Here is a 281,500-nt window from a genome sequence, read left to right on the forward strand (position 1 = left end):
CCCAGGATGGTCTTACCATAGAGCCCGGAATCTGCCAGGCTGGATCTGCATTATTCTAGTGGAAGTCATTCTCCACGCAGACACCGCATGTGCAGCTTAACTCAGGACAAACAGGAGCAATAACAATTCAATTACGGAAACCGAAGTTACAAATACCCTTTAAAATAAATCCTTCTACACAAAAAGTTTTAGATGCATAAAAATGCTGGAAACATACTAAAAATTTAAAATCTACATGCTAATCCTTTAAATATATTTCTTAAAACGTTTTAATATTCCTTTTAATAATGTTTTAAAAGCTTCGCTTAAAATGCTTAATTTTTCTGTAAATTATTAAAGAAATCATACAAAAATCGAAGACAACACAAAATCAATAAATTTAAGACATCTTAATTATAAAAGTTTTAAAAAAAAATTAAAAATTATTTTTGATACATCTAATCAATTTAGAATTTTATTTATAAGAAATATTACCCAAAATATAAAAGGTTGTTTTTCATCAAAGTTGATTTAAGTCATTAGTGGGTTATAAGCTTTCGCGAACGTCGATGGCCCTACTTTATTTGCCATTTTCTCACCAAATTGATTATCTTAATTAGGCAATCTAGAAGTAAGCACCATATACCCCCTAAAAGGGTATATAAACAAGAACAGGAACCTAATGAATACATGGTAATAAAAGATAAGCTCCTCATGTGCCGGCATGCGTGTTTCCGAGGAAGTGAGACGGGGCTACGAAGAGAGAGCGAGAGGGAAGGAGCCAGACCATTGTAGCTCTACGCAGATAAGAAACAAAACCCCGACTCATTTAGGTAAAGTGCCAAGCGCAAATTGTATCGGGCTCTATCTTCATCTGGGGCGTCCCCGATGTCTTTGCTCCTGCAGCGCATAAATGAGACGCATATTAACTGAATTTCAGTTCGAAACTAAACTCATTAAATGATGTTGCTCGCCAGCTAAAATAAGCTTCAGGCGAACATCCTGGGGGAGTGGCATCGGATTGAATGGCACGGGGATAGGGATTGAGATAGGAATAGAAACGGGAATAGGGATCGGTATGGAGGAGCTCGACTTTTCAAAAGCCCGTTGTACACGCCTGTAATCACACCTGCCACTATAAATTTGCTACCGGGGATTTGCATGGCCAACAATTAAATGAACGGAAAACTTCGCTTCAGTTGAGAGCCGGGAGGAAAGCTCTTGTTTTCATTTATGTTGCCATGGCATTTTAGCTCCGTTGAAAGATAGTGGGTTTATGATTTACAGGGAATAAGTGTTGTTAGGAAAAATATTATTATAAAAAAGAGATGTAAGCCTTTATAAAGAAGTCAAAATTTGGAATGTCCTTTTTATACAACACGGGTTGCTATTTTTAAAGGATAGGAATAATATTTTAAAGTATGGAGTAGTATCTAAAGCTAGTTGTTCACTGATAGAAATGGTGATACAATAGATCATAAATTACTAAAATTCGTTGGGTTTCTTTCTAGTACTTTTAAAATATTATCGGAATCCCAAAAAAAATTTATTGTGATCAGTTTATAAGTTAAATCGATATATATTTTCAAATGATCAAAAGTATTTCTCAAAATACAGTATATCATTCTAAAATACTTGAATACAAATAAAGTTGGTGGTAGGATAGGAAGAATAGGATAGGATAGGAAGCATGTATCAAAATATAATATATCATTTTAAAATATTTGCGGACAAACGAAGGTGGTGGTAGTTTAAATCATGAATTATTAAAATTTTTAAGAATTGATCCATTTTTTTGTAAAATGTTATAAATGTGATTACCATTTTGTGAATCGCGTAAAATGCAGTCGTGTAAACCCCGCTCCAGAGTTTGGAAAATGGAAACTCGCCTGCAGGAATTTGACTGATTAGCCAGTTTGAAATGGCGTTGCTGCAAATGGAGCACGTGACTGCCAGAGTGGGAAGAATGCAGTTGGGGCCAGCAGGAGGAAGGAGTGCGGAGCAACGCTCGGGGAATTCGCTGATGCCACTGCCGATGTCGGAGATGAAGCTCTGTGCATGGCAAGTGCACGTTTTGTAACGAATTGAAAACATTGTCGTCGCTGTGCATTCACCGCCACTTTCCTCCTGCCGCCGAATTCACTCCAACCCACTCCACTCAACTCCACTCATTCATTCATTCATTCATTCACTCACTCATTTGCTGCAACATTGTTGCGAAGCAGCCAACAATGATGTCGTCTAATGAATGCGGCAACCGTTTCGACAGCAACCGAAATTCAAAATGACTTTTATCGCTTTTAAGGGACCTCAGTCCCAAAAAAAAAGTAAGCACTCTCTTGACAGCCGCCCATCAAAGCCTTAAACAAACATTGACTGCATCAAATGGCATTTGCAATGACAATTTCTTTCAATTAAATTGACATTTCGCCATTTCGGCTTGAGTAAGGACAGAGCCTGCAATTGCACTTGAAGAAGATATTTTTGAGCTATTCACAATAAAGTTCTAAAATTCTTTTAATTTATAAACATAAAGTTTTTGAAATAGAAGATTCTAAAGTAATTCCTCATAAATCAAAAACAATCATAAGTCATTATATTAGAGTAACAATAAATTCGTTTGAAAATATATTTTTAAAACTTTTGTTTTTAAAATTTGGTACTTTTAACTATAAGTACACTTTTAAATTGAAGTTTTGTATTCACTAAAGGTGTTTTTTATTAATCAATTTTTAATTTTTTATTAGTAATCATTTTTATGGTATGTTTATAAGTAGTCAAAAAAAAAAGGTTTATAATCATGTCGTTTTTAATACAACTACTTTATATGGAAATTCCCAGAATACTTAAAAAAAAAACATTTGAGTTTCCATCCTAAAAAAAAAAAGCAAAACAAATATTTAAAAACGTATTTGGAAGTGAAGAAATTATCGCTAAGATAAGACAAGCTTTTTTTTAACTTAAAAAAAATATAAAGTGAAGGAAATTTTCATTATCTTATATTTTTATGTGTTTAGTGAAAATAAAATGATGGTAAATTTCAAATAATTCGTTTCTGAGTGTGACCTATGCATAGATGGACCGAGTGATCAACTATCTTGGGTATCAAGTACAAAAATGAATATCTAACATGGCCCTGAGGGATTTCCTTCTGTTGATTGCACAGCCATGGCAGTTAAGCCAATCCAATTCAAATTTCCGACTTGGCTAAGTAGCGCAGCGGCAGCAGCGAAAAACTGAAGCGAAAAGTTCAAACAAATGTGCGGGGGAGTAAAAAGGGGCTAAGGGGGTGGCCAAAACCCCCGAGTCAGGCATCAAGTTTTGTTGATTTTGGCTCTGCGACTTACATTCCACCCCCTGCAATCCTTTTTAGCCCCTCTGACACTCCATTCCGCTTTTTGTTAATTTAGCATAAGTGACGAGTGAGTGACTCTTGGTAAATGCTTTTGGCCAAGGGAGCGAAGATTGATTAGAGCGTGAAAATTGTTGGCGTTTTGCGGGCTGCTCCTCTTTTTATCACTCTGCCAGCGGAGTTTCTGGCGCAGCTGAGCCAACAATTGATGACTGTCAATGGTACATAATTAATTAACATTTAATTCAAAAAGTGCACTGCATAATTAATAGACTCGCCGGCAAGTCGGCGTGATAAATTTATGGGATATCGAAAAAAAATGGTATACATTAAAAATAAATATTTAATAATTATGCTTTATGCATGCAACAGTCGCAAATGTCGCTTATTGCGCTTTTCGGTTTTATTTTCCATTTTCACTGATTGAAAGTTTTATGTTATGGACATATGTGCCATAGACATGTATGATTACGATTATAATTAAAGCGGGAAAGGATAAATATATTTTTCGATTGGTATTTAACATAACATAGCATTTAACAGCTTTATGATTATTTAATGCCCACCAAAAGTTATAAAAATGGGTATAGTCTGTGTTTTACTTTTATTAAAACCGTACAATTTTTAAAAAGAGTAAAAAAGAGATATTTTGTTTTGGCTTATACCACAAATCTTTGTGTTAATCCTTTAATATTGTTAATAGTTTATTTTTTATTTTTGCTTTTTATAACACTAATAAGTACTATTTTGATATACAGTATCTGTATGTATATATTTCCTATTGAAATATAATATTACCAATAATCTTTTTGAGAGGTTTAAAGTACCTGCCTATAATCCCGAACGTTCTGAAGTAGATCAAGTACCGCTCTAAACACTGATTGCTTTTGCGTTTGGCCAGTTCTGCATCCAATAGCCAGCAGGTCACTGAGTGGTACTCAGTACGCTTCTTTCCAGCCATCTTATTCGCATTGCACTTAATGCTGGCTAATGGCCCAACAACCTGACAACCATGAGACAACAGCAGCAACAGCAACATCCGGGGGTCGGGGGCCAAAGGGGCATCAATCATACGCCACGTAAACCGCAAGCCGAAAGCCGCCAGTCGAAAGCCATTTTAAGCTGCATATTTATGGCTAAGCAGGGAGCTGCAACTGAAGCTATATAGCTGGAAATCGGGGGAAACCGGGCGGGCACTACGGGAATGGGTAGCAAAAAAGCCGGGAACATGCAAAAACGATGCAGCTGCGTGTGCAGCAGATGATAAGCGAGCTGGAGCGGAGGAGCACAAATGGAAGTTGGTAGTTGGAAGTGGAAGGTGGAAAGAGGAGCCCGCTGGCCTAGGATCCGTACCGTTTCCCAGGGGATTCCCATAGGGATTCACAGCCCGACGAGATATGCATGTTAAGTTGCGCCGGGCAAAGTTATGCCCGATCTGGGGCCCCTGTAACTGTAACTGCGGTTAAGTCAACAAATTAAAACTTTTTCCACTCCCGGCCAAGGAAAATGAGATGGTCGGAGTTGGTTCCAGTAAAAGAGAAGTTGGCCGACTCCACGAACTTATGCACGAGTTATGCGCATAAGCGGCAGTAGACAGCGGCAAAGGAATAAAATACTATTTAATTAAACTTTTGCACGTGGCAAACGTTTGCTTAGAAATATCATAATAATTTTAATTCAATTTACACCCAGGCAAGGGCCTGTCTGGGTAACACAAATACAAAGCTGCCCCAGCGACTGGGAGTTTTCATTTAAAACTAATTTGGATATGGCAGATTTCCGGGGAACTGCGAGAGGAGCCCACGTGATTTTCAGGGCATAAATAACAGTCTGTGGTCCGAGAATGTTGCTCATTTGTACGAAAGCAGGGCCAAAAAAGGGGTTTCAGTTATATAAATTGCTTGTGAAATTGAATCTTTATGGTTCAGCTGGAATATTTTGGCAGATAGTCTATAAATTATGGCCACCAAGGGCATACATGCACGCAAAAAGTTGTTGGGGATTTTTCCACACACCCCCTTTTATTTCATATATGTGTTTTTTTGTTCCTCCTGGTTTTCGGGAGAAGTCTGGGGCCCTGGGAAATGGTTCGCATATGGTGTATTCTTGTTTTGGCACAGCCTTTGTCTGTTTCGTGTGTTGTTGTAAATGATTATCTTGGGTCGTCTGGCCGGCTCATCGCATTGAAGTGCCACATTTTGTGGCCTGGCAAATGGGGAGAACATTTCGAAATAGTTTCTAAATTAGTTTGCAAATGTTTTTGACGACTGTTTGCGCCAGAAGAGATGGCTTAGAGTCCGCAATGTAACATGTGGCATATGAGTAATATTATTTTAAACCCTTTTATCCCAATAGAAGAAGTAGAAAGTGAATGATGAGTTGTTGGACCGAGTGCGAATGGCTCTCCAATCTATCCTCACTTATCGAAGGTTGTCCCACTTCCACTTTAAGCATTTACAATTTGCACATTTTTCACGCTGCTCACCGTGGCGTATACGCAATATGCTAATCAAGCTTTCATTGCATACTTTGCAGCTCATTTGCATAGCGCTCACCCACACATACACACACAGACAAAGTTGGCAGTTTGCTGTCAGTTTGCACATTTTAAAAACATACATTTTTAACGAGTAGAAGTATGTATATTCCATGAATTCCTTCCGCCACACATATGTATGATTGATCGGGTCTTGGTCTGCACCCCACTCGACTTGCAGCTTATCATCCATTTGCAGAACATCTGAGTTCCTTGGCCCGGGCGTTGTCATCTGGCCTGGTCTTAATTCCCTGAAAAGGACCAGATGAAGCCCTCAGCACTTGGCCTTCCATTTAGTTACTGGCCCCGTCCTGCAATATTCATGCAGCTCTCGAGTCTCGAGTAAAGTCAAATCGAGCCTTGGGCCGTTCGCTCGTTTACAGCTGTAAGTGTTGTAATAAGTGAAGTGTATTTACCCAACAACAAGCCCACGTCCTTAAAAGCTTTCCTTCGTTACCCTTCGTCGTTTTCCAGCCCCTTTGCCCAGGTTTGTGCAACGGTGAAAAGTTTACGAAACGTTGGAAAATTGTTTGCGGCCATAAAATTGTGTGCAACCGAAGGTCCGAAAAAGGCCCCCAGGCTGAAGTTGTAATTGGGAATGAGCTCGAACAGACATCGCCCTCGGCCGGTGGGCATTTTGTTGGATCTTTTCGGATTCCTTCTACTCGTCCAGCTACACAGTGAGTTACGATTTAAAAATGGTCTGTCTCCTTGAGGATATTAAGTATAAAGATATATAGAAGATTGATTTAACCTTAAATGTACACTACCTTAATAATTCTTCTAAATCAATGTCCTCCTCTTTAAAGTAATCCCCTTCCGATAATATCCACAAAGGCCAACGTTTTTTACAATCCTAGAAACATGCCAAATAGTCATTTTACGGTATAGCCAAAAATGGGTTTCGTAATTGTTGTGAAATTTTATTCTACCTTTAGCTATATTGTAAATTCAAAATTGCTTACACCATATTATATTTTAGGAATTTGAAACTTATATTCTGCATTAAGTTTTTAGCTAATGGAGATTTTTTTACTTAATAAAATACCTATACGGTTTAAAGAACATTTGGTATAACATTATGTTTAAAATCATTACTAAAAGAAAATTCAACTCATTTTAAAGGGTCGGTTCTTTTTTTGCTGTGCACTTTTCCTCCTGCCGAGCTTATCTTTGGGTCTATCAAGTTATTAAGTTTATGTAATTGTTGCTCCATTCTGAGCATTTGATTTGGAATGGCTTATGGCAGCTTACGAAGGCGTTATCTTCGGATAACTTGTCCCCAGGCCGTCTCGGCTGTCAAGTTTCCCAGCTCTGAGCCCTGTTTTTGTTTTCACTTCCGCTTCCGTCTCGGTTTCAAGTTTCAAGTTCAAAGTGTGCTGCCAAGTGTGGGTTCTAATCAGACTCAGATGTGCAGTGCAGTGCAAAATCAAGTGTCAATGTGTTGACTCTTTGTTATTTGTAATTCAGGAGGCGAATCTCCACAAATAGAGAGATGCGAGTGATGAACAGCAGTCACTGCCATACCTATACCTATTCGTATTCCTATACGTATTCCCATACCCACAGTTCACAGTCAGCAATTTGCTCACATTCCTTTGGCTTTGTCGATGCGCCTTGTCGGCAGTTGATTAATGATGACAAAAGTGGGAGCTCCGTGAAAAGCAGAGCGGAACGGAATGGAACCGAGGAACTGGGCAAAAGCTTAATCAACAGATGCGACAGATGAGGAAAATGGGTGGCGGGTGGATGTCCCATGTCAACCCCAATTTTCTGGGCCTCACCTCATCAGCGTTTGACGTTGTTTCGCAGCTGGAAAAGTGGGCGCGGCATTCGGTTACTTTGATGTGCCTCACGTAACCGACCCGCCTACGCCTAGGCCACGCCCCCCGCCCTCCGGTTCCGGCCGTAAACATAAAAATTCCAGAGAGAAACAAGCTTTAAATTGGCAAGGGACAGCATAACCTATTTCAAGTGGCCAAATGAAAATGAAAATGAAAACGAACACGAGGTCTAATAAAAATTGTACTAGGGAATTGTCATTGTTTTCGAATCGATTACCAGTAAAAGGGTTGACCATAAATCTTACTGCGAAATCCATGAATCATTTGGGCCAGCGGGCAAAGGCCTCTTCGCATGGCATAAATGTCAAAAATTTTGATAGAAATGCCAATCAATTTGAGAATCTGCTGGCCTCCCGAAAATATCTCTTTTATATTTCGCGTATTTAATTTCGTTTTATGGCATTTTATGGGGGTGGAGGAAGGGCATAAGTCAAAAGAGGTCATAAAAAAGCGTCTTGCCTGGCAAGCGCTCGTATTACGCATACGCCGTGTTGAACACGCAATAAAAATACCAATTGCACTGGGCTCGCCCACGCCCATGTGCAAAAAGGGGGATTCGTATCGCCGTCGGCCATTGTTTCGTAATGTGGCTGCATGCAAAATTTATTGTTGATTTTATTTTCACCGTCGTTCTTTTTACACAACACATTTTCCGGTTCCTTTTTGTGCATTTTTATGGGCATAAATTTGCAAGCAGCCAACGGTATGGGATCGCTTGGGTTTGGTTTGGTTTTGGCCAGGTTTGGTTTGGGGGGCGGTGGGCGGTAGGCACTTGGGAACTCGAAGGCAGTCACCACTCCTGGCAGGCCCCAGGTGCGTTATTGTGCCAGCCTTGACCGACAGTCGACGGTCGACGGCCGAGAGGCGGGAAATCTGTAGCAGGCATAAATTCAACTGCAAAGCCACCAGCTGGCTCAGGACAGTTGCAAGTTGAAAAGTTAAATATACACAAGGCGTTTGTCAGAGCACTCAAAGAAATACAAACTAAAGTGGGGATTGTGCGGCAGAAACGGAAAACAAATTGCGTTTAAAGTAAGCCAAATTGCTTGAAGGGGTTTAAATAAGTTACTGTTTTTCCCATGGAAATGAATTGAATGCTGTTTCATACTTGAATTGCTTGAATTTTCGTTTTAAAATATTTTTTGTTTTTATTATAACTGCTCAAATGTTTTTTTAATTTCCATGTTTTGTATAAATTTAACATTATTGTTTGAGACCCTAAAATGTATTTTATTCATTTTTAAATGTTTAGAGTGACTATATTTTTCCTAATGTTTCTTAATGATACAAAATATTTCAAGACAAATTCTTAAACCTATTTTGGGAAATGTTATTTTAGGCAAGGCATACATTTTGCCAAGACATTTTATGGGAAAAAGCTTATTAAACAGTTTACTTTTTATCAAAGGTATGTACCAACTTGATTAAGGTCTAAACTAATTAAAATCCCATGCTTAGGTTAACAAATGTAGATTTTTAATGACTGAGTTTATTTGAGTCTAATGATATATAATTACCTATTTTTAATCAAAGTATATGTTTTCCATTTATCTAAACAAGGTCTTGTATTTTTTAATTGGCCTTAAAGACCTCGAGACATATTTATTACAGGTTGTAATTTTTTCACAGTGCTCATGTTTGATTACATGTATTTGTGCTTGGCTAATCCGAGCAGTAAGGACCTCAAGATGCTTGTCTTTTGGCAGCAACTCCGTTTCTACCCGACTCGACTTGGTGTAGACTTGGTTTTGGTTCCGTTTCTGGTTCTGGGACTGGGATTGGGATGGGGTTTGGTATTGGGTTTGGTATTGGGTTTGCGTGCAGGACAGCCATTAGACGAGGACAGCGGCAACGAGGACAACGTGAAGGGACCTGCGATTCCCGGGCACGTGGCAGCGAATGTACTCACATATCCTTGCCTGCCTTGAAACGAGCGTGAAAGTATTTTCAGCATTTTTGGCGTAACGTTGAAACGGCCAATTAATATTTCTCCACTCCCAATTTGGTCCTTTCTGTTTTCCTTTTATTTTTTTTGCTGTTTTTTTTTAGAGGCCTATTGATTTTTTGTTACCTTTGCAAACTTGTTGAGGCGCATGGCTTATTTGAGTGGGCGGTGGAAAGGTGGGCGTGTGTGCCCAACAATTAAGCCATTTTCCTTGGGGGGCGGGAAAATGGCGGCAAGGTGGCTGTGTCTGTGGCTGTGGCTTTGTTTGTGTATCCGTGTTGGCCGACTGCAATTGATATCGCCCCATTGCATTCGGTTTCGTGTAATTGCAATGCATAATTCGGGCTTGGCGGTTCAGCGGTTTGTGAAGCGTTATAATGCGCTTATGTCCCGCCATGTCAGGGAAATCGGAGGCAGCCAACTAATATAATTAGGCAGATAAAGTGTCCGCTCTAATCAAACTCAGCCAGACGCCGGGCCAACTGCTTTGTCTGTCGACTAATCGAAAAGATAATCATCTGAAAGCCGACTTGGCTTGGAATTTATGGCTCTTAAGGTGTGTTTAGCGAGGCCTAAACATGAATTTAATGTTACCTGAAATTCTACTTTGGAAAAATAAAAAGTTCTTTATACTTAACTAGAACTATTGAAGTCTTTAATTCTGTGACATCATGTGAAGTTTAAAAACTCTATAATGAATTTTTAAAATGTTATACTTTCTTGAACAAATTTAGAACAACCATTAGATTAGTACTATAAACTTTCCGATACATATATATTTTTAAATTCAATTATGTATTATAATAAATTACAAAAATAATAATAAACCATCTGTTGGTAATTGGGAATTATCTCCCAACATTTACCAACAGATGGTTTACTATTATTTTTGTTTGTTTAATTTCCAAACTACCCTAATCAGAAAGACTAAATGTAAATATAATCTGTAAATATAATCTAGCAATTATCCTGAGAGATCTTAACGTATTCTACTTTAAATGATTTTGGCAAATTAAATATAACCTGTAAAATGTAAATATAATCTAGCAATTATCCTGAGAGATCTTAACGTATTCTCATTTAAATGATTTTGCCAAATTATCTAACTAATTTGCAATTTGTGGAGCATCCAGACATAATAAGTGCCCGGCCCAGGATAAGATCTAAGTCACTTGTTGAGTGTTTTTGGCCGTTGGCAGTCGACAAAGCACTAAAAGCCAGAAAGGCAGGCCAAAACCCCAGCTGCTGCAGTCCACTGTTGTCACAAAGTGTTCGCACAATTATTTTAAATGACTCGACACAAAAATTAAAAATGCAATAATTGCATAATGAAAGCGTGTGCCAGCAAAGTCGAGCTGGCTGACTGGATGGTTGGCAGCAGGAATCGGGCAAGTGGCCAAAACGGATGAGGCATGCCTCCGAAACTTGTGTGCATAATTCAAGCGAAGGGTCGACAGCTATAGCGCCCGGAAGGCGGTCCAGTGGGTGGATGTGGATGAGAGGTACGGATCCCAAGGACCAAAGAACAGAAAAAGGTCTCCGAGAGCGGTCGGCGATGGTGTGAACAAAGAGAGCAAATCCAAAGCGGCTTAAATGTGTGCTAAGTGCCGTTGAGCTTATAATGAAACACGACACACACACACTAACTCACAGAACCGCCCACTTACACCTGCGCCTAACATATACACACCTTTTTACACAGAGAAAAAAATATAATATTTAAATGTCTAAGATTCCACACCATATTATTTTTTTGGTATTTTTATTTAATTTTAAAAAGGACTAGGAATAAAAACATGTATTAATATATTTTTCGAAATGTAATGCTTCAATTCTGTTTTTATTCGAGTTAATCAAAAACGAATAAAAACGTAACATTTTAAGGTTAAGCTTAATCATTTGAATCTAAGGACTAAAACTTTTTTTTTAAATTTTTAGTCACTCGATTTCTCACTTGATTCTAATATAGTACCAAGTCTCCAGAGGTTTTATTTTTTATACGAAAGGATATATGAAAATGTTATATTACAACTTATTATTACAATACTATTTTAATTTTTATAAAGTAATATTCCCGATAAGTTACAATCTATAATATTTCTAGCATGCTTTTTCCCGTTGTGTTTATGGACAAAGAGAAAGTTCGAGACAGGGACCGAGGGAAACGCAGTGGAGCGTAGTTCCCGCACAGCAGCCACACCCACTTCCGGTGTTTGTCCAGGTAAAGCTGGGGGCCAAAACGCAAACCGCAAAAACCGCCAACACATACAGATACCAACAAACACACCCAAACACACAAACAGACACTAGAAGCCCAAACAAAGCACTAAACTAGGCGCAGCCTCAAAGCCGCAAAGAACCGCCTCGTTTGTTATTCTGTGTTTTTTTTTCCTTTTTTATGATTTATTTGCCAAACAAAATTTCCGTTGTCATCTGCTTGATTGATGGCCTCGAGGTCCCGCAGGATGCTCGCCTGTCAGTCCTCCTATTCATTTGAGTGTGTTATTAAACTCATGCTTAATTAACGCAATTATTTAGGCCATTTGTTTGGCAGCAGCGAATTGTGTTTCGATTTAAGCCCCCTTCACATTTGACTGAAGTTAACTTGGTTGGCCCTTCAAGCACATCCCCCAATTGCTTGTCACTTCAAAGCGATTTTCGAAATGGTCCCTTTTTTTGACTCACTGAAAAATAAACATAAATTCCAAAAAGAAGAATGACTTTCAGTAAAATAAAAATTTAATGATTTTTTTTAGTCTTAGTTTAATTAGGACAATTTCATGGAATTTAATGCAATTAGCAGCAGCCACACAGTTAAATTAAGTTATTTGCAAATTTATTAAATTGATATATATTAACATGATAATTAATTAGAAAATATTAAATGTTAGTTATTGTTATTAACTCAGGCATGCTGAAAGTAATCAAGAAAAAGTACTTTGAAAAAAAGCTAAATATATATAAGAGGATAAACATATTTGCTTTATTGTTTATACATTTAAAAAAGTTTATTAGGAAAAAAAGGTATTAAAGGTAAACTGGACTAAAACAGTTGAAGTTTAATATTTTTTCCAGGTGTATTCATTTTTTAGCCATCACCACCATTTCTCCCGAGGCCGTCAATGCTGGCGTTGTTGATCACAAAAAATTAAATTGAATACACAATTGAATTTTTGAAAAATGGCTGCACAGCCAGCCCAGCAGCCATTGCATAACTCCACAGCAGACAGCTTCGAGGGGGAAAAGCCATTCACTCAGGGGAGGAAAATGGAAAACTGCAAGGTGCAGGCTGAGTTATGACAGTCGTCTAAGGTCACGCCGGCAGCAGCTGTCGGTGATGGCTGGCGAAGTGAGCCTGGACAGTTCCCATGCATGGCAAATGACAGCCGAAGTCGAGGTGTTCGAGGATTCGCCTCGACTCAAGTGCAATGATGCGGCAATAGCAGTTGGCCAAGGATGTGCCAGCGATCCGGGATGAGAGGCTGCCAAGTGCCTGGCAATTGATTGTAAATAGGAAAATGATTACACATGAAATTGGGGTAGCCTTGGCTTCATTCGGAGGGTTCAAGAGGTCGCTGTAAATGATGCATCATGTACTTCAGCTTCGGATAATAATTCTTCACCTCAATCCCAAGATATTTCTGTCAAATTAAGTTTCCGACATTTTTGCGGCTTAAATGCTGGTTAATCCATTGACAGAAAGTGCACTTCTAAGAAGTTAATAGAATCTATCAGTTTTTAAGTGACTAAAGGTACTTGGAACTACCAGCAATAAATTCTATACTGTACCTTAAAGTACTTCAATAAAATAAAATATGAAAAATGTTTAAGTTCAAATATACATTTAAATTAATTTAAAATTTTTATTGATGTGAAGATTTTTTTAAATACTCAATTAAATTGTAAAATAAAAAATTTTTTATTGTCTTGCGTTTCATCCTTTTATCCAAAATTTTGTATATTAATGTGTGTGTTTTTTAGTTATCCCAAGCATAGATTACGGAGCACCAATCCTAAATACTCTCGAAGTATCATTTAAAGGGTTCAGAAATCCTTGGTCAACTGAAAATCTGCTGTGTCCTCACTGGCCGTCTAAATATTTAGACAATCAAACAAGATTTGCGGCAGGCAAGCTATTTATTTAGTGGTTAAGATGCTTGCTTCCCAATCGATTCGGATGGACCGATTGCTTCCTTTGCGGTGTGGGCAAATGTTGCAGTCATGGGAATTTCGTTTACGTTTCGGTTGCTGCCCGATTTTGCGGTGCCAGTGGCTTCGATGGGGCGCCAAGGGGAACAAAGTTGCCCAAAAGCAAAGTCAAAGGCGGAATGCGAAAGCCAAAAGTCAAGGGGGTTTTTCATTTAACGTGCAAATGAGGTCAAAGGGTGAAAGCTGCTCAAATGTTCGTTGGATGTTCGATTAATTAGACATTCGGCTTTAGCATCGAAGGCTATCGACAATTTACAGCTTAAAGGCGGTACTTAATTTTTTGGTAGGAACAAATAAAAAAAAGTAAAATTAGTCTGATGTATATAGTATTATTTATGGTTTTTCCTGCATTCTTTCTAATATTTAAAATTTATATTAAAAACTAAATTATAATTACACTTATAAGCAATGTAAGTACGTTCCACTGATTTTGGTTCTCTTTTTAAAAAATCGGGGACTTGGCAAAGACTGTTTTTCAATACTTTTCAGTAACTTTTTCACTGCCTCTTAAATTTAAAGAAATAAATCAAATTTTATTGGCGACAAAGTGCAGTGCACGACCTCAACGCAGACTTAATTTGCATAATCGAAAATGAGATCTGGGTCCGGGGGCCTTTAAAAAACTTTAATTGAAACTCGTTACGAGGCACGTACAAGCCGCCAACGACACTGTTAATTATAAATTTCGCCCGTTGTGTGTGTGCTGGTGTGGGTTTTTATTGCGCTGCATCGGCAATTAACAGACAAATATAACAACAAATAACTGGCAGCCAGGTTTGCAGATGCTGCGATTTTTATGCCCAGCGATGGCCGGTCGTTGAATTATTGGCGGTTGTTCATGCCGCAGCTGCCGGCATTAATCCAACACGCTCGCAGCCAGGATACACCCGTGCACCCTTGCACCATGGCACATCTAACCGATGCGCCTCGTAAAGCAGGCCCACAATGCCCAACAATACGCCATCCGTATGCCCCATTCCAGCCCGATTTCGGCTTCGGTTCGACATCAGCCCTGGCCAATGGGTATTTTTTGCAGTGATTTGCGTGCATCGGCATGTCCTGCGAGGATTTCGACCTCTCTGGCTGCGGGGCTTTTCTCGTTGTTTCGTTTTTGCACGCCACATATCGGGGAGTTCCAGGGGTATCCCGGTTATCTGTTAGTTAGATGGTTTTTCTAGATAATATCCCGAATTGATAACATTTTATAATGATAAATACAAATTTAAAGATCATATAAAGCTTTGGAAATGGAACCTGTAAGTCATCATATACTTCAATATAAAATGCAGCACAACAAGTACTTGTGTTTTGGATTTTTTTTTATGGTAAAACTCAGCGAAAAAAATATAAGATAGTACCTAAGGTCATATAATTACTTAAAGCATTAAGGATTAACTTTTAATTAAAATTTTAAAAATATATATTAAGAATATAGGTCATTTTTAAAAACTTGTAAGTCCTTCTATTCTTTAGCTATTAAAGTTATATAAAGTTTTTAGACAATTATCTTTGTGTTCAAGAAAAATATCTAAATTTGTTATCACATAAATTTCTTAAGAGGGTCGGCAGTCCAACAATTTTTAAGATATACAGAGCTCTCGTTAGATTTATGAATTTAAGTTTAATGGGTACACCAAGATCGATCACATGGTCACCCATTTTTATTTCTGGAATTTTTGTACTTTTGCATCCCTGTCTGCCATTCAATTGAACCAAAACGCGGATGGTCACTGGGGTAGACCGATGGGTGGGGGATCGGGTGGGTGTCGTGAGGGTACGCATACGCACTCTCTGATTGCATCAAGTTGAAATAATGTAATTAGTTTTTGTGCCGCGGTCGGGAGTAGGATGCAATTCGGTGGAGTGGGGATTGCTGATGTGGCTTGGGGTTTTGTTGGGGCCATGGTAACGGTCGGACGAGTTTGCCAGTCCAATGTTGTGGGGCCTCGTTAGCAGTTTGTTTTGTGGAAGAGAGTTGCAAAAGAGGTGGCTTTGGGACTGTTTGTTTCGATTGGAATTTGGTAATGATAAGTGCTTTGATTAGACGCCGAGTAATTTTGACACTTTGAAAATGGTTGTAACCATTTGCAATTATATAATTGAAGAGCTCCTGAACTAAATCGAAATTTGTGAAATTCATGCTGTAAAGTATGCTACAGATTTGAATCTATCAATTCGTAAATTTTAAGAGAATTTTATTTGTTTTCAGATTATTCTAAAGGTATTTATGTACCTTTTAAAAGTACCTAAATAAAATATTTAACAAACTTACTCATATCAACTGAAAAGTTTGATAGTCTTTTCTAATATAGATCGACTTATACCATATCTCAGCGCTTAACAGATCAAACTAAACTTTTCCAATTTAATTATCCCATAACTAATAATCCAGTAGCTACTGAACTTGCTTAACTCTTCTTGAATCGCAGGATTCATCTACTATTCTTCCCCATTCCCCTTTAGTTGGCAGTCTGGGCTTCGGTTCCATTTTCGTCCTACATATTTAAGTATCTCTTATATCAAACTGGCAGAGAAAAGTATTTTTTGGCCACATTCCATTGCGAGAATCAGAAAGCAGACCGGGCCAATTTAATGGCGCCCATTACGCGCCATATCGAATGGCCAATTGTGCCCAAAAAATTATCGCACCATGGCATGCCATTGCCGCTCGGCAGTCGACCATTCGCTTGACTGTCAAATAATTAATTAGAAAATAATTGCACGTAATAATTCATGGGGCCCATTGGGCCGTTCAAATGGAGATAGATAGGGAGAAGAAAGCGAATAAACCCATGGGCAGCCTGCCACAGATTTCGTCCTGCGATTGCCTTTCTGCCTGGAGTGTGGGAGATGGCTAATTCCAACTGCTACTGCTGTTAATTTTGTATGCATTCGATTGGGTGCGCTGTGCGTTTGCGTAATGCCCCACACTCCCGAAACTGTCATGACGCATACATCTAAAATTAATCATCGGCATGCAGCATAATTTATTATGTCACACAGCGGCCGCATTGGCCACAAACCCAAAACTGCCAGCAGGACCAAATCAAGCCAGAGGCCGAGAGGCGTTTACTTCCTGCGGTTGTCGGTTTGACATGACACAGTTTAAAACAGAGTCCTGGCTCTGATGCTCTTTGTTTCACAGCAGAGGGGATTATTTTAGAAACGGATAATAATAACAAATATACGAAAAAATGTCCATTGTTGAGCTACGAAATAAAAACGAATTTAAATTTCTTTATTACAGATTCTAATACAAAAAACATGAGTTGAATTTTTCTATAAACGGATAATAATTAAAAATATAGAAAAAAGTATAACTAATAAAAAACATTTGTATTTGACAATGAAAATAAAAATGTACATTTAATTTAGCCATTACCAAAATATTTTATTAGTTTATTTATTAAATAAACAGAAATCGAAGTAAGATTGTTTTATTATTAAACAGATCTTTTCTTTAAAAACCCCATTAATATGGGGATAGTACAAATTTTCAAAAACGAAATTAAAAATTATATTAACAAATCTACTCAAGTAAAGGCTGAACTTTTTTATTCACATATAATTTCTTTATTTTTAAAATATTTACCTTAAAAATGTTCCTGTATTTAGTCTAGCTTAAAATATATTTTCCTATTTTCTTCCGACCATTGTTGATGCCTGTCAGTTGGTTCTACCTTAGCAATGCCATGTAGAATGTCGGTTGTCGGGCTCTTCAATCAAATGCGAAAATTTGTATAATTATAGGCTGGCCGACTGCAGGCCTCAAGTGGTGGAGCCATTTGATTTAATCACGTTAATAGCCTTTGCATGTCGCGGTGTTCTCTATATATACACACAGCCACGATGTGTGTGTGTGCGGAGCTTAGAGGTGTTAAATGTTTGCGGTTGCATTGTAATAAACTTGCATGCAAATGGCCGGCCATCAACTTTAATTACGCCCCGAGTGCCACAGAGTTTTGGAGTAATGAAGAAAAACTGCCGGGCTCCAACGGAAGGTAAATTGATGATTGATGAAATTTTTTACATGTGCGTGCGGGCCGGGCTAAAATGTCTGGAGAGGTTTTCCCATAGAGGTGTGAGCCGTCAAAGGGTTTCCGGTAGATGTGCGATAAGTTTTTGCTTCCCCTATGATTGATTGTGTGCTGCTAAATGTTCCATTACCATCTTTCACTTTAACATGAAAAAAGGGAGACACATATCCGTAATTTATGGAGGTCTGTCGGCAAAGTTGTGCCCTCCCCCCAAAATGAAAACACAATTGTTTGGATTATTTTGCATTTTTTAAAGTTATTTTTATTGCATTTCTCGCTCTTTCCTTCTGGCGTTCTTTTCAAATGTATTTTGTATGAATCTCAAATGTTTTCCACTTGCTTGCTATTTTATTTGCCATTCACAAACAATATTACAATTTTCCATGGATTGGTTTCGTGTCTCTTTTTTTTTGTTTTCTATGTTTGTTTACAATTTGTCACAACCTTACAAATTGAAAATTGATATAAACCAATAAGTTTCGGAATTTGTGTACGTTTATTATTGAAATTTCTCATTCAATACCTTTCGGCATGTGGTATGTCAAGTAAGTTAAATTTGAGCTGGATTTTCCTTTGGTTTATTCGTGTTTGCTGTTGGTTGGGCTTTGTTCTGCGATTGTTGCTAATATAATACTTTTTGTTTGTCATCTCTGCGGTTCTATTATCAATTTTGTTTTGTAAGGTAGCGCCTGAGAACGCTCGGCTTGGCCTTTTTTTGCCACCTAGCCCGTTCCTATACACAATGCTAAATTTAAAAAATATTTTTCCATTACCATCTAAATGTTTAAAAATCAAAATAGGCCTTTTTGCATATTTCCGTTTCTTTGGGGTTGTCGGGAGTGGGGAAAACTGTAATGCTATTTTCATGTTTTTATGTTTTAATTCATATTTTTATTTCAATTTGTATTTTGCATTTGCTCATAAAAACAAATGGTACAACTTACAATTTGGCACATCATTAAAGATTAGAGTTTCCATATAATATATATTTATATACTTTATATTTATACTTTATATGACGCCTAGGCATCTGATCTATGTGAAAGTAAACAAAAGCTGGCGCTGGCTTATGGTTAGACTACACAGATTACACAGTTTTTTTTGGGGGGTCACAAAGTGGATCGGGTTAAATGAAGACTTTATCATATACATCATATATCGTATTGTTATCATATAGCTGCAGTGTTTGATTGAGTTGCGTTTGCATTTATAATTTACTTGTAGGTTGACTTTCCTCAACGCATTGCTTAAGACAAAAATTGTGTTTTCCTTAGATTTGTTTTTTTTTTTTTTGTTTGTTTAAAAGTTTGCGGTGGAAGTTGAGTTCATAATTTAAATGTATATACCGTACCGTAATATATTTAAGTTTGCTCTATAACTAGATGTTTTCCCTCTTGCCAAACCCAAATATCTGTGTGTTTTCTCTTTTCTGGTGTGTGATCGGGGTGGGCCAAAAAGTATACTAGGCTTTTTGGCAAACTATTTTTGTTGCGCTAGTTGAAAAATTCATTAAATTTAATTACGTCTTTATTTTATAATTCACTTGAAAGCTACTTTTAATTTGGCAATTGTTGGGTTCGATTTGTTGTTTTTCTTTATTGTTTTCCCTTTAGTACGTAATCATTTACTTATTCTTTTGTGTCGCCTGTCGTCAGCATATATAAACTAAATACCTAACTAAAAATCATTTAAAATATAAACTTTGGCTTTAAAAATGTCAACGTAAAAATAGTATATCAATGCATGTTTATGAGAGAGAATCAAATAAAAGGTACCCCATAAATGGACGCACAAATGTGAGTATGACATAAATTGCTTCGATTTTTCAGGACCCTAGCCTGTGCGTGTGTTGTTTGTGTGTGCGTTGAGAGGAATAAGGTAAAATACCATATGTCATCGTAAATATGTACAATCTGAGACAGTTGCTAAGTGATTAGAGATAAACAAAAAAAAATAACATCAAAGTTGAAGCTCTTTGGAGTTGATGAAATTTTCATTCCTTACTTCTGCCCTCTTTTCAAGTAATTTGTAGTAGGTTTTTAGGGAAATTCGAAGAACACCTAAAGAATTGCACGATTACACACACACACAATAATTAGTAGCTTTTCTTTTTGTTTCTTTTAGCATAGTATGGTTGATAAACAACTAGTATAAATTTGACGACAGTAGCTGCCTAAGAATCAAAATAGAGAACGACGTCCTTTTGTTTGGTTGTTTTTCCATTGAGCATTTAATCGTTAACATTTGAAAAATACACAACGTTAAAAGTTTCTTGATTTCATTTTCATTTTTTGTTTTTGTGTGTGCATTAGATTCGAGTGTGTATAAAATAAATTCTTAGTTTGCTTAGGGAAGTTTCGCTTCGGTCTAAACCGATCATGAACAACATCGAAACGACGTTTCCTTTTTCATTTTGGTTTTTTCGTAGTTTTTTTTTTGTTTTTTTTACACAACACACAAGGAAAGTGCTACGGAGTAAGAGCTAAAAATTTTAATTTTTAATGCTTATTATTCGATTTCCACATCATTCATCAATGGCTTTTTGTCACTGGAAGCTTGACCTTTTAAAACTAATATTTTTTTTTGTTCAATTTTTCATTTTTTTGTTGTCGCTTTGCTGCTATGGCGGCATTTAAAGTAAATATTATTGTATATTTCAAGGATATGTCTACGTGTTGATCTTTTGCATTTACCTATGCGCTACAATTTTTTTGAGCAATTCGAATTGAGTCGAGAGTTGAGTGAGTGGTTTTAGCTGCCAAAATATAAAATTATTAGGAACAACCAAGCAATGCATTAAAATTAAATTCGTTGACAATACAGTACAATACAGAAATGAGTATTCTTTGGGTAATCAAATTAGAGATATCAATCTAAAGTATATACGAATAAATATATATTTTTGTTTGTGCTTTAACAGTTCGCAAATAATATACAATTTGATTTGTTATGGTGGCTGCATTGTTACTTTCTCTTACTACACACTACAATGCTAATAAGAATAATTTGTAAATCATAGGGACTAACTTAGTTCAACGAAGTTTTGAAAATCAACAACCGTGGGTCTATGTTTATTTTTTTTTGATGATGTTTCAGCATGAAAAGTACCTCAAACATTGCTCTTTTCCTGGTTTCGGTTTGATATACAAATACAATGCCTATATATAATAACTATATATCATGTTGCTATGTATATATATATATAAATTCTGATCTGCCGCACACAAAAAGTTTCAGCTTTTGTTCTGGTAAAAATCTACGCATGAAGCACATTTTTTTTTTCATTCCCTGCAAAACTATTTTGCAATTTGAATTTATGTTTTAATAATTTTTTTTTACTTTTTTGTTTGGTTTACTTATATAAACTCCATAGAACTGCGTTTAGCGGCGTATATTTTCCTTTTTTGGTTTAGCTTTTTTGCTTTTACTGGACGACATTGATTTGTTCATGTTCTTTTTTGTTTCTTTGTTGCTTAGCTTTGATTTTCAACTCTCCAAGGACTTTGAGCGTCTGTTGTTGGTGTTGGGGGCTGAGTATCCTGCGTCTATCGGTTTAGTGGTAACTTCTACTTACTGCACGTAGGGAGGAGTATTTACGTCTAAGTTACTTATTTGCTTTGCTTTGTTCATATATTGAGCATTTTCATCGAGAGTAGTTCAAGTGCATTATTTGGCTGACTGGCGTAGATTGTTCTTAATATGGCGTGAAACGATTGAAGCCACCGCGATACATGGTTGCCTAATGAAAAATGTGAAGAAAATCAAATAAGGTTTAGTAAGTTGGTAAATAATAAATAAATAATAAACTTCTCATAAAATTAAATGGGAGTGCTGGACTCTCAGACATATATTTCTTTATTATATAATAATATTTTTCATAATATTAATATTATAGAAAACTTACCCCGTATCCAGGAACTGGTCCAATGCCATGTCCTAGATAAGGATCTGCATATTCGCGCGCATATCTATAAATATTTGTGTGATGCATATTTAGCTTATTAGTAATACTCAATGGCGTTTGGTTTTATTTTTTAGGTTATTTTTGAATGGTTGATTGATGATTCCAGTTGGATATATAAGTTTTATTAGGTCGATTTTATTTGGCACCAATTTAATAAAAGTTATTAAGTTTAGACAAGGTCTTGCAAAAGTGTTCAATCGATAGTTGTAGATCTTCAGTTTTCGGTGTTAGATTTCTACACTTTACCCAATTACACACATTTATTGTCAAAATTGTAGTACAAAAAGAAGAGGTAAAATCAAATAATTAGTCAAATTTCAAAAAGAGTTCAAATCCAATGAACTGGTATATAATTGGTATATAATTACAGACAAGTAAATACACTAAAACAAAATACCGGGTTTTATAAAATAAAGAAGACTTCAAATACTTTACCCTAAATAGGTAATTCTTTTATAACTAAAGTAAGAAAAGCCAAGAAAAATAAAAAAGTGATTGAAAAATGATAAACCCTCTTTTTTACAAACTAAATTTGGGCTATAAAACTTACAAAATTCGACAAAATTATAATAGATTTAGAGATATATGTACGAGATATATGTATGAGATATATGTACGAAATAACAATAAGATATAAACTAATAGTAAATAATAATAAGATATGGGAAATAAATACTAAATAATAATAAGATATGAAAAATAAATACTAAATGGTAATAAGATATAAGAAATAAATACTAAATAATAAAAAGATATGGGAACTAAATACCAAATAATATCAGGATTTAACCAATAACATGTTTAAAAATGTAAAATTTCTACGAAATAATAAAACCTCATAACTTAAAATATTTATTGTTAATAAAATAAATAAGAAATAAATACTAAATAATAAAAAGGTATTACCAATAACATAACTTTAAATTTCTACGAAATAATAAAACCTTATAACTTACGAAATGGGCTGTTAATTGAACCCACAATAACTAAAGTCCAACCTTTACCTTTTATAAGCCGTTAAATATTTAGTAAGACCATTTTTTATAGCGTCAGAAAGAATGGTATTTTTTTTTCGATAATAAAACTAAAATTGAGTATTTAAAAATGGTTTATATAGAAGGTCTAACTTTAGCAGAATGTTTTATACCAACTGAAGTCATCGTACGGTGAAAGGGATTTTCGTGATTAAAATGTTAGTGCTGGGCTTATGTTTTAATGAGGGGTTTTTTGGCTGAGACAGCCAACCTTTTTAGATGGATTGTGTATATAACTTACCCAGCTACGGTGGCGTAGCCGGCGAGGGCTGGCTGGGCGGCTGCTGCGGCAGCGGCTCCGTAGGCGGCCCGGGCGGCTACCGCCGTGTAGGTGGTGGCCGCCGTGGCGTACGCCTGCTGCTGGGCCTGAGACAGCGGTGTCTTTAACAGCGGAGCAGTGGCCTGGAATAATGGTAAGCAAATGGGGCGTTAAACTGGGGCAACATAAGCACGGCGGCGGTTACTCGAGGAACAGACGCAGTTACAAATCGGGGGTTGGGGTGTTTTTTTTTTTTAAATATAATTTTATATTTTTGGGGGCGACAACGGCAAACGACAAGACTAGCGGAGGAGTCGGTGAGAGCAAGTGTGGTGAGAAATTAGGAACCCAAACCGGTGGAGGCCAAAAGTATACACACATATAAATATTTATATATATATTGTAACCAAAACCAAAAGAAACGGGTGCAAACAAGGTGGAGTAGTGTGATTTAAAATATTCTATGTACACTTAAAAATCTAAGCCAGGTCGTATAACCTTTTTTGAGTCGAGCTACCGAGAACCCAAGATGCCAGGCCATAAAACCGAAAAGCGCGGCACGAACCAGTAAATAACTTATCATATCGGATTACTTGCTAGGGTTAACTTAAGACTTAAGGCATATAGACATACAGTTTTAAAAGTGGTGCATACAAAAAGGCATTGAGCAAAACGCAAATAATATGACAACAATCAAACGGAAAGTCGGGATATATATCTAGGTGCATGGGTATGGAACTAGAACTAGATATGATTATTTTTACCAAAACATTCTGTGGGACCGGAATGCGGTTGATCGTATGTGGGTTACTGTTTAGCGTAGTCACAGTGCGGCGCTGTAATTTATGGTTTTTGTTTTTCGATCAGTTTTTTTTTCATTTTTTTTTAATTGTGTTGTGGTAGTTGTTGTAGTTGAGTTGAGTATGTTGTAACAGTCGTGAAAGATAACCAAAGAAGAATTTGTAGTAGTTACAAAAATGTTTACAGCATTGAATAATAAGTATTTCATATAAATAGTTTGTAGTTATCATTATTTAGCAAAAGCAAAAGTGTGAACTAAATTAAGGAAACTAGCAGAAGTACTTAAAAAGTATAGAGATTAAAGTAGTTAAAAAGAGAGCGTATTCTTCATAAAAGCCACCTGTGGTCACTAATTGATTTATTTTTTAAATTTTCATTTTAAAGAAAACCAAACAAAGGATGCAATTATACGGTAGAGAGCTTATAGACAAGTGTTCTGTTATTCAGACATTGATTTGAGTAAGCTTAGCTAAGCTTAATTCAGGAAAATAATGTGATTTACGACCAGTTACCAAGTTCGATCTCAACTTAAAGGTGTTACACAGAAAGAAATTAGGACGCGTCGTTAGTTCGGGATGGACGTGGATATAATGCAAAAGGAAACTCAAAGGAAGCGACTTAAAACAATATACGTATGAGTAGTAGATAATAACGTTTGTTCCAAAAACCAAGTCAAATGTTTCAAAACTCAAACGGTGTCTTTCACAAGCTACCATAAAAATATACAAATTAAAACTGAATTGTTCTTAATTTTTTTGGTGGTTGTGGTTAGCATATTAGTTTGAAAAAGTTTTATTACATTTAATATGGCGGCTGGCTGAGCGGCTGGAACTTCAGTGACCGGTTTGGCTGCCTGTAAGATTTATATAATATTTTCATGTATTTTCGTGGAAAGTTAGGGGATTGTTTTAGCTCTAGACTAGGCTTTAAACTAGCTTAAATACTTAGTGTAAACTTAAAACTAGTAAATCTATTTTTTTGGCAGGACGAAACTCACCTGGAAGCGTAGATTTGGATCAGCGGAAGCAGCGGCTGCTAAGAAGGGATCATAGTATACACTGCGTTGGGGACAAGATGATAAGAAAATACAATATATTAATAAATAATTCCTATTAGGATTGTATCTGGGTAGGTGAGTAAAGTGAATGGCAAGCCAGGCAGAGGAATACGGAAAATATTCCTCTAAATGGGTATACCTCTCACTCAATTTATGGCACTTAAAAGCAAAATTCAAAATTTTTTTTCTTTTTTGGTTCAGTTTTTTTAACGCACTTGTGTGGTCTTTGATTTGGGCGCAATGAAAAACCAGATGGGATAAAGTGTGCTTGTTTTACACAAAATGTTTCTGGCTGGCCAATAAAACTTTATCCACGTCCGGCTTTTGTTTGTTTTTTAAATAAATGTTGTTCTTGTTTTTCTTGGTACCGGATGCTGTTGTGGGTTTAATGGCTGGAACTTAAGGGGCAACTGAAAAACATAAGTTGGCACCTAATTGTACAGACACCCCACCTCACCTACCTAGCTGCTAATAGCCTGTGCTAAACTGACCTGATCTGACCTGATTCCCCACTTGATGACGAACTGATTTGATTGGAGGAAATGTTTGAGACAGAGGAAACGAAATAAAGGGAAATTAAAAGGTTTAGATATTGTCGTTTATAAAGAGTACTAGCAAAGATAGCCAACCAACCAACCACATACATGGGTCATTCCATTTCCCAAACACTACGAAAATTGTCTTGCTTGCTTCGAATTTTGCATTTAATCTTTAGACAGAACAGACACTCATGCACCTAGCTAATTAGATATGTTTCTTATTATTTTTTTTGGTTTTTTTTTTGTTTGGTTCTTTGGTTTGGCATGTCTTGATGTGTGTTTGGTGGGGTTTATAAGTATACAATATTTAATGGAGCATTCATTCGTACGCTATGGTGTGAGGTTGGATATATGGGTGAGTGTGTGTGTTGGGTGTAGAGAGCAGCCACAAAAGAATAAGTTAATCAAAGGTCTATATAAATATATATATATAATGTCGGGGCAGAACATGCACGCAAGGCGCTGGCAGAGAGCGACGCAGTCGCATTAAAACACTTTCAAGTCAAATTCAAACCGAAAATCATCATACGCCTAGTGGTACACAATATACAACCGAGTAGGTCCCTTAACCAAAATAACGATAATTAGGTAGGTAGTCATACGATGCCAAAAACACACACTTCTGTCAGTCAAAGTATGAGCAAATATATGCGAGTGTGAATTTTCTTTTTATATATATAGAGTTATAGATAGTTTACGTGGGCGGTGTGTGTGTGTATGGTTTGTATGTTAGCGTGCGTTAATCGGTTGCAGCTTTTGCAAATTTTGTATTCAGTTTGCGTACGGTTCGTTATACTCTTCTATTGCTGGTTTTATACAAAATAAGTCAAAGTCTAGGTTTCATTATATGCGATATTAAAACTTTACACACACAAGATAGCTAAAAAACATTTGTCACCAACAAGATAGAGACGTATAGAGTAACACAGAAAAAGAGAGATATGGAAAGTAAAACAATCTTTAAGCTATAAACAATTTAAGCTTTAGGTTAAAATCATGACAGATGAACGGGGTGTTCTTCTGCGGTTACGTTTCAGACACCACAAAAATAAACTTAAGAGGTTAGGGAAATAATTTTACAAAATATGGGATGTACTACGTTTATACGCAAGCTATTTAAAAAATATTATAATAGTTATTTTAATTTTTGTAAATTGTTTTTGAGAATTTGAAATTATATATTTTAGTAGTCATTGAAACATTGACATTAAATTAAATTTAAACATTTTTCCAAATAGTTACTCAACATTCAATTTTTATTACAATCTTTAAGTTATCATGAATTTTAAAATTGGTCTTAATTTTGAGAATGGTTTTTCTATAAAGTGTATGATTAGGCAATGAAATAATATTACAAAAAATGAAGCAATATCTTCAATACTTTTAAATGTATTACTTTGTAACCCAAAAAAACGTAGCATTCTAAATTCGTAAAGGCGTGCGCATAAACGTAGTATGAACTATGGATAGGTAATTCAAAATTGGGGTGCGCTAGAACTACATTCGCAGAGGAACCAACTAAAGTACAAGATTACAGCTACAACGGGCTAACTACGGCGGGATCGCGGGTGTGACGGAGTGAAGTCCACGGCGGACTCTACTTACGGCGCGAATCCATGCAAAGCGGCCGCATTGTTGGCCGCATTGGCCGACGCAGCCATGGAAGCAGCAGCCGCAGCAGCAGCGGCCGATTGCGACGATTGTGTGGCGCCCGTGGCCGCCGACAGGCGGGCGGCATAGGCGGCGGCAGCGGCAGCATTGGGATTACCGCTCGGATTCTGGATGGCGGCGGCCAGGGATTGCTGCAATGCCGCCGCATTGCTGGCGGCCGTGGGCACGGCTACCGCCTGCAGTTGCGCCAATTGTGGGCCAAGACCATGGGCGTGGGCGTGGGCATGGGCATGGGCGGCATGCAGATGCGGATGCGAAGCGGCAGCTGCGACGGCGGCGGCATGTTGCTGTTGTTGCTGCTGTTGGTGTTGCTGCTGCTGCTGCTGGTGTTGCTGCTGCACTGCCTGTTGTTGTTGTTGCTGCTGCTGCTGTTGCTGCTGCTGATGGTGTTGCTGCTGTGCGGCGGCAACAACCTGCTGCTGTTGCTGCTGCTGGGCAACAGCCTGCTGCTGCTGCTGCTGCTGTTGGGCGACTGCTGCTGTGGCCACGGCGGCGGCGGCCAGTTGGCGTTGCTGCTGCTGTTGGGCGGCGGCGGCGGAGGCCGCCAGCAGCGCCGGATGGTGATGCGGATGATGGGGATGATGGTAGGGGGCGGCGCCGACCACGCCCACGTGTCCGCGCTGGATGGCCACTCCACGCATTGCGGCGGCAACGGCGGCTGCAGGGATCACCGAACCGATACGGAAATTCGTATATTTTTGAGGGATTTATTTCGTTTTTTTTTTTGCAACCATTTGACACAACATTTTTGACCAGTGTGTTTTTTTGTATATATATTATGTATTATTTTTTATTTTTTTTGGTTTATATGTGTGTGTTTTGTGTGCAAAAAGTAGAAAAAGGAAAAGAAAAGAACATAAAACGCATGCGGTTAGTTTTCTCTCTTTCGATATATATATATATAAGTAAATATTTATATGTAGTATATATAGTATATATGGCAAATCTAGGCATTATGTAGTAACGATTTTTGTTTTGGTATATATTCATAGCGCTGAGATGATGTTGGTATATACATATAACAATACATAAGACATACGGTGTGTATAGCTCATACATATGTAAATGGGATTTATATCGAAACATACTTAAACATTAGAACACTGAATTACCAAGAAATGCTACGCATTAGTTGCATTTTATATTGCATAATTATGTATAAATAGATTTATGATCATCAACAATACGAAAAAACATTGGACCGATCTTTAGTACAAGTAGTATATAGCATATGTACATACATCCATATGTGTACGTATGCGACAAGACCTTTTTGTTTCAACAACTCATTGCATTTTGCTGTGTGTTTGTGAGGGGTTAAAAGCGTTTAAGTAAATAAAATACATTTAATTTCGGTTTAACCCTTGCACCTTTCAATAACATTAAAAACTAGCAAGAACATTTACCAAGTGCTAAGTGGAATGACAGAACAAGTAGGCCGATTGGAATGCATTTTTGTATTTAAAGGGGTGGGGAATATATTTCGGAAAGTAGAATTTTCATAGGGCTTGGATAGGATAGGAGGTAGAATTGCATGCAGAGAGGGTAAATGGTAAATCATAGGTAAAAGTTATAAAATAAAATAAATAATAACTGATAATTTATTATCCTTTCTACACTTGTTTGTTTAAGGTTTTTATTTTGATATTTTAAAATATTTTATGATTATTTTATTAATTATCTTCCAGACGGGTCTGCAATTGTTTTAAAATTTTCTCTTTGCTACAATTAAATTGCATTTAATTCGTGGGGGGCCACATAAGCCGCAGTTTAAATATTGTACTTTTATTAATTCCACGCGGTTTTATCACTCAATTTATAATAATGGCATCATATGCAGGCCTCATAATTAACAATTTTGCCAGAAAAGCAGACCGATAACCAAAAAGCCTGCTCATTATGACCGTCCACAGGTATGCGTGGCAATGTGACATTTTCAGTGCAAATCAGTCGGCAAATCATAATTGAAATGTATGAAAATATTTTTGGGCTTCGAATGTGAGAGTGTGTGTACCACTCAGATTGGCAACATATAGCCACAAATTGAAAATTTGTTTGACCAACATGCAATTAAAAATTCGATTTGCCATATTTGTATGCAGATTTTTCGGCCAAAGACTTAAATCGTGTGTGTGTGCCAAAGAATTTCATAGAATAATTTCATCGAATTTTAGCTGAAAATATTTTTCTAAAATGCTTTTGCTAATTTTCGTGGCTATACAAATTAAATGCTCTGGCAACGAAATAATAAAAGGAGTCAAAATAATTTTTGGGTGGTGGTCTAGGTGGCATGCATAAATCAATTCTTCAAAAATTCCATTCGATTTCAGCATTTGCTGATTTTAATTGGAAAATTGAAATCGTATTCTTTTCAATTGCTCAAAGCCATCAAAGCCAAGTTATAAGGACAAACACAAAAATTTTAAAAATCGTGCAAACTTCGAGAGTATAAAAACCCATAACAAACAGGAGCTAAAAAGATAGGGGGATAGATGGATAGAGTAGAAAGAGAGTACGAGAGTATGGTTGCTAGATAGTGATGCTCTAAGAGAAAGGCCTTACGAAAAATGCTTGCTGCGGCAAAATGTTCTCTACCGATAAACGTTACGATATATTCGATAGTTACGATATAGAATTTAGACTATATGGTTAAAGCTAAGACCTTGCCATTCTTAACAGCTAGTTACGGTTACAGTTTCAGGTGGTTGCCACTAGTTTTATTTAATTGAAGTTTACTGCTTCGATCGAGTGTGTGTGTTTGGTGTGAGTGAGTGTGTGCCTAGACGTTGGAACAATGCAATCTCAAGGACGCCAAAAAATGTATGCAATATTTATGGAATATATCGATAGTCAAATAGTCATACCCAAATGCGTAAACCAAAGTAACAAGACAACAAACATTTATACTGTATTATGGTACAAAGATTCTGATAGCTAAAGAGTTGGTGATCTTGGATCTGGTTCTAGTTGTTGTTGCAGTGTTGTATTAATACTTTTATCGGTTAATCGATTACTATGCTTACAGGCAAGCTTTGTTTGTAGATGGTATGTTAAAGTCGATAGATCACATCATTTTGTATTAAATAATTAACTCCTTTTCTCAAAATAATATATTATTATTGAGGTAATTTTTAGGTGTGATCTGAAGAAATGCTTTTAAAGCTCATATAGTTCTGATAAGATATTTGGGGTTTCAAAATTATATATGAACTAATTTATATTATAGGAACAATAACACAATTTACTTGTAAAATTTAAAGGTTCAATATTTTTTACTTTTTGGTAGAAGCGGTAAATATTCTACAGAGCAATACTTTTTGAAATAATTCTTTATATGGGATCTTTGGACAAGTTAATTTTTACATTTTGCATCTAGCTCGCCTATAAACATAGTATACGATTTTCTTCGTTTGCTTTTTGAATTCTGCTTTTAGGCGCGCGTTTTCACCAAGGACCCTGAGGTCAGGATCCCTTTTTGGAACACTCTTGTGGTCGTCGTACCTCCGCCGTGTCGTTGCTGCTGTGGGCGCTGCTGCTTGGACAGCGGTGTGCGGTGGGCGTGGCGCGAGCATTATGGGCGTGGCCGCCGCTGCAGCGGCTGCATGAGCGGCGGCCGCTGCTGCTGTTGCCGAGGACGCTGCTGTACCGCTCGCGACCGCTTGCGGCGCTTGCGCCATCTGCATGGAGACGGGCAGCTGGAGGTGGGTGAGGGCGGGGGCTCCGGCGCCAACGGGGGCGCCCAGGAACGGCCAGGCGACCGGCAGGCGATAACCTTGGATTTGGCATACAGGTTTCAAATAAATTTTATTTTCTGTTTATTTTTTTGTTCGATTTGCTTGCTGGTCACCATTAAAATGAACTTAGAATGCAAGTGTTAGGTGTGTGCTTAGGGGGTTCTTTTCTGGTTTTTTTTTCAAATATTTATAAGTAGTATATACATAGTCAAGGGATGCATGATGAGGTTGCTGTTGTTGTTGTTGTTGCTTTTTTTTTGGCTTAGTTCTAGTGCTAAGTTAGACTTTGGTTGGAGCTTGGCGCGCGACGAGTATTACCAGTTACAGTTTTACGAGTACGAGTATAAATAGTTTACGCTAAGGAGCATTTCAGACATGTTCAGACCAAAGGAATACCAGACCAAACGTAAAACGTGTAATAACAATAATGTAAATCAGGACAACAAAGAAATACACAATAATCAAAGTCAAATTCAAATTCAAATTCATAATCATAATCATAATGGAACGCACATACAACGAAATTGGTTAAGAAAAGGATATTTAGATAAAATAGTTGGCATATAAATTGATATATAAAGTATATATAGTAGGTAGTATGCATAAGACAACACAGCCGCAATATGCTAAACTCATAACCATCAGTATAATGATCTCATTGTCATTGTCATCAGCATTATTCGCTCATTATCGATTATTAATATAAAATCAGGACTAGAAAGAAAATTGGCGGACGGGCCTGCTTTAAAAACGGGATTTTCGAGCGGGTGTTAATGTGGCTTTTTATGATTTCAAATTCAATTTCATTTGGTTTGGTAATTTTTGCTTGCTTGGTAATTTTCACTTTGATTGAACTTTGGTTATATGCAGTCGAAAAAAGAATAAATAATAATACCAAAAAAAAAAAAACAAGGAAAACTTTTACAAACGGTTATCAAATAACTTGCAGCATTATATTCATATATATGTAGATTGTATGCATAGTTTATATAGATTAACGAAATTTCCGTCGGGACCTACCAAAAAAAATAAATAATGTTATATATCCTCTATTAAACGAAAGAAAATGCTCGTAAAAATATATAGATACTTTGTCCAAACATATTTGCAGATTGCAACAAAATAAAAACTAAGAATAACGAACAAATGCAATCGCAAAAATGGTTTTATTTTGGTGAACTCTGGACTCTTTAATCCTCCCGACGATGACCTACACATGGGCTTAAATATGAATGGCCATAAAACAATATCAACATTGGTGCCCTGCCTAAATATTTGCTTTTTTCCTTCGGTCTTTCGGCTTACAAGCTAAAAAATTCATTGATAAAACTCTTATAAATATATGTAGTTTTATATGTATGTTTACAGAAACGAAAACTGGTCAATTATTGTACATTTATGATAACTTATTGCTTCTCTGTGTGTGTGGACGTGGTGTTTAATTGTGTGTATTATTTGAGAAATTACAACGAAAGTACGGCAGGCAATAAATACGTAATAATAGCAATAAAACATTTAAGAGAAAAATGGGGACAAAACGCTTACCTTCTGGCCATTGTACGCAGACTGTTTGTCCGGCAAGCGATTTATATATATTTGCAAATATATTTGCATTTTTTGTTTCGTTGGCATGGAAAAGGCAAAAGAAAATATTTTCATTAGTTTTGCATTTAAATAGGGTTTTTGTTTTTTGTGGGATTGTCTATAATAAATATTGTTGGATACATGTCTTAGGCACATAAAAAACAGGCAGCTCTATAACATAGATACTAGATTGATTTCCTTTTTTTAGTGCTTATGGTAATTGGTTAAATACTGTAGAATGGTAATTGATTTGTGGCATTGTGTTTTCATTGTTTGCTGGTGCATGCAGCATCCTTGTGTTTTCTCTCATTGGGTAAGGGGTATTTGCATACGTATGTGAATTCAAAATGTATTCTATCACTTAGAGAAAGGGTTGGGTAGTTTTCAGTATTTAGTTTACCAAACAGTGTAGACATTCAAGTGATTAGTCATAAATTTAAAGAGTTTTTAGGAATCCTTTTTTTTTATATAAGTATTTCTTCAAAGACATTTTTGCCTCTGTAAGTCTAAGCTTTGCATTCATGGCAAATGCAAAAGAAATGCTTAAGAAAATGGCATATAAGCAGGCAATGATTGCTTCCTTCCACTGATCGAATGCTTACACAATGAGCTCCTCCTGTCTCTGTCTTTGTGCCATGAAAATTCACAGGAGTCTGCCATTGCCTGGGAAAATGGCAAAATAAATACCCAAAAATACCATGGAAAAATGCAGTAAGAGACATGTCAGACAGACAGAAAGACACCAGCATGAAGGGCATATAAGAAATAAGGGGGCACAGAGTGTGAGGGACAGGGCGCATTAAGTTTAACATGTCAAAGGATCAACGAAAAAAAAAGGACGAAAAACGAACACCAAGAAAGTTAAAATGGCTTGAAGATGAGCCAGAAGTCAGAGAGAAAAAGGGGAAAATTGTGCGGGAAAATCAACCTATACGGAGTAAATTTTCTTGCAAATGCACAAAGTAAGTTTGTGGGGGGCGCACATTTGCATAAGACATAACAAAACACAGGGCTTGGATAAAGCGTTCTTCTGGCCCCCAACAACGCCCCCCGGAGAACTACTCCGCCTCCAGGATAACTAGAAAACTTAACTTTTTTGCTAAATTTATGGGTGTGTGTGTGTCTGTTTGAGCGGTTTGTTTTGCCAGCAGGGTGAGCCACCACATGTTTGCAACTTTGTGGTTTATTTGCAATTATCCTGGCTGGCTGGCTGACTGAATGACTCCTCTGACTGACTTCTCTGAAGGTCTGACTGCCGCCTAACGAGCAGGACAACGACGTGAGGCGTCCTTCGTCCTGGGTAATAATGCAGCAGGCGATTTGCCATGCAAAAGAAGCCAGTTCGAAACGTGATAAAGTGACTACCAGGACCTAGAGAAAATGAAGCTCTGGGTGTCCTTTAGGGTATTTCTTCTGAATGCACTTAAGAAAAATATAAAAATATAATATAATCCTAAGAGGAAAACTTCTCAATGATCGATTTTTTAAAATATTATTTTGTATCCTTTCTAAAATGTTGTCACCTTTTTTTTCGATTTTAAAGGTAATTAAATGTATTTTATACATTACACTTAGGCTTTTTAAAACTTATGTAATATATTTTTATATTTTAAACTCAATTTCCTTTTAAAAACACTATTTTTGACAGTGTAAAGGAGGTTCTTTCCCTAATGTATCTAATATCTCAGGGGTTTTATAAGAAATACTTCCATTCACATTCAGTTATATGTTCTTTTCTTCAATTGTTGTCCTAATATACGTTTAATGGCTGCCTTTATTAAGTCGAATTGAGACCTTTTTGTAGTGTATTGTATTGTATAGATGGTCAGCGACAGCCGGTAAACTTCTTGGTCTCCAGCAGCATTTAGTGCAACGCAAATGAAGCGCATTAGGTGCACGTGCACATGGCCAAGGACAGGACAGTATAGCACAGGACAGGGCCAAAAGGGAGCTGGAGCTGTCAGGATGGGATGCTGGCTGGGAAAATGGCAGACATGCCCTTCTCCTCTACCCAGTCATATTGGCCTTTTTGTGTCCGAGTCTAAGTTTTGTTGGCAATACAAAAGCATTTTGCATCAGGACAAGGATAACCGACCACCAGGGAACACAGGATAGAAAAGCAGCTGAGAAGCGGAGATGGTGATGGTGATGGAGCTGGAGCAAAGCTGAGCCGCTTTACCAGAAGGCTCCTTGGTTGCCCATCCCCCCATCCTTTTTTCAATCCCATGCCTTGGGTTTCGGTTCAGTTTGGTTTGGTTTGCTCGGTTTTGTAAGCGGCTTATCGTATTGAGCGTACCCAAAGTATAGATTTTGCGCTGTGAATACTTTTTAATGGCAAACAGAGAGAAGACGATTTAATCAGCAGTATTATTTATTATACATTGCATGGAAAAACTTTTCTCGGTTTCAACTTCTTTCTTCGTTCCTCTCATCTCTTTTCTTATAGTTATTTCTACAAAAAAGGGAACAAAATAACTTCAACTGGAACTGCGCTAAACTGCAAATCGTATACGAAATAAATAAGAACTTCCAGTTGAGTGAACTTTAACATGGATATTTTTGATGCTCGTATTTAGAAAGAAATCAAGTCAGAAAAGAGCAGAAGAGTTGAGATAAGGAGCTTAGCATTCAGATAGAATTTATGTGGATCAAGGTATTATTGAAAAATGTTTGTATATATAAAGAAACTTGATGAGATAGGAAATATTGATTAGGATAAGGAAATACTAAGAATCTCCAATAATAATCTCCAAAAGAACTAAAAACACATATTGGCCACCTGAAGCTAAATTAAGAGATATTATGGTCTATATCCCATTATTATAATCGTACATATGCAACGATTTTTAAAAATATCCTTTCATTAAAACAGGGTATTTTAGCTATTTTTCAGATATAACATTATTAGGGATTTATCGGGACACCCCTGGATTTTATATGATCTGTTTTTTAACATGCTGGGACGGATTTAAACTTGAGCTTTGTTTAACTGGTAGAGTATAACGATAAGGACGAGTTTAAATTTTGATTTCATTCAGCCAATATAGGGTGGGCGAGTACAATACACAGTTAGCAACAGTTAACGTGCAACATGCCAAGGCATTTCTGAGGACCTCTCATTTAAGATCTAACGAATATATAGAGGGGCGGAAGGGAACGGAAGCTGCAAGCAGCGAGCATTCGTGTCATAGTTTAGTTTACATTTTTCTGGCAGGCACACAATATACAAAAACTAAAATATTACGAAATACATTCATTATTTCATTTTTGGTTTTTGTTTTTTGGGTGGGGGGTTTTAAGAGGGTTTGCATTTTTTTTTGGTTTTGGCTCACCTAGAGCTGGGGCCGGTATGGCACCATCTTTGGTCAGTACAACTGTGTGGGGTGTTTGAGAGAAAACAAAATGAAAATCATATAAATAACGCTGGTCAATCATTATCATCATCAACATCATCATCATTATCAATATCAATATCATAGTCAAAGCAGACGCATTAAACATAACTTAATCGAAACCACAAATAGGCATTAATTTTGATGTGTATTAAATATTATTATTTTTAGTGTGTTTTGATCTGTGCGTTTAGTTAGGCAGCCGCAAAACCCCAAGAAATTAAATTACAAAAATATACAGAAAGGCATGGGAATTGTTTACATGATTATTGAAAATGGTTTCCCGCAAATTAGTGGCATTTCAGTTAAGAAGTTTTTGTTTTCTTGATTGCTACAAGCCGGGGAAAATTTTCTAGCGTGTGCTGCCAAACGAAAAAAGGGTAAAAATCGTAACATTTTCATTAGGAAACACACATTCGTTGGCAACTCAATTTCTCAGTTTCAGTTAGTTTCAGTTTTTGGCCACCAAAGAAGTTGATGTGAAAAGTTCCAAAAACAAACAAACAAAACAACAACGAAGAACAAAAAAAAAAATAAAGGTAACGAAAACTTGAGGAATGTTAAGAAACTAAACAATAGCAGCAAAAACAATGCACACTTAAATTTAGCAGACTTTTATTGCTATTTTCGTAGCTTCTGCTGCTGCTACTGTTGCATTTCATCGTAATTGCATTTCTTAGCCGAACATTTGAACTTGTTTCATTATGTGGCTTAAACTTAGCTGCCATGTGTGTGAATTTATATGTGTTTTGTGTGTGTGGTAGATTATTTTATATGGGTGTGGGTGTGTTAGGGTCACTTACCGTTGGGTACTGTTGTCACTTTTTTGGTTTGTACACGTGCAGTGGCGTTATTCACCTTCACAATTGGTTATTTTATTTTTATTTTTTTGATAGATCAGCGAGCGTGGTTGTTGTTGTAGTTGTTGTTGGTTTGGTGATGAGTTTTTAAAGATTTTTTTTAATATCATATACACACATATGAGCGGAGTATATATATATTTAGAAAGATCGCATGTATAGAGAATGTAGAAATAAATTATGTGTTAGTTGACAATTACGAAAATTTTTGCAAATAGTGTTTAAACTGTTTTTGGAAGTGTATGTGTTGTAAAAGTGTTTCAACAATTTTTAAAAAAGTTTTTGGTTGTGAACATATTTTTTTTTAAAACGTTTTAAAGCTCAAAAAAATATTTTTTCTATAAAACTACATCCAAATTTATATTTTATGCATGGCTACCATTTAACTAAGATTTTTTCTGAACTGGTTATAAACAATATTTTGAATTTGAGGTATTACTTTTTAGGTATTTTTACATTTTGATGGCTTACAAAATAAACAAAGCCAGTTACTATTTTAAAACCCTAATATTTGCGCGCACAAATTTTTTTATTGAAACTATTTTCATTCATTGTCATTTATTTTCAGCTTTCCGAAAAAATTGTATGAAACACTCCAAGGATTATTGTTCGTTTAAGGACTCATGAAAAATAACAAAGACTACCCGTTATCATTGGAAAGCTTTCATATCAAAATGGAATTTTATTTAAATTTCATTTGTTTCGACTGAAAAAAAAGGGGAAAATTAATTTTTGAAGGCTTTCAGCGAGCGGACGGACATTCATTTCCGTTTCCGGTTGCGCCCTATATATATATAGAGCTTCCATTTGTGGACACAGGGACTTAATTAGACTCGCGCGATTTCCGTTGCCATTTGGTAGGGAAATAACATTGCATTTCAGCCTTTCATGCGGCTCAGTTAATTTGTTTAACCAACCATCGGACAGACGGAACTTTTCCGTACTTTGCGCATTTTCAGCATATTTTAAATGCCAATTATTTGCGGCTCTGCCAGTGAGCATTAATCAGAAAGGCGGGCGAAAGGAGAAATGTGTAATTAATTTTTAATGAAAGGAAAATAAGAATCAATCACTGTGCTGCGCTAGTCCTTGGATTAAATGAAAACCAAAAAAAAAAGGAAAATACGAAAAATGTAGTAGGTATGCAGGATTTTTAAAGCCATATCGCTTTGACACGCAAGGATTAAAAGTTGAAAAGCAATTTCTTTCCGCTACTCCTGTGATACATATAATATAATACTTGTGTGTGAAATTAGTTGGGGGTGTATGTGTGTGTGTGTGTGTTTGGTGTGTGTGTGTGTTGGTTTGGTAAGTTGTATATGATATGGCATGCACCCACCTCGATTTTGCGTCCCTCAACCACGGTGCCGTGTAGACGTTCGCGTGCTCGTTCTGCATCGTTGCTGTTAGCGAATGTTACAAAACCGAATCCCTGCCATTCGCAATCAAACATGCAATTAAAGAAACATATAGAGTATATAGATTACGATTTTCAAAAAAACTAAAAAATAACGATTTGGTACAACAAAGTCAGTTCTCTTCTTCGGGTTTTGTTGAAGTCGTATACATATTATATATAAATTTATATATAGGTAATGTTTATAAATAGATAAAGCTAGAAGCTACAAATACATCAACAAGGCGGCCAAGGACATGCTTTCGGACAGGGGCCATTGGCACATCTTTTTACTCCTGGGTTTTAATGGGGGGTTTGGTTGTTGGATGGGAATTTTGGGGATTGGGTTTATTGGGTTTTCTATTTTTGGGTGGCGACTGCGACATGCACGTGCCCTTCTTTGCACACTACTCCTCATTCCGTCTCCATCTTCTGCTTTCCGCAATCCTCGCTCTCTTTCTCCTATCCTGTTCCCAAAAAACTCCTCGAGCATCTCAAGGTGTTGGGTCTTCAGTCCTAAATTATGCACAATTTCTGGTGCTATGGTAACTATGCAATTATTTTCACCCGGTTCCAGACCGGGCATAATAATAATGTTGCTGCAAAAAAAAAGACAACTCCACAGACAAGGTTGCCCTGGCGACGGACAAAGACATCTCATCTGGGAATACTTGAAGTGCATAATTTAAATGAATTGTGCGACAATTAGATGCAAAATGTCCCGCACAATTGGCGGCAGAGCGAGAGAGAGACAGCTACTCCAGCGAGACAGAGATGGCTAGAGAGCGAGAGCAGGCAGGCAATGCAGCTGCAGAGGGAGACGGCGAGCTTTTTTCTACAGGAGGATAGAAAGTTTGGCGAAACTTACCTTGCTGCCGCGCTCGTTGAAAATAATTTCCACATCCAGAATGGTGCCAAATTGCTGGGGAATAGAAAAATAATAAATATTAATTTTCGGCAAGCTTTCAAGGGTTTAACTTAGGGGATAGTGCATTTTCTAAGTAATATTTGAGTTAGATAATTTTTGAGACATTGTTTTAATGAGGTAAACTTTCCTTCGAAGTTTTAACTAAAAAATTGCGAAAATTACTGACGTGGGACGTTTTATAATTTTGTTATAATTTTAAGAGCTCTAAAATATTTTCAAATTATAGCCAGTAATAGTGTTACTTCGATCAAAAATGTTTTATCTTTGAATATTAATTTTAGAGACATTTTTAAGGCGTTTTGCCAAATAAAACTTTTTCAATATATCATCTTAGTATTTCATTATAAAAATTAATTTACGCTATTGGTATCCTGCATTATTGATTGATGGGCATTTCATGAATAAAAAGGGTATTAAAATTAGTGTTCTGTTTAGTCTTATGATTGATACATTTTGTTATTAACATGTCTAACTCTTAATAATTCTTTAAAAATTATTTGTATTCATATGATTTAAATTTCATTACAAATTGTATTTTTAAACAACATTATTTTAGATATTAAAATCTAAATCTATAGAAATCTCTGTCTGAACTCACCCCAAACATGGCCCGCAGATCGGGATCCCGGAAGCGGAACGGTATGTTGGAGACGTGCAGCCGCTTGGGCTGGCTCTTGGCATCGAGGGAGGCGACGGCGACCGACTGGGCCGGGACTAGGGCGCTGCTGAGACTAGTGGCCACACTGGCGGTGGGCGACATGATGCCGCTGGCCGCTGCGGCGGCTGCATTCAGGTGGGCGATCACCTGCGATGTGCTGGCCGGCACCACGGCACAGCCGGCTGCTCCACCATTGGCGATACTATCCAATCCGGTGGTGGGCAAGAGTCCAACGCCGCTGCTGCTGGTTGCCGCCAATGTGCCGGATGCTATCGAGCTGCCTGTCACCGAAGTGCCAGCCGATTGCATCGATGTGGGACTGCTGCACAGGAGCGGTTGCTGTTGTTGTTGCTGCTGCTGCTGCTGTTGTTGTTGTTGTTGGAGGGAGGGCGGCGTCTGCAGGAGCGGTTCACCACTGGCCACCGGCGATGTGTCCCCGGACATACTGCCCTCGGTGGCACTGCCATTCAGGGTGAGTCCACATCCGCCCGCCTGCGAGGCTGCTACGCTGGACGGGGAGCTGCTGAGCGGTGAGTTGGGCGTGCCACCGCCTCCACCGCCGCCGCCAGCATTACCGCCTCCAGAATTGGGCATGGCGGAGCTCTGTTGTGAATCTGCTGCCTCATTGGCGATCAATACTGTGGACTGCAAAGGAAAGAAAATAAATTATTATTAGTAAAAATATTTTGGAACATTTAAATATTTAAAAAAAATATTTTAGAAGAAGTCTACTCAATAATTAAAATATAAAATACTTATAAAAAAATATCTTAAGAAAATTTCTTCTTCTAATTATTTTTTTTCTGTTTCCCTTTAAAAATATTCACAATTACATAAAAAATTGGATAAAATAAATAAGTTTTATATTTTTAATTTTTTAAAAAATGATAGTTGCTCTTAAGAATAAATCTTGACTGTATAACTTTGGTTTACCCTCGTTTGAAACCCAATATTTTGTGCCAGGCAAATAACGCCAAAAGTGAAAATTAAATTTTCCAATTTCATTTGGTGAAAAAGCGATTTTTGTAAAACTTTCGAAAGCACTCCAGCTGTTTGCCATTGATGTTTGCAGTTGGTATTTTCAGCAGTTGAATTTTCAGTGGTGCTCGGCAAATCGAATGCGAACAAGTGATGCAATAAATAAACAATTGAAATGAAAATACAATTTTCAAGTGGTTTACATCCCGGGAGAAATGAAAATCCTGCGAGAGGGCCACACGCATCTCTGTGTGTGTGTGTGGGGGGGGAGGGGGTTTGACCCAATAAAAAAGTTGCATATACTCACAGACAGACAGACAGACAGAGGGGGGAATACAGGAGCTGAAAGCCCCTGTACACATACGTACATACATATTTTGTGGCACAAACTTGTGTTGACTTATGCAATAAAACTGTCGCGCAAACTGTTGCAATATACCCAATCCACCACACTGCAAAAGCAATCCCCCAACGAGCCCGCGGAAATGTTTGCATTTTGTATTTCTGCATTATTAAAACTGAAAATGCACTGCCATCGAAGGGTATTGTTGTATCAACGCCCCCTCCCCGCACATTTTCCCCAATCGGGAATAATATGGAAAAAATTCTCAATTTACGCAGGCGACCAAATTCGATGACAATGCAATAAAACCCAGAATGAACAGTAGGCAAATAAAAAAAAAGAAAACCAAGAGATATTTGTGTCCGCCCCATAATGTAGGCAATAGAAATAACGCTTAACTTAATTTGCTGCGCATTGTTGACACATAAATCTAAACAAATTTTTACCCGCCCTGACAATACATATTTTTTCCACGCTTTGAATTCCTATTTTTTTTTTTTGTTTTTTTTTCGGTTCAGCTCTCGGTTTGCATGTTTACCGAACATTTCGGGACCAAAGTGAAATGGCGTGAAAAACTTTGGCCCCATAAATGGCCAACTGGCGGAGCTGGAGGTGGGAGGGTTTATTGTTTCGGGTATCGGGTTACACGTAAATGACATTTAACGCTTTTTAGTTTATCGAAATGCTTTTGTGCGGCACGCGACATGGCTGAAAAAAGGTCTCCGGCACTGTTTTGATTCGGCATTAAAAGAATTTCTGCATAAATTTGAAAACTTTTCGCCCGGCAAAAAGGCAAGAAATTTGCTCTGAATTGTTTTGATTTGAATATTTGACTTGGGTATTATTCCTGAACTTTGAATACTTTCTGTGGCTTTACTAGGGAGTTAAGATCGAATCAGATTTTAGTCCTTTATTCGTTATATCTTAATTTAAGCTGGCACGACAAGATGGCAAATACTGATTTGATTACATGTTCTTTAAAAAAATATTATAATAATAAATTTATTTAAATTATAAATTTAATAAAAAGAATAATAATAAGTAAAGTCCATTTCTGAACATAGAAAAAATTAATAAAGAATTAAGCTTTAACAACAGTAATACCCACAGCTCTAAATCTAATTCCCTTGACTCAATTAATTATTAAAAACTTGGTCAGCATCTGCTGCTCTTTCAAGGCATAAAGAAAATTGTATCCGATGATGACAATGCAGTAACAAAAGAGTTCAAGTTGAGGCAAAAAGCAGCTTTTCCCTGGACAGTCGGGTGGTCGCCTAATGAAGATGAGCTTGGTAAACAAATAGGAGAACAAAAATGGTAGAAAGAAAACATGGTAAGACCAAGAGACTGCCACGTAAATTTCAATTGTCCGCCCGGTTCTACTCCATATATATATTGTATGTTTTTTTTATATATATATACGTATATTTTCCTCGTCTGTTTATTTTATTATAATTTTTTTCGTTGGTGGCTGACTCACTATGCTGAGCACATTTTGTGGGGGCAGCGATGATTGCAGATGCTGCTGGTGTTCTGGTGGCTGCTGCACTTGGTCCATGTCCATGGCATGTCCATTTGTCAGTGGAAGTGGATGCGGAATGGGACCTGGGACTCTTGGTTCTGCAAGGCTGGTTCTGGTTCCATTGTACTCGTACTCATAGTCGTACTGTGTCTGTGTTTGTGTTGACAGATTTGTCTGTGATAAATTTTCAGATAACAACAAGGATTTGCGTTTTAGTTGCAGTTGCAGTAGTTGCAGCCTGTGTTTATCTGTGTGTGTCTGTATGCGTGGAGGACGACCAGGACTTGGATTAAGAGATATAGTGTGGAAGTGGGCTAAAAAAGTAGGAACCAGACAGGCAGACAGGCAGGCGACCAACACCAACAATTTGCTTAAATGGGTAGCTTAATTTTTTACTCTCAACCGTTTTACAGCTGCTTAATTGCTTGGGGCATGCCTTGAATATATAATTTCAACAGTTACCATATAGAGATTTATATATATAAATATTTAATGAATCATGACAAAATGCAGAGTGGTTACAATTATTCATTCCTAATCGAAATATATTGGATTCTCACATATTTTTCAAACATTTTCTTGTACTATATTAAATATTTCGTCAACTAAACTAAAAAATACTGTGAATTATAACAAATAATATTTTTAAATCATATTGTATACTATTATCTCTATCATTTTCTTTAACAACATTCATTTTGTCTTTAACTTAAAATCACAAAATAACATTTCTATTTGTTTTAAATCCTTTCTCTAAGTTTCTCTGCTTTTGTTTTCCTTTATTTATGATTTACGTTTGCTTTATATGTATGTCGAGTTCTGACAGCCTTTGCAGTTGTTTTTCCTTGGCCAATTAATATTGATAAACATTTGATTGAATGAAATTTTCTGAGTAATTGAAAGTTGAGACAAGTGGAAACAAATGCTATTCTGCTGTCCAATGTTTGTGCACATTCAAGTGACTAAATCCTAAGATTTAGTGCACATTCAAGTGACTTAATCCTTGGATTTAATATTTAAGATTACTAAACATTTTTCACCTCATTTACTTTATATAACGCCCGACTTTTGTCGAACACGTACATAAATAAGCATATTAAATTCTCTAACCATGTGCAAGTATAAAATTAATTGACATTTTCGGAGAATTATGCCGAAGGCTAAGCCAACGACATCAACAAATACAATGGAACTATTCATAGTGTGTGATTTCATATTGTTCTACGTGGCGTATGCGTATTGTGCGCATATAAGAACACACTATTTAATTAATTGTGAACTACGCAAAATATATAGCCGGTCAAAGGTTGAAAAACAACAAAAGCACATACCATATATTGTCCAGTTAATTCAATATTTGATTATTTATTACACCTGCAAGGCACAAATGTACTCTCTACTAAATGCAGGCTACATGTGTGTATATGAAAAATGCACCAAATGCTCTCTTCTGTTTAATTATTCAAATGCACGAATCAATTTCCATAAGCAAATATCTCTTGGTCAAATATCTCTTGTATTTATTTAAACTTTGTTAGACCAAAAACTGCCGAATCCCCAAAAATTTTCCATCTCGACTTTCTGTGTTGAAAACATTTTGGTTTTGCTCTCCGCAAAGTTGGTAAAATATATATAATTTGGGATGCAACTGATTTGAGGGAAATTCTAGGAAAACCCTTGCACATATTTGTTAACGTGGGTGCTATAGTCAATTTTTAATTAGAAGCGAAGAAACAATAAACTACAAAGCATACTGAAACCCAGCTTCAGGGTCAAATGAAAAACGAGGGCGACTAGCCACTAAAAGTATGCTACAAAAAGGACCAGCACAAACACAAATGCAGATGAGACAGGTGAGCTGGTAAATGTGTATGTGTGTCCAGGTGTGTTTGTGTGAGTGCAGGTGGATGCCATAGTGCGTGAGTGTTGCTTGCTGCTGGCACTTTTCTCTGTGCTGCTCGCTGCAATTAAAAATGTAAAAGCAAAGCGCTCACACCAACAAAAAATACTGACTAAACATGAACAGGTGCAGCAGCGATAACAAGCACGGCCCCTATTTGTATGCCCTGTCCTACACCGAGAAAAAATATTGTAAAATATCATGTTAGAAAAATAAAAAATATTTAATTTATTATCTTAGCTTAATTTTTTGGAGATAAGACATTATAAAATATCTTGTTACAAAAATAAACATGTTATATTTATTGCCTAATCTTTAAGAATATTGTATGACAAATTCGCGATAAAATCATAATATATATATCAAAAATTATAAGAATATTAATAGTTTGTCGTTAGGAGCTTTCAGAAATATTTAAAAAAAAATCTTATTTATATAAAACATTTTTAAAGCAAAAAAGAAACAGAAAACCTATCCATTTAATAAATAATTTAACTTATCTTAAATACATGATGAATTGGTTCCTTTGCTTAAAAAAAGGATTTTTTAAACAGGTTTTCAAATAAAAGTTAAATTTTTTTAAAGAACAATAAGATTTATTAAATCGAAACTAGAAAAACAGACCACTACCACACTTAATTTATATAAAATATATTTCATAGATTTCGAAAGAATATAAATGATAAAAAGTTAGTTAAGTATTTTTCTGTATAGGGATGAGTTGGTTCGAGATTTTGTTCAGTGTATCTTTGCTGTCTATGTACTTGTGTGTGCTGGCATCTGTGTATTGAGTGTGCGTAACCGAATCAAAGCAGAGCTATAAACCAAAGCAGACCAAACCGAAGAGAACCCGAAAGCCAAAAACCAAACACAGCTACAAATGCATATCAAACGCACAAACAAACACAAACAGAGTGGGTTGATGAATGTTGGGGGAGGGGATAGGGAAATAGGTGGGAAAGGTCAAACAATTATCCAGGCAAACTCACCTTCTGTTGCATGTACAGCGAGGCATTGACAACGTCGGAAACACTGGTGGCCACCACCACCGGATTGGCCGTTGATGCACCACCGCCCCCACAGCCAGTTGAATATTCTGTGGTCAATCCTCCGGCGGATCCTGGCGCTCCTGCCGCCCCAGCTGTGTTGTTATTGTTATTGTTGTTGTTGGCAGATCCTGCGGCCTCGCCATTACCCGTTTTCATTTGGGTCACTGGATCGGCAGCCTGTTTGGCAGCCGCCGCCGCCACCGCCATTGACAAACTGTCGGCAGCGTTGGGCGGTCCTCCGGCCACCTGTTGTTGTTGCTGTTGAGCCTGCTGCTGTTGCTGCTGCTGCTGCTGTTGTTGTTGTTGAGCCTGCTGTTGCTGCTGCTGGGCGGCGGCCGCTGCTGCAACAGCCGCTGCAGCAGGATTCGGTGCGGCGGCATAGCCGGCTGGAGCGCCCGGGAAAGGCGCCACGCCCGCCTGCACCATGTGCTGCATTTCCAGAAAAGAAATCAGAAAGAGAGAACGGGGAAAGAGAAGCAGAGAGAGAGATATGGGTTTATGGATTAGTAATGGTCGTAAAAGTGTAAGTACCCCCATATTACACTTTGAGATATTCACTCAGCAAATGAACATAAAAAAATACTATAAACATTGTACACCCCCAAAAATACTTAAAATTTTTTAGAATATACCAAAAAATTTTATCAAAAATACTGTGGAAAGTATTTGCATTCGAGATTATTTAATATAGAGCTTATATGGTATATGGATTAGAATATATCTAATTCGCAACCATAATTTGCGAATCTGTTTGCAGTAACCTTTTCAAACCGAAAAACTCCATAATAAAAACAATAACTCTATAAATTCCAAGTTCAATTTATGTACATAAAAGTTAAAAAGGAACATTTCCAAAATCGAACCAGAATCATTATATCATAAAATTGTTTCTGTACTTTAGCCAAACCTAAAAAAAACTTTTAAGTTGACTAAAACTAATTGAATGTTTAAATTTAAATATTTAGGAACCCCCATGAGAAAAGGTATAGAAACTTTAGGTTCTAAGATTTATTCCATCTTAAGTCTTTTGAATAAATTTATTAAAAAACCGATATTTTTAAAATTTATTCTCCCTTTGTAACCCAACAAAAAGATAAGCGCTTTCAAGTGCACATTTAATGCGAACATTATGAGTATTAGTTTTTCCCCGAAGACACTTTTCATGCTACAGGGGCTTCCCCTTCCTCTAAATTTTCCCCTCCACCTAAGCATTTTCCTATTTTTGTGTGTGTCTGGCCGTGCCGTAAAAGTGCAAAATTAAATCCAGGTAGTTTATTTTGCAGGTGGTAACCCCATCGGTAGCTGGTCCAGAGCTTTTCGTATTAAGCTCTTGGTTAGAAAAAGGACACAGACAGGCAGTCAGGATGTGAGCCAGGATTTCGGTGGGTTTTAAGCAGGGAGAAGGGGTGGGGATAACAAAATGCGCTTTAAATTGTCAGTTTTATTTGTATAAATTTTTGCCATTATTTGGCTTGTCTCGCCCGGATTTCCAGGCCCAACCTCTGTCAGCAGCTATGAAATATGCAAAATTTGCAGCTTATTGTTGGTTGTTGGCTAAATTCATATATACGCGCTCACATGTTAAGGAAAAAGGAAACTTTTTCAGGGTCTTTTTTTTTTGCTATTTGGGTGCTAAAATGGAAAGAACGCAGCTTATCGTGTGAGTGGCATTTTAATATGTTTTCCCTTCTGGCCCAGCTGCTTACATGAAATGGTTATTAATTTTGCGATTTAATGCAAATGTCACAGAAATGCATGTAAGTGGTATGACTTAAATGATAAATACTGCCAACAATTTGTGCTTTTCAATTAAGAAAACTGACATTTGCTTGCAAGAACATGCTGAATAATGTGTGCCCTTGTTTTAGTTTAGTGTTTAGTTCGTTTAATTAGCTCTGTATGTTAAAAATACCCAAAAACGATTTTAAACACCCAGACGTTCAACTATTTCATCGCGATGGACACAGTTCATCTATCTTGGCAGGCATAAGCTATAAAAGCAGCTATTTCAACGCGCCGTAAACATATATCAATGTTTTGGTTATTTTATTTATATTTCTTTTGGCACAGGCCATCAAATTGCAGTCGTCATATTTGTGTGCGTTCTGTTTCGGCTTCTTGGCGATTTGCGCTTTGAAAAATTAGCTTGTTAATTAAATGCAAGCCACAAATGACAAGTCGGCGAGGTGCAAGTATCTATCCCCTGAAAAAATCCCCCCACCCCCCACATCTTGTGACATAATCCGTTGCTGTGCAAATTGGTGCTCATGTTGCTCATCCGCCACGTTGGCCAACCCATGATATATGCGCACTCTAAAACCCGTGTATATATGTATATAAACAGCGTGTTACGTTAAGAAAAAAACTTGTCATGTTAAATTTACATAAAATTTTGTATGAAAATTCATTCTGTTTTGCCAATGAAAATGTTTTTCCCTCTGCTTTTTCCTGATTTTCCCTGTTTTTACGACAGCTTCTGACGTAGGGAATGTGCTGACTTGCACTTGAGAACCACAGCCATCTTCTCTTAATGAGTCTGCGTATGTGTCTGCGACCGTCTAAAGTTTTCCTTTCAAAAACTTTTCTATCTTAAACAACTCCCAATAAGTTTTCATAATTTTCTGTCAACCATTTGCGAAGGCGAGGCCTTTAGGTCACAGGCTCTTCAAGCAAATACTTCGCTGCATTTGCAAATATTTTTCATTTAATTGCTCTTGAACAGAGAGCGAAAAGCAGAGGCCAGGACGAAAAGTATACTTTTTATAAATATATATATTTTTTATTTTTTGGGGCCATATTTACATGGCAAATATTTCGTTCGGCACTGCGGCCCTGGCAATTTGCATTTGTAGTTACTCTGCAGAAGACAAAAAAAAAACAGAAAAAACAAGAGGCAGCTGGCACTGTTTTATTGACTGGGGCCAGCGCCAACTGCCATCGCTTTTTGTTTACATTCGCCTCTGTTGTTTTTGGAAAATTTTCAACAAAACACTTTACGTTTCCATTTTGCAACAATTTCGCTCGCTGCGCATTCAAGTGCCCGCTTTTCAAGCGTTTTGTCTACCAGCGATTTTTCGGCAGTTCAATGCAAAGAAAAAATATATGCAAAAAAAAAATATTAGAGCAATTTTCCATTCTCATTAAATATATTGCATTTTGGCAGCACACGCTGCGTATGCGTTACGCTTAAGTGTGTCACACATTCCACAACTGGTGATTGATGGGCGCCGCAAAAAAAAAAAATTATGATACATATACCTCGAAAAACATAAATAATGAAAGAAAAATGCGCGCAAATTTTTGTGGGGGAAGCCTAAAAAAATCACGCTGGGAAATGCATTTCAAAAAGAAGCAAAACTGGAAAAGTGAGTGAAATATAATTACACTGGCGGACAGAAAAAAGGTTTATTTTTATGGGGGCAATATATCAAAATACAGTTACCCAATATATTCATTAGCTTAAAATTCCTCCTATTTTTATCATATTTTGTATTGTTCGTGAAATAAATATTTTATAACATAGATCTTGAAAATTCCTCTTTGATCTTAAGTTTCTTGCACTATTTCTTGGCATTTTTGTTGACTAAGATTATCTTAAATTGAACCAAAATATTTAGACAGCAACTAAACAAACCCGAAAGCCTGCCACACTTGTCAGAAGTCAAACCAAATTATATATAAATAATGTGTGCGGTTTCAGTCGCATTACATCAACGGAATATTAATAAACCGTGACGTGAATGGCGAGTGAAATTTTGTTGATTTTGTTTTCGTGGTCTTTGACTGCGCACTTTCCTACAACCAAAGTCTTTTTGGCCATGTGCGTCCGTTTCGATTAGCATTACCATTACCATTACCCATAACGTATTCCTCTGGCGACTCCCAAGTTTTTGAACCTGACACAGTCAGAAGGCATTTGACCAATTGCTCAATCGCTGACGCAATTCAGGCGATCGAAGCGCCAATTTTGGTCTACGATGCAATGGCAAATTTGGGGCGACGCTCGTTAAAATAAAAAAGCTGGGCCAACTTGGCCGCTTGGCTCATGCCGCGAATGCCAATTAAACGTTACCAATTGAAATTGAAAATTTGCCTAACACGCGCCAACCGATTGTTTGGGTCTCTTTGGGCTCTCTGGCTGTATTTTATTTAACTTCTACTGATTTTTGCTGATTGCCCAATTGGGCGGGATAACTGGCAAGTGGGTCGATGCAGGTCACGTCCGTCGACCAGATTACATTTTGGAAAGTATTATATCGATGTCAGGGCAATATGTCACTGCCTATTTTGGTGAGATCTGAGATCCGGTCAAGTTGCTTTTGGGTTTTTTTTTGGCCTGGCCTAAGGTCACATCACTATAATTGCAAACGGAAAGCAAAATGCAGAACGTGCCAAATCAATTTACATGGCAATTGCCAGCTAAGGATATTAAACTGGGAGGGAGAGCGAACAGTCCTTGTGTAAATTAGGACACTCTACTCACTACAAATACCAAAGAGCTTTGCTGCCTCTGTCAGTTTTCAGTTTTTGCCAACAGGAAATTACAGCGAAAGCGTGTTGAAGTGTAAGAGGAAGTTCAGGTGTGAGGAGGGGGTTGTGTGTTGTGACATGTAATATGACTGCAGAAATTGCTATGGCTCTGAAATTGCAGCAACGAGAGCTACAAGATACAAATGCTAGCGTGTATGTGTTAGTTTGCATCTGTTCGCAAATCAACAGAACGGAAATTTATTTCAAAATACACAAAATGCCATGTTCGCCACTCTGCATCCTTTTAATAAGACAAACACTACATCATCACATCCCAGTGCATAGTACAGAATGGGTGGTTTGGGTGGAAAATTAATGAAAAGCGCGTCACACGTCTCGTATACGTAATGAGCACTGTAATGCAATAAGCCGCGCTGCTGCTGCTGCTTGCCTATAATTAAGGCTCAGCTCACGGCTTTGAAACACGTCGCTAGTCAAGGATAAAATTACCATTTGAGAATCCCATTATTTAAATATGGTTCTATGGAAATTTTTGGTACGGAAAGGAATGGCAAATTCCTACAGTTATTCATTCAATCATCCTGATCAAATTACAAGGTCCTTTCATATCGTCAGAATTTTACTTAGTTTTGGGGAAATTATTAAGAAAGAAAATTATTATTGGTAAAATGCAGGTCTAAGTTTCTAAGGCTGCGTCTCCCAGTGAGTTTTAAAATGTTAATACAAAGAAATTGTGAATTTATAGATTATTTGTTTACTTTGGACCGATATCTCAATGTCTGGTGAACTTTTTTCTTAGCTTTTTCCAAAAAAAATTTGGTTTTTCTATATCATCATACTATTTATCTTAATGAAATCTTTTTAAGAACATTTTAGCTTCCTGCTAACTTTCGCTTTCAGATAATCTACTAGAGTCTTAACATGACATTGAGATATTCAACCTAAGTTGATTCAGGTGCTTTAAAATTTAAAAAATAAAAAAGAGGTGTATAACAAATATAAAAATAAAACCCCCATAAAAACTTTTGTTGATCACCCCTTTAGCCGAACTTTCTGAAATTGCTTGACCAATTTGGGGGTTTAACCTTAAAGTTACGAAACGAATGGCAAGCCAACTTTATGAATGAAATTACTGCCTCGGCAGGGCGGCCAGAGGGGGCAGTGGGCAATAACTGACCAGGTTAGCAGTGGAAAACTGCCACTGCAAAACGGTAAACCTAAAACGTCAAATGCAGGTGCCTACAGCAGCAATATCCACAACAACGGCAAAACGTTTGGCAACGGGAAAGGCAAAAACCCAACCAGGAACGACAGAAAAAAATAAAAGCGAGAAGAATAGATGGCCCTAGGCTAACTTGGCTAAGCCATAAAACCGGTTGGTTGAAAAATCGGGGATATATGGAAGGGGAAAACAAGGGGACACGGGTTGGATCCCAGCGCATCTGCAAAAACCAAAAGCGAAACTTGAACTGCAACCCGGCATTTAAATGCGGTTTCTGTTACCTCGTGCAGACATTTTCTGTATATTTTTTTTTAATATAAAAAATACGATTTTTTTTGCTGCTTTCTTGGGTGCCACTTTAGTGTGTCACTGGGCTGCCCACATAGCATTTTCCATAGTTGTTAATGGCCCAACCTGAAGATGCATCACGGCTGTGTTGATGATGATGATGCTGCAGCAGCTGAGGACTGGTTTGCCATTTAAATGGAATTTATGCTGCCTTACCTAAAGTCAAAACTCCGACTTCGAGTCTGTCATCAATTGCCTTGCAGCTTTGCCAAATGAAGCATGGAAGCGAGTGAATGGGAAAAAGTAGCACACACCCACACATACACTTGAAAAAAACGCCATAAAATAGTAACTACTTTTATGGTAGGTTACAAAAAGAAACATATTATAAGCTATATAATAGTAAAATAATTATATTTCAAATGATGTATTTTTTTAACAACTTTTTTTTTTAAACAAAATAAAAGTCTGTAGTAATTACAATTGAAATAAAGAAAACAATATAGCAACTACAAGTTTTTCAACATTTTATAAGCATATTTTTATTAGATCATAACTTTAAATATTATTAAACAATTCTGATTGCACTTCGTAAAACCCTCTTCGCCTTTAAATGGCGAAGGCGATCAACTAAACCTTAATGCCAATGGAAACGTGAGAATGTCGCCGCCTTCGAGAGTTGAAGATGCACTTTCGGTTCGCTTCTTATTCGAAGATTTTTATCGCCAAATTTCGTTAGGATTTTCCTTTTGTCCCATTTAGCTTGAGGGCCAATGAAAAACTACGTGAAAAACTAACAAAACGTGAGCGGAAAATTAAATAATTGAAAAGCTACTGTGCTGTTTGGGTGGAGTGGAAAGTGTGCGAAAGGTCGATAGATAAATGCATTGTGATTACTCACTGGCTTAGCAAATGAAAACGAAATTGGCCATTGACCACTCGCTGTCTACCATAGTACATATAGGTACTAAATCAGCACCGAAAACCCTGGGCAGTAGCACAAAAATCAATAAAAATAAATGAAGACAAATATCCAAAGGCACACAAAGAGTCCAAAAAAAAAAGAAACGAAATAAAAGTAAATACATAAAACAAAAAGCGAAGTAGAGATCTTCACGTTCCTCTCAACTTGTCAATAAACAAGGCAAAAAGTGAGTGAAAAAAACTCGCACAAATACCAAATAAATTTTTATTTAAGAGCAAATGTTTGGCTATGCAAACGGCGTGCCACCAACAGACAGAAAGACTTGAATTATGGCAGCCGAACGATGCGTTGACAAGACCAAAGAAAATAAAAAATCAAAACTAAAGAGCAATGGGAGGAAAAAAGCCAGAGAAATTAAAGGCCCTGTCAATTGGCGCAACATCAAAAAAACATCACAGACTAAAACAAAAAACGAAAAGCAGATAAACTTTACTTTTATTTTGCCTAAGCATAGATATTTTTTGATGTGGCTTCTTTCATGGGCTAACAGGCATCATGAAAGCGTATCCGAAGGGCTGAAATAGAAAATATCATTTGAAATGATGCGAAACCCATGCTAAATACGTGGCCTCCTAAGAAGTACGGCCACTCAGCATGTTTGATGTTCAGCTGCACTTTCCCAGTTTTCCCCCATTTTAATTGGATAGCGATATTATCGAGTGGCCAATTTTAATTCTGCGCTGACATCGTTTACGGAATGATAAAGTACCCAACGAAAATCGCCAATTGAACCAAGAGTGCAATCAAGTCAGAAATATCACATTACCGTGGCACATTTACTCCCAGGTTCGTGGATATTTTAGGGATTGCACAGAGAACAAAAGGAACCAAAATTCTCGTTAATGTGGAATTCCTAAAAAAAATAAAACAACCCCACATAATGGTAGAAAAAATAAAAAAAAAATAACATTTTTCATATGTAGAAGTTCAGATTCCTAAAATTCTAAAATAGAATATTCCAATTTTTTTGCTTATCTTGATTGCTTTTCCATTTAGCTAAGTACTCAACAAACATTGGATAAACGATTATATTCATTCCCCCAATGAAATGAACCCTTGGTAATTATAAGACCACTTATTTCTTATCAGATAAGTTTGTACAACATAATTGCTAGGGATATGCTTTTTTCTCTGAGTGCTCATGAAGTCGAGTTCACTTGTCTTTATTGAATCACCCCCAAAAAAGCTAGACCGGCAATTGAACAGCATTTTAGCTGTGATTTCGCAACAAATAAACGACTCTCATGATTGCAACGATTGCAGCGAAATCGAGACGTTGTCGGTTGTTGTTGTTGCCATTGATTGATTTGCGCGTTTAGACATTAAATGCAATCAAAGTAACAATATTTGTCCTTTGGCCACGCCCAGCGATTTGAGCATTTTATCATGAAAACTCCACCATTCAATCTCTGGGAAAGACCTCTTCAATGGAAACCTTAAACGTTTTTTTACGATCACAAAAAAGCACGCAAAGACCCAAGAAGCTTCTTAAATTCCCTCACAAAACAAGGCCCAAACAAACAAAACCTAACAAAACTGAACAGAACTTGGAAAAATAAACAAACAGTCGAAGCGGAAGGAACTAACGGCTGAAAAACAAAAGCTTACTTCCGGACACCCATTGCTCCCCACAACCTACCTACCGACCTCCCAACCTTTAAGTTTATGAAATATAAATGAGTTTTGTGAACATTCAAACAGCAAGAAATCCAAAATTACACGCAATTTATGGATGTAGCAGGTGCAGGAAGTGGGCGTGGCCGGGGGTCATTAGGTTGGCTTTAAAGAGCACGCGACAAAATAACGCTACACAGGGGGAAATAATTGGAAATTATTTAATTACTTATCCAAAAAAAATCTCACTTTGTTATATTTAGTCTACAAAAAAATTAATTTCTAATAATATTCTTTAAATACTAGCTAGCTATAATAGAGAAAAACATTGTATAAGATTCAAATAAATAATATAGTAATAATAATATTATTTTCACTGGATAAGCACAGGAATGTATATTTCATAACATACTTTTCAGCACTTTCCTTATCGCACACCTTTAGATATTTCTAAACATTTTTACATCCCCAAGCAAAAATTCAATCGATAGATCATATTATAATGACTTCTTTTACAATACACTGTTATTTTCTGTATTAATTCTCGAAATATTTTTCTTTCACTGTAATAAAGGGGTTAGGGTGTGTGGGCGTTGTGCGGCAATTATCGTTAAGCGGATTGTAGTTTACACTCTCTGTATTGCCATATACACAGAACTAAGCTAGAACTAAGTGTGCATTCTTACGGTACGTTTTCATTTTCATTCTCATTTCCCATTTCCCCCGACAGGCGTTATTGTTATGACCCACTGGCATTTCCACCTGTCTCGCTCTGCGCATTTTCACACTTGTAAATCAATTAATTTTACAGCTTATTGTTGTTGCTGCTGCTGTTGTTGTAGTTGCCACCGTGGTTCTGGTCTACATACTATCCACTCGTACTACTACCAACAGCACCACCTATTGGTTGGTCATTTAGCCTAAGCGCCGGCTAAGCTCAAAATGCTCGACTGACCAAGGATTGTGAAGCCTCTGCAGTGCCCTGAACTGAAAATTCAAGTGTGTGGGAACTTTTGTTCCCCTTTTGTTGTTTTCGAAAGCAAATTGTTGGCCGTAAATGTTGTTGTTTGGTTGTTGCCGTTGTTGGCGGCGCTGACTGGATTTTGTGATTTGCTTGAGCGGCGACCGTTGAAATGTAATTAATACGTGGCCCACAACTTGGCTCCACACACACATTCGGGGTCAATTGTGTGTAAAGGAGCGCCTCCGCAATGCGGTGGCCGAAAGGTGATTATTATGGCTCTATAGGCATGGAAGGGCTAAGAACCCAGAGGGATTTAAGTTGGGGATTTAAGCAAGAAAGGGGATTTATTATCCGCCATTCAGCGTTTGTAGAATCAAATTTTAAAAATGGATCATGAAAGATATAACTACATTTACTTAAAATTCATTTTAGTTTTAATTTTATTTGAAATTGATCATTAAATAAAAAATTATGATACCTATATATATTTTACTTGCTTCCTTACTTTATCTTTTCCTATAACTAGGCAGGCTCTTTAACAAGTGTACAACAAAATTCAGAAGGTTTCCCACAATCCTTGTGTAAATTTCAGATTTTAATCGTAGTCTCCTATAATTTTAGGCAAATTTTAAACAAAGGTTTTATTAGTTTTCCAAATTTTACATAGCGAAATGATTTTAAACAACATGCCAGCAAAATCTCTACAAATCTCACCAAATGGAACATTAACCTTCACGCAAACCAACAACCGTCAGGAAGTCACCATCAGAAATGTTTCCGAAAAGCCAGTAACCTATAAGGTAACTATTTTTTAACCAGAGGTAAGAGTTTCTCATCAGATTTATGTATTTGTAATTTTACTTTCTTTGATTCGACTTTAGAATCTAATAATATAGACAATTTCTATTCCTTAGTAAGGAATCCTTACCCAATAATTTTTTAACACTTGCAAAGCACGGTGTATCTTAACCAGAGGTTAAAGTTTCCGATAAATGTACTTTTCCCTTCCTTATCTAGGTGCAAAGCACAGTGTACGGCAAGTTCAATATCCGACCCCGCTGGGGAGTCCTGAGTCCCAACGAGCACTCACGGGTCCTCATAACAATGTGCAAGGATGCCGAGCTCTCGAAAAAGGGCCGCGACAAGATAGTCGTGGTCTGCATGCTGGCCCCCATCAATGCTGTTGACTTCGAACTGACCTCCTCCTTCTGGCGCCACAGTATCTGCTATGATCCGAATATCGAGAAGCACCAGCTCACCTGCCATCAAATGGATGGGGCTGGCGAGGGCGGTGATAGGGACCCGGTGGATGGGGATCTAAGGATTCGCAGGGGGCTATTCCCCTCGTTCTGCAGTATTCGCACTCCCAGCAAGTACTGGCGCTAGTTTTCGGTAGGGCGTTCCTCCTTCTAGAGTGTCAATTATCCCCCCCGACTATTTTGCCCTAATGGCTGCAATGACTAAGTAATTGGTTAGCAGCCCTACCTTGTCGTTCCGTGTGCCTCTACCTCGATGGGCCCAACATTGTTGATGATGAGCCTTCATTAAAAACCAAGAGCGTGTCTATCTGGCTGTCCCTATGGGTGTATGTGTGTTGGATATCAAGTGGCTGCTCGAAGGATGCTCAAGGATACTGCTAACATGAAGTGCGTTTAGCCTATACACAACTGGCTGATAAAAAGACGTAAATTGCTTGCACTTGCTCTACCTTCACTGGCAATTAGGCGAACGTTAGCGAAGGCCTTTGAACGTCGGATATTCCCATCGATTGACATCCTGACGGGTCAACCAGCAGGTTGCCCGGCAATTAACCAACCAATTTTGTAACTCGAAGCTTTAAGCAATTAAAGGGTCGAATAATGTAGTGTGGTAATGGAAGCCATAAAAAGTTGTGGTTTGACTTTTTGATGTGGGCACAAAATCAACAAGTTGGTAGTACTCTGCTCTTAGTGTATAACATTGATTTTTGAAGAAAACTCATAGATTAATAAAAAATCTTCGTGGCATACAACTTTGACTTTTTAGTGTGACCAAAGCAATAAACGAGTTGGTTTAAATGTTGGTGGTCGATTTTTCAGGTCTTAAAAATCTTATAGTTGGATTTTCTCAAAAATTGACTAGCTTTTCCGTCTCTTTCACAAGGTTTATGGTGTAAAAAGAGTGCTTTTCAAAGGAAACTAGAGCCAACGAGATAAAGACATTTGGAAATTCTCCGCAAATGGCCAGGCCAAACAGCATGAAAAGCACTCAGCCAGTAAATTAGGTTCATGTCTTAACTATAGTTTTGACCCAAGTCCAAGGGGCCAAAACAAACATTTCGATGCCGATGATGATGATGATGATGATGATGAAGATGATGATGATGTGGACTTGGGGTTTTGCGGGGGCGTTGCCAAAAACTGGGCACTTGTTCTGCTCGAGCTGTGTTTGTTGTGCTTGTGCTTTGGGGTGGCCAACAGCCCTGAACAATGGAGTAAATCATAGCCATGAAATATGTGCCAAGCAAGGAGACGACCACACCTGGCTGGCTGGTAATAATAATGAAAATACAAAATAGCCCCGAACTCTTGTGGGCGGAAAGGGGAATATTCATCGCTGGCTGATGTTTCACCTTGTGCAATTGCAGTTTGTTTGCCCGAATTTACGAGCCGACACAAAAAGCAAACGTGACCGGTAGGGAAACAGCATACAAATATTTTCCTTTTGGACAAATAAAACACAAAGCACACAAAAAATAAATATAAAAATGTAATAAAATTGCAGCTCATGCGAGCGATAAAACGCAAATTCCTCTTCTTCACTGGAAAATCTCAGTCGTAAACTATACAATGACTTGCCAGTGCTTAACCCTTTGGTGACCCTCTGGGCGACTTACCCACTTCTTCCTGCTTTCTGCATGATTTAATGCGTAATTTTCAGGAGTTTGCAAAATTTTTCGGATAATTTATCATTTTTAGATGGGATGAAGTACGTGGGGGTGAGGGGAGAATGCAGGAAGCGAACTTTGAGCTGGGATTTCTCCATTTTTTGTTGGCCACAACGACACCTGCCCGTGGCATTTGCACCTTTCCTGCTCTCCCCCGTGGACCATTACAAATGGCTTTGGATGCAGAGGCCGCCTGGTGGCCAAAAATTTGTGACCACAGCCCCATTGACATTTGAGATTTAGTGGTGAGTGGACGACAGGCCATCGACCATCGCACATCGCAGCCTTAATTAAAATTTTCCCATTGAAATGCGGCCGGAGAATAATAAGCTGCCGGCACAGCCTCTGTTGATAAATGTCCTGGGGATTTCACAGGACTTTACAGGCAGACTTGCGAACAGGCAGCCCGAGTTTTATGGAAATTGTTTTTAGTTAAAGTGTAGGAGCTAAAATTTATTTTCATGGAAACAGCCCCGGAGTGGGAAGTAAATTTGGTGAAAATTACACAAAACTTTTTGGATTAGAACTAGAAAGAAGTTTACTTTTTTCTAGAAAAAACAACTATTGAACTTTTGTTATGATAAAAAGTGCAGTTTAGACAGAGATTTGGTTTACGGTCTAACTAAATAAATGAAGCATAAAGTTTGGGGCAAAAGCTTTAGAACAGGTTCATCAAATAAAAGAAATAGGAGAATTTGTTTACTGAAATTGTAAATTCCTAAAGGAAGTAACTAAAAAGTTTAGTTTATTAGTTTTTACTCTATTAAATATACCAATGCAACTTTAAAACATAAACAATTTGAACTCTTATAAAACATACTTTTCTTAATTAAAAATCTTTTCTTGTTCCGCCCTATCTAAACCTCATTGGAATTCAATATGCTTTAGGGTTGTTTAGGGATCCATTCTTTCTCCCCTCAGCAAACTACTCATCTCTTCGAAAGCAATTAAAAATGTAATGCATATCCTGGCCTTTGAATTATGTTTTCCCAACCCAAGCCAAGCGAATTCTTGGTCTTCAACTTGTGCCTTGTGGCTTTCCTCATCCTGTTCCAAGCATTATGTATGCAATGGCAAATATTTTGGGAATTTCTGATATGAGAGCACTTGCAAAATATGCAATCGGAGCAGCAGACTTTGCGTAGGGCCAAAATGAAGTCGATTTTAATTATCCATTTCCATAAGGGTTGTACTTGGACTTTGATTACCTTTAACCCTCATGCGAGAACAGTGTTTCCAGGTAATCGCTTGCAATTCAACAACGAATTATCCAGATGCACTCAAAAGGGAACTGAACGAAATAACGTTGCACTCGACTAATTAATCAGGAATATAAAAGATTTAAGTTTGGTTTTCTTTCACAATCAAATATATAACAATTTTTGTAATGCATGAAAGTGTATCAAAAATAAACTAGTAATATCTAATATCTAAAAAATATATAACACGGGTAAATTAGTTTCATTTGTATCTCTTTCAACACCCATAAATCAAGACCTTCTATCCTAATTCGCGTTATCAAGTTCCCTTGTATACAGACTCCAATTAGCGGAAGTTAGCTTGTTTCGCTGCACTGGAATTTGATTGATTCGCAGGTGCATAGCATCATAGTACAGTCTCCTCTCGACATCTTGTAATTTGTCGTCTCATCTGGCAGTGTTTCTTCAGCTCGGGGGTTTTTCATTCCATTTACCCCCCCACTGCCCATAACTCACACACTTTGAAATGCAACACATGGCGACTGCAGAGATTTTCCCTTTAGCCCGTGTTTTTCCTCTTGATTTTCAGCTCCGTTTTTCTTTTTGCGTTTCTTTGGCACTCAGAGTTCCACCACTTTGCTACAATATCCTTTCTGCTGTCTATTTTTATCCCCGAGCAGTCGAGTTTCTCTGAGTTCTTTGGGGTTCGTTCGCATTATCACCCAAGAGTTGGGGGATTCCGAGTGGCGAGTACCCAGAGAGCTGCGGATTTGTCGTAATTGTGTATGGAGTGTTCTCCTCGTCCATCGCAACTCCGGCTACCTCTTTAATAAAGTTTTCTCTGCTTCTTTGCTAGCCCCTATTCCCGGTTTTGCGCCTGTTTATTTTCTTTTTTCTGCCTTTCTGCTGCTGTTGAAGCAGACAACCCCATGCTGCGTTTTTGACTGTCTACACTACACAGAAAGAAAAATACATCTTATTATAAGGGATCTTAAAAGACCCATTATCATATTTCATTTTTCAAAATATTTTTACTATCTTGAGGTTTGACCCTCAACCTCTGACGAGTTAATCCCATTGAAGAATTACTAAAAAAAAATGTATTGATTGATTTTTAGTTCTGTAAACCTTCGGTATTATTTAATGATAATATTTAATAAAAATTATTTATTACTTGTTTACCTTTGTCCATAATATATCTATAATTTGAATATCTGTGATTTTACAAATGAATTATACATAGAAAATCTCAGTGTATTTATATGTATCATCCCCACGGCCTTATGGTTAAACAGAAGCAGAAACAACAGCCTATTCCAGATCCCTCGACAGCCCAAAGTCGGAGGCCAAAGGCAGCTAAAATTAGACTCCAGACGATGTCGATATGGCAGCAGTTTGCTCATTAAGCGACCAATGGCAATGGCAATCGTACCGCATGTACAGCATTTTAATTCGGAGAATTAAGGCGTAGTAAATGACTCAGGCAAGACTCCCCTTTCAGTATTTTCCACCTTTCTAGCAGCTATTTCCGCATATACAACTTATAAGAAACAAATAGGATGTTCAACCTCATTTTGGCACCACGACGATTCGTAACGGCGGCAGTAAATAAGTATTATTAAAAAGCACTTAAAGCAGTACAGTACAAATGTTATTAGAGATTCACCGATAGCATTTAAATGTTCCTACTTAACTAAGGGGTGAAATAGCTAAATGATTTCAGGTTGGTTTTTACGTGATTTCCCAATAATTGTTTATGCAGAACATACCTGAAAGAAATAAAGAAAAAATGCTAATTAGATATCATACACACAAAAATTTGCTTAAATATAATATTAAAATGTTCCCCAATTTTATTTACCCCGGGGGCCTTTAACTTTTTGGCAAGTCCCAAATTAGTTTGCAATTTCAAATAGTCAAATTTGTATAATATTTTGATAGCATAGGTTAGTTCATGTATTCGCATGATCCGCTTTACTTCGACCAAATTACTATAGATTAATATGACCAAATATTTTCCATCAAATTTATTTTTAAAATAAACGCATGCCTCTGGCAAGAGTAAAATAAAATACTGCGTCCCAGTATATTCACATAAATCCGCTTATTTTCACATGAATTGAGTTCAAAAAGTCAAAAGCAAATATAAAATTCACCCCAAACACATCTGCACTTTAGCGCAGATTTGTTGCGTGACAAAAATGCAAAGAGGAAAAAAAGTTAAAAACAAGAACCGAATTGAATAAATTATATATAAAATCCATCGAAATATACACGGGTAAATGTGTGTGGACTTTTCAATTTAAATGTGCGTAAATTGTTTGGAATTCCCGTGCCAAAAGCAGATTCACGGATTGTGTTTCTGGCATTGTTGAAACACACATAAATGTATTGCGTAACGTATTTGGAAAATGTGTAAACAAAAAATGTTTAAATTTTCAATTACAAAATTAAAAATAACGAAAAAACGAAAAACAAATACAGATAGAGAGAAACATTTCCGCCAACGACACTCTTTTCATACCGTTCCACGATTTTGTTTTCCCTCATCTCGCTGCGAATGAGAGGGCTGAGCTCTCGGGTCTGGCCATTTAATCAGTTTAAATTGACACTGGGGGTCAAATTCATTAAGATAGAATTCCTTTTTGTTTTTGTTTAGCTGCTGGGCGTTGGCTTCATGCGACAACGAGACGAAAAAAAAATAGGAAAAACGTCAACGAAGACGACGGCGGAATTTTAAAATTCATATATTTCAAAATAAAGATAGATTGGGGGCGGTGTGCTGGAGGCATTTTCCATTAGCATTCCATTCCTAGCGGCAACTACACAACACTTACACCTAGGCCAATGTAATTATTGCTATCCCGGAAATCGCTTGGGGCAACTTAAACTGTAAAGAACATTGTAAAAATCATAAAAATTAAATTCAAGGCGAAAAAACATTTTCTTTAAAAATAGAATAACAAAGGGAGTTGGGCGAACTAGAGGTTCGGCAACGCGCCTTTTGCAGGATATGCGTGACTGGCATTGAAATTAAACAAAATATTTTAGCGCTCAGTGTCAAACGAGGCGAGAGACAGTATGGAAATGCTTGGAGGTGGAGATTGTGTAGGCGCCTTGGCGTAGATACTGTCGACGTGGCAACCTATGAAGAGGCTTCCATTCGAGCGAAAAAATACAGAAATACATAAATAAACGTAATGACTTTTTACAACAATAACAACAGCAATAAATCTTACTTAAGAGGAAATTTAGACTTATGAAATACCCTTTTAACTAAGCTAAACAACGTGTCATAATAAATAAAATCTTACATGTTTTAGTACTAAGGTGTTGTTAGTTTAATTTTGCAATACAATATATTTGGATATGTGTTAAATATTTATATGTAATGTAGTCCTTCCGTAAGATAAATAATTTTAAACATTAGAATAATACCATCCCTATAAAATCTTCTTCTGTAAAACATGGAATCTGATTTGATTTTTCATGATTTTAAAATATAACATATACAAAAAAGAAATCACTTTCAAGGAAACTTGTTTATATTACCCATAATTTTTTGCAAATACAGGGTATTTCCGTAACAAGAATATTTCCATCACTAGTAGCTACCAATTTATTTCCAGCCTTAGCTGACTTTGTGGGCGTGGCCATGACAGGGCTATGCATTACTTTGATTTCCAGAAAATGCGTTAACTTAACAGAGATATATGGCTCAAATGGGTGCGTGTGCGTGTGTGGGCGTCGATTAAGTGCTCATGTGTGTACACATGCGAGCATATGTACAAATTCAAGGTGGTGTGGGTGGCCAAGGGCAAACAAACCACCCTTCTCACCAAAAATATTTACCAGCATATTTCAATAAACTTGTCATAATTGCATTACAAAATTTAGAAAAAAAAAAGTCAGAGCCCGCAGTGTTGAAATGACGAACATATTTCCATAAAACGATCAAATTTGAATTGCCCAAATTGCCCTTTATTAGTTTTTTCACACACACTAAACAGGGCGAAATGAATGCCGGCAGAAACAATAACGACGGCTATAACCCTAAGAAGTAGAATAAATGTTTTCCACGGTTGTAAATAAGGGGCAGTAACAACAAAAACAATAACGAAACACAATAGCAACAACAAATTGGCTTGCGTGTTTGGGCCGCATTAAAAGGAAGTTTCGGCCAAGAGAAAAAGAAGGCTGAGGACGAGTAGTGGCCACTTTTAGTTTTTACTTGGTACTTTTCTTTGTTGCGGACACAAAGGCAACAAAAAACTTTAAGAACAGTCCAGAATAAATGAAATACTTTGGTATACTCTTTGAATATTTAAAATTTCAAGTAAATTCACCGTCCGCAGTTCTAAAATTATTTATAAATCTAATATCATAATCTTTAAAACATGTCAGATATATAATAAATATATTCAAAAGCAAAATACTTAGTCTCCTTTAACGCTTAAAGGTGTTCAAGTGAATGCATTTGAAATACGAGCCATAAATTGAAAGTGCAATTTCAAAATCCATTACTGTAAGCATATTTTACAATCAAAACTTCAAAACAGATACTAAAAATGTAGCAATAAATGAAATAAATATGTAGACGCTAATTCTTTTGTGGTATTTTACAATGTTTTATACATTAAACCTACAAAACTTTAGCTAATGCTTCTACTTTACTTAGTTAAGTACCCTTTCTTGGCGGTATTAAAAGGAAACAAAGACGAAAGCAACAGCAAATTTGTTATACTCCAGTTGTTAGCTGGTTCAATTTCTTATTTTGTTTCAGTTTTAGTACACTACTCACCCCCTTTCACCGCCCAATATTACCCTCATTATTATTTCGCTTTCGTTTCTTACACACATATGTATACACACAATTAAGTGGCCATGGCCTAGGTGGATGTGAATTGGATACTCGCATCCTGCTGCCAAAAGGGAGCCCTCATCAAATCGTTATTGATTGTGTGCGGAGGAGCCTGAGAGCTGTTGCTGTACGATGGTGGTTTCGGTGGTACGATGGTGATATGGTGGTGCTCCTAAAGCCCAGGGACTGGGAAATTAAGTGCCCTGTTTTGGGCTATCATTAAAGCCCGTATCCTGCGGGCGCGCCTCATAAATATCGCCAAAGCATATTGATGGCTATCTGGCACGCAACAAGACTCAAATCGCTCCAACGACCCACCCGTAGGCAACACCAGCTTACAATCTTATACTTTTTTTGCTCGTCTCAAGATAATTTGATAAGTGTTTGTCTGCCCCGAAGGATGGGGCTACTGTATATCCTTGGGCTGAGATTGGAAATGGAAATTTTCCCATAATTTTCACTGTTATTAAAAAGCAGCAAACAAATTGTTGTGCGAAATTTCAAGTAAAAGTAAATGTGAAAAAGCCTTTCATATTCCAAAATAAAATTTAAGTATATTACGAAACATGGATTTTTTTTGGTACCAGGAATTGCTTTACAAGTCATCTAAAATCATTGTCGCATTTCTAACCATAATTTTAAATTAAAATATGATGATATACTTATTGAATTAAATTTGTGGAATTTTATGTAGTTATATTTTGATAAATAATACATATAGCTAAAGGAATAATATGAATTTCCCAATGCTAAAGATTATAATTTATAACTATATTTTCAATTACTATTAATTTTAGAATTATTTCTTGTGGGATACACACAAGTGTAGGTACTTTAGCTGACCATCCAGAACCCATCTCAACACATTTGACAATCGGTTATGTAGTGGCAAATGCTTCAATGTCATTTGCATGCAGAGCAGCTCCAAAACAAATGTCAAAATCATAGATTCCAGTGAGTAGGGGGAGGTTCAATGGTGGTGTTGATGTTGCTGATGGGTTTATATGGTCAGAAGGCGGGATTTTCAAGTGGGGTCGGTCGGGCACCATGTGTGTGTATGGATGTGTTGGCATTGCCGTTTGCGCTTATTGAATACGCAAAACATGAACAGAACAATAAAGCAGCAGCAAGGCAGAAAGTACAACAACTACAAATACAAACAGCCATCGTGGAACAACAGCTGCAGCTAAAAACATCGAAGACAAAGCCCCAGACCCCCAAAAACAGAATCACAATCCCAATCACAATCGAAGAGAATCACAGACAAAGCGTGCATAATTAACATGCAAAACATACAACGATTATTTGAATTTATGCGCAAGAGATAATAGAGTAAAGGGGGGTAAATCGATTGGACAGATGTGTAATGGCCAAGCCAATGCGAGAGACCCCTTGAATGACTTGGCCAAGCTGATTTAAGCGTTCGGAATTGGTCAAAAATGGTAAATGCTAAAATAGATTCATAGCCTTAGGTGAACACATATCATCGAATACCCTTTAAGAGGGATACCTAAATGGAAAATAATATTTTTAGGAGGTATACTCCATTTTTTAAGTACACAGAGAAAATTCTGACGTTCTCATCTGAGTTGAAAATGCTTTTTGCTCGAATCAAGTTGAATTGGCGGTATTTAAGTACATTGTATGTACAAATAAAGTATTAGTTCAGTCCTTAGTGTATACTTATCAAAAATTTGTTAAATAAACTAAATTTTACTTTTGTCTTCTCACCATTTCGTTCTTACATTGATACCAAAATGTACTTACACGGTTTTTAAGAACGTATGTTCTCAATTCAAGAACAATGTTCTTAGATAGTTTTCTCAGTGTACGCATTTTTTTTTAGCACAATAGGTATCCAACATGGTATGCTAACTAAATATTACATTTGTCTATTTAAAAAGGCTTCCTACATTTGCCCTTTTTTTCCATTTTCAATCTAACATTGGTCTTTTCTGTTATTGTAACCATAACTGAAAGAATACATTTTGATAAAAGCGCCGCAAAGGGTTTTATTTTTCTCTAGACCAGGATTCTTGAAAAATGACTACACCTGAGGGCAAGGCAGAGGGTGTATAAAAGCGCCGAAAAACAAAAACCTGCCCCATCTGAAAGGCGAAAGTGCAAGCGTCGAATGAGGTGCATTGTGGCATAGAATTGTGTGAGGGGTTAAGAGAGGTGAAAGGGGAAAGGGTAACGGTTGTAGAAACAGGCAGCTGCTTCCTGTGTGTGCAAGAGCGAGAGGGAGCAACGCAGAAAAAGCCAATTTAACGCTTGAATACAGTTTTCAATTTAAAGTTTTCGCTTCTTTTTCCCGCTTACTTTTTTTTTGGTTAGTCCCATACACACACAGCTTTCTTATTTCTGACTTTCTGGTGTGGTTTGGTATGTACCCCATTCAATTTTGCACCACTCCTTCCACCATATATCCCTTTTATATGGCCAGGCAACTTGTTACTCCTGGAAAACGCACAATGTGCTGATGGGTCGCAGGGGGGCTAGTGGGGAAGTATCAAAATCCATCAACCAAGCATAAAAAAAAAAAGGAAAAAAAACCAAGGAAAAAGCGCCTTAAAATTGTGTGTAGCCAAAGCCAAAGCGCATAAAAGTTTACTTTGATTAAAGTTCGATCTTAAGTCACAATATACACAAAGTATGCACAGATACAAAAATATTTTTAGCAGAGGCGTACGGGGTTTTCTAATGAGGGGGGTATAGATCTAAAGATAAGGAAGTTTTTAGGAGTATGTAATAAACTATAAAATTTTAAGGTTAACTGGTTCAATGAGGTGAAGAAATATCTTATTATACCAAAAATACCATTATGAAACTATGATAAAACTAATCATGGGAATATAATTTAATGTTCTTTAATCTACAAATCTTTGGATCCTTTTTCCGAATAAAACGGTTCCAATCTATAGTTTTTTGGTAGTGTTCTAGTTTAATTTAGTTTATTGCTCTTTTAAGTGGTTATCAAACCCTGAAAACTCATATTCCCCCTTGGGTACGCCCCTGTTTTTAACCATCAGGGAGAAGCTATTGAGAAACGGGCGGTTTAAGGTGGCAGACAGAAGCCAAAAGGCAAGTCAATGTAAGTGAAGCTATAAGTGAGCCAAAGCTGATTGAAATGATTGAGGCGAAATGGCGCGATATCGAGTGAGGAAAATAGGGAGTTCGGGTGTAGTGCGGGGAAAAGGATAAAAGCCGGAGTAGGAAGAAGTGGGAAAATGCCGGGAAATGCTCCTCTTATAGATGGCAGCTAAAGTACGCAATGCTGTTATGTGTCAACAACGCAGACAGGATGCTGTTTATATTGCCAACATCAACTGGGATGGAAAAAGTAGGAAATTTTGTTCGAGAAAATGAGATAAAAGACACTTTGCCATAATCGAAGCGGCGAAAAAGGGAAAAACAGATCCGTTGTTGACCAAGATTAACTTGGATAAAACACGCCAAAGTTAAACAAAAACGAAATATACAAGAATATCGAAACGGGAACAAAGAAATCTTAAAAGAATGTGTAAACATTGTGAATTAATGTGAATATTTTGACTCATCTTAAAATACATCCGTATTTCATGGGTCTTTAGGTTAACTGTCCTATGATTTATCACTTGAAATATGGATGCAAAATGTTTTTAAATTAAAAGTTTCCAATTCAAGTGAACACAGCTACTAGTAGCAAATCCTTTCAAGTACTATTATCGTTTGATTATCTTAACCTTGGTTAGAATTTTAGTTACTAAACTCTAGTCTTTGGAATTCGTAAGTACCCTTTGTTATATAAGTATCCAAAACGCCCATAATATTTTTTATATTTTAAAACAACTTGTACTTAGCACTACATTAATCTTTTTTGAGTGAGCACCGAGAGACCAATCCCAAAAAATAGACGTACCTGCAAATAGAAGAAGACAAATTATGATTAATTATTGAAACTTGAACTCCTCGACTTAATCATCTATCAAAATACATAACAACATAACTATAATGTTTAATCAATTGTCAGAGCCGGTGCTCAAAATATTTTGGCATTACCGAGCAGTTTCTTGCCCCCTTCTACATATTTATGACAAAACACGACGCAAACAAATTAAATTTGCGTTGTTTTGTTCATAACCACTCGGAACTCGTTAGGCGCCTAAACGTGGCTCAACTTTGCCCAATTTTTGCGATGACTTGTTGTTGGTTTTGAGGCGATTTTTTCTTTATTTTTTAATGAGCCACCTGGGGCCGCAGCACATTATGATCTCTTTGGCCACGCACAAGTTAACCAAGCCGAAAAAAAGGCCTTAGACGGGGGCATAATTAAAAGCAAAGTAACGAAAAAGATTTTGCCTTGCTGGCCTAAAAAAACTAGTTGAATAGATAATGTTTTTCTCTCTTCAAAAAACTGCGGAAAAGTAATAATTTACAAAGCACGAAAAAAAATGTTTTTGAATGAGGCAACGGTCTAATGACTGAAGCATAAGTAGTATTTGTGGATCTGCCCCATTGACCAACTCGGACCCTGAATTTCAACCATATAATTTTCATCGCCCAGTCTGGGTCACAGCCTTGTGATTGCTTCTATGGAAATTCTCTTTTAATTTTTCTCTGTCGAAATGAGATTTCAATATTGTTAGTTCCATAGTTAAGCACCCGAAATGAAACGGAAAAAAAAGAAAAAGGGGAATACAAACCGAACGAATCCATTTTTAGCCTATTCCAAGGAAACTGTTTTAGATTGTCTTGTTTTTCTGAAGTGGCAATCAATATGTGAATGAGAAAGCGGAGAAAGCAGAGATTCTGAGGAGCAGCAAAGGCTTAAATTGATTTTCCTTTGAAATTCTAGCTGAAATGATAGGCAACAAACGTAGCTGCCAGTTGACTTCATTTCAGTTTCTTTGTTTTCATCAAGCACTCAATCTTGTTCCCCAGTTCTATTTTCATCGTTGTGCATTTGTGACCTTTCTAGTCGATTTTTAATTAAACTTTTTTTTCTCCTATTTTTCCTTTTGTAGCTTGTTGCTTAAAATTTGAATTAAACTCGTTCAGGATTGTTTTGCTCACAGGCACGCACAGACGACTTTTGACAAAACAAAATTCACACTGAGAAAATTATTCTAGTTCTGAATTCTAAAGTAAAATGTTTGGCCGAAGAAGCTAAAGTTATTATACAAAAATAAAAAAAGAATCCTGATGTCTATGTCTCTTGTTTACTTAAAAAAATGTCATGATATAAAATTTTATTAATTGGTTTTTAAATTTTATTAAATCATAAAAGGTATATGAAAAGTTAAGAAATAAATTCCAATATTTTCCATAATTTTTTTTTTTAGTTTGCCACATTTTCTCTCACTGTCTTGACTTTTCATTGTTGCATCCTGCGTACACTTCGCGACATTTTCATTTCAAATTTTATGCCCAAGAGGAGGGCCACAAAAAGTAAAGCCACCGCATCCCCCGGTGGCACTAGCTCATCTCCATCTGCATCTGCATCTGCATCGGGATGCCCAGTACCAGGAATACCCAGAATACCCAGAACACCTCCACCCAGCCACACATCTTGTTTTCATTTCCGTCAGCTACAATTGACGCTGCTCAACTTAACCTCATTCGTCCTGCTGGCTGTCGCTTCTGTTTCTGTTTCTGCATTTTCATTTGCATATTCAGAGGGAATTTTTCGCCGAGTTCTCGTTGGTTTTTCCAACACTTGCACAGGCCATGACACACCTTTATATTGCCGTAGGGGTTAACCCCACTTTGTTGCAAACTTTGTAAACTCCAAAGGGGTTAATGATCTTTCATAATTTTTTGGAGGTGTTGACTTTTCAAAATTTAATAAACATTGTTGCAAGTACCATCTTACAAATATCATAGTATAAGCTTACTTTAATATATATTTATTGTGAATAATTAGTAATAATTATATTTTTCAATTAATGGAAGTGTTTCTCTTCGATAAGTCCAATTAGGCTAAGATAAATACTTCCTATAACATGTCATCTTTTATACCTTAATTTCAGCTTATTTATTTCTTCGGGCCCCGTTTTTCTTAACTCTTCTTAGAAACATTATGAAAGAGAATTTCCCCTTAAAATCATTTCAAAGGGCACTTTTATCTCATGCATATTTTTCCACCTTTTGTTGATACATTTTTATTCAGCTTACTTTATTTATCTCACCACCTTTGGGCGGGTTACATGAAATTAAAAAGAAAACAAAAAATAAAAATGCAACACAAAATTCCCCCGACAACTTTTGGGGTGCCCTTTCTGACCTGCTCTGCATCTTGCAGCTCTCTGGTTTTATTCCATTTCCACTTTGCTAACTGACATGATAAAGTGTTGCCTTGACTGCCTTGCGATGTTGCCAGTGTCTTCTTTTTGGCCCATCTCTCCATCGCCCGGCCCTCGAGGATGTCGCCGCATTGTCACGTTTCAGCGCCTCCAACCCTCATCTGGAGGAACCCCACTCGCATTTCCCTTTCGCCAGGCAACTGGGGTAATGCACTTACCCATCCGAACAACCCGCCAACCAACCAGGCCACTTGTTTCCCATCAAATGAATGTACATAAACTTCAAGCGAAAGAACTTGACTTGCTAACGCACCAGCTTTGTCACTCACTCGAACAGAAAAATTATTATGAATGTTAAATAGGGATTTGTTTTAGATTTGCAAACCTTTGTCTTAAAAAAATAATATAACATTAAAAAAATATTTTAAAAAACATATTACAAAACAAATGTTCTTTAACGAGATGTTAAAAATATAAAGTTTTAATAATCCAACAAATGTAAAACCCTTTTTGAACCTCCCATTTATTTTCCCCAGTGCATTGCTGTCTATATTCAACTTGGAAAATGGAAAATTCACAAACAATTTAGCCTGGCCCTCGGCTGTTGCTAATTGCAAAAAAGTGAAGATACGAAATTCGAAAAAGGCTGTAGAGGAGTTGTGGGGTTGTTCGGCTGCGAAGTATGAGTTACAAACGCAAACAACACGAGGCGACATCAGGGAACAACATGGCCAAGTCAGTTTGGCTCAGTCAAATGCAACAGCCATCTGTTGTCCCTGTCTCCGTCTCCGTCACTTGTGCTCTTTCCGTCTCTATCCAACTTTGGTCTGTGCCGTATTTTCCACGTGCAAAAATTTGTTGGAATTTTGTGTGCGCATAATTACGTAGCAAGCCAGAAGGAGGAGCAGCGGCTGAAACACAAAAGTGTTGCCAACAGGCAGTCAACTCATCAGAGTTGGAGCCGCATCCTTTTCTGGCTTTGTGTCTTTTTTACTCCCCTTTTCTCCCAGCTTTTCCTGCAACAGACTACACTTGGAAAAAATGAACCATTTAAGAGTTTTCTGAATATGTTATCTATGTTAAAATAATAAATGGATATTATCATAATAATTATTAGATATTTATATTTCAGACTTACTATCAAAATATCCCGAAAATGGAAAAAAAAATCTATGTACAAATAATAAATGGATATTATAATAATAATTATTAGATATTTATATTTCACACTTACTATCAAAATTTCCCAAAAAATATTTTTTACCAATTTTCAAAATACTTATTTCAACTACAATGTAATAATTGCAAAATAATACGGCTTGAACATTATATACATTACTATTAGTAATCTAGATTATGATGGACATTTTAGGAACTCCCCTTTTTCCAATAATTTTAAAAACTGAATTTTTACTAGACATGGTGAATTTGGATCAGTATTTAAGTCTAGTTCCATAAACGATGGTTGTATCGATATGGATCTCAGATTTAAGTTTATTTAAAAATCGAATGAAAAAATCTCTAAGGCAAACGTTTAGTATTAGCCATATCATTCATTCTTTTAAAAAAATGTATACATATAAAATTTACAGATCCTTACATTTTTAACAGAACTTTATTCTTAATTTAAGTAGGAACAGTATAATTAAGTTGTAATAAAATTCTTTGTCTATATCTTCTACACAAAAAATTCAAAAAAACCTTTCTATATTTTACCCCTGTGTATCTATCCCTTTCATCTGGAATACGCATACGTCATGTTGTACGAAGGATTCGTGGCGCGACTTTGGCTGACTCTGCAGAGTTGCTCCGGCTGCATATATTTCTTGTAATTAAAATCGCATTGAAGCATGCAGCGATGGCAAAAACAGAACCTAGAACCCAGAAACAGGGAACAGGAACTGGAAATCGGGGCAAAAGGGTGCTGCGGAAAAGCCAGGCCAAACCAAGCCAGACTTTGCCTTTGAGGCAGCGGCAACAAAAGCAACAAAAACTTGTTAACGTGTGTGTGTGTTCCAGAGTCCCGCTTTTCCGCTTTTCCCCATTTCCCGCCCCGCTCCCCTCGTGTGTTTGGTGTAATTAAACTAAATTAAGAACTCTCTTGGCATTAAAATGAGATTTACGCTTCAGCTGGATTGAACGGGAGAGTGGCAAGAGCTTAGTAAAATGACATTTTCAAAGCAGATTTATCCCACCCTCCATGTCGGCCCCCTTCTCATTCGCCACTTAATTACAGACGGAAAAAATGGAGAAAAAAAAAGGAAAATCAAGGCGAATACAAAATTTTCTTTTTTATTTGGGAAAACTTTTGTGACAGCACCTTTCCAAACCGACAAAAAATTGAGTCATTTGCTTTGATTGCTTTCTTTAGCCATTTGTTATGCCAGAGACCTGGCCAAAAAAAGTTTTCCAGCCCTGATTTCAATTAAATAAACTCACATCTCGCCTTGGGAAATTATTTCCTTGAGCTTGTTCTGCATTCTGTTACTCAATTAAAATGCAACAAAACAAATCGTTTTTGTGGTTTTTCTTAAAAGCTGTACAACTTTTTGGCACTTTTTGCTGCGCCTGCTTGTATGCAATGTGAAATTTGCATGCTATTTTGCATATGCATGAGAAACGAGTTGAAAAACTGCGCAAAGCAAAAAAGAAAATTAAAAGAACTTTAAAGATTTACAAAATGTTAAGGGAACCGCAGAATGGAGGTTGAAATGGTGGTAATGGAAAATGGGGAATCGAGCGATGAAACCAAATTGAACGAAAGACGGGCAATTATGCAAACGCGTGTAATTAGTTGGTGGAAAAGTGGGAAAGTGGAAATGGGAATCAAGTGGGGGAAATGTCTTTTTCTCCAGCTCTTTTTGCATTTCTTCTCCAGTCGGTATGTTTTATTGCCGCCTTTTTATGCCTTTATTTTCGGGGTGGGAAACAATGCCAGAAGTTGGCGAAAAAGCTGCGGCAGGCTGTCAGCACAAATGCGTATTTTATGCTTGCCGCAAAAGGTGGCAGAACGGAAAGAAAACTCCGCGCAAAAAAAGAAAATACTTTTTGCCATTTTTCCCGCAGCCGGAATTGTAACAAATGATGCCACGGCCCCTTTCCACCGAACAAAAGAACTTCCCTAATAATAATAATAAAAAAAATAATTGTTTAGCACAAAATGCGCATTTAATTCGTTGACGCAAATCGAGCAAAAAGAAATAAACTTGAATAAACGGCAAGGGAAAAATGGCGAAGGCAGACAAGTGAAATCCGGAATTCGAAATGGAAATGCGGGCAAACCGAAAAAATATTATTTTAATATGGTAAATAAAACCAACGACTGAAAAATAAAATTTATGCATTTCAATTATGGCAAAAAAAAAATGTAAAGAGAGAAGAGGGATCAAATAATTTCAAGCGGCAGGAAGTGCTATTCTGTGGAGCAACTTTTTCAGCCCCAAAAAATTTCGCAAAAGGGCCAAAAATTAATTAAGAGTACTGCGGCAAGGAAAATGCATCGGAAAGCTCTCTTTGATTGCTGTTTTTTGCCTTTCACCTATGCTACTGAAATCAAAAAGGGCTGAAAAATCCAAACGAAAGCAAAGGTTAAAGGGGAGCCACAGCTGCCGCCAGGATATTGCCGATGCCAAACAAAAGTTTTGACTAGACTGCCACAGGGCAAATAACAAACAGAGAAAAAAAAACGAGGAAAAATAGGTGAGGGAGAAAAACTTTGGCTCGAGTTTTCATTTCATTTGTTGGCTGATTGAATGGCGAGAGCAGGAAAAACCGCAAAAAAAGCACTAGAGGCTGGGGTGCAAAAAAAAATAAAAGGGATTTTAAAATCAGAATGGCATAGGACACCATATAAATAGCACTTGCCAGTCCGTTTGCTGCCCCGTCATGTGGCGCCAAAAAATATGCAATAAAATTTATTTGCTCACACTTGTGCAAACACAAGGATGTCCATACATATATGTGGGAGACAAAACTCCGCACTGGCGCATATGTTGTGCAACATTTCCGTTTCCGCCGACTATTTTTCATACACCATGCATAAACTTTTACCAAACCAACAAGGAAAATAGCGCGAAATAACAAAAACAAGGAAAGGAGCTGAGCTGAGAGCACAAAGAATATGACAAAGTTTGCACTTTAACAAGAAAATAATCAAATAAATTATCATAAAATGTCTGGCAACCGAAAAAAGAAATGAAATAAAAATATTACCAACAAAAAACCGTTTTGTTTTGGCCGGAAGTCACGTACTGTCTGCATAGGGCTGAACTTATATGCACATGTGTGGGTAAGTGGGTGGTTCTCGGGGTGGTGGGGGTGGACAGAAAAGAACACTTTATTAACTTGCTAAAAAGTCGTAAAAACGAAATGTCAGAAAGCGCCCGCTTTAAATTATGGCCAAGTGGCTAAATTATGGCAATGTCGCGTAGCCGTCTCCAAGAACCAAGGCGGCGAAGACAAATGGTTTGAATGTGTAAATTATAATTGGAAATGAAAGAGCAAGGGGTTAACTACAATAGCGAAACTTTGCTCACTCATCGCCACCCCAGGAAAATTAAGGGGGATGTGCGAAAACGCCATTAAAGAAGGAAGAGACTTTAATTATTCGGCCAAAGAGACTAAAAGAGTTTAAATCTTAAAAAGGGCTACTTTCTAAAAAACGTCCTATATTTGGTCACGGATTAGACAGCATGGTCACATTTTTCACATAAAATTCACAGTATGACCATGCAATCTTACAAAGCTAATCAATATAGGTGCCCTTTGAAAGGAAGTCAATTTAATCGATAGAAAAACAAGATGAAATACAGTCCTTCGTTTCTTATCAAGAAATTCCCGCACACGTAAATTCCAACATTTTAAAGGGACCCCAAAAGCTTGAAACTCGGACAACTCATTCACATGACAATCATAACAGGGCTCCAGGCTGTCATAGCCCGGAAAAGTAGGAACCATTCTCTGCACTCATCATAGAATCCACTTCACACTGAGCCTGAAAGTCAGACAATGTTATCGGGTTGTGGAGGCAAAAGGCGGCACATGGGCGTCCATGGCCAGATAAGGGTGACAAAAATATGTATTAAGTGCACTGGAGAGTCGAAGAAAGAGAAGGAACGAGGGCCGGCGATAGAGATAGGTAGACAGAAGGACAGCAGTCGACATTTGGCTAGGAAAGAGGTATAAAAGCGAACAAATAACACCCGACAGCAAGGAAAACAAAAAGCCTGAAAGAAACGAAATGAAATCCTTTCACACACACTGACCATATAGGGGGTATGTATATATACATATATATATATATATATATGGATGTAAGCGAATTGGACAAAGGACATGGTGAATGGAAAAGGGGGTTCGAGCTACAACAAGTTGACACTTTTATGAGGCACTTAAATGACACAACATACAAGCCAGAGCCGCCCTCTCTATAAGCATGAGATTGACATGCAAACAAAAGAACCCAGATGGGATCAGACGGCCAAAGAGGTGGCGAGGTCAGCGCAACAATTGCAATTGTCCACCACTTTGCCAAGCTAATCTCGCAAAAATAAACCGAAAATAGGATAACAATTCCTTAACAATAGAAGAAAATAATATTTCGACATGTATAGCAAAAGCAACTTATTTTGGGGCTCTAAAAGAAACGTACAAAAAAGTTCTAAATAAATAATTGAAACTGCCAACTTCCGCTTACGTAGTCAGCGTTCCATCAGCTATCCATCAGATCCAAAAAGTCCCCATTGAGTCAGCAAGACCCATCCACCCCCGCTTCATTTCCCTAGCTGCCGTAAATCAGTTGGTTGGCACATGCCCAAAAAAAAAGAGAAAGAAAAAAGTGCTACACAACGAAAAAAAAGAAAACAAGAAAAGAATTTATGAAAATTGAAAAGTGTACGCGGGGGGAAATTGGAATATTTTCTGACACATTTTTATCGTTGGAATTGTCAAAGAGTTTAAGCATTTGGCGCTCGGTAGACAAGATTGAACTCACATGCCTACATTATTGACAGCTCATACGGATGTGATGTATTGAAAAATCTATATATATGGGCACCTTCGCCTCTGGCCTAGAAAGAAATTTAAGACGAGGCGAAGGATGTGGAAATTGCTTTGTCAATATATCTTTAGAATAATTTGTGACTGTCAGCAGCTTACAAAAAAAAGTATTGAAAGCATCAAAAGGGAAAAACCCATTTAAAATTAAATATGTCACTGAAATATGAGTCAAAACCAATCGTACGTAAAGCATTAGGCGCTGTTATGTTAGAAAAAACATAAATAAAACCAAAATTGCAAAGCTAAACTAAATTCAGTGAAATAATAAATTACCATTGAAATGAATGCGAAATTATTTATTTCCCCTACTGACAAACCAATTTACAAAATCATTGTATGCAAACAAAAAGTGAAAGAACGCTATTTTATAATTAAATGAAGAAAAAATGTATCCGACAATAAATTCATGTTAATATCAAATGCAATTTGACAACAAATTCAATTTTGCATGTTGTAAATTGTATATTTGAAATTATATTGATTGCCTGCGCAAATTTTCAAACAAATTACATTTTATGCAAAACTCAATTTTAATTTCTAGTTACGACAGGGCAATTAAGCCAAATAATTAGATCATAATTTGTTAGGTGAGTGCCAAAAGGGTTTTTGGCCAACTTTTTGACAGCTTTCCCATGGGAAAAGGCCAACAACAATTATTGTAATTACTCAGATGCAGGCAGGAATGAAATAAAATAAGATAAATTAAATTTAAATGAAATAAATCAGAACCTTCTCCCATGCCTTTTTATTTCATCCCATCCCATTTCGTTTGAAGTTTAAAACTCATGGGAAACCCGTTCTACAATAATTTTAATTCATCGCCAGACGCAGAGGCGCAAATGTTTATTTTTTTCCCTGGCTTTGTTTTTATTTTGCGGATTTTTTTTTTGGTGCCAACAGAGTCAAAGGAAAAAGCTCTTGGTCGTTTTTATTTTTGCATGACTGTGCGAAAAATTAATTAAAATATTGCATATTAAAGCTTCCGTCGACTGCAGAGGATAGGATTACGGAAAGTACCTAAAGAATGGCTTCAGGGTAAAATTAACGCTAACAATATTTCAAGAGATTATTTTATTTAAAATTAATTTGTCTTCAGGATTTTTGTTAAATTCATTATAGAGACGATAAATCCTTTTTTATTGATTGACAAATTCTGATTTTTAAATAGTAAAAGCAGGATTCTATCGGAGGCTTAATTATTTAATCAATGAATTTATATTTCAAATAAATATTAACATCCAATAAACTTTAACAGATTTTAAAAGTTCATTATGTTATATTTTCGCCAGTTCCATAGTCAAAATATATTATGTTCAAACTTAAAACATTTCTCACTTGCATTTTAGGTTGAACACGTAATAGACACTTATTTTTATGAGTATTACTTGTTCACTACATAAAAATACCTATTAGTGATTTCATTACAACCAAAAATAGCCACAATGCTTCTCTACAAATGTTATTTCATCATGAAATCAAGTTTTGTTTGAATTAAAACTAATTATTTTATTATAACAAAGCATGGATCTTATACCCCTCCAGTCATTCTAATAGAGACGTAGGAAAATAATTCAGCGTTAAATTTGTAAATTGTTTGTATTGGCCCATTAGCCAGCACAAATTTTGTGTGTGTAGCCAAAGCAACAGCAACAATTGACTGGCTTATTAGCGCCACCTCACTCCCCTTTAACCCCCTAGAAAAACAATACGAAAAAAAAACCAAGGCAGCTGCCTTGGGCTGGTGTTAAAACTAAACTGGAAAATTGCTGGCTCGCGTGTCGGTTCGGTATTTTGTCCCGACTTCCACTCCTCCGCCTCAGTAATTTTCTCTTGCCTTGGCTGAGTTTTAGTTTTTGCCCCTCGCGTTTAATCAATAAGTTTTATTTGGGAAAGGGAGCCGCGGAGTTTTCTGGGGTTTCCCTAGATGGTTTCTGGCCTGCGGATAAGCTAAGCGAGCGATAAGCATTTAATAGAGCTCCTTTCCTTCACCCCGCCCAAAGGGCTTCGAAAAATTATGCTAAAGTGGATTTCGAAACATGGCCAAGGGCCTGACGAATTTCCCTTCCGTTTGGCGAAACAAGTTTCTCCTCCTGGCGGAAAATGTAAGCCAATCTGTCAATTAATTAAGGAAAGCATTAAAAAGAGTAAGGCGTGCATACAGGCTTAAATGACGGCTTAATTTGTCGCCTAGAAAAGGATATACTTTCACTGATATAAACCGAAAAAAATACGTAAGACTTATTTTAAATGGGAAATTATTTTTACTTCTAGACTGCATAACTTCAGGAGTTTCATTCTCTAATATTTCAAAATTTAAAGTTCTTTTTTTAAGGAGGGTTAAAATTTTAACCCATTTTCATGTTTAATTTTTCTGTATTTTGAATGGCTTTCAGAGTGGGGACCCAAAACTTGACTTCTAGATTCCATAACTTGAGTTGTATGATATCGATTTAGACGTGGGATACCTCTAAGAATTCGTGGTTGAATTCTCTAATATTCTATACTAAACGTTGTCTTTTAATAGATGGACACATTTTTGACCCATTTTCATGTTCGATTTTTCCGTAATTCCAAGGGCTTCCAGAATGGGAACCCAAAACTGGGCTTCTAAATTCCATAACTTAAGTTATACACTTCGGATTTAGACGCGGGATACCTCTATGAATTCGTGGTTGAATTCTCTAATATTCTACATTAAAAGTTTTACTTTAAAAAAAAAATCAAAATTTTAACCCATTTCCATGTTCCATTTTCCTGTATATTGTATATAATGGTTTTCAGAAACCCAAATCTGGACTTCTAGATGCCATAACTTGAGTTATATGATTCCGATTTAGATGTGGGATACCTCTATGAGTTTGTGGTTGAAATATCTAATATTCTACATTTAAAGCTTTCTTTTTAAGGAGGGTTCAAATTTTAACCCATTTTCATGCTAGATTTTTACGTATTTCCAATGTTTTTCAGAATGGGAACCCAAAAATGGACTTCTAGATTCCATAACTTGATTTATAATATTCCGATTTAGACGTGGCATTCCTCTATGAGTTTGTAGTTGAAATATCTAATATTCTACATTTAAAGCTTTCTTTTTAAGGAGGGTTCAAATTTTAACCCATTTTCATGCTAGATTTTTACGTATTTCCAATGTTTTTCACAATGGGAACCCAAAAATGGACTTCTAGATTCCATAACTTGATTTATAATATTCCGATTTAGACGTGGGATACCTCTTTAAATTTGTGGTTGAATTGTCTAATAATGTACATTAAAAGTTTTCCTTTTAACGAGGGTCGAAATTTTAACCCATTTTTATGTTCGATTTTTTCGTGTTTCAAAGGGTTTTTTAAAGTAAGAACCCAAAAATGGACATTTTAAAATAATTTGATAGAGACAATCTCTCCCACCACAGTTAAAAACTTTCTTTTAATGCTAACAACGTCGAGGATGGAAAATCTAGATGATATTATATTAGTACATTGGTATCTACTGCTGTTCTTATGTCAAATTGCAGTTCTCATACAATGAGAATGTATATACTTTGTTTCGTCTGTCTTAATTAAACAAGAACATGGCTAGAAGGCTTCCTATTTTTCAGACGAGACAAGCATCGATATATATTCAATGCCTTATGTCTGGGAACCTGCAACTGAAACGCATTTATCAGTCTAACGAGCTCTGCCAAAAATCATCCTCAAGGTCAGGGCGTCTTAGCCGAAAAGCCATTTTGCATTGATCGATAGCCATTTGGTCTTTGGCAAATATATAGGTATCTATCAAGGCAGTGGATTAAAAATAAATTGCATACTCTTTTATTTATAGATACTCGAATGGAATTTGAATTTAATTGGGCGCGAAATTAGTTGTGGGAGTTGCAAAAGGAAATTGTGATCGGCATTAGAAATTCAAATAAGTCAAGCGATATAAACAAAACAATTGCCTAGTTTGCATAACAGAATAAGCAATCAGAATTCAATTCTAAACGCTTTGGAATATAAATGTAAATTTTGGACATGTATAAAATTTTAAATGCATAACTACATACTATCGAAAAATGTTAACATATCTTATTAAAATATTTAGTTTACCACTCAATATTTCAAAACCAAATCAAACTGTCATCGATAGTTACTTTTTCAATTGGTTTCTTATATTGATGTTCAATCTAAAAAGGTTTTACCTCACATATCATTTCTCATTTTCCTATTCCCAATGCACAAATCGAAATTTCATCTACCCTAAATGGAAAATGCGTTATCTTTCTCAAACTTATTGGTACACAAAAAGCAGGAGAAAAACCTCAATAACAACTAACGGGAATAATAACAAAAGTATTTGTGCAATAAACATAAAAAACCATTTAATCTTCAATGTATAATCACACAACCAGGGAAAACCATGCGCACACACCCACAACCATTTTCAAGCGGGTAAATATTTTGGTTAAGTATACGCCGTGTGTGTGCACTCGCTTTTCCCCCGCTTTTCCCTGAAATATTCCTTAATATCTTCGACTGTCTGAAATTCCGTATATGCGTGCGTGTGCTTGTGTCGATTGCGATTGCACGTTTTGTTTGACATTCAATAGTTTTCATTTCTGTGGCAAAATAAAAATGGAGGAAAAAATGAACGGGGAAAAGCGACAGCGAAATAACAACAGAAAGCGCAGAGTTTTCATTTATATTTGATGCACAAACAAAAAAATATGAACACCTGGATAAATATAATAAATATTTATAAACAAAAATTTATAAATATGGATAAATGTTAAGAAAATAAATTGAACGAAATGTGTATGATTTTTTCAAATGTGTGCCACTTTTTTTATATTTCATTTATACTTTTACTCTTGAACCACAACCTTTACGAAATTTTATCTGTTATTAAATATATATTACTTTAAATGGCAATCTTTCTTATATAGTATAAAGAAATTAAATTTTTTTCAGTGTACCCTTTTGCGTTGCCCCAAATCTTCCTGCCCTCTCTGTCTATCTTTTGCTCTATTTCCCTCACTGTCTATCTCTGCTCATTTGAAATTATTTTTATGTGTTGCCTTCTGGTTTTGTTGCTCCAATTGTTATTGTTATTGTTTCTGGTGGTTTTCAGTTTTCTGCTGGTATTTTTATTGCATTTCATTTTTATGTAGTTACAATGACAATTTTTCTTTCTGCTTCAAGGGCTTTGAAAAGAGCCAAAAGATAAACGCTGCATTTGCAGGGAGTTCTATTTTTTTTATGCAGCAATTTATGCAACATGATGGGTTACGATCCTCATCATCATCATCCACATTTTTTTCCATATGCATTCATAGTTTGTCATTTGCATTATTTTTTTTTACGACAATCGAGAACAGATTCCTACGTGTCAAATGATTTCCATACTCCACAATCCCCGCCGAACCCGGGGGCATTAAATATTCATTCTTTGAAATGTTTTGCAGCACTTGAAATCGGAACAAGTTGGAATGAATATAAAACTTTTCTGTGGCAGTCGCAGTGACTCTCTTCGGGAAATGTTTTCGTGCTGCTGCTGCTGCTTAAAAAGTTACAACTTGTACGACGTTCTAATCTCTGTTAAAAAACTGCCAAAACATGTCACATGGCTCCGCTGCTTCCTTCACACATTTTTCAATCCCCTTCGAGGATTCCCCGCTTGGCTTTTGAGTTGTTTGCTTTGCGAATAATTTACACAGAACAAACTTTTGACTTAAGAGAAGGAAAATGAAGAAAATGAATATAAAAAAAACAAGGAATAATACCAAGAAAAAAAGCTATATATATATAAAATACGAAATTCGTGTCTTGACCGAAAACCGCAAAGGGGCCTTGAGTTCCCAGGAGGGGCGTGGCACTCCAAAAAGGTAAGAAAAGTTTGGGTCTACTCTACAAGGAAAAAAAAGTGCATGAAATAATCCGCAGAGATTTTGATCTTATTAAGCTTAAAACTGTCCATCTCTGTCTTTACCTTTCCCCATCTATCTTGCCATCTCTCTCACTCTACATATTCCGTTCTCGCTTCCTTTCGGTTTTGTTTATCTTTTGAGGAAATCTTGAAGCATCTGTTCCAGGGGTCTTGACTTTTACTTGGGTCTTGTACTTTTGATGCAGGTAAGGTAACAAAATATTAAGCATAAAATTGCCAAGGCATTAAAAAGTTGTTGATGCCCCGTCTCTCTCTCTTACTGGTCCTCCTGCTGTTGCTATCTCTATCTATCGCTCGCTAGGCTTTTCATCTTAATTCAATTTACCGGACTTTCGGCCAATGGAGCACCTGTTTGGTTGGTGTTGCTTTCGTGTTTTGCAAGATTTATGACCAAATCCCAGTCCAAAGTTTCCTCCGAAGGCGTGAATATTTTTTTTTTTATATTTTCTTTTTTTTTTGGTTACTAATTAAAGTTGCCCGTGGGTTCCAACACTCATGAGGTAACTTGGCTCTGGCGCAATTTTATGAGTTCTTCAGACTTACCTGTAATGAAAAAGTTGCAAAGAGAAGAGGGAATAAGTAATTAGCACAAATTAGCCGAAAAAAATCTTAGCCTATGGTTATGAGTATGCTTTGTAAAGAAGGTCTTTCTCATTTAGGATGATCCAAGACTTAAGTGCCCTTTATAAAAGAGGCTATTTGCTGAGGGTGAGACTTAAAATTTAAATTAAAGTCTTTTAAAGGTTAAATATTCTGAAGAATCATTTATAAATTGTATCTTAAAGCTGGCTTAAACATAATCACAAATATTATCATTTGGATCCCTTATGATGGTACTGAAAATACCTGGAGAACACCCTTTATGCAACTTTCTTTCAACGGTTTCAATGCCCATTTTTTGCCTACAACCCCCACTTGCATTCATTTCCATTCAGGTTTTTGTCTTTCTTGTTACCTGTTCGTGGTAAAGATGCCTAGCTGCGGCTGGCCACCCATCAATATAATCAACGCCCAGAATACGACCAAGACATGCCCTAGATGGGCATCAATCTCGCTTTGTCAGCGCCCAGTCAAGTTGCCTCATTGTAGTCGCTGCACAAAAGGCAAAAAATAGTAACAAAAAAAAATACAAAAAGCTCTAAAAAAGCAGTCGCCTTGATGACGTAGTCGACTGAGACTGCACTCCAGTTCCACACCCACTATTCGAAAACCAGTTCGCCTTCATTCCTGGGCCAAAAACAGGATTGTATCCCGGCCTGGCTTTTGCTTTGTTTTGCCTCTGCCTTAAGGCTAAATTCATTGTCAAAGTCGCACAGCGCCTACAACAAACTTTTGTCATCAGACAAAAGAGTTGCAAACTTTGGCGTAGCTGGGAGTTTTTTTTCCCCCAGCATCTTTTTTTTTTTTGTTGCCACGCCCTCGGTAAAGACACGCCCAGGAGACACCAGTCAGGAGATTGCATTTGTCTTCCCGCTTTTTAGTTGTTTTTTTTTTCGCCGTGGTCCCTGAGTGACTGAATGACTCTTTGGTGGGTTGCCACAGTTGCCTTTTTGCCAGCTTGATGGATGATTTCGAATTAGCGATGCGGCAAGCATAAAAACAGCACTGGAGATTCATCGATTTTTGGTGGTTCTTTCGGTTCTTTTTATCCCATCGCTAGTTTTAGGGAGGAGAAAAAGCTGCCGAAAAAAAAAATGCCAGCACATAAGTTCTCTGACAGCGGGGAGTGGATCCATTCCATACCATTTCCCCCTCCATCTTGCTAATGATGTGAGCTTGTCAGTTCATTGAAGCTGGACATGAGTGGGTTACATGATAGAGGGAGTCCCTTCAGTGGATTAAATGAGGTAGGAAAAAGAATTTGTCGAAGCTTTAAGGGATTAAGCGGGAGTTATAAACCCAGAGGGAGTTGTGGAGATCTCTTTCAGTTCTAAATTAGGATTTTGGTACATAAGGAAAAACCTGTGTCACCCTTGACAAATTTTAAAATGATATTTTAAAATTTTAAAATTCCCACAATAGTTCGACTTTGGGTTCCTTAATTTCTTCTTGTGCAAGCGCCCTGGTCTATTTGTGTCCATCTGTCAGTAGAAATTTGTTTCAATTTCACATAAATATGTACATAAATACCTTGGTTTATATATTTTCTTGTTGCTTTTGGTTTTAATATGGCCCATCAGGTGCCAAAAGCGAGGCGCAACAAATTGCAATTAGCCATGTGCACAATTTGTTGATAGCTGGGTCTAAAAAAAAATCTGTATTTGCCAATTGGGTTGGCGACAAACGAACCAAAAAGAATAATGACAACTCTCAAAAAAAAAGGTCTTTACCATTGAATCAACAAGAATGCAGAGGAAAATGAATAAATATTTCAAACCTTTAAGTTCTTGTGGTATATATAGAAATACCATCCATACAATGAACATTTTGAATACTCATAAGTACTGATCATTTCCAAAGACGTCATATCTTCTGTCGAGTGTATTCGACTGTAGTCAAATTTCGGAAAATCAATTTACAGATACATTATGCTTATCTGCTCCTCATTCAATGTGCTCAAATATTCCACATTTCCCCCTCGTAAGGTTCTCGAATATTTTACGTTGTATCTATGAAATACCTTGGCGGTATCTGTGCGCCACTTAGGGCCAGGTAGCCACAGATATTCCCATTGTTGCCACACGGCCATCAATCCCACTCGACCCCTTGTGTGCACGCACACACTCACATATCACAGATATTGTATCTTTTGCTTTTTGTATTTCATAACTGCGCATCAAGTGTTGCTTCCTGTTTCCTGCCCCTCAAACAACCGCCGACTTCTTCTTCGTGCCTCGTGGCCCAGGCAACAATGCGTAAATTTTTATTAGCCCAGTATGTTGTAGAAGTCCCAGGCCCAATCCGTGGCCATCGTAAAACGCTGTCTGCTGTGTGTCCGCCTCAAATGATGGCATCATTAGACAATTTAGGCTCTCCGCGTGCCAAGTGCCTGGGTATCTGCGCTTCTGAGTATCCATATATGTATCTGGGTATCTGTGAGTGCCGGGCTGCCCCATGTGAGTGCTCGTTTGGTGTTGGCTTTTGCGTTGATTGAATAAATTATTGCCACTCGCGCATGCATTCACAAAAAAAAGAGGAAAACGAAAACGTATGAAAAAATTAAATAAATAAGAAAAAATCGTTGTCACTTCGGCTTTTATATCCCGACATTTCTCCACTGCCCATTTCGGTATATCTTTTTTTCTGCCTCTGTATTTAGAGGTGTGCTTTGCCACCGGAAATGGCAAATTATGCGCGCATCGTCGCCATATTTGTGATGCAATATTCGATGGTGTTGTTGCAGAGGTGCAACTGCAGTTTTTACGGCAAACATGTTTGTGGCAATAAATAGATAAATACATCCACAAAATTTAGTCAATTTACAAGTAATAAAATCAGTTGGTAAATAAAAAATATTGCTGTATTTGATAATAAACTTAATTAAATTTTTTCAATCTACAAAAAGCTTTTAAATAGGTCATAAAGTTAAGTTTTTATGTTTTTATTTTAAATAAAAATAATTGTCTGAATAACACACAAAAAGGCCTTAGGGTCTTATGACACTAGCTGGATTTTGACTAACTGACTGAAATTATTTTAAAAAGTCAAGGTAACCTAGAAAATAAAGGTTCTGCAGTTTAATAACATTGACCTTATATATTAAAAATTGATGAGGCTGCATTGACTTTTTAAAAATACGTTTAGTGAATTAGTAAAAAATTAAGTTAGTGTCATAAGGCCTTAGGCCAGCCCTCCATGAAAAATGAACTGAAAAACTCACGTTCTCTGTTTACAATCTCGACAAGATCTACACATTTCTGCCCCCAAACCACTCAATCTGCAACTCCCATTGGGTAACATGTTTATTCGCCCTAGGAGTGAGCGTCACAATCCTTTCCATAAATTAAAATTTGTCATGTAATCGCGGACCAGTCGACAGGCCCAGTTAGCAACTGCGCCAACCACTTTCACTGTCACTAACCGAGTTTAATGCACTCTCGCAGCCGCAATTCGCTTTTCTGCCTACTGCTCTTGTGTGTTTTTTTTCTTAGTTTTGTCTGGTTTTCTTGTTGTTGATGATGTCGGCGCAGTTTTCCACTGGTTATTCCGGTTCCTCTAACGCCGAAGAAGCCGGGCCATTTCGAGAGGCATTGGCAGTGTCATAATCAGACCAGACAACCGCGAGAGCTGACCAGAAAAACTAAAAAAAAAAAAGAAGAAAAAACAGTGACTCCGAGGGCTTTGAGCTCGACTTGAACAGCCTCGACTCAAGGACAAATCGCTTCAAGCGTGCAAAAAATATCTCAAAGTCGAAACTCAATAAGAATACCTACATTCTGTGCGTTCTCTTTTAAATTATTGCACAGGCCATTCAAAAAAAAAACAGAGATACTGAAATCTTGATTAATTGTATTTTTTGTGTGCGTTTCCTTTTTGCTGATTGAATTGTTCGCAAAAATTGGACAGGCAGGCATATAAATCAAAAGCCCCAAAACGCCTGTAACGCAATCTGTTTTAGAACCAATTTTTTTAGGCTCTAATTGCTTATTTTTTTGTGGTTTCGATTTTGCCCTAATGATGGGTTCTCGATGACAGCAGGAAACCCACAGGAAATTTGTTGTACTTTTAATTAACCTAATGAACTGACAAGCAACCAGAATTTTTTACGGCTTAAGGGTAACCATGGCAAATGGCTTAAGTGACTTAGCTTATGGGTATAAATAGATGGAAAAAGATGATGGAAATATGTCTGGGACTTATAATTATTGATTTATTATGCCTAAGCGCGATGGCTGTGAGCTTAATTAATTTTCGCAGCAGCAAGATCAAAGCACCCAACTTGGATCCTATATATATATATGTTTACATTTATATATAAGCATATCGCTGCTCTTGAGTTGTACAAACTTCTCAGTCAATGAATCTGACACCTTCGGCACAAACAGCTTGGCATCTCTATAAACTGGGGGATTTGCATTTGGCATGACATGGCAGCATTATTTCCAAGGCAGCCCAAGTGCGCAAACAGCAAAAGTTTATTTGCCGAGTTCTTGGTTGTCTTCAGTCAGAAATTTATTACGACACTTCCCAGGGAACTCGGGAAAATTGCATAGTCTTACAGACATACACAACAAACATATACACTCGCTAATATGTGTATATAAATTATTCCCAAATGTTCGAGTGCCTAATTTTCTACGCCAGCTGCAACTGCATCTCTATGTTTAGATATACATGTATATCCATGTCTGAGAACAGGATAAGCATCCTCATAGATTAGATTAGCTGTCAGCAGAAACAGATGCCAACTTGCTGTGCTGGTGCGTTTCTAAATTATGTGTGGCTGCACAACGACAAACTTCATTAGGACTTGCTCGAGAACACACTCCAAAATGGATCGCATTCAATAACAAAATTAAATCAAATTTTAATTGAAACATACCAGCATTGTAGGCCATTCAATAAATAAATTAGACCCCTATTTGTTTATATAAACTTAATAAAGTGTGGTTAAATGAAATGATTTTAAAGATTTATGTAAACTTCTAACTAAAAATTAAATATTAAACTTTGGTGCCCATAAATACGTATCAAAAGAAAAACTGTCGTTTATAATTAAATAGCTATATTCGTTAGCTATTTTAAAAAATTCGATCACCGAAACTAACTGAAAAAACACTCCATAGAAAGTATGAGTCAGCTGCCTCATTCTTTTTTACCCCTCCCCACCCAGCTGTCAGCACATTTTTTCCAAATTTAAATTAATTTACTTTTCGATGGGAACCGCAAAAACAAGGAACATTGACATATACAATTTTTTCGGTCTTTTCATTATCAGTTGCCTGTGACATTTAATAAATTTTCATGGAAAGTTGTCACAACCCAAAAACCTCCATTTGCCCCCAACATCCAGTCGAAATCTGGTCAACCAGGCCACAAAGTTTTTTCACCCAGTTTTCTGGGTGTGTGCTTGTCCGGATGTCCAAGCAAAGTCTTTAATTAATATTTTATTCATGGTAGAAAAACCCATTTTTCCTGGCCACATTGCAACAACGTAATTAACAACAATTTTCGGGGTATTTAAAAAATGAAGATACATATACATACATGCTGGGCGAAGAACAGAGATGAGCTGGCACATATGACGCATATATACTACAGGGAGGGGTTATGGAAAAAAATTGGGGATAAAAAATGTGAGGGCCCCAAAGCAATCAAGCCGGGGGATAATGTAAATTTATGCTGGAAATTCTCTGGAAATTGAAATTTTTATTTGGCTTGCGACAGACAAGAGATATACTTTTGAGATTCAACCGCCCCGTTGAAGAGTACAAAAATTAAACTGTCAAACTGCATGTGTATCTCAAAGATATTCGTACTTAAAATACTTTTCGCCCTGTCATGCGCGCCGCACCTACAAAACAATAAAATTCCTTTCACATACAAAACCCTCTGATTGGCAGGCAAACTAATAGATATAAAACTTTAGCCCCCCTTTGACAGTTACACATATATCTAGATAATAACAAACAAAACAACGAAACAACCAAAAGACTAATTTTGTGTTTGAGGCAAAGTTTTTTGATTGAAGCGGCAACAAAATGGCAAACGCACTCAAAGTCAAAGTTCGAAGTTTTTGGGGCGTGTGTAGAGTGTGTGTGTGTGTGCGACAGCTGCCGCCATTTAATTTTGAGATAAAAAGGGGTTCCCCAAACCGCAGAAACCAAAAAAGCCAACCAACCGAAATTGGTTTAGGCAGCAGCTTTCTGGCGGCTTATCTTATCACCAGCCTAATTGTCATTGGCCCGCAAGACTGACAGTTAGCGTTAATGTTGCCCAATATAGTACATGGTATATGTGTGTTTGAATACTGCTGGGATTTATCTAATGAGGCCCCAAAACACACCCAGGGAAAAATGTGACGAGCATTTAATGAACCTTTAGCCTTTCACCTGCCGCAGATTTTTCCAGTTATCAGCTGAATGACAATGGTTATGCAGGATTTTCCGGGTATTTTGGAAAACCGCGTTAATTAAAGTACTACACATATGAACTCATATGTAATATAGGGGATTTTATGTTTAGAAGTTGCCTAAAAGTTTTTGGTATTATAATTTCTATTAGCTTACAGCAAAAGCCTTTCGTTTTTAACTATTTTCAGTAGTAATAAATTAATTTTATTAACTTTTAACTGTGCTAGGTAGTAACAATGTTATCAAAGTTTATTTATTCCGAAAGGATGTCAAATTGTTTGGCAGTAAAATGGAGGAAGCGGCCTGTAATTTAATAAAATATATGTTAGCCTGCTAGCTGATTTAATTAATAGACTAGCATGAAAAAGCAACCAGAGATAGGAAATTCAATATATACAACTTTTTGTTTAGGCTTTTATAAACGAACACAGACCAACATTTTACCAATTTTCTATGTTCTTTGTTTTAGTGTCAAATATACACCTGCTGAGATACGTCGTTTCTCTTGTTGCTCTGCCCATAAATCCAATCGAAAAATTGCCATAAAATATTTCTCCAAATTTTGCTCCACTTTATAAATCAATTGAGCTTGTCATCAGCATATTCGCCTTTTGTTCGGTGAATTATAAGTATTTAATTTGATATATACATACATATTTAAGTGATTTATTAAGTCACCGGCTTTTTCACCACCCACCGTGAGGAATTCGGGCTCAAACGTTATTTATAACCAGGCGAAATGAATGAAAAATAATAATATTCGCATATTTTAAGACAAGTCTTTGACTTGTTTCTGCCTCAATTTATCAGTCAACTCATTTGATTTGCTTTCATTTTAATTAAAATAAAATTCGAACATTTTTCGTGTTTCAATTGATTCGATTATTCTGACTTTTAAGCTGTGCAGGAAACCGCAAAAATAAAATCATTTTTAAACCGTAGGCAAATAGAGTTTCCAGGAATGATTTTGCGGTCATGCTTGGGGGAGTTTGTTCCATTAAATGGTCGCTTTTGGTGAAAATGTATGCAAATTGCAAGAAATTATGTAATACGGAGATGGTATAATTAAATTCTTTCTCCATTTTTGTTGTATCACAAATTATGCAAATTCTTCTAGAAATTTGGAGCAGGTTGTCGGCGCGATGGACAATTGCTGTTGTCACTGTTTGCTGGTATCTTTGTAAATTTTAGGCGTAAATAATAAATTAAGGCGATATGCTAGCGGAATAATATTTAAATGAATAAATGTAAGGATAGGGTGGCTAAGCTAAGGCAGGTTTTTAAAAGGATCTGTGGCTGGACCCTAACATATTTCGGAGTAAAAATTAAAAGAGGTATTTATAAGATAAGATAGTATTATAGGTAGGTTTGGTTGGTTTTACTGCTGGTCATTCCCCATTTAAAGTAATTTCATTTTAACATTTTCCCTTTGACCATACCATCAGGTTTATCTTGATATATTCCCCGATTGCTTTAATGCTACCATCCTCATCCTCCCTGTGTCTCTTCTTTGAGTTTTCTGATAGGCTTCATTGCATAGTTTAAATATTGATTTTTAATTATTTTAAGCAGCACCAATACCACAACCTGTGCCTGCTCCAGAGGTGGCCCACACTTATATACACCTATAGTACATATACTTTTGTATATATATAGATTTATACAGCATCCATTCAGCACCCATGGAGCTCCTGAGGGGCCACACACTGAGCAAAGGACTCGACTCTCACACCTTTCGCTACTGGTGGCCTTCCCCCGAGGGTTGCTCTGGGAATTGTGGGTGTGGGTGGTCCTTTTATGGGTGGTTTTGGGGGTCGAGGGGTTACATGAGTTGGTGGCATGTGCGTGGGTTTTGTTTTAGCTTTACTGCTACTGCTGCTGCTGCTGCCTCTCTTGAGCCTCTTAAATGTCACAATGGTGATGCCAAGTTGCTTTGGGGTTGGCACTCAGGTCACCCCATCTGTAACGCCCCCTTTTTTCACCCACCCTGACATTTATTCATTTCTGTTCTCAGTTGTTTTTTTTTGTTCTCGTAGCCCGTTTAGAGAGGTACAAAATATAATATGTATGAGTTTCTTTGCCGCTGTTGTTCTTTCTTGGCCATTATTTTGCACTTGCCGAAGAAGGAAGGGACGACCCTGACCCAGGTCCACAGTTAACCCACGGTTGTCCTACTACTTCGTTCCGGTTCGGTGCGTTTTGTTTTCTTCACTTAAAGAAAAGGGTATACGGGTTCAAAAAAAAATTTGTATGAAAAATATTTTTGTAGCTCAAGTACCCAAATTTTTAAAACAATCTTAACTTTCCTTCATAGATTTTTTTTTTATTTTAACTCAAAGGAAATCAGTTTATCAGGACACTTTTTTTCGGAAACAACTGTTTGATATTAATATGATTTTTATGGTTCTTCTTCTATTAGGGCTTTAACAAATAAAAGTATTCTCATGCAACAATTATTCTTGTTATTAGACCCTTCTTTTTCCCAGTGTTTATGGGCATCCTCATATGTTTGAAGGCAAAACGGACTCGCAATTTGATTTGTTTCAAGCGGCGTGCAGAAAAGAAATCTGGATGGGGTGAAGGGTCTTGCAGGGTACACAATTACAAAATGTTTTCCGTTTGGGGCCATTTCGGCTATGTCAGCGCGAAACAGCGACGTTGCCAAACTTCAGGCAATCCCAAAACAGCGAAACCCCATACTAAACCATACCAAAACCGAACCGATTTTAGTGGACAGCTTCTCTTTACTCAGCACCGTTTCCAGCGAGACGCCATCATCAATCGATGATGCCGAGAACGAGTGTCCCACAAAACTGGTAACAGATGCTGCACACGTGTCCCGGGTGCGGTTCGCTGTGTAATTGGATGATGTTCAAAGGACAGGCGGGATGGGATGATGGGTTGTCGGGAATCTGGGAACCGGGGATTCGAGGGGGTTCTGGAACGGGGCGGTGTTCGCCGAGCTAAAAACAAATAAATAGTCAAGCGGCGGGCATTTCAACGTCGTTCTTTTCGCTGTGAGTGAAATACAAATAACATTTAATAAGAAAAGGAAATTGTCTATTTTGGCAGGCAGGCTAAACGACAGGAAGCTCGAGGATGGACTTCATCAACACGGAAAGAAAATGTATCTTACAGATTATCAGAAAACCCGTTAAGTTAAAAAAATATCTGAAAAATCTCCAGAGCTCGTAACAGCAAGAACTTCTAGTTTAATCCTTATCCACAAAAAAGTGGATGTTTATTTTATAATTAAGAAAGAGTTTGTTTTTCGCCCTGCCAAATGTCAACAGATTTCATTACTTTTACTCCCTAAATTTTTTTCTGTGTATCCACAATCAATGGGAATTAGCAAAAAGGGCAAGAAAAACAGACCGAAAAGGCTAAAGATTGGGTTTCCATTTAGAAGTGTTCGAAATGAGATTTAGTCGAGTGTGTGTGTTAATCAGAGGGATAAATGAAAGAAAATATATGGGAAATTGAGATGTCTATCCCTAAAATAAAAATAAATGCCAATAGGTGGTAGCTGCCACATTTTCTGAGCTCTTTCAGAAAAAAAGAAAAAACGTATAAACAACTAAGTGAGTTTCTAATGTCTTTGAACTCCGACTGCAGCTGTGCATTAACCTTTTTAGACCATTACTAATCCCCTTAGATCCCCTTAGATTTTCATTATAATAGCCGTGTTAATTGCAATTTAATATGCCCCCAGATGGGAACACAATTTTTTACATTTTTAATAAATGAAAATTGATGACAAAATCGTGCTGAAGTTGAAGGCCGCCTTTGTAAAGATTTCAACTTCAATAAACACACATACAAATTAATCAAAATAAATTAAGTAAACAAAACAGGCAGATAGCCATTAAAACAAATATTAAGCATTAACCGGCACTGAGGCTAAAAGTCAAATGAAAAAGAATAAATAAAATATTTAAACTTCCATGTAAATGGAAACTACTGAATGTGAGTGGGGAAAAATTACGAAATCGACCGATATTTGGGAAATGTGAAATAATATCCTTAAGGCAATGCGAATGGAAAATACTTGGTAAGATAATATCAAAGGTCATTGGAATTAACACGAATAAATATTTATTAAAGGGAAACCATTTTTTTTTTCCAATTTTTTACTTTTTCCAGTAATAAAATAATACATTTGGATCTACATACATAAAGAAGTTTTCGGCGACGTTAATAAGAAAACAATTATGATACAATTTCTAGTAAAGCATTTTACCGCTTAAGGCTGTCTTAAGTTAATAACTTGAAATTAATTACTAAACCGACTCTTTAATTAACAATAAATTCTCTGATCTTTATTACCATTGTAATCTACAATTAAACTTAAGTTTGCTGATCTTTATTACCACCATAAACACACTCCTAAAATCAGATATTTTTAATAAAAATGTTATTGATGCACCCAGTGCTTCCAGGTTCTGGGTCATTGCAATTGCAGGTTCGATTTGCCATGGCGAATAATTAAGAGGCCATAAAAAGGGTGATGGAGGTGGTGCCATCAAGGTCACTGGCTGTAAAGGTCACAAGTTGGCCAGGTTTACTAGCCACTGATGATGTCAGCAACTCGTTTATATGGTCAAGACAATCGAAACAATGGCGCCAGACGACGTACAATACTATATACGTATACCCCTCCCTTCCATTCAGATAGAAACCCAGAGCGCATCTTCCATTTATCTTTTGCATTGCAACCTGACTTGTTCACCTTGTTGTTGCCGGTGCTGTCGGTTTATGTTAATTGGCAACAGTTAAGGCAAAGTGAGCACAGTTTTCCACCAAAACGAATGGCAACGAGTAGCAAATTTGCACTTTTCAGCTAGCTAATAAATTAAATTTATCGAAAAGGCGAAAACCTCGAGACGCCATTAAATAAAAATGTAAAAACGTATATATATAAACGCTGCAAGGAACATCGAAGCAACACAGCAATAAAGAAAATGGGGGAAAAATAAAAAGTTACATTCTTGAATCGTTAAAGTGATTTGCGCGGGCTTTCAAACGCGCTTTTGGCATTTTTTCCAAAGCGCAAATTTATGGCAAAAAATCGTGTAAAAATGCAAGCGATACATTGTTGTTAGTAATTACAAAAAGGTAAAAAATGTGCTTGGGATGGAACTCCATTAATCGTTGATTAATTGTATTTGCATAAATTATGCATACTTTTCAATTATGCAAGTTATTTACAAAGATATTTATCAAAGTTAAGCCAGCACTCTATAAATAGTGTCAGACTGCATGTCTCTCGATATTTCCGGTTGTATAATGATTCAAGTGAGACGGCTAAACAATTTAATGGATGTCATGGTTAGCATTTAAGAAAGGCTATGAATCAGAAGAATTAATTAAAAACATTTTGATTTTAATTTATGCGCTTTGATTTGCCTCATAAAATTTTAATGTAAATAAAGTACCTAAAGAGAACTATTAAAAATGTTTATGTTGTATCAATATAATTTTCCTAGTTATAAGTTTTTGTTAAACTTAACCAAACCCCTTTTTGATATCAATTGAGTTGAGGTCTATCTATCCACTTCAAAGTTTGACAAACTTGTAATACAACAATTATTTGTTTAAAACCATTCAAAAGTTGTTTGCCCACTTTTTATTTATTGACCAACCCTAAAAATAAACTAAAAAACCTTGCTCAATGTTAAATCAAGTGAGCAGTAACTGAAATGCATGGAGATACAGTGCGTAACATAAGAGTAAATAAATTAAAAAATGTATTTCCAGAGTAATACAATAATGTTGCATAGAAATCTACAGCTTAAAAAAAGTAAAGAAATTATTAGTGTTCATTTTAAAATTTTAATTTTCCAATACATTTCCTACCGAAACGCACTGTTCTTGACTTGACTTTGTAGACATGCATATTTCACGATTACTCAATAGCAAAATATTTTGTCTATAAAAATAAAGTCAACAAAAAAAAATTATATATGCACGAACGACATGCCTACAATAAAATCTCGTTTATGACATGCAAATAAAATGTAAATTTAGTAGCCCAACAGTGACCACCGCAAAATAGAAATAACAAAACGAGATAAAATTCTATAAAAAAATGTTTTATTAACGAAAATGCGAGAGCGAAGAGCACAAGATAAATAAAAATAAAAACAAAAGCCGGCCGCAATAAATAAAAAAAGCAAAACAAAAGCCAGAGATCGACTCGAGGCGGCAATAAAAATTTGTCGACTGTGTCAGTGTGATCAAAAGCGTTCAAAAAGCACGTGGGGGCGTAACAAATAGCCAGATAGAGATAGAGATAGAGATAGAAAGAGACGGGCAGACGCCAGGCGAAAGAGACGGCATGAGCGAGAAAGAGTGTGACGAAGAAGCAGAACTGATGCACTGCACTTGCTGCTAATGAATGAAAACGAATGGCAGTTGAATGGAGCCGGGAAATGGAGTGAAAACCATTCACGAACCCATAAAAATCGAGTAAAAAGAGCACAGCTAATTACACATAACAGGCTGTGCTGTGAAAATTGCAGCAAATTAGGCAGTGATATTAAAACGCTAACTAGTTCTGCCTAATTTTATTGGTTTCCTAAAAAACCTTTCTTTTTTTACTTTTTAAAATACCTTCGAGATTAATATTTCAACTTGTACTAACAATTCCTAGGATAAATTCCCTCTTTTAAAGCATATCTTTTTTGTTTTTTCAAAAACTTTTTTACTTAGAGGCTCTATAAAGGGGTTTCAAAATCAAAAAGCAAGTCTTAAAAATATTTCTATATGTTTACTTGATAGAAACAAGTTTTAGGTTTTAAAATATTACTTCTAATTAGTTTACAATTTGCACTCCCTTGAAAAACTGAGAAATTTGGTATATTAAATGAGTAGTAAAAACTTTAAAAAAAAATTTTAAAACAAATCTTAATAAAATTTGTATGTGTTTATCAGATAAAAACACGTTTTAAGTTTCGATATAATACTTTTGATAAGTATCAACCTTTTATTTCTTATAAAAATTAAAAGATTGGTATATTAATGCCTTTTTAAGTATATTTTTAAAAGAAAAACTGAACTAAAATCCTTAAGACGTTCTCCATTTTCATACATATTAAGGTTACACACTTGATTCAACATTTTCCCCAACTACCATAATTAAATTAGTATCAAATAGGCTTACGATCTTGAGCTGTCCACTCAAGCGAAACGAATATTATTATGAAACCGCTCCAATAACTAAGATAATGCCTTATAGACCCCCTTGATATGTCTGACGTCTGGCTGCTACAGATACCGTTACTCTGGCGACTGCACTACAATGACAAACGTGAAAACCTGTTACACTTTTGACCAAGTTTTGTCCGCTAGCTGCTGACTCATAATACAAAAAATGAAAAAAAATCGGGCGTGCGACGATCTTGCTAATTGCTGGGGGGCAGAAAAACGAGGGGAGATATACCTGGGATTCGTGTGACTGACACCTGCGATTAGCTTTTGGCCCCCGCTTTTTTAGCCTCCCCCCTCCCCAGCTCCATATTCGTTGAACCGAATAATTTGCATGAAACTTGGCTTAAACGTTTCACTCAGCGCAGAGGAAAAAAAAAGAGAGGGAAAATAAAAAAAACAAAGTTTCGGTCATTCACATTGCCGCAGGTTTATTGTTGGCGTTTGTTTATCTTTGGCTCTTTCATCTCGAGCTGTGAACTTGTCAGTTACAGCAAATTTGCATTGTGTTAATTTAAAATATTCAATTTACCCGTTTGCTAATTTCATTTGAGGTATTTTGATATGTGCAAAACTGGTACATGCATTTTTAAGAGCATTTTAACGATTAACGCACCCGGATTAAAGGCACCTATGAGATAATTAAGCTAAGCTTAAAATACCTAAATTATATACTATAAGTTCCAAGTTAATTGGCAATTTATTTGCAATTTGCATTCCTAATGTATTAAGCAAAAGGGACCTTATCTTGAAAAATCTTTATTTATACTTTTTACGATCCTAATTGTGGATACTTTATCAACAAACAATTTGAAAGTAAGAGGTAACCTAAATGTTAGATAATTTCAGCAATTGCTTATTTGGGATTGGCTTAGGAATTTAAATAAGGCTTTCTATCGCCGGTTTTATCAAGGCGATGGGGAATAGAATGAGATGGCAACAGCCGCAGGCGGAGAATGACAATTTTTTAAATCAACTTTAATTGAAATAAATTGTCATATCATTTGCCCTGGAAATGGAAATGGACTCAATTAGATGCGGGTAGTCCGCATTACTTTGCCTGTCTTAAAAAAATGTTCTCTCTTTTTTTTTACATCTACCCCTGGAAAATTATAAAGCATCATCAATCAAGGGGGGAAAAATGAGAAATTGAAATATGACAAGAACCTATCCAATCAGTCGGGGGATTGATGACCACTCTGGGTAATGGAAAAAATGGAAAATCTACTTAAGAAATTGTCCGACACATGCCTACATAAATTGTGAGACTAATTGAGGGAAAGTCATTTTTGTACATGAAAATCATTTGAGATGCCAAACAACCTTCAAAGCGCTATAAACACAAAATAAACATAATTAATAGCAGGCATAAAGACCGAAAGAAATAAAGAAAGAGATATCTGCTTAGATACAGTGCGTTTCATGATTTTGGGTTGATTTAAGAAGCCGTTTTACTACCTAAAATGAGATAATCAGCAAGTTGATTTTGGCTTTTATTAATTATAAATTTATGCCCGGTTCAGAAACCTTGGTTTTTACAATTTTTTGAAGAGCCCATCATAACAGTTTTACAATTTTGAAATCCACTGTGCAAATGGTTTAATATGTATGGGTTAAAATACAATATCTTGACCAAAACTTTGCGGTTAAGTGCGCACGCACAATGGACTTCCTCTGATCTCTCTGCCTACCGAAAAAAAAAACCCCGCCTCCCCATAAAAACCACATCTGAAATACAATTTATGCCAGCCGCTGTCGACGTATAACAGTTTTATGCAATTTATGTGCAATTTTTCAATTGAAAAATCGCTGGACCAGGCCAGGAAGGTTTCACTTAATGCGACGCAATTTCAGTTTTATTTTTTCTTTTTTTTTCAACTAAAATATTTTCCTCTCTCTTGATCTGTACGTGGGGTATTAAATTCGCATGTGCGAAACGTTTCGAATTTTAGCTACAACTACTGCTGACAGCTAGGCGAACTTTTAATTGCAATTAATGTGAGTGACATTTGCGAAATAAACTGAAACTAGAAATCAAAATCGAATCAGGGCGGTGACGACATTGAGAAATTGCAAAATTATTGAGGAATATATGGTTGCTTGACCAACAAAAAAGGGAAATACGAAAAAAAAAAAAATGGCAAAACAAATGAATTGTTATTTAAATATTTTAAATATAATATAGAAATTAATATATAATATAAAATATATAATCTCCTAAAAATCCTTTAACTTTTGTTTTATCTATAGTTTCTTTACTAGGCCACTATCCACCAATTCAAGTGGCATATTCATCAATTAACCATAAATACAGACTCCAAAAAAGACTCGTTCTGACTTATAAGCCACAAATTCAATGTCAAATCACCGGTCTGACATCATTAAAACCCCATCGTTAAACACAAACAGCAGAACAGCAGCTTCTCGTGCCATTCATCAAAATCTGGTCTATGTTTAGGCCAGGCCAACTTCCTTATCAATCATACGACATGAGAGTAGTTTTTTACCCATTGAATTTGCATATCAAACGTACCTGCAAAGAAAAGAGTAGAGAAGACAAATGAAATAAATTAATAAAGATTGAAATTTATTCGTGGACGTGGGAAAATTTGCCAAAGATACAAGGTAGAAAAAAAAAATAATTCTTGTTAACACTTTAAAAGTATCAAATGAACAAGCAATAAATTGGGGCCAGATAATTATATAATATTAAGAATATATTGTGTATTCGATTTTAATGAGAAAAAAACCCAATAACGAGACCAAAGTCAAGTGGAAGTCGAGAGAAGCGAAAATCCGAAATCTGAAATCCAAAAAGCCGCAAACTCGACCCGCATTTTTGGTTTGGCTATCAAATTACCCCCCGTTTCTCCCCAGCAAACAATTGTCCCGCATATATAATAAAAGAAAACGAAGACAAAGTCAACATTTGGATCTAAGAGGGGTTTATTTTTTCACTTTTTTTTTGGGGGGGGGGGGGGGGGTCTAGCACACGTGTGACTACAACATTCGACATTATTTGTTGTCGTCTAAGTAAATAGGTAAACAAACAGAGACAAAAAAGCTGGTAGGAGAGGTGTGTAAAACAGAGAGTTTGACTAATAAGGATTTTAGCACGAGCTAAGATTCGCCTTAAATCGAGAGTAAGATACACAGGCCACTGCGACTGCGAGATGAAAGAAAAAGTAAATAGTGGCTCTGGAAATACAGTGGCCGCAGGTTAAATATTGTACTATTTGCTTAGGACAGGTAGCAAACTATTTTTACACTTTCTCTACAACAAGCCAAGAAGGCAAACCTTAAAGTTATAAAAACTATGTATAGGTTTTTTTGATTTATTGAAGAATTTTTACAAAAAGAATTTTATAATCCATTTAAAAATGATAAAAAAAAATCTATGGGACTCGTTTTTATTAAGAAAGAAGTGAAACATTTTTGAAAAACAAGCTTCTCGCTTGTATTAACTTAGAAAACGAGTTGTATAAACAATAAAATATAACAAAAATGGTTTCTGCGGGAAAAAGATTTAACCAATATTATATAATTTTTAGAAATTACACATGCGTTTTTACTTTTTTTTTGAAGCAAAGCATCTTAGATTCAAATGGTTTAAATATTAGACTTCAGTTTGATATCAACAGATTAAAGAATCAAAATGAAATAGTTACAAAAGGTTAATGGTTAAACTCAAGTAATGTTTAATGGGAAAAAGATTTTGGGGACTTCTTTGAAGCAAAGCTTCTTAGATTCAAATAGTTTAAGTATTAGACTCCAGTTTATAACCAAAAGATTAAAAAATCAAAATTTAATAGTAACAAAAGGTTAATGGTTATACTTAAGTAATGTTTAATGGGTGAATATTTTAAAATCCTAAATTCCCATCGTGTTACTACTGTAGTTCGTAAAACGCTTCTGCAAAATGCAACTTCAGACGGCAAACAAACAGCGTAATAGAGCCGAGTTTGCTTTTTACTGTCGCTAGCCTGCGATATTTACGATTCGCGATGTTTGGCAATGTTTGTTTTCACTGGGGTTTGCCGAGTGTCTTGTCTTTGCTTACCGGATAATACATTCCTTGCGGAGGAAGAAAAAATGCCCCTGAGCCCCACAGTTTGACGGCTTTTTATGTTCACAGTGGCGTCGCAAATGATGTTAACTCCTCTCTGGTTTCTGCTTTTCTTTCCACTCGACTATTTCTCTGCGTGTATTTGCTGGGGGTTGGCCAACAACAAGGGTAGTTCACTATTTATTTTTTCACTTATTCTCTGTTTTGCGAATATAACATTTGTTTTCCAAATTCTATTTGATTTATTTTGATTATATTCTTGTTTTTTTTGGCACAAATTTGTTTATTCTTTCTCTCTTTTTTTTGGATACACTTTGACTTTGACTACAAAGTAAGCAAGTCAGAAATGAAATAAAAATAATGATTTTAAAAAACACGCTTTTGCACTTTATGGGGAAATTATTTCTCCGCACACGCAAAACTATTAAATTTTTCAATGTCGCACGTGCGAGCGACCGAGATGGGGCGCGTCGGAGCGAAAGAGAGGGGACGAAATGGCGATATAAAGTAAAAATTCTTGTTTAGTTGTTTTTATAGGGGTGGCTTTTTCGGCCTCCTGGGAAACTGAACTGAAAACTCCCTGGATGTTTTAATTTTTCGAAAAGAAAACAGAACCGAAACAGCAAGCCAAAGGGGAATGCGCAAAAAAGACGGCGCAAACGCGGAGACAAAAGAGATGATGCGAAAGAGGCGAGCAAGGGAAAACGAAGAGGGGGCGGCAAAAAGCAGACAATTACAGTAGAAACTATTATTTCGATTTCCGGTTTTAGGATTTGTAATATTTGTTTATTTAAAATACAATACATTTTTAAAGTTTTTATTTCTTTTTCTGGTTTTAACATTACTTTATTCTCGATTTTAAACTTGTGACTTTAATTGAAGAAGAAATGTTTGACCTTACAGTAAACCTATAGAAACCAAATATTTATTCTTTGAAACCTCTCTTTTAAATCATTATACATAGGTAATCTCAATATCTTTAATATTAATAACATAATTTGCATTTTTAATGATGTTGTTTTGGTAAATACAATAAGAAATTTTAAACAAACATTTACTGCTTATCGTTTTTTGATAAGAGAAATCATTATTTTGACAATGCTTATCGCATTTATTGGTGGCAAATAATTCATTGAATTGAAACCGTTCACTTTAAAGGGCGTTTACTTTATGTTTATACAATAAATGAGGCTACTTTTTTCAAGGATAGAGATTTACTTTCAGCCAAATCTCTTTCTGTGTGTTTACTGTCTGCTTTGCAATAGGAATGGTATTCAAAATGACCACTTTAAAGAGCATCGACTGTATCTTTGAGGTCTGTTTTTCGATTTTTGATCACACACAAAGGCCTTTGATTGTCTGCGTTACTACGCATCCCTGAGATACTTTTTTCGCGCGTCTGCACTTTTTCCTGGTATTCCGTGCGCTTTGACTTATGAAACGAAATTCATCATATGGTTCTGGTTCTGTTGCGTTTATTTCCGACTTTATTACCGATTTTATTACAATTTTATATATATTTTCGCGAAAAGCGGACAAACAAAGCAGCTGAGAGAGAGAGAAGGAGAGATGCTGATGCTGTCCGCATGAGAGAGCGAAAACGCCAGATGAGTGGGAAAAATCGAATCAGAATCTTGGGAGAGCGGCCAAAAAGGATGGCAGGATAAACGAGCGGGCGAAACGGAGGCGGCAAAGGCAACAACACAGCAATGGCCACAAAAACATGTGCGCTGTGAATGAATTTTGTATTTTGTTGTTTTTTATTTATATATTTTTTTTAGTTTTTTGTGGGATGCTGCGGGTGCGAAAGAGAGCGGGGGAGGGGAACACACGGACAGGCGAAGGCGAGAAAGAGAAATCACGTCCCTCGCTGCTGCCTTTTTCTTCTTCTTTCTCCTTCTCCCAGCCGCATGGCATATATATTTATTTTTAACTTTTCATTTCATTTATCTCTGCGCGTTTTTCTCGTTTGCTTCGCTTTTGGCTTATTTCGACACTGCACTTTTCGCGTTTCAAAAATAAACACGAGTTTTTCTCCTTTCCGAATATCGCCCCAATCCCTCCCCCGCACTCGCTGTTATTTTGATTTTTGATTTTTGTTTCGTACCGCTTTTGGCTACTTTGTATTTACTCGATGCGTGTGTGCGTTTTGTTTTCACTTTCAAGCGTGCCGAGTTTCCACTGGGAAATGCGATTTACCGCTAATCCGACACCCACGACTTGTTGCGAAGAGCGGGAGAATGCAACTGCGATAACCGTTTGTTCGGCTCGGAGCACAAAAAACGTAAGTGTCGGCAGAACGTAAGGCAACGTAAGTGTCAGTAAAAAAGGGAGACAGCCTCAGCGTAAGTGTCAGTGAAAAAGGGAGATGCAAGATGCGAACGTAAGTGTCGGCAAAACGTAAGGCAACGTAAGTGTCACTCTTTTCGCCGCCCTCGTTAGTGGATTGCTCACAATTGCTCTGTTTTGCTCAGCAGGCGCCCTCTGACGTTTCAGTTTGAAATTTTTGAATCCAAGCTAGGCGTATGCGCAATTTTTGGTCCTCTGTCAGTAAACGTAAGAGTCAGTAATCTTAGAAACTTAGAAATGTAAGCAAACGTAAGTGTCAACCTTATAACCGTTTTTTTAGCCGCGCACTCTTTTTGTCGCCCTTGCGTTAGTGCACTGCTCACAATTGCGTTGCTGTTGCGAGGCTGCCACTTCTGCTCTGTTGTTAACATTCTGTTATCGATAAGTGTATCGAAATGTTGGGACAATTTTAAACTAACAGCTTTTGGGAAATAAATATTTATTGTGTTTTTTAAATTTTAAAATAATAATTGAACCTAGGAACTAATATATCAATTTAAAAAATTTCAAAATAAATGAACACATATTTTATTAAAAATGTAATTTCGTAAGCAAAAAGTATTATGGTATTATACCCTCCAAAATTATTTACTTCGATTTCAAAATTTTGGCTTTAGGATACATTTTTTGGAGACAAATCATATAACTTTTGATTATTTTTCAGAATTACTTCCAGAATTAAAGACTTTACATAAAGGTATCAAAAGAAGGGAACTAGTTTAAAGCCAAATCCAGCCAGCTTAGCTGCATCCCATGTTATTTTTTCTGCAAGCTAGTTCCGTGTTGTCCTTTGAAAAATCAGAACCCGTTTTTGACCATCAAAAAGTCGCCTTCTGGCATTGTCTCAGTTCCCTTCAGTTTTCCCCCTTTTCCCGCTTTTCCTCCCGAATTTATGCCCATCATATAGGCTCAACAAACAACGTCCGAGGTCCGACAAATCAAAAATGCGGCATGAGTCAAGTTGGACAGGGTGAAATTTCTGCTTTGGTTTTTCGGTTGGCAAAAGGAAAATGGTAGTGCCACGAGGGGTTCGGGGTTGGATGATAGTCGAGTGGGCCAGTAAAACCAAATCAAAAGTGTCAAGCCTCATTTTCGGTTGTCCAGGACAACGCTTGTCAAGATTGCATTAGCTGCATGTAGCTGAACATAAAAGAGGATTCGGGAACTATTCCAGTGAAACTACATAGAGAAAAGTTCCCCAAAATTGGTAAGATGATATATTGAAACTTTATAAGCCTGAAACCAGTTCAGATATTTTATAACGTTTTTATATTTTATATCGTCTTACTAAATAACTTTTCCAGTGAAACTGTATAGAGAAAAGATTCGCCAAAATTGGTCAAGAAGATATATAAGAGTATATGGAAACTTTATAAGCCTTAAACAAGTTTAGATGTTTTAAAACGATTATTTATACTTTATATTTTCTTAAATTCCTTAAAAATATATTTTTTTCTATATCTATATTAACAATCTTTTTTAACAAGATTTTTACTTATCATATTATATTTTACAAATAAATAATTACAATATTATTCTAAAAATATTAGAACAACTTTGCTTTTGATATAATGGAATATGATATGGTATGATAATATCGAGTAGATCTCATATAAGATCAGTCTCAAAATAACTAAGAAAATTGTTTAAAATATTTCTAAAACATGGGCACATTTTTTCCAGTTTATAACTAGCTGGACCAACAAATTGTAGGCGTGGTTGTCGGGGAGGCTTATTAACGCGACGGACAACAGCAGGCGTCAGTTGGAAAGTGGAAAGCAGCAGGAAAAAGCGCTGTGAAGGGGGGAAAAAGAGGAGATAAAGGGGGACTTTTGGATTTGAAATGCAAATGGATTCCCCACCAGGGTGAAAGAGAAAGGTGCAGGCTGACCGAAAGAGATAGTCAGTCGTAGAAAGTGAGAAAATGTTCGCACTGCATCCGTACCAAAAAGCTGCACATGATACGAAACACCCCTCAATCCCCCTTAAATTTTCCCTGCCCCTGGATTTTGCACCCGCCACCCGCATAAATTCAAAAAGTCCCCACGGTGGCAACTTTTAAATCCCTTTTGGCCGGCAAATTGTCGCCACCACTCTGAAAAACGGTGGCCGGCAAAGATGAGCAACGTGCCTGGTTTTCCACCGTCATTTCCCACACTTTTCCACGTTTTTCGGCTAAGCTGCTTGAGGCAGCCAAAGCATCGCAAAAATTGAATGCAGACGAGTTGAGGAAAAATGTAGATAGGGCCAAAGTATGAAAGATAAGTTATGAAAGTATCTTAAATATGGAAAGGTAAAAATGGGGACAAAAAAGAGGATTGGATAAATCACATTTAATATGCTTAATGGAAATGCGATGAAAAATGATTCAATCGAAGAAAAATGTGTGCGAGACGCAAATAGCTTTTCAATATATGCAACCAATATATAAAAAACAAATCAGAAAGTGAAAAATGTAAATACTATACAAGTGATATATTGAAGGAATAACAAGTTAAAAGTATTACAGAGTTCGGTTTAAGAACCTTATTACGAAAAATCTTACAAAACAAATGGGAACTAAAATATTACATTTCTAATATTTTTAAGGAATATTGCTGTATAAAATATTTTAATTAAAACAAGTTACTTAAATTGTAATGTTTTTATCTTTAGTTGTAATACTAAATTTTTTTTTAAGGTTTAATTTTAAAATATTAATCCTAAGATTATTTTTACCTCAAAAACCACCTTTGGAGGGATTAAAATACCTTTAATATCTTGAAGCTTATGCTCGCTTAATGCCTAGAGTTTCCACAGCCCCTCAATCCGCAGCCAAGCGCGACTTGGGGAAAACTAAAGGAAAATGCCTCACTCGTGTTTCCCGACCCCTCCGGTTTCCCCCCTCCCCCTTTTACTCACCCGGGAGCTGACCTGCCTCTGAGTTTGATATATGTAAAGAGGGAAAAGGGGGAAATGCGCCCAACTAACCGCAAACAATAACAAACGATGGCCAAAAGCGAAGCAGAAGCTGTTTCTGTTTCAGTCTACACCTACACCTCCATTTCCTTCAAAACCACCCCCCCTCCCCCGGGTCATAGGCGGGGGGCGTGGCAGCTGCTGGGGGATCTGTCGGGGTGCCATTTACAAGGAGCAAAGGATTTATGATGCCTGTTATCGCGCCCAGAACGCGAAGGACGCACAGCAGGCGAAAACGATGACAAAAGGTGCCCACTGGAGGGGGGAGGGGGGGGGGGGTGAAAACTCCAGGGGGGTGGGCTGGGAAAATCAGCAATGGCGTGGAAAGCAGATAACATCTCACACGCAGCCAATAAAATAAATACAAACAAAATAGAAAGCATACTTTTTAGGGCCATTTATTCAAATGACAAAATGTGCTGATACTTTAAATATTTAAAAAGTAAGTTAGGATATTTGCATAGGATATTTATAGTAAAAAAATATTTTATTTTTAATTTAAATTTAAATTAAAAGAGTACAACAAGAACTTTTCTAAATTAAAAGTATGATTAAAAAGTACTTTACTTGATTTATTATTAAAACTATAACTAAAGAATTAATAAACACTTTTATTTAATATTTTCGTTTTAAATAAATTTAAATTTTCTCAAAACTTAACAATAAATATAAGTAAATCATAAAAAATCTGTATCTAATTTTCCTAACCTGGCAGTTCAAGTGTAGTCTACAAGTGTTTAACAGGAAATTAAAAGGCTCAAAAGGGGGGTGTGGTGTGAAGAGGGTCTGAAAAGGGTTATCCTGTTTTTTTGGGGGTACAACCATAAACACATGTGTTCATTCGCTTGGAGCGAACATTAGAAAGCCTTTCTCCCCCTCTCCAATTAATTGGGACTTTATAAGGTTATTTTCTCTCAGTCAAGCAAAACCCCCCTCAAATGACCTTGAGTGTTACCATCAAATCTGCATTAATTAAATTAAATTCCCTTGCCAAAAAAAAACACACAGCGTCTAATTAAAAAGCCAAAAGCCGTTTACCCATTTAGCAGAGGCTAAAAGTATCTATTACTGGCTTCTAGTGGGTCTCTTACCGCGCCAGCCTCCTAAATTAGTCAATAAATTAAAGCAGCCAGAATGTTGCTGTTTCGCCGTTTCCGCTCGCTCTTTTTCCTAACGAGCCAAAAACCATTGCATTAAAAAAACCATTCATTAAAATGGAGAAAATGTGGCGCTCAAATTTATGGCCCAAATGGCAGCGAGTCCTGTGAGTCTCAAGTGGCAAGAAAGAAAAAAAAACAGGACTAAGAAACAGAAGCAGCTTCCCCATTCAGATTTCAAATCTTTAACTGGAGGTTTGCATGGAATTCCCTCGGCTCTTTAGATTTTTAGCACACAAATATGGGAAATAAAACGAAATGGTGGTCTTGGTTACAAGAAGAGTATCTTTGATACCCTTTTTAGGACCAATTTACTCCTAACCCATTATAAAATTGTTAAAACTCGAGTCTCTTCGTTTAACAAGAGGTTTAACCTTTGGTTAAAAAGTTCCTTACATTTTTGGGGTTAAAAATATTTTTTAAAAATACATTACTACATTTGTATTACAGTTCCTGCTCTTTTTTCTAACTTTGTATATAATTACCACCCAGTTAAGCAAAATACAAATAAGTTATTAACCTCAGGTTAGGTATTTCTATGAATGTACTGTTAATTTCCTCAATTATTGGTACATTTTTATGATTCTTTTTTTGAATAATGGGTATTTTGTATGCAGAATACGTTGGAGATTTTAAATTTGAATTTAGTTAGGGGGTCGAGGAGTGATGGGACCCACAAGCCCCACAGTTCAATGCGCTCGCCATGCACTCAATTATAATTTGCGAGCGACTCTCAGACAGAAAGGCCGCCCATGGGACGACGATGACGCGTCATCAGGCCATTAGCAAAGAGCAACCCAGACATATGCTGGGGCAGGGAAAATTGGGGATAATATAGAGCAGGAGGTGCACTAGAAAAAATACAAAAAAGGTATAAAATCAGGTAAAACTATTTATAAACGTGAAACTTTATATACAGTTTCCCGAACAGCGTAGAACCAGAAACTATTCAGAATTATCTGCGTCAAAAACAGTTTTTTATAATAATTTAAAATATTTTTCTGTGTAAAATAAAGCCAAAATGTATGCAGCATTTGAGGAATGATAAAAGCATTTTCTAGGTCCTGGTTTGGGGTACATTTCTCGAATTCTCCTGGTCGACTCCCACATCTTTTCACCCATTTCCATTCATTTGGTTTGCCCTATGTGTGTGTTTAGCTGCGGTCTCATTTGGTTTTGCTTGGTTGCTGATTTGCGTAATATTTCTTGATTTTAGTTGGGCAGATAATGCAAACATGGAAGAAAAGATGCGGGTTTTTCTTAGGGTACACAGAAGAAATAATAAATTGCGGGTGCCTCAAACTATCTTCTAACTCCCCAGGTAAAGGCTATAAAAATAAATACACAAACATTAAGCTTAATTCGATCGATGGGCAAATAAAATAGGAGAAGACCACCATAAAATCCGCAGCCACTAAGAGGCCTCCCATAATGGATTTTCCACTTTATTTTCCGAGTTGTTTTTTTTTTATCTGTTTTGGCACTTGCACACATAAAAATCTATTTGAAAGAGCCGTATTATTTTTGACTAAATTCCAAGGAGATACAATAAAATTCAATTGCAAACTTCGCTCTCGGGCAGCCGCAGAAAATGAAAACAAAATAATGAATATACTTTTCTTGGCCGGCAGAAGCTTAGAGACGCCGAAAAAGTTGGCAAGTTCTTTTTAGCCACAAGGGCGCAAAATGGGTTGCTGCTGCAGCAAACACATGTCAAATGCCCCTCCCACTTCCGCCCCCCTCCCCCGCCACCCCCTTTTTTGGCGAAAAAAACAAGTTTTTACTTCTAAGGGAAAGCTTTTCGAAAAACTTGCACGGACAAATGGCAAAACTGCTTATCTCAACAGAAAGCAAAAAGCCAAAAAAAGGAAAAAAAATAAAGAACTGAGGGAAAAAGGGCGTAAAGGCGTTCCTTAAGGGGGCGTGGCAGTTGCACTAATGGTGCCAAGCAACCGGAAATGCCGCCATGCATGTCTGCCTCCATTTGAGAGGCTGTGTATCGTGTAGTTTTGGCCCCACTTTTCCACCCAATTTTACCCCCACATTTTCCTCTTCGTTTTTCCAAGTAAATCTTGATTGCCTCTTGCTGCAAGCCAATAAAAAAATAAAATAAACTATATGTTTTTCTCACAATTCCTTCCAAGAAATCTCTATGTTTTCCTCTTTTTGTATCTACTTATATCCCCTTTTTTGCCATGATAATTTCCGCAGTATTTTCTACAAAAACAAATGGCAAACTGTCAGTTTGATTTTGAAATCAGTAACAACCAACACGAAATAAAAAACCTGATGAGCGAATTGGAATTGACATTTTGGCCAGGAGCCAAAGGAAGGCCCAAATGGAGTCAATTGAAATGGAGGTCTTATGCAAGATGGCCCAAAAAAACAGGTTGGTCGCCAAAAGAGAAGTCCCCTTTTTGCCACTCACAATTTCAGTTTAATTTACTGAAGTGCATGAAAAGTTCTTAAAATAGGATATTTCTTTTTATATTGATGTTTTAAATTTAATAAGAACCCTTTTATTTATAGTTTAAGCGTAGGCGTAAAAATATTAATCTTAATTTTTAAGAAAATATTTTCTTTTTCAGACAATAATATCTGCAAACTTTAAAACATAAATTTATATAAATTATTAAAAGTGTACTAAAAATCTAAAAAAATATTAGAAAATATTAAATTTTGTAATTTTAGTTTAAAATCTTAACTAAAATATAAGGGGTTTCATCAATAAAAAAATTTATTTTTAGTCCCTGTAACTTAGAACTTATATTTTTCCCGAAAAAGTAACGGTTAGTTTATAACCCATTTTTGTTTTTTTCAATATCAAGTTTTTTCCGTTTATTTCCTAGATTTTTCCTTTACATCAGCAACTGCAAAATAGGCTAATTATAATAAACTTCTTAATGAGGGCCAGTACAGCAACAATTTGTCAAAATTAAGCAGTTTATGGCCACATAAAAGAAAACTTTATCTGCAAAGCGCATAATCAATGCCCTGCCACGCCCACAACCGCCAAAAGGGGCAGCTGAAAACCCACGGGAAACAACAAAAAGTGTGAAATGCAGCTGAAGTTAATTGAATTTCGGACACACAGAGCATTTTCGGGAATCTCTGTGTTGTTGGCCTTTTAGTAACTAGTTGTTGTTTCTGGTCTGCCTGCTTATCCAATTAGACACGAAATTTTTGTTTCTTTTTTTTTTTGGTGTTGTTGTTGTTGATGTTGAGGGTTTGGGTTGCCAGTTTCAGTTCGCGGCATTAGCTCAAAAGTTGGCCCATTAATGGCAAACTAAATTCACTTTTTCATTTTACAGAGCCGAAAATTCCATTTCGTGAGTGAGTGCAAAAGAGTTAGTGTGGGTGCACTGGGGGAAACCAGGGAATACCTACAAATTTCTAAATTTAACTAAATTGAGTTAAGACTTATGACAAAATAATAACTATCCAGTAACTAAGAAACATAAGAAACAACTAATTAGTTTTAGTTAACTAGTTTAGGACAAATATCTTTTTTATCAAAAAATCAGTTTTAAGAACATTTTCTTCTCAATCTCAAAAATTAATCTTGAAATTTGTTTTGTTTGATAAATATAAAATATTTAAAATAGGAAGCATACTATTTAATAAATAGTATTTAAATGGTAGATCCTTTTTAGTTGATAAAACAAATTTTGTTTTAATGAAAAAATGCAAAACTGTTTTTCTGAAAGCAAGAAGAAACTATTCTAACTTGAATTTTGGAAAACCCATTTTTCCATTCATATAACAATCCTCTTAGAAAAAACATAAAAATATTATTTCTGGAAACCGAATTAAAGATATTCAATCTTGAATATAAGAAAAGTCTTTTTCACTGAACTTGTACTACCTTTTTTCAATTGTTACGAAAAATGGTTGTTGAAATAAGTACATAAGTACTATATTTTTAGGATAATACTAAAGAACCACTGTTATTTTTCTCAGTGTGGATGTGTGATTTTAGTGGCTGTTGCTATTGTTGTTGCTGTTGGTGGCAGCGGTGGCTGATGTTGATTTTCGATGTTTGCTTTTGGCCAGCCGCTGTCTACTACTCCTTTTCGCACCCCCCCCCCCTTCCTTTACCACCCCTTCTGTTTGTGATTGTGTTGGCCATCCAAAAGAAGGGGCGGCGGGGCGAGGGGGCGTGGCAAGAGGTCCTGGGAGCCGACAGAAGTTTGCACTTTGCGATGGCTGCGAACTGCGGCGGAAGTCAATAAAAGTTGGCCTAGTCCGTGGAGCGGTGAAAAGGACGACTGTCTGAGTGAATTGCCAACAGCCACTAACCAAATTAGCTGGGAAAGGGATTCGGCTTTAGGCCAGGTAACAATTTCTGCTAGGTAAAATTACCCCATTTTTGCAAAAACTTATTTTTTGAAAATCTTTCTATAAGGAAAATAAACGAACGATATACTAAAAAAAATTAAATTTAAACATTTTGGTTTGCTTACAAAACTAAACCACACATAAAAATACAAGGGGTTGCTATCTAGTATAATGTCCTGACAAAACTCTTAAAAAATAGTTATCGTCGATGATCGGCAAGTTTTTGAGAATTTACTTTAAGAAAAAAACGAAGAAAATATTTTTTTTTGTGACCTACTTTTAAAATTTTTACGAAATATTTAAATGTTAATCACCCAAGGTTAAGTAAAATCTTAAAATTCAAGGATTTTAGATTCGCCTTATTATTTTGAAAATAGAATTCGCCTCTTTATCCGCGGCGAAAGCTTTTGAATTCGCAGTTAAAGTTTTTCGTACTTTTATCCTTATCCTTAGAGTACACTGGCGCCACCTAGTCGGTTGTTCCGAGTAACTAAAATGAAAAGCTTATGCTAACATAAGAACTACCGACATCTGGCGGCTAAGAGACAAACTCACAGAAGCTTTAAAGCTTTCCAAAATTGCAACAGGTATAAAAAGCTCTCTAACACATGCAACAAAAAAAGGAAGCGCGAAAATTATATTAACCAATAAACAAATATAAATAAATAAAAACGAACCCAAATATCCTCATTAAGATTGCTCCACTCATCGTTCAATTCACCGTTCAATTGACAGCAGCGGTAGAAAATCCCCCAATTTCCCGTTATGGAAATTCCGAAAACGCCGCCACATTGAGTTTCAACTTCTAAAGGCCAATCCTGATCCATTTTGTTGTGTTTTTTAAAACCCACTTAAAACTCACTGATTTTTACACAAAAATGCTATATAATCACAATAAAAAACTAATAAAATGCAAAAATCCAGAAGCAAGCGAATAAAACCGACTAAAATCAACTGTTCACGACGCGCAGAAAATTTAAAAGGAGTTTAAAGTTTGGAAAACTGCAAAAAGGAAAATAAAAAATGGAGTCGGCAGCGAAGAGAGAAAAAGAGGATCAAAGATAATGCCCGATAAGAAAACCAAGCAAAAGGGAGAGAGAAAAGATCGCGAGAAGAGCAGACGACGCCGACGCCACAACATAAAATCTGCATCAGTGATGCCATCTTAAAACCTGGCTAGAAAATATCGTTTAAAAAGCTAAGTATATGTAGGTATTCATTTTAAAACATGTGCAATCAATTTAAAGTGAAAGTTTTTTTTTGATTAATATCCTAATGAGTAAATATATTTGATCAACTTTAGAACAAAATGTTTTGTTATCAAATATTGCAGATCTTAAGTTTTAGCTAGAAAACGGAAGTTTTCCCAGCACTGATAAAGTAACTGCCGCAGAGGAGCGCCAAAAAGTCTGCTCAAAAGTCAAATATGTGATCAAGTGCGAGCGAGACAGGAAAAAAAATTGTAACGGTATTTTGCTATTGTTGCTTTGCGGAGAGCAAAGGAAAAAAAAAAGACTTTTCTACCCATACCTCATAGAGTCTACTTCTCAGTTGTTATTTCATTTCAGTTTTAGAATCGCTTGATTATATTAAAAATAATATGTAATTGTTATTATAAAACATTTTTAGACAAAGCAAAAAATATGTATTATTCGTGAAGTGCAACAAAAAACATAAACATTATTACATTGGATTAATATTAAAGATTCATAAATCTACACCCTCTGTTTTCCCCCCGTTATATTAAAATACATACATATTGCTTTCAAAAATCAAATGATTTTTTTTGGTTTAAGATTTGCAACAATATTTTTAGGAATTATGTATCTTCTTTTTAAAGAAATTAAATCTTACCTCTCTCATATGAAATTCCACTGGCGGAACATTTCCATTGACTTCAACTGCCGACGCAGACATTTGTTGTATTTTAAGTTAAACTTTTAAAGAGTTTTATTTTTTAGATATATTTCTGATGTTCTTTATTTATATCACGAATAGCACGTATCACAATAGACACTTTATTGTATTATTTGTGACTTGACATTTGTCAGTTTTTTAGGGCTTTCGCCTATCTTAGCACCTAATTGAATTTTCGTCGGGATTTTCTAAGAATTTTTGTAAGGAAGCGCAGTTTTTTTTGTTTTTTATGGCTTATCTTGCTGTATTTGTTGTTGTTTTTATTTCGGCCAGTGGAACGTGTCGATACTACAAAATACCGACGTGATTTCCCCAATGGTAAGTCCCAAGTGGGCGGTAGTGGTGTGGGCGGTTTGACCTCTTGATTCTAGCAGTTTATTAAAGGATTTTGATTCGGCCTCATCTCTTGTTTATCTTTGAGTACCTGTAATGAAAATGAAAATGAGGGTGAGTGTTTTAAGATATTTTATATATTTTATTAAATGCTACAATCATCCATAAGTTATAGACTTATCCCATTTTTAAAATAATGATTAACTTACAAGCTCCAAGAGTAATATATATATATCACTTCATACATATACTCCTTATTTTACTAAAAAATTTTATATACATATGTACGTTTATCTCCATTTTAATATTTAATTGCAACTTTCAGGTTATTTTATTTTTTTATAAAGGCAATAGTTCAATAATTCATCACGTTAAAATGGGTTAAGGACACAAACACAGTGCAAATATTCAACCATTATAAATTAAAGGCAATACGATATTTTGTAATCTTCTTCATGGCTAGTTTGATTGTTCTGTCATTGGATTGTGCAATAAAATCCAACCACAAAAAGAAAAATACCTTTGGCTAATTTTCTCCATATTCGTATTTCAATAAATGTTTTCACATCGTTTGCATTTCAATTTAAATAAATAACTTCAACATAAAAATTCTCTCAAAGCAGCGAACAGAGGCAGAATTCCAGGAAAAATTCTTAATATGGGATTGGCCCATACTAGGAAGCTGAAAAATTAAGCAATTCAAGAGAGGAAGACTTCTTTTAACCCCTCTCAAAGAGTATTTCAACTTTGTCCAAAGGTTTGCAGAGATAATAGGGGTAATATAATTGTACTTCATTTTTATATTTTCTATGATAGAAATTTTTACAAAAATCTTATTTCCTAGCAACCAAAATTAGTTTTGAAAGATCTTTACAATATATATATTTGTATCTTAATGTAGGATAGGAGATGTCTAACTAAGCGCCTCCAAACTGGTGCTGACACATTTGGCACATGCCTTTCGGGGTGGGTGGTTCGCCCTTTCACTTTGCCACTTTTCCACCTCCTCAGCCCGTTTTTCCTGGGCCCCCATAACCCAGCATTTCCCCCCACCGAACATGCTACATTGCTAATGTGTCCCATTTGCAGTGGCGAACCACTGAAGCTTAACACGTTGTCTACGCAGACATGCAGCCCTGTAGCCACGCCCTTTTGAGCCTCCAGCCGCCCACACAAGCGAAGAAGAAGCAGGAGCATTGCCGCCTGCAATGTGTGCTATAGTTTTTGCTTATCAATGTGTGTACAGTACAGTGAGCACTAGATGTTAATAAACGGAAAATTAATTTCGATTTTTTCTTTGATATGTTTTTTTACTTGGCAGGATTTTTTTTTTAGCTTTTAACTAGTTTTTTCATTTGACATTTTAATGAAGATACAAATTTGTTTAAAATATATTTTTTAAGTCACTCCGAAACTACATTTCTTATAAAGATTTACCTTTCCACCTCTAAGAATTTTACACAGCATGTGTTTTGTCTAGCTTTATTTAGTGTCATTTATTAAATGCCACTTAAGGTCATACTAAAATGAATTAACATACAATTTTCAAATAATAATAATCTTTAGTGGGATGGAATCCTGAAAAATTCCTATAAATTTAACAACAAAGAAATATTTAAAATTATTAATTACCATTAGTAGTTTAATAATAAGGAGCATTTTCCATATTGAGTGACCACTGTATGCGTCTGTTGGCACACATTTGCGATTGTGAAAGTGTGCTAGTGTGTAAAGCTATTCAAAGTTGCATCTGACTTGGACCTCAGGGGAAAAATGGAAGGAAATGCAATCCCAGTGGTAATTGTCTCGTTACTCGCTGCTTGTTGGCAAACATTTCGCACACACAGTGGCATGCGGACACGGGCTTCACTGTACCGAGGCCCAGGCGGAAGTAGCTGCCAACACCCTCCCCATTATCGCCCGACTTTTCAAAAACTCCCCATCGAAGCACCAGTTGGCTAATAATTTATTTACAGTTAACATTTTATAAGCCCGGAACATCCGCACACCACACACACAACACACACATTGAATGCGATTGAGACTCCAGGAGCCCCTGGCTGCCATTTGATTTCACAAATATTTGCAGCCAGTCTTTGCACTTTCATTTTCCACCTTTTCCGGGAAGGTATTCGGACATTTTTAGAGTTTTCGTTGCGTTTTTATTGAAATAAAATCTGTTAAAGTTTAAAAAAAGTTAATAAATGATATAGAACCTTCAGAAAATATAAACACACATTTTTTTCGTCAGAAATAAATTATATAGTTACTTAAAAATCATATATACTTTTTGGAAATCAAATGAAATATATAATTAACAGCGTAATGACTATCTTTCTGTATTTTGAATACTAAGCAGGCGTATACGTATACATTATTTATTCAATAAATACCTATATTATGGATCAATTTAGAAGGTAGTTATAATATTAAAAATATAACAAATGACTCATAATAAATGAATAGTCAAGTGGACTATTTCTAAATGTTTGGGGTAAAGAATATATTTCAAATTTTCTTTTTCTACCCCTGTGCGCTTTTAATCATCCAGAATTCAATAACTTAAAATTGAAGGAAGGTTTGAGCCAATTCATGAATTTAATATTAAGGGTATTCGATCTTCGACTTAATTGATTTTTCTCCCTTGTCTTGGATTCCTCCAGATACCTGATTTTATCCACTTTCCCCGCTGTTCCGCTGACAACTCGAGTGCGCCATTTGCCATTTCAGCGTTGATGGTAAGTGAAATATGCACAATTTCCGTTTACCATTTCACCCAAAGAGAGAGTGAGCAAGAATGTTCGGGGAGGATATGAGGTAGCAATGTTGTTAGCAAATGTAAAATGCAGTTAACTCTGTGTGTGTGTTTTACATAAATGAATGAAAAGGGCATTCGGTTAACAGGATGTGCAGGGAAAAACGCTTAAAAAAAAAGTGGGCCATCCAAGAAGCAAAAAGCGCTTCTGCAGCTCAAATTAAATTTTTGCCGGCCGAATGAAAGTTGGCTTATTGTACTTTAATAGTATGCAACTCTCTGCTGAGCAACCCTGTGTATAACTGGATATCGCTATCGATAAAACCGATATACTCCTCTGAAAAATTCACTAGCGAGTGAGTTCCGCGCGCAGTTTCTTAAGCCCAAGAGTTTTTTTATCAAAAAAAAAAGCAAAAACCAAATCGCTTACTATTAAATGATTGATCCATGTTTAACATCTTTGATCCAAATCCAAATATAACTTAACAGCTGCCTGAGGTTGACATCACTAAATGATTATTATTTTATATCAAATTTGGCACTGCAGTTTTGTATACAATCTTTAAAATGCTTATTATTTTCTTAACAAATCGACCCTGCATTACAAGTTGCCATCAGTCGCTTTCAACAGCCATTAAGGTGGTTTTTCCATGCACCCATTTTCACTTCTTTTCCCGACCCGTGAAGGGAAATGCACTTCTAATGGCCATTCAAAGCAGACAATGTTGCTCGGTGCATTTGTGTATAACATATACATTTGCCCCGACTTTTCCTTTATTTTCCTGCTCAACAAGCTCGACACGACTTTTCCCCGTGAGTGTGGGAAAGTGAATGTGATTTGCATGGGTTAAACAAATTGAAGTTGTTGCGGATGGTGTTTTACAGCCAAGGGTTGCTTATCGCACTGAATTCCAACTGAAATTGTTGGCCAGGGATTTTGCAAGTTGATTTTTTTACCTATATTGCCATGTTGAATATTTGCTTAAGAAAGAATGCAAAACAAACCATTTTTTACACAATTTCTATTTTTATTTCTCTTTTTTATATCAATAATTTATTATGAATATGACTTATTGTTTTCATATTGTGTAGAAATCAATAGCCATTTGTCTTTTGTTAAATATAAAGATCCATTCCTATAAATTAAGGAAAAATCCAGCTATAAATAAAAGCTTAAATATTTGATAAACACCATCTATAAAATAAAGTATAAATAATTTTTTAAAATTTATTTGGCTTCAAAGAAAAGCCACATAAATTGGGTTAATGGATTTCCCCAATTATTTCTTAAACACTTTTTAGTTGTCGCTCTTATTGTCAATTGCAAATTGCAGTTCTGGCCAAAACCCCGCGAACTTTGTTGGTCGAAGTCCTAAATGGCCCAGAAATTCATTTCATTGGTTTGCTGCAAATGAAACTTGGAAACTTTGAAGGATTTCGCCTTCGGTGGCAAAGTTGCAAGTACATTTTTGCTTTTCTGATGAACTTTTGACTGGCTGCCTTCGTCTGGGTGGCTTTATTTATTTGTTTGTTTGTTTCGTTGCGTTGCGTTTCTTTTCGTATTTTTCTGTACATTTTTTTTTTATTTTTTTACTTTATGCGCACGAAGAAAAACTTTTGTTGTTTGCATTGTGCTGTTTGTTTTGTTTGTTCAGCACTGTTCCGTTTCGCTTTTCCCTGTTTGTTCTGCTGGGAAACTCTCGTGCGAATAACCCAAGGCAACGCATCGAGGAAAAACAAAACGTTTCGCTGTCACGCGTAAAATATATCCATAAATTTCGCCCACTCATTGCATGCAACGTGACTTTAAGCAGAGGAAAACCACCATCTTGCAGTTGCTTTTCCCAAGACAGTATTTTAAAAAACAGAAAATTAATATTAAATCATATGTAAAATTTAATTTCAAAATGATTCGCACCACTTGATGTTATTTATTTAACAAGCAATTAATTTACTTTCATTAATTTTTCTGTAATGATTGTGTGCATATTTAATGGCAGACAAACAAATTGCGAGTCTGTCATAAATCAACACGATTTAAATGAAACTATCCTTTGGTACTACGTATATTTATTCTAATTTATAGCTCATATGTTAATGATAAGCAAAAGTAAACATTTGTGCTTAAATAAACAGAAATTAAAGTTCAATGTTAATATTTTCATAAGTCCTAACAAGCCAGTAACTACTGTAACGACTCGCAAAAGCATTTTTGGCAACAAGTTTATATTTTGTTTTTTTTTTATACTGTGGCTGCGTTGTTTGTTTTATGCTTTTTAATATGGCGACTGCGGTGCTCGTAAATTTACGCAGCAAAATTGTTTGAAAACCAAGGGGAGATGGGTAGAAAATTCTGGGGAAGTTGGCTAACATTCGTGTTTAGGGTGAACCCGCTGTGCCATTTGACAAGAAACCGAGTCACCCCAATGGAGCGAACCCCCTGCCAAGCTCACTTTACTCACTTTATGACAATTCTGACCCTATGATGGTGAGAAATTGTTGCTCGTCTTAATATTTGCACAACCTTTGGCATTGAAGTGAAAAATGGTAGCTCGCTTTTTGGGGCTCCCCATTCGGAGTTTTATGAGTGATTTAATGCGAGAAATTGTGTGTTCAAATGGCATGTGTGAAATTGAATGGGAAAAAAGGGAAATTTAATATGAAAATTGGGGTAAATTGTTGACATTTTATGACAGCATAAATGACACAAGAGTTGCTTGGGGACTCTTATTGTAAATCGAAATACTTGGCCTTGGGATAAACATCGAAATAAATATGATTGCCTATTTATTTTATTTGTTTTTAGCATAGATGTTCAAAAGAAACCTTGTTTATAAAATTGAATAAAAATTTGTATGTTGTCTAGAATATAGGATCTCATCCATCATTTGACAAAACAATTCGCAATAAAACTTTCAGCATTCAGACCATCAGAATTTCCATCTATTTTCCCTAAAATATTCCCAATAAAACTTGTGACATTTTCCCATTTCTTTTTGCTGGCTTCACATTTGGCTATAAACGAAATGAATCTTTTATTGTAACGCAGCTGATGCTGCAGGTTTTCTCTGGTTCTTGATTGTTTTTGGTTTGATTTTTCCGTTTCTTGATTAGGGGGAGGTATTCACCCATGGGAATTGCAGCTGATTGGTTCTGTGCGAGGTTTGTTTTTCGGATTTTTTTCCGGTTGTTTATCTCTGGCACAAAACGAGGAAATCGAAAAGCAAACAAAGAAAAGAAATAAAAATAAAATAAAATTATCCTGGAGGAGGTAGTTTAATTTAAAAAGTGTGGGGAGAACAAGGAAAATGGAGAAACTAAAGTAATTTCCATGGACAACTCTTGGCACCTGCCTTGGGAATTTTTCGCTAATTTAGCCGCAAATATTTACGCAGAGGAAAAACGCGCGCGGTTTTATTTTCTTTTCTTTTTTTATGTTCTCAAACTTTGGCCATTAAAAACATTTGTTTGCGCATTAAATTAAACGCGTTGGTAAGCCGAGAATCGCTTCGGTTTGTCTTACCATGATAATTGAGAGAGTGGCGGTATTTTTGCGAATAAGTGGGTGGGTCTTTTCCGGCTGCACTTACTCACACCGACGAGGTCTGCGGGCGAACTAAATCGAGGGAAAGCGGTTTTCCTCTGAGGCTGAGAGCACGTATAACAGTTTTTCACTCTCTTTTAGCCCAGGAAAAGTCGCTCTGCGGCTCTCTGCTTTGCTTTATCGTTAGCTTTGTTTACATTTACAAATTGCTGCGCAGGATTGAAACATAAAATGTTGAACCACTTTGAATACAGTTCGAAATACCCTTAAGGGATATAACATTTTTTTTTATTAAAATACAAAATAGTGTTTTAATTTTGAGTTAATAAACAAAATACAAAATAAAGCACACATTTTGCTTAAACATAAAATTAAATTTTTGATTTTAATCAAAGAAATCAATACTTTGTATTTTTTTTTTTTAATACCAAACATATTAATTGACATTTTTGAAAATTGAAAAAATACTAACAATTTGTTGTAAATACTTTGAATTTTTTTCTAATTTAATTTAATGGTTTTAATATTCTGATGATATAAAGCAAAGTCCTTTTGATTTTCATCAGTCACATTAAGTATAAAATCATTAGCACATTTTTGGTAATTGAAAAATACTAAAAATATGTTCATTTTAAATTTTCCCTACTACCCTTTATAAAGGGTATAAAAACCTTTTCCTTATTTTTTTCGCTTCCATTTTCCCAACTTGTTTGTTGTATTTGTTACTACAGGTTCGCCGGTGTTGTTGGTATTTTTGTTGGTTTTTGAGGTTTATCGCTTGGCGCATAAATCGTTTGTAGCCTGCAGCCAGTTGTTGCTGGTGTTGCTTTCATGTCAATTGCTTGACCTTCAATTAATTGCTGTGCTCTGCTGCCTGACATTGAAACAATTAACGGTCTCTTCCGTTTTCCCAGTTTTCCCAGTTTTTTTTTTTGCGTTGATTGAGATGGAAAACTGCATTCAAAGGGCGGCGGTAAGGGGGCGTGGTAGTGCAAGCAATTAGTCTTTGTTCGGTGGATTGTTGCACTGACACCATTCGGTTGGTGATTTATATTGTTCAGGATGTCAAAGGATTGACAAGGACTGAAAAGGTTTGCCATAGCATACTTTTTAGCGCCTGTTTGGGCTTAGAATAAAAAATGAAAGTATAAATGGTTGGTTTGTGAGTAATTCTATGGTTTTACTTTGTTTCATAGCATTATAATATTCGACCCTCACCCTTGCAACATTTTTTTTTTATTTTTTTTTCCAGCTCAATACATTTTGTTGTTTTGTTGAAAAGCACGAAAAATACTTTCCCTGATTACTTTGATGTGCCATAAAGAAAACCTTAATTATTTGAATGGATTTTTACGCTTGCGAGATTTGAACCCTTTCTTCCTTTGAAAGGATTCAATTTATTGATTACTTTAGAACTTTTGTATTCCAGGGCATAACAAAACATAAAAAACACTTCAAAAGGTCAAACATGTTTTCTATTAAATTGAAATATATTTCCAGATAATGTATTCATTTAACTGAAACGCTTTTCCTGGTATTTTTTCATTTATTCCTAGGAACCATAACTTTAAAACTCTACAATTTAAATTTCATGATGCACAAACTCTGATAGCTTGAATACATATTTCACTAGAAACCTTTTTAGCCAACGTCCTGCAAACAACATGCGGTTGGTCAAACATGCCAAAAAAGGTGGACAGCAACGAAAATGGGGACAACACAAGTTTTAAGGACAACCAAGGATGGAAATTCGGGGGATAAAAGGTGGAGACCAGAAGGACCAGAGGACCAACACATGTCACAATTCTGTGTAAAAAGCGTCTTAAAAATGTCCAAGCTGCGTTCTGTGACAAATATTTTTTGGGAACGCAACACATAAATACACTGGTAAACTCAGGGATTTTGGTGACTGTGTGCGTGTTTTCAAGTTTAGAATCCTTGAAAATATGCAAATATCCATTTACATGGACGCCCAGCAAAAAAAAGGAAAAATAAGGACATAAGTGATGACAATTTGGCAAACATGAGTGGGAATAACAAGCAACTTTAAATTTACATACCGGCATCTGATACATCCAATGCATAAGTTTGCATATGATTTGGTTAAAAAAAAATGTGCTTTCATTTTTTGCTGCTGTAAATCGCAAAGTCAACAAACTCTTAACCGCAATCGATCGTTATAGAATTGCGAAACCGCAGCGAATAACGAATAATTATAGGAAAATCCACTCGAAATTCCTTTTTAATTGAGTTGGCTGCAGCTGCGCCAGTCCATCATTAGAGAAAGAAAAACGAGAAAAACAGCGGAGGAAAACTGATGAAGAAAATTTTTAGCTGGATTAAGTGGATATGCTATGAATATTTCGTTTTTCCTTCGCTCAAGAGGAAAATGGAGGAGCGCAGAAAAGGACTTAAAAAGGAGAACGGAATTTCCACGGACTTGCAAAAAATATGTCTTTAAAGTGCACAGACATTTGCCTTTCATTTCAGATTTAATTGAATTAATTTGTGCAAAATGGTAAATTCCTGAAATTTCGCAGACTAATTGACTAATTCTTAAGGAGAAACAACGAGGATTCCAGTAAAGTATAAAGGATTAAAGTGAAAGAGAAGAAAAATTACAACGAAATTAAATTCTTGGAATCTTATACTTCATATTTAAAATGTGTATTATTTTCTCTGTAAAACCAATCCTAAACGACAAGAAAATATTGTAAATCGATTCCACATTTAATTGGCTTTCATTTGCACCCTCAGTTAAACAATTTCTTCTGCTTAAATGCCTTCCATAAATGAATTTCCTTTGTTTTCCCCCAAGGACTTGCAATTTTAAATATTCGCATATTCAAAGAACAACCATTTTTGGTCTACCCATCGTCTAATTTTTGTTTCTCTAGCTTCTAAACAAATATTTGCATATCTATGGAGGAGGGGGGGTATAACACAAAACAAGCAAAGATACGAAATCAAATAATTGTTTTCTGTGGGCAGAGATTTGGTTTCATATTACTGCAGGGCCAGAAGAGACACAATATTTGGCAACAAATTTTAGACAATGTCAGATGGCCGCAGGCGCAAAATTTTAATTGGATCATCTGGAACAAAAGGCAACGAGCTGGTGGAACAGGGTGTCCTATGCAAAGTATATATTTTTTGCCCCTGTCACATAATGAGGCACATCAAGCTAACGACTTTTCCTCTGGCCGACCATAGATAACCAGAGGTGGTGGCAAATCCTGGCTGGCTGAAAGGCGCAACTTTGAAGTGTCATAACACAGCAGCAACGGCGAGAAAAACAACGACCTCACTGTAGTAAAAAACACCAGGGAAATCTCCCTCGGGGTAATTCACGTTTCTGTTTACACTGAAATGCGGCTAATTTCCACAACGACAACGGCAGCAACAACAGCAATGCGGCGGGAAAATGTTATGGAAAATATGAACAAAAGTTCTGAGTACGTCACATCGCCAAAATGAAGCCAATGGAAAACTGGGGGAAATAAAATGAGCTAGTGAGAGAAGAGGATAACTTTACAGACTTTTACCTATAAAAATGGAAAGAGGTTTCTGCGTGTTTATTAAGATTTATCACATAATCTTATGCCGAATAGTCCGAGTCATCAAATCACCAAATAAAAGAATCATTGAATAACGAAATCATCGAATCATCAAATCACCAAGTTATCCGACAATTGAATTATCAAATCATCGAATCATCATAACTCCCAATCATAAAGTCATCGAAATACAAAATCATCGAATCACTGAATGACCAAAATATCGAATAATAAGGTAATCGATTCATAAAATCACCAAATCATAGAGCCATCGAATCATCAAATCACCAAATATTCAAATCTCAGAATCTCCAAATCATCAAATAATTGAAACAACAAATCATCGAATCATCAAATCATCGAACCACCGAATCACCAAAGTATAGAATCATTAAATCACCAAGTAATAGAGTCATCGAGTTACTAAATCAACGAATCACTAAATCATCGAATCACAAAATTTTCGAATTATCAAATCATCTATATTTTTCTCATTCTTTTTTGTATTTTTTTAAAGTTTCTTAACTTTAAATTCGATTGTTCTAACTAGAAAAATATTAAACTTTAGAACACTGACATATGAGAAAATTATGCAAGCACGGGGATCTCCTTTGGATTATGTGCTTGGAAATTTCAGACCCTAACTAGTCAAATTTATGGTCCATTGTTGGTCCTGAAGTGAGTGTACATTTTCAATTTGGCCACCGGGGAGGGGGGCAAGTTTTCTCTGTCAAATTTAGCATGCTAGGATGACTGGAAACTTTTTGTACGATGGCTTCCTGTCTGGTCCTTGGACCGAGGAAAAGTCCGGCCAGGAGCAGCGCTGCATCCGGCGGAAACGAATGCGACATTTTTGCCAACTGCCATAAAATGGAACATCCTCAAGAGCGGCTTCAATTATGCAAAGAGATTTGCCAGGTCTCTCACACTACTGACTAAACGGTCATCTTCTTGGCCAAAATTTACATTTAATTTTCATTATTAATTATGCAATTATTCAGGGGGCAGCGCAAATGTTGATTCTAGGCCAGATGTTTGCTCATTATGCTGCGAACCTTTTCTAGTTTATCTCTTTCCAGGGGCTATTATGCCAATAAGCCAAATTGTTTATGGACCACATTTTGGGTCGAAAGATGCAGCTCTCTAAACAGTAGGGAAACTTCTCGGAATAATTTATCATTGGTCTGAGTCTGTCCTAAATATCTATCACAAAGTTGGCAAACAATAGACCCCAACCGAATATTAAGTTGAAAGCAAATTCCCACAGAGATTTCAACCATCTTATCGTTCGAGCAAAAGGAAATATTCTTTCCACTTCGATGATAAATTCAAAAGGCATAAACCTACGAATTGATAACCCAATGGAATCCACACAAACTATTTCCCAATTCCTCCCGGGCGAATGGCGCCGAAATCAGTTAGGGAACAGGCCTGTTATTAATTCGCCAATCAGCATAAGCAGCTGATGCGTTGAAAATGCCCCGGGCGGGAAAACACAGGGCGGAGGAACTAATTCGCAGATCTCTGAATCGTCAGTAGTCATAAATTTGGCCAGGGGCTGGAAAAAGTGAAGGAGAAATTGCAACAAAGTGGAAGCGAAAATTGTTCGAAATACACCGAGAAAATATTAAGTATACGCACTGTTGGCCGGTAATGCTAAATTTACTTCAGTAAATAATGTCAGAAAATGGTACAATAAAATGGTTAGCACAAAAATCAAGTTGTTTTAACAATAGGTACTGAATGAGTAAATATAACATAACTTATAACAAAATGTATGAAAATATAACGTATTCGCATCGGTGGCTGGGCTTACTAAATAGACTTAGCACATATTTATACTGAGTATGTACGAAAACTACATAGTCATAGCATGATATTACCCTTTTTTTTCTTGTGTAGAAAGAATAGAGTAGTATGACATGGGGAAAACTATATGGCCCGCCCCGCTTATCGCTAAAAGAAAATCAGCTGGCAAAACTACTGGCCTTAGTCGAAGGACTAGAGGAAGAAGCTGAGGGAAACAAGCGGAAGTGCTCGAGAAAAGAAAATATGTAAAGCCAAAAGAATGCCACTCTCTCTTCACAAAACACCCACAAACACACAAAAGGCCCGAGAGGAAGTGAAAGGAGCCAGAAGGAAAAGCTCGCGTTGTGGGTTTCCTTGGGAAGGAACAGGACCAGGGGAGAGCAAGGATATGGCCCAGTATGATAAATAACAGATGAGCAAAGGGTGTCAGCTTTGTAGCTCCCCGTTGACTCGAGGGAGAAAACGGGGAAGAGTGGGTAAATTGGGTTCGTTGCTTATTGAATGTGCGACATCAGAGCAAACACTAGATGGAGATCCAAAACATGGTGACTGCACAGGCGACACACAAATTAGGAATATAATTAAAATATTAAATTATAAAAACTCACCAACATTTTTATACCAACAGATTTTGAAAAACGTTCCTAACAAAAAAATTGTAAAATACAGAAAAGGTAATACTATTTAAGAGGCTTTTATATCACCATAAAATTATTCTTTGCATAGCATTATTTTTCTTGACCTTTTTCTTAACATAAGTACAAAGTTAAGATACCCACAATATTTATTTTTGAAACGTAGGACCTCGAAAATATCTACAATATTTTTTTTTAAATCAACTTTTTAGGCCTGATAAAATATACAAAAAGGAATTTAAAATCTTATGCGTTATGTCCGCAGTTTCATCTCTAAAAATTCATGCGACCTTAGCTTTTGTCGCCTGGGAAAAAAGATAAAAGTAAAGTGAATAAAAAATGACTCGTGTTGAAGTGTCCGGAGGACTTTCTTCAGCTCCATCGACAGTTGCAACTCGTGGTGAAATGTTCCCAAATACATTGACTGTGAGAACGTCATGAATATTAAATTGCGATTATTGCCACTGGCAATGCGAACTCGTCTGACTTGGCAACGTTTGATGGCTCTTGGGTTTGAGTTTTCCGGCATGTTTGGCCAGATGTTTCCATTGGTTAGCCACAAGCAAGGTCTCGCAATGGTATCTCGATTTCGATGGATACTAGTTGAGGTTTATTAAGTGCACTTTAATTAACTCGGATATTAACCGAAAACCTTTAAGCTCTGTCAAATGCATGTGTGGACTCGAAATCCATCTGTAGCCTTCGATTGTACCCATATCGGTTTTCAGTTTTGGCTTCTCTCTATCTCTCTATTTGATTGATTAATGGCCTTCAGATGGGTGGGATGTTGGGGGCGGATAAGTGGGCATGGGGCTGGGAAGTGGCAAAGTAAAAATTGGCTCTATGCTCTCAGCTTGATGTGATTGGGAATTTGATTTATTGGCAGCAAACTAAGTTTGGCCAACGTCAAAAGCAGTCAACCGGATGCAAGTTGACACTTTTTCACATGCAGAAATACACAGCAAAAAATCCAATACTTAATTAAGAATGAACTTGGAAGACTTAAAATCTTTTTAAGCTCACGGTTTTAAAAATAGAAAGAAAAAATGTCTAGAATATTGATTATAAATTTCAAATAATTTTAAAATGTTAAAAATTGTTTCATTTCTTAATTTTATTTTAAAGATTTTTATGGAGCAAACTTAGAGATCAGGCTATCATAGAAATCTCGAAACACAAACTTCGTTTCAGATGCCAGGCCCATAACCCTAAAACCTCAGTTGAAATCAAATTTTAGCACGAAACACATCATAAGATCCAAAATCCAGATTCAGAGTTTATTTATTTCGAAAAAAAAAACAATTTTCAGAATGTATCGAAATCTATTATTAGCTATGCCGCTCATAGTGAATCGTATACGTCATTCCACTGCCATGCAATTGGTTCGTCAGGATAAAAGCCGGGAAAACTTGAGGCGTCTTCAGCCAGTTCTAGAAGTTGGGGACAACACCAACCTTTCCTGGGCCCTGCGATTCAGCCAGTTTGGGATACGACCAAAGACCGAAGGCTTCATGAAGAATCTCCCAAAGAGGGATGACATCTGATGATGGAACCGGACCAACTGGCAAAAGGAATTTCTACTTTCGATACGAATTTTTAATAAACGTAGGACGTTTTCAATTCTGGTTTTTATTAATCGGGGTTGCCCATAAAAATCGCAAATGCTTAGAAAGGGGTCTATATCTCATACAAGGAGGGGTTTCTCCTTTTTCTTAAAGATATGGTTCTTTCTCTTATTCACCTCAAATTTAAAATATTTGTTGCATTAAAAACTATTAGTTTTTTTTTTGTTTTATCTTTGGTATGTCTACATTTTCTCATACAATTTTAAACGCATAGTTTTAAACCACAATTTTACAATTTCATTCTATTGTGGCGAATGCAATGGTGAAGCACATGCATAAATTAATTGCAATCAATCTGCTAGTGAAGTGAAACGAACTCGAAAACTTTGATCAAGTTATCAAAGTGCAGATATGAATTTTCCAAGACCGGCGGCAGATGTGAAAAACTTTTCCCTTGCGTAATTAAAAGGAGAAAAGTAAGAAATTAAAAAGCTGTGAAAAAGTGTGTGGGCAAGAGCAAATCAAATTAAAAAGTTACATGCCCCACACACATAACCCTCTTTTGTAGCATTATAACCCAGGCTAGACAGCCGCTTTTTCCACTCGTTTTTCCACATTTTTTCCAGGCCACTCACATATGATAGGGGGAAATATATATCCTAAGCCCATTGTGTTCGCTTGGCTTTTGTGGCTCAAGTTCGAAAGAGGCTTTGTCGTTGGGCGACTGTAATTGAATTTGGTCTTTTGTTGACAAACAAATTATTCTTGACTTAACCAGTGAGGTCGTAAAAGAGTGAAGTAAATTATGTTAATTTTTCGTTGTACTCTTGGCACTTTTGCCTAGGGAGATGTGAATTTAATTCGGTTAACGTACAATCCAATATATTTAATGGCTGCCAACACGCCCGCACATGGAAAGCGAAATAAATTGAAAACGTTGTGGCCTGGACGTGTGGCCCAAGGACCAAGGACCAAGAACCAAGGACCAAAGACCAAAGTCCAAGGATTTTCCATAAGCGAATATCTATAGATAAATGTTCAACGGTCACGTGTGCGGTAGTAACTGCTGCCCTCTGGATAATGACGAAAATGGTTAACATCCATTCGCTTGGAAAAATGCGAACTTACATAAAAAAGGATATTACATAAAATACCATCTCGAGAAGAGTGTCCTTCGTTTATTGCTCGAAAGTATGCCTGTGTAAACGGAAAAGTATTTTAATGAAATTTTAAATGCCAATCAATGGAAAATCGGTATAAGCCGAGAGAATGAAAGCCGGAACTTCCGCGATGCCTCATTTTAATACTTCGATGAGTACAAATACTTTTAATTGGCAATCTGAAACGCACATTAACCGATTGCCGCAATCCATTTGCTAGGAAAAAAAAGTGAAATGCTTTCAATAAACTTTTCGACAACTTGGAAACTCATCCGTGGCTTGTGGCTTTTAAATTGTAAGAGAAACATTTTGAGTAAGGTTACCAGATTACCTGCTGAACATTTTTCGTCTACTTTATTGGTTATCATAAATCTACACTTGGAAAAATACTAGCGTTATAAATTACAAAAATGGGAAACATTGAAGGGCATTTTTTCAACAGAACTGAACTTTTAATATGTTCTTTTCGATTCAAATAATTTTGTATATATATATTTTTGTTATTAGGTTACAAAAATTTATGAATATATATTTGAGTGTATGCTACGAGAAAATAGCCTGGTTTAATATCCAGCCCTTGTATGAAAGGACCACCTGATCCTTCAACCGCAGGATACACACGAACTGGCACACATATCGCTGTTGCCATTGCCTTACTCGGTTATTTATGATAATTCAAAGTAATATCCTGGAGCAATTTCATCAACAAAGACACGGCTAAGGGCGAGGTGCCGAGCTCATGTGGAAATGTAAATATCCTTTTGCCAGCCAAGGATGCTCTCGAAGCCCCAGACCCTCATTCTAACCATAGAGGTGTGTTGAAAGCCTCCTTCGAAATGGCTGAAACGTGTCAAATGTGTGAAAATTGGGAAAATTTGTTTGTCTAATTGGAAGGGAAACGTGTGCTAGGATAGCCATTACCCGTATTTGGGGGCCTTTAATTTAACCAAAAGAGATGGTGTGCCTTTCAGACTTTAATCAAAAGAGAATATGGTAATTTTACAACATGAAGAGATTCAGAAAATAGGTTAGAGACGAAAAATATTTTAACTGGCGCCCCCGGGTGGATTTACATTTTTGTTCTACACAATTTAATTTTATCACACCACAAGGCTTGTGAAATAAAATAATTATTTACATTGGTAAAAGCTTTTATATTCTTGTTTTAAGCACACTTCACACACAAATTTTTTACAACTTTTGACACAATACAGGAATACTAATCACTCCACAAGACAGCTTACAAAACATTCTACACAGGAGTGGATACACTGACAAATGGGACGTATAGGATATCTTACAAAAATATCTGCATCTAATACGATTTCATTCCGATCGGTTTAGACCGACTTCACTTCAGATCTTCCTTCATTTCTGGTTAGCCGGACAGGCCATTTGGTAGAGGAATTGAACCAGGGTGCGAGTGGGTCTGCCAGTCATATACTTCCTGGTGAGATATGGTATCAATCCGTGCTTTGTCAACATGCCAGTGCCCCGGGTATCCAGATGGGCCCAATCCACACAGGGAACCAGTTCGTGAAGCACAGCGGCCGCCAAACAGGAACTTGCCAGTCCCCGACCATTGTTGCTGATATCATAGCCCATCTCATCGGTGATTTGTTTCTTGTAATAATTCCACAGGGGTAGACGCCACACCCGATCGCCAGTGAGGGCTCCTGCGGACTGGAACTGCTTCCAGATGTAATGGGAATTGGAGAATATGCCAGTGGCACCGCCACCAAAGGCCTTCTTGACACCCGATCCCAAGGTGGCCACATCCACCACCAGTCTGGGTTTATAGGTGCTCTGACCATAGAGCATGGGATCTGCCATCACGACCACACCAGCCTTGTCCAGATCTCGTACGGCCATGGATTTGTGATTCATCAGGGTGACCACATCGCCCGGCTTACAGGCCATTCCCGAGGGCATATTCTCGCACAGTGGGATGATGCAACACACATTGATGGGTAGAGATAGTGCCGCACAACAACGCATCATGGCCACACAAGAAGCTGCTCCCGACATACAGGCCCTGTACTCATCCATTCCCTTGCATTGCCTCAGATTTATGGCTCCAGAATTAAATGTAATGCCCTTGCCCAGGAATAAAATGGGTTTATCCTCCGGATTGGTGCCACAATAGGTGATCTCCATCAGGACGGGTGGCTCACAGCTGCCCTTGGCGATCATAAGGAATGAGTGCAGGCGCTGTTGTTCGATCCACTCCATGGTGCGGATTTCCACGGTGATTCCGCAAGGACACAGGGCATCCACGGTGGCCTGGGCGAAGAGAGTGGGTGTCATACAGCAGGCTGGAGTATCGCACATCCTGCGGGCCAAATTCTGAGCCTCCGCCTTGAAGACGCCCCGGGTCCAACTATCATAGTCGGGTGACTCGTACAGCTGCAGCTTGGGAATGTGGGGTGGCTTCCTCTTGGAGTTCTGGTCACAATACCGCCAAATGGCCAAAACGGCACCCTCGGCCGCCTGTTCGGCATAGTCCATGCCATCCACAAAGACCTCCGTCACCTCGATCTCCTGAAGCGAACGGGCTCCAATTCCGGCCGCCACTCGGACATTCTCCATGCCCTCGTCCAGCATTTCCAGTTCGTTGAAGCCAATGCCCTCGAGACCGACGCCAACCACTGCCAGACTGCGAAATTCGGGATCTATGTTGTTGAAGACCTTGCCTCTGCCCAGACGACCCGTGATCTTGGTCTCGCAAATCAGCTCTTGCAACTTGCCCTGCAGACGATGGTCGACCTTTTCGCCAGCGGGCGTTAGTTTGGGTTCATTATCGCCTTCCTTCTGATAAACACCGATCACCAGACCCTTTGAGCTCTTCGATTCCGCTCCGCAGGCATTACGTATTTGGATTATCTGGGGCAAGCTCCTGGACCGCTGGACCACAGATTTTAGAACATTTCGCAGCTTGTTCATCGCGGGTGACTTTCTTTATATCTAACTATTTGCCTGCACGGACCAAATTTAGTTACGACTGCGAATTTCGTGTCCACCAAAGAGGATTACTACTTCAAATGTCTTTCTTTAAGCGTTATGCATTCGGGAATCAATCGGTTTTATCGCTATCCTACAATTCAATTCACGAACATTAAACAAAAGACACGAAACACAACAAATAATTTTGATAAAGAAAACTTATGGTTTTTTTTTCTATATTTTCCAAAACCGGACTAGGTACACAACACATTCACAGCAAAAGGTAAACTGAGGCTATACCCAGAATCCATAGGCTAAAAATATATTAGCTGCCGGAAGTTGGTTTCAAGGGTTGCTTTATCGATCATTGTTTGTTTATGTATTTAAGGCCTTAAGGTTGTCTCAGAAAGATTCTTCTTGAAAAGGTGTGAAGAAAAAGTTTTCTAAGCTTAACTTTCCAATCTTACCTTTACTTCATAAGGTCACTTTAACCCGAAACTTCATCCATTGAACAGGATTCGCTCCATCTGCTGAATATTCATTTAGTCCCATTATGGTAATCACCTATTTGTTATGCAGGTAAAGGGACAGGTTCAAGCTGACAGATGTTGCCTGAATTATGCTCGACCGCGTTGCTTAATTTAAGGTCAAACTAATGGAGTCCAAATGAGTTAAGCGACTAATTAAACGCGGAACTTAACCCGCTTGTTAATATATGCAAATGACCAGCGTATATTATCCAGATGACTAAAGGGAATCAAATTCGATTTGGATGTGCCAACAGCTGTAAAATTTAAAAAATCGCTATTTAAAAATTAAAGTAGTGAATTATAAGAAATTTTCACACTCTTTTCATTATCATTAACAATTACTAGTAACAACTTAACAATATGCTTTCATTTTTAAGTATTTCCAATGGCATTGAAATAGCAACCCAAAACTGCACTTCTAGATTCCATAACTTGGGTTATAGGAACTTGATTTAGACGTGGGGTACCTCTATGAATTTGTACTTGAATTCTTTAATAATCTGCATTCAAATTGTTCTTTTAAAAGACGGTCCAAATTTTAGCCTATTTTCATGTCTGATTTTTCTGAATTTCCGATGACTTACAGAATGGGACCCCAAAATCGAACTTCTAGGTTACATAACTTGAGTTACTGAAACCCGATTTGGACGTGAGATACCTTTATGAGTTTGTAATTGAATTCTTTAAAAATTTACATTAAAAGTGTTCTTTTAAAAGAGGGTCAAAATTTTAGCCCATTTTCATGTCTGATTTTTCTGTATTTCTAGTGACCTCCAGAATGGGACCCCAAAAATGAACTTCTACATTCCATAACTTGTGTTATTGTAACCCGATTTATGAGTGGGATACCTCTATGAGTTTGTAATTTAATTCTTAAATAATCTGCATTCGAATTGTTCTCTTAAAAGAGGGTCAAGATTTTAGCCCATTTTCATGTCGGATTTTCCTGTATTTCCAATGACTTCCAGAATGAGACCCCAAAACTAAACTTTCAGATTCCATAACTTTTGTTATTGGAAGCCGATTTGGACGTGGGATACCTCTATGAGTTTGTAATTAAATTCTTTAATAATCTGCATTAAAATTGTTCTTTTAAAAGAGGGTCAAAATTTTAGCCAATTTTCATGTCGGATTTTCCTGTATTTCCAATGACTTCCAGAATGAGACCCCAAAACTAAACTTTCAGATTCCATAACTTTTGTTATTGGAAGCCGATTTGGACGTGGGATACCTCTATGAGTGTGTAATTTAATTCTTGAACAATCTGCATTCAAATTGTTCTTTTTAAAGGGGGTCCAAATTTTAGCCCATTTTCATGTCGGATTTTCCTGTATTTCCAATGACTTCCAGAATGAGACCCCAAAACTGAACTTTCAGATTCCATAACTTGTGTTATTGTAATCCGATTTGGACGTGGGGGACCTCTATGAGTTTGTAATTGAATTCTTAAATAATCTGCATTCAAATTGTTCTTTTAAAAGAGGATCAAAATTTTATCCCATTTTCATGTATGATTTTTCTGTATTTCCAGTGATTTCCATAATGGGACCCCAAAACTGAACTTCTAGATTCCATAACTTGAGTTGTAGGATCCTGATTTGGACGTGGGATACATCTATGAGTTTGTAATTGAATTCTTTAATAATCTGTATTAAAATTGTTCTTTTGAAAGAGGATTACATTTTTTTACCAATTTTCATGTTCTACTTATTCGTAATTCCCAGGCCTTCAGAATGGTAAACCATAAATGCACTTCTAGAATCCATAATTCCATTTATTAGACAGAAGAAAGTCTTGCCATTTTAGAATAACTGATAGCTATTTTGAAAATAAGACATTTAGACCCCCAATTTACCTGCTTAATTAAGTTCGTCCAAAAACTTTTCCTCTAATCAAATAGAAAATACCTTTTTTTTATTTTTGACGCTTTCCTGGGATCTTAAGCGATTCACATGGCTGAAACCCAAAACAAGACGCTACCGCAAAATGTTTCTAACCCAACACAGTTTCAGCTCAAAGTTTACCAAATATTTGTTGTTTTAGTTGGGTTGGCATTTCGAAGAACTTTTCGGCTTCGGCGAATCTGCAGGATGCCATCGCCGGAACCATGTCATAAAATGGTGTTGATGATGTCTGTCTGAGTGTGGGTCCGTCTATGAAACCCTTATGTGTATATGGAAGGTATTTTAGTATTAGTGTTGACAACATTTGCTGCCAACAATTTCATTACCGCCACATTTAAAGTTTGGCCAAGCACACATTGAAAATGAGACAGCAGAAGATACATGGCCGCCTAGATGGTGGCACTGGAAAAAAAGTAACTTACAAATAAACGAAAATATTTATGAAAAAATGTGTGTTTTTGATTAAAGTTATAATTTAAAAGAAGCACTTAATATTTATTTAATTTTTTAATAAGCATCAACATTTATAAAACAATTGTTGCTGTTTAACTTTAACTTCTGACCATTTGGTCACTCTAAAATGTAAGTTAACAAGTTTTGGTCACATTGATAGTAGGACCATGTGACCAAATTAATAATAATTTAAGGTATGGAATATACGAAAGCTTTAGGCCTCAATAGAGAACTAATAACTTATTTCAATGCCTCTTTTCTCTTAGTGCACATGTATGTATGCCGTGGCAAAAACTCGCGCTCAACTCTCGCTTATGACTAAGCCCGGCAGTCGGTGCTTTTTCTATTTGTACAGCAGTCAGGCCATCCATTCAGTCTTTGCTCCCTGAACTCTGCCCTCTGAAATCCACTGGAGAGCCTGAGCTCGTTATAAATGGAAAACTTTTGCTGCTTTCTCAAGTGGTTTTTCTCTACTATTTTCTGTTTTTTTTTATTCTGCCGCACTGTTTTTGGCTGTTGCTTTCAGCTTTCCCGTTCACATTTGATTCGGAAAGTTTTTTACGCTTGTTTATTTTACTTTTTAATGAGAGAGACATGTCGGGAAATCGAGATCGCATGTCCCTGGTATTTGACGATTAGCCATGTGAAATGGTTGGTCAAGTTCCGTAGTTCCGTGGAAGGAACAACTTTTCTGCCCCTATATATTTGGGCGATTTTCATGCCGGACCAAGTTCCCGGTAAAAGTTTTTGTGACGGATGGAGGTAAAAAGGGGGAGCTTGGAAATTTGTCAAGTGGCAATTCCAACCGGTGGCAAGTGTCTGTGCAACAGTTGAACTCACATTCCACTCATCGAAAGGATTCGTAGGATGATATCTACTTGTCTGCCAGTCTGCGTAATATTGATTTCCCCAGTTGAGTTTTTTGTTCCCATTTTTGCATGACTCCCTTTAGGACTTATGCACTTATCCTTGGTCCGATTCTAGTCCTTTGGCAATCTACAATCTCGTTCTCTAGTGGCTGACTGGATAACACACAGTTTGAGTGTTTTTAATTTCTACTTTCCTTTAGTAGTCATCCGGATGAGTGGAATAGTCAGGATATCGAAAGTCACTGAAGGACCCATCATCTGGCATTTGAACACTGGTCTTTTTTTTTCCTGCCCCTGTCCATTTGCATTCATTTGTTTGCCATTGAATGTGGAGCACAGGAATTCTTGTTTGCCTTTTTATTGAAAGTTGCAATCAAATGATTGCAGTATATGTCAGTGCCATCGACCCGCATTCTATTTATTTCTTGTATATAGTTTTTGTGCCCCAATTTTGCGGCTTTTTCGCATCTGCATTTATTGGTTAGTTTTTTTTGCTGTTAGCCAACTGACAAAAACAGGTCACAGATTACTTTTTCAATTGAAAATGTTTTGCCTATCATTGGTTTAGCTAAAAGAGCATGTTATATAATGTCATTTAGATATGAATTTTGTTGTACATGTGTAGTAAAATATTTGACCAATATTTTTTCTAAAGAAATAAATCCAAAATGTCGACTGATGTGTAAACGAAATATTTGAGAAAAATTGTTTTTTGATAAAATATATTGACTGGTAGTAAAAACGCAAAATTTTTATATTTTTTTTTATTTTTTAAACTTTTTTTGTAGTCACGCCAAATTATTGGCTCTATTTCCTAATAGAAGTGCAAATTTGCAGTTTTATCTATTTCCCTCCAACTCCCATCTAATTGCTAAATCGGTTAAGTAAACTTAGTTCGAGTTTGCTGAAGCTTTCTCTCTTTTTATCTCGCTTCACTAAAGTTGGGCTAACTCCAAGCAAATATATAAATAATTGAGTTATTTGGTGAAGGACGGGAAGGAAATTGGCAGAAACGAAATGTTCCCATCACTTAAATTGAAGGCAAATATGTAGTTGGATTTCCCCTCAACTGATTTTCCATCAGAGGCAAATTGAAAAGTTGCAGCTCTCCAACGAAAATTACAAGAGGTTCATAGAAAAAAAGGACGAGAAAAAATACCAGAAGCAGAAGCCAAGGGAAAATCCTGGCTAACACATGAGTGTGTGTTAGTCACAGTAAGCTGCAGCTTAGTTGGCCAAATGGGATGATTTACATACATATGTATATACTCCCCCTTTGGCAGGCAATCAAAAAGCCATTCAGCCCTGTGGGTGCATCCATTTGATTTTTTAATTGACGATTAAAGTTAATTGAAATTCATCATTAGACTGATTGATTGAGACAACGACTGTCCAATATTTTCCTTTCATTTCCGTAGCATTTATCAATTTGCACTGCTCCGGCATAAGCCGATTATGGCCAAGGCCTAAGGAATTTCGTTTGGTCACGATAGCCCCCAAGAAAAATGCACCATGACGAAAATCTACTTGTCAGCAACTTTTCAAAGAGAATAGTCTGCGAGAGAGACGGCAAGTTTCGGAGATTGAGTGAGACATAAAATGGGACTAATTAATTTAAGAAGCTCTGACAATCAGCATCTGTTTGTCTAGCACTTGGGGAAAATACGTTATCAAGCATTTAAATCTCTATGAAATATTAATTAAATGATGAAATCAACAAACAGAAGATTATAATTAAAAGCATATTATCAGTGCTTAGTTTAATTAAAAAAATGTATGAATAAAGCTTATGAATATTTATGAATAATATATTTTAGTCGTGCTTTTAATAGCTTAGGTTTATGAGAATATTGTGGAAAGCATTATTATAATGGCTTCAGCAGAATGTCCAAACCAATTCCCTCCTCTAAAACATTGAACTTATTGATATAAAGCACCTATTTATAATAAGAACCTTTTGTTCCAACCTAAAAGTTTATTCATATTTATAAATAAAATATTTTAGTCGAGCTTTTAATAACTTTGGCCTATAAGAATATTATTGGAAATATTATTATAATGCCTTCCGCAGAATATCCAAGCATTTTCTGATAAAAAAACATTTCTGCCTTTTTTTAAACATTGATATTATTAAATGAAAGCATATAGATATATTAAATACCTATTGTTCCAACTTTATTTTGAATACATAGTTTTTGTTTTGTAATTTAACTAAATTTTTCCCAGTGAACTACCCTCTCTATCGTGATGTCCTTTCATGTCTGTCACCCTAATGAACGCTCAAAAGTATGCAATATGTAAAACTTAGTGTCCGTGTGCGGAAAAGTCTGTCTTTTTGGCAGTGCAGCGGAAAACGCGCTGACATTTATTAATGCTAACGCATCAACAACAATCGCTTCGCCCCAATGAAGTGGGCGTGGCAGAAGCTACACAAGTGGAATTAAATACGCATTTGCCCTGTCAGCTCCACACTGAACATAAGCGACTTTGAAGAGCGCGTCATAAAAGTTTGCGAAAGTCTCGGGTGGGTGGATGAGTCTCGGGTGGGATAAAGAGATTTACCCAGGCCACTCCGGGGATAATAAAAAATGTGAAGGTGCCGCGTCGCATTATGAAAATGACATTAAAACGACAAAGGGATCATCAGTGTTAGATAATACAGAAAAAAGTCTAGAGTGAGTCTCAGTTATTAAAGTGGATTCAAGAGGCAATTGCAAGGATGAAAATCCCACTTTTAAGTCCTTGGTGCAAGGGCCTCAATTACGCAAGAAAATGGCAATTATTTCCAAGTTTCAAAGTGCAGAGAACTGAAACGATTTGCTGGTTAAGCACTACTCAGCATAACTAAATGCTCAATGTCGGGTGGAATTTTCGAAAGACACTTGATGGGGGTTGAAGAACTCTGAAGGGTGGTAAATGGAAAATCCGAGAGATGGGAAGGACATAGTCTCCGAACTATGTAAGCTCATGAGAGCCCAAATATGTTCTTGAATTTGTCAAAAATTCTTTTGCTTATATCCAAACTTATGTTTAAAGTTTGAAGTTCAAAGTCCGACATTTTTAATTACACATTTTCGGAAGACTTTCCTGTGAAAAGAATTTTATTAGGCATTTTCTGTTGGTAAAACGAATTCATGCTGCTTATATTAGTTTCTTAAACCAACTTTATTTATAGCTTAATTACCGGTGTTGAAAACCTAAATTTAAATTTTATGCTAGCTAGAACCTCAATGAATTCTCGAGGCTATTCAGAGATTGGTTTACAACTTAACCTACTTTGTTCACTTTTATAGGGATTATTTATTTTTTGTAACCCACATTTCGCATTTTTTGCTTTGGCGTTTCTTTTATGAGCCTGAATATTATCATATCATACGTGTACGTATAATTTTATTTGTGGTTTTTAGGTTGCGTTTTCCCCATTTGGCGCCTCTGGCAATTTTACGCGCAAATAACTAAATCAAAATAAAAATAAAAAATTGTTACAAAAGTTTTTTTTCTGTGTCCCTGGTGGCCACAACAAAAGTTTTGAAAATAAAACCAAAGAAAGACAAATAAATGCAGCAGTGCCCAAAAGTCTGCAATTGTTAAACTGTTATACGGCCAGCAAAAGTCCAAGACAGCATCACAAAAAGTGTGCTATGCAAAGGGTCAAAGGGCGCATGATCAAAGAGAGCTAAAGAGATGTGAGATGAAAGGGCGGATGCAATGCCAGTGGCAACAACGATTTAACTATATGCGAAGCAACAAGAACAACACCAAAAAGGCCATGGGCTTAGGCCAAAAAAACGTAACAACGGGCTGACCTTCACCATAACTTGGTTTTTTTTTAGCCATCAGAAAAAATTCTTTATGTGTTTGTGTGTGTGCCACTTAGGGGGGTGTGTGCGTGGGTGTGTTTGGTATCTGCTTTTGTTGGCTTAAATGTTTTTACGCTAAATGGAGCATCAGTAGCAGCAGCTAGCGCGTCATTGTGACGGCATTGATACGCGGAAGTGGAACCACACGGCGCATACTTAATGGGTGCGTGTCCATGCACTCAAAAAAATTATTTACTATTTAAGCCGTATACTAATTATGGTTGCAAAAGGTTAAGCTAACTTCTGTACTTTAGTTTTTTTTAATGGTAAGGATTTTTATTATAAAGATTATTATTCAAATATAATATTTTTAATTCCAAAAAATATTTAACAAGGTTTTTTATTTAGAATCTGTTTATAAATGATGTGATAATTATCAATAATAATTTATTATACTTGAAAATAACACTTCCTTATATATCATCTATTTTCATAATCTATTTTGGTAATAAAAAATATAAAAATGCCGAACTTAAAAAATTCTTCTGTTTATAGAAGAACATTTTTTATTCTTAAATTATGTTGTAAATAATGTTTTTACTTAAAACTTTTTGGATTAAAAATCATTACCATTTCCTAAAATATTTGTTTTTCATTTTTTTTGGTGCTGCCAGAGAAATTCTATCCCCTAATAAGTGATTCTGGGCGCCTATGTATCTCGACTTGCATAATGATGCCAAACATCTAATGAGTTTGTTAACCCAAATGCTTGATATGGAAAGCAATTCATCCCGCGCACACACAAATCGTATTCAACCAAGTGATTGAAATTTTGCGGAATTTTTGCATCGATTTGCTGGTTTTCTTTTTGCGATTTGAATGCGACATTTACGATGTGTTGGTTCAACAATTTTCGTTGTCATTCGTATTGGCATCGCTGAAAATATGCTGGGCATGATTGATGATATGTCTGATTGAATGGGGATTTCGTCAAAGTGCCTGATAGATAGATGCTTCACAATGGAAGGGCTTGCAGCAGGTGGCGGTTGCCAGGATGTAAGTATTCTTCCCTAAGCGGATTTCAGCCAAGACCATCATCATCTACTACAAAAGGAGTATTTCGGGCTTTTTTTGTTCTTTTCTGTTTTTTTCATGTGGTCTGCTTGTGCGGAAACTTTACTGTTTTTCAGAAAGAAAGAACTTAAGTAGGATTTTTTCCATTCCCCTTTTTGTATGCTAATGCAATGGGGAAAGTGGAAAAGAGAAGCATTTAATCAAGTTTATGTGGAATAAATTATATTTGTACGCTTTTCCTTGAAATAATAGCTACAGCGATGCCATTAGGCTTATTAGAAAGGGGAAAAGAGTGAAAAAAGGAGATGGAAACCACCCAAAGAAGTCAAAGCGATTAAGATGGATGATACCCGAAAGTGGAGAGCATAATAAGGAAAATTATGTGAAAATGAAAGAAAGGTTGGGCTTTTAATAAATAAATGGAAATTCGGAGATATAATTGAAAAATGTGTTTGCGATAAATATGTCGAATATGTATTGCGAATATGTCGAAATAAAAGTCGTTAAATCTCCGTATATAGCAGTCCACATTTTTGTATAAATAAAATGTGACAGAAATACCCACAAATTGTTGGCTCATAGAATCTCAGCAACATATCTTGTACATAAATTCCTTTTTTATTTTATTGAAATTCTGTGAAAAAGTTATGCACAGCTTGCATATTGTCCGAAATAAATTGTACAATTCTTGTGCAAAAATTGTATGTCACAAGTATGCAGAAAATAAGAAAACATATGCCACCCATACCCATCAGTCTGCCACCCAAAAAAATGTGTGTTTGCTCATGTAAATAACTGCAAATGGAGCTGTTCAAAAATAGTTCACAATAAAGTTTTTCATTGGATGGCTAAACAAGTCAAGGTTCGGGGTTTTTTAAAGTAATTGCTGCTTATACCAAATTATTGTGCAAGTTTTCTCTTTGTTAGTCTATATATGTGGGGGTGGCATGTTTACGCCCCTTGATTTATGGCACACAATTTTCGAGGACTGTTGTAAAAAATATAAAACTTTTCGGTGGGTCAAAGTGAAAACAAGTCAAACAAAAATGAGCGAACAAAACTTTTATTTCGTGTGCCATTTGTGTATTGTTCTCGGTTGTTGTCAAATTTTTCTTTTGACAGTTTAATTTTGGCTCCAAACCAGGTGACCTTTATATTTTTTTTTCATTATTTAAAAGTAACATTTTCTGGCTATACTTGTAGTTTTCAAAAGTGTTAATGCAATATAAACATTCTGAACAAGGCATGTTAAAGTATAGACATATGGTCACACTAATTAAAACTTTATGAGATTGGTCACACAGTAAAATACAATATATTTTCCTCCACCTTTAAGCCTGATGTTTAAGGCATACATAAACTGCTTAAGTGAAACCCAACGACATTATTTTTAAATATCCTTGTTGCTCAAACAAAAGGCAGTGGAGCATTTTGCAAGCATCTATGGGCAGTCTCATCTTTCCTTCTCATATTTTTCCCACAACTTTTATCCTGCTGATGACGGAAGTCTCAAAGTGACAGACAATTTTAGCGTTAACAAGAATAACAGCAGCCGACTGAAGTGATGGAAACTTTAGCCACATGTGCGCAAATATTTTTTCCTGCTTCTGGCTTCTTTTTTGCCTCCTAGCCTCCGTCGGCATAATAATGAATTACGTACACAGAGCAACCGGAGGAATCCTTGTACCAGGAATCCTGCAATCCTTGCCATCAGCAACATCAGGCAACTACCTATGAGCACTCGCTTAGCTTCCTTGCCACGCTTTGTTGGCTGCAGCAATTTTACAATTGACTGTTTCTACAGTTTCTAAATGGGGAAACTCCCCATTTTGCAGTGAGAACCCCCTATTTAACGGGGAAGGGGGTGGTGAAATGGGTGGGTTTGTAAAACGCTTGACTTGTTTTACGCATTATTTACTTAGTTGGGATGCTGCCGCATGCCTCCCCATGTACGTGTGCACGTGTTTGTATAAGTACACTCAGAAAAGAACTTCAAAATTTTAAAAAATCTCAATGCTTAAAATTCTGGTAACTTTACAACTTTACAAATACACCCAGAAAAAATGAGAACTAAAAAAAGCTTAGACCAAATGTTTTCGTTTGAGAAGAATCTTTCTTAAAATCAAGACAAAAGTACTCTTGAGTTGAACTTTTAAGATAAAGCGATCTTGAAATAAGGATGAAGGAAATCTTTATTTTCAAGAAAGAAGGACCCCGCCATTTTTTAAACCTTTTTTTTGTATGTAGGAGTATACAATTTGTACATCCTATCAATATATTAGCATATTTTAAATCCTTGGATATTTGTATGACCCTTTCATGTAATCATCGTAACATTATAAATCATATTCATTCTTTTAAACATGTTTCCATTGAAGAATCACATTTTTTCTCTGTGTGTTGTACACACTGTGCATTCATTTAAATGTGGTAGTGTGTCCATTCCGTGGGGAATAGGGGCGTGGCAAATGAACTAGGATAAAAGTAAGTTTGCGGTAAGCAGCAAAACGTTTTGGTTACAATTAATTTTGTACCCTGTGTTGGGCAATAAGAGGAGATATGTATATATATATCCAGATTCAAAGGATGCGGGTGCTATAAAGGTTGAGATGACCGGGGTGGCCCCTTAATGTGAGCAATTTGAAATGAAAACCGGCCCTGGAGTTCTGTAGATGTAAATGTATTTTGCGGGCATTTCTACCATTATTTCCATCTCCAGCTGAAAATAAATGAAGGGTAAAAGCAAATCGAAGTTCCCTGGCTGGCCATCAACAAAGGAATTCAACCAAATAACGAAAGAAGAAATTACGCGTATATCAAATCAAAATTATCTACCTGGAAAACGATTTTTTTATGTCGGAAATAAAGCAAAAATGGGCAGTAAAAATGTTGTAAATGCGTTTGGGAAATGCGAAAATGCTCAAGTTATCTCAGCGGAAGAATGGTCCAATAAAAGATGTTACAAGAGGCAAAAATGGGTGACATTTGGGTCCAGTTTTGTAAATATGTAATGCTCGCAACTTACTTGATCAACTTGTTTGCTAATCGTAAATGTCCACTTTCTGTCTGTCCAAATTGCTTGCGGTAAAAGCAGAACGCACACACTATTTTTTGGCACAAGATGCTAAATGACAGGCTGCTTATGCAACATTTATATGATATTGTATTAAATATTTAACGCACGACACGATAAAACACTTTTGCCTCATTAATCTTACGCACACAGAAGAGCAGTGGTAGAATGGGGAAAAGCTGCTAATTAAAGCCGGCACAACTAAATACACAGCGCACACACAAAAAGCACACACTCACAGAAGGACTAAAGCCTTTAGTCGCTGATTGATACGGATAGCCCAAGAACTTTGAGGTTTTCCCCTTTTGGAGGGAGGGGGTTGGAGAATTTCTGTGGTTTTCCTGTTTTCACGAGAATTTTACGCGACTTGCCAATGCGAGGCGAAAAGCGATGAGCAAAAGATTTTCCGTCCTCACGTGAGCACTTGCAAAGGGAGACTGAAATTTTCCGCAAAAGAGCCTGTAAGTATGCAGCAGCATTTGCCGTATAACACTACAGCCAGTATAACAGTTTTGTGTGCGTGAGAGAGTGGGCAAAATATATCTGAGCTCTTTGGTATTACCTGCTAAAAGGTAACATAAAATTTGGTTTTATGCCCAACGACCTTCGCCATCATCAGCATAAACATAGCCCAACTATTTAACCACCAAAAAAAAAAAGAAAAAACTTGTATAAACATATGTGTTCAAGCCAGAAAAACATTTCCGCAAAATTGCCCAAGCGCAATTTATTTTTATTTGAACCCAGATAACTTTATGGTTTTTCCCCCCCGATGAAACACTGATGATTATGATTATTTACTCAGCCTATTTATGTGTGGGCGTTTGGTTACATAATTAGGCCATTAAATATAAGTGCCTGTGTCTCTGATTTCGCTACCCCAATTCCAGCATCACAAATCGATCAGGATGGCAAACAAATTCCCCCTGACAAAGAGCCGGCAATTTTAAATGGAAACAGAAGGCCATAAAGAAAACGTATTTTCAGCGGCAACTTTTCTTCATCGGCGGAAAACGTAATTGAATTTTTATTGACATTCTAGCGGAAGTGGAGGTGAAGACAGCTGTCACTTGAGCGACGGAGTTGGCTGAAAATAAAGCGCAACTATTTTGCAGAAAATGACCAAGACAGTTAAATGAATGGAGGAAAAGTCAGGATAAGAGACAAACCAAGATGGCGACAAATCGAGCCAAGAACCAAAAGGAAATTCAAAGGATATAAAAATACTTGAAATTAATTCCGTTTTAAGGTTCCTTTAAAAGGGGATTGAGCTCGGAATTGCTTATGGCGGGCCAGGAATAACTTAATTAGGGTAGACTTATGCCAACCGATGGGAAATTTCTGCAGACTAGGGTGGAAGGGGAGAAAAGTTTAAAAATAGCTATTTAAATTCCGGAAATGCTAAAAGGAAAAAAGGGACCGTAATGCATTTAAAAAAAGGTATACCATAATAACCACAAGATATTTCCGTATTCTTTAATTTTCTTCCAATTAATTTGATAAATGGTCTGCAATTTGTTTTATAATTTGTACATTTAATGTTTACTGTCCTTTGATTTTAAAATACCTAAGTAGGGTAAATGACTTATTACAATGAAGAGAGTACAAATATTTTTGTTAGAGAAATTTGACATTAAAATGTATTTTTAAGTGAAAATTACGGTCATTAAAAAGACATTACTTCATATTCATTTCTGCATTTGATATTCATTCACTTAACTACTCAATTTCAATACAAAAGCAAATATAATTGTTTTTATATGAAATCTATGCTGAATCTATGTGTTAAGCAATTAAAGTGCGGCCAGGGCATTTGTCACGGCTATCTTTACCATAATATGCCACTAATATCATTTACAGTCGCCCGCTTTAGTGGCCCCAATCGTTTTGCTCATTACCAGGAGACGCCCTCGTCTCCGGTTGGTCATTAAATTATTTTATATGGCACATTAAAAGCGAGTATAAACACACATACTACCCACGCCATCCCTTCGCCACTTTTACTCTACTATACTATATATATACATATATATAGTAAGTGAAATGCATTTGCAGTAGGGGTCATAAGCCAAAGGCTTATGTGGGAAAATGGGGGCTGTCCGAGTGGCAGCTCCATCTGCGGCAGGTTCTATTTGCTATTATTATCATAGTCCTAGTGCTTGGGCGGTTATTATTGTTACGAGTGTGTGCTGCTCGGCTTCTAAGCAATTATTTAAAGCACACCAAGGACGGGAGAAGTGCAGAGACAACTTTCTCCCTTTCTCTGACCGCGGGGAAAGAGAATGTCCAGCGTTTGCTGCTGAGATTTCAATTTAAAAACGAGGCCAAACGACTGGGCGAAAGCGAAAAGGGGACTTCACACACATGTGACCGCAAGTTTTTCTGCCAGCACAGCAGGTTCTGTCAGACACGACAAAAAATATATACATATACCCAAAGTAAGATGGCTTAATTTGGAAACTTACCATCTAAATAGATTACAAATACTTTGTATACGAAATTTAAATCATTTTATTTAAACATATATTTTAGCTGGAATTGAAAATAATATTCAAAAAATGCATTATTTATTTTTCAACATTACAGCTTGCATTTTCGAGTTCTGTATTCATTTCATTGGAAGTATTTTTCAAGTAAGACCTAAAAAAGGAATATAAATAGATGTAAGCCACAGTCTCAACAGCAACTCCTTTAAAAGTAAGTACCATATATATATAAAAGATTTTATTAAAATATTAATAAGAGATGCCATCTTATTTAAGCCTTGTGCATATATGTGCAGATTTAGAATTCGTCATCAAATTTAGCATTAGATTCTGTAAAAAAAATATATATATTTAAAGACATTGAATTTATAAACATCTATATATTTTTAAAATAGACAATAAACTGTTATAAAATCGTATTATTTTTGTATTTACAATAAGAACTTATAAGATCAGGTTTTTTTCCCAGTGCAGACGTCACCTCTGTGATAGAGTTTCGCTTCAGGCTTCAGGCTCACATATTTATTTACAATTTAAATGCAGTAGCCCTGCCCCTCTGGGCACTTTTCGCACCTGTCACCGCTTTTGTGCCTTTTTAATTGTTGCAATCAATTGAGCCAACAAAAGTTTAAAAGCTTAATTTATTACCTGTATTTCCAATGGCCTTTGCCAGCAGACAGCGTATTTCGTTCAAAACTTTCGAGTAATCGGACCTCAATTCAACTTTTGAATATTGTTCGGAAATCTGGGGTTTATATATACTCGATTCCGAAGGCCATGCAAAAAGAGTGGTCGATCTATCATTCATCACATTATACCATTCCAGCTTGCGACGTATGGCTTGCAGAATTTGTCGCTTTGTCTGGCAATCTGTATTGAAAATATCAATTGGCATCTCCAAAATATCATCTATATTTTTAAATGGCGATGGCTTGTATTTCTGATCCTCAAGGGAAATTCGATGCAATTGCTGTTGAACTTGGTCCATTTTCGAGATAACATCCTCAAGGGTAGCAGATAAATTATAATTTACCACAAGACATTGGAAATTTATTGCAAGATTAGAATTGGGATCTTTGATGATGCTCTCGCAGTGTGGAAAAGATACTTGAACCTCTTTTTTACTCCGGTACTGTCCACAAGTAAAACTTAGAATGTGAAAAACCGCTAGAACTAGCAACATATTTGGTGGGAGAAGAAAACCAAACTGATATCAATTCGATGTCGAACTTGTCACTTCATTTCTTGTTAATTGATTTTGTACAGTCAGGGAAATTAAATGTACGCGAGGTGAACCTGAAGCTCTGCCAACTTTGAAAACAGCACCATAAATTTTAGTTGGCACTCGTGAGGCTGCAAACTTTTGGAAAACTTGCAGCTCATCCGGGTTTTCCCGAACCAAACTCGAGTTTTCCCAGCTTCACTTCCTTTGTGGCCGCATTTGCTGCCAGCAGCAGAAACGGCAACGGCCACCATAAATAATCCATACAAATTAACGCAACCGTGCGCATTTAGCCAGCCAAAAACTCAGACCAAATTTTACACAAAAAAAATTAAAGTAAAACCGTGAAGTTCTAACTAAACCACCAAAATGTATAACAGCTTAATCGACACCAGTTTGCTTGGCGGTTGAAAATAAAAGAACCCCTAGAATATAAATTTTTTTCTGTATAAAAAATAGCGCTTAAGCTCTTAGCATCCACCAAAACCATTTTTGGGTTCCGTTTCGCCATCAGGCGAAGCCAGTTTCTTTGGTAAGCAAAATTTATTGTTTGCGGAAGTTGTCTTTAATGGCGCCCGAACAGCCACGCCCACAAGGACCATCCAACCATGGGTACTCCATTCCAGCCACTTTCTCCCAGACTCTCGCGCCATTTGTTCAGTCCGCATTTAGTTGACCTTCAGCTGCAAATAATTTCAACTCATTGAGTTTAATGTCCTGCGCCTTATGGGCGTGGCACAGCCATTTATAAGGCCTCGTTGCCACGTGCATACAGTGCGTTTCAAAACAAAGTTTTTAATTATACTAAAAGCTACTGCCAAATAAAATGCCTTAAAATGCCTTATCATTGAAAATTATATATAAATACTAAGTATACCTATCAAATACTGGGATCACAATTCATTATACCTTAAGCCCTTATGGTATAAAATAATTGTCTTATTGATTTAGTTATTGTTAGAAAATAGAACTATAAGCTATTAAGTCATACCTCTAACATTTAAAATGTTAAAAGACAATTTTTTTATAATTTACTATATTTACTTCGTTTAATATTAACTTTTTTGTAACTTTTGAAGTACCTTTCTTATAGGTATGAGGCACACCTTTTATTAGCTTTATCTGGCCACGTGTTTTCGACCAATAATCGCATGATTTATGGCGGACAATGGTCAGGGAAGCCCTTTTCCTTCTTGGCTCATAAATAAATTTGCCAGCCCGAACTAGTTTTTTCCCTATTTTCATATTCTTAATACCAAATTTTCTGTCGTTGAAAATTGTATTTTAATATGGGAGCCAAGATACAAACTGAAATATGCAGTATTTGCCCCTTTTCAAGATGTCGGATGGTCGCTAATGCGTTTATAAAGTGTTAACACTGCGTATGCGTAATATTTAATAGCAGCTGTGCAGATGGCTGACTTCCCTCTGCCGCTTCTAGTTTATGCGCATATATAATTTGATTTATGCTTATAAGGAAGGGTGCTACGCCCTATTTTATGGCTTTGCTATGGGCTGTTCCTTGGAGTAGGAAATGAGGTAATAAAAATTGGAAGCTTACTCGAGCGTTTGGTTGAGATCCTGCAAAGACAGTCGTTAATTTAATTGCTGCGATTATTGCCGGGAAATTAGCGCAGATCAATGATAATCGTTAAGCTTAAGACATAATACGTTTACGATCCTGACAATTTCACAACATCTTGTTTGGGAAATTCAACACAGTTATTTTAACACCACTTTATTATAAGGTCCATATTTTAACTATTTATAAGAACATGTGTACATGTTAATTAATAAATACCTTTACCCAAATACATGATTATAAAATTAATCACTTAATTCATGATTAATAATCGCAAATAATATAAGTGTGTAATTGCCTTTTGGTAAAAAAAAAGAAACTGACTTAAAATTATCATAATTTATGTTGTCAGCAGATTCAAATTGATAAGCTAATTATTTTTATCAAAACCCCGTTTGATTTAAGTAAATCAATCGACTTTAGTATAAATAGTAAATGACCTTTGAAAGAAATATTAAATTTGCATTTAGGCAGAATATTAAAGCCAGCTAAAGCGAGGCCAATTCCCCAGCGGCAAGGCTAATAATTTATGCTAATTCACTTGACTGCCATGCAGACAACCATCAGGCCACAAAAAACCGAATGACAATGTCAATGACTTCCTGTGGCCGACAGAATATCAAGCTGGCAAAATTAAATCGAGTCGCTTGCAATTTAGCCAATTGTATCAAAGTGGCCGACTAATTGCCTGGGGACCAAGTACAGGAAATGAATTTGCATATCGGTTAACGCATTTGAATATGCATTCAGAATGTGTGTGACATAAAGAAGAGTAGTTCTCTGAATAAGCCGACTCGTTAACATGATGAAGTTAAATAAAGCCCGTAGTCGGGCATAAATTATTTAAAACAAACAGACGGCTGTCAAAAAGTAAAAGTTGGACGAGGATAAACTGGGTAAATACAAACAGAATCACAGCGGGCTTTCATATGTGTGATTCCTTGACAACAGTTGCGGTTAAAAAATAAGTGATGTGAATTGGTGCTTAAAGAGTTATTTTAAATAGGAAAAATTATTAATTAACTTTAAAATAAATTTTAATATATTTTAATTATGAACAATGATCACACTGTTATACTATGTAGATAAGTAGAAGTAAACGATAATTACCTACTTTAATTATGAATAATAAGATAATATATAGAAAACCTTTACAGTAGTATTTATTAAAAATATACTATACAGTAGTATTTATTAAAAAATACTATACAGTAGTATTTATTAAATAAATACTATATAGTAGTATCTATACCTTACAGTACTTTTAGGTTATATTATAAATATATATTGTATCTTCTTTCTTAAGCTTTATTATCTGTTGGTATGTAGCTTCTTTTCACTTTCCCTAAGTAATATTTTTGTAACCCCGGCTGTCAGTGCGTCGGTTTTCCATTTGCTATTCTCATTATTATGCTCAGCACTTAGTTGGCTATTTTTTCCCAGCTCGACGTCACCACGACCTTCACACAGTGGGGAAAGCAAACAAGAAATGGGCGTTACGCGTTACCCATCCCTTGAATTTTCCAGAGGATTGAGTAGACTAAGCGTTTTGTCTACTTTTGCCCGGGCATCCGCTTCTGTTACCCGTTTTATCTTGTTGTTCATTTTATTTTTTACCATTTTCCCCATTTTTTTTTCGGTTCATAGTCACTTAAGGATTCATGCAGCAGTTAAAGCCGCAAGCAAACAGGCAGCACCTTGTTCATGTAGTCAGTCAGTCAGTGGGTGAGTGGGTGGATTTGGGGCTCCTTTTTTTGTGGGGGGGGTGTGGTTGAGTGGTTCTGTCAGACGCCGGCGGACATGGCCTGAATTTTAAAACCGTCGGTAGGACATTTTTCAGCCTTGAGACAAAGCAAAGCCTGCGGTTTCCAGGCATCCATCATGGGCCTATTTATTCGCACTGATTTTATTTTAATTTCATTAAAATGATGTGACAGAACTTAATTGGTTGCCATTGTGAACGAGACAGCCAAGGCAGGCGGATTAAATCGCTTTAAATTATGGGGACAATAAAATGCCACGCAAAGATAGCGATAATATTTTTGTCTCTTTGTGCGGGTGATAAATACGATTCGCTTTTAAAGTTTTCTCTGAGATAAATTTTCATTTATCCATTTTATTTAATTTGACAAAAGTTTATGAGAAATAATTTATGAATTCAACTGCGTTTCGAATTTCGATTATGCTCTATCAACACAGAGAGTTTCAGTCCGAGTAAACAAAATGCGTTTTCCATTAGCATATTTAATTTTTCAATTATGCATTTCACCCACTTTTTCCACACGTAATTAGCATAGACTCTCGTTGCCAGTGCATTATAAACAGTTAACCCGTAATCTGGGATGTTGGCTTATACTACAGAATTTCACCCACATCTCTTGCCCCTTTTTGGCCAAGGACGAGCCGCCACTCGACGTGCAACATTCAAATTGAGTTGCATAACTTGGCACTGAGGTGAGTGAAGCCATTCAAATGCAAATTCCATTTGCATTTGACACTGGGAAATGTCAGGCACAGTCATCATCCGATTCGTGAGAGGGCGTGACCCTGCGAATTATGTCCGCCTCGGGTTCCTTTGTCCTTTGTACCAAATAATTATTAATAATGCGGGGCCATAACACCTGATCATAAATTTGAGGCCAGGATGGGGCAAATCTGTTTGTGGGATTTTGTATGCATACAAGTACGAAATTCTGTCAGCTTAGCAATGTTTGGAAACTAATGAAATAGCTAGGAATATTGAGGCATTACTTTAAGGAGCTTAGGTTCCCTTGGCAAAGGCAAAATTACATAAATGTTGGAAATAATATTTTCAATTACAAAATTATTTAACTATGTTTGTAAGGGTGAAAGCTAAGTAGATAAATAAGACTTTTAGCGACGTGCGAATTACTTTCAGTATTAAGCAATAAAAAGATTTCGATTTATTTAAACTAAATATACGCAAAAATGTTTATATTATTTTAGTTGAGCTTCCCTTTTATCAACTTCAAAGATTTCAAAGGATTTCCAATATACTCGCTACTATTTCCCAGAAATGTTTGCCTTAACCCTTTTGCTTTCTATTAAATGTGGACCACTGATAGCTGAAAGGAAGCTTAACACCCCGAAAAAACCAACAGTCATGTGTGTTTAAAGAGCAAGCGCTCCAACGCCCATTATTCCATTTAGATGTAAATTACCCAGTTGGAAACGCGAACTGAAAACAGGAAATAAAAGGAAATAAGCAACAAGCAAACAATGAGAACTTGGTCCTTCCTTTCTCCCATTGTTTGACTGGCGGTCCTTTGGACGTTTGTTTAGGACACTTCAACCCATATTAGCTCAACTTGGATGCCGAAAAAGTTTGCATGCATTAGGCCAAATGTTTTGCCCTAGCTTTAAGCCAGCAAAATTTCATTTCGAGCATCGCCATCAAGAACTAAGATGCAGATACAGATACCACTCCTGGGGTTACGTGTCACTGGATACCGGGATAATGAGCCTGCAATCAGCATTCGCCAAAAATGCTGCACATTGAAACACTGCGAGAAGCACACTTAAAATAAGATATTATAAAGATGAAATGATTTCAACTGTTAGGTTTAGTTTGGCACTAAATTAGAAACAGCCTTTTTTTACTTATAGGTTCAAAAAAATTTATTTCTCTGAAACAATCATAGCAATGTATACTAAATTTAAGATTTTCAACCCTTTTAAATAATTTAATTAAAATAAGATACGTATTTTAAAGGTTGTCTGAAATTTAAAATATTTTTCTTCGGATAATTAAGAATATTGAACAGAGACTTGTGTGTTTTGTTTTCTTTGTTCTTTATAAATTATACTTACTTTAAATCCCTTGTTTCTATTAGTTTTTAAAGTCCAAGTATTAAAAATAGTTCAAAAGATACAAAAGAATGTATGACAACATATTATTATCAACAGCAAATGTAAAATAACAATGCAGTTTTAATATTTTAGTTTATAACGGCTATAGGAAATTAACTTTTTTTGTATTTCCTTGAATGGGAACTCATCAAAAAAGCGTACGATTTTATTTAAAGCATGGTTAAAAATTATTTACAGTGTTCCTTTATAAGCCACATTGTTCTTGCCCCATCCGTAACTTCCGTTTCCGGTTCCGACTGGTTTTGCATCTTGCAGTGTGCCCGTCTGAGCCTTCTGCCCGTCTGACTTTTGGCCGCAGATTCAGCTCCGTAGAGATCGTTTTATTCGGAACGTGCTGTGCATCGCAGTGTAATGCCATTGCCATGCCATTTCGTACATAAATTAATGCAGTCGTGATACAATGCCCACAGAAACTCCACTCCACACACACACACGCACACTCAGTCACTCCGGGAGAAAGGAGAAAGGCGGACACAGATACTCACACTCACATCCTACTCGACACCAAAATGCTGCAGTGTAATTTCTCTTTTGGCGTTATTAAATAGAAATTTCTGTTCCATGACTCCCTGTGTGAGCAAGTGTCTCTGCCAAAGTTTCCTTTCATTCTTCCTTTATTATTCAAGTGTTTTTTCTTTTATTATTTTTTGGTTATTTTTTTGGCAAATGTATGCACTGCAGATTTTTGGCTTATCTTGCGGCACTTTTGTCTGTCTTAAAGTTGATGGCCAACATTTGCCGAAACTTATGCAAACGAAAAGTTGGGTGGCAAAATTCGCCAATGATTACTGTTTATTTGCACAGATAATGGCTGAATGTTTTGGCTTCACAATAGAAACTTTAAGCTGCACAATATAACTGCAATAGCGATAGGGACAATTGCGAATTTTAAGACCTTTACAACACTTAAATAACACTTATTAGAACCTAACAACACTTAATGCATTTTTCATTTAAAGAAAGAGGTTTTTATAAAATAGATATAACGAATTTTTATAGTTTAAGTATTTTTTGAAGGATTAAAAGCTGGACTGCTTTAACCAATAACCCTTAAAGTCAAACCAAGCCCACACTCCTGTCCATTCAACCGTGTAAAATCAATTTTAATTTTCCTTTTGCCATTCCAGTGTACATAAAAATAAATTAAAAACAAAAATATTCTTTTGGCAAGTCACTTGGCAGGTCCGTAAAAGCCCAAAAATGGCCGTAAAATTTTACGCAAGTAACACCGAAAAGGAGGCTGCCTTTAATGGCCCAAATGTGTTCAATCCGTATAACAGTTTCCCAAAAGAGTAAACTCGTTGAGAGAGCAAAAAGGTAAGAAAAGTTGGAATTGAAACGATGGGAAGGCAGATTGCCTCAGTATTGAGATGGTAATATTGGATTGATTGTGCTTTGAAAACTCATTAAGTGGGAACTCTATGGTATCACCTAATTAAACTGATTTATTGATAAAGTTGGGGCAGGAAAATATTGAATATTTAACGCTAAAGTTAGGAAGAAAATGTGCAAGCAAAAAAAGAGGAAAAAACCTGGCTCTAACCTGGCTCAATTGGCTGACAGCCTTCTGACCGGCTCAAAATGCTTGGCAACATAATTCAATTGGATTGCCAAGGACTTTGGGCAAGGATATTTTGATAGCCCATGTGTGCGCTTAGGTGCTTTTTTTGCCTTTTCCTCCTTTTTCCTTTTTTTGGGTATATTTTTCTTGGGCAAATGGGATCAAGTTGTCGGTGCTTTTGATTTGGGTTTTCCGGCGGATAAGAAACCGGCTTATCAACGTGTTAAGCCTTGTGTTGCTTGTTACACCCAAAAACATTTTCAAGCGTGAATATTTACTTTTGTTTATTTATCGAGGAAATGGGACTGCTGCATTGGTCCTCATTATAAGCTTTATCAAATCCAATTATGTCACAGGCTGACAAATTTCCGTATATCTCCCATTCGCTATGTCAAAATATCAATTTGCAATGCAAAAAAGAAAAATAATAAAACAACGTATTTTCCAAATGAGCCGGACACAAAAACTGTCGTTTAGTCCATGAAAACAAATGAGATTTGCGGACTCTACGTCAAATAAATCAAACAAAAATAGAAAACAAAATGAATATGCTGCACAACATTAAAATACAATATTAAACGCAATCAGGGTTTGGCACAGAATTACATAATCCATTGCGCATAATTGAAAATTTAATTTCAGCAAACCGAAAGCTAGGTTTTCCTACATTTCCAATAAACAGAGGATGCATGTGTGTATTGTAAGTTGGTAGGAAATTGTGGCGAAATATTTATGAGTGCAATTTGAACTTTTTTTTCTATTTAAATGGAAAGCCAATAAATTGCGGCAGAATTTTTGAATGAAGCCTATTTGCATGAAATATTTTACATTACTATGGATTTAATCATATGTACATATGTCAAGGATATGCAAGATATGCAAATGTTAATGTTCATGATTTAGTAGTTAATTGAAATTGCTGAAAACTGATATTACAATTTGAAATATATTAAGTAAACAAAACGTAAAATCATCCTAAGCTTTTAACAAACACTTATTAAGAAAAAATGTATAAGCTAAAAACAAAAGCTGGTTCAGCTTAACATTTATATTTTTCTTCAATGAATGTACTCACAAATTAAAATAAGCTTCAGTCCTTAAATTCTTTGCCACTTGAACAAAAGGAAAATAAACAAATTCAAGCAGTTTTCTCCCCTGTTTTTAATGCCCTTATTCATTCCTCCCTTGGCTCCTTTTACCCTTGGCCCAAATGCATTTGAGCCGGCTTTTCATTGCGCTTTGATTACCAAGGACCCAGTGTTGTTGCCTTGACTTTTGGCCACCGTCGCCGTCATTCTGTTTTTCATTTACGTCTGTGAATTGAATCAAGTTTGCCTCGTTTCCGGTGAACGCGAATCATTTTTTTCCATTTCTTTTTTTTGAAAACTTTCTTTGCCATGGATGCAGCCAAGTTTTTTCCGCCGGAAAACACAACATCCGCTTTTTATAAATTCTCAATTGTGCGCGAAAATTCGGCACAAAGGCAAAGGAATAAGAAAAAAAATCAAGGAGTGACCGAAAATAAAATAAAACAGTCAAAAAAGAAAAAGTGACAATAGTGTTCTATCTCAGCAATTTTCACGATTGTTGCTCCGATTTCACGGTTTTCACGGATCTCTGGTAACGTCTTTTTCCAGCTAGGCTCGAACAGGTGACACTTTGACAGTTGACAGTCATTTTAAGTGGATTTTCAGAGACAGCTACGCATTTTTTTGGAGGAGTTTAGACGTCTCTGAAATGTATGCTATGAATTCGAATGTGCTTCAGATTGACAGAATGTGATATGCTCTCTAATGTATCTTAAATTGTGTTATTTTTCGATAGGAAAATATTTTTACTGCGTCTTCAACAAAAATAAATTGTAATTCCCTTCACACACAACCTGTTAAAATACTTTCCCTTCCAAAATACTTTATCTCATTACCGAAATTATTTTAATTAAATTGCCTGCCTAAATGTTTACACTCATTTTTGTGGCATGCAAAAATAAAATTCGTTGCAGCCAGCATTGAATGAAAGTAATTAAATGCAAACAACTGGATCAAGAGCAATTAAATTAAAAGAGCATTTGCTGAAAATTTGTAGTTAGTAAAAACACATTTTCAAGGACTGATATAAGCAGAATTAATTTGACGCAATAACCTGAGCATAAATAGCAGCTAAAATGGCATCCTGAAATTGAATGGAAAATGAGGGAGAATTTTAATTTAGCATTGCCCTTTGAAAGCGTATGGTTGGCTCCCCTTTTCCAACACCAAATTATGCACCCTGAATGTGCTGTGGCATTAATTAAAAGCGACTTCATTCCATCGCTCGGCTATTCTGTGGTCTTGTGGGCGGAGGTCAGGTCGGAATTGGGGGAGAGTTACACTGACCACAACATTTATGGGCATTACGCATGGTGCAGCATCACAGCGCAAACAACTAGAGGAGCAACCACACAAAACACGCAGCACAACCGGTGTGCTTAATATGCCCCTTAAATGGACTTGTTATGGCTGTGTATTTTCGGCACTGACTGTGCCACTGCACCAGCCACAAAATTGCCCTTAGCCCTAGCCAAAACTATTTTGGGGAATTTTTATTTGGGTTTAAGTTGCTTACGAAATATTTATTCAGGTTTGTAGTAATTAAAAGATTTAAGCTATTCGAAATTAACAAAATACCTTAAATATATGAACGTATAAAATGGGAAAAGCGGACTTTGTAAGCGGAATCCATTTTGAAGGAATCTTTGAAAGAGCTTTATATAAACGGGATTAAATATTCTCATTCAAAAGTACCCAAGAAGCTGATGATTTAAGTACGATATATATTTTTCTTATTTATTTTATTTTTTTCTTATAATTCAAACCAAAATTCATAATTATTTTAAATGGGTGTAATCACATCCATAGTAATTAATAAAAATCGGTATATTACTTGTGTAAAATGTATTCTCTATAATTACCCTTCACTCATAATAATATTTATATGATGTAATATTGCTATTTTGAGTGTGCTTGTCCCATGTTTTAGAAGTAACTATGGCAAGCTTAAAATAAATTTACATAGAAAATAAAGTACTGTATACACTTCACAACAGTTTAATTTTTAAAGCAATGCTAACACCCGCCATCATTTATTTTTAATGGCTTACTCAAATAAAGCTATACGACTTCACATTTACAAAACACGTGTATGACATTGTGCTTCTCCTTTTTCATGGTCTTGAACCTTGGAACCTTATCGACAGCATCGCAGTTCACCAGCTGACCTTTCTGACAGTCACCAATCACAACGGGCCAACTGCATCCATCAAAATGTGGGTGGTTCGATGGGTTGGCCCTGGCAGTTGGTTGGTGAGATGTGGGTGGTCTGCAGACATGGTCGAAACGATTTGTCTGCCGGCCAACTCGTCCAGCCAAATGGCATTGCATGCCAATGCATTGGGGCCACTTGGATATCCTCTGCTGACTGTGACACGTTGACGTCCGAGCACGCATATCCGTTTCCTGCCAATGGCCGTCATAAATAACAATGCACAGTGGCGGATGGGGGAAATTAAGATGGCTAAGAGATGGACAGAGGTTGATCATATCGCCGTGACATCCAAATGGCGGCCAAAGGGCAACTGACTCGCAATCTGACCTTTGTTTTTAATTATCTGAGGTTGAAAATCATCCAGCCGTAAGTACAGCCATTATTTTTAATAAAGACAAATTGTTTATTAATATGGACAACCCACAGATTTTTTTATAGCTTATTACATATAATAAAAAGAATATTTAAAATATATACTACATTCAAACAATGGCGAGTATAAATTTCCTTATTTAATAAGAAATATCACCCTTAAGAGATAAGCTTAAATAAGAAATAAAAACAAATGACATGAGGATACCTATTCTTAAAGGGTTAAATTGTAATAAAAGTAATTACAAATAAAGTACCTAATAGGTTCATACTTATCCTGCATATCTTCAAAGTTCTGAAAAGACGTACGATTAAAACACAAGTTTAAAGTTCTGAGAAGCTGTCATCAGATCATATTGAAGTGACAAACTGTCTCTTTCCTTTAATTATCCCCCCAAAATTAATCTCCCCCAATGTGCGGCAACTATTTTTAACCACGTGACACTTTAATAGTTTCAAGCCAGGAAAAGCGGAAGCTCACTTGGCAGGCTACCAACTTGCTGACAACACTGCCAAAAAAAAGACTGAGAGCAGTACAAAATTAAGCCATAAAAGTTTTTACACCTCTCACACAGAACAGGTTGTCGGCCGCCCAACCCCCTCATTTTCCTCATTTTTGGCTGCCCCCCTTTTTTTGGGGCACTTTGCTGTCAGCAGTTTTCCACGATTTCCATACAAGAGGGTTGCCAGGCTCATAATGAAACACTTTATCATTACCAAAGTTGACAGGGCGGGGAATGAGCTACACTGCTGTACAAGAAGCTCCTGGAATAATTATTCAAAGCGCTGATTTTGGCCAGGAACCGTGAAACCACTCACTGCCCCAAAAACTATGTACAAAACTTTGAAATATCATGAAATATTAATAATATTTTAAGGATGAATGTGTAAGCTTAATCAAATGTGAACGACATATCTAAAAAGTATTGTGAGCTGGAAGTATTTTATTATAATTATTTTAAAACAAATAATTATTTTTTGACATTTTTATTAAAAATATATATCATTTCTATACTCCCGTTTATATCCCATTTTTTTTACCAATAAAGGTATTAACATTTTGCCAGTGCATGGCCACAAATTTTCGCTGGTCCGTGAAATATGTGTGCAAAATATTTTTAAAGCCCAACATGGGGCCTATACTATAATATTGACATTGACAGATTAGCTGCCCTGCACGCTCTCACACTTATTAACCCACGAACTCAATTAGCACTTTGTCGACAAAAAATCGAAATCGAAACCTCAATTGAATTTCCGGATAATGATAAATGATGTGGTGTCAATTGCAGGCAACTCTCTGAAAAATTGTTTTAAAATGCATGTGAGTCTAGTTTTTCGTGTAGTTTTTAGCAATCTCTCCTCGCTCGAGTATTAATCTAAACCGTTTTTACATCGGTCGATTGAATTAGTCGACAAATAGATTGCAATGGAGCCTTTCAATTGTCCCAGGCCAAAATGGCACGTCTTGTGTGCCGGCAAAGTTTGAAATTTAGCCAAGCTGAGCCGGACATCAATAACGTGCTGAAAACTTTGCCATAAACTCTTGGATATCCTGTCACTTCAGTCCTCGAGACTTCCCCAGTATTCTCATCCTTCAATTTGGTCGCCTCATTGATATGCCAAAAGTCGAATTAGTTTGCAGAGTGGGTGGAATTCGGCAGCTCTTTGTGTTTGTCTGACTTTGACGTTGGCCAGTCTGAGGACCTTGGACTGCAGTTTAGTGGGTATATTTCCCATCAAGAAAACGCATAAAATTGGTCCAGGCTGTGGATAATAGTTGGCCTGAAAAACAGGGTTAAAGGAATCGATTGGACTTTTAAAGAGCTGACTTGGGAAAATTGTAGTTGTGTCAGTAAAATGTATTCAGTGAGTTTTGAAGACCTTTAATCTTCTTTTATACATGGAAATATCTTACCATTTTAATTGATAACATTTAAGGGATATTTAATTAAAGCATTTAATGAGTATATATACTCGTATATAAAACCCTTCTTACAAGCCCACTTGTTTCCAATTTTCTAACTACAGTATGTGGTTTATTTGATTACTTACTGATTTCGCCAAGTTATTATATATTAAGAACTTACCTATTTATAAAACTCCAAAAAATTGAAATTATAAACTCTTTTAAATTTCGTTAATGATCCTACAATTTATTACATCTGGTTGACAGCCGAAAAGGATAAGAAGTGAGTGATACAATGATTTATCTGTGTCAATTTAGAGATTTTTGGACTCTAGACATTCTTTGCCAGCCAACTCTGCCCCGGGATGCGGCCGAGTCATGAACATTAAATACAAACATTGAACGAGGTCTGATCCCTAGTCCTGGGACGTCGGTCAACAGCTAAAAACGATGGTCGCATATCTTCTCAACACCATCTCATATCTCGATATATACATATACACTTGAAGCCAAACATCCAATACCCGGGGTCTCAAGAGTCGCCTGTCAAAGAATCAACCAAAACGTAACCGTAGTCTTCATCATCGTCGTCATCGAACAGATCGAACATAACCTATTTGGGCTGTTCGGGACAGGCGATTTGGTAGAGGAACTGCACCAGTGTCCTTGTGGGCCTGCCCGTCATCCTTCCAGCTGTGAGATAGGGTATCAGTCCGTAGGTGCTCAGCAGTCCAGTGCCATAGGTGTCCAGATGGGCCCAATCGCTGCAGGGCACAAGTTCGTGGAGTACAGCAGCTGCCAGACAGGATGAGGCATAGCCCTCGCCATCGTTCAGAAGATCGAAGCTCAGGTGTTCCGCCACACGATCCTTGTAGTACCGCCACAGGGGGAATCGCCACAGGCGATCGCCGGTCAAGGATCCAGCCCTCTGGAATTGTTTCCAGATGTAATGTGAATTCGACCAGATTCCAGTGGCTCCACCGCCCACCGCCTTCTTGACACCCTTGCACATGGAACCCACATCCACAACGAGTCGGGGCTTGTATGTAATTTGACCATATAGCATGGGATCCGAGATGACCACCACACCCGTTCTGCTGATATTTCGCACGGCCAGGGATTTGGAATTCAGTAGAGTTACCACATCGCCAGGCTTGCAGGACATTCCGGAGGGCAGGTTTTCGCAGAGTGGTATCACGGCCGTAATATTGATGGGCAAGGATAAGGCGGCAGCGGCACGCATGGCGGCCAAAATGGAGGCAGCACCGGTGAGATCCCCCCGGAATTCATCCATTCCCTTGCAAGGACGCAGGTTGATGCCACCGGAATTGAACGTAATGCCTTGACCAACCAGCAGTATGGGTTTATCCTCGGGGGCAGTACCGCAATAGGCCACCTCCAGGAGAACGGGTGGCTCACAACTACCCTTGGCAATCATGAGGAAGGAATTCAGATGCTGCTGTTCAATCCACTCCATAGTTCGAACCTCCACGGTGATGCCGCAAGGACACAGGGCATCCACGGCAGCCTGGGCCACAATGGTCGGTGTCATACAATTGGCGGGGGCATCACAAAGCCTCCTGGCCAAATTCTGTGCCTCCGCCTTGAAGAGACCCCTCGTCCAGGACTCCACATCCGGTGAACCATGTAGCTCCAGTTTCGGTATAGTGCTGCGATACTTCTTGGCCAGATTCTCTTCGTACCGCCAAATGGCCAGAGCGGCACCTTCGGCGGCCTGTTCGGCATAGTCCATATTGTCCACATGTACCTCCGAGCAACCAATACTCTGCAATGATCGGGCTCCAATACCGGCAGCTATGCGCACATTCTCCATGCCCTCATCCAGCATCTCGAGCTCATTGAAGGCTATGCCTTCGAGGCCAACTCCAACCACGCAAATCGAACGGAAATCGGTGTCCACATTATTGAAGACCTTGCCACGACCCAGACGTCCCGTCAATTTCGTCTCGCAGACCAATTCGGATAACTTGCCCTGGACACGATCGTCGAATTTCTCGCCGGCAGGTGTGAGTCGAGGTCCCTTGCCCGATTCCTTCTCATAGAGACCCAGTACGATTCCCTTGCCGCCCTTCACGGCATCACCTGCTCCACAACCGGCGGTCACATGGCGAACCGATCCAATCTGGCAGGTCGGCACCACACTCACTCGAACTCGGCTCAAACTCCTGGCCAGTGCCGGTCCCTTCAGCAACAGTTGTCCACGCATATTGTCTAACACGATCTCGTACTATATCTACGACTGGGTATACGATCTATACGTTTTATGCACAATTTTGACAACTGCTCTTTGTCTGTAGTGTGGTATGTTGGTCTCTAAAACTGGATCAAACAATTTTGAGTCTCCACCGTTCGGAAGTTTTGTCAAGTGTCCAAAAATTTGTTCAAAAATATTTCATTTGATAACTCAAAATGTGTAGTAAAAAATAAAACAAAAGAAATGCGGAGTCTGCTTTCCTTGTTTAAAACCGAAAGACTAAATCAACCCGAACAATTTGTTATTAACTGCAAAGAAATGGATTACTAGATCGGTTAGAAAATGGAATTTCGAGCTGAGAAGTGTCAGGCAAGCAACACGGTAAAAAATTATAGATTATACAATAAGGAATAACGCTATAGTCGATTACCTCGACTATCAGATACCCGTTACTAAGCTTAACAGAGCAAAAGGGAGATGGAGATATACAAGCAGTAGAACTAGATTGTACAGCGCCACCTACACGCGATATATGGTAATGTGGGCGGCAGACAGACATGAGCGTTATGTGCGTTCGTGGCCTTTAGGGTAGGAGTGGCAAACTTTTTTAAAGTTCAATCGATTTGTATTGACGAGACCAATACCTTTTAGTTAAAATGTTCATTCTGGCACTAAAACTGTAGGAGTTACAGTTTTGGACGATTTGTGGGCGTTAGAGTAGCCACATTTTTTTGTGATAATCGTTGTTCTAGCTTTAAAACTGTAGGAGCCACGGTTTTGGGCGGCTTGATCCTGATCAAGAATATCTATATACTTAACGCTTCCTTCTACCTGCTACATTCTTTTGGCCGAACACAAAATACCCTTTTACTCTACGGTTATGGGGCATATGTATCAAAACTAATTTATTACTACTACAATTATAATTAAAATAAATAGGTACTTAAAGAAGTTTATAATAATATAATCTCAGCAAGGGTATATTTTTTAAGATTCTTTTTAACAGTGCATAAACCTGGAGTTACAGAAATATATTACTTACCGGCAAGTCAAAACTGTGGACCGAAAGGGAATCGAAAGCGGTTCCGAATGTGTGCGTTGCCAATGGAGAACTCAAGTAGCGATCCTTGGAAGTGTCGTGTATCCCTGTCTGTTGACCGACACAGCTCCTGCTGATCCTGCCGATTGCACTGCTCGTTATTTTGAGTGTCCAAAACGCGAATAACGTTCGGCACAAAGACAATTTACATAAAATGTTTATTTGGGTAAAATTTTGAAATACTCTCGGGGAAATCTCGTTTTAAAGTGAACTTTGATCGGTTGACTGTCATGTCGGTGATGTCGGGATTTCTGTAATAGTTTATTATTTAATGGGCCAACATCTGTAATGTCCTTATAACTATTATTTACATTTTTTGGGCCTTTATCGTCATTATATTTAGGAAAGAATTTATTCAATATAAATCGTTAAGTATTTTAAATTTGTTAAATTAAGATCCCCAAATATTGTTGTTCATTTGAAAAACTGGTTGCACTTGCAAATTTAACTACTCTTTTCACTTTTATTCTCACTGAATAAAACTGCGCAAGAAAAACTGATTGCCGCACATTTCCCACATGGTGGAAAAGTTTTCCCCAACAATAAAATGCAAAGCGGTGCAGGAAACTTCATGGAAAGTTTACTCTTCTGTTGATAGAAAATGTCTTTTATTGTCGCAGGCGGAACAACAGAAGTATGAACAATAAAAATAATGTTGACAAATTAAACCAAGCCATCACTTTAGTTGAAGTGTGCATATAGAAAGTACAAAGTGGAGGGTGAAAAGTACATTAAGAATATTACTTAACCGTTTATTAGAACAATTGATAAATTAAAGAAAGACCAATAAGCTTGATAAAAACCAAGCTTCATCCAACGTTTCATAATACGTAATAGAAATAAAATACAAAAGAGAAAGAATTTCAAAAATGTAAGTCTTATAAAAATTTTTTATTTCTATAATTTAGTCTTCCAACAAAAATACAAAAGTTAAATCAAAAGTTCCATGCTCAGTCCAACAGATGTGTTTCAATGTTGATGTAATTTCCGGGCAGATTGGAAGCCTCCTCCAAGGATACTCCTCCGCCAACTATCTGAGACCAATAGGGTATTAAAGCAACGGCCAAAAGACGGTGCAAAAAGAGCAGACGTAACTCTACATAGAGTTGAATGGCCCTCCAGTTGGAAATGCAGAAATGCTGAATAACCTTATGTAATCGCATGTAGTTAATCAGTCCGCCGGCAACAAATGTCAAGATCCAGGGTAGTGCAAATAGAAAGAACATTTTCCATGAAAAGGGTCCCAATTCCGTGGTGGAATCTTTTTTATTTCTGCTGATCCAATTATTTTTTACCTCGACTGCAGTTTTTGGTTCCTTTAGGATTCCCTTTTTTTCCTCCAATTCCTGTCCCTCGGTATGTTGCAAATGTCGAATGTACCAAAGTCCTATCATAATCAGCAGGGAATACATTATCGCATTGACAAACATCCAGTGATTATAGATATAGCCCACTTGGAGCGTTAGGTTACGATCCACTGAGGGATAAACTGTTTTGATATTGGCATGGGCCTCGACAACGGGCTGAAGATCTGAGCACAAGTGCAGGGATGTCAGTAGCACAAAATATCCAATGTCGCGTATCTTGGCCTTGAACATGTTTTTGGAATTTTGAGTTGGAAGAAACGATTTTTAAAAGGAAAAATAAATTTTGTATCTGTTATTCAATGAGGTATAGGTGATCTGACATTGTATGTTCGGACAGAAAATTTCACACAGAAGACTGATTGCTAGGAAAAAGCTATGGTGCATATTCTTAATCTTAATATAACTATAAACTTTAATCAGGGCTTTCACGTTTTATTCCTTAATAAGGTTTATTATTTTTTTTACTTTAGTTTATATATGAACTCTCTTTTCCCAAAAATTATTTATTAAATATAAATATATGCACTTCAAAAAATTAAATTATCTTATAAATATTGTCTATAAAAACGTTTGGATTGGATTAAATGTTCTTTACGATCTTGGGGTACCCCAATAAGTATTTTTAAACTATTATTTTGTATTGTAGGGTTATTAAATGCTTTGATATGAGTCACTGCTGAAATGGTAGTGGCGACAGCAACCATAGTTGGGATATTGGCTAAAAGTTCCGCTGAAAGATTTCGGTATTTTTTTGACTATCCCAATAACATCTGGTTGGTATATTTCTTCACGCACCTTATTATTTGGCCGGTAACGCTGTGGTCTCACTTCTCAGGAAAACATTTTTTGAGACGACAGAAACTTTTGAATTTGCTAGAAAAATAGGAAAATCATCTAGGATGGAGCGCAAAATGGCGCACAACTTGGCCCGCGGGGAGCAGAGGAGCAAGGATGTGGAGCCGGGACAGGTTAAAACCTTTGAGGAACTGCATCTGTCGCCAAAGCTACTAAGGGGTTTGAAGCGCCACAATTTTGTGACGCCAACGAAGATTCAGGCGGCTGCCATACCTATGGCACTTAGTAATATGGGTAAATATGTCGCAAAATACATAATTTACAGGGGGCTTACCATTAATGGGTATTGCATATCCACAGATCTGCTGGTACAGTCCAAAAGTGGAACCGGCAAGACGCTGATCTATGTTATAGCCGCCATGCAGGGCTATCGCAGTGGTATGACTCGACCTCATGCCTTGATAGTGGTTCCAACTCGAGAGCTGGCCATCCAGGTACAAGATACATTCTTTTATCTGTGTGAATTCTTCAAGGACTTTCACTCGGCGGCATGTATCGGCGGCACCGATGTGAGCACCGATCGCAAGCACATCAAGAAAAGCCGTATTATCATTGGCACACCAGGACGCCTATGGCATCTCTATCAAAATCGCGTTCTAGATGTCTCCAAGCTGGCTCTTCTTGTCCTCGACGAGGCGGATCAGTTGTATCAGACGAAGAGTCTCCAGGATACAGTCACTCAAATCATTAAAGTTCTGCCCAAGAACCGCCAAATAATTGCCTGCAGTGCCACCTACGATCAGGATCTCGATGAGCGTCTGGCCAAGATCATGAACAAACCCATGCTTATATCGAATTCCGAAAGGGCCACTGTTCTTCTGGGCATCCGTCAGTTTGTCTACGAGTTGCCACCGCAACACAACAGTGCAGAGGAGATGAAAGCTAAATTGCAGGTTCTTGGTCAGATATTCAACCAATTACCCTACGAACAGGCCGTGCTCTTTGCCAACTCCAAAATGCGAGCAGACTCGTACACGAACTACTTGACATCCAGTGGTGTCGAGTGCCATTTGATCTCGGGAGCCATGGAACAATCGGAGCGCTTGAATGTCTTCGAGGGCTATAGAAACTTCACCATGCGCACTTTGGTGGCCACCGATGTAATTTCACGCGGTGTGGACTCGTCATTTGCCAATCTGGTTGTAAATCTCGATCCGCCAGATAGTCATGTTACCTATCTGCATCGCATTGGTCGTGCCGGTAGATTTGGATCAAAATGTATAGCCATCACGTTTATAGCCTCCGCGAAGGAGAGCCAGAGATTCAAGGAAATGTCCCGAAAAGTCGCCACTGCTTGGTCTGTTCTGGAGTTTCCCAAAGAACCAATGCCAAAGGATTTCAGTTTCTGGGATTTCGATAAGTACAATTTTGGGTATTTCATCAAGGAAGACAATCCGCTACAGGAAATGCCTGCGAAGCGCCTACCACCCGTAAAAGATAATGCAAACAATGGAGACTTGGGTAAAGATCTCGACAAACCTGATGTTTCTCCCAAAAAACTTCCAGAGGCCTTAGAAAATTGTCAAAAAGAGGAGGATGCCATTAAGAAAACGGGAGAGTTAAAAACCAATCCTAAGACAACTCAAGATGATGCCAAAAATATACCAGAGGCCTTAGAAAATGTTAAAGATAATAACCAAAAGGGTAAGCCAAATACCATATCTAACAAGGAAACACTGGACTTGGAAAACTTACCAAGTACTTCACAAAAGAATAAGAAACATAATATCAAAGAACTAAAACAAGTCGATAAGAAAATTATAAAGCATTCTAAAAGCATTTCCCCGACTGAGGGAAAAGCCTTGAATAAGCAGGAAAAAGCCAATAAAACTCTAAGTCCATCAAAATTATTTGTAGATGCTTTAACACAGATTGAGAAGCAAACAACAGAAGCTAACGAAATGCAGTTGACACCAGTGATCACAGTAAATGAATATTTTATTGACAACTACATAGATGAAGGCATAAAACCGACAGACGACAAAGAGAATCAACCCGATAATGGAACAGACTCTCAACTGCAGACAAAGAACATCTTGAGCCCGGAGGAGATGATTTCGCCGGAATTGACACCAACCCTGACCCAGGAACCGTCTCCAACCACAGTGACACCGCCGGCACCACCAGTCAACTCAATTAACAACAAGACCTACTGTCTGGCTGCCCCCACACAGACCAGTTCGATGACCATACAGAACATGGTGATCTCAAACACGGTGGACGATGCCAGCAGCATTAGTTCGGACAGCATGGGATGTGGCTATCACAGTGATAAGTCCTACGACACCTTCTATACAACCAGTGATGAGGAGTTGATCTGGGAAAGATTGGAGACCAAAAAGAAGCGCTTGCTGAAGAAAAGCAAGGGAAATCGACGTCTTTTTCTCTATAAAAAATCACTTCCTGAAAGAAATGTAAACCTCAAGGACAAACGTAAATTTAAACTAAAGGTGAGTTTATAAAAGAGTCTGCAATGAGTTACTAAAAATGTGTATTTTCCTTTACAGAAAATTGTTGAGCAGAACAAATTATCACTTTTGCCTGGTACAAATCTAAGTCATATGCTCAAGAAAGTTAAAAATCGTGAAAGAGTCCTGCAAATGCTATACGACTACAGCAAGAAAAACAATATGAATAATGCAAAGGTTGCAAAATTGCTGGATAATTTCTATGCAACCATGCTCGAACTTTACAATGACAATATTATGGAGCGCAACAAGCAAATTTCCGAGTCCCTTAAAGACGACTTGGTGTCACTTGGGCGTACTCCAAGCCAGGTATCTTTGATCTTTGAGAAACCAGAGCCGCAGAACAAGCTGAGTGTTCATGTGACCCATCAGATGAACATTCCACCTGTGCCACAAGCCGCCAATGATGTCCGCATTGAAAGCGAACCAGAATCGGAGTCCACTGATGAATATGACGAAGGTGAAGAGGTCTATATTGACGAGGAGGAATCATTGAGCGACGAACACAATTCATCGAGTGGTTTTGTGGAGAGCAACGAGAGTGCTTCCTCCGGAATTGATACCTCAGTTTACGAAACTGAGTCCACTGGCAGATCGGACAATGATTCAACCTCCGTTTTCACAGAGGATGATTCTGGAAGTGAGGAAGATGATAGCTATGATTCCACCGAAGAAGAGGTTGAATCCGCAGAAGAAGAGGAAGCTCTAAGCAACATCAGCTTGGCTGGATCAAGCATTCAGGGATCTGTGGGAGAGGGAAACACCGCTGAGTCTTCGGTAGATAATTCGGATGATGATTCCGATGATGATTCTGTAACTGTGACCAACGTCATTCCCGTGCAGAATGCCACCAACAATGCCCAATCTCTGTGGCAGCTGACTTTTAACATGCAGTATCAATTCATTGCATCCCATGTGGCCAACTACCTTCAAAACTACTACTAAATTGCTATGGAAGCAAAACTAGTCGGAACTCAGGCATTATAATTAACCAATCACTTTATTCACAAACGAAACGGATCAGTTCCAAGAGGCTGTATCAGTCTCTCTCTTTTTACATCTTTATATAGTAGCCTGTTAAAACTTTTTTTCATTTGAATACTCAATATCAAGATAGTTGATACCATGTTAAGGACTTTGGAATGCGAACGAGGAATGTTTTGTATGCAAACAATAAATTGCAGACTTTGTTACCAAAAATAAATGAATTAAAACATGAATTTTCATTATGAATTTGTTTTATTCGTTGTTGGAAAACGTACTTACCTCAAATGTTTTCTTTTTGATTTTGATTTAAATTGTTACTCGTGTTTACTCCATCTGTAATCGCATTGAACAAATTAATCAGCAATGTGAAAGTTAAAACCCTTTAATCATAAGAAAATGATTTATCTTAGAGATGGGAAAACAAACATTTTCCTTGCTTTTGGCCAGGCGGATGAAGGTAAAGAAGCGGCGCCAACTGAGTGCCGGGACATAAATCATATAGTCAGTGGGATCGGCAGCGACCATCGGGCAACAGACATCAGCTGTGTTGGCAGCAGCAGGCAACATTGTTGCACGGCCGCCGCTCACTTTGCATTGATTGCAACTGGCCTAAAAGGTGTTAACCCATTAATTAGCACTTGTCAAAAATCGTCCACTGTATATTGAATGGCAAATCAACATGACTGCAATAGTATTTCTTATAGTAACCATGATAACCTTACCTTTAAAGTTGCTATATAAAACTTTTTCTTTTTAATATATTATATATATTATATTATTTGAAATACAGAGCCTTTGGAATATTGTAAAGGAAGAAAATAAAATTAAATCAACCAGAGCAGTTGAAAGTACTATTATTCAGAAAGGTATGTAGTTAACTGGAAGAAGTTTCATTATTAATTAATATTATAATATTAATCTATAATTGTATTTTAAAAGTATGTTTAAAATAAGACCTATAATACCTTCTTTTTAGTTTTGCTGACTTTCATAAACCGATTTGGGAGTGGTTTTCAATGGGTTAAGCCAAAGAGACGGTCCAAAGGCGGCAGGCCGCGTCGGTGGCATAGTCAAAACATTCGCCCTGCGGTCGAGCACGCAAAAAGCCGGCATCTGGATGGGACTGCTCAGTGGTCTCCGATCCCCAGTGTCCCAATCCCCCGACCCTCGGACCTCTGGAGGCCCCTCTGCGCACCGAATCCAATAAGGAGCGTGAGAAAACGCGCCGCCAATCGCGAATGCAAAGCGAGTTGGAAGCGACAACATTTTATAGATCCTAGAGACATGGAGCCGTTGCATTTTGTCGCTGCCGCAGTGGCAGCAAACTCAATTCGATTAGCGATAAATGCGAGATGCGAAAAATGCTCGGCCAGCTGTTGCAGGTGTTAAAGTCTTATAATGATGTTAACATTTTTATGGCCCACAACAAAATAAACTAAAAATTTGTTCAACGCAATAATATTTTGCGGTCCCGCAGTCGTCCATATATGGGGGCACGGCCAATTGCCGCCGCTTTTTCGTATTTTTCGTATCTGGGGGCTAAGTGGAACGCTTCAGGGGCCAGGGCAAGCTGCAGATATAGATACTTTTTAGCCGGGCCGCACAAAACTAATTAAAATTGCTGAACGTCGTAAAAACAATTATGGCCAAATTACTGGAAAATTAGGTAAAATATTAAGTGAGGGGAGGATTCATAAAAATATGTTTTACAAGTTGTTTTAGTGTTTTTAATGTGGGTAAAGGTGGTATCTATCTATCAATAATTTAAAATGTAGAAGTAAGTTTCAATTATTAGTTAATCATTAAGAAATTACAAAAAATACTTTAAAGTGATTCTTGTAAACCATACTGATACCAATCATTTTATAAAGGAATTATAACTGTTATATCATTGTATTTAATCATAGTCTTATCTTTAAATTCCTTAAAGGGGCTCAAAATATTTGTATAAGCTATCTCCACATCTCTAAAAAACCCATTAGTCTCTCAACTCCTAATTAGAATTTATTGCTTATGAAATTATGATAAATGAGGTAGAGATCTCAATTAAGATGGGGACCGGACTAATCAATTTAATTTAGTCCTAGCCCTTGGCTAACCCAATATTTCAGCACTTAAAGATATAGTACCTCCACTATGTGCCCCTTTATCGCCACTTTGTGGGAGTGGCCCAGCGCCGATTTATGTGACCGAATGCCCGACGCCCGGCCACGCATTCATAAATAAAAGTCATCATTAATTAAATTTAGTATAAACAACATGGCATGCCTGCAATTATTCACTCACTCATTCACTCGCTTGTTGCTCTTTCGGCCCAAAACGCGACGACATGCCGAAAAATAAAAAATAAATAAATAAAAACGTGAAGAAGTCAAGAGAAAAATAAAATAAAATAAATATGACTCGAAAAAGAAACGCTAGGAAAACGCACGCAATACGCGCCATGCAAACAAAACAGCAAGAAATCGTTGACAAAAATGATCTGTGGGCAATTATAATGAATTATTTTGACACTTAGGGCCTCAGCAAATGCATAACTAAAATGCATAAACGTAATTTATGCAGTGCCCCACAGAAATGCTGTTTTATTGCATTTTAAATGTGATAAATAAACTTTGGGTTATGCTTTCCTTTGCGCCACATAAATAGAGTCCTACGCGAAAAAAAAATTTTCCCTGGCATTTTTCACTTAACTTCGGGTTGCATATGGCATGGAAAATTGCTCAGAATCCGTTTTTAATTGGTGAAAAATAGCAAAGATTTTCCACGCTCTCGGTGTCGGTGTTTTATTTTTTTGTGCCCCAAAGGGTTCGCCAAGTAGCCACCTTGCCAGCCTTTTGGACCATGGCTAAGTCGGACTTATAGTTATTTTTTTCCTTACCAGCCACTCGAGCGCGATTAACATCGCCCCAAAGATTCGCAATGCCAATAAATTGTGCACATTATGGCGAGGTGAGCCGTGGGCCAAGAGGTTGGCCCCAAGTTGAAGGGATCAGAGGGCCCCAACTCCCATGCGATGCATACTTTTACGAGGCACTGTTTGAAAAGCTGATGTGGCTGAACTGATGTTTATTTAACTGCTTAAAATCTAAATTAATGTAATGAAGAGTTCAACGTTTATTATATTATTTTATGTATACGTTTTTTTTTAACTTTATGGGCTGTTTTATCTTATAAACAATTCATAAATTCAGTTCAAAAGAAGATATATATTAGCTTTATAAATATTTAAAATTATTTAAACTGGATTTTCAAGAAATGTTTAAAGATGGATTGATATTGACAAGTTATTTTTATTTAAAAAGATAATTGTCATATTATATTATTAATGTTAATTAATGTTCCAACTGAATTTTGTAAGAAATGTGGTATTCCTTTCTCTTTATAGAGCGCCCTTGGAAATGAGTGATATAAAAACATGCTAAGACCTCCAATTAAGAACTTGAAATATCTCTTATATCTTCAATTTATCTTTGAGTTAAGATACAAAATGTTATTCAATTTGTTTTAAATTTTCTTTACTATTTTCAGTAATGTTAACCTTTTAATTTTATAAAATAAAATCAAATGATTTGTTTTCCGACCCTCTGTTTTCCCAGAATTCCGCTTACTTTGGGTCCCCTTTCAAAGCCCAATCATAAACCTCTTTTAGAACGTCGGAGAGGCCGTTGAAGTGCCTTTATGGTGGTGCCCAATTGGTAGCGAGACTTTTTGGCTTTTGTGGTTCCCAGGCGACTTGGAGCGAAACATGCGAGCTGCGGCTTTAATTGTTGCCGCTGCCGCCAAGTGGATTTTCTAATGCAATTTTCCAAAGGAGCTTACGCAACACATCAGCAGCAGCAGTAACAGCAGCAGCAACTGCAGTGGTGCAGCAGTAACTGCAACTGCGGCAGCAACTGCAGCAACAATGGCAACATGTTGCAATGGTCTGCCGCCTTGAACGTGTTGCGCGCATAATTACTGAACGCAGTCAGTCGGTGAGTAACTGCGGCTTTTTAATCCCCATCCCCCCCTTTGGCCCGCCCCTCCAAAGTTCCACAGCCTTTGCTGTGTGCCGATCTGAACCATAGTCCCAGATCCAGTACCAGATTCAGAGTCTCAAGCTCCGGCAGTAATCATTCCGCACATACGCGCATATTTAGCATTTTTAAATTGTTGCATTTCGCGCATTTTTTATGACAAGAGCGAGACTTTGATGCTGACGGTTGGCCATCACAGGGAAAACAAATATCCTATCTTTATATCTACTAGTATTTTGAAAAACTTTATTTTTTAAAGAATTTTTTATCAAAATAATTTTTAAATTTACTTAAAACGAATTTTGTTCATTGATTATTATGTATTATTATGATAATGTATTTAATTTTTACACTCATTATAAGCCTTATTCTATGTGTCAACCTCTACAATACTATAAATTTAGAATTCCTAAACCTTATCTCAGGATTAGACAGGGTTTGCAATTTGTAATATGCATACTTTTATTCTTCATCAATATAAGTGTAATATACATTCAAATAAATAAACAATATTTTTTCCGTGTATCTCTAGGCCACAGTGAAACCACCATTACCAACCGCAGTCTTTCGTCCAGGTGACTCCACTCCATCCAAGTCCTCCACCCAACCGCCAGCTGCTGCCTTTTGGTTCATTCTGCCGCACACATATGGCCCATAATTAAAATACATATTGCAAATCACACTAAATAGTTGCTGTTGCTCAGGTATTTCGGCAGTGATTGTTGTGGGGATTCAAGGGGGAGTTCAATACACTGATACTGGAAGGTGTACCCAGAGGAATTTTAATGGGTTCCTCTGGAATTAATTGGTGATAAATATAAGCTCTAAGAGACTGAAGCGGTGAAGTTGTAAAAATTAAAGGATAAATATGCCAAGGGCAAGGAAAATTATATTAAGATTTATTTTAGTAACCAGGATACCAAATCTAGATAATGTTTTATTTTAAATTCTTATAGATATTCTAGTAAGAAAATTAAGAGCTTTGCATTTTTATTGTGTTATCTTATGATAAAAGCAATTAGTGTAAAAGTATGCTTAATATAGTAACCTCATATTTTATACATATTATATGGTATAATATCATTATAAGACGGTAATTGGACAGTGCCTTGGCCAATTAAATAAATGATTCGAAGCATAACATGTGCTTGGACCCAGCTTTTTATAGCACTATTCCTAATCAGCGGAAAAACTTGGGTAAATGAAAAAGTTACGGCGCAAGCTAGTAAAAGCTGGCTCTATCATGGCTTTTATGTAAAATGAGAAAATTAACATTTTAGAGGCCCATAAAACTCTGAATAAAACAATTATTGAACTAGCGGACCTCCATAAAACCAATTGCCCAGGGTTGATGTTGCAGTAGCAATTATAGTATTTGAAATAAAAAGAGTGCTAAATGTATTGCGAGGTGCCTGAAGCGAAACGCATCGAAAATTGCTCAACAAGTGCCGTGGATTTCCTGTTAGACTGGTGATCAGCGATGACGGCAACAGGAAATGCACAATAATTGAATTTTGAATTTGAATTTGAAGTTGATTTTGAGCGGAAATTATAAATGATGTGCCATATATTATTGTTAAGATATAATGCCCGTTTGCAAGTAATATTTTGCAATTTGCCGGTGAGCTTTTCATTAGTGTATTATTTTGTTGTTTTTCTTTGCCAATCTCTAGCCAGTCGAAAAGCTCTCTTGGCGGCAGCTTTCAAGGTTGCCTTTCCAATAAGAACGCCGGCTCTGAGCCAAATGCCCAATGATTGATTTATATTGTCAGCTGAATATATCCAGGGGAGGGGGTTTGGTCACATGTGTGAGCATAAATGTGCAATTTGCTAATTGTAACACATAACGGTCGGCCTGCCTCTCGGTATCTTTTCTACCACTTCTTTAACCGCCGACAGTTGCGGGCAACATAATATTTTTATGGCTTTTGCAACAAAAACTTTAAGCCTGGTTTTGCGAATAGCATAGAAAATGTGCTTTATTTGACATTTTTATGACCCAACAATATATCATTTTAACCATCTTAAGTGTTAGGAAAACTCATCTTGCTTTCAACAAAAGTTTATTTATTTCATATTCTGTTAATATTTCTTATACAAAGTATTTTGGGAGTAGGTATGTTGCATATATTTAAACAAGAATTTAAAAAGTTTTCAGTAAACTCCCCCCCAGTTTTTCCAATTTTCATCATAACATTTCACCTTAATAGTTAAAGTAATGTTTTAGTGAATTTTAATTGTTATATATAAGAAAAGAATTAAAGTCCTTGTACTTAAATTTCCAAAGTTTAAGAGTTAACAAATCGAACACTTAATTGTTTAATACTTTAGAGTACAATATACATATGTGGGTATAATAAAAAGGGTAATACACTATTATGTTTTCTTTTTACAATGGTATATCCATTGCTTATCTAATATTTTGTGTTAAGGATAGTTCTTGGAATTTAATAAAGGGAACTGTTTCTGAAATTGGTAAAAATCCTATAGTGACACCTTTATTCTTTTGACCCCGTCTGTGGGACTTTCGTGCACTCGTGGCCTGGCCTTTTGATGCCCGCTCCAATCGCTAAGCGTTTTGTCATTGTTGTTGGCCCGTTGGTGTTTGGCCTTCAGCAAAATGTAGTTGCTGTTGGTGTTGTTACTATTGCTGTTAGCTGTTCTTTCGCTCGTTTTTCACATTGATGTTTCAAGGTTGCCCAATTAAAAGTGACATTTTGCAACATAATGCGACTGCACTTAACATGTTTTCTTGTTCTTACACAATCCAGTTGCCCGTTTGTTGCTGTTGTCGTTCAATTCCCCGATCTCTATTGCTCTATCGCAGCCGCTGCTAATTCACGCTTAAATTATATAATTGAAGTTGATTTTCCTGCACAAAAATTGCTCATTAAGTTGCAATTTACAATTCCATCCCAAGTACCAGAAATGTTTGACCCTGATTTCGGCAATATCACGATTTATGTTGTTTAAGAATTGCGAGGAACAGTGGTCTCTTGTTAACTCAATTAAAATTATAATGGTTTCCGTTCAATGCCTGACATTTACAAGGAAATTGTTCTTTATCTGTGCACCTCATTAAGTCAGCAGCAATGGGCCATAAATTTATTAAGGCAAACCATAAATATAGGATAATGAAAAACATAAAATGCATTTAAAAGGTATTAAATATAGAGCAATTATTAAGTTATTGATATAGCTTACGAAACGAGTTTTATGAGCGATTTATCTTACGAGATTTGATTAACATGTTTAATTATTTTTTCTGACGCATGAAGTATTTTATGATTATCATTTAAACAACTTTACTTATTTAGATAAATAAATTGAAAATCCATATTGTTTTTTTATATTTATTTCCTAATTTTATGCATAAATTAAATTTTCCATGACTTTAAAGTCATAATTCACCACTGTTCGACCATGATATTAGCCAAACTCAGTCTTGGGAAAATCCCAATTTATTTCTGATACAATTTAGCTGCCGGCCAGGATTTGTCATTGGCAATTTTCCAGTGACCATCTCTGGCAGCGATAAACTGCCTGCGAATGACAACCCAGCATTTTGCAATTGGCCATTTTCTGGGCCCGCTTTTGGACCGAAGTGTTGAATTCCAAATTGCCCGTGCCAAAGCATCGCAGCTCTATAATCTGGTTACATATATCAATGTGAACCGTTGCGGCGGCGGCCACGTTGATTAAAAACGAATTAAAAATGCAAGCTAAAGACCCCGGAGGGCTTTCAACGCTCGACGAGATCGCTGACCACCCATAAACTAAGCGAATTACTTGGGGCGCGTTAAATGGAAATCGAAGTGGGGCCTTCGCTCCCTGCCCCCTTTTGCAATTATCCCCCCTCGGGGCACCAGTGGCGTCCCCCCCTTCTCGACACATTAAATACGCATTTGTTATGTGTCGCAAGCTGAAATGGATAACTTAACCGAGAGCTAAAAACGAACTCTGAGCAGGCGTAGCCTTGTCCATTATTCAATTGAGTAATTTTTTATTTAGTGGGTCTGGGTTGCTTTTTAGTTTCGGTACACCAAGGGAAAATGTGTCTTTTTTTTTAGCAAGGCACAACTTAGAAGGGAATATTATGTAAGTTAAGGATGATAATCGTGAGCTAATTAAAAATACATTCTAATATTATTGTTCCAGAATTAAACATATAGGAAACAAAAGACTCAGGCAACGAACTTCTTCGGAAAACGCTATTGAACCAAGAAAGTTATTGTAATAATATTTATAAATTTCAAAGAATGTCATACCCCTTAAAATACAATCTTATTTTAAAGTTCCACCAATTTGTAATTTTATTTTGAATAAAAAAAATTCCGAACTACAAAGGAAACAAAAGACTCAGGAAACGAACTTGGTCGAAAAGCGTTCTTGAAAAAATAAATTTATGACAACAAAATGATTTATATAAAATAATTATATTAAATTAAAGGCAAACAGTTTTAATTGTAAGTTTGTAAATAAAATATATTATAATTATCAAAGTAGAAATATTTATTTCTTGAAATTCATTAGTCATTATTATGACAAAACATTAATTGCTTTGACTAGAAAGACCGCCCAACTTTGCAGTGTAGAATTTCTTTTTGGCCCTGGGCAATTGAACCGAAAATTCGTAATTGTAATTGTTGGCATTGCAAAATGTTGCTTTTTAAATGGCTCGCCGTTGGTTGGCCAAGAAGTCGAAGTCGAAGTCGGTCGCTTTGGCTCTTGGCTACCGTTGTGGCCCAATCTTGGCACGACCGATGTCCGAGATCTCTCTCCTGGAGTGACGCACACGACATGACCGACTGACGGACCACCAACGCCCCCTCGACCACCCCCCAAGTACCCACCGAAACCCCAAAAAAATTTTCATTCTATTTGGCGCACGTGCCACACGAAGCAAATTGATTTTGCCAGTAGGTGGAAAATAAAATTAACTTTGCGGTTAGATATACAATTTTTTTTTCTATTTTTTTCGTTTGTCCCACTCGGGGCCAGTTAAATGACTTTTGGAAATTAGCTAGATTTTGAATTTGTATTTGATTTGCTAAGGCCTGGCGTGGGCCAACATCGATCCGTCTGTCCGGCTGTCTTTCTGGCCATTTCGGCTGGTCAAGATCTCGGTTCGTACGGCTGTCAGTCACTGTGACTGTGACTGAAAATAAAAGAGTCGGTGACTGGGACTCGCTTACAAGGCGCCTGCGGTCATTTCTACCGCTTGATTTATGGCAAGAGATTGGCCGGCACACAGCAACTAGCCTCGGCAATTGTAGATACATTTTTCAAATGCATTTTCCCCCCAATAAATGTGTTTTCGTAAATATACTTTCTGTCTGTTTTTAATGAAAAATGTTTTTGGGGGATTTTTGTTTGATTTCCATTGCTGTTGGCTAATTCAATTTGCATTCGTAATTGGTTTTTTACTTCAGTATCTTTAAAGCTCAGTCAAGATAATAAATCTCCATCATTTGCTAATAAAAAATTTATATGATTGATATAAATGTAAACAATTTCATTTTCGTTTACATTTATTGTTCCAGTTAATTGAAGGTAATTACTTAATGTTATGCCTTAAACTGGAAAAACTAAATTTAAAGCTTTTAGAAAAATGGCATAAAAATATTGAAACATTCAAAAAAAAAAACGAATAACTTGGGAAGCAAACTTTACTAAGCTTAAGAAATTGTTAATTGTTAATGTTAAAATAAATATCGTCTTGTAAAATAGCAAAGTCCTAAACGAAAGACTTTGGCAACGAACTTGTCTGAGAACCAAGAATATTCTTCCGTCTTTGGGCCATAATTGGTCGTTTGTCCGTTGCATCGTTTTCGTGTCTCTACACAATTATCAATTACTCCAATCACTTTTATGTCACATGCAAATGCCACCGCCTGGATTAATAATAATAGTTAATAATAAATACCGTGCATAAAAGCTAACGTTGCGCCCACATTTGTTGCCGTTGTTTTGGAGTGTCCAAGTGTTTGTGCTTGCCATCGGCCAATTGGCATTAATTAGCCAGCAATTTTCTGTTGGCGGCTTTTAATTTTGCCAAACGAAACTGCCAACTAACAGCGTACCAGCAATCCAACAATCTAACAATCCAAGCCAAGTTGCCACCCACCACAGTTCTGAAGGGGAAGTGTTGAAAACAGAAACAAACAAATGCCACACCAGCAATTTATTTCCCATATTGCAGTGAGATCTGAATTCTTGCTTTTGAATCATTAATCTCAGAAATATTTTAGACATGTATACCTTCGTTTAATACTTTATGATTCAATATAATGTTAATTAAATCGTATTATGATATTGATATCAAAAATACGAATTTATTAGATTACACATTACACATTTTCAATTTCCCCCTTGAAGTGTGAAATTAGGTAAAAGAAGTTTAATAAAGTTTTTCTTAGAAGTTTTTACCATATAGTAAGTAATCATTGTTTAAATCATTGTTGTTGGTATGATAAAGTACAATCGCTTCTTTTAGCATAATTCAAAAATAACTTAGGATAATTTACTGAGAGATTGTGTATGTCTGGTCGAATGGAAATGCATAATTTTCTCTGGGGCTTGGTTCTCCGTTTTTTTCTCCAGGTCCCCTCTAATGGGTCTAATAATTTTTGAATTATGCAGTTTGTAGGGTTTCCTTTTCGTGTTGTTTGCACTTCATTGTATTTCGCTGGTCTGACAATACATAAATTTGTCTTTGAAGTGGAACCGACAAAAAAAAAAGATTGTTGTGCCAAGTGTTGCAGTTGGCAATGCAATTGTGCATTCGCCTTTTTTTTTGTATTTTTAAGCCTTCTGTCACTGCTTGATTAGTTTTTAATTGTATGATTTATGGCATTGCACAAAACGCGTTTCGCGTTATGTTAATGTTAATTGAGAAATTAACATTTTATATATTTGCCCGCTCCTCGATCGCCGAGACAACTTGTCAGATCGTTAATGCTCATCAATCGTTTGGGCATTTGATAATTCGCTGATTTATTAGCCAGCCGATTTAGCACGAAGCGACATTTTGCTTTTAGCCAATATTAGCATAAGACGGAATTTATTTCTTATCTCCATTGCGGGCCCCCTTTGGCGATTCGTTGCAGCATTTTTTGGCATTTGCCTGAAAGATTTTTCTCACAACGCCCACCGCCAGCAGAGTGGAGCTCATAAGCCAGATCTTTTTCTATTTCGGTTTTTTTTTTTTGCGGCGTTGTGGAGTGCCAGTGCCACAAAAAGGCCACAAAATGCTCAGCCGGCCTCTGACTTTCGGTAATTTGAAAATTAATAAAGTCGTTTGTTATGCAAAGTGGCAAGCGGGTGGCGGATGTGGGCGGAGGTGCGGGCTTGGCCGACTTGCCAGCTGTTTTGTTATTTGTTTGTTGTTTGTTGTTTGCTGTCTGCGGTGTGAATTGGCCCAGCAAAATGTGGGCCACACGGCATCTACAAAGTTGCGGCACTCACGCATGGCCCGCTGGTTTCCGATTTGGTAAATCAAAATCCAAAATATTGAAAAGGGAAATGCATAAATAATACGCTGAAGGCTGTGACTTTGTGGGGGCTGTGTTACATGGGTTATATATAATGGAAGAATAGGGATTAGGTTTTGTTTTTTACATTTCTTATACTTTTTGGGCATGTATATTGGGCATTTTTATAATATAAGAATTGGTAAGCATAATAAAATGTAGTGTGAATGTTTAGTATCAATTTGAGATGTCTGATTTAGTGCAAAAAATTCAAATTTTAATTTTTTCAGTTCTGGTTAGGCGCTTCCTAAAAATGTTGAAGTTGAATACCCATTTAAGAACCAAAAAAAAAGTTCGTTTTCAAAATACTATTGATTATAATTTAATTTAGACTTAGTCTAGTTTTGGACTTGCCGAAAAATTCGTTACGGGTCAGGGATCGCTGAAAATCCGATTTATAAATGAAAAATATCAAATAAATTCTAAACTTAAACAAACTTTCGGTTGTCCCTACAAGTATCTTAGAAGAAACTTTTATGTAAAAATGTATAGTAACTATTTTAAATTCCCCCCAAAACATATTCTCCCAAATTGCAATTAGTACCCCTTCATCCAAGTCCTTCTCCATCTGCACACACCGATCTTAATAAGCCAGCTCCGAAATGCCAGAGCAAACAAAAGGTGTCTCTGTCAGTGTTTCTTGTGTGTTTTTTTTTTGGTTTGGCCCCCAGCTTGGAGCTACTGCTACTACTACTCAACTACCGAAACTTCGGCATCAACTACGGCATCTGAAAAAATGAAAAAGGCAGCCACAATGGCAGTGGCTACTAGCCAGCTTGTTTGGCTACACCTTTCCCCATTAGCCCGCTTAGGGAGCCAACTGGGTCAAAGTGACACAGACCCAAGCCCCACTGCGATCATTAGGCGAGCAGTGGAAAATACAGAAAATACGACAAAAAATAATACAAAGTACGAAAAAATGTTGGAAACCATGACAATCTTCAGCCCACAGGCCAAAACGTTGACAACCAAGTGCAGGCAAATGTATCATAAATTTTCATATAATTTTCCAGCCGTGCTGGAGAAACCGCAGCATAGTTGGGGTTTTGGGTTTTCGGTCTTTTTTTCCCTATTTTTGTTTTTTTTCGGTTCCTTTTGGACTTTTGAGAGACTTTTGAGTCTGTGGCAATGCAAGTGCCGCCAAACACTTGCAGCTGCAAACAAAAGCAACAGCAACAATGATCACTTGTAGTTAATTTTTCGCAAGTGACTGCAAGTTTTGTGCAACATTGCGAAGCGGGTTTTCTGCTGTTTGATTTTTCTTTTTACGATTTTCGGGGGTTTTTCATAGCCTGACCTGTCGCGACCGTTGCCAGGTGCAAGCTGGAAAATGCCTTGAGTCTTTGACTTTTCTCGCTGTTTTATGATATTTTTCTTATTTTTTTTTCTATTTGTGTATGCTTTTCTGGGCTTTCGGCAGTCACTTAAGTTTCTGCAGCTGAGACGATAATTAATTCGGAGCACACTCATATATATAGATATATATACATATCCGATCCGGTTCAATTATGTCGCGGCCAACCAAGGAATTTTTTATTGCGGCGGCCTGAGATTTTTTGGCAAATTGGAGCAGTTCCATTTCCAGCTGAAGGCAGCTGTGCCGGTCAGTAAAAAAGAAATATCAAAATAGCCAAAAAAACAAAACTAGATCCAAAACTGACATGCCAATGCCGCACAAAAATTCTCAGGCTTGTTAATTGCCGTTGTCAGCTTGCGGGCTATTTATAAATTTTACAACAAAATAAATGCTGTCCAGTGGAAATGGAGTTGCATATTTGTGGTTAACATTTAGATTAATGCAATGGGAAAAGGAACAAGCAATTCATTACTGAAAAACAGCTGGGGTCAAAACAAGTAATTGAGACATGATCAAAGATGTGGGTTATGGAAATAATATGATACACGAAAGATGATTTTTATAATTTGGGATTAATTATTAAGCAATCAAAGGTATTTCAACAAATACAACTAATTCAAAAAATTTAAAAAAGATTTTTATTCATCTTCAGATATTTTAAATAAATAAAAAAATATCGTCAATACCTGTTTTAACTACCCAATACTTTTCCTCCAAGTTCATAAACTTATCAATGGATAAACATCGAATTTCCGGAATAGGAAATTATTGTTATATACCTAAAATAATTTAAGATATAAAAAATAAATAAAAAGAAATGTATCGTAAATCCTCATTCAAATAAATTTTACTTCCTTTTTACTGTCTAACACTTTACTCCTAGTGTATTAACTTATCAATGGACAAACTCTTCCTGGCAACAGTCCTCAATGGCATTATGCAAGAAAACACTTTACAATCGGAAAATGTCACCATTTAATTACGCACACAAAACAGTTTAAAGTTGCAACTTGCAGCAGCCGTCAACTGACAGTGACAACGGCAACAGCAACTGCATTGCACAAATCTCGTCAGAAATTAACATAAATCCAATCACAAAAGCCCGCGCAAGTTGCCAGTCGTTTTGGGGGCCCGTAGGACGGCGATCGTTTAGCTAGCTGGCCAGGAGGAGAAAAATAAAAAAAAAGTGGGGATCGTTTCGGTTAGGATTGGCTTGGTTTCGCATCGACTCGAAACGGAACGGATCGGATCTGTCTGCCTGTCCGCCTTGGTCGCTGCATCTGAATCTCGAAACGGCATATGTCGCGGTGTGTTGGCCGTCATGTTGCGCCTGCGCCTGCAACTGCATCTGCATCTGAATGCCAGTCTGAATCCATAGTCAGTCTGAATCTGAATCGGAATCGGAATCAGGGGGCTATATAGCGCCCGACTCCCAGTCTGCCCACGCGACTAATCGCGCAACTGTGCAACGCCAACTGCTGTTACGTCTGTTTCTGTTTCTGTTGCTGTTGCGTTGTCTTGTCTCTTGGCTGCCGTTTTTTTTTCTCCCTGTTTTGATTGCTTTTCTATGCGAAATGATGAACAGGGTATTATTAGAGGTATGCGAAATACTGGGAAGATTTTATTAAAATTTACGAAGTAAAAATACCTTTTAAAAATCTGTATTTATATATGATCACGAATTTTAGCTGCTCTTAATTACTTAAAAATGATTAAGGCTTAGAGAACCAATATATCTCATTATAAAACCCATAAACTTTTCTTTATTAGAATTAAAATTATTTTCCTCAGTTCTTCCAAATACTATTCTATACCATCTATCCAAATTAATTCCTAAGAATTGATTTTTAACGATCTATCATATAAAATCTCATGAAATCTATGGTATTCCCAAGTCAAGAGACTTTCCGCAGACCTGGTCCTACTCCGTTTCTTGATCTGCCTACGGCGCCCTCACATGCCATCCAGCTGCCCGGTTTTTCTTTTAAATATTTTGGCATCTCTCTCTGGATGTGCTTTGCATGTTGGCTAACTGCCTGCCCCGCATAACCCACTCAAGACCCCTCACGGCTCGAATACCCAACTTTCGGATCTGGAGACACTTTGCGTTCCTTTTATTTTTATTGCTGATTGTTGGAAATTGTCATTTTTGGGCTGCACGGGTGCGGGATTGGCCACTCACGCCACATAAATGTTGCATTCAAGCCAACTGAAAAACAATTCAATTATCAGAAAATGCAAATGCCAAATGGTGTCTCGAAGGAATGCCCCGCAACCTGCTAACAAAAAGGGAAGGGGTCCCCTACTGCACAAGGAAAATAAAGGAAAAGATAACATTTCTTTAGAGAACGTTAAATATTTCAAAAGATAATATAATTATATAAAATATATAGTATTGTCATCTCAGCAATATTACGATAAACATTAATGATAAGTATGTTGTTATTCATAATTAAAGAATACGAAAATTGTAAAAATTTATCAAAATAAAATTATATTTATATAAACATTAATATAAATATTTTAAACTAATTGTTTCAGATAGGAAAACATGGTAATGTAAATAAATATATAAATAACTGAAACATTATGAATATGCGTGACTTATGGAATACATTTTCCTAGAGGAACCACTTATGTTTTGTAGAAGGTCACAACTTTTAGCGTACTTTTTTCTTCAGTGTGCTGGAGAATTGCACTCGTGACATATTCGGCCGTGTATCTTGATTTCATTTTTCAATTTCCACAACAAGCTGAAAAGCCGAAGGAGGAGCAGAAGCTGCAAACGCAAATTATATGGCGATCTTGTGAGCTTGCAACTAGTTGACAAGGCGCGCCAGAAACAACAGCATTTCCGTTTCACAATTAACGTTCTACGTGACAAGTGACACCAATTTTACCACCTTTAGTTGTGCAGTGCAGCCAGGCTTTTGTTTTTTTTGTGTTTTTTGTATCTGTTTCTGTTATGTTCCATGTTGTTTTTATGGGGACCACCATCAGGGCCGAAGTTAGAGCGTGCTGCAGATGCACGTTCCGCGATTGTGTGCGCAGTTTTGTTTTGGGTTAATGGAGATGATTTGTTGCCCTATTCTAATGCTGCCACCCCATCCCTGCTCCCCTTTTTCCACCATCTCATCCAGCTCAGTGCCATATTGCAGTGGTAATAAAAGTGTTGAAGGGGCCATGCAGGCTGAGGTATTCTATAGGGGAATACCAAAAATAATATTAAATGACATAGAAATACCTTTACTACAGCATTTAAAATTTTAAAGATTTTTAAAATTAATTTCAATCAAAATAATATTTTTCCTCCTTTTATAAATAATGTCTTAGATTAGTGTTACCATTTTTCTAAGAAAAAATCACCAAAATGATCCAAGATTATAAAGTGTATATGTCATAGAATAATACATTACAAGGTATTATGATTTTAAAGTATTCGAAATAATTATTAAGACCTTATGGACCTTATTGATCTCAATATTAATATTGCATTCTTATTAAATCTTTAAATTGAATGAGAATTATACAAAAAATTATATCTGAAATGGAGTTTCAATCTTCTTATTATACTTATTTCCTGATCATCTACATTCCAAAAGAACAAAATATCCCTCTATTCTTCATGTGCGACTGAGAGTTATGAAACTGACAAATTGCCGCAGCAGCCGCTTGACCTTTTGGCTGCTACATGCCACATGTTGCACGCTGGCTGCTGCAAGTTCCAAGTTGCAAGTTGCATTGCTGACCCTGACGCCTCCTAACCAAGTTGGTTTCACTTCTCCTCAAGTCGTCTTTTTTTACTGGCTTTTTGTTGGGGTCAGTGTGTGGGTCGTGGGGCTGACAATGAGCTGAGTTATGGCCGTGCAGATGGAAATTGTTTTTCCACCGTGGCGAGGAGTCAGGTTGCACATGTGGGCCATAATCGTAACCACCATGGCCATATAACCACCATGACCACCGTATGTGGCAAGCCATTTTCCACGGAAAAGGAGTTCACAAAGTTCATTCCACCGAAAAGATGACTGCTGGCAAGGTGAGAGAATGTTTCAATTAGTTAATGTCCGCTGGGTGGTGGGTAAAATATATGAATATCCTACCGTTAGAGGTGATTTCCTTTATCTAACATTATTTTCTCACACTTCTCTGCACCTGCTTGCATATTTATCGCTTCGTTTAATCAACATTTGTTCGAATCACTCAACAAAATCGATCAGCAAACATTTGTCGGGAAAAATCTGTTGACGCAAGTCTCAAAATGTGGTGTGAAAAAAAAGTTGAATCGGTGAGGCGATAAAATACGATAGATATAAATGACGCGAATTCACACATTCGACAGGAGCAACATAAACTCAAATGCAGAAACTTGTACGGCAACAACAAAAAAAACAGAAGAAAATGGTATAAAAAAGGGTGTGTCAAATGCAAAATAAATAAATTTGAGTGTCGACATCAAGCCAATTAATATACTCAATTAAAAATACAAGACATATTTAAATGAAATTCGCAATTAAAAACTTTCTAAAACGTTAGGAAAAATAACATCAATTGTTGAAAAACCAATTAAACTAAATTAGCCAACAGTCATTTATCTGTAATTAAAACGAAATTCATCAGGAAAATTCCAGAAACAAAAAAATCGGCATAAAAGTAAACAAAAGCAGCACCAACATGGAAGAATTAATTGCGACAACATAAACACTGCATCAGATCAGTGTCAAATCAAAACAATTTTCACCGATCCGATCGCGTTCGAGGTGTTTTCCCAGTTTTTCTTGACTTTTTTCCAACACGAATATCAGCTGGGACATCAGCAACATCAGCAACACATCTGCAACACATCGACAACATCAGCGATTTTAGATGCTTAATTTATGCTGTGACTATGCCAAGGCATTTGCATAGCGTTGATTACAAAATGCCAATCTCGAACGCCCCTCCTCGATTTTTCCTTTGGACTGGGTGGCAAACATGTCGCCCCTCGAGTTGGCCACATATTCAAGTGTTGGAGAAAAACGCTTTTTGACAGGCGGAAATCGTTGCTATTGCCGCCGTTGTTGCTGTTTGTTATGGCAAATTCAATCAGCCAAGAGTGCAAGGCAGGTCAAATGCCACTAATGAGTTGCCCCACACGCAGCCAGCCGGCAACAGATGGGGCAGAAACGATGCGACCCAAGCCGAGCCCACTATGCACTTGGGAAAAAAATTATAAATAATTTGTTAATAAACTACAAGCAAAAAATATTTTTGGGAATATATTTTTATGGTTTCTGATTAAGTTGCACTCCAATTTTAATGGACAAAAATATATTCTGCATAATTTAAAAAAATATTTTGTTGGTTAAGGGGTATCTCAAAATATTCTTTTACTTAAATTAAAAATTATTATTATTATTTTTCATATTTTTGTAAAAAAAATGTTTAAACTAGAAACAGAAAGGAATGAATATAATACGACTTGTATATACAGCCCTAAAAAATGTTGGATTTTTTTTTTTTTTTTAAATTTTTTTTCACTTTTTTTTAATTTTGCTAGAAATTTTCAATATTTGCTTCACATGTGTTTATGCTATTGATAGAATTTTTATAAACGGCACAAAAATTTTGTGGACTTTCATATTTTTTTTATGCATTATTTTTTTTTAGATTACACATTAGTAATTTTTTTGTCAGTGCAGCTGCATCAACACTCAAGGCTATTTTATCAATGCGTCGATGTTATTGCTGTTTGCGGTAATTGCAGCATCATCTTGAAACTTATTACATGCCAAGTCAGCGGCAGCAACAACAATGATAAAGCCGTTGCTGATGACAATCGCATAGACCTGGAGACATGGACATGGCCTGGGATTCGACTTGGTCTTTTTTCCCTGGCCGATGGCTCCGATGAGTTGAAAAGTGCAACACCAACTGCCACAGCAGCCACAACTCGGTGCAGCTGCTTAGATTTATTGGTCTTAAGTAGCAGCAAAATGCGTCTTTTGTCGTAGTTAAAGTTTATTGGCCACATTACCCCCTTGCAACAATCTGCCAATCCCCCATGAAAACCCCCCCACGTCCATTCTGATATTTCTGCTGAGTTGTGCCGCAGATAAGCATCGTTCATTTGAGTACGAGCTGGGCTTATTTATGCCAGCAACAGCAGCCGCGATGACGACAACATAAGCGTTTATTACAGTGCATTAAAATATCAGATAATCGGCAATTATTGCATATAGAAACACACAAGGAACTTTCAGCGGAGTTGCGAATCAGGTGGAACAATAAAGATGATTATGATAAACGGTGATTGAAATGGAGGCATACTATATATAATGTAGTAAATTAAATTAAATTTCAGTAGTTGTTCTTTTATGATTTACATTAAATCTAATGACAGAATTTATAGATTTTTCTATAAATAAAATGATATGGTGTTATTTTTTCAATCTTTGAGAAGGTTATTTTTTAAGACCTATGATTAATTTGTTGAAATTTAAAAGTCAAACTTAAAATATACAATAGTTAATTTAAATAATTTCCAATAAATATTTAAAGGTCATACCATTCAAAGCCACATGTGGTATTTAGTTCAATGAAACCCAGATTTGGTTAACCTTATTCAATGACTAAATGTCAATAGAAACATCATCTTTAAAACTTAATCATATGCTGCTCATGCTTCATGCCCAAACAAATTGCCAAAACAAAATACTAAAACTTGCGATTTCAATTTGGGTCGCCACTTTTCGTGACGCCAAAAACATTGCTCCAAATTTTCAAAAAAAAATAAACGAATAATATAATTCAAACTGAAAATGTTTCCATTTTGTAGATGACCTTTAGCGGCAAATGCATTTAAATAAATATGCCATAATTTATGCATAGCGCAGAGAAGGAGAGAAATACAACAAATATTTGGTATAATCAAATAAGCTGGAAAAACTATAGAGCTACCATTTGCTGGGGGCTGTAAGCCACTGTTGTTGTCATAAGCTATGAAAATAAACTACATTTACCACAGAAGCCGAACGAATGACAAGCCACCTAACCCCTCGAAACTTATTCGGCAGCCTCGACTCAATCGTCAACTCATTGAGATATTGATCTACCACCCTCCTCGATCCTCGGGTCCCCCAAATTTTTTATAGTTTTTTGGCCAAGACAGACTTGGAGTCTGATCTTCCAGCCGCCGGGGCCGATACTGAACTATTGTTATTTCACGAACTGTGACACGTTGCCGTTTTTTGTTTTTTTGTTTTTTGATGTCTGCCATAAGTTTTTGCATGGTTTATTTTCTCCGTGTTTGGTTGTTTTTCTCTATTTTTTTTTGCTATTATTTATTTCTTGATTGTACAATGAGTAAATAAATTCAGTGCTACTGTACCCACCCTCGACCTTTTGTGGCAGTAGCTCTGGCTAAATGTTTGTGCTGCGATTTATCATTATCGTGACTTGTGATCTCCGTTTCGTTTAAACCTTTTTTGGCTGGCCATTGTTGTCTTGGGGGTATTTAAAGTTGTGTTTCGCTGTTTGCTGATTTCTTTAGTTTTTTTTTTGTTTTTTTGCGAGTTAAATTAACATGTTTTTTGCTTTGAGTGACATTTGTAGGTGTACGATGTGGCACAAATGAAGTGAAGTGTGCAACAAATATGGACTGGGCGATTGTCTCCGATTGGATCAGTTGTCGGCGGGGTCATGAGGTGACGTGAGTTGCGGTATGGGAAAGTCGTCGTTTTTTTATAGGGAAGGGGTGGGCCTCTCGTTCTGTTCTGTCAATCCGTTACCAACGCCCACACAATTCGTCACCCAATTCGATGCGAAAAAAAAAACCGGCATGACCATAACATTAAAATAACAATCGTCTACCACTTACTTATCCCTCCACTTCTGGGAACGCCTCCTCCAATCTCCAGCCAACGATCTGTTTAAAGTCTAAGTATGCCCCCTGGCGACACTTGAGTTATTCGCCCCTCTCAACTCGACTCGAAAATCCGTAAAATCAATTTGCCAAAACATCTACAACTTTATCAGAGGGGCCAGAGAGGGGTTAAAGTACTAGGGATGCGCTCGTGAATGAATTTTCTTTGGGGTCAATCACGATTTATGTACAAATAATACTGAGCTCACAACATTATTGCTATATTCTCATTTAGTTTTGATTATTAAAAAAAAAATATATATATAATATACTATAGGAGTGCATAGTTCGTGTCACGGTTCGATAATCTCTAAGACCGATTTGAACCCGCATCTGGGCCCAGACAACTCCATCTGCTTGGCATCAATCTTGGAGTGCATTTCATAGCCCCAAGAAAAGCGAAAAAAAAATCCCAAAAAAACACTTAAATTTCTGTTATCGCCTGGGCCATATCAATTGACTTTTCGGGCCAAACATAAATTACAATCCTCGATGGAAAAAAGAGTGCCAAATATAATAATTCAGTTTTGGGCGAGTGGAGAACTGCAATTTTCGCATCAAACGCTTTCAACTAATGTCAGAGATTAGGCAAATGGGTGGGCCAAAAAAGCGAAAGAGCTGGAAAATTTGGAAAGCCAGGCGATATTGTTGCGATTGCACTTGTTATGTGTACTTGTGGGTCAGTGGTCACTCCGCAAAATGGTTTCATTGCCGTAGCGCGGGGTTAATCAAAAATTGCTGACCCTCGAGGAGTACCTTACAGTATGGTACAAGTATCTATATATCAGCCACGCATGCCTCCACCTTAATTGGCCATCATAAGAGTGGCCGAAAATCCAACTTATTGCCAAAGAAAATTGCTTAATCAAGGCGTTGGCCATGCCGATCCAAAGTTAATGGGCCATAAACACAGCCGGAGTCAAGCGATTGCCTGCCTAATTTGTCGCTTGCCAGGCCAATCAGGCGCAACACGCTGCTAGGAACAAGTGCAACATAGTTAGGGCACTTGGAGAAAAACTATTAGAAAATGTTAAGTTAATTTTATTAACAAATTTTATTGTAGTTCAGTAAAAATACTAACCAATATATATTTTTCAGTGAAGAAAAATGTGGGATATCCACACAACAAAATTAAAAATGGAGTCATTATCAACCATAAAATCCATTTTTATTTATTATTTAGCTATTTATATTTTGAAGTTGCTAGGAACTTTATTATAAACTGTTAAAGGTTACATGGAATTATAATTATTTAAAAGATACAACATTAATATCCATAATTCTTTTGTGTTTCTGAATATTTTGACAGTACAAATTTATTTCAAATAAAGTTATGTCTTTCTTTAAATTTCCTTGGATATTCATTAGTAAATAAAGTATTATAATACGACCTATATAAATATGATCTAATATTTTTCAAGTGCAAATGTGTGCAGTTGCTTGTGTTGTTTACTGTCAAACGCTGACATTTGCAACGGTCGCTCCAATATGTTTGACATTCATTTGGCGATTCCAGCCGCTTGTTCCCCAGGTGCCTGACATTTTTCGTTTGCATAACACGGCCAAAACACTGGCAACTGCAACGGGCAGTGAAAATCAAATGCAGTACATCACCTGATTGCACTTGTTGCCAATCGATGGAGGCAACAAGAGCGAGTTTGCAAACGGCATGCAAATGTCGCAGGCAACATGATGCGGCAATAGCAACGTGCAACAGGTTACAGTAGAACCTCCATAATAAATTAAAAAAAAGGTTACAGTGGATACTTTATATTAAATAAAAAAGAAACACGCACACAAGGAATAGATTCCTAGTCATAAAGTTTATTTAAGCTGTATTTACCTTCTTCTTTGGTGTTAGGACTCCATTTTAAGCTTCATGAATATGTAACTTATCATAATTGTAATCACTGTAATATACATAATTAATATTTAGTTACATAAAAAAAAATACAATGAACACTTCATGTTAGGAAAGTTAGACTAAATATTGGCCATATGATAGCAATTTACTTAAATGGGATTGGTTGATCTGGGAAAAGAGTATCTCAACTTCATGGATTCAAGTCAAAAACTTGCCCATGCCTGCTTTTTTCCACCATTTTTTCTAGTTTATGGCGGGAAAATGCGTTTGCAATAAAAAATCAGCCACATAAACGGGCACTTAACAACAATAGTTGATTGATTGTCGACAATTGGCAGCCCGACTCTGTGTTTGTTGCTTTTTTGACAGCCGTATGTGTCGGACTGCAGGTGTTGTCTGGTTATTGATTTGCTTTTTTTTCCTGTCCCCTTCCTAAACCGCCTTTTTTGTGTCTGCATACCTTTTGGTCGTTCCAGTCTCAGGTCACAGTGGGGCTTACCAGTCTGCGTCCAGGGGCTTAGGCACAACTTACACGGGCTTAGGACCACACACATGGACTCCCAGTTATACGATATTTTTCCAATTGAAATCGCGTCTGTGAAATGATAATCTTGTGAAGTCTTTAATAATCGGATACAGTTTCAGGCGGTTCAGATTTCACAGAGATTACAGCTTTTATAAGTAGGTACAATAAAACCTTTTATTTTGTATTTGTTAAAAAGTATTTAAAAAATATTCCTACACAAATACATGACAATATTATGAAAAAATTTTTTTTTAAGCCAGTTACAAATTATACTTTTACATTGAGGATACAGGTGTTTTAAGACCCTCAAGAAATATAAAGCTTTCTATGAAATGGTTCAGTTAATCTTAATGCTAAAATGATATTTGTGTTTTTCATATTTTTTAAACATTTCTAATGCTATGATTTCGATAATACTAATCTTCTTGAAAGGCATAATTAAAAAATCCCTTTTCCTTATAGCTGAAATTAAATACCCACATTTTACTTCTTGAACGATTTCCACATGAGATTATCGTAAAATTTCAAAGTGTTTTATCCATAAAAAAAAGCGTGCCAACAATTTCCAAAGATATTTCGAATTTCATGTTTATCATTGAAAGTTTCATAAATTTTTGGCATAAAAATGCGGACTTATCTGTGAGCGCTTTGTGTTGTCTTGACTTTTAGCACGTAATTATCTTGAAGTTTGCGCCCACACCGACAACAACGAGAACAACTAACGGCGAACAGCTAACAGCTAACAGCGAACAACGAACAGCCAACAACCACAGGCGAACAGCCAACAGGTAACACATGAGGGCCAAAAAAGACGGCTCGCGGCTTTAATAACCATAAAAATGGCAGTCAATGCAGCTTAAGGCCGAAAATGCCTGGCGCGCGAGGAGGAAAACCGAAATGATTGTTGGGCGCACAAAGTAAGCCATAAAAAATATTTAACACACCCTCGGACAAAGCTGTTAACAGCATTGAAATTGCGTAGGATAAGGCCATAAAAAATAAAAAAACACCCATATCGAGTGTATATGTTGCATTTGCTGCGACAACTGGCGACGAGTTGTTGGCAATTTTTCTCTCAATTTTTCTTCGTATACCCTTGCAGAAGGTATTATAATTTCAGCCAGAAGTTTGCAAATGTAAATATTTAAATTAAATTAATATATATTTGATTAGGACCAAAAGCCGAGTCGATCTACTTATGTTTGCATTTATACGCAAGCTAGTCTTTCATTTTTATTTCCCTTGGGATGAAGCCTGCCAAATAGTTTTCCTTATCTTGTAAATAGTATATTTCAAATGAAGATAACTGTAGAAAATTATTAGATCTGTTGTTTTGAATCAAACTGTCTTGTATTTTGGGATATGGCTCTCTTGCAAAATTATGACTTAAAATTTTATAAAAAATAATGGAAAAATATTGGGAAAATTACCCCGGATTATAGATTTTTTTAACTACTTCTGAAATAATAGGGTTTTAACTGAAAGGATATATAAAATTCGGCTTGATAGAATCAAGCTTCCTTTCTCGTTTTTTGTTGGTCTGCTGCGGCGACAAACGACAATTAAAATGCAAACAAATTGAATTTGTGTGCGAAAGGTTTGGCTCTGAAGTATGGCTCTTTTGGCTAAGTGTTTTGCGCCATAAACTCACGGCAAACGGGCAACAAACAACCGTGTTTGTTTGTTGTTTTCTTGTTGCACGCGTGCTCGCAACATTTTTGCTGCGCGATTTGCGGCGAAAGTTGTTGGCGTGCCGTTATTTTAATTGCAATAGTTGCCCGGTAATTTGTCTGGCACTCGTAAATGTTGCGACGCTAATTGCCGGCCAACAAAAAAGTAAAGAAATATTAGAAAAAAAACACGGCCCACAACAATGGTAGCAACAACAATGTTGCCAACACGTGTGGGTCGCCGGTTTTCCACACATTTTCCATGCGTCCTAAAAACTGATTTTCTTAGTCGTGCGTCACGCCCTAAACCGCAGAATCCCACACCCCAAAAATACCACTCGTTCCCCTTTGGAAAAACACCTCCTCCCTTGGCCCTTTTGGCCATGGACATTAACCTGTCAACGTGGCCAAGTTTGCAACACATTTAGTGGCCGGCCCGAAGGCGCAAGTTCAAAACTAACTACTAACTACACTGTGGAAAAATAAGAAAATAGTAAAATGGTATCTAAAATGGCCATCCTTAGTATATCAATAATACAAAGGGATTATATTTGAAGATGTGTCATTTTTTTTAAAGAAATTATTTTAAAAAGGCTTAGACAGTTTTGAAACTAAATGCGATTCATAGTTGGTTTACTATAACTGTTGCAATATTTAAATTAAAATATATTAATAATTTTAAAAAAGATACTTCCTTGTTACTTAAATGTGAGCTGATTATTTTTTATTTTAGTTATTGTACTTTAAAATGAAATATTTTAAGCTAGTCTTAAATTTAAAAATTTGGTATTTCTTCCTAGGACATTTGACAGCATTTCTCCACTTTTAAAGGCCTATTTCTGAACCTAGATTTTTTTGCAGTGCATTGTATCGCGCAGCAACTCCATCGCCGTTCCGTCCGCGGCTCTAATCTATAAGCAGTAATCAAATTTCAGCTCGCAGCTACCAACTTGCAGCGTACGTGGCCGCCACAGCCCGTAATTATGCAACACATGTTCAATGCAACAATTGGCCATAATTTAGTCAAAGGTAATTGAGTAAGCCCCGTCTCAGAAGCCCGGCTAACGCCAGGCACCGGGTCCGCTCTATCATTATGCGGTCTCCGAGCAGCGCGACCAAGGAAAAGACAGACAAAGCCGGTCCCTCCCATCGGGTACGCACAGTAGTCCGGCTAAAAGTACAGGCCAACCTTGATTGACGACCACAATGGGGATTGAGTGATGTGATGGAGCCTCGCGATTCGGTGGTGCAGTGGTGCGGTGGTGCTGGAGATCCTCGCATCCGAGGTGGTGGCTGCCACTGGGCGCCTGCCTGCCTTGTTTATTTATTTCTAGTTAGTCGCATTATCTTGCTGGACTGTTATTTAATTGTATGGCTCGATTGGATGAGCATCAAGCAGCCACCTGATTTAATGTGCACTGAAGGAAAGCTATTAAGTGTTCCATTAAAAATATTGGTAAGTAAATAAGAACCCCCTTAAAAAAATCAAAGATTGTACATTATGTTAAATAAAATATATTAGTTAAGATAGAAATTTCTATCCTGTTTTCATCCTAAACAAATTTGCAAATTATATTTTAATATTATTTTCCCTTCTAAAAATATAATATAAATTTTGACTATAATATACTTATATATATGATATAGTATATCTACAATTTCTAAATAGTATTTAGTTTAGTTTAGTTTAAGTTTTATTTACAATGAATGTACCCTTATCTTTTTTATCTTACCATAATTTGTAAAAATATTTTAGTAAGCTTCCAAAATGAAGTTTTATAGTAAGTATAACTTACTGTTTGTAATATATATGTTATATAATACCCTTGTACATTTTAATTTCTATCCCATTATATTTTCCAGTGTACATTTTTCCGGTGCATCTCTTCGCCTCTGAAGAAATGTGTGTAAATTCTTGGTGCTGCGTCGTATCCTTGGCTCCATAATAGCTCTAGTTAATGATTGTGGCCAATGTGAGCTAAGCGCTTGGCTATCTGGTATCAAGGAAAATAGAAATTGTTCTTTAATTTGCGGAAATTGTTGGCAAAGTGCCGGCAAAAAAATAGCTGACAAAAAGAGAAGGTTATTGTGAAGAAATATGTGGCATATTTAGTTCAATAATTTTGCATTTCCGCCGACAATTGGAATTTATTCCACAAATCGGAGACCTGCAAGAAAATTTCCAGCCACCCACACAGAAACGCCTTGGGCCGGCCCACAGAACCGCCTTCCTATAGCTCATATCTGGTATCTAGTATCTTTAACCTTGCGCCGATTTTTCAAACAAACAAAATCGCACACACTTGCACCCAAAGAACATTGCTCAGCAATTTGGTTTGCAATTTTTGCGGTACAAAAATTATAAATTAAGTACTAATTACATGGACAACTACAACAACCATAAACAGCCAACGAGAAATCTTGGGAAAATCAAACGATTTGCCGCTTTTAATGTTCGCTGCAGCCACGCCCACCTAATGCCCAATGTGTGGGCGTTGCACTAATGAACACAGAAATCGAGAAAAAATGGAAATATCGAAACATTTTGTTACAAATGAGAAAAAAGAGACAAGCACAGTAAAACCCACGGAATGAAAATAAATTTATTGTTATATTTAAACGGTAATTACAATTATATGTATCTCAATATAGACGTTATTGTCTTATCTATTCCTGTTTTTAAAATTGTGTTATTTTTTATTACGAAATAAAAATGTTATATAGCTAGCAGTTAAATGAGTTTGGTTACTTCATGCAGTAATAAAAAATAAACTAGAGATTGGAAAATATTATATTGTTATTTATTTGTTATGTTATTTAAAATACAATTTTATTTGTTTATTTTTTGATTGGGATAATAACATTTAGTACACCATTAAAAGATACGATTTTTTACTGTATGCATTGCTTGGATGCCACATTTGATTGGTCGTTGTTGCCGTTCGTTGTTGCTGTCTTGAATGGGTGATAAATTATTTCCCGCCATTTACATAAATGCTTTGAATGCATTAATTAAAGTCCAAATGCCCTGACTCCCTCCTGCTCTAGCCAACCTAAGCCCCACCCCCCGGTGACGCCCACTTCCAGAATATCTAAGACTGCAGTTGTCGATCTAATCAATTGTTTTTTATTATTGGGCCAGGCCCATAGAGAAGCCATTATACGATTAGCGTTACGGGCTTATATGTGCGAGTATCTGTATCTTTTGTTCGGCGTCGACAACGGGCTGCGTATCTGCATCTGGGGGATACATTTATATCGTATATATGCATAAGTATGCTGGCCATTTTAAGTGGCTGCCGCCTAATTGTTCATAAAAGTCAACAGTCAATAGCTCTTTATGTTTGCGTTTGAAATTTATATTTATTTATTGTTATTTCTGTTCGCCAGTTTGGCGTTGCTGCAGCTTCATAATTTTGTTGCCAGGCATTTTTGCCCGGTTTGGCTGTGTTTTTCGCATTCTGCAGTAGCCATTGGAAATGAGTTTTGTCTCTTTGAATTCCAAGGTCTGCCATTCTTTACAATTAGCAACTAAATTTATGAGCGATTTCAATTTCAATGCGGTTTGCCTGTTGCTTTTGCCTGGCCTGGCTGATCTCTCTTGTGGGCTAACGAGTTTCTGGCCAAAAGCCACTGCAACAACGAATTCAAGAACAACATTGACAACCGTCTTAAATAACAAAGTCAAAGTCACTGACAGCATTTGAAACTAATCAGAGCAAAGGGCTAAACAATACTTTTTGAGTTACTAGTTTTAATAACAAATATATTAAACTCTTAATTTTAAAATATTTATTATAAAGAATATATATTATACATTTTTTTTACACTCACACTTGAGTCAATAAATTTTTTTGAAAAAATTGAAAAAAATCCCCACAACTTCTGATCATCTTGTCCCATAAACAAGCTGCATTTATCAGCGTTTAGATTCGTCTTGGAATCACTCATTGTCACATACCATCTGGCTGACATAATTTTCTTAGATCACCGCCCAGTTTAGCGCCCATTTATGCAATCATGTAATTTTATTAACAATATCTATGACATTTAGCAATTGTTTGGTCACGTTAGAACTGCCGAAGCCAGACCGCAAACAATTACGTTTACGTGGTCGTGGTCAAAGGGGCAATTTGGTAGATGCTGCGATAAGCAATACACACTGAAAAAAAAATGCAGCTATAAAGAGAATTGAAATTGCAAGTTAATATTATTAACAAAATTCAAATCAGTAAAATTTTAAAATTTTTCTAAAGTTAACAAAGTTTGTAGACAAAAAATAAATTGCCTACAAATGTTACGATAGGCTTACAATACCCTAATGAAATTAATATACTAGTTTCAGTGACAGAAAAAAATATATACAAGGTTAATAAATTATAAAACATATTCTCAACATTTTTTTTAACCTAACCTTAACCTTTTTTAATCTAAACATTCATTCATATTTTTCCCAGTGGATTCACCCGCGCACGACTTGTTCTTGGACTTCGACTTCAACATCGCCTCTGACTTCCACTTCAACTTCAACTTATTGACAATGCAATGTATTTGTTTCCGATAGAGATCTTGACCAGGCCTTAAAACCGCAAAGTCTTTGTATCGCGGTTCTCAGTGTCCTTTTTTCAGGCTGGACTGCGTCATGTGTCGCTTGCTAATTTTTATAATAATTATCTGGTACACAGGAAGGTCCACAAGTTGGTCAGCCAGCGAGGTTATACATCAGCTTAATAAATATCAGAGGTTGAAGCTTAATATTCACTTGGATTGCGGTGAAATGGAACTACAATTTGATCAGGAAGTGTCGAAATTATTACTAAATAGTTCTGGGAAGCAAAATAAACTATTGGGTAGATTTAACGAACATGCTTTGATAATTGCCTGTTTTAAAGAAACTCATGGTAACCAAACTTTATATGGAATAAAGGAAATACTCTGGGGATTGCAGCACTTACCCATATTTTATATTGTTAATGGCAACATGAATTTTTATTTTCAACAAGCTTTAAGCAAGGGTTTCCTTAATGTGCTAGCTCTAAATTTGTGGAATGGAAAGCTCTATACCTACACTCCCTATCCCAGAGTTGCAATTCATGAAATTGAGGATATTACAAAATTCCATGTCCTGACAAAATTTAAAAATCTGCAAGGACAGGAGGTTCACATTTCCGTGGAAACGATGACTCCTCGGTGTTTCCACTATACAAATCGTGAAGGTAAAAAAGTTTATACTGGTTATATGTACAAGTTGATCAAAACGTTTATTGATACCTACAATGGCACTGAAAAGCATGTATTTGGAAATGTGGAGACCATACCATATAAAAAGGGTTTAAAAGCACTAGCAAACGGTGAAATCGATATGATGCCCCGGATTATACATGCATTGGATTGGAATTTTTTCTACCGCAGTCATATCTTGTACAACATTAAAACCTTTATAATGGTTCCTTGGGCCGAACCCTTGCCAAAATGCCTATACTTCATACGACCTTTTGGTAATGCAGTTTGGATTACTTTTATTGTAAGCTTTATCTATGCCTCTTTGGTTACCTGGTGGATAAGACATAGAGATCGGGAGAACTCTTCCTTATCCCGGAATTTTCTGGATGTGCTCCAGCTGCTGTTTCAACTTCCTCTAACCAAAAAATGGCACTTCAATCTAGGATTGAATCAGGTACTCACTTTCATCGTCCTCTTCGTAGTTGGGTTTATTGTGATCAATCTATATACCGCCCAACTATCCAGTTTTTTAACAACTGGTTTATTTAAACGACAACTTAACAGCTTTGATGATCTATTCCGTGAAAAGCGTACATTGCTAGTGGAAAGTTTTGACGGTGGAGTACTACACAACATGATAAAGGCCCATATTATTCAAAAAGAATTTGAAAATATAACATTAATTACCTCGATAGAGGAGGTCTTCAAACATCGCAAGAGCCTGAATACTACATATGTTTATGAGGCCTATGAGGATCGCATTGCATTTGAACTGTATCAGCAAAAGTATCTCCGGGTGCCGATATTCAAGACATTAAAGGAGGTCTACGACCAAAGGCCTGTTTTTGTGGCTCTTCGTCATGGATTGCCTTATGTGGAACTGTTTAACAATTACCTTAAGCGAATCTGGGAGTCGGGCATTTGGTCTAAGCTAGAGAGGGACTCGCTTTTTGAGGGAATTGCTAGTGGTGAAATCAGTTTTCGGAAATCAATGTCCTGGGAAAAACAGGTATTCGATAAGGAATTTTATTTCTTCGCCTATATTTTATTGGGAGTGGGATGGTTTGTCAGCACTATCGTTTTTTTGGTGGAGAGATTGAGATATTAATTTACTAAACACAAAACACTATTGTAACAAGTGTACCTAATACAAATATAAATTAATAAATAACCTCTGCTAAGGTTAAAATATTAATCGAATCTTTTATTTCTCATAGTAATATTTATATTTATGAAAAATTGTCCAATGAAAGAAATGTTTATAAAAGTCCTAAAAAATCAGGGGTTGAAGCTAATGACGTCAGGTAATGACTTGTAACATTCTGCCCCTTCCAATTACATATATTCCTATGACTAACCATTAGATGTATTAAAATTATACTTTGCACTATGCATTTTATCAGGAACTGTAATTATATAATGATACCATTTAGTGGCTTTCTAATGTTGCCTATAAAAACTGCCCCCAGCTGCGGTTTTCAGAGTCATTTCAATGGATTTGCTTTACCTCAACACGCTTCAGAGTCTTTCGCTGTTTGAAGGAAATCGTTTGGGTCAATCAATTCAGGATCTAAATAACTTGTACCATGTGGAACTGAATGTGTTTTTGGAGTTTGGAAATGGTTCTGATATCTTGGCAGCAGCCCGACGTCCTTTTATACCTTCTCTTTGGATTAAAAATACTAAAACCCAACTCGTTATGGAAGGAAACTACAGTAGTTGCACCCTTACTGTTTTGTATCTGGAAGATGAGTATCTGCATCGTGGTCTTAACTATCTTACAAACTGGCTATGGAAATATCATTACCTACAAGTACTAATATTTTATAACGGAGAAACGTATCAAAAATTAACAGAAATATTCAGCTATTGCTTTGGTAATGGTTTTGTTGAGATACTTGTAATCATTCCGAATTCGGAAGGACTTTATAGCTTTATGCCCTATCAGAATACGCGGATTTTGCACTTCAACAATGTCAAAGAGTTTTATGATCACTCTCGCAAAAAAACAGATTTTAATGGATATAATATTACCAGTGGACTTGTAACAGCGGGAGCTCCTCGTTCGTTTTCTTTCAGAGATCGTCATAACCGATTAATCCTATCGGGATATATGCTTCGGATGGTTCTTGAATTTACAAATCAATTTAATGGATCCGTTCGGCTGATGGATGTAGTACGTGTAAAGGATGGTCTAGAACTTTTGGCTAATCGCACTATAGACTTTTTTCCATTTCTAATCAGACCACTTCATAAGTTCGCAATGACAAATATTCTTTATCTGGAGAATTGTGGTCTTATAGTGCCCTCATCAAGGCCCTTGCCTAACTGCCTTTATTTGATCAGACCATTTACATTTAGCACCTGGATTACTTGGCTATTAACGTTGATATACTGCTCATTGGCTTTAAGGATTTTAACCAGAGGACAAATAAGCCTTAGTTCCGCTTTTATGATTATTTTTCGATTGGTATTGTATCTCTCATGTGGCAGTGAATTGGGAACTCGACCATCTCATCATCGTTTCTTGCTCTTCATAATATTAACAACTTCAGGATTTATATTAACCAATCTTTATCTGGCCCAACTTTCGAGTAATTTGGCTGCAGGACTTTACGAAAAACAAATAAATACTTGGGAGGACTTGGACGAAACACATGAAATCTGGCCCTTGATAGATGTTGATGTGACAACTATGGAACAATTAATTCCCGATCGAAAGGGACTACTGAAACGCATAGTTCGCACATCAGAGGCAAATGTAGATATGTATCGTAGGAAGCTAAATACGAGCTGTATTCACTCAGGATTTTTTGATCGCATTGAGTTTGTTCTTCACCAACAGCAATTTCTAAGATTTCCTATTTTCCGGAAATTTCCGCATATCCTATACCAGCAACCTCTTCAAATTTCGGCTGCATTTGGTCGTCCTTACTCAGAGTTGTTCAATTGGTTTGTGAGAAAAATATTCGAAAGCGGGATTTATTTGAAAATGAAGGACGATGTCTATCGACATGGAATTCAAAGTGACTTATTGAGTTTCGGATTTCGTGATCAGCATATGGAAGTGAAATCTAATGATGTGGAATATTATTACCTAATTGCTTTATTGTGGTTGGGTGGTTTGACTTTGGCCACCATTTCATTTCTCATTGAATTGCTTATGGGATCTACTAAAATAAAAATAATTATACATTTTAAGACGATCAATTATGATAGAAATGCATTTTTAAAAGATCTAAAACACTAAAGATTTTATGGAGAAATCATTATTTAATATAACATAATTAAATCTCAGTTCCTTTTCAATTTCATGTGAAACTAGTTATGCACACCACATTTTCTGTTTACAAACTTAATAAATAACAGACATTAAAACCAATATTTAACAAATATCTATTGAATATCCAATTTGGTGAGTGCAACTTCTGGTGTCATATTTTGTTGCTCAGCGGGGCTTTAAAATAAACTTTAGTCTCAAACGTTTTCTTCCCATAACTCTCCACCCAACTGTAATTACAACGAAAATACGCTAAAATATTTTGCCGGCAAGGTGACGCCTCCCTTGCGGCCTCATTTGCATGCCCGCTGGCTGCACTTGCCGCGGCTCAAAATCCACTGCCCAAATGGCCAAAATGGCAAGCTGGCAACCTGCAACTGGCAATTGGCAACTGGCAACCGGCCAAAGTTGCAACTGCCTCCGAAGGTGTCTTCGATTATTGCCAAACATTAATTATTTGCGCGCGATTTGGCGCCCGCCTCCTTTTTTTTTGTGAAAGGCCTGGGCTAGTAGTTCAAATGTTTATTTTTCTGCTCTCCCCGGTGTATCTTTGATTGCTGGCTACACGGGGAAAATTGTGATGTTGATTAATAACATAAAGTTTAATGAAAAATAACTTTATAATTCCGTGTCAATTATCTATTCCGTTCTGTAGGTATTCCCAAGTTTGAGCTGCCCTTCCAATATTAACAAATAATAATCAGCCTTTATATTAAATAATACCTAATAAAGAAGTTTCTTTTCTTGATATTACCCCGTATTTATTTTTAAAAAACTCAAATTATTAAAATAAAATTATTTAAAGAATATACACAAAAAATATTTTCTCCTATGGATATTAATTAAGTTTAAATTTTTCGAATCTTTTTTCAAAAAAAAGGTTTCTTGTGTGTATAATCATCAGACCACAGGCAGCAATTTTTGCGCAACGAATGTGAGCCGAGGGACGGTCAGGTCGAATCTCCGCCGTCCTCTGTCCTCCAGCTTGGCTTATTTATTTTTGGCCAAAATTGCACATTTTCCCATGCTGCTGTTGCCGGTTGTTGTTGCTCGTAGCCGATGTTGCCAGTTGTTGTCGCGTCTAATCAAGGAGCGGAGTTAAGAGTCGCTGCCTTGGTCGCCCCATTGCCATTTAGCCCGAAGCGGCTGCCTCAGCCAAAACGATGAATATTGATTTAATTGAAAGTCATTGAAGCACACGTACTTCGTGGACACGAGTTTCGTAGTACCCTTTAACAGAGGGTATGATGTGATTAGGGGGAGACTTAATCGAAAGACAAGACTTGTTTCTGTAGTTGTCAATTTTTAGAATCATTTTTATAGATTTAGATGTCTTTAGTTTTCTACTAAGTTCTAATTTAACTGTGTATATTTGTCGTTACCATCTTTAGCTTGGTTTTACATTATTCTTGAAGACATAAAATGGTCAAAGAATATTATTTTATTTAGAAAATATTTTTTTGTTTTTTATAGAGGTATCTGTAACTTCGATTACTGGATTTCTTATATCCATTGCGGTTTTCCATTTGGCGTGGCAGCGAACCGACCGCCGATCACAGCTTGTGCCCTCCCACATGCCAACATCTTCACACAAACAACACACACACACACCCAAATGTGGAAAACCGACGCCCTGGCAAGAGTTTTCCCTGTATTTGCTGTTGTTGCTGGCACATTGACACAGTTTTCCATGGCAGATGTGCCCAAGCCCTGCTCCCCGTCCCCGCCCACCGCCCTGCCCCTTGAATTTTCCCCGGCGGCTCTGTCTCCCCATATTGGAATTTTGTCGACTTGTTTTCCTTTTTTCCACTTCGGCATCGTCGTCGCTGGCGATGCTGCCAAATGTCAAAAGGTTAATACGTGAATTAACAGCAAATTTCTTTGACTTGTGTGTGACTGCAAGCTGCTAGTTGCAGCCGATTCTACACATAAAAAAATGCCCCATAATAATTTTAAACGAAATTCTAAGCTAAATATTAAAATAATTATATGACACTTTTATGATTTTATTTTTATATATTTTTAGTTTAAAAGAAAATGTCTTGAAAAATATTTATATATATATAAATGTATTTCGGATCATTAAGTACATATGATTACACTTAAATAGCCTTCTATGATATGTTTTAAAATTTTTAAATATATTGGAAGCTGTTCACAAAAGTATCTCATTAACTTAATACTCCTTTTTCTAAGCAATCAGTTAATTTATAAATATAACTATTCGTAATCTATTCTAATTTAAAATAAGTCCTTGTTGAAACCAAAAATTTTGCAAAATTATGTTGCAAAGATGCTAATACATATTTTAGCACCAGTTTAAAAATATATGTATTTTTTCCAGTGTAGTTGCTGTTACTAGTCGCTGTTTTTCATGCAGCTGCTGCTGCTGGCGCTTTCCTTGGAATGCGGGCGTTGCTGTGTTTGTTTATTTTCTTTTAGGCGGCTCCGCTTTTCTCGTGGGCTCCCCTAATGCATTTGGGACACCAGCATGTGGTCGGTATGGGTGATTTTCGTGTGGTGGCTTTACAACATATTACATTAAAATGCTTCTTTTTGTTGTCCATTCTTCTAAAGCTTTTCGCCTTCTATGCCAATAAATCAATAGGAGTTTCAGTCGGCCGAATTCCTATCATTTTCCCAGGGTTAAGTTAAGTGCGGGATTACCCAAGAAAATCTAAAACATTTTGTAGAGTTTCCCACAAGAGTAAGAAGTTGTTTTCAAGAAAAATTCTTTTTAGGGAATTTTCAGCTTACTTTTGTGGGTGAAAGATTACAAAATAAACCCTTTGGAAGATCAGGAATGTAGAACCAAGACACAGAGTGCTATTTTTGAATCGAGGCGCCAAGTGTTCTTCCTCTTCATGAATATGAGTCATAATTTTCCTGAGCTGGTAACACCAACATCGTCTTTCTCTTTGACCCCCATTCTGCATAGCAACAGCCCCTCACCACTTTCTTCACAACTCCTTTCCACTTAAAGCTTATAAATTCCCTTGATTTTATTTTCCTACCACCAAAGCTCACTTGTATAACTCTTATCCTTGCAGTCAGCACATACAGCAACCCTCATCCTGAAGGACATTTTTCAGTAGTCCAGCGCATTCCCTCCAGATGGCGCCTACACATACTGCCCACCCCCATATGCATTTCAATTATACAAATTTTTCAATTACTTACAAAAATTCCATTTGGTACGCTCGATTGCCTTTTTGCCAGATGCCATGAGTAACCCACATAGATGGCGATTAAACGGACAGAGTGAAAGATATGCAAGCCAAACCGAAATAGAGTCGTATGTCTATGCAAATTTTTTGCGCAGTGGCAAGTGCATAATTTTTATTATTATTATTTCTCAGGCGCTATGGTATCCATGGCGCTACGCTAAAAGTGCCAATCTAGAGTAGATCAAAAAGCGCAAAGCCTACGGAGCAACGAGTGCCGGCCCACTTGGCGACTGCCCACTTGGGTTTTCCAGCTCAATTCAATTCATTAACCGAGCTCGGGCAGCGATTAAATCGCTCAGCCCATACTATGTATATCTATATTATTTGTGCACCACATATATATATTTATTTTTATTCATTTTTTAATGGAGCCGACCGCATAATCTCCTGACAATTTATTGGCATTTTCATGTGAATTATGCTATTTCAATAAATATACATTTTTCTTTTATTGCCACACATTACGAAGAGTGCGCCGCCAACTTTATCTTATATCTAGTGTGAAAAGTGGTCCAATCGCGATAGTTTCAGACAGCTTTATATTTTTTTTTTTTCATTTTAATTGATTCTTAATGGAAAAAATTCCCTTATCGCGATGGCAAATTTATGAAATGTTAATTACAAAACACACGATCAAAGTAATTTGAGTCCAAGTAATTTGGTTAGTTTTTGTTTTATTGTTGCGAAAACTGTCAAAGACTTTTGAGAATTCCATATATGATTTGATATTAATGGTTCGATAAATGAAAATAACCACAGCAGGGAGCAGAAAATTGCAAGCACTGCAATTAAAATCAGAGATCGTAAACAGAAACCAATTTCAGTTGGGGAATTGCTTTTGAGTTATTGCCAAATTTGCATAGCCTTGGGCATGGTCTATTGATTTAGATTAATTACTTAAACTGTCTAGCATTTGCTGGTTTTAGCAGGTTACAACATTTCCTCATCATTATAGTTTTATTACTGTCTAACATATTCCAAAAAAATATTTATTAGCTTTATTTATTAGATATTAAATTTGTTTAACTATTTTTCCAGACTGGCCTTCCATATTTAATGAGTACTAAAGCTTGTGCGATCTACAAAGGAGTTTTGAAATTCCTTCAGCGCTTTTTTTCTAATTACAAATCAATTCTCCATGATTTTTTAGAATATATTTTAGGCCATCATAAAATTCTGTGCTTAAGAGCATCCCCCCCAACCTTTTGAAACTTTTATGACCCCTCAATTACCCTGTACTTTTACGCAGACAAATACTTTGAAATATTTTCCTGACTTTTCCTTTGTATTTGGCATAATCTTATTTTTCCAAATTACCTTTTAACGATCGATAAAGTAGGAACTCGACAGTAAAACCTCAAGCATTGTATTAAACTAGAGGAAAGTTCTTGATCATTTTTATAGCGCTCTAAGCTTAAACTGATCCCCATCACGATGTTTTCTATTTAACGATCACTCATTTGTATTTATTAGCTCCCATTTCGTGCTGGCATCTGGCTTTCATTTCGAGCTCTCTCGCCTCCACTTGACTAAAATGTAATATCATAATTCGAATTTACAACATTTTAATGCACTTTGCTCGTCCCATTTCGTGGCTATGGCTTTTTTCTTAGAGCTGTCCCATATGGGCGACCATTTAAATTCCCGGCTGTGTTCTTCTTGGCCGTTTGCCGCTGGTGTCCGTGCATATTTGCCGCTGCTTTGACGCCATTGTTGCATGCAACGCGTCGGCGGCAGTCGGCAAAATGAAATTTCATATTTTCTTATTGCACAACAAGAGCAAAAAAAAAAATACAAACATTTTTTCATAATTTTTTTACACTTGAAAAAGTCATTTTAAGCTGCCCAACTATTTTTTAAAAACAAATAAAAGCTAAAGCTGAAATAAAAGCTAAATTTGAAAGAATGATTGATACCTTAAAAAGGTGTTCTTAAATTTACAGGAGAAGATTGTAATTTTTATTTTTCTTGTAAAACATATATCTGATTATAAAACAATTTACAAATACATATTTTTTTTAGTTGCAAGCATGTAAGTATTTATAAACATTTAGATCCTTTTTTGTTAGTTCAGGAAAGATTTTGATTTTGCAAGATTGTCAGGGATGGCAATTTTTATTTGGTTTTATACATATCCTACTCTACATAGTTATCTAGTTATAATGAAATTTCCCCATTATCCAATTTTTTTATTGGGATTTTTTTTCAACCAATAAAAACAATAAACATTTTTTTGTAGTGATCACGACTGTGCGGAGCTCTAGTGGACTGAGACTTCATTTAATGTACTAACCAGTGTAAGCCCACTCCAAATATTTATCCGCCCAGCCCCCCGAAGGCGTAGACAGTCGCATTTAGCAATTGCAGACCAAACTGAGCCATGGCCAAAAGCAAATGTCGTCGTCGCATCCTTTTTGGTAGGATGCCTGTGCCTGTGAAGGGAAAAAATCCTTTTTGTCTGCGCCGCGTCGCCTTTCATTTCGCGGGGCGTTAATATTAAAATGCATGTAAAAATGCAGGAGTCCTTTGGGTTTGGGAATTTTGCGCTGAAAAATGCTGCCCTCGGTGGGCATAAGCTCGCATATGTGAGAAATAAGAAAACGAGCGAGATTGTTTGCCATAAGAAATTATGATACGTTTAATTACCAAGTGGAGCACGTGACTGGCGAACGAGCGATGATGGCCCATTCCTTCGGCACTTAGCTCGTTCATTAACAGCTGTCAGCACATTTGGCATTCGGATTCCCCAAGCGCCTTTCACAATTTGCACCTTTTTAATTAACGTGATTGCAGTTGGCACCTCACCTTCTTTTTTTCCTCTTTTTTTCTTCTTGTTTTTCATGTATGCAAACCCGTTGATCTATGTTCTACGTGCTGAATGCATCTCTCGGCACCTGACTGCCACACCCCCTAAAACTTACACCTCCCCTGGGGTTTTCCTCACTCATCGCCATCGTCATCAGCATCGCTGTCTCAAGTGTGCACTTGGAAGTGACGAAAAAAAAAACAAACAGTGGGGAGAAATTCTCAAAAAAAAAATTCTGAATAAATCATAAAAAAAATCCTAAACTTGGAAGGCGTCTGGCTTTGTCTTTCTCCATAGCTGCATAAAGCGAAAGTTCTGGTTGTCGTTTCGGTTTTCGGAGTTTTCCAGCTCAATGATGTCACACAATGTCACGTGCTCTTCTGATTTTCTAGCCGGTGCGACAGGTTCATGTGAGTCTGAGCCCGGTCTATGGAAATATCCACGTTCTCACCGGGATACTCAGCATTTATGCACTTCAGCGCGCACTCAGTGGGTGGTGGGTGGTTTTTTTGGGCGGTGGGTGGAGGTCATTGGGGGGCGGGAGTCACAAAGAACTTTGCCGGATTGGTTGAACTTTAAGGAAATGCCAAATTATGAATGGCAAAGGAAGCTGATATGGTGAATTAAAAGCTGCAAAATCACTGTATTTTTAAGGGGATCATTTTGTAATAAAGCCATTAATATGATTGGAAACCTTAGATATATTTCTATTGAATGATTGTAATATACGAAATTATGTTTTTGATTATTACTCTCTTTTATGAAATATGGGAACCGTTTTTTATGAATAGGAGGTAAGTAATGATAAATTAGCTTACAATAAAATATCATAGGGATTTTTAAAAATCTATTCTTTTATAAGAGTACTTTAGTTTTAAGTATTTTTAAATATTAATAGAATATCTATTATTTTGGTTTTTTTAAATTCTTTTTTTATAGATAATCCTTACACTGAACTAACCTTTTCTTTTCTTAACGTTTAAATACCGAATTCGAATAGAAGTGTATTAATACATTTTTAGACATTGTAAAATTCCTCATAATATTTTAAAGTAATTATAAGTCTTCATTAAAATATTGGTATACATCATATTTTGGCAATCTTACAATTTGTAAGACACACTTCGTGTCACCTTGTCTTATCGACTATGCTTCCCCCGTCGAAATATATTTCATTTTCTGTCCCAAACTTTCGGCGATGTTTCGTGTGAACCCCTTTGGTGAACCCTTTCACACTTTCGTCGCAACTTAAACGACGATCGGCAGGCGATGTCCGGGTACAGTCTCCTCTTGCCTTTTTGCTTTTTAACTGGCGTGGGGCTAGCACTCAAAACAATTTATAATTTCAACGCCTTGAGATAACAAATAGCCCCAGTGGTGTGCACGATTCGACAATTAATCAAATGCCGCGGCGCGTCGCGTCGTTGCTCGTGTTACTTTTTCGGCATAATTACGTTAAAATGTGGCACGGAAAATAGTTGCAGGCCAGGCTAAGAGCCGCAGTCTAACCACGGCTCAGAGACACCGAGATAGACAGTTAAAAATGACAGCAGGCCAACAAACCAACCGAAGCCAATGACAAAACCCGCCGTCACAAAAAAAAAAAAAAAATAGTACACAACACCAAAGAGCCAAAATGCAGCCGAAAAAAAAGGAAAGAAAACATGGCCCGATGATCGATTAGGCCAATGCAGTCGGCTTTTGAGGCTTTTTGAGACCCAGTCGAGTCATGCAAAACAATTGCGGCCACAAATATTGGAACAGCACCGAAATATTGGCCATGACTATGCCTATTCACCCATTTCTACTGTCGATTCCATTTGTATTTCCTAGGTTTGGCATAATTTGGCAATTGAATTGATTCGGATTCGGCCAAGCCCTCTGGCAAAATTTGGTTACGCTCACGTTCGCGGCGGCGGCAGCGGCGGAAAATCCAGCTGAGGAAAACCGAATAGCCCCAACCGAAACCGATACCGAATCCCAACTCCCAATCGAAAAGTTTTGGAGTTCGGGAAAAGGGTTTGGCTACGGCTGTGATATTTCATGTTCGCCGCCAACGCCAAAAGTTCTGGGTATTGATTGATCGAATCTGGAGGCGAAGGATTGGTGGATTTCGGACTTGGAACGTATTTAAGCCATATTTTATTCCAAGCCCCTTAGAGCAATGCTCCTAATTCTGAAAAATTTGGCTTGCGTTCATTAATTAATTTTATTAGATTAATTTTTTAAAGACAGTAAATGAAGTAGTGTAAACAAATCATAAGTAGTTTAAATACAATTTTTCTTTCAGAAATATATTTTAAAACGTCACAGAAGCAGAAGGTTGCTAGCTCTGTTTACAGTGAACGAAAATAATCATTTCTTATGAGTTTTATTTTTAAAAGGCTTCTGTGATTATTACTTTTTATGTCAAAAGTATCTCTTTGTTAGTCTTGTTCAAAAGGGTAAACAATCATTCCAGAAATTATAATCGTAATAGGCTTTTAAAACTTTACTTTTATAATACACATATCTATTATGCTGTATATTTCCTTGAGACCTTTTTTTTATTTTTGTGCCTACTATAAGTATTTTCCTCCCTGATGGCTGATAGCCATCAATTGATAATTTTTTGTCAAACACAAAAAAAAAACGAAAAATCTAAAATAATCTTACTCTATCGGCATACAACTTAAAGCAGCGAAAACATTGAATTGTTCCGCGTTATTGTTGAGCAGTTGAGCTCGGTGGTTTCTTTTTTTTTTGGTTTTGGTTTCTGCCTCCTGTGTTCCGTGTTCCATGTGCAATTTTTGCATACTTCAGCAAACGCGTCATATTTTCGAGTGGTTTCGCTAACATGCAAAGGACACTTGAGAGCCCAGGCACACAAGTGGATCCTTAAAGAGCATTTCTTCAGCTCCTGCCATCGCAGATGCCATTATCCGGGCAGGGGCTTGAGAGTATAGCTACATTCTGAATGGGCCTGATGGGAAACCGGGCTTGGGGTCTTGCCAATGCTGATGAAGATGGATCTGAATGCTGAACCAGCAAATATGTGATGGGCAGCAGGGCAGCAGAAAAAAACGTAACCAACATCGTTACACTTTTAAAGCATTTATCGCCTCATCAGGCTTTAAATTTGCCATTTGGCAAACTGCAATAACGGAAACAACAATGGATTTAATGGCAATCTCAGTGGCTGAATAAACAACAAATATGCAATATGCAGATGCAGATGGCTCCCAGTGGAACTGCACACAATGCTTGTTGCCATTTCCGTTTCCTGTTTAACCATCACACACTCACACACACACACACACATCGGCACTTCGATGTGGACAGCAACATATCCTGTGCATAATGCGAATATCATTTACCGTGTCAATCACAGTGCACACATCCAGGCCATGGCCATTCAACCAGTCAACCAGTCATTCGGGCCACAATACAAAAATGCGCAAAAAAAAATCAACCGCAGGAAGCCCGGGGATAAAGCCAATATCCCGAGTGGATTTCCCAGATCCCCGATCCCCAGTCGAGTGTAAAATGTTTTGCGGTCATTTTAATATAAAATAATTAATTTCTGCGTAAATATTTATAACAGCAAAAATGTGCCGCATAATTGATATGTTTGCCCAAAAGGCACACACAGCGAAATAAATCTAAACAAAAGCACTGAGATCATAAATGTTCTATGAGCTTTAAAGTTTTTTTTATTTATTTTGTAAAATGAAATAACTTTTATGTCAAAGTGAACAAAAATATGGACTTTAATTGCATTTAGGAGCATAGAAAAAACATGCTTTCAATTAAATCTGGTTAAAATATATCCACCTATTAAAATATTTCATAGTTTGTATAAGCTGTTTTATGCAATAAACCAATTTTTAAAAAGTATATGCTTATATTTTCAGTGAAATCCAACCCTTTTGCTCTTCCCTGTGTGAAAACCCGGAACCAGAAGACTGGCATTTCCAGGACGAAACCAAAAAGCCTCATATCTGTTTGATTTGTCCAATTGTGCATTGTTATTGGCAGTCATCACTCCAGCCGTTTCAATTCAATCATTACGAAATGAAATAAGCATAATGAAATGCAATATAAATGCATTAAATGCATCTGCTGTCGAGCCAAATCAATTTCATTCCGGCAATTTCTCCATGCGAAATTATTGAAATTATTGATGCCCATATTTATATGTACATATATGTACAATCCATGGAAGGGAATGTGGGCATCGGGTTTTCGGTGCGGTTCGCTGTTTGGGGAATTGTGGTCATTTTTCGCAATTAAAAGCTTTACACATTTTGCAATCAATATATGAAATAATTAAATAAAATGTCGCTTAATTAAATTGGCACGACCTTTTTTTTCGATGTGATGGCTTTTGCCGAGGCATGATGATGATGATTCAAGTGATAAGCACAAAAAATACAGAAGCCAAGGCAGCTGAAGCCCGAGGAATGCGTTTAATTTGTGTGATGAGTTAAGTTAAATATACACTACATTAATGGGAATTTATGGTAGAAAGATGTGGTTTGTAGCAAAAGATTTTGCAATTTTAAGAGAAAGAAAAATAATAAGTAAATTTGTTCCTAATATATTTGATTTTAAGGATTTTATTGGAAGTCAAAATTAAATTATCGCTAAACCTTAATAAACCTATCACTTTTTGAAATGATTTTTATATTACATAATTTTGAGAACAGCCGCAACTTGATATATGTTATATAAGATAAGATTAGATGATGTATTTAGTATCTTCTGATTAAATTATTTTAGTTTTTATTCAAAGGTATACATTCTTTATAAAAAAAGAGTATTAATTAGTTCGATAATTCCCTTACTCACATATTCGCCTCTTATTTACGCATCTGAGCTCCAATTCTCGCACATCACAAAAATGTGACAGCTAGTTAGTGTCGAAAAGAGCAGTCCGCCGCTCGCAGTTGGCCAATTAAATTCAATTGAAGTTTTCTTTTTTTTTTTTTTGGTTTCTGTAGGCCGCTGGCTTCTGTTTATTTGTTTACTCTTTAACGCCTGCGCGCGTGCCTCAATTTAGTGGTCCGAAGTCGGAGCGTTTTTAATGCATTTTGCCACATCGGCGGCCAGGCGATAGGCAAATTAGCCAGCTAATAAAGGGGGGCTTTTCTCGCCGTGTAGCCGCTGTGTGCCGCCTGTCAGCATATCAACGCAATTTGTGCACTCGCCAATAGACGAGGCCGCGCAGCCAAGACGGCGGCAAATTATGGCCAGCGATGCTCGGCGACTGCGCAAAGTGCCTCATAAATTCACGTCGCTGATGAAGTGATAGTGCGAGGAGCAGGAGTACGGGTACGGCCAAAAAGCGGCTAAGGAGTCGCATAGGCAGCCTAAGATTCAGATCCAACTATAACCAAGGCTACACAGTCAAAGAAATCTGAAAAAAGAGAAAGAATGTTCAGATATTGATGCTCCAGAAAAAATACTTAATTTTCTAACCCAGAACTAATGATAATGATAATTAAAATTTATAAACGTTTGGATTCAAGCCTGAAATTCAATCAAAAACTTTTAATATAAATACCTTCAGTATCTAAACTTAAACTTATATATTACAGTATCAAATATATATTTTTTCAAGTGCATGCCGCAGATTGTTTATTGCAGAGCTATGACTTGACCAGAAAAATCAGCAGAAAAAGATCCAACACAACAACATAGTTGCTCAATGGGCCAACTAATGTGCTGCAGATAGGAAATAAAGGGGAAGCCATTAGAAAGTGCAAAAACAAATTGGCTACAATCGCGAATTATATAAGCCGTCTTTCACTAGCAACAAGTGCTTCTAATGTGGAAGGAAAAGCCTACAAACGTTATATAATAATGTTTCATGGCGGGATTATATACAACTTTTGCAAAAACAAAAGATCATTATAAAGTTTCTTTACCTAAAAATGAAAAACAATATTTAAAATTATAGTTGTTTAGGACTAAACTTAAAAATGATTTAGAAAACAAATAATTCTCGGGTTGTTTTACTTTTTTATGTACTCTCAACTCAACACTCAAGAATCTGTGCACCAAATTTTAATTCTGAATCAAACGCGAATTCCTTTTTGATTGTAAAACAAAGGTGATCCACTGTCTCACTTCCCTATTCATTTGATTGATTTATCCCTGCCATTGACACAGTTTCCCCGGTAATCTCGGCTGGCTTACAACACTTTTTGGCCCTGGTCCATTGTCAGAGGACCTTGCTATTAACCGACCTTCGACAGAGGCCAAGGACAATGGCAGGACGAGGCGCGTAATTGAAAGTACGCGACCAAGTTGTAAAGCAGATGTAAGGACATCAAGTGTCTGTCGCTAGAAGCCGTTGAAAAAAAAGTAAAAAAAAAATTGAGTAGAAAAAACTGAATAATAAAAATAGCTAACGCCCAGCCCGAGATTCAAGACTCAAGATTCAGTGAGATGCCATAAGCACAATGGCAAACTGTAGATAAAAATTCAATAAGCCAGGCCAAGAGCCCAGGAGCAGGACACGCCAACCGAGACCGTTAAGCCTGAACAAGGGGCAGAGGGTCTGCGGTTGGGATTTTGTGGCCAATAAATAAAATTAATACGAACGCACTTGAGCACAACTTGACCAGGGAGCAGGTCTTCGACGAAAGGACTCCGCTTTTTTTCTGAGGTTTTTTCTACCCATCTTCTCCCTCTGCTCAGCATTTCTTCCTCCATTTTCTACTGTGTGTTTTGTTTGTTGACTTGTTGAATGAGCCGAAGACCAAGGGCCAGGAACAGGCCAACTGTTGACTGGCACTTGCAGCCTTATGGCCAAGCCGATATTGAAGGTAAATAGAGATGAGAGCCGAGAGCTTAAAGTTGAGACGAGAAAAGTGCTCAAACTGTTGAGGTAAATTCAAGTAAATTAAGAGCTAACTGATTTTATTTTTTAAAGTATTTATGGATAAGCATGATGGTTAAAATATTTACCAATTTATTTTTTCACTTTAGAGTTCAAAGGGTTTATTATAATACATTTTCTAAGCCAAGATAGCTTTTGTAGTTCAAATTCTTAACTATCGCACAAACATTTTTATTTTATTTGTGGATACATTTCTTTAAGGTACATTTATAAACATTTTATCCTATTTTACTGACTTGATGTTCAGATAAAAAATCAAAAACCATTAATTTTGATATATCTCCTCATATAATCAAGAATGGAAAGCGCAATCAACATAAAACTTCCGTATCCAAGTCAATTATGATTACAGACTAAACTTTCACCTCATTCTGGAAAATATACTGCCAATTGCACACCATAATTCTGGCATCCCGAAATTCTCAAGGCGTTCCCACAATGCATTCATAAAATAGTCAATTCCAGGGTGCAACTTTGCGGCATCCGCAGTGTGGCAATTGGAAGGCTGACACGTTGATGACCCCCCAATTGAACTGCCATAAGAAATCACTCTGCGAGGCAGAGGACTTATTGTGGGGGGGCGAGAAGTGGGTGGATTGGATTGAGGGGGTTAACTCTGCACCGCCCACTTTCAACACTTGCCACAACAATGGTGCGCAAATATTTACCAGCCAGCCGCAGCAAAAAGGCAAAGGCATCGGATCAGCGGCTTGAGTCTCAGCCTCAATTTGAAATCCAATAAAATTTAATTGGAAACTTCATCACGGGTGCGAAAATTCACACTCTAAGCCAAAGCGGCACGACTTGGCTGCCGTTTGCCGTAAATCTATTGGCCAAGGCTTTTCCAGTTCCCAGTTCCTAGCCCCCCAAAAACCCCACAAAAAAGAAAACCCCAGCCCCCTTCGATATATCCACACTATCCACACGGTTCGTTTTGCACCTGGCGGCGTTTCTCTTGAGGAAGCATCGCGATAAGGAAATATTTTTCATACGGTCGGTCGGTGGGGTGTGCATTTCGTTCCATTCCATTCCGTTATTGGCCATGGCAATATATGGCTTATTTATGATTTTCCTTTTGCCATGCCATATCTCTCTGGTCCATTGTCGACATTAATCGCTTTGCTCCGCTGAAAAGTATAACATGAAATTGGGATTGATTTATGTTATAATTACAAAAGCCAGACGCATATTAGGGGGCCGCAGAGGAGAGCAAACAGTGGGGCTGGCTATACAGATATAGATCTACACTCTGAAATTAAAATTGTATTCTTTTAAAAATTTAAAAGATTTTTTTATGAATAAAAATATTTTATTAATAACATGAGACAAATCATCATCGTCAATTGAAAAAAAATGTTTGTTATTGAATCATTAGTTTAAGAAATCATCTGTCATGTCGCTTTAATCAAAGATATTTAATAAGCAACGCACGGTTATTTGATACTCCGCCTAATGTAAATCCGTTTTTAAGTAATATTAGAATTTTCCCTAACCAATAAAAATAAAAATCTTTTACGTGTATGTTAATTATGAAAATTTTCCTATATTATTTTCTATTACTGTATCTTAACTTTACAATTTGGAGAGCTCTTGGTCGAATCGACTGAAATCAATCCAACCAGAGAAGAAACCAAAAGGGGTATTGTGTGTGCTGATTAAAAGTCTTCAGTGAAATGTCCGGTTTGCTTTCTTTTTCTGTTAGTTGCTAGTTGGTGATGGTGTGGGGCACTATGTGGCGGGGTCCTCGATAAAGTCCCACCAGTCCTTTTCGTAACCCTCCCTCACGTGGCACAGAAGTACATGCCGTCGCTTTTGGCAGTAGTGCGATAGATCGAGGACCTTCTGCTTGACTTCGTACAGATTTTTCACCGTAATCTCCCGCTCCAAACACTCGGAGATCTTCTCGGTGGCCATTTCCATATCCCGCTGATTATCCTCGAATATGATCTTCTGATTGTTGTTCATCAGGTAGAAGGCGAAGACATAGCTGTACATCAGGGTGGTACGGCAATGGCATAGAACATCGACGGCATCGCGCAGAAACTGGACCTCAATCCAGCTCATCTCCTCCTGCATGTCATCCATTTTGGCCTGAACATTCGCGTACAGCTTGTTCTCCATCTTCATGCTCTGCATGTGGTTCATATATCGGTTGTAATAGTGCAGATATCGGGCCATCGAAGAGCGATACTTTTGCTGGGCCAGCCGGGCCTGTTTGGCCTCCTCTTCGTCGAAGCGATTGCAGCTGTACCAGGACGAACCATGTGGCTCCCAGGATCCCAGGCACACCCAGCAGAAATCATAGCGGCAGGATGGATTCTTGCAGACCATGTGATTGCAGCCACCATCCTTCTCAATAGTCACATTGCATTTGGGACACTGCTTGGTGTTCTGGGCAATCCAATTGGAAGTCTCCGAGTCCTCAAGGCATTTTTTGAGCCACTTTTTTAGGGAGCTACAGCTGGCCGGTTCATGCCAATTCTCGCCACAGGCAAAGCAAAACTGATGGCCACATTTGCAGTGAACCGCACGTGGTTCGGCACAAATGGCCTTAATGGCATGGGTGCAATTGGGGGCGGGACACCATCTCATCAGTATGTTGCACTCCACAAAGGTATTCGTTATAAGCTGCTGATAACGCTCCACAACCTCGGGATCATCGGCAAGTTTCAGGAAGGACACATAGTCCACCAGGATATCGCAATTGGTTGCTGGACACTTGATGGTATTGGCCAAGCCCTCGCTGCACGTCTTGTTCGCCAAGTATTGTTTCCAGCAGGCGGCGCAAAAACTGTGTCCACAACCCAAGCCCTTGAGCTCCTCACAAGGACAAAAGCAAATCCCGCAGAACTTTTGAGAGGCGGAGGATGTGGACACTATGCTTTCCGAATCCAGATCACTCTTCTGCTCGAAAGGATTCACAACATGGGCGCGCTGGAAAAAATCCTTAGGACTACTTTCGAAATAGTTCTCGAACAGCCGTTCCTTGTCCCACTTGAAGTGATTGAGTATGATGCGGGTGACCTGCGGCGATAGATTCAGGACATTGTTCACCTCATCGATGATGTTGCGCTGGTGCTGAACGATCTGGTCCACAGAGAGGACCTTGTAGATAAAGTCATCATCGGGATTCCGAGTAGGACTTTCCGGCAAAAGAATTTCCGTGCAGGTATCCTCGCTGTCGCTGTCAAAATTACCGCAACTCATGTGACTGTGTAGAGAGCGATGCGAGTCACCGTGATCCTCATCCGAGTATTCCGAGTCGGAGTTCATATTACCAGCATGTGGGTTGTATTGTATCTGAATGTATCTCACCACAGCCCTACAACATTTGGAGCTGATAGGATGGGGACTCTTGACAACAAAGCAACAACAATCACAGCAACAACGTTTCTCAGACCACGTGTCGATTGAAGGAATATTGATTGTGTATTTAATGTGATGAAATGTTGTATTTTCTTCGTTTCCTACTGAAGACTGAACCTACTCGGTTGACACTTGTCAACACTTTCGTTTTTTGGTAACTTTTACTTCTGATTTAGCTTAGATTTCCTTTTTAGTAAGGGCACACTAAAAAAGTGGTGTTACCAAACTTCAGGGATGTCGTTTTCCTTAAGGTGTTATTGCAGCTTACTGAACCATTGGCCAAACTAAATCACTTCATTATCGGGAGCAAGAACCAGTACCAGAACCAGATAAAAGATAGTTAAAAATAGTGTGGAAACTAGTTATGTCAAGTTATGGAGTTCAGTTTTAAGGGTTTCATTCTAGAAACACAGAAATACCAGACATGAAAATATGCTAAATTTTGACCCACTTTTAAAATAACGATTTGAATGCATATTATTAAATAATTCAATTTCAAACTCATAGAGGTATCCCACGTCCAAATCGGTTTGCGATATCTCAAGTTATGGAATCTAGAAGTTTAGTTTTGGGGTCCAATTATGGAAGTCACTGGAAATACAGAAAAATCCGACATGAAAATGGGCTAAAATTTTGACCCTCTTTTAAAATAACAATTTGAATGCAGATTATTTAAGAATTCAATTACAAACTCATAGAGGTATCCTACGTCTTAACCGGTTTCCAATAACAAAAGTTATGGAATTTAGAAGTTGAGTTTTGGGGTCCCATTCTGGAAGTCATTGGAAATACAGAAAAATCCGACATGAAAATAAGCCAAAATTTTGACCCTCTTTTAAAAGAACAATTTGAATGCAGATTATTTAAGAATTCAATTACAAACTCATAGAGGTAACCTACGTCTAAATCGGTTTCCAATAACAAAAGTTATGGAATTTAGAAGTTGAGTTTTGGGGTCCCATTCTGGAAGTCATTGGAAATACAGAAAAATCCGACATGAAAATGGGCCAAAATGTTGACCCTCTTTTAAAAGAACAATTTGAATGCAGATTATTTAAGAAGTCAATTACAAACTCATAGAGGTATCCCACGTCTAAATCGGTTTCCAATAACACAAGTTATGGAATGTAGAAGTTGAGTTTTGGGGTCCCATTCTGGAAGTCATTGGAAATACAGAAAAATCCGACATGAAAATGGGCTAAAATTTTGACCCTCTTTTAAAAGAACAATTTGAAGGCAGATTATTTAAGAACTCAATTACAAACTCATAGAGGTATCCCACGTCTAAATCGGTTTACAATAACACAAGTTATTGAATCTGGAAGTTGAGTTTTGGGGTCCCATTCTGGAAGTCATCGGAAATACTGAAAAATCAGACATGAAAATGAGCTAAAATTTGGACCCTCTTTTAAAGCAACACTTTGAGTCCAGATTAAAAAAGAATTCAATTACAAACTCATAGAAATATCCCACGTCTAAATCGGTTAACAATAACACAAGTTATTGAATCTGAAAGTTGAGTTTTGCGGTCCCATTCTGGAAGTCATTGGAAATACAGAAAAATCAGACATGAAAATGGGCTAAAATTTTGACCCTCTTTTAAAGAAACACTTTGAATGCAGATTATAAAAGAATTTAATTACAAACTCATAGAGGTACCCCACGTCTAAATCGGTTTACAATAACACAAGTTATGGAATCTGGAAGTTGAGTTTTGAGGTCCCATTCTGGAAGTCATCGGAAATACTGAAAAATCAGACATGAAAATGGGCTAAAATTTGGACCCTCTTTTAAAGCAACACTTTGAATGCAGATTATAAAAGAATTAAATTACAAACTCATAGAGGTATCCCACGTCTAAATCGGTTTACAATAACACAAGTTATGGAATCTGGAAGTTGTGTTTTGGGGAAGTCATTGGAAATACAGAAAAATCAGACATGAAAATGGGCTAAAATTTTGACCCTCTTTTAAAGAAACACTTTGAATGCAGATTATAAAAGAATTTAATTACAAACTCATAGAGGTACCCCACGTCTAAATCGGTTTACAATAACACAAGTTATGGAATCTGGAAGTTGAGTTTTGGGGTCCCATTCTGGAAGTCATCGGAAATACTGAAAAATCAGACATGAAAATGGGCTAAAACTTGGACCCCTTTTAAAAGAAACACTTTGAATGCAGATTATAAAAGAATTCAATTACAAACTCATAGAGGTATCCCACGTCTAGATCGGTTTACAATAACACAAGTTATGGAATCTGGAAGTTGTGTTTTGGGGAAATACTGAAAAATCAGACATGAAAATGGGCTAAAATTTTGTCCCTCTTTTAAAGAAACACTTTGAATGCAGATTATAAAAGAATTCAATTATAAACTCATAGAGGTATCCCACGTCTAAATCGGTTTACAATAACACAAGTTATGGAATCTGGAAGTTGAGTTTTGGGGTCCCATTCTGGAAGTCATCGGAAATACTGAAAAATCAGACATGAAAATGGGGTATAATTTTGACTCTCTTTTAAAAGAACAAAATTATTTAAGAATTCAATTACAAATTCATAGAGGTATAACACGTCTAAGTCGGGATCCAATTATTGAAGTTAAGGAATCTATAAGTTTAAATTTGGGGTCCCAGTCTGGAAGTCATTGAAAATTCGGATAAATTGGTTAAGTCATTTTAATGGAGAATTTCATAGAGTTCAATCGCACAGTCAAAGAGGTATCCCACGTCTCGAAATATTGAAATATAACTATTTTGTGCGAAATATGAATACACTCTATGCCAACATTTTCTTTATTCGGCGTTAGCCTGGATTTTACGTTTATGCATTTTTCAGAATCAGGCGTTTTTAGTTCTGAGTTGAGAGACCATCCAAATGCATTTGGCCTGCGCTTTCAACGCGTTCTCACATGCACACTAAAAGCTTTTCGGGGTATATATTTTTTCATAACCCCTTCGTGGCATAAAACAGAACAAAGCAATGTCTCAAGTGGCAAGGGTAAGGCACGTAAATAAAAAAGAGGAATAAAATCCAGGAAAAAAACTCATACATGCGATATGTGAAATGAAAGTGAACGAGCGAACAAGGATAATGGCGGCCAGAAAGGGACGGAAGGCGGACGAGAGAGAGGGTAATGAGTGTGCATAATGCAGATGCAGATGCAGGATCCCCGTCCAGGATCCCAGGAGCAACCCAATCCAGCCCATCTCCAGCACTCATTGAACAAACGGGCTCAATCTGCCATGCCGAGATGCACTTGGGTATAAGTACACTCGGAAAAAAGCTAATAAGTTTAAGTTTAATTAAGGAAAGTTAATTAAAAATCCAATAGATCTATAAATCCTTCAAAATTATATTGAGCTTCGGATAGAAATTGGAAAGGTTTAATTAAATAACTGACCAAATTTAAATTTAAAGCTTAATTCTTGAAACTGGTAATAATTAATATTTTAAATATTATTTTTGTTCAGAACAAATAGTTAAGATAGTAAATATTACAAAACAACTACTTACAAAGTTGTACCCAAAAACAAATATTACAAAATGTCCAACATTTTAAAATTCAAAAAGATAGCATATGAAAAAGTAAGTTATTAAAACGACATTTCTTCTTAAAAAGGGTATATTAATTTATGAATTATGTTAGGAAACATTATTTTCCTAAGTGTCCTCGATTTTGTATACGTGAGTATATGCATTTATAGAGGAGAAACACACATCGTGGTCATGGGCCTGCCTTTGCCTTTATTTCTTTCCTTCCCTCCCTGCTTTTATTTTTGTTGTATTTTTTATTTAAAACAAAAGCCGCATAAAACCCGCCAAATACAGTGACCCGTTCCAGGATACAAAAAAAAAAGTAAAGCGAAAAGAACTGGCAAAAATCATTACAAATAAAAATGCAAAGTCGCCAAAACAGCAAAGGCAGCCTCAAAATCCCTTTCATCAGTCTGCAGGGTTGCAGATCCACATTCTCGCCCTCTTTTTTTCCATCCAACATCTTTTCAAGTCACAGCCAAATTACAAGAAATCCTTTCGTGCGCGTGAATGCTTTGGTGGAAAATGCGGAAAAGGAAATAATTTGACCATTTGCTGGAGAAAAAGGCAAATGGAAAAAGAAGGATCGGAGGTGGGCGGCTGCCAACGACTGGGGCGTGGCCTGGGTCACATGTGGAAAATTTTAAGAATCTCTCCTGCTGCCCCATGCAAATGCAATGGCAACAAAGATGCGCCACTTGTTGGCCACGACGCTTTATCATTGCCAATCGCGTCGAGAGAGGCTGAAAGAAATGGCCAACTCCGATGATGATGGTCAACAGCGATGGCCCTGTGACGTGACCACGCCAGAAGACCAAAAGCCTGCCCGATGATGATGCCAAATAGCTGATAGGCCAAGCCAACAATCCCGGCCAGGCCAACTAGCATTTTTCTGCGCCTACTTAAAGTTCACTGGGAAAAATTGTTGATGCTTCAGAAAGAGAGTTACAAGAAGTTAGATAATAAATTGTCGAATTTGTAACCAAGTTTTGGTTAGAGCAGTGAGGACTATTTCAAACCCCTCCGGAAACAAAAAAAGATTTACTGATTTTATAAATATATAGGGTTCCTAAAATAAGGGATTATATTCTTAACTTTAGTTTAATAATATTTGATAATTTTAAGATGTGTTTAAACTACTTAGGTTAAAAAAATGAAGAAAAATATGTAACAATTAAAAATATAAATAATATCCCTTTATATAGTTTGCAAAATGTGATCTTAAAATTTTAGAAAGCTTACCTATTTTCCCCTTGTGCATTTTATGTGACTGCAACTATTTGCTGCGAAATATTCTTGGGAAAAATTTCTCCAGCTCCCCAAACGGTTTTGTGGCCAAAAGGATGTTCGCTTGGAAATTCATGTAAATTAGCCAGGTAATTACAAGCTTTATATCAGCGGCAAACGGATGTATGCTGATCGCGGCGATAAATGCGTTCGCCCGCTTCTCGCATTATAATTACACTCTCGTCTGGTATTGTGTAGTCGATTTGAAAAGCAAAAATTAGCTGGAAATCAACGAGCATGAAGCGCCGACACTGTGGAAGAAAATCAACGCTCGGAACTAATTTGATTTTGATGCGACGGGGCCCAGAGAAATGATATAGAAGAATGCGCGTATAAAGCCGGGCTCTCGAACTCATAATCAAGTCGCGGTGAGGCATGAGTTATTACATTAACGGTTCGCATGGACAGCTGGATTTATGTTTTCTCTGCGCCATTGATCGACCTTGACTAGCGGTTTAACAGTAGCCGGCCAGCGATGAATTCATATTAATTATATACGAAATTTAATTTCAAGTTTCGAGTCTGTCAGAGATTTATGTGAATTTCGTTTTGGTCTATGGTCTAGACTTTAAGTTCGTTTTAAATGCGATCCGGGTGATCATTCATCAAGTGGTTGGGTGGAAAAATGGGTCATACATCATAGAATCTTCTTGAAGATGGATTAGTTATAATAGCATTAGAGGTGCTAGATTGCGTGACACGGTTGCATCACTAATTTAAAATTGTTTGTGGTCTTTCTCACTTTTTTTTTTTTAATAATTTCCCTTCCTAACCCTTTATTTTGTTGTATTACTTGCCTTTTCGGAATTGTCATTGCAAAGCTCTTTCATCTCTTGCGTCAAAGAAAAATCATTGCCAAAAATTTGCTTTGAAAACGATTGTATTCCACTGCAACCCCAGGGCATATCCTTATCAAAATCCCACCCCCATCATTTTTGGCAAATACTTCCAATCAAAAAGGGTCTGCAAAAAAAATACTTGTATCCTTGTGACAGGCGAACCAAAACTTGGGTGTGAAGAAAAGTGAAAGTGCTCCCCCACTTAGACATTCAACCCCCGAAAAAAAAAAGAAATCAGCAAAGGAAAAACTTTTTCCACCACATATGTGGCCTCGTACGTGCAGCTATCTCTTTCCATCGTTTGGCGGCTTTTCGCCTTTGAAATTGAAGCATTTCCGCCATCTTTTCTGGGTGGAATGGTCGCCGTTAAGGTTTTGGAAAAACGCTGCCAACGAAGAAAGTGCGTTAAGAGGGAAAACTACGCCACTTCAAAGTGGCAGTTTAGTTAGTAAGTTGGCCCCCAAGAAGGCAAATCAGTGGGCTCAGACTTCAAAGCGGGTTTTGCATTTCGTCCGCCAATATTCTCGCGCTTTTGCGGCTTCTTTCGGTGGTAACCCCAACCCTTTTTAACCCCAACTCATGTTAAGCCCCCCCCGTTGTGACATAGAGAACGTTGACTTTGGTTTTCAAAAACTTTTTTCGAGGGCCTGGGAATATGTGTATGTATGATTCAGAACAGGACTCTCTGACCAGTGAAAGTCCTGCTGCGGAATTTCGCGTGTTCAGTTGACATTTAGTGGACTTGACGGGTTCACACTCGTCTAAGTGGGGGGCGGTACTGGTTTTTATGGTTTTCTAATGGGTACGCAGGGGTGGATTGGTTGTAATTAAGGTAAATTACACAGGGTTGTATTTAATACAATACGACTTATTATTAAATTAATGAAATTCGTGTTATACAAATAATTATATGAAGATTAAAAAGATTTTATTAATTTTTTTTGGGATGTTCTTTTTTTCAGTTTCTAGTATAACTTTTGAATCAAAAGTCCTTTTTAATTGTTACCTAAAGATGCTTTACTTGAAGCCCTTTTATAGATATTCAATTTGAATTCCTAGTAAGTTTTGTAAACATCATCTCTAGAACTTCTCTTTCATTCCTTATAATATGTTTAGATTATCTGGTCGGCCTTTAATTGTTTGATTCGTTTCCCTCGGATTTTCTTTGTTTTTTCTCAGCATTTTTTTTTTTTGCTGTTTGGACCGCGACTGTCTGGCACGTCTTGGTAATATCTTGGTGTTTGTGCGACTGTGTTTTCTAATGCACGTCACGTGACAAAATTGTATAATTTCCAAAACGGGCAGCGGGCCGCACGTCGCCCATTGCCATTGTGACATTTCCGGTTAATTTGGCGCCAGCTCAGCCGGGTTCCAGTCTCGTTTCCCCTGCCACTGCCCCTTCCCCTTCCCCTTACCCCTCCTCCTTTTTAGCCCTCCATTGAGCCAAAAGGCGACTGCCACATTTTTGACACTTGGCCAAGCAAAAATCACAGCGCAGGAAACATTTCCTTTCCCTTTTTGGCCAAATCGCAATTACCTTTCCCTCTGGTTAACGTTAACGTCGGGCTCTAACGTAATCGTAACTTACTTTTCCTTTCATTTTGTGGCCGCCGGCGGACGGACAATGCAAAGATCAATGCCAGTCGTAGTCAGAAATTAGTAAGTGCAACTAAGGCGAACCAAAACGAGGGCGCCCACTCAATTCCGCCCCCCTTGCCATCGCACTTGGTCTTTGGAGCAGCAGCCATGCCATGAGTAACTGACATTAATTCAAATTGTTAATTCATGCCTGTCACGCTTTGGTACAGCGGTGTCCCCACAATATTTCCTAGCCCGGCTCTAATGCACTGTGAAAATGGAAAGGTCATATCTTAGTTTCTTCAATGCATTTCATCAAGAAACCGAAGAATCGAACTGTCATAAAGGGGTGTAAAAGAAATCTCTTTCAACCAATTTTTAATCTTAAGCTAATCTCAGTGTCCTAGAAACTTAATTGTAGTGAAGTTCAGTACTTGTTACTCAGAAACAGATAAAAAACTCCTTGGGTTGCATTTCCTGAAAGATGACACTTTGGAAATATACAAAAAATGTATTGCATACTTCAAGGCATTTCTAAGGTGATTAAAAAAAATATTACAAATATCCTACCGATCAAGTAGTGAAATATTGTTTGATAAGTTTTTAACAAAATCTTAAATATTTCATCAGTTGTAAAATTAAAGTTTATTTAAGTGCCCAAGGAATGGCTTAAATTATTTAATTTAAACATGATTGGTGGTGCATTAAAATAAAACATATTCACCAAATTAAGAGTTGAGTCTTTATAAAATATTTTTGCAATCTTTAAAAATGCATGACATATAAATATAAAAAAATTATAAATATTTAAATCAATTTTTTTTCATTAAAATCTTAAAAATTTCCTAAGTATTCTAATGGCCATTCCTTCGCCCAGTGCAACATTCGAGTCTCTGTGTGGTGATTGTGTTGACGTCTACTGGGCCGGCTGTTGTTATTGCTGCTAATCCAGATCAGTGACCAGTTCCACTTAGTAAATACAATGGAACAGTGGGTGCTTTTGCGTGTGCTCCAGCCAGCAGTACGAAATACCTCTAAAACCACCAGAACCACTAGAACCCCCAACCTCTGGCCATCGACAGCCAAGACGTTAATTGAATTATGCGACTCCAACTTAATTACGAACGTGGTCCTCCCAATCACACCACTCTATGCCCCCCCCCTTGGCACATTTCATTCTCAATGGGAAATTAAACCCAATCATTTGAAGTCTCCATCTGTCTGTCCAACTTTTTTTCTTCAATTTTAATTTCAATTTTTATTTTTTTTTTCCTGCAGTACTTTAGCGCGGCGTTCTCGAGTACAAAATGAAAGTTGTTTTTAGAAGTTGTTTCTGGTTTATGGTTCTGATTTAGCTGTGATCTCTGTGGCTGGCACCACTTGGCTTTTGGCTTGGTATTTTGGCCAACTGACGTCATAGCCTGTCCAGCACTTATTGGTATACCATTTTATTTTTTTCACTTATTTATTTCTATATGCAGGCCGTGCAATTTATATGCATGGCCTGACTTCTCTCTCTCTATGCGGTATATTTTTTTCTCCAGCATTTTTTAATAACATTTTCAAATGCCATGGCATTTATTACCATACTTTGCCATTTTTTTTTTCGCTTACTCCTTTATAACTCTATAAAGCGCAATCAGAAATATTTATATAGCAGGCGGCAGCTGGCAAAAAAAAACACGTTAACTATGCCATTGCTTAGATACTTAGATACAGGCACTTATAAAGTCGTAACAATGGCAACAACTCAATTGTGAATGAAACTGATACAGTTGTAATGGCTGCGACAAAGGTGTGGAATTCAGTTGCTAAATGTGTGACTTTAGTTCCGCGGCATTACAAATATATTTTGGGACTCATTAGATTTGCATTAAATACTCATAAAATGTAACTAAAGCTGGGAATAAAAACATAAAACGTACTAATACTTATAAATTATTAGGTAGCGTTGGGACTAATAGTTAGCATTGGAATTAAAAACTCGTATTTTTTTACTGTTTTAAAATCCTTTTCATCCAATTTTCATTTCAAGACTTCACTTTATTTGCATGCAATTAAATTCAGATGTGCGTCCTTAATCTTTATTGCATTTTACTCACGGATTTTCAGCCGCCACTTGAGCATAATTATTATGCGATATCCCTCAGAAGTCCTTTGTTTCAACCCCTTCGGCTAATTAGCAACGAACATCATCCGCACGAACAAAAAATGCAATCAATGAAGAAAATGCATGAACACTTGAGTGAGAAAGCAGGGAGCCAGGACCAAAAAAAAAAATGAGGAAAAAAAGCGAAGAAAAAACCCTTGAACAAATAAATGCAAGCGAGGTCTATACAGCCGGGGCTAAATGAAGTGTAGGCTCAAGTAAAATGAAAATAAAAATTGCAGCAAAAAAAGGAAAAAAAAAAGTGGAGATGAGAGATGGAAAGCCAACAAAAAGGATAACTCGTGATGGGGCTCGCCAGGATTCTGAGGTGCACTTGAAAATGGAATTTATGCTTCATGCATGATACATCATCATCATCATCATCGTCGTCGTCATCTCGTCATATCACTCCACTGGCATTTTGGTAATGGAATCGTACGCACAGCTACCAGAACTCCAGAGTTCCGTCCTCATTGTGCTCGTCATTGTCGTTTGCCGTTGTCCTCGTACTCGCACTCATACTCATACTCATAGTCGTACTCACACTCGCACTCATACTCACACTTACACTTGTTCTCCTGCTGAACTGATGATTGTCGTGATATATCCCATCCAGGATGGCTGACTGAGGGGCCATAAGTGTTGCTACGTGCTCAAAAGCGTTTCATATTAATACGTATACGTATGCCAGCATGCCATATTCCATGTTCTATGGCGGCTGTGTAAGCAATCAAGTCATGTGATCCCTCTATTTGAGCGAAAGGGTAGAAAGTGACTTCACTACACATGCTCCTCCATATATACACATCCTCAGCCACATCCACATCCACAATCCTGTCAACGGCAGGACATCAACATCATCTTGGCCAGGCTGGCTGGCGCATTCATTGCATATTCATATTCATATGCCTCGGCACAAGTTTGTTGACTTTTCATTTTGCCTGGCGCTGAATTGTTTACATTTAGCGCTTGGCGTGCTCAAAACAAAACGCCATTCGTCGGCATCCACGGCGTATGAATAATTTAGTGAGTCATTAAAACTCAGCTGCAAACGTCATCGCATCTCAGTCGCATTCACAGTCACAGCGGCAGTCCCATCATTCTTCGCCTTGTTATGACACTTTTCACTTTTCGCCAGCCTTGCAATTAATATACGGCTAACATCTGACTCGCCTTTCCCCATTTCCCATTTAGTCGCAAGTAACCCTCTCAAATATTTCACTAATTGCAGTCATATTTTGAATTTCCCGCAAGTTACTGCCCACGCAAAATAACTAAATGACTAGGATAAATTTAAATTAAGCTGACAGTTTGAGTGGTGCCTTTTTAATGTGTAAATGTAGGAAATCTTCTTTTAATTATAATAGTACATAAAGCAAATGTAATTAAAATAATACTGTTTCCTTTAATGGATTTTCTGCTTCTTAGAACATATAAATAAATATTTTACTGTCCATAAGAATAGTCCTCAACATACTCCTGTTCATAAAAATAATTACTATTTTTCAATGTCAACCTTGGCAGTTAAATATACATTTTTAAGATAAAACTTACTACTTTGTTTTCCTATCCCATTAAAAAACATTTTGAAAACATAATGCAGATACAAGTAAACGTTAAAATTTAATTAAATACTATGAAAATTATAGGTATTTGCAAATTTTAATCGGTGACTTAATGAATATTCTAATTTACGGTCAAATATAAGCATTTTAAGGTTGTTAAATGTTAGATAATTGTTGTACAGCTATCTAATTATTTTTTGACAAATATTGCCATAATTATAAGTCATTAGACAGCGGTAAAGCATTAAAATGAATTGTGTTTATAAACATTTCTAAAATATCGGTTAATCTGGTATTATCGTTAACCCAAAATATATAAAAAGTCAATAAACAATATGATGATTTAATGAGTATGGATGTTAATTGCTTAATAAATTAGAGGAATTTTTTTTAACCATTTTAAAATTTATTAGAGGTTGTGCAAATAAATAATGGGATAATTATAATACGATCATGGAATTATTAAAATCGTATTTCGCCTTTTGTCATTTAAATTTATTAATGATTATGAATTTAATTTATATACTGTTGCTATGTTTTTTACTACAAGGTTATGTTTAAATACGTATTTAAATTAAGGAGCTCAAAAATAATCATATATATCCAGCTAAAATATATCCATAAGTCGGCTCCTAGTTGAGCTCTCAAGGCGTCCAATATCGCCAATCTTCGTGTGAGTATTTAAAATTCCCCTGCAGAGCCGGCTGTCTGTTCACATTTCGTGCTATCAAAATCCAACCTGTCCACCGCCTCCCACTCCTTATAGAGCCCACTCCCCATGGAGGTTACCTAAGTCAGCACAAATTGCTGCTATAGCCAGACGATGACTGCGACTACGACTACGTGATGATGATGATGAGGACAAGGCAAGGTGTTGCTTTTGTTAGAAAATTTCATTATTTTGGCTTAAGCCGACACACACACACACTCCTTTGGGATATTTATGTGCCAGGTACTCGTATATATGCACACATGCCATTTATAGCCAGGGATTAAAAGTCAAATCCTTTTGTTTAAGTGCCAAAATTAATTTTCATTTGACATGCAATGGGCCACAGAAAACATGTTTTCCGTCTGGGCTTGGCCAAGTCATGTGGCCTCGGCCTCCCATCTTTTTTTCCCCATCATCTTGGGTGGAGCTTTTCGGCAGACGATGGCATATCTTCACTTTAAGAAAAAAAAATTACATTGGTATATATGAAAATTCAAGCGGAGCCAATAAAGCCAGTTGAATGCAAAAATCTCGCCAATCCATTGATTGGGCTTAATTGAGTTGGCCATAAACGGTCGTCCAAATATAATCAAATACCAATTTAAATTAACTCAACAGCAATTTAAGCCGGCAAAAAAATTTCAACTAACCGACAGCATCAACAACGGCTAAACGCGAAAAAATTAAATTAGTGCAAAAATGTAAACATGTTGTCGAAGGCAGGGGAGGATTTCCAGGGGGAGGGGCACGCGGACATGTAAATGACGCCCGGCACCAGCCTCAAACATGTTAACCGCTTGTAAACTGGGTCCAAAGCCCCGTCAACTGGGTCCAAAACTTCGGAATCGGGGAGTGACCGGCGCGGATTGAGGGGTCCAATTGAGCGTAGGCATTTTAACGATCGGCGGCCAACTGCATCTGAATCTGAAAATCCGGCCAATTTGCCAGTGTCTCGGAACGGATTATTGGGGAGAAGCTCGATTGGCGGCGGCAGGAAAAAACAACTTTGTCACTTTAAGCGGTCCGGCGACAGGGGAAATATTCTATTACATTGTGTCTTTAATAGCATATGCCAACCTCTTCCTTAAAAGGCATTTTTAGATTAATTGCCAATCAAAGACGGATCAATAAAATTTAAAATGTTACTAAATTATATAGAGTAAGTGTTATACTTTCACATATCTATTATAAAATCTTAGAAATACTAAATGTATTTATAATTTGCTGAATTCCTCTCTGGAATTTTTTATATTCAGACCTTGAGTGCTATATGCAGATATGTATGTATTATTTTTTGTAATATTTATTATAATAATTTTAATCTTTGTAGCTTGAACAACAAGTATCAAGGAAGATCTATACAGTGTGGATTACAGGTTTGTAAGAATGTTGAATTAAAAAAATAATAAAATAATAATTATTCAATTTTTGTTTGTTTAACTCCTAATTAAATTTCTTTTTTCAAAATTCTAGCTTTTTGGTTCAAGACACCTCACATTCCTTTTACTTATCCCGTTTTGAACCCTTTTTAATTTTTTGTTTACGCATTAAGCTTACACAGTCGATCGATTCCCACATGTGAGATGAGTTGAGTGAAGGAGCTCTTCGGAAATTGAGGTTGAGGCCATGTCAGAGTTTTGCGGTTGGGCTGGGTCCCCAAGAGCCCCTCGATTCCAATCCCGGCGGCCCTTCTCCCAGTTAACCTGGAAAAGTATCGCATTTCAATGGAACATTGTTGCTGGCAAATGCATGTTAGTTCCATGGAATTATGATATTTTCTGCGAAATTCGAAACGATTTTAATTGGCGCCTACTCTCCAGCCGCCCACTCTATAATGTTCAGAACATGCACGTAATTCGATGCTAAAACGAATTTGAAATTTTATACAAAAATATGTTTTTGTCCGGCCCCCCAAATGAAAAGGCAGTTCAATTTTTGTTTCTCTTTTTTTGTAGAAATTTATTTTGCATACAGTGGTCAATCGAAAAGGGCAACATTGTTGGAAATGTGGGGCTTACTATATAAAATAAATTGATACCTATTGAAATATTTATTAAATACCCATCTAAGATGGTATTTATGAAGTATTTTACTAAATAATATATTATAAGTATATGAATATATTAATACTAAAATGAAATAAACATTTTACCAATTTATTTTTAATATTTTATATTACTACTTACTAATTCTGTCTTTCTATCCGTATTCACTGTATTAAAATCTTTCTTTTTTGGGTTACCGCTAGACGATGCCGCCTAAAAATTGCGAGAAAGAGAGGCAAGTCGTGCCGCCTAAAAACTTGGCAGACAGGAAGCTAAAGTTTTTTGTTACCTGACTGACTTCTGATATGGCCGGGCGGCGACTAACGGCAAAACATATTTTTGTTTACCCTTCGAACTGGCGGGATTAGCCCCAGTACCCAGTACCTGTTCCTCCATCTAAACGGCAACCTGGATCCACTGGGGGCCATCACCGCACTCTTATCGCCTCAAATTAATCAGCTTAATCCGTCGAAAACTTGGCTAGTTGAATGGAGTTGCCCTCCCACCCCAAAAGGAGGGATTTTGGCTAACCAGAGATAAGCAGTTCTTGTATGTGCAACATGCAACGTTAACATGTTACGTGCCCCCAAAGTACAGGTAATCATTGTTGCAGGTTTCGGTGGGTTTTGTGGCTAGTGGTGGGATGTGGAAGTAGTACCGCTCCCGGCTTTCGTGTTTCAGTCTGTGGATTAATGCTCAACGGCCAGAGGGTGTAATGCATATAATCTAATAAGCAGGTGAACTGGGGCCAAAAGGGTTGTAACGAACACACTCTATGAGCGTTGTCCACCCTAACACCTCTGTCTACGCTTTGACCGGCCTGCTCAGGGAGATGGGTGTGGGTTTGTGTTAAGATGAAACAAGAGTGTCACAGAACTAACAATAGTAGACAGAGAGACGGTAACGATAAGGATTTTTAACCTATCGGCTAAGATTCGGACGAGAGACTGTACCTATCGAAGACGGAGGCCCAGATGTTATTGGCCACCTTCTATACCCACCCTACCTGTGAAGTCTCATTAGACTCCACCCTTAAAACAACCGCTGCGCTACATCCTCTAAGGTGCCCTCAAAAGATCACAAATTAATTCATCTTAAATTTCATTTAATACGGCAAACACGATAATATGGTTCATGGTTCTTAATACTACAAATCCTAACACTAAAGCCTTAGAACTAAGCGTTCTTTACGCCAAAAGACTCTCTATATGATCGAGTGTCAGTACAAGATTATCAAATAGGAAAAGAAATGGATATTTTGTTTACGTTAAATTATTACGAAACTGATTACATATTTTATCGATATGCGGCAAGCTTATTCAAAAATTACAGGAAATCACTTAGGCGGATTACGTTAAATTAGATAAGTGCAAACGATTCTTATTTAATATTTATATCAATACGCGAATGTGGAAAAATTACATGTATATATTGGTACCAAAAGTGTGCGGGCTCAGACAAGAATGAATATATATGTAGGAATGTAAATGATTTACGGCTATGCCGTACTTACGAACTCTCCAACGAAGTCAGCAGGCCTGATGACGATCGATGTGCGCTGTAGGATAATTTAATTTAGGTGTATATATGTCATACTATGTCGTAAGCACACACGCAAGTATAAAAGCTAAATAGGAATCGTAAATTAAATTAGAAACTTGTCGTACAAATATTTAGAATAAGAAAATTAAACTACAATCGCTTTAGCGATACAAAAACGAGTTGGCAGTCCCGGCCAAAATTAACTGGAAGCAGAATTGGAACTGAAATTCCAATTGGGATGCGGCGTCCGCCTCCGCTGTCTTGCCCGAATTACGCCGAATCGGCGCCGGTGCGTTTTTCGCCCGAACTGCAACTTGATCTGACTTGTAGATCGTGGTGCGGGCTTGGCAAAGTCAAAACCTCACGCGGGTTGACTGCGGCGATTTTTGAAGCCGCTTATGATATGCCGATGATGAAATTAATCCAGGTGTGGCAAAGAAGACAGATTCCTTTCACGCGGTGTGCGGTATAAGAATCCCAAATGGTGATTATGGCCTGGCGCTCAAGAAATGTATGGTTCCGCTGATGAACCGCTGCACGCGGCACCTGCTCCTTGCTGTGCGCAGAGGGAGGGCTGTAAAACTTCCGTCAATTCCGAGAATTTGCACGTGTCTCTGGTCACTGCTGTTTTCCAGGAATTACAATTAGATTTTTCCAATATATCGTCGAATAATCTTACCACCAATATTGGGAGTGATAACAGGTCGTACTGCTCAACCAAAATTCCTAGAATTTCACACGCGGATGTGTGGATGCGGACGGGTTTGAAAATTATAGCACTTTTTGCAGAGAACGAACCGATCTTGGGAGAAGCTTGCGACAAAGAGGAGGAAATCATGGCGTCTAGAGTGGATGTAGGATGCACAAAATCCCCAAAATCCATAAAACTGGTATTTTTGGTATTCTAGCGAGGATCGGATCCTTGCTACTGAAGGGTTGCATCTGGGCTATTTATGTTAATCACCATGGGTAATGTCTTAACTAGGAATGCCAACTTGGCCGAAAATACTGACTCCCACAACCACAGTTTTGATTTTTAGTCCCTGTGACTAATAATAAAAACTGAAAAAGGAGTCAGGAGGGATCACCAGATGTCCTTGGCATGGAATTTACCAAGCTCTTTGCCGTTCATGTCTTCCAGAACATATATTGATTGACCAAGTTTCTCCTTAACTCTCGCTTTTGTTCCGACTGGTGCTAGCTTTGCGTTGAAATTATTGGCAGCGTTGCTCAGCGCAAAGTTCCGTTTTGTCACCTCTTGACCTACTTCGAACGATCTAGGCCTCGTACGTAGGTTATATGTGCGCTGGTTCGTCTCATAAGCTTTGCTCAGATGTTTATGGATGCTTGCACGAATTTTCTGACACTCGTCAGTCCTTGAAAGGTTGACATCACCTTCGGCGAGTAAACCCAACTTGCGCAACAGTTTATAGTCCTGGCCGTGTGAGATCATATGTTGCCCAAAAACAACTTGGTACGGTGATACACCGATAGACTGATGAAGGAAGTTACGAAGTGAGCAATTGATGCTGCTGAGGAAAACATCCCATTCACGCTGGTCCGAACGAATGTAAGCTCTTAAAGCCGCGTTGATTGAACGGTTGACTCTTTCCGCTGCGTTGGACTGCGGAGCATAGGCGCCTGTGAACATGTGGCGCACGCCATATTTCGAGAGGAAGTCAGAGAAGTCACGGCTTTTAAACTGAGTGCCGTTGTCACTCACGACTGTCTCGGGCACACCAAAGCAGGGAAAGATTTCGTCCTGCAGTATACTGATTATCACTTTAGTGGTGAACTTTTTCACTGGCTTTAGAAAAGTGAATTTTGAAAAGTGATCCAGGATAATCAATATGCCTATGTTTCCAGACTTGGAACGCGGAAATGGGCCAATAAAATCCAGATAGAGTCGTTGAAATATCCTTTCGCTATGCACTTGAGCGCCCATAGGTGGTTTCAAGGAACGCGTAGGATGCTTTGTAGTGAGGCACGTTTCGCAGTTGCGTATGTAGTCCCGCACGTTGATTACCATGTTTGGCCAGTAAAAGCGGCGGCGAATGCGCTCTAGGCATTTGGTCATTCCACAATGCGCAGATGATGGTTGGTCATGGGCGGCACTAATTACGCTTTGGCGTAACGATTCGGGTACGAACAATTTCCAGCAATCGTCTGGTGAAGTGTCAATTGAATTGGGAAATGCTGCACGGTGATAGATAAAGTCGTCGACTACTTGGAAATCAGGTAGCTGTGAGGACGAGAATTTGTTCCGGAGTGCAGAATATTCTTCCGATTGGAAAGCATCTGATGCAAGATCGATTTCAGGGTGAACTTCAAAATTCAGCGCAGCAACTTCCACGTCCTCGAAAGCACGGGATAGAGCATCCGCCACGACATTCTCACATCCTTTACGATGCTCGATTTCAAAGGAGTAACCCTGAAGTTTGATAGCCCATCTGGCCAGTCTACCGCTTAAATCAGATTGATTCATAAGCCAACGCAAACTGGAGTGGTCAGTGACTACTTTGAAAGAATGTCCATCAATATACATCCTGAACTTTTTTATTGCCAAGACTACAGCCATGCATTCAAGTTCGGTAACTGTATAGTTACGTTGGGCTTTGTTAAGTTTTTTGGACATGAATGCTATTGGTCGTTCGCAACCAGATTGGTCACATTGGGCCAGAACTGCGCCAACACCATGTAGTGAGGCATCGCACTGCAGAATGAACGGTTTCTCATAATCGGGGTGAACGAGACATGGGGCAGAACATAACTTGGCTTTGATGTTCTCAAAGGCCTCTTGAGCATGTTCATTCCATTGAAAGTCTTTGCCACGTAGCAACTCTGTTAGGTGGAATATGACTGAGGAATAGTTTGAAATGAAGCGCTGGTACCAACCAGTCATACCAAGAAATCTTCTCAGCTGTTTCTGAGTTTTTGGTATCGGGAATTCACTGACAGCGCTAATCTTGTTTGGATTAACTTGAAGTGTTCCTTCTCCAACCAAATATCCCAAGTAATCTACTCTTTTCAGACAGAACTGACTTTTCTGGACGTTAATTGTCAATCCTGCTTTTCTCAGCTGGGTGGCTACCTCAGAAAGATGTAGAAGATGGTCTTCAAAGCTGCTTGACAACACCAAAAGGTCATCAAGGTAGACTAGAACGTGCGACTTCAGCTGATACGGTATTACAAGGTCCATTAAACGGCACATGGTTTGCGGTGCGTTGGTCAAACCAAATGGCATCCTTTTGAATTGGTACAGCGGACGGTTTGGTATCGTGAACGCTGTCTTTGCACGGGACTCTTGATCTAGGCAAATTTGCCAAAACGCATCCTTGAGATCTATTTTAGAAATGCAATGCACTGGCGGGAGACGACTAAGCAGACCTTCCATAATAGGAATCGGGTAAGCATCCTTAATGGTAACTGCATTAAGTTTCCTCGCATCGAGACAGAAACGTACCTTGCCAGGTTTGACGTGCAAGGTAACCGGAGAAGACCAAGGCGATGATGGTGCCTCTTCTATGACGTCCATTTCAATCATGCGATCGATTTCGACACACAAAAGCTTTTCTTTAGCTGGCGATAAAGGATAAAACCTTTGTTTGATTGGTTTCGCGGTAGATGTGTCAATGTTGTGTTCTATCAATCTGGTCAAACCTAAGCCCTCACTTTCGAATGATGGAAAGAAGTCGATTACCTTTTTCAGCTTTGATTTCTGTGCGTTGGATAAACAGATGTGTGAGGGGTCGTCCTCGGGTTTGTATTCAATTTCGTTAACTGAAAACGAAAGTTGGATGGAAATGCCAAAGGTTTCCCAGAAATCCATGCCGCATATCACGCTGTGTTGAATAGAGGGTACTATTAAGAATTCAAATTTTGAATCTATAGAGTTGTACGTCAAGGGAATGGAGATTGTGCCAGCCACGGATTGTGTTTGGCCGTCTGCAGTACGGACTATGCTTTTGAATTTGTTATAAAGTTTGTCAGATATTATTTGTTGGGCAAGCTTTCCACCAATGACACTTTTGTTGGCTCCGCTGTCTAAGAGAGCTGAATATTCGAGGCCGAAAATCTGCACCATTGTGAAAGGCCGGATGTCATTCTTTTTGTGGATGATTGATGAGATAATGCAACGGTTAAAAGCTCGTTTGCGCATCCAGAATTTACGTATACGCAAGGTAGAACGACGTTTGTAAGCAAAGATAGAATTGACACTAACAGGTTTAAGCCTTCGTTTAAGATACCCTTGCAAGCACAGGTGATATGGATTGAACGCTTTAGTAGTCGGTTCATCAGGTTTGGGAGTAGACACATCAGATAAATTATCCGTTGCCGTAGCATCCGGAGTACTAAGAATATCCAAGGCTAACGGCGGACATTCATTTTGCGAATGTCCTGCTTGGAGTTTTCCGATACCGATTTACATTTTGCACAATTTGGTTTATATACATCGGGTATGCCGCAACCGTAACAGAAAATACGGCGAGGTTTTAGACAATCATGGTACCTGTGACCTGTTCCATCACAGTTCCAACATATGAATTTGTCTGCAGGCTTAATTGCGCAGACTTCGCCCTCGACATCGGCTTCGTCTTCGGACTGGTCTTCAGAGTCGTATTCGTGAAGAATTGTGTTGACAAACCGTTTTGTTACATTAGGGCGTTGAATTGGCTTCGATCGAGTGCTACGATGAAATTCTTCGTGGCGGTGACACGCCTTACGCAAAGCTTCCAAAGAAGGGGTGTCAACATGCAGTAACTCAAGTTTCAAGTCTGCCTTAAGATTGTGGCGCACTTCGCTGGCTAGCTCACTATCATGCATGGGCTCTCGGAGGGAATTAGCTATGATAAGCATTGCGTCAAGAAAGTCATCAAAACTTTCGTTTGAACCCTGCTTACGACGACGCATGGCACTTTTTATTTCACGGTCTGATCTCTGATCTGAGTATCTCTCCTTTAAGCGTCTGCATAATACATGCCAGTTCATGTCATCTACCGACCTATGAACACGCCAGTAAAAAGATAGAGCAGGACCTGCAAATAGCAAATTTGCAAACTGCGACAACAAATCGAAATTTCCGTTTAGGCTTTGTGTAGTGAGACAGTTTACTCGGTATATAAAATCCTCAACTGCGATGTCGTCAGCTGACCCACTGAATTTGATTCGCCAGTTGGAAATCACATTTGAAATTCTGTCAGGACGATCCAAAGAAAGATCGCTGCGATCGCTTCGCACATCCGGAGAGTTCCTAACTCGCTGACTGTTTTGACCCTGATTGTTCTGGAAACCGACTTGTCCTGAATTGTTACGGAATTCGTGCTGCGTATTGTTATCCACAAACGTAGACCTATTCAATTGGCTAAACATCTGAGTCATTTTTTCTGTGATTGTATCTGTCATGGTTACTTGAAATGTTCTCTGGTTCTCTAACATGCTTTTTTGAAATGCTCGCATTTGATTCGCAAGACTTTGCTGATCTGGGTCTTCGGTTACATCTGAGTCAATAGTTTGCCTATTGTCTTGCTGGGGATTCAAGTTGCCATTCTGAGGGACGATAATAATGTTCTGATTATCGGCGTTACGAGACCTAGATCTGGTCATCATTCGATTTGGCATACCGGAATTCGGGTTAGATACCGTCTGGGACTGAGAACATGGTTGAGAGCATGTTGGACAAGTGTTGCTATCCTGCAGCCAGTTTTGTAGACAAGCCTTATGAAAGCAATGTTTACAAGCAGTTTCAATTAAATCCAATTCGAAAACTACTGCGTTGCAGAGGGTGCACATCACTGAGTCATCATCACCTAGAGAAACTAGGTTCTCGTTGCTGTGCCTAACCGACATTTTTAAAACCTAACTAAACAACCAACTAATCTCAAAAACTTAAAAAGAGAAATGGAAGATATACGATTTGCGATAGAAATATACGATATGCGATAGATATGTACGATATGCGATAGAAGTATACGATAATCATTCAACAATGACAAGACGAGAAAGATCCTTGAGAAATTCGGAATGCGGTAGTATCATAAAAATACGAGGGGCTTATCCTGAGGAGTAATGTAGCAGCAGGTTGATTTTCGTTCGATAGGTACTAATTATTAACTGAAAATGTTTGCGGAATTAATTATATAAAAATAGTATTTTGAGGTCTAACCAATCAAAAGAGGGACTAGCCGAATTTTTCCAGCTAGAACAAATCTCGATTTTAATTGGATAGAAGATGTGGTTTGAAAACTGAAAACTTGGTAAAGAACCGACCTTAAATCAGAACTAAAATTCCGAAGTATCAAATAATCAAAATGGAATGTTTTTAACTATAATGTCCGAGTATGACCGAACTGATAGAAAAACATGTAACAAAAGTATAACATTTCTGCTGGTATGGCTCCGAATCTATCCAGAGTACCATCAAATCCAAGTCAAAAATGAAATACTAACTGAAACTACAATTTTACAAAAATGGATGGATTGAAATATTTTCGGGAAGCTCGGCTGTCAAACGACAGATGCCTGATCAGGCATCGGGCTTGCTCCATTGTTGGGCGCCATTTAATTCTGTAACGAACACACTCTATGAGCGTTGTCCACCCTAACACCTCTGTCTACGCTTTGACCGGCCTGCTCAGGGAGATGGGTGTGGGTTTGTGTTAAGATGAAACAAGAGTGTCACAGAACTAACAATAGTAGACAGAGAGACGGTAACGATAAGGATTTTTAACCTATCGGCTAAGATTCGGACGAGAGACTGTACCTATCGAAGACGGAGGCCCAGATGTTATTGGCCACCTTCTATACCCACCCTACCTGTGAAGTCTCATTAGACTCCACCCTTAAAACAACCGCTGCGCTACATCCTCTAAGGTGCCCTCAAAAGATCACAAATTAATTCATCTTAAATTTCATTTAATACGGCAAACACGATAATATGGTTCATGGTTCTTAATACTACAAATCCTAACACTAAAGCCTTAGAACTAAGCGTTCTTTACGCCAAAAGACTCTCTATATGATCGAGTGTCAGTACAAGATTATCAAATAGGAAAAGAAATGGATATTTTGTTTACGTTAAATTATTACGAAACTGATTACATATTTTATCGATATGCGGCAAGCTTATTCAAAAATTACAGGAAATCACTTAGGCGGATTACGTTAAATTAGATAAGTGCAAACGATTCTTATTTAATATTTATATCAATACGCGAATGTGGAAAAATTACATGTATATATTGGTACCAAAAGTGTGCGGGCTCAGACAAGAATGAATATATATGTAGGAATGTAAATGATTTACGGCTATGCCGTACTTACGAACTCTCCAACGAAGTCAGCAGGCCTGATGACGATCGATGTGCGCTGTAGGATAATTTAATTTAGGTGTATATATGTCATACTATGTCGTAAGCACACACGCAAGTATAAAAGCTAAATAGGAATCGTAAATTAAATTAGAAACTTGTCGTACAAATATTTAGAATAAGAAAATTAAACTACAATCGCTTTAGCGATACAAAAACGAGTTGGCAGTCCCGGCCAAAATTAACTGGAAGCAGAATTGGAACTGAAATTCCAATTGGGATGCGGCGTCCGCCTCCGCTGTCTTGCCCGAATTACGCCGAATCGGCGCCGGTGCGTTTTTCGCCCGAACTGCAACTTGATCTGACTTGTAGATCGTGGTGCGGGCTTGGCAAAGTCAAAACCTCACGCGGGTTGACTGCGGCGATTTTTGAAGCCGCTTATGATATGCCGATGATGAAATTAATCCAGGTGTGGCAAAGAAGACAGATTCCTTTCACGCGGTGTGCGGTATAAGAATCCCAAATGGTGATTATGGCCTGGCGCTCAAGAAATGTATGGTTCCGCTGATGAACCGCTGCACGCGGCACCTGCTCCTTGCTGTGCGCAGAGGGAGGGCTGTAAAACTTCCGTCAATTCCGAGAATTTGCACGTGTCTCTGGTCACTGCTGTTTTCCAGGAATTACAATTAGATTTTTCCAATATATCGTCGAATAATCTTACCACCAATATTGGGAGTGATAACAGGTCGTACTGCTCAACCAAAATTCCTAGAATTTCACACGCGGATGTGTGGATGCGGACGGGTTTGAAAATTATAGCACTTTTTGCAGAGAACGAACCGATCTTGGGAGAAGCTTGCGACAAAGAGGAGGAAATCATGGCGTCTAGAGTGGATGTAGGATGCACAAAATCCCCAAAATCCATAAAACTGGTATTTTTGGTATTCTAGCGAGGATCGGATCCTTGCTACTGAAGGGTTGCATCTGGGCTATTTATGTTAATCACCATGGGTAATGTCTTAACTAGGAATGCCAACTTGGCCGAAAATACTGACTCCCACAGGGTTGATGGCTCTAAATCTGAATGGTGTGGGCCCAATGGCAGTTGTTCTAACGTTAAAGTTGCATTAGAAGACAGTATAAATAACCGGGTAAACAGCAGAGACTAATGCACTGGAAACTGGCAGAGGGGGTCCTCATTTAACTTCGGTAAAATCAACAAAAGTAATGTATCTTGATGGTGCTTGGGGGGTAATCAAATGAGAAAAGCAGGAGTTGTAATTTAGCAAGTTTATAATGTTTGTGAAATTCTAACAAGGTTTTAGTAGAGATAAATTTTATTACACATATTAATAAATTTATATAAGTAATGTGGCTATGCATGTGTAATATACAACGTTAAGGAAAAGCAAAATTAGAATTTAAATATATTTACTAATATAACTAATATATTGTATACAAAATTACCTTTAACATTTCTGGAATACCAAATTAGAAATAAAAGGCTATCAGGAATTCGTACACCTCATACACAAATAAGGAAAAAATATATTTTTTTTCCAGCTGGTCCTTTGAAATTATACCCATCCTCATTTAAAAAATTTCCATACAGATGGTTTTACTGACAAAGCACAAAAGTAACCAAACTCTCTACATAAACATTTGTATGATATTTTTTTACAAAAATCAAATTTCAGGTTTGCCAATTTCCCTTAAAACATATTCCACAAAATGCATTTCACATTTTCCGACCGTACCAATTGAACAAAATGGGGGGCTCGAGCATGGCATTCAATTGTTGCCACATTCAAAAGGCAGATCCACTGTCACTCCACTTGGGGAACAGGAACCCAACCACCCAGTGTCCAACTGACCATTAGGCTAACCAATCGAGCGGACAAACACTCACATATCGGATGGAATCGGCTGTGAAACTACTCAACATAATGGGCCATGGAGTGCCATTCAGACGCACCCGGGCCGTTGGACAATAAACAAAACATTAAACTAATAGCGGAAGAGTGCGGGGACACTGTTTGTTATTATTATTATGTTCTCCACCTTATTGTAATATTTTAAACAAGTAACGGCAGCGGCAGTGGCAGCCGATTCCGATTCCCCCTTGGATTCTGTGTATGAGTGGGGCAACCGCAGAGGCAGCCACAGAAACCGTCCAACTCAAAAAGCCTGGCCAAAACAGTGCTGGCAAAGCCGTCAACAGCCGACAGCCGCCTCATCAATAGAGGCAAAATAAATAATGCAAACGGCAATTTGAGCCTGCTCTCTGGCCCCCAAGCCAACGGACAGTGGACAGTGGACCCTGGATGGAGGACACTGGACATCGGACATCGGACGACGGACTACCATGATGAGGAAGATCGCAATCCCAATCCTGATGGTGGTTGCGGAGACAGCAGCAGGCAGTGCACTGGAAAAAACGAGTTCTTAAGGAAGGATTTATATTAGAAAAATAATAAAGATATAAAAAACGTTGAAAAAATATTTCTTAAATATTTCCTTTTGATAAAAGAGGAAATTTTGGAATAGTCCTGTACATTTTATAAGGTTAGAAAATAATTACATTGAAAAAATGTCTCTTAAATGTAATTTGAAAAACAAACAGTTCTAAAACTTCACAAATATTATATATATATTTATATATATTTACGGAATTCTTATTTATAAATTCGAGAAAGACAAGTTCTTGTTGGGGCAGCCTTACAAATTACTATGGTTTATGTATCTAAAAGTATGCAGGGAATAAAGTAGAGTAATTTATCTGAACGAGTTCAATGTACTATGATTGTAAAATAAATTGTTGTATACTTTGAGACACCTTATGTTACATTTAAAAGTGATTTCCACATCCTTGTGAATCACACTTTAATAGACATCTAAGCCAAAATGAGTTCACATGGTAGATAATAATAATTTACCCACATATTTTATTATATGGAAAGTTTATAACTTGCTTGCCTTTTTTGCCAGTGCACTTAGACACATTTGCCTGCATCTTTTGAGTCAAAAGGAATGTGTTTCATGAATTTTAAATTGCATACGAAATTGCAAAAAGATTGATATCCAATCTCACGCAAGCCCCGTGCAGCAGGTGGGCGGGGATGGTTCTGGGTTCGGGTCTGAGTCTGGGTGGTTCCGAGGGGCGTGAGGATACAGGTGGGCAGTTGGTCAGGTGGCTGGGTGACTGGGAGATGGACTTCTGGCAATCGGGAACTCGGGACGATGGGGCACTGCGTCTAGACCAGACGACATTGCATTGATTGGTGCCGTTGGTTGGCCGGCAATCGCCGCGGGCTGTTTACTAGCCAGATCGGGTCTGGAATATGGACACTGGCCTCCTGTAAAAGAGGGGGAACAAAAACCAGGAGATGCAGGAGCTGCGCACACACATGGCGAATTTAAAATGTATGCCTTCCGTTTGCTCATTTCAAGCATCGGGAAATTGTGATTTGTGACTTAATGTATTTATATAAGTCAATGGCAGTTGGACAGGCTGAATGCGAAGGCAGCAAGATGCTGGAGGTAAGAGGTCCGGACAACTTGTACAAACTAATTTTATATGTAAGTGGTGTAAATATCATTTTCTGCCCCGCCATCAGGTGCTCGAATGCTGTGTTGCCATTGGCATTAATTTGTAAAGATTTCTTGCCATTTTTCTTTGCTGACTCTGGGGCTCCTCTCTTCTTTTTTGTACATTTCAAATGGACAAATGCCAATATGTTGGCGTTGATGGTTGGCGTGTTTGAATGTGATGATTGTGGGAAAATTGCCTGGGTTGGGATGGGTTATACATAGATGGGTGCATCGGATGCTTGGGTGTGGATTCGAGTCGGTTCTTGGGTGGGGAGAAGAATGAAGAGGTAAATGGCAGTAATTTACATTGTGGGTTGGTGTTTGAAAAGGTTAATTTAATTTAAATGGGCTAAGTTGGAAAATATCTTTAGATTGCTTTGGTTTTTAACTTTCGTACTTCTTAGATTTTATATCATAAAAGGGCATGGTTGTCTTTATTGAATATTCTGTACGCTATGGTAATATATTTTACAGACTATCTCTAATAACTTATCGGGATTTATAACCGATATATACCACTTTGTCATCATCAATCTGCTAATGAAACAATTGCCAACTCACTGCTATCAATTTGGGACCCGTTATATAGACATTTTTCGTGATTTATCTGGCAAATGGCAAAAGCCAATCGCCAGCTCATCCCCAACAAACCATCGAGATTTCAGACTCCATCCAGACTTCAGGCTCATCTGCATAATTGTGGCTGCCAGGCATTTCTAATTGATGCCCATACTTGACCACGTCCAGAGTGCAAACAAAACGCAAATCAATCAGCTAACAAGCCAAACCAGAGGCAGTTGTCGACCGGGCCAGGCAAGTAACCTCAAGCCAAAAGCAAACACTATCGCTAAAATTAATCTCACCGCCCCTTCCCGCGTTTTCCCGATCATGTGTGTGAGTATGGCCTACCATATTAATTATGTTTATAATTTGCACAACGGTTAACACGCTCTATTAATTCTCCATTTGCAGTTCTAGTCACACGTTAAAAAACTTATAACTTACTTCTAGAAACAGGAACATTGTTACCTAACTAAATAAAGAATCATTCAATACATTAGAAGTATTTTAAGTACATCAATTGCATTTTTTAAAATACCTGGAAATTTATATTTATAGAAAACATAATTACTAGATGTTGTCTAATCATATAAATAGCAAATATTTTCAAAGAAACTTCATTTAGAATTCATATTCCTTGCATAAATGGAATGTATCTTGAAAGTTTGCAAGTCCTTAAATAAAAATTTAGAAATAACCTAATATACAATATTTTATTTGAAGTTAAGATTATAATAATAATTACTAAATGAAATACGTCACGCTATACTGATTTATAGTCGTTTTATTAATCTTAAATGAATGAAGTGAGTCTTATCTCAATAATAACAAAAAATACTTTACAGACCCAGGCCGATATTACTTTCTTCCAGTGTATAACTTAATGTTTGCTGCATTTTTATAGCTTTTTTTTCGTTCGCTTGGCAGCATTTTGGCCTCGTGTCCCGGCGATAAGCCTCAGCCGCAATTTACACACTTTATTAACGTATTAACGCATCGATTGGAATGGCAATGGCGAGCAGGTTTCCAGGCGGATGTTTAAGGGAAAGTTTTCACCTCCTGTGCGGCGCACGCTCAACTGCACTTCCTTTTGGCCGATTGCAGAGTAATTGCATTGTAATTGCAAAGCTAACGGTGCAAACATGCCACCCCCTCAGCGATCGATGCAGATGGATCTTTCCCAAATATATATAGGTAGATATACAATGTATCTTGTAATATACACATTTGCTGTTATAATGTATTGTAATCGCGATTAGGTATGCATTGCCTGCTAGATCTGCCGCGCCATAAATCGCACCCAAATCGGAATATCCACCTCCCACTGCCGTTTCGTTTTGTATCTCAACATGCATAATTCATGGCAGATCAAGCTGTTGCTATATCTGCAGCTTTGGCCACACAAAATGCTTGGCAAATATGTGGCGGCCTTCGGGCCAAAAACTGGCTACCAACACAGCACAACACTTTGTTCTTTTTTCCTGGTTTTTTTTTCTTTTGTGTTTTTGTGGCAAGATCAAACCGCACAAACCGATGAACGGAAAAACGTGGCAAGAACTATGCAAAAATTATGGCTCGGTTCGGCTCATAGAGCACTTTGAATATTGGCCAGAGGATGAACACCAAGCATTCCCATTTCCCCCATCTCCATCCCCATACCCCTGAGCTCTTGGCCCTGCCATTTAGCCACACTAAAGAGGTTTCAATTACGAACACGGCTACTGCAAACGCCCCGAACGGAACGAGAGAAAAAAAAAATAGCGAAAAGGGGGGGAAATACCAGAAAAAGCCAAGGCCCAAAGCCAAAAGAGTTGGCCAGGGAGCTGGACTAGGTGCACTGAAATTACAGTAATTCCCATCACTTAGAGCGCATATTAATGGCCATCGAATGGCGGATGGCGCACCAAAGCATTCAATCAGTTTGCAGCCAACTTGCCCCGCTTTTTTGCATATGGCCCCCTGTGGCTGATTCGACTTAAAGTTCATCAGCATTGCCCATTGCTAAAGTGCACTGTCGGAGGGAAAAATCTAAAGTCATCTTAGATCTATTCAATAGATCGTTAAAAATAAACTTTACAAGCACGAATGGTTTAACAGCAAAACAATAACGTTTATTTAACGTCATTCCATAAATGTTTCATGAAAAAACTAATCAAATCATTTTGAAAGAATTTCGAAATGTGACTTTTATTATCTTCCATTTTTGATTTCTTAAAAATACTTTAAAATTTCTGATAAAACAAAATCTTGTTCAATACATTTTCAATCAAAATTTCATCAATTAAAATTTGTATCACTTAAATATTGTATTATAACTATAGTTCTTTACATAGAAAGATCATTTAAAACAAATGAGTGTACAACTTGTAGTTGCATTTCTTTACTATATATATAATATTATATAATATAGATATAATCTGTATTTAATTGGTTTTGTTTTTTAACAAAGAGCAACAATATTTTTCTCAGTGCTCAGCTCCTTTGCAAAGCCTGACAAATGAGGAAGGGAATCTGTATACGGGATATCTATTGATCTCTAATTATGCCAGGGAACGCAATCGAATAAGAAACGGCGGTGGCTGCGGAAAAAAGAAGCAATTTTAATCAATGCCTCTAGCTGGATGGCCAGCATTTTAGCATTTTAGCATTTTGACATGCCACGGCTGTCAACAGCTGACAGTTGTGGCCCGGCCACGATGCCGCACTCATTATGGCCAGATGACCAACTTGGGCACACGGAATGAGCCCCAATCCGCAACTGCAACTCCAGTCTCTCTCTCTACTGCCAATTGCGATTCGACGGCGCTGTAAATTCCTAGAAAATGTGCGCATTTCATCATCATTTTGAGACATGTGCTCCATTTTTGTGTTGCCTTAACTGACTGACATAACTAAGTGAAGATGAATGCGCGAAGCAGCTACACAGAAAACAAAGAACTAATTGGAAATAAAAGTGGTATGTTTTAAAATATGTGAAACCTATATTTTATATCCAAATATGTTACTTAAAAAATTCCATTATGAAACTATTCGAATGTAATTTTGATATAATAACATCATATATACAACAAAACAAACAGTATCATTGTAGAAAATATCATAACAAAATTTATTAATTTTTTAAAATAAGATAATCAATTGGATAAAATATGAGCAGGACTTTTAAATTGTAAAAATGTTATATATCTTTACAACGAAAATGTTTGAACTCTCTGATAAAAGAATTCCAATCTAATGTTGATATTATAACATCAAACAACAACATATAGTATATGTCGTATCATAATTATACATCATATTTACCAATTAAGAAAGAAAAAAAGATCGAATTTTAACATTCCCTAATTTTTCATTTCAATATCGATCTTTAACTGTTTTTTTCTCTGTATGCAACAGCAACTAGCAACATCCCAGCAGCAACCTGCAACAACAGCCGACTGACGAACGGCAGCAACATCCACAGATATCAATCATATTTGAGATGCAACTAGCGAGCGGAGACCAGGATGGAATCGGAACTGTGGCCATGGCCGTGCCTTACTGTCTGGCCCGGTCCGCTCCATAATTATATTATGTGGCATGAATTATTAGACCATATTGGAGCGGCTCTAATGCGTTTCTCGGAAATGTTCGAGCCAGGCCCATACGAGTAGCCTGAAAATGATATTGCCTTAATGATGGTAATGACTGGTACTCCCCGTTTGCCCCAATGCCCCGCTACTTGGCCAACTCCTCCATCTGGCCAAAACCGTTTTGGTTGCGCCGTGTTGCGCCCAAAATTGGTCAATGTAACGTTAATTAAATCAAAGTCTGCTGGCCAGGCCGAAGCCAAAACGCAGCCTGACAAATAGATACAAATGGTTATTGGCACGTACGTGTCGTTTGCCATTAGACACTCACTCTGACGATCCAAAAAAAAAGAAAATAAAATAGCAGAACTACCAGCAAAACAAAATCTTCAGTCTGAGTGGGACAGTGGGCGTGGCAACGCCCCATCACTAGAGTTATTCGATAGGGCACGTATTTTACGTGCACTAGGCAAAATGTGTTTTTTTGGGTTTTGAGAACTTGACATGTATGTATTTAAAAAATGTAAGATCTTTTGAAAATTACATGTATCCATTTATAGGCTTTGTTTATGGTTTATCAACAAGATTTCAAATTAACAAAGAAGTTTTTACCTACAAAATGTACATTTTAAAAATATTGAATAAATTTTACTAGTTTACTTAAGAAAGATACCATATTTTCCTAAATATTTTCGGTCAATACTAATTTTTTAATCTAATTATATCTAGATTGTCAGATATGAAAAGATATGTTAATACTTATTAAGGTTTTTATGATTATTATAGAAATTCTCAAATGTATTAAACAAAAATGGATTTCTGACACATAGAATGTATGCCAACTTAAAAATGATGTTATCAAATTTGTAACTAGTCTTGTAAGCATTTATTTCTGTGTAAAAACTTTGACTTTTCCCTTGGATTTAGCTTTACCTTTGCACTTGGTCGTGGGCTGTTACCCCTTTCCGTGCCACGCCCCTGCATAATTAGACGCGTGCTGTAATTATGCATTTACATACGGCTGTGAGTGCGTGGATGTGGGCTTTTTTGTGGGCGTGGCCCGATGGTGTTGCGTATTTAGCCGTCGACTGTCGACGTTGCAAGGCGATAGAGCAGCGATAGCCACTGAAAAGCCAACGCCAAAGCAATCAAAGACGCATGAGCGATGAGCGGTGCAAACTGTTGCAACACTGCACGCCAAATGGCATTATAATTATAGTAAAAGTGGGTGCGGGGAGTCCTATAATTATGGCCTGCGGTGTGAAGGTGGCCGGGGGGAGATGTTAGAGGTGCATGAGTCGTGTGGCAAATGGGAAAATAACAGCTCAGGTTGAATCCTCGTTAGAATCGAGGAGGATAAGCTTGCAGGCGAAGAGGTGGTAAATACAGTTGGTGAGGTGGCATAAACCATCTTATAAATATAAAACAGGTGAATATGTAAAAATGATAATTTCAGACAATGTATTAAACACAAAATAATCAATTTTTGTGTTATTTTAAAGGCTCATAAAATATATAAAATACAAATGCCTTCTCATTAAAAAAGTCCTTCCTTTTTTAACATTTTTTATTTACAGAAGTCCATATTTTTCTTATGAATTCAAATAGAAAGAGCTTTGTAATATAAAATCTAAAGGATAATCTTAATCTTAAACCCAAATAAGATATCCAATTAAAATACATCTCTAAGAGTAAACAAATTACGAACCGGATTCCTTCTTTGAGTTTTATTACCATTACCTACAGTCTTAAAATAAGAAATATTTTAATTGCCTCGCTGCCCCAGAAAGCTTTCAATAAATCCATGGAAATATTTGCCAAGCTGCCGACATAAATCAAGCTCAGCCTGCGTTTTCACCTGTCCATCTGTCTGCCCGCCTATCTTTCTTCCCCTTTGTATCCCTGGCCAAGGCAAATATTTATAAAATCCAACAATGCATTATCAAGCGGAAGTGCAATTATTCAACGTGCAACATTTTGCGGCAACTGCTAACTTGCAACGCTGCTGCTGTTGTTGCTGCTGCGTACCAAACCGGCAATTTCTAGCAGTAGCAACTGCAACATGGGGCAAAGGCTCTAATTAGTTTTTGCAATTTCCACGCGTTCCACCGCCTGTCGCTACTTAGTGTCAGAGCAACAGTTGACCCCCTCTGCAACCCCAAGTGCCCCCCTTTCTACCCCTTTTTGGTCATCGACTCTAGACAAATATGCAATTAGCAGTAACTCAGCAGCCTTTGTTTTCGCCTCGCTTTTCCTCAGTTTTTTGTATCGATGGAAATGATAGAAAAGCAGCAGCAGCAGCAGCAACGAGAATCCAGCATACTTGCTGCAATCAGGCTGCCACTTTGCCACTTTACTGATTTGGTATTTGGCATTCGAGCGAGCCACTCTTTGATTGCCGGTTACCAAAAGTGCCGGGCAAATATTTAGCCATATAATTTGTGGGGCGTACACTGAACTCCCCGTCGAGTCAACGAACGAACAGGGTCCATTTGCACTCCAAGGAAATTATTTTATGAATTTTGTATTTACTATTGTTATGGTACTAGAGAGTTTGTAATGTAAAATATAATAGAAATATAAGGAATTTGGTTGTACCTCCGTTTTGTGTTCGTAGCAGAATTTTTAGGTTCTCTAGAATTCGCTAAATTATCACGTTAACATTGTGCTGTTAGGCGCACAAACACCTATGTTATTCATATGTTTTGACTTTTGCTGATAATCAGAAGATATTTATTTATATTAATTATCACTTAGTAATCCCTATTTTCTTTTTCCAATCGGGATCCTATGTTGCATTCGAAAATTATTATACAATATATTATTAATAATATTAAAATAAATATTATTGTTTATTATGCTAAGGTCGTATCTGCCGGCTCAATAACTTGTATTATTTATACATAAATTGCATTTTTCTATTATGTCCTTAATTGTAAAGAGTATCCAGGCACTCTAAACTGTTTTCAATAGTACATTTTCCCAGTAAACTACTCGAATGTAACTGACAACAATAGGAGTTCGACTGAGTCGCTGCGGCGAAGGTGCGTTTGCATTTCTAATGAACATGCTACGCACTTCCGCTCGCCACAATGAATGATGGGAAGCCCAGCCCCACTCGCAGTCCCATTTCCATTGCCATTCCCAATCCAAGCCTCGCCCTTACTACATCATATTTTGCAATCCCATAATTTCTAGGCTGAGCTCTTGGCCGCCCCTCCGCAAAATTGCATTTGGTTATGCGTGGCTAGGCACATATGTATGAATATCTATCCTATATATCGAGTTGTAACCACCCATTCTACACCCCCATCTTTCGAGCCACATTTCCCTAGGCATAAATCTCTCCTTAATATTTCACAATCATTTTCGGTGCTCCCGATACCATAAATCATGGGCATAATTGAAGCAACAGCTACCAATGAAATTCGGGTCCACCCTCATACACAAATTAATAAGTCTTAATGGCTTGGAAGTCGAGCATGTTTGCGATTACTGCGGCAATTTACAAATTAGTGCCACATGGGGCAATAGTTTTTCTTGGGGGTGTGAGGGGCCAGCAATTAGGCTCCCATTCAAATGCTTGTCGCTGACCTTCCCTCCCCCTCTTGCCATCCAATAATATGACCCCTTTTAGCGCCCTATCGAAGGGGTTAGGGTATTTGTATCTCGAGGGATCGGATCTGTTAAGACACTCACATGGCCCCGATAATATAGGAGGGTGAATCGTTATTAAGTTCTTCCGAATGCACTGTGAATGTGCGGGGTGCTATCAAAATTATAAATTCTTATATACTAGCGGAAACATTAAATTGGGAAAATGATAAATGGTTATTTAATTAAAACTTCATTATAAAATTATATAAGAATAAAAATACTTCACATTTCTTTCTTAAAAACCAGTATTTTGTTATGAATGACGTATAATCACTCACTTTAGAATATTTTGGAACTTGGAGTATTTATCATTTTTAAATGTGGCTTCTGAATCACTCGCTCTAAACTGATAATGCATATGTAAAGTATGCAGATAAAGAGTATTTTCGTGTTTGTCTCGAGCAAACACGGAAAGTTCTCAGTCGTAAAAACCCAGTCGAAGTCGGGCGTTTTAACGATGACACACTCGAAAAACACATTCGAATTGCCAACAGATATCAGGCAAGTTCAGTCGACTCAAGTGAGGGGCTGCTGTAAAATGCTTTCAACACTTTCATAAAATATTTTTACACATTGTCATTGGCCGTGGAAGCCGAGCGAACATTACAATAATTTTTTAATAGCTCATAAAATGCCACAGTTTAAAATAGACAACATGAGAGCGGCCAGAAAAAAGAAAAACAATTTGTACTGGTAATTTATTTGTCTGCTGGGATTCGACCCGCATTTTTGTTGTGTTTTTTTGTGAACTTACTTACAACCTTCTTGAACAGCTTCTTGTAGGCGTTGGTAAGCAATAATGTTTCTGCTGTTTTAATTGCAGGTTCAGTAACCTTTTAGCGACCTAGGGTCGCCGGTCGGTCAGTTGGCATGGGGTATGGTATGGTATGGTATGGTATGTAGTTCTTACAACCCCCATCACATGCCAAGCGAAACATGCGAAATCCCAAACAGCAGTAGGGAGCAGTGTGGATGGTGTGGCTTTTGGTGCTGACCAACGGGCCGCGTCTAATGCGGAATGTCAAATGTCAAAATATATGGTGAAAATGTGTCAACTTTCTTATCTGATTTGGTCACGCTGCTACTTTATAACGCCAAATGTATAGAGTTGTTGCTGTGCGTGCTTCAGCGCACATTTTGGGGTGGGGCGTTGGCGGTCGAGACCTGTTTAGAATTCAATTTTCATACAAACGAACCCCTGTCCCATTCCCATTTCCACTCCCATACCTTTTAACTATACACATATATCGCAGGTAGCCAGTCTTTTCGACATAAACGCGCATTGGGTTAATAAAATTACAGAAAATACAGAAAAAAACTAACTAGAAAAATGAAAAAATTTAAGGCTTTTCCTACCGAAATGCATTTAAGGTCCGACATTATCGGCTCTTTGCAAATTAGAACATTTCTCGTTAATTTATGCCGGCTGCAATTAAATGCAGTCGGCGTACAGGGCTTTGATGTACTATTTAGTGGTCTGAACCGTTGGCCAAGCCCATTAACAGCCGAATAATTAATTTATGAGCTGCCGAAGGATTTTTACTCAAAAACATTCGCTAAATTATGTGGTACCTACCCCAGTGCAACTGCAATTGCAATCTCGTAGATAAAGTATCTGGGGGCCACAGTTCAAGTCACTTGGCCATGCGCAACACGCGTCGCGGGCCAAATCTTTAAAGCCGAGACGGGAGGCACGTCCAAAAGGCGACCCAAATGAACTTTGCTTCGACCCCAAAAAACGTTTGACAAACTCAGCAGAAGTCGCAGTGAGTGCAGCAGTAGCTGCTAAATCGAGTCGAGATCGCTTGCATCTGCAGCTGACAAGAAGTCGCCGAGCCGAGCTGCGAGCTACTTTGGTCGAAATGATGTGAACCAGTTAAAGTGGATCTGCTCAAAGAAATAGGAATACGAAGAAAAAGGCTAACAAAATTCAGACACAAAACTGAACCGCTAAATGCACTGAAAATAAATGGAAGTGTTCCTAGATAAGAAAGATCTTTCAAATATATATATATAAATTAAGTAACAAATACTTAAATACTCCAGTATTCACTGTATTTTTGCTTATAATGGTTAAAATAATTCAGAACGTATGAAATATAAGTTTCTTGTGCAGCACACGCTTTACGATATCCCTGGGTAAAAATAATTTTTGTTATTGATAGAGGAAAAAGTTAAATCAAGTGTGCAACGTTGATTTTTAAACGATCTTTTCTATACAATGAAGATTATTCTGGCTACAAAACGCGATAGGTAATTTTAGCATTTATCATATCATATAACGTATATCGACGGAACAAATATGAATATTAGTTTAACGAACTAGTAGCATCCTTTCATTTGTTCTACTATTAACCTAAGGATCCCAACATAAAAAATTTTATTGATAATTTCCAGACCTCATTCCGGTTTTTCTTAGTGCATTTCACTAGACGGACAAGAGTCGAAACGACCATTTAAAGTATATTTTATCATTCATTCAGCTGCATCTGACTCGGACTAGCTCATTATCATACAATGACATTTTCCTCCGGCGAACTGTAAACTTCAGACTGCCATTTGTTGCTGCTGTTTGCTGCAGCAACTAAATTCCTTTTCGACTCGTTTCCTAGTTGGCTTCGTTTTGACTGCTTTTAAGTATCTCTCCCGGCAGAGCAACTAAAATTTCGTATGCATCTGATGGACAGCAAACACAACATTGGTAACGTAACAAACGGGGGCCAAGCGAAAGATCAGCGGTTTGCTACTTATAAAGTGGGCATAGATATCCAAATGTGTGTCACTGGATATAATGTACCGAAATTTTAAAGAACACAATATGTAAATATATAGTCTGACGGGTTTTTCACAATATTACTGCGGTCCTTATTTTAGTTCTTTCAGAAATCCATCCATTTAAAGCTTGAGAATTTATGCTGGTAAATGGATATGGTCAATTTGTAGCCCTTGCAGAGGGTGTTACATTTTTGGTCATAAATTTTTACCGCAGTGAATATAATATATGTGTTTGATCAGCGTTATCATCCGAGTTAGTTCAGCCCTGTCAATCTGTGATCATCAATTACGTTCAATCAACTTTACTTAAATCAAGTATGGGTCATGTAAGTGTCAAATCCATTATTGATCATATTTAAAGCATATTAAAATAAATTTTATTGATTTAAGAATTGATTATATTATGATTCATAGCATTATCTATAACCATACGAGTGAAGCCTATAATTATTAATTGTAATTGAATTAATGTTCTGTACAATATAACATTTTGGCTTTATTTATTTTAAAACTGGTGTAGGTCAGCTTAGTTTCTGAATATTGCTAAAATATATAAGACCATTTTTTATTTGCTAGTTTATGCTTGAGAATTTAGAAAATATGACTGAAAGTTCTTTCCAATTTTCTCCTGCCAAGAAAATTTTCTATTCCTGGTTTGGTGATCCTGTAATCTGTCGCATACAAATGATCAACACAAATATCGAACTGGGCCTGGGGGCTGCCTTAACCTTACAAGCGACAACTGTTGCTACTGCGCGGCACAGCGGCAACAGTTGCTGCACAACAGCAACAGCAATCGCGTACGTGTGCAATGTGCAATGTGCCCGTTACTGCAGTTTGTAGTTGCTGCCGTTGCAGTTGCAATCGCTTTCCCAGCGTCGCATTGTCGCTTCTTTTTCTTTATTTCTATACTATTTTTTTTTTGTTTTTCCTCTGGCTGGCACTCGAGTCTTAAGTAGTTCGTGAGTTGAATAACTTTCAATTGAATTGTAAAGTAAACATTGTGTGCCGCAGACACACCCCATCATCCAGCCATGGCCTTTTGTCTTCATAGACCCGGGGAACTTAAGAAACCTGCGCGAGATGCCACCGCATCGTGCTGGGGCAAACATTTTAAGGATTGTCCCTGCGCTCCTTACTGGCCGGCACTCGTTTAATTGTCATGCATTTGGTGCATTTTTTTGTTTTTCGATTGAATTCGGAATTGGGATTGGAATTGGGACTCGTATTTTGGATTCGCTTGGCCCGCATGCAAGTGGTGCGTGAAACTTAATACGGACCCCAACAATTTTGATAAGCATAAAATGCAAAACCTGCTTCATAAATATCGAATTTCACAGCCGCCTTACCGACATCCAGAGATTGTCAATTGAACGCAGCCAGTTGCATAAACATGGCAACGAAATTGTCATGATCAAAATGTGATATTAAACGCGGCGGCTTGCCACAGAGCACTCTGCACTTTACACTTGAATAAACCTATGTTTGGACTTGAAAAACTATCTCCTAGATACAAAATGTTATTTAAAAATTGAAAATGCAGCGTAAGGCTTAACTAAATGAGTATTACAACTTTTTTATTAATATTCTAACTGTGTAAAAATTATTGAAAAGCATAAAGGGTCAGTAAAATCATCATAAAAGTTATATAAGAATTTTTAAACAAAAAAATTTCAAAATTATGAAAGATATATTTCTGGGTAACTTAAAAAATTAATTTCAAAAATCCTTTTAAGAAATAAAAACTTTATATTACTATTGAACCTATGAAATAAAGATAAATTTATATTTAGAGACTATAAAAATATAATGACTTTTTTAAATTCTTAAATCTTTTCAAGTGCACCATCAGTTTTTGTTTGGTTTTTCTATTTGATTTTATTTCCCTAGAAATTATCGTAGACGGACTTGTTGCTGTTGTGATTGTCCACTGGCTGGGTTCGTCGCATAAATAGCAATTTTCTGGCATTTCATTTGACATTTAATTGAGATCGTAAAATTTTGCAAAGCTTTTCCCCGGACAGTTTGTGTGCCCGGCTAATGTGAGATCTTTAGCTGCTTATCAGCGAGCGACAATAACAAATTTGACTGGTTTGGTTTGGCCGAGGGAACCGGTACCGCGAACTGGGAACTCTGTCTTATTTATTTATTTTTTTATATTTTTTTTTCCTCTGGCATGCCAATCCAATCTTTTCGCCCCATTAGGGCGCCTCCCGATCAACGTTTTCAATATTAAACGGCTGTCAGACGATCGGCTGGATGCAGCAAACTAAGTGGCCCACAGTAGCGACCACGCAGCAGCAACATTAGCGGCAGCAGCAGCAGCAACATCGGCAACAGCAATCGATGTTGCTGCCGTGCTCGTTCTTGACTGGCCGCTGACTTGACTCGGGCCCACACATCCGTGCCAAAAGGCAGGGGCATAAACGTTTTGTTGTTTTTAATAGAGCCAAGCGATTACAGGCAGCAACAACAGCAGCAGCAGCAACAACAGCTACATCAGCAGCAGCAGCAACAACGCGACGAACGACGAACGCGTAATCAATAAATCTAAAAATAATTCCACCAATACATGTCAAAGCCGTAATAGGGAAACCATAAATTTTTTTTGTTCTGTCCAGCGAAATGTCTAAGGCACGGTAGCAACTCTTGTTGCATGTTGCTGCCGTGCAGCAATGGACGACGGCTGCAAGCCATTAGCAATTGTTGTTGCTGGCCGGCAGCATGCTACGTATTGGCAATAAGTAACGCTGATTTGGCAGTTAAATGCCGCGCAATTGTTGTGGGCAGCCCAGCCGGATATGCAACGGCAGCAGCAGCAGCAACAACGGCAACAGCAACCGGCAACAGCAGCAACATGTTGCTCGCAGCCAAATCAGTTGCATGTGACACTAATATCCGGGCTGTGCCAGCGAGGCCACTCATAATGAGCAGCAGTTGGTGTATCTATCTGTAATAAGTTCGCAACTAAAAGATCCGATCGCCTCCTCTGGTAACCATTATTGCTATTACAGCAGCAGCATGTGCAAAATGTGCTCTGTGTTTATTTATCATGGCCAGAAGGAAACACGAATCTAGTTGCAACCCTTCGGTGCAGCGAACATTGCAATGATTCACTTATCAGTCCAAGCTTGGTTCTTAACTTCCCCAACAATCTCTAAATACGCTGAGGTTAAACTAAAGTCTATAGGTATATATTATATGAAAAGAGCTCTGTGCAAACTCAAGAAAACGTAGTTGTCTCTCCGTTCTCTCCAAGATTTGAATGTTTCCCTTCCCCATGTCTGATTTGGTTTTCTTTCGGTGTAGGATCTGTACAATCATTTGTCCCTTTGTTTGTCCTTTAACAACTGCTCCACATAGTCCGCCCAGGGCATCTCTGGCTGTCTTTTGGCATGGCAGTTGCAGCACAATGACATTATTGGCAACTCCTATGTAGGAGTTTTACCAGCCAGCCAGCATTCTCCCTGCCGAACTTGGGCAGTGGTCAGTACACTTGAAAAATTGTTTAAAAAAATAAAAATGTATTGAAACATAAATTTGACAATTAGTAACAATACTTTTTCTCGAGTCTCGAATTTTTCTCTGATTTAAAGTCCTGCTCTTAAATAAACAAATATTTTTTTAAATATTGTGATACCTTTCTTTGTTTAAGGTACATCAGTAAGTTGTGGAAATTATAATGATACCATTTAACTAACCCTTATTTTTTTCTCCGTGTGCCCCGGCAGTGGCATGCAAAAGCGCCGCACGGCGCTTGGCCACAACAGCAGCAACATGCAGCGACATACAAGCGGCAACATGCAGCACATGCAACATCCAAGACCGGGTCTTCGTCGTTGCCCGATCTTGATACTGTGCCATGATTTATTTTTAATAGTTTGCGCTTAATATGCGCCAGCATCCGCCAGGGTAGAAACCCAACTCGGAGTCTAGCTTTAGAGGCTGTCTAGTTGTAAACAACAACTGGCGCAGCAGCAACATGCTGTTGTTGCCGGTGTTGCAGTTGGTATTTTTCCTTTTTTTATTTTTTTGTTTTGTCTTCATCTGCGAGGGAGCAGCCAGCCGTGTGCAAAGTAATTGTGGGTAACACCTGCTTCTTCGCGTCGGCGTTGGTGGCAAAGTATATCTCTCCGAGGTTGAGGCTTTTTCAGCCGAGTTGCACTGTTGCACTGTTGCAGAGCGGCAAATGCGGCAACCTTGGCACAGACAGGATGCATGTTTAATGTGCCGTCTGTTTTTCCTTTTTTTTTTTTGTTTCTGCCTCTCCTTCCTTTTGGCCAAGTCGAGTTGGAGTCGATTGGAGTGGATTGCCGATTGGATTGGAGTGGAGTGGAGTCTTAACTTAGCCTGGTAGTTACATTGATTCGATGTCAGCATTGGCATTGTTTTTATGAAAGGTTTTGCTCGGCTCTCGGCTGGGGCTGTTGTCTGTAATTCGTTGCAATCATTTTGAAAACGTCAAAGACCAGCAACGTGTCGGCCAAGTCAGCAATCAGCGTCATCAATACTAGTACACTGAGCCAAAGAAAATATTTCTAAGCTAACAAAACGGCTTTCTTGGGTAAACAAGCCTGTAAAAGTCTTTAGTTAAGTGGGTTGACTTGTTCACTCAAATGTAAAGAAATTGGAAATTCTTAAGTAGCAACGTTCAAATAAAATTACAAACATTATATATTGAATATATCAACGATTGTCTTTAAGTTAAATGGATGTTTCTAAAAATTTAGGTTCCCGATAGCATGGTTTCATCTGACTTAAAACTCTTAACCAGAGGTTGGTCGCTTAGCCGAAAATATTAGATTTCATTTCCCTCTGACTTAATGAACTACAGTATCTGTAAAGTATTGTCGGTCGTATCTAAGATCACATTGAAAAAACGAATGGGTGTCTCAAAGCAATTTAACTTCTTGTCAATAATAAACTCGAACTTTAACCCTAGATTGGGAAATCGGACTTTTATCATAGTTTTTGATGTGTAATATTTTCTTATTCATCTGCAATAGATTTTTGTTTAGTGTTCTTTGCCACCGATCGCTGGTCCGGTGTAGTCGGAAAGATATAGTGAAGCTATGCCATTATTTTGCCATTATATTGACATCAATTTCAGTTGCTGTTGTTGCTGTAGCTGCAGCATTTCGTTAATTGTTTCATAGACGTTAAGTTATGTTTAGTAGCTAAAGAACTGACTGTGTTGTTGATTTTGTTGTTGTTGCTGTTGCTGCTGCTGCTGCTGCTGGTAATTTTAATAATAAAACTACAAAACGAAAAGCAGCTACATCAACGACAATTGCCTTGCATGGAGTGAAAGGCTTCAATCAAAGCGAGCAACACAATCAAAAAGAGACGTAGACGGAGCGATTGTTGTTGCTCGTGTTGCTGTTGCTGTTGCTTGTGTTGCTGGTTGCTGTTGTTTGTGTTGCTGCTGGACGAAGCTGTGCCAGCTCTTTTTTTCACCATTTTTTTTTCTACATTTATTTTTCTTCTTTTTTTTTCCGCTGGAGTTTGCGGCTTTTTCGGCAGACAATGGCAATCAGCAATAGCAACTAGAACGGGCAAAGCCAGCAAACGGCAATTGCAAATAATAATGCCCAAGCGGGCAGCACCAGCAACAACAGCAACAGCAACAACAACAATTGAACCAGCAACAACCATCGCGTCATGTCATAGTCACGTCAATTTTGTTTGTTGTTGGCCAAAGCTGAGGCTGACTTCGCGTCTAAAGCTGCGGCAAAGATTTTTGCTTTTCAGTTTTTTTTTCGTTTTTTGCAGGAAATCACAGCATGAATCATGCGCTCAGGCTCAGCTGAGGAAAAAACAAAACTCTGAATAAATATTCACATGCACTGGGAGAAAGCGGAACAAGTACAATTTAATTAGAAAACTAGTTGCTAATTAAAAGAAAAAAAATTTTTTTTTTAATTTCTTTAAAAAATTTTAAATATTTATAGAACTTGTTAAAATTTTTGTATAATATATTGTTATCTTGTACATACATATTTGTATTATTTTGATTACAAAGCTTGGAACCATATCTATTCCTTTTATTTTTCTGAAAAGCGGGACAAGTACAATTAAATTAAAAAATTGATTCGAACTAAAAGGAAATAAAAAAAATTTTTTAAATTGTTTAAAATTGAATATATTTATAATACTTCTTAAAATGTTTGCTTATATATGGATTTTTTAAATATTTCTTTTCAATTTTGGATTACAAAGACTTAAGCTATATCTATATATTTTATTTTTCTAAAGGCAGGAACCATTTATACAAGAAATACAAATATTTGAAAATGGAGTTTAAGCTTTTTACTACTAAGAATTTTTAAGAAAGAAAATGTTAACGCAACGGATAAATTTTTAATTTCAAAATTTTGAATGCCAACTATATTTTTCTGTGCATTAATATATATATAGTATAAAATCCAAAATAATCACACGATGCGAGTGAGTTGTGTGTGCCCGAAACGCAAACTGTGCTAAGGCTCTGTGCTGACTGAAAGTCTGTGAGGATAAAGAGGGAACTGGGTTTATAGAGAGGGATCTAAAGGGGCGGGGCAGTTGTGGTTTTGTTGCCTTTATTCGGATTTATTTATTTTTTATTTATTTTTTCTCCTACTAGAGTTTTTTTTGTGGCGGCGCGCGCAGAGTGCAAAAGTCAGGCGCATGTCACGCGTATTTAAATCAATTTTTTAACTACAATTTTTATTTGAGTGGCTGGCTTGAATTCTTGTAGACTTTCAATGATTTTGTACAAATTTATTGCTGAGAAAATTAATTATTGTTCAGTTAATTAATTATATTCTGATAAAGAGCTGGCCAATTTTTGGTTGTTCTTAAATTAAATATGAAATTATACTAAGAAAAAAGCTTGTTAATTAACTGATAATTGTTTTGTAAAATAAAACTGCAAAGTTTTAGATAGTAATTAATTATAAACACAACCAACACTGTCGAAGACAAGTTTCTCCCTTTTTCTTTCTGATAATGTTTTTTGAATTAAATATGAAAGTTCCAATATTAAAATTTAACCTAATGTACCCTTGAATATTTTTAATTTACATAGTTTTAATAAGTTTGTATATAGCCTTTTATTTTTCTTAAGAGTATTCATAGTTTATATTTCAACTTAAATGACTTCCTCCTTTTCTAGTATTTAACCTTTTTGGTTTCCTTGCTGTTTTTTTTTTTAACTTTGCCTTGTGGGCGTTTTTGTTGCATTAATCAGCATAATGTGTGTTGTAGTTTTTTATTTTATTTTTTTACTCCGACTTGATCGATAGCAAAAGCAACAACGCACCAAAACTCTTTGTCCCAAAAGCGATTCGTTGCCTTTTTTGTGCCAAAACGGGTGCTGGTGTTGTTTTGCAAAATTAAAACAGCAATTAAATGGCCAAAAGCCAAACCAAAGGCCCCCCTTCCACCCCCCTTCGGACTGTGCATGGCAAATGAGTTGCAACTGAAATTCAATTAGCTAACAAAATTCCATTTCGGACCACAGCCACAACAACAGCAGCAACAAACAGGCAGTCAAATAGCCAAAAACTTATAAACACTTTGTGGGCGGTATATTCGGAGGGGGGGTTTTCAGTGGGTTGATGATCAACCCTTCAACGCAGTTGGGTCAACAGAATTTTCGGGTTTTGAAAATTGAATTAGATGCAGCAGACCGTGTGTTTGCCAGGGAAACATAGAGACAACCTGACTGCTCCACAGCCCATTTTCCTCTCCACTGTGTTGGCTGTCAATATTAACTGCATTATTGAGCATTGCGGCATGCCACAAACATGTAATTGAATTCCACCCTTCGCTCCTCATCTTCAACCATCGCTGTCCATTCCAGGCAGACCGCACTGTCCCTGTTCTTCCCTCATCACTCATCCAATGGTCCTGTTTTCCTTGTTTTCCCCGTTTGGGTGGCTGGAAATGGATCCACCTTCATTTGCGGCTTAAATTCAGGGAGCTGGTTTGAGGTTTTTATAAATACCAGGCCTCCACAACACGCAGAATTTAATTGCTCATTGCGAATTTGTGCGGTTATAATGCTAAATTTAGAACATTTTCTAAGGAGATGGGGGGAGAAAGTCGTGTTGGTTAGCTTAACTGGGTTAAAAATAGGGGAAAATGGGTATAGGAGGTTCTGCTTTATTTCAGTGAAAAATATGTATACAAATGTATATCTACGTAAGACTATACCAGTAGACATCCATTCCTAACTTAATATTAAACAATAACACACCTAATACACTTATAATAAATATTTTATATATAATAACACAAAATAATTCAAAAATTTAATTGGTAAAAGCTCTGCTTGATTTACTTCATTCCAGAGATTAACTTTATAAACGACCTTTTTTTATAAGAGAGAAGTTTTAGCCTATAAAAAATGCCAGACTCATCGATAAAATAATTAATATTTTCCCCACACAATTTTGCCCACTAAATATTCATCGTTGATTTATTGTTTTTCTGGTTAGTTTTAAGCTGGCTCAATTATGAAAACGCTTATCAACGGCAATTGCTAGGGAAAGAGGGGCGCAGAGCCTCATTGTTGACTTTGTCATAATGATTGCAATTGCAGTTGTGACAACAATAACAGCGTTTGAGCTTTTTGCCATTAAGTCATCAATTAAAATAAATAGAAAATTATAATGAACAAATATTGTAAATTGTTAATGCTTGTTATGGTCTTTTTTTTCTCGTTTTAATTTATGTTCTCTATTATTTTTTTTTGCAAAATGTGTCATTGGCTGGGTACCAAGCGAAATTGATAAGCACGTGTTTCGAGTTCAAATTGCGGGGTCAATGAGGAAGTCGGCCGTCGAATTCTATTGTTTCATCAAACGATGCAGCAGCTGCAAATGCAAATGCAAGGCAATATTATTGATAAGACATGAGGCAATGAGCTAAATGATTTTTTGCTTAATTAATATTGATTGCGGTTTCATGTTTAATGCGTAATTTTTAAAACAATGGCTTTTGCACTTTAATGGCAGCTGTACATTTAGTGAATGTCAATTGTAAATATTTCATTATCAGTTGACCATGCTCTTGGCCAAGTGCAGGGCAGAAAACACGACTTTATCCAAATAAAACCAATCTGAAGGCAGCCCAACCCAATCCACTTTCAAAGTTAATTAACACATTCCATTCCCCCCCTCGATGGCGATACATCCTCCACATTTTCTTTGCTCTGCTTGTCCATTTGACAGACTTAATGACTTAATTTTAATTTGCAGCGGCAAATAATCAATTTGAAACTGTTTGTGCAAAGTCTGACGCTTGATGACATGACATGATGTGGACTGGACATCCAGTAGTCCACATGTGTCCACATATCAACGCAGAGCAGAGAGCAACTCCCGACTTTTTCCGACTATTTGCAGACAGCTGAAAGCAAAAAAACAAGAAAAGGAGGCTTGGCCAGGAAGCCGATGTTTTAGATACCCTGGTAAAAAATTTTATTTTATAAAAGTGATCAAAGCAAAGCCAAAAATTAAGTTTTCTAAATAAAGACTTTTTTTTACAATTTTCTAATATATATTTTGTAAGCTTACGTGCTCAAATAAAATGTCAGCCATTAGCAATTGATTTATAATTTGATTATTTTATATGGTTCTACCTAACTGCCTAGCCACTTTTTTGCTTAAATTATAATATCCCAATCTAGGGTATAAAAAGAAGCTGTTGTCGAAACGAAAATAAAAGAGGCGAGCAGCAGTAACAAATGTTACTCAAGTAAAATGTTTGCTTTTCCCGTTCTAAGTGCAATGGGGGAGTGGGATTGCAAAGCGGGTTGGGCCTTGCATGGGTGGCGCATTTCAGGGGGGTTGGCAGTCGTAAGAGGGGGGCACCAAGCCCCGGGGGCCTGTGGCGCAACTGTACCCTGATAGCTGATAGCAGGCGTAGGCCTCATCGATAACAACTGGGGCCATTGGACCGGCCACTGACAAAGACCACGATGATGATATTATAGCACCGAGAAAAAAAGCTTGCCTTAAAGGGAATTCTTAAGTATTTAGTTTAGGGAAGTATAATATATCTTAAAAAAATTATAATATTTGAAAAAAAAAAATTGAAAAAAGGGCTTTACTAACAACCCAATTTTAATATAAATCGTTTTCGTACTGCATTAATTACTTGTGTAATTAATTTTTAATCACCATTCAAATGTGGATATATTATGATTTTATAATTTTTCTGCTGATAATAAAGCCTCTGATAATGGAGAATTAATCGAACAAGAATATATTACCATAAAATAATATTAATATGTCCCCTATCAATTTATCAACATTTTAAAAAGATTTTAATCTTAACAGACTTGTGTATTGATTGTAGATTATATAATATACGAGTATTTCTGAAATGCACAGATTATTTTTTTTTTGTCTTGGCCTCTAATATTTTTCTCTGTGTAACGATGATGTCGTAGCCTGGACTGATAACATTTGGCAAATGCAAACGGCAAGCCAAACGCAAGCGCGTATTAAAAATGCCCAAAGAGCATTGGCGAAGGCAAATGCCAATGGCCGTTGTGCGATGTTCCGATATTGGTTCACCATTTGCCGGGTGCAATGGCCGATCTCAGCTGTCTGCTGGCCGTCGTCCGCGTGCCCAGTTTCCACTGTACGGGTGTCCACTGGCCATTCATTTGGCCGGCAAACATTTGCATTGGCCATTCTCGGTCAATATAGACAGATTTCCATGCAAATTTAATACGCAAACATTTCGGGCCGGGCCCTAGCCAAATTGAAAATCTCATCTGGACAAAGTGGGTGGCAAGGGAGAGGGTACTGGGAGGTATTGGAAGGCATTGGGTGGCAGGTGGGCCCAGGTAACCGTTGCTTTTCACCTGATTCACCTGCTGTCGCTTGCGCATTTTGAGCTTTCGCTAATACTACACTCCGAATTTTCCACAACCACACAGATAAAAAAGATATATCAATTCGATCTTAGCTTTTTGATGAGGGAATAATACATGGTCAAAAACTTTCCTGAATCAAAGGTTCCATACTTTTGGTTCCGATGATCATTTGGTCTACTGTTAAACATATCTTCAATACAATTAGAAAAACGATAGGAATTATTTAAGAGTTGTTTTTCTATGCATATATTTTATTAATGTTTGATACTATAATAATTTCTAATAAGCCTGAAAATATTTCTGTCACATTTTTGACATATTTGATTCAAGATTATAATAAATGTTCTTAAAAAGATCTTTATAAGCCACCCAATTTTTGGGCCGTGCACTTTTTCACCCACCCAAACCCGCCTTTAACCCCCTTCTAATCACGTATCTCGCCAACGGATGTGCAAAAGCGCGTTGCCAATTTGAAATACAAACAGCTTCAGCTGCAACAGCTTTGGCTTTGGTTTTGGCTCCTCGAATGCATCCGCTTCCGGTGGAAAATCTTTGGGAAAGGGGGTAGGGAAAATTCAGGGGGCCACAAGTGATTGGCAATGCCCTTGGGCCTTTGCTGCGTTAAGTAGGCCTATGGCAACGACTATGGCTTACTTCAAATTGGCCAAACCCCATTTGTGGGCAGAGGAAATGAGCAGAAATTCAGGGTGATAAGGGTGGAAATCGTTGATAAATGCGTTCTCTGAATGGGTAGATAACGGTGTGTACTTGGGCACTGATGGAGATTAATGTCAGATAGGCATCGCTTAGTAATCGAAGTGATTAGGCCTCAGTTTTGTGCAGGGGAATATATACAGTGTCGTACATATAAGCTAAACAACTAATTAAAATAGTAAAAACTATAATTTAAAACGAAATTATATAAGAATAAATGGTAGAAAAAAAATATTGCTTAAAAAACTTATGAGCAAGAGAATACAAATTTATAAGCAGTTAAAAATCTTTCCTTACAATTATTATTTAAATAATACAATTAAATGTGTTTGTAATCGTGTCCTTCCAAATCTTATTAAAAACATATATTTTATAAAGTATTATTAATAATTTTATATATTTATTTTTAAGGATTCTCCATTTTTATTTTACTCCTGCCATTTTTATAATATTCCCTTACAACCAATCAGCCATAACTATAACCCTCAAAACCCACCCAGTTAGACCAACTGTTAGCCACTTAAAGGACTATTAGCCAACTGTTTCCCAAAAAACCCTTTCTCCTCAACCGATACCGATACATAACGACATAAAAATCAATTAACGCGTTTCATTTAACTCGCATCCTTAGCGCGAGTCCTTGCTGTCCTTGCCAACTGAAGCGCTCTCTAGGCGGGCATTTAAATAATGTTTCGTGTGAAAACTGAAAAAAACCCAAAAACCGAAGACCAAAAAAGGAGCAGAAGGGAACAGCCCCTACTTGACACCAGACGATTGAAACGATCCCCGCTTTGCCCAAACTTCCGGAGTCCTTCGTCCTGCGTCCTTCGTCCTCGGCGTACTCCGCAAATTAAATGCAATGACAAATGCACTCCGTCAAATTGAAAAGGGATTTCTCTTATTAATTATGACGCCGCCGCAGCCGCAGAACGGCGAAAGGGTTGATGACAACATGTCAGGGAATGGATGTGGAATGGGAAATGGTAAGGGTTATGGAAGGGGTTTTATTCTCGGGATGGGGCAAAAGAAGCAGGCGGCCTACGACAGCCAACTGTCGATTTTTACTGCAATGCACATTTAAATAATAACTCTGCGGTTGGCCGCAACATGGCCGCCTTTTGTTTTCCACATCTCCTTGTGTTTTTTTTTCCACCTTTTTATGCATTTTATTTTTATTTTTTGTAAGGTACTACAATAAATGTCATCGGCTCAGCTGAAAGCGCCTGCGCAAATTGCTTGCCCCGAGTTAACTCTTTTATGGCTTAGCCACCTCCTCTTTTTTCTGTTAAATGAATTCAAATGAATTGTCCAGGGAGTTAATGGTGTGCAGTATGCAGTCAACGGTCTGCTAAGTGATTTTTTAAGAGCTGAACGATTTTTTGCAGCCATTAGTGGCACTGTATATGATTTAGAGACCCAGACCTCCGAGATTTTGTTGGCGAAATCTTTTATGTTTTATAGGAATAAATATTATAATTAAATGAAAAATATATAAATATTTATAACATAATTGTATCATACTTGAAGATATAAACTGCCCTCGAGTAATATAGAACTGTGAAAAACACACACGTTTAACATATCAAATATATTTTCTGATCATATACCAACAGCTTAATACATTTTTTTTAGCTCTCTCCTTTTCCATCTATAAATGCTCGGATTGGGGAACTACAAAATTTCCACATATATTATTCTTCAAACTCAAAGAGAATTTATCGGGGTAAAAAGTTGTTTTTATAATTGTTCCAATCGCTGCTGCTTTAATGCCACTTGATCTTGTATACACACATGGACACGCATATACGTATTTCCAACAGCATTTTATTCGCCACTCCGTCAACATGTCATGTCAAATGTAATTAAGCGATTATAAATTCGAATTTATTTTCGTTTTTCCTCTACTTAGCTGGACCTTGGCGGTAGCCTCCTCGGGTCTTCTGGTCTGGTGAAAGATGAAAGTCTCTTTTAAGCCACTTTGACAGCATAATTAAACTCGCCGTCTCCTTCTCACTCTCGCCATATCTTCGGATCGTTTATTCGTATTTGTCGAGGAAAATGCCTTCTGAATAACTAAGTTTTCGGAAATTTCTTTTACACTCAAATTATGCAGATGAGTAAAAGTTGTTTCATATTGAATAACTGAAACAAAATTGTTGATGGAGTGGATATGGCGTTATATTTTTATATTTTTTAATTAAAAGCCTTTCCCCGCACTTCTAGATTTGATAACTTGAGTTATTGAATCCCGATTTAGACGTGGGATAACTTTAATAGTTTGTAATTAAATTCTTTTATAATCTACTTTAAAATTGTTCTTTTAAAAGAGGGTCAAAATTTTAGACCATTTTCATGTAAGATTTTTCTGTATTTCCAATGGCTTCCAGAATTGGACTTCAAAACTGAACTTTTAGATTCCACAACTTGAGTTGTTGGAAACCGATTTAGAAGTGGGATACCTCTATGAGTTTGTAATTAAATTCTTAAATAATCTGCATTCAAATTGTTCTTTCAAAAGAGGGTCAAAATTTTAGCCCATTTTCATTTCTGATTTTTCTGAATTTCAGATGACTTCCAGAATGGGACCCCAAAACTCAACTTCCAGATTCTATAACACGAGTTATTGGAAACCGATTTAGACGTGGGATACCTCTATGAGTTTGTAATTGAATTATTAAATAACTTGCATTCAAATTGTTCTTTTAAAAGAGGGTCTAAGTCTTAGCCCATTTTCATGTCGGATTTTTCTGTATTTCCAATGACTTCCAGAATTAGACCCCAAAACTGAACTTCTAGATTCCATAACTTGAGTCAATGTAAACCGATTTAAACGTGGGATACCTCTATGAGTTTGTAATTGAATTCTTAAATAATCTGCATTCAAATTGTTCTTTTAAAAGAGTGTCAAGATTTTAGACCATTTTTATGTCGGGTTTTTTCTGTATTTCCAATGACTTTCAGAATGAGACCCCAAAACTGAACTTCCAGATTCCATAACATGAGTTATTGGAAACCGATTTAGACGTTGGATACCTCTTTGAGTTTGTAATTGAATTCTTAAATAATCTGCATTCAAATTGTTCTTTTAAAAGAGGGTCAAGATTTTAGACCATTTTTATGTCGGGTTTTTTCTGTATTTCCAATGACTTTCAGAATGAGACCCCAAAACTGAACTTCCAGATTTCATAACTTGCGTTATTGTAAACCGATTTAGACGTGGGATACCTCTATGAGTTTGTAATTGAATTCTTAAATAATCTGCATTCAAATTGTTCTTTTAAAAGAGGGTCTAAAATTTAGCCCATTTTCATGTCGGATTTTTCTGTATTTTCAATGACTTCCAGAATGGGACCCCAAAACTCAACTTCCAGATTCCATAACATGAGTTATTGGAAACCGATTTAGACGTGGGATACCTCTTTGAGTTTGTAATTGAATTCTTAAATAATCTGCATTCAAATTGTTCTTTTAGAAGAGTGTCAAGATTTTAGACCATTTTTATGTCGGGTTTTTTCTGTATTTCCAATGACTTCCAGAATGAGACCCCAAAACTGAACTTCCAGATTTCATAACTTGCGTTATTGTAAACCGATTTAGACGTGGGATACCTCTATGAGTTTGTAATTGAATTCTTAAATAATCTGCATTCAAATTGTTCTTTTAAAAGAGGGTCTAAAATTTAGCCCATTTTCATGTCGGATTTTTCTGTACTTTCAATGACTTCCAGAATGGAACCCCAAAACTCAACTTCCAGATTCCATAACATGAGTTATTGGAAACCGATTTAGACGTGGGATACCTCTATGAGTTTGTAATTTAATTCTTAAATAATCTGCATTCAAGTTGTTCTTTTAAAAGGCGGTCAAAATTTTAGCCCATTTTCATGTCGGATTTTTTCTGTATTTCCAATGACTTCCAGAATGGGACTCCAAAACTCAACTTCCAGATTCCATAACATAAGTTATTGGAAACCGATTTAGACGTGGGATACCTCTATGAGTTTGTAATTGAATTCTTAAATAAGCTGCATTTAAATTTTTCTTTTAAAAGAGAGTCAAGATTTTTGCCCATTTTCAGGTCGCATTTTTTCTGTATTTCCAATGACTTCCAGAATGGGACCCCAAAACTCAACTTCCAGATTCCATAACATAAGTTATTGGAAACCGATTTAGACGTGGGATACCTTTATGAGTTTGTAATTGCATTCTTAAATAAGCTGCATTTAAATTTTTCTTTTAAAAGAGAGTCAAGATTTTTGCCCATTTTCAGGTCGCATTTTTTCTGTATTTCCAATGACTTCCAGAATGAGACCCCAAAACTGAACTTCCAGATTTCATAACTTGTGTTATTGTAAACCGATTTAGACGTGGGATACCTCTATGAGTTTGTAATTTAATTCTAAAATAATCTGCATTGAAGTTGTTCTTTTAAAAGAGGGTCTAAATTTTAGCCCATTTTCATGTCGGATTTTTCTGTATTTCCAATGACTTCCAGAATGGGACCACAAAACTCAACTTCTAAATTCCATAACTTTTGTTATTGGAAACCGATTTTGACGTGGGATACCTCTATGAGTTTGTAATTGAATTCTTAAATAATCTGCATTTAAATTTTTCTTTTAAAAGAGGGTCAAGATTTTAGCCCATTTTCATGTCGGATTTTTTCTGTATTTCCAATGACTTCCAGAATGAGACCCCAAAACTGAACTTCCAGATTTCATAACTTGTGTTATTGTTAACGGATTTAGACGTGGGATACCTCTAGGAGTTTGTAATTGAATTCTTAAATAATCTGCATTCAAATTGTTCTTTTAAAAGAGGGTCAAAATTTTAGCCCTTTTTCATGTCGGATTTTTCTGTATTTCCAATGACTTCCAGAATTAGACCCCAAAACTTCTAGAAAACTGAACTTCTAGATTCCATATCTTGAGTTATTGGAAACCGATTTAGACGTGGGATACCTCTATGAGTTCGTAATTGAACTCTTTAATAATGTGCCTTTAAATTCTTTTTGTAAAAGAGGGTCAACATTTTAGTTAGTTGAAATATCTTTATTAATACTTGTTTTAAAGTGCAAAACAACTTATTTTGTTCAGTGCCAAATTGCTATATTAGTGCTGCCTGCTCCCTCAGTTTTCGCATCATTTGCTTACGGCACCCAGCTGCATTCGGCTAAATCCCCTGTGCCCCTTTTAGCCAAATAAACCCCATTGAGTTGGTAGCCAAAAGAACATTTCGGTGCCGTGTTTTGACCACCGTTTCGTGATCGCTCCTCTGGCCAATTCCAGTGTTTGGGTGTCAAATTGATAATCGCGTGAGTTGTTATCACAACATTCGAGGGGAATTACGTGGGGAAGGTGGAGAAACCATTAGCTACCCGTCGGCACGTCGGTGAAAGTCCCAGGCCCGAGGGATAAGGCTGGACAACTCCTTTTCGGGGTTGCTGACCAGGCTTGTAACCCAAAAATAATTGTAAGCGAGTGCATTTACCGTTTGCTCGCATAATTTGCTATCGGCCGATGTAAATCGCCATTGAAGCGCACCCTGAAAATGCATTTTACATTCTGCATTCTGCACTCTTTGGTCACAAGTTGAAGGTGCAAACAAGCCGGGGGTTGTCCCTAAAAAAAAAAAATAATATACCTATGTTCTCATAAAAAAAATATATATAAATTTCAGTTGTTTGCGCAGGGATGGAAAGGTGTAGATAAAGTGCAATTACATGCGATTATCATGAAATATGTAGCGAAAATTATGAAATGTATAATTTACAGTTAGCCATCGAACAACAAACTTTGTTTGCCCCGTTTCTGTTCCTTTTGTTTGCCATCGTCTTGGGGTGTGTGCCAAACCATAAAAATGTTGTTAAACACACGATGATGCACCGAACTTTACTCAACTGAACTAAACTAAAGTGAAGTGAGCGCGAATGGTGATCGGGGGAAAATGACGAGCGGGCCGGGAAAGTGGAAAGTGGCCGTGCGTGTTTGTCGCTTCAGTGTTCGCTGCATAAAAAGTAAACAAAATTGATTTGAAAATTGCACGAGACAGGGCACACACACAGTACCCACTCTCCTGGGCTCTAAACGCGACTGCACTCGAAGAAAAGGGCTTTCTTAGTTGCAGAAAACCATTCACATTCATTGCGATTGGGCCATGAATGCTTTTGAGTGTAATTTATTAAAATAAATATTTAATTGCTTCAAATATATATCCCCTTCTTCATAATTTGATTTTATAAACTTAAAGATTTTCTAAAATAGATCAAGTATTTTTTAAATGATTTTCCTTATATTATTTCCTTATACCAACATTAAATTCATTCAACAAATTTTATATTCTATTTTTTGACAGTATTTTAATTATACATATATTAGCTTATGTATATAAACCTCTTTACAAAGAGGGGTTTTGAAATTTAAAAATATTTCTTCAATAATGGAATCTTATGTTTATTTTAAGGTTCTAAAAATAGGAGATACTTTTTATTTTTAAAAAATATTTTTCGGAGTGTTTAGTAGAGCACACATAATGACAACGACAGGCGACAACAGCAACAAACAACTTTTGGCAGAGCAACCACCTAAAACTATGAAACATGCGCGAAAATCACTAGTTGCAATTACCCCTGCCGCCCACCGCGCCCCTTCTCGATGCCCCGCCCACTTGCCAACTGCATCCCTGTGCGAAAACACCAAAACCCCCCTCTGAATAATGTACACTCCGCCCCTGTACCGCCTTGCACTTGGTTTTCCTTCGGTTTTCTTTGCTGCTTTATGACTCTGTCGTCGCTGGCATGTTGATTTTGGCTTAAATGTTTTGGCCGTTGTAAAAATGTAAAGTAAAGTGCAAATAACGGTGCCCTCAGCCGGCAGCAATCTATCATGTGCTAATAACTGGGTACGCTTCATAAAGCCCCGGCCTTTAAAGTATGAGAGGTACGTTCTATGAGAAGAAGGAACTTGGAGACAGTTTTAAAAAGTGGTGGAAAAAAATTATTTTAAATATTGTTATTACCCATGCTAAGTTTGGGGAATATTACCCTAACAGAACTATAATAAAAGAGCTTTAAAACACATCAATTTTTAATATAAGTTGAAAAGGAAAGATAAGAAAACCAATGTTCAGTCTTAAGAAAATATCGAATGATACGAAGCATTATATGTAAAATATATTCAGCCCAAAATGGCTTTTCTAAAAAATCCTTTCTCTGAGATTATTATTTTCCCCGCCTAATATTAGAAAGGTAATAAAATTCACAGTATTTCTTATCCACGCGATTACTTGAAAAAAAGCTCATAAACCAGAAACTGATCATCAAAGTCGCAATACAAAAGAACACATGATCTCAATCATAATAAAATTACTCATGATCAACGACTTATCTTCAACCCAATAAAATTCCCTGCGAATGGCTCATCATCTTAATCTTAAGACCACTAAAATAGTCTGCGAATGGCCCATCAAAACGCCAGTCTCCAGACACTTTACCTCTACTTCTCGACCTCTTTTGATCCGTTAATCCGCAGGCGATTTGCAACAATGTTGCACTTTATAGAATGCATCTAAATATAGAAACCAAGACACAAGCGATGTAAAATAGGGAATGAGGTCCTCCTCTGTTCGTATTGCACTCGTTTTATTGATATTTGATAACATCGTCATGCCCGGGGGAAGTGAAGCCTAGGCCTCGGTTGTCATACGACTTGACTTGGAATTCGATGCGCTAATCGGCTTAAGGGGCCTCCTCGAATTCCCCCCCGCTAGGAACCCCTAGAACCTGGGGACTGCTAAATGGATTTGAGTGTTTTAATTAGCAGGGAAAATGTTGCAAATTGCCGGGGCATTCGCCAAGCTGCAAATGTTCGACGACAGTTTAATGGTCGCCCCGTACAGTTTCAAGTTTCCAGTTTAGCTGGAAAAACTCATTTGAGACAATTTTTGGCAGCCAAATTCCCCGTCTCTCAGCGATTTTTTTAATGCATTCTCCTTTTGGCATTGGCCTGGCAAATAAATCAAGTTTATGCTCAGGCAAATACGAAAAAAAACTATTTTAAAATACGAGAAAAATGTTTGGGTATAAAAGCAGCAGCATTTATGGACGGCAGACAGCAATGACCTCTGCCAAATAAATCATGTTGATTATTATAAATTCGTTTAAAAAAATATTTAGTCGAGCTATGTTTGCCTTTCGTTATCAACAGCTGCAAGTGGCACGTTTCATATTCACATTTGTTATTTAGTTTTTGCTTAATATTTTTTTATTCGAAATTTGCGCAATACAGTATATGCTTCATCAAGAACTGAATATGTGTTCTACATATATACGTGACATTCCCGAGAAAAGTAAGGGGTAACAGCTGCAGTCGATGGCAAGAAATACGTTTTAAATCTATTAAAATACAATGGAGAAAGTGGCTATTTTCAATAATATTTTAAAACGTATCGGTGGAATTTCAAATCAAGAAAAGACTGGTCTGGTCACAAACTGAATTATAAAATGTATATTACACCTAAAAGAAAATTATAAGAGAATATATAATAATAATAATTAGCTTCTATTTATTTGTCTTAAATATTTCTTTCAGTTTTTTTTTAACAAACATACATAACTCACGTCTTGTTTAATCTATTTCGTTTCTAAACATTTTTAGCTACACATTATTCATCTCCTGTGTTTAATTTGCAATCTTCAAATACATGTATTTTTGTTCGCATTTTGTGTGTCAAATAATTTGAACCTGACCTTGATGGTTTCAGCGTCTCATTTGTATTGTAGTTAGCTTGTAAAATGGTCTATTAAATACACATTATAAACCCATACCAGCATGTTGAGCTGATATGTTTTTGCGGGGGCTGCCCGAAAAGTTTGCCAAAAGTAGCCAAGGCGAATGCCTTGAACTCGCCAAACCAACCAAAAAAGAAGCTCTACAAAAAAATGAAAAAATGAGTGACTAATTTTTGGTCTAATGATTGATGGCAGTTGCTCTCCGTTTTTTTTTCTTCATGTTGATTAAGCTTAAAAATACAAAAATTAGGAAACTTTTTTGAGCTATTTTCAACGTTTTTATTAGTTACGCAAAGATCTAGACCGCATATAGTATATTTTTCTGCGATCATGTCAAGGTATCTCATCCTCATTATACACACACACCGCCATAAATCATAATTGCTTGAATCTTAAATAGTTGTCAGTCAGCTGACAGCGTCATAATTTATAATCAATTTGCCTTTCAAAAAAATATAAATCCAACAACGCCAGCAAAATATAACTCTCTTGTCGCCGCTGCACACATATGTGCGAATAAAAATATGTATTTATTAATTTCGTTTTATTTTATTTCATATATGTGTTCCTTTTTTTCCGCTGTCTTTATAGACATTCAATGAATAATGTTTTCGTTTGTTGGCGAATTTATTTCGCTGTTTTTTTCTTGTTGCTATTTTGTTTGTTGTATTCCATAGCTATATTTCTTGCCAGCTAAATTTTGTTGAATTGCTCATTTTGTTGACATGTTGTTTCCAAGCGCCTTGGTGAAGTGATTTAGTGCTTTCATATGCCAAATCTTCCGGTTATATATTCGATAGGTGGAACGATAAAGAAAAGGAGGTTAGAGATCCAATAAGATAAATGTTTAGAGCTCTATAAAGCTTAGATTTCTGTGGAATAACTGAAAGGTCAAATGATTTTGTTGTTATAGAACCTTTTCTTTTAAAGCATGTTGATAAGAATAATCGGGGATCCCCTTTTAGAATATATTTCTCTTACGTATTTGTTAGATTAAAATGATCTTGTCTTTCTGGATTTCTTTCCAAGAATATTAGTTGGAAATAAAAGTATTACCCATAACTTGGAAGTTTTTTAACCTTATCAAAGTTGCTTTATCTATTAATCAAGAGATCATTAAGCGCAGTCGAGTTCCCCATTTTACTTTACCAACTTTTCTTTTATACTTCTCTGTTACTAGGGCGCTGACAACACAGTGCCCGCCAAAATTAGCCAACGCCAGTCATAAATTAACCGAACGAAAAAAAAACAGTTTGTTGGCGAAATTAATGAAGCTCTCCCAACAACAACGAACACTTTTGTATCTGTTATTAATTACTCTTCGCGAAATATATTTTTTAGTAGGGAAATGAAATGTCTTTATATCAAAAGTCGAGTGTTATCTGATTGAACAATTAATTAGTATGGATTTTTCGTGTCTGCTTACTCAGCGCCTCCTTAGTCACATTTATGGCTTGCGTTGCTTTATTTTGGCAGATATTTTAGCATAGATAAGGATCTGCTGGCCAGAAAACGAAATAAAGAAACTCTAAATTAATTCAACGTTTAAAATAAAATCGTGAACATTTTTTATGGCAATTTGTTTTTGAGGTGCGACAGCCGGTACTATGTCATCGACAGAACTTTCCCGGAGACACGTGTGTGTGGCAAATCATCTAACTAACAATAATCAAAATTCGTAAATCGAAAACTAAAAACTGGAAACATTAAAGCATTGAAATATCTGTATATAACCGTTTCCTCTATTCCGCTAAGTGGTTCGGCAACTTGTCAGCGTGATAACAAATTCAATACAACCAAATTAAAAACTCAACAAAAATGCTAATCACCGCAAGAGCTTCCCCCGCCTCCAATGTTTTAAAAGGAGAAATTGTAGAGGTGATATGGGTGTTTTTTCTCTCCTCCTTCAAGTGGTAAAAATATTATAAAAAAAAGTTCGTAGTAGGCGCAAAATAAAACGAACAAAAAATACCAAAATTTAGTTAGGTGTGGCATTCAAATGGTTCGACGCCTCTTAAAGTGACGCGGCCCCAGGTTGTGGTTCTTGTTTTTTATTTTTTTTTTATATGTTGTAGTTGTCGATTTTGTTGCCGCTTGGCTGACTTCCCCCTAAGGTCTCCGTCGCAGACTCAGACTTCAACTTAAGGAAAGACTTGGATTATGAACGACTGAAATATGCAAATTTATCTACAAAGTCTCCACATATGAACTTCCACACATACGCTTTATAAAAATATATATATAAACACACATATTTGTATAAATTTATACAGCATTTGTTGCTGCTATATTTTTCACTCATATATTTTTCTTGAATTTGCATAAAAAGGGTTTGAGTAGCTGAAGATTAACAGGCAACGACAACAACTATAGAGTGTGAGATTGGGATGACGGTGCCCAAGCCTCTGTCACGGGGTCACCATTAACTTATCTGTACAAAAAAATATACGAAGAATTAAATAATTTAACGAAAGTATTAATTATTAATGGAAAAATTAATTATACAGCAAAGAAAAGAGATAAGAGCTGCATATGCTTAAAATGTGATTAACGATTGTTGTTTTAAATAAGTAAAGCCACTATACTTCTACATTATAAATACAACTAATTATAGTTAATAGATAATTTTAAATGATCTCATTTATTTGCATTTCTGTTCTTGGGTAATACTTTTTTTAAGGTTAAAAATAATATAATTGTTATACTTATCAGAGGAATTTACTTGCACTTAAAAAGAAATTGAAAATACTATATATAGAGCTTTTGCTTATCAAAGTTTATATTTAACTAGCTAATGTAACTGTTTTCAAGTTTAAATATAAATGGAATTTTAAAGAAAGTTTATGAAACCTGCAATCTGAAATGAGGAAAAGAACATTTTAACAAAAATAGTTTACTTGACATATAATTTTTAATATGTATGAACTCCAAAATATGCATTTATGCGTTTAAAAAAAGATTAGTAATGTATTTAATTTAATTGTAGCTTTTTAAATATTAAATACTTTGAGAACTCTAGAAAAATAAAACGAGTTTGTATTAAACTAATATCAAGAGATATGTAATAAACATTTAAAGTGATTTCCTTTCTCGCACTTCTATATCTTTACGTTTTAACTAATCCCCCAGTCATTGAATTATCTAATTTATGCAAATGCCATTATGGATATTACCTTACAGATTACAGATTACGGCGATCGTTTACTTATCTAAATGCCATTTGACAAGATGCAGGAGCGGGATCCATTTGCTGACGCAGTTACTTGTGCATATGATATCTCGATGGTAATGGGAAAATCTTGCGGGAAAAGGTGGCTAAAATCTACACCTGTTGCCAGCAGTGCGTTTGATGTAGGAAGCAGAACTTTACTTCCTGGTTCTCGTTCGTCTCTCGTTTTTCTGGGTTCATTGGCATTTGAGCATTTGAGTCACATGTGGCTCACGTCCTGTGTCCTGTGCATCCGCACCTACCTTTTAGAACCTCCGGTTCCTTCGGTTCCTCGACTAAGCCTGTCATCTGGGCTCTTTATTTCATTCTTTTTTTTTTTGTATTTCAGCCGAAGCCAAAGACAAAAGACGTTTGAGGTTGATGACACCCAGTGGCGGCTAAAAAAAACAGCGAAGCCCATAGAGGTTGGCTTTTACAGTTGCTTGAACTAGTTCTGCCTCCCTCTTGCGCTGCTCCCTCTCACTCCCTCTTCATCATTGCGTTGAAGGCACGTGGCCAGAACCAACAGAAGTTTTGAAAAAGGGGGCGCAACTTTTTCGGCCAACTGGATGGATTGCATAAGAGCCACTGGACCTTCTACACTCGGAAAAAATGTTAAACAAGTTGCAGATATTTTGGCATGAAAGAAGCTAAAATAAATCGATTTTTAAGATATTTAAGATCTTATTTATATAACTAAAAGTTACTATGATACCCGGACCGTTTTCATTATTTTTATACAAGTATAACAACATAAATACTCAATTGTTATATGTGATTCATATAAAATTTAAATTATTTATATTATGAAATGCCATTTAAAGACAATAATTAAAGAAAATAATAATATTTTATATTTTCAGAAATTAAAGTGAGTTTATGATTACGAAATAAAGGGGCAGCCCCTAATATCAAATCAGAAAAAATGTTTGAAAACCATGAGATACAAAATTGTGTTATAATCTCTTGTGTTTTTTGCAGTATGATTTATAAGCTTCAGTGTCAAACATCTAGAAACCAAAAAAAAATCTTAAAAGACTTAAAAAATAATCGCTTTTTAAGATAGCCTTTCTTGTAAACTGGGTGACAAAATTATTTGGTAAGTTCGATTTGAAACATATCAAAAATATTTAACCATTTACTTTTAGTGTAAGCTGGCAGCTGGCCAGGTTTACTCCGCTGTCGGCCGTTTTGTTGGCAAATCATAAAAATATTTATGTAAATTAATCATTTAAACGCAATGGGATGGACCCGGCTGACTGCTGCTTGTTCATGCTCCACACGCGCTCACTTTGCTAAAATTCATCGGCTACACTGCCCAACAAAATACAAATTATGGCCGGCGGGATTAGCATAAATTGTGTGTTCGTTCGTTCGTTTTCAGACCGATCGAAGCGATGCCCATAAGCATACGCATATATTCGTATAGTCGTGGCTTTTGGACACGGCCGTGTTTTTATTTTCTGGCCTGTCGTCGTCAGTTTGGCTGCCAATCCAATCCAATCCAATCCGTCGATCGATCGATGGGGTATAGGTAGATCGAGCATGGATCGCTTATATGGTCGCTATATGGTCGACTGATAAGCCCCGCTTTTGGCATGCCAAACATGGCCGCGCTCGCACGAAATTCCAACTCATATTTATGTCAAAATCCATCAAAGCTTATGTCGCCGCACAATCCGTTAGGGGCAATGCCAATCCAGCGTATCTAGTTGGAAATCGGCTTTTGGCTTTTGGCTTTTCGTTTTCAGTTTTCAGTTTTCGGTTTGTTTTTTTTTTCGAGTTTCGGTACCCCGAACAATGCTACGCAAATCCGACAGTGAAATAATGTGGGGACACCGGCGATAACTCAAATAAATAAGAGTCAAGAAATAAGATGAAAAAAGCTAAATAAGATACAGATACAAAGTCACACACTTTGTATCGGTAAGCCGCACACAATGTTGACTGCTCGCCGCTGAATGTTGAATTCAAAATTAATACATTTCAATGAATAACAAATGATCTAAATGATTTGTTTAGATCGTTCTCCCGCTCGCAGATCGGACGTCAGTGAAATACGGGTAGTATGTGGGTTGACCGGCCAGCGAAACAAGTTTCGCACTGGGCTTAGATCGTGGCCCAGCATTTCCTGCTGCCGCCATTAAGTGTGTAGTGGAAATATATTCCACCTTTTCCAACCACGGTACACTGCAAAAATATCTAGAGAAAGCTTTAAATATTAGACACAGCGGCATAAATTAATCAAAGCTAAACCAAAGTGTCACGACAAAATATTCATAGATAATCTATGAGAAAATGTATATAAGTATTATCAACATTTCCAAAGAAACTGGAAATACTTTTCGTAAAAATAAAAGTTTCTTGTCCCAAAAAAATATTTCTTAATCTTAAAAGTGGTTTTATTTCTACAGGCTAATCAAAAATTTCCATCCTAAAATTCATGCGCACAACTATATAAACTACATTTTATATATAGAATTTTATTTGGTGCATTTTTTGATTGAAATAGGACTAAACAAATTTATTTTACGTCCAAAGAGTTTCAAAAATATTTAATCTACCCGTGTGCAGCGGCAATCTGTAGCTGAGTCAACTTCCGACGTGACAACAGTCAGTCAGCCAACCGAGCTGCCCCCGGGCGATCTCGAATCCGCGGGGCCGCAACTAAACTTAATCGATTGAAAATTGATTCTTGTAAATAATTTCAGTTGACGTCAGCGTTAATTACGGCGAGAAAAAAAAAACACAAATCTTTTGCACGACTCTCTCGAGCTGAATCACTCGAATGCACGTGGCTGATTTATTACATATCCACATGGCTATATGGCTATAT

At 37.2% G+C, this 281,500-nt stretch overlaps 10 protein-coding genes across 44 annotated transcripts; 4 read left to right on the forward strand and 6 right to left on the reverse strand.

The window, feature by feature from the left end:
• Positions 1 to 18,770: 18,770 nt before the first annotated feature.
• Positions 18,771 to 143,798, reverse strand: Rbfox1 (RNA-binding Fox protein 1). Of its 35 annotated transcripts, none has more exons than XM_036816029.3 (17): positions 143,348 to 143,499; positions 113,329 to 113,815; positions 45,512 to 46,000; positions 42,581 to 42,796; positions 39,720 to 40,424; positions 39,062 to 39,115; positions 38,137 to 38,229; positions 36,741 to 36,795; positions 35,878 to 35,919; positions 32,507 to 32,527; positions 27,162 to 27,885; positions 24,958 to 25,018; positions 24,760 to 24,813; positions 23,924 to 23,995; positions 23,142 to 23,302; positions 21,807 to 21,870; positions 18,771 to 21,641 (listed from the first exon to the last, which is right to left on the reverse strand). In XM_036816029.3, exons 2-17 carry the CDS (start codon positions 113,389 to 113,391, stop codon positions 21,597 to 21,599), a joined length of 2,919 nt encoding a protein of 972 aa, XP_036671924.3. In that variant the 5' UTR covers positions 113,392 to 113,815; positions 143,348 to 143,499; the 3' UTR covers positions 18,771 to 21,596. The 35 variants fall into 35 exon arrangements, 27 of the variants coding, with proteins under 27 accessions (XP_036671924.3, XP_036671929.3, XP_065721147.2 ...); XM_036816034.3 differs by lacking the exons at positions 113,329 to 113,815; positions 143,348 to 143,499 and adding exons at positions 100,667 to 100,996; positions 102,872 to 102,999; XM_065865075.2 differs by lacking the exons at positions 113,329 to 113,815; positions 143,348 to 143,499 and adding exons at positions 100,667 to 100,996; positions 102,804 to 102,942.
• Positions 55,674 to 57,023, forward strand: LOC108012942 (uncharacterized). Its single transcript, XM_017078480.4, has 2 exons — positions 55,674 to 55,935; positions 56,153 to 57,023. The coding sequence occupies exons 1-2, from the start codon at positions 55,807 to 55,809 to the stop codon at positions 56,519 to 56,521; spliced, it is 498 nt and encodes a 165-aa protein (XP_016933969.3). The 5' UTR covers positions 55,674 to 55,806; the 3' UTR covers positions 56,522 to 57,023.
• Positions 129,880 to 131,983, reverse strand: S-Lap4 (Sperm-Leucylaminopeptidase 4). Its single transcript, XM_017078479.4, has one exon. It carries the CDS (start codon positions 131,690 to 131,692, stop codon positions 130,118 to 130,120), a length of 1,575 nt encoding a protein of 524 aa, XP_016933968.3. The 5' UTR covers positions 131,693 to 131,983; the 3' UTR covers positions 129,880 to 130,117.
• A 2,711-nt stretch (positions 143,799 to 146,509) lies between the features above and the next one.
• Positions 146,510 to 147,064, reverse strand: LOC108012790 (uncharacterized). The gene has a single exon (XM_065864115.2). It carries the CDS (start codon positions 147,062 to 147,064, stop codon positions 146,510 to 146,512), a length of 555 nt encoding a protein of 184 aa, XP_065720187.2.
• Positions 147,065 to 159,940: 12,876 nt separating this feature from the next.
• Positions 159,941 to 163,234, reverse strand: S-Lap3 (Sperm-Leucylaminopeptidase 3). Its single transcript, XM_017079578.4, has 2 exons — positions 162,979 to 163,234; positions 159,941 to 162,244 (listed from the first exon to the last, which is right to left on the reverse strand). Exon 2 carries the CDS (start codon positions 161,946 to 161,948, stop codon positions 160,335 to 160,337), a length of 1,614 nt encoding a protein of 537 aa, XP_016935067.1. The 5' UTR covers positions 161,949 to 162,244; positions 162,979 to 163,234; the 3' UTR covers positions 159,941 to 160,334.
• A 673-nt stretch (positions 163,235 to 163,907) lies between these two features.
• LOC108012722 (uncharacterized) lies at positions 163,908 to 164,751 on the reverse strand. The gene has a single exon (XM_017078154.4). The coding sequence runs from the start codon at positions 164,631 to 164,633 to the stop codon at positions 163,986 to 163,988; it is 648 nt and encodes a 215-aa protein (XP_016933643.3). The 5' UTR covers positions 164,634 to 164,751; the 3' UTR covers positions 163,908 to 163,985.
• A 468-nt stretch (positions 164,752 to 165,219) lies between these two features.
• On the forward strand, positions 165,220 to 168,945 carry Gem3 (Gemin 3). The gene is made up of 3 exons (XM_017079377.4): positions 165,220 to 165,491; positions 165,558 to 167,707; positions 167,765 to 168,945. The coding sequence occupies exons 1-3, from the start codon at positions 165,302 to 165,304 to the stop codon at positions 168,668 to 168,670; spliced, it is 3,246 nt and encodes a 1,081-aa protein (XP_016934866.3). The 5' UTR covers positions 165,220 to 165,301; the 3' UTR covers positions 168,671 to 168,945.
• A 29,277-nt stretch (positions 168,946 to 198,222) lies between these two features.
• Positions 198,223 to 199,911, forward strand: Ir67c (Ionotropic receptor 67c). Its single transcript, XM_017077560.3, has one exon. The coding sequence runs from the start codon at positions 198,223 to 198,225 to the stop codon at positions 199,909 to 199,911; it is 1,689 nt and encodes a 562-aa protein (XP_016933049.3).
• Positions 199,912 to 200,295: 384 nt separating this feature from the next.
• On the forward strand, positions 200,296 to 202,118 carry Ir67b (Ionotropic receptor 67b). The gene has a single exon (XM_017077559.4). The coding sequence runs from the start codon at positions 200,296 to 200,298 to the stop codon at positions 202,051 to 202,053; it is 1,758 nt and encodes a 585-aa protein (XP_016933048.3). The 3' UTR covers positions 202,054 to 202,118.
• A 14,405-nt stretch (positions 202,119 to 216,523) lies between these two features.
• On the reverse strand, positions 216,524 to 218,499 carry LOC108012581 (E3 ubiquitin-protein ligase ariadne-1). The gene has a single exon (XM_017077996.4). It carries the CDS (start codon positions 218,273 to 218,275, stop codon positions 216,731 to 216,733), a length of 1,545 nt encoding a protein of 514 aa, XP_016933485.3. The 5' UTR covers positions 218,276 to 218,499; the 3' UTR covers positions 216,524 to 216,730.
• Between the last annotated feature and the right edge of the window lie 63,001 nt (positions 218,500 to 281,500).

Source organism: Drosophila suzukii, chromosome 3 (genome assembly GCF_043229965.1).
Source record: "Drosophila suzukii chromosome 3, CBGP_Dsuzu_IsoJpt1.0, whole genome shotgun sequence".
In the NCBI taxonomy this organism is placed as follows: domain Eukaryota; kingdom Metazoa; phylum Arthropoda; class Insecta; order Diptera; family Drosophilidae; genus Drosophila; species Drosophila suzukii.

Coding starts and splice junctions, on each gene's coding strand:
- Ir67c (XM_017077560.3), top strand. CDS start 198,223: ATGTGTCGCTTGCTAATTTTTATAATAATTATCTGGTACACAGGAAGG.
- S-Lap4 (XM_017078479.4), bottom strand. CDS start 131,692: ATGAACAAGCTGCGAAATGTTCTAAAATCTGTGGTCCAGCGGTCCAGG.
- Gem3 (XM_017079377.4), top strand. CDS start 165,302: ATGGAGCGCAAAATGGCGCACAACTTGGCCCGCGGGGAGCAGAGGAGC. Junction 165,492..165,557: donor TATGGCACTTAGTAATATGG/GTAAATATGTCG, acceptor GCATATCCACAG/ATCTGCTGGTACAGTCCAAA. Junction 167,708..167,764: donor AACGTAAATTTAAACTAAAG/GTGAGTTTATAA, acceptor TTTCCTTTACAG/AAAATTGTTGAGCAGAACAA.
- LOC108012581 (XM_017077996.4), bottom strand. CDS start 218,275: ATGAACTCCGACTCGGAATACTCGGATGAGGATCACGGTGACTCGCAT.
- Ir67b (XM_017077559.4), top strand. CDS start 200,296: ATGGATTTGCTTTACCTCAACACGCTTCAGAGTCTTTCGCTGTTTGAA.
- LOC108012722 (XM_017078154.4), bottom strand. CDS start 164,633: ATGTTCAAGGCCAAGATACGCGACATTGGATATTTTGTGCTACTGACA.
- Rbfox1 (XM_036816029.3), bottom strand. CDS start 113,391: ATGTCTGCGTCGGCAGTTGAAGTCAATGGAAATGTTCCGCCAGTGGAA. Junction 39,116..39,719: donor ATCTGCGGGCCATGTTTGGG/GTGAGTTCAGAC, acceptor TCTATTCCCCAG/CAATTTGGCACCATTCTGGA. Junction 21,871..23,141: donor GGCTACGCCACCGTAGCTGG/GTAAGTTATATA, acceptor AAATATTTATAG/ATATGCGCGCGAATATGCAG.
- S-Lap3 (XM_017079578.4), bottom strand. CDS start 161,948: ATGCGTGGACAACTGTTGCTGAAGGGACCGGCACTGGCCAGGAGTTTG.
- LOC108012942 (XM_017078480.4), top strand. CDS start 55,807: ATGATTTTAAACAACATGCCAGCAAAATCTCTACAAATCTCACCAAAT. Junction 55,936..56,152: donor AAAAGCCAGTAACCTATAAG/GTAACTATTTTT, acceptor TTCCTTATCTAG/GTGCAAAGCACAGTGTACGG.
- LOC108012790 (XM_065864115.2), bottom strand. CDS start 147,064: ATGTTGCTAGTTCTAGCGGTTTTTCACATTCTAAGTTTTACTTGTGGA.